Source organism: Chrysemys picta, chromosome 9 (assembly GCF_011386835.1).
Source record: "Chrysemys picta bellii isolate R12L10 chromosome 9, ASM1138683v2, whole genome shotgun sequence".
Taxonomy (NCBI): Eukaryota; Metazoa; Chordata; order Testudines; family Emydidae; genus Chrysemys; species Chrysemys picta.
In genome coordinates, this window is record NC_088799.1 from 19446921 (window position 1) to 19735278 (window position 288358).

Sequence of the window (288358 nt, forward strand, 5' to 3'; positions counted from 1 at the left end):
TTAAGTAGAGACCTGGGAAGCTACTAATGTGCTGCCATGGCATTAGGGGACAAAGGCATAAGAAGGCTGTAGTTCTTGGTTTAATAAATAAGTGGCCATATTTTGCCCTTCCCTATTGCTTGTAAGAATTGAAAAGTGTTGCAGCTGCATAAGGAATGAGGGGATCTAAAGGATACCTTTGGGTAAAGCAGTGTTATCTCCTCCTCCCTTCCTTTCCCAGCTACATAAACAAGCCTTGGCTTATGGCCCCTTCCTACCTCACTTGAGAATTGCTGACCAGGGAAATTTGTGGCAACAAATTGTCGCAAAGAAATATATTTTCAAGGTAAAATGCCTGTGTAATGCTGCACACAATAGACAGGGTTTACTAACAAAATGGGTGTTTTTATTACTTAGGGTTTTGGGGGTGTTGTAACAGACGTAGGCATGTACATACGAACATAAACAAAAAGAGTATGCTGCAACTAATTCAGTGCTTACTGGACAACTGGGTCCAGGAGAACACGTACCGCAACGGAGAAGCCCATCTACTCAAATCCGCCTCTAGATCAGCCTGCTCCTTTTTTTTTTCTTCTAACACAATTGTTTCCAAATGTCCACAAGGTTTGGAATGTGTAATGGGTACTGATGAATTTTTACTTAACTGTGATAACCATGAACATCAGTGTCATGGTTTTTCTGGCTTTTCTGGTGCTTCAAGGAATCTGTGGTTCTATTTCTTTATGACTATGTTATACTGAACCCCCCTGCTCAGACTGAAGGCAGGATTCAAGAGCCGGGCAGTTCAGTCAGGGACTGACCTGCCAAAGAAGAGGCTGTACCCTTGGAGCTCCCAGGGACAACTCGCGCAGGTGGGCAGGAGAGACCCACTATCCAGCAGTAGGAATGAGAGCTGGGAGGAACAGATAGGAGAGACCTGGGACCAAATACTGGTCCCTAAGAAGTTTCGGCAGCAGGTACTGCAGCTGGCCAACTCTGTGAGGGACATCTCAGGTGGGAAAAGACCTTGGACCGAGTCATGGTCTGATTCTACTGATTGGGGGTGCATGCAGAAGTCAAGGGTTACTGTGCACCCTGCCCTGAGTGTCAACTGTCAGAGGCCCAGAAACCTCCAAAGGCCTTGCTGGTCCTTCTCCCGATAATCAGGACATCATTCAAAAGGATCAGGAGAGACCTGGCGGGACCATTAGAAAAGACAATGACCAGCTACCAGTATATCTTGGTGATAGTGGACTACACTAGACATACCCTGAGGCCATATCCCTTCAGCCAGCCATTGCCTGGTACATAGCACCTGAGTTGCTGAAGGTATTTGCAAGGGTCGGGGTGCCTAAAGAGATCCTGACAGATCAAGGGACTAATATGACATCATTAAAATACATTGTCTAGCACCCCCAAATAGATGGACTGGTAGAACATTTTAAGAAGACCTTGAAAGGGAAATTCGTAGCCAGGGACCTGCACTATTGGGACAAACTACTTCCCCCTCTCGTTTGCCATCCACAAAGTACCACAAGCCTCAACAAGGTTCTCCCCATTCAAGCTCCTGTATGGACGTCAGTCCCAGGGCATACAGTACTTTCTCCACGAGACACAGGAGGAACAAGCACCCCTGAAGCACAATGTGGTCCAGTACATGATCCGACTGCGGGAGGACTTGGAGAAGGTAGGAGCGTTCACGCAGGAGAACTTTCAGAAAACTCATCAGGAACAAGAATGGTCTCATAACAAAGGGGCGCGGACAAGGGAGTTTTCACCCAAGGACTGGGTCCTCCTCCTCCTCCCATTGGCAGAATCAAAACTGATGGTGCAGAGGCAGGGCCCATTTGAAGTAGTGAGAAAAGTTGGGGCTCTCAATTATGTGATATTCAGCTGCAGAAGATGGAAGGAAACTCATGTATATCAAGTCAACCTGCTCAAAGACTGGGTGCAAACACGGCGGCCTCCTGACAATGCCAGATCCACCAGAACCAGAGTTGGGTCCCCAAGAGTCTCTGACCACACCTCCAGATCAGTGACAGTGGAGGAAGGACTCCTGCCCTAGCAAGAACAACAGCTAAGACAATTGGCAGAAGCCTTCCAATCAGTGTCTCCTGGGCAGCTAGGTCATACCCACATGAAACAGCAACAAATAGGCACAAAGCCAGAGAAGATGATCTGGGAGAACCACCAATGAAGATGTGGGAAAGAGTCCACCAGGAGCTGTAGGTGATGTAAGAAATAGGGGTTGTCAAAGAATCCAAGAGTGACTGGCAGAGCCTCATCATGTTAGTGCTGAAACTCAATGGGTCAACCCGTTTTTGCATCGACCTGGGCTGGGGCTATGTTCCAGTGCCTGATGGTTCAGGTTGATGACATTGTCATGTATAGTCAAAGCTGGGAAGACCACCAGAGATGCTTCGGCCATACTGCAGGCTCTTCAGGAGGTGGGGCTGATGGTCAATCCAATCAAATGCCAGCTGGGCTAGCGGGAGGTGAAATACCAAGTGGGAGGGGGAAGCCTATGGCCGCTCATGGACAAGGTACAGGCCCTGGCACAATGCACAATGTCCCTATGACCAAACAACAGGTGTGCACTTCCTCAGACTTCCAGGATACTGCCGACGTTTCATCCTGGACTTTGTTGCTATTGCAACCCCCTGACATCTCTGGTAAAGAACACTAGCCCCCAAAAGATCCCAGGGTCAGCAGCCTGCGAGTAAGCCTTCCATGATCTAAAAGAGCAGCTAAGTTGAGAGCCCATGCTCATCCACCCAGATTTTGCCAAGAAGTTCACGCTTCAGGCAGATGCCTTAGAGGTGGGCAGAGGCACGATATTATCTCAGAACATTAACGGTGCGTTACACCTTGTAGGATACCTCAGTAGGAAGTTGTTCCTGCAGGACACCTACTCAGTCATTGAGAAGGAAACTCTAGCTCTGAAATGGGCCATGGACGTACTGAGGTATTGCCTGTGGGGGAACCCCTTCAAACTAGTGACGATTGTGCCCCACTACACGGGCTGAACACTCTGAAGGACACCAACCCCACGATCATGAGAGGGTACCTCTCATTACAACCATATAGTTTTGAAAACCTTCACTTTGTCGGGAAGGACAATAAGAACACAGGTTTCTTTTCAAGAGACGAGGGGGCGCAAGAATCACAGAAAGGCACCCTGACACCGGCCCTGAGGTTGAAGCTGTGTGACGAGGTGTATAGACCCCTCACTGGCCAGGAAGGGGTTAAGGAACTGTTATGGGCTGAAGAGGCCCCACCTTTAGCATTTACCAAGCATGCTCAGACTGAAGACAGGATTCAAAAGCCAGCCCGGCAGTTCATTCGGGGGCTGGCCAGCCAAGCAGGAGGATGTACCTACCCTTGGAGCTCCCAGGGATGACTGGAGCGGAGCCTGCCTTGCGCCGGTGAGACCCAATACCTGGCAGGAATGAGAGTTGGGAGCCCAAAGGCAACGTTTCCCAGAGTCGGGCAGTGGCCTAATGAGACCCAGACTGGAGTACTAAGTGACTGGAGTGCTCACCGATTGGGCCAGACTGCCACTGCTGGGACTATCATCGCTAGGCAGAGGATCCCTGCACCAACCCCGCCCCTCGATCACACATGCGTGATTTTGTACTGTTTGTGTTGACCTTCAAATTGAATGGATGTCATTATTCCATTTTTCAAAACTATTTCCCTTTCTAGGTAAACTATTCCAATCTCCTCCCAACCCAGCCTCCCTTGTTCATACAATTTTTTTGTTGTTGTTTTTTTACTGGAGTGCCAACAGAGTAAAACAAAACTATTATTTTTACAGTTAATGAAGACTAGACATTTGCTGATTAACAACAATGACTACAGCCATTAGTTCACTGAGCTTTTATTGTTTATTCAGTTAATCAAGTTTTATATTTTTATTTGCACAAAGCTGGTGCAGTGCATCTCTTAGGCCTTGTCTACACTGGAGGGAAGGGGGAGAGAGGAGGGAAATCGATCTAACTTCAGCTAGGTGAATAATGTAGCTGAAGTCGATGTACTTAGATCTACTCACCGCGGTGAGTCGACTGCTGCCACTCCCCCGTTGACTCTGCCTGCGCCTCTCGTGGTGGAGGAGTACAGGAGTTGACGGAAGAGCGCTTGGGGGTCAATTTATCACATCTAGACTAGACACAATAAATCGACCCCTGCTGGATCGATTGCTGCCCTCTGATCCAGCGGGCAGTATAGACATACCCTTAGAAAAACTTGGTAGAATTCAACTTGTACAAAATTCCCTTTCTGCAAGATCATTTGTAATACCTCACATAGATAAATGTACGCACATTTAGTCAACTCTACCCAGTGATAAGTAATATCAATGACATACTTTTCTGATTTCCATTATGCTTTGTAATCATATAGAGGCCACAATTCTGGCATAATAGTAATGTTTCTAGGATTTCATGAAAGATTTGCTTTTAGCATCTCTGGTCTAAATAGTGACTTGTTATCTTTGAAGATGCAGCTAAAAAAGCAGCTTAAAATTTACACCCTAAGACTATCAGTGCAGAGTTGTAGTTCATTCAATTTCCTAAAAGGTTTTTGGAATAAATAGCGGTCAGCAAGCCTCCCATAAGAAGGAAAGCTTCAGTACTTGTATGCTTGTTGGACAGTAAGTATTACCTAAAAAATTGAGGGCATTCCTAAGGGTCATAGTGCACTCAGTTCTACAGAATTCACTACTTTCAGCAAATGATCTCTAAAATGCTTTGTACAGTGGTAAAATAGTAATAATTTTGCTGAGAGTGCAGATAATCAAGGACTATAATCCTTTTGAGGGACTCTTACTCAAAATCTACAAAGAGGAAAAGTGGTGGAATTCATTCATCTTTAGCAGAAAGAGAACCATTTGCCTTCTCTCATTTTTGGCTATACCAGGTCTATAGATTTCAAAACGCTCATTGGAATATATTGTATTAATAAAAAAGTTGTGTGTGATCAATGTGAGATCTTGAATATGTTTTCTTAAAAAAAAAAAAAAAAAGATAATTGAGTCAGTTGACCAGTTACATATGATTTTTTCCAGCTCACCAAATGAGTGATTATAATGAGGACTTAACTATAAAATCTAAATAAAATGCAGAACATTCATTACAACATTATTTCAAGGTTACGCATCAGTGACCATAAGGAGATCCACTCCGAATCTTCTATGAGCCATTTTCATTTTCATTGAATCTTGCGATACAAAATGGCACTAATGTTTTTTTACATGACATTAGTGAGATAGAAAAAAAGCAACTGTGAAAAAGAGACCTAGATTATTACTATAGGATTAATGATATCCCAAATCATAATGCTAACAAATTAGAAATTTGAGGATTCCCCATCTAAATGCTTTTGTTGTTATCATGGATTGGGATTTCCTATGTGACCGAGGCTTTAGGGTGAAATCCCAGAACATTTAAATCAATTGGAGCTTTACCCTTGATGTCAATGGGGCCAGGATTTGACCCTATATCTCAGTTCCCCATCTGTAAAATCAAGATTGCAATATTTTTTCTCCTATCTTTGTCTATATTATCTATTTAGTCCATAACCTCTTTGGGGCATCTTCTAACATAGGTACATGAACCTACCTCAGTGGAATTGTAATCTCAGTTGGGGTCACTTGGCAATACTGAAATATAAATAATCAGGAAGGGCAAGGACAATTTTCTTAATTGAAGCAGTTTTGAGGACAAAAGGCATAATATCCATTGAAACAAAAAAGAATTGTATGTGTGTGGAAAAAGTTATCAGACCCATGTACATTACAAAACAATACTGACAAATGAGAGAGTATTTTTGAATAATTTCTTGAACGCAGTTGATTTTCCTCTTGTCTTTTATAGGGTTTCCCCAATTCTTCCTTTTCTTAATTTGTGCTTTTCTAACCATTAAATAGAACTGTTAACAGAGGAGAGCATGTAAAGCACATCTGAGTGTCTTTTACCCCATAATGAAGTTCTACATTGTCTATATAGGTCTGTTATAGGTGTGCATCAGACTGTTTGGTCTGCATGTATTTGTACAATTGAAAACCAATACAAGGAAGTGCCATAGCAACAAAGAAACTAAATGAGGTCAAGCATCTTAAATATATGTTTACCATAATGTGAAAATCCATGCCTGAATTTCTGTCTTTCATATTTCAGATGAAGACTAAAACTACATGACATTTCCCACCAGAGAATCACTAACTCACTCAGTATCCTATCATGACTGGTTTCTCTATATGCTAGATGTTTTACTAAACAGAGCTTCACTGTTTATTAAACTGAACTCAGTGAGAGCTAGAGGAGTGCTCAGCACCTCACGTGAGTCGGTACCACTTTTGTGCAACATTTATTCTTTGACACTTGAATTTAAACCATTGGTTCCTCAGAAGGGATTATTACTGGTTGTCTGAAAAAGAAGGGGTTAAAACTGAACAACCTTCATTGTCAAATTGGTATGGAACATTGCATTCTGCAGGGAGGTGAGAGAATGCACATAGTTCATTAAATAATGTGAGTAGTAATGAGGGTTTACACAAATCAAACAGTGTGTTAGGTAATTGTAATGTTGCTTTGTGGTAAACCACCTGTCAGGAAGTACTTCCAGCCGAAGGCTCAATCTGCTACAATGCCTCCAGATGATTTCTAATTAGTGTAAACTTCATCTGTGGCATGTAACCGACATATTAAAAAGGTTTCTGTGGTTTTTGCAGTTTCTTATTCTCTTCTCTTACTAGCACTGTTTAAATGGCTGTTTCTGTCTGATTCTCTGAAGGAGGCTCTTCAGCTGAAAGGAAAGGAAGTACAAAGAGAAGCATATCAAATACCTCTGAAAAAAATTGAAACTGTCAAAAAAGATTTTAAACGAAAACACGCCCCCAAAATCTGTTCAGTATTGACTTTTTTTTTCCTGAAGGTCAAACGCTATAGATCTTTGAACATTGCCAAAAAAGATGTTAAGCATTAAGATAATGCTACTAGATGATATTTTGTACTGACTACATATTTCATAATATATTGTTAAAACGGAAAGAAAAAAAAAATCCATCTGCAGCAGAAGGGTTAAAAGCCTGATCGAAAGCACTTGGAGTCTTTCCATTGGCTTCAGTGAACTCTGGATCAATCAGACCCTAAATAAACTACATAGCTGTAATAGAGTAGAACCAATAGTATCTCCAGAATTGTAGCAGGTAGAAGAAGCTCAAAAAGAAGCTGAACCTCTAACTTAAAAAAGAGACGGTTAAGGGGTGACTTGATCAGTCTCTAAACCTGCATAAGAAATAGAAATTTAAAAGGCAATTCTTCAACCTAGCAGGCAAAGGTATAGCAAGATCCAGTGGCTGGAACTTAAAGCTAGACAATTTCGGACTAGAAATAGGGTGCAACTTTTTAACAGCAAGGGTGATTACCCATGGAAACAACTGACCAAGTGTGGTGGTGGATTCTCCATCTCTGTTTTTTTTTTTAATAAAGATTGGATTTTTATCCTAAAAGTTATGCTCAAATTCAAACAGGAATTAATTCAGGAAAGTCCTATGGCCTGTGCTATACAAGAGTCATACTAGATCATCATAATGGTATCTTTTGGCCCCAAACAATGAATAAAATAGTGGGAGAGTTGTCCTAGGGCCACAAAAAACAGGGAGGGGATCTGTTTTCTTTCCAAACTGAAGAGGATTCACAAGAAAATGCACCCAATATCTCTGTGTGTAAAATAGTTGTGACAGAACCGTGGTATTATTCACAATGCCCATTATCTTCCCTAATGTTAGACATTCAAAGTCAGTGATACGTTTTACATAAATTGAAAATTATTAATTTATTATAACAGGGTTGGGACGATACAAATTTGGCACAATTGCCAGATAAGGGTATCAGCACATATATGATTCTGCTTTTAGAACCTCAGCTCTGGTCCCAGACACGCATCAACCCATACCCTCTGGCAGATCAGCTCTTTCTTCATTCTGTCCCTAGCTGCAGAGACTCAGAGATCCCCTCCAATTTTTGGCACTTTGCTGCCACATGCTTTCTGCCACAGAGACCCTCTCCCACTGTTCTTCAACCAAGTGGCTAACTGTGTCAAAGACTAATTTGTTTTCTAGCAGCCATTTATCACCATTCTCCATTGCCCAAGAGTTTGGGCTCTGGATTTATCAACTCTTCCTCCTCTGCATTTTTGTTACTTCATTATTTTCTAATGCACATACAAGCATCTGGGACACTGTCAAATATTAAAGGAAGTTTAAAAAAAACCCCAACAACAACGAGACCCAATGGACCTCAAATTATAAACATCCTCTTAGAAAATGGACAAAGGAAGATAGAATAGTAGAAGAAGGGAGGAAGTAATGATCAGACAGACTGAACTAAAGAGAAACACCTGGCATCCTGAATGCTGAAGAAAGCAACAGAGGGACTCTGGAAAACATACTCAAGGAGTGAGTTCCATAGACATTATCCCTGAACTAAACAGGCCTGTCCTAGGCCTAATGAAATTAGAAATCTGTAAATAAAACAAGAAGAATCTATCTAATCTCTCTTGCCTTGCAGCTCAGAGTATGGATTCCAAACATTTTGAAAGATAATTAAATTACATTTTTGAGTAAGGGAATCCACATCCCTTGAAGGGAAGAACAAAGCAACTTGGAGCAACCTGAATACATCAAAACTGATTCTTCACCCATATTAGAATCTAATTAACCCTTTTCACAAGCTTGAAAGAGCTTATCTAATTTTTTTGCATGCCTATGTACTCCTTATTTTGCAGGATCCAGAATTAGTAACTCGGAACTAAGAGAACAATTGTTCTTATGGAACTTCAAGATGCATTGAAACTCGGAAACAGAAATCTCACAAGAAGCCTGATCTAGTGAAATTTCCAGATCAGAAAATGAATGGGATGTGTAGATAAGCATACGAGTTTTGTATAGCTTGTCCAAATAAAGCCTTCATACACCACATTGCAGTCACACACAGAAACACAGAATTTACCTGAAAAATCTTGAATACCGATAATGATGATGATGTGTTAAGAGAAAAACAGTCTGAACTCCCCCTCTCAGCTTGTGTTTGTGCAGCTGACAATTAAAAAAAACAAACAAACCAAAAACATATCTTTTGACTCAAACTTACCAATCTGACCTGCAAATTGCTTGACTTAATAAATATGGAACCCCATAATGCTGTTTTTACTGAGTCATTTTCTAGAGCCTAACGGCACAATAAATATGAAAATCTAGATTTTCTAACATCTGTGTAAGACTGAATACTGATAAGTGCTGAACATACAAATAGCTATGTATAGGGAATAGTAGAGGGGAAATAAGAGCTGTTAGCGCCTTTCTTCATCTTTAGAAAGAAAAATCAAAACTTTTAGGGTACTGAGTTTGCCTAGAATGATTGGTTATGTTCATTAACTCAAGCTGCATAGTCACTATCTTCTTTGATCAATTACTCTGCAACTGTGCAGATAGTATTCTACATCATCTTGCTATTGTTCATTGCTTGATGAGCTATAATTTTGTGCTCCAATACCAGCCATTGTTCAGAGAAGTTAGAACAAATGTATTGTAGAGTCTCTTTACAAGTCCTCTGGAATTCTTCTGCCAAGCTATAAAAGGATCTTTCTGGGATGGTGAAATTTCTTCTAACTCAATGGGCTGTGCTGGCAAACAGTTAAATTTAGTCTACAAAATAGTTAAGTCTGAGCCTCCATTTCTCAGAAAACGGATTAACTGCTAAACGTTTTTCAATGTGTAACTGTATGGGAGTCTTCACATCCCCAAACTCCTGGCATTGGAGGAATTTTGAATCAGAGCTCTTGCCCAGAAAATGAGCAGATAGCATAACGACCTTGGGGTTCATTAAACAACAAACCAGTGAATGAGAAAAGAATAAAACTTTAATAAAATGTTCTAGAGAGCTTCTGTAATGAGCTGCTGCATATACCATGTGGGTGTTCCCAACCCCTGCCTCCGGGGCACGTCTTCAAATTCTTATGTTCATAATACTGTCCCGTATCAGGGAGCATCTCTAAATTATAATCTTCTACAAACATATCTCTACAGATAGTGCCAATGCTGTACATACTAAGTGATGTATCTTTAAGTAAAGGCAATAGCAGTAATGGAAATAGGTTCTCTGGCTCTTTACAAATGAGTGCTGTTATCATGAGCCAAAGGAACAAAGAGCTTTACAGCCTCTAATCATTTTATAGGGAGGAAAGGCCACTACACAGATCCCCTTAAAACAGTCTTAGAACATGTATATGGTGTTCAATCATTTCAGTATATTCCCTATTTTTTTTGTATAAGAACTTAATACACAGTAACTATTGACATGAAAACATGAAAGAAGAAGCCCCCATAGAATGACCTCTAAAGCCAATGAGCCCATAAATAGGAGACACCCATTAGAATGGAAATTCTGAGAGTTCAAGAAATGTAAATGAAAACAGAAATTTCTTTTCTGAAAAAACTGTCAATTTCCAGACCCTCTGGGTGCTTTCAAAATAGGTAAATAAAAGTAGCAACATTTATTTTCCCAAGTCAGGTGCTGATCTCCCTGAAATTGATATTATTAATTGGGTAAGCAGGAAGCGGAGTGTTTCATCCTTGCTTTGTTAAGAGTCAGAAGTAATATATTAATAAAAAGACTGTTACACTAAATTGCAAGCTCCTTGGGGCAGGGTTAGTCTTTGTTTTGTGTTTATATGCTGCTTAGTACAATAGAGCCTGGGCCATGACCAGGATTGGCTCCAGGGTTTTTGCCACCCCAAGCGGCTTAAAAAAAAAAAAAAAAAAAAGCCATGATCGCAATCGCTGGCACTCCAGCGGCAGCTCCACCGCGCCGCTTTCTTCTTCGGCGGGAATTCGGTGGCAGGTGCTTCCCTCCAAGAGGGACCCGCCTCCGAATTGCCACTGAACAGCCCGACGTGCCGCCCCTTCCCCTTGGCCGCCCCAAGCACCTGCTTGCTGGGCTGGTGCTGGCCCTGGCCATGACTGGGAGTATGTCTAAATTGCAATCCCTGGGTATGATTGTTGTTCCAACTAACACACCTGAGCTAGCTTTAATCTCTCTGGCTTGGGTCCCAGAGCAGTGAAGCTGCAGCAGAGTGCACTTCAGTGAGGATTGTATAAGCCTGCCCAGCACCTCAGGTAATTATTCATCAGGCTACCCTGCACTGAAGCTCCCACAGCCAGAGATTCGCTCTTCTGACACTAAAGCTAGCTAGATTAAATCTACCTTGGGTATGGCTACACTCTGGCTACAATCACACCATGTGATTACAGTATAGACAACCCTGGGTTTTCTAAGCACTACCACCAAATAATAAATAAATAAAGATAGCATCAGCTACTCTTCTCAAAATAGTTCAGCATTCAACTTTTTAAAATAATCTTTTGTGTTATTTGGAGCCCCAAATCTCTTATGTTCCTACCTAATATTCAGACAAAGGCTTTAGGGAGCACTGAGAGGTCACAAAGTGGCTTTTGGCACTTTCCAAGAGGACTACCCAGTTATTTGCTTTCTGGCATCTCCTTCAGTTTAGGCATATTAGCTGGGGGAAGGAGAACATGCCCTGACTTACTGCAGCTTTATTGAACCAGCTGCAGAGAGCGAGGGAAGCCCAGCATTATATTCAATAAGTTTGTTAAATGTCAACCAAAGGGGCCTCATTATTACCAGCTGGGTGAGAAAAATATCAATGTGTGGTGTTTTTCTCAGGAGGAAAGGTGTTTTCTTCCTCTTATGTGATCAGTGGTAATGAGCCCTTAATCATTTTTAATATATATTTTAATTGTTTTTAATATCATCAGACTTCAAAGCCCTCCATGGGTCAGCATCAGACCTGTTGCTAGCCCTCCCTGTCCTGGGAAACACAGTGACTCTGTGAGCTCACTCAGTAGAATTCACGGACATCACACGTAATAGGAACTTTCATACCCCAGCTAGGAAACAGGAACCTATCTACAAGAAACAGGAAGTAGAAGAATGGGTGAACTCACATTCGCCAGTTTCAAACCTACTCAAACATCATGGGTAAAATACTGGCCTCACTGAAGACAGTGGGAGTTTTACCATCGACTTCAATGGGATCAGGATTCCACTGCATGGATTCAGATGCTGGACTCAGAATTAAGTATTATTAAGTTCCTATTTGGCTTACAAGAAAGACTGAAAATGGGAGGGAGAATGTGTATGTCTATTTAAAATTAGATACAGCATCTATACAATGTACAGAACTCAGACGCTTATGGCAGTGTAGTATTTGGGAAACATTCATTTATACATAATGACACATAGCACAGCCTTCCCTGAAGGTAGACTTAAAACAAAAGAATCATTCTTGAAAAGAAATATGGGTTTAGACTACTGGGAAAAAAGAAACTAGTTTTGCTAACACAAATAAATGCTTGTGAGGTTTGTCTAACACTAGTAGATAGGTGGTGAGTCTCCTACTGCAACTGGGTTATAGAGAGTGACAAGGGAAGGTTCTGTTGGGCTTAGGGTGACCAGATAGCAAGTGTGAAAAATCAGGACAGAGGGTAGGGGTAATAGGAGCCTATATAAGAAAAAGCCCCAAATATCGGGACTGTCCCTATAAAATTGGGACATCTGGTCACCCTAGAAAGGCTTGTGAGCTGGTGCCACATAATGTACATCAATCATTTCACATAGTGGACTTGACTCATCTTGATTCATATTCAGTCACTTCATTGTGGGGATCAACCCCTTTACTCGTACAAGGGGTGACTCAGCTAGTTCTGTGGCATCATCTTCCCTGCCAGCCTTGCGGAGGGTGCTCACTACAGGCTAACAGAGGAACAGGGTGGAGATGTGGTTGGCCAGAGCAAATACATATTCTCTCTCCTGTCAGTCCCATGGAATGTATCCCCACACACAAAAAACAACAACAACGCAGCCTCTGAAAGATAATGGTGTTGCGCAGCCAGGGGAGCGGCGGGAGTGCCATGGGAGCCAGAGCTGATTCATAGATTCATAGATTATAGGACTGGAAGGGACCTCGAGAGGTCATCGAGTCCAGTCCCCTGCCCGCATGGCAGGACCAAATACTGTCTAGACCATCCCTGATAGACATTTATCTAACCTACTCTTAAATATCTCCAGAGACGGAGATTCCACAACCTCCCTAGGCAATTTGTTCCAGTGTTTAACCACCCTGACAGTTAGGAACTTTTTCCTAATGTCCAACCTAGACCTCCCTTGCTGCAGTTTAAACCCATTGTTTCTGGTTCTATCCTTAGAGGCTAAGGTGAACAAGTTCTCTCCCTCCTCCTCATGACACCCTTTTAGATACCTGTAAACTGCTATCATGTCCCCTCTCAGTCTTCTCTTTTCCAAACTAAACAAACCCAATTCTTTCAGCCTTCCTTCATAGGTCATGTTCTCAAGACCTTTAATCATTCTTGTTGCTCTTCTTTGGACCCTTTCCAATTTCTCCACATCTTTTTTAAAATGCGGCGCCCAGAACTGGACACAATACTCCAGCTGAGGCCTAACCAGAGCAGAGTAGAGCGGAAGAATGACTTCTCGTGTCTTGCTCACAACACACCTGTTAATACATCCCAGAATCATGTTTGCTTTTTTTGCAACAGCATCACACTGTTGACTCATATTTAGCTTGTGGTCCACTATAACCCCTAGATCCCTTTCTGCCATACTCCTACCTAGACAGTCTTTTCCCATTCTGTATGTGTGAAATTGATTTTTCCTTCCTAAGTGGAGCACTTTGCATTTGTCTTTGTTAAACTTCATCCTGTTTAACTCAGACCATTTCTCCAATTTGTCCAGATCATTTTGAATTATGACCCTGTCCTCCAAAGTAGTTGCAATCCCTCCCAGTTTGGTATCATCCGCAAACTTAATAAGCGTACTTTCTATGCCAATATCTAAGTCGTTGATGAAGATATTGAACAGAGCCGGTCCCAAAACAGACCCCTGCGGTACCCCACTCGTTACGCCTTTCCAGCAGGATTGGGAACCATTAATAACAACTCTCTGAGTACGGTTATCCAGCCAGTTATGCACCCACCTTATAGTAGCCCCATCTAAATTGTATTTGCCTAGTTTATCGATAAGAATATCATGCGAGACCGTATCAAATGCCTTACTAAAGTCTAGGTATACCACATCCACCGCTTCACCCTTATCCACAAGGCTCGTTATCCTATCAAAGAAAGCTATCAGATTGGTTTGACATGATTTGTTCTTCACAAATCCATGCTGGCTGTTCCCTATCACCTTACCACCTTCCAAGTGTTTGCAGATGATTTCCTTAATTACTTGCTCCATTATCTTCCCTGGCACAGAAGTTAAACTAACTGGTCTGTGGTTTCCTGGGTTGTTTTTATTTCCCTTTTTATAGATGGGCACTATATTTGCCCTTTTCCAGTCTTCTGGAATCTCTCCCGTCTCCCATGACTTTCCAAAGATAATAGCTAGAGGCTCAGATACCTCCTCTATTAGCTCCTTGAGTATTCTAGGATGCATTTCATCAGGCCTGGGTGACTTGCAGGCATCTAACTTTTCTAAGTGATTTTTAACTTGTTCTTTTTTTATTTTATCCGCTAAACCTACCCCCTTCCCATTAGTATTCACTATGTTAGGCATTCCTTCAGACTTCTCGGTGAACACCGAAACAAAGAAGTCATTAAGCATCTCTGCCATTTCCAAGTTTCCTGTTACTGTTTCTCCCTCTTCACTAAGCAGTGGGCCTACCCTGTCTTTGGTCTTCCTCTTGCTTCTAATGTATTGATAAAAAGTCTTCTTGTTTCCTTTTATTCCCGTAGCTAGTTTGAGCTCATTTTGTGCCTTTGCCTTTCTAATCTTGCCCCTGCATTCCTGTGTTGTTTGCCTATATTCATCCTTTGTAATCTGTCCTAGTTTCCATTTTTTATATGACTTCTTTTTATTTTTTAGATCGTGCAAGATCTCGTGGTTAAGCCAAGGTGGTCTTTTGCCACATTTTCTATCTTTCCTAACCAGCGGAATAGCTTGCTTTTAGGCCCTTAATAGTGTCCCTTTGAAAAACTGCCAACTCTCCTCAGTTGTTTTTCCCCTCAGTCTTGATTCCCATGGGACCTTACCTATCAGCTCTCGGAGCTTCCCAAAATCTGCCTTCCTGAAATCCATTGTCTCTATTTTGCTGTTCTCCCTTCTACCCTTCCTTAGAATTGCAAACTCTATGATTTCATGATCACTTTCACCCAGGTTGCCTTCTACTTTCACATTCTCAACGAGTTCCTCCCTATTTGTTAAAATCAAGTCTAGAACAGCTTCCCCCCAGTAGCTTTTTCAACCTTCTGAAATAAAAAGTTGTCTCCAATGCAGTCCAAGAATTTGTTGGATAGTCTGTGCCCCGCTGTGTTATTTTCCCAAAATATATCCAGATAGTTGAAGTCCCCCATCACCACCAAATCTTGGGCTTTGGATGATTTTGTTAGTTGCTTGAAAAAAGCCTCATCCACCTCTTCCACCTGGTTAGGTGGCCTGTAGTAGACTCCTAGCATGACATCTCCCTTGTTTTTTGCCCCTTTTAGCCTAACCCAGAGACTCTCAACACTTCCGTCTCCTATGTCCATCTCTACCTCAGTCCAAGTGTGTACATTTTTAATATATAAGGCAACACCTCCTCCCTTTTTCCCCTGTCTATCCTTCCTGAGCAAGCTGTACCCATCCACACCAACATTCCAATCATGTGTATTATCCCACCAAGTTTCAGTGATGCCAACAATGTCATAGTTGTATTTATTTATTAGCACTTCCAGTTCTTCCTGCTTATTCCCCATACTTCTCGCATTTGTATATAGGCATCTAAGATACTGGTTTGATCTTTCCTCCCAGTTTTGTCCCGACTCTCCTTTCTCTCTGCCAATATAGCCCACACTCCCTCTCGTTTCCGACCCATCTCCCCGGTCTCCATGTTCCCCACTTACCTGTGGGCTTTGCTCACCTGTCCCTGTCGAACCTAGTTTAAAGCCCTCCTCACTAGGTTAGCCAGTCTGTGTCCGAATAAGGTCTTTCCTCTCCTCGAAAGGTGAACGCCATCTCTGCCTAGCAGTCCTTCCTCGAATAGCATCCCGTGGTCTAGGAAGCCAAAGCCCTCCTGGTGACACCATCTTCGCAGCCAGGCATTCACCTCCATGATGCATCTGTCTCTGCCCGGGCCCCTACCTTTGACAGGAAGAATCGAAGAGAATACCACCTGCGCTCCAAACTCCTTCACCCGTACTCCCAGAGCCTTGTAGTCACTCTTGATCCGCTCAGTGTCACACCGCGCAGTATCATTTGTGCCCACATGGATGAGTAGCATGGGGTAGTAGTCAGAGGGCTGGATAATCCTCGACAATGCCTCCGTAACGTCTCGGATACGGGCCCCCGGCAGGCAGCATACCTCCCGAGATGAAATGTCAGGGCGACAGATGGGCGCCTCCGTCCCCCTCAGCAGAGAGTCTCCGACCACCACTACCCTACGTTTCCTATTCGCAGTGGTGGCAGCAGACTTTCCAGCCTTAGGGGTACGAGGCTTCTCCTTCTTTACTGTAGGGAGTGATTCTTTCTTTCCTGTATCAAGGAGAGCATAACGGTTACCTATAACCACGGCAGGAGGGTTCGGAGCAAGGGTGGAGCACTGCCCGCTGCCAGAAGTAACCAGCTGCCAGTGTCCACCCTGAGCCATCTCCTCCTCCACCAGTGGTGTATCAGCAGTCCTGTGTACTGGGACAGCTACCTCAGCTGTCTCCACATGGACACTGTCGAGGAATTGCTTGTGGATTCGGATGCTCCTCAACCTAGCCACCTCCTCCTGTAGCTCTCCCACCTGCTGCCTGAGAGATTCCACCAGCAGGCACCTCTCACATTGGATGGTCCCCGCAGCCTGGATATCAGTAAGTGGAAATTGCAAGTTACAGTCTTTGCAAAACCACACCAGGATTTGGGTAGAGGCATCCATGCTCAGGCGCTCTGTCTGGCTACAGGCACAGGTGGAGGAGACAGTAGCAGTGCTGGCACAGGTGTTGCGGGTCTTCCTAACCATCGTAAGCCTCCCTCTGTCAAACTCCCGTCTGCAGCCCCCTGTCAGCCCAAAAGGGTGCTGTATTGCTCCTCCTTCACCTGGAGAACTCCCTTGCGAAACTCCCTGTTAGCAGCCCCTGTTCGCAAAAAAAAAAAAAATGATGTAGAGGCACAGGGCCTAGTCATGGATGTCTGTAGACATCTGGGGATCTGCAATAATTAGTGGTATTTGTAGGTGGGCCCAGCCCCCTTTTCCATGAGGAGAGCAATCCTGTCCCTCAATAAGACAATGGTAGGGAATCTCCAAGAACCTCATGGAGATTTCCTCCCACAGCTTTAAACAGGTAAAGGAACGGCCTGGACTAATATTTGATGATGAAACCTGCAACATATCAGTATTTCTCTGTACTTATGTACTGGGGTCTCCTTTTCAAAGAACGGTCCAGATCCTCTGCTGATCTTAACAGGCATAGCTCCATTGAATAAATGATTTATACCAGTTGAATATCTGACCCGCTATGCTGACCTACTTTATTTTAGGGGCTTCTAAGACTTAAAATACAATTTTGCATTACTTGCAGTATCAGTCCAAGGGAAGAGGAAACAATTGTTTTCATAAGAGACAATGATAACCAGAAGTGACAGTTTTCATTTACCACGGTACCTTGTTTGCCAGGGTTATATGGGAAAATACTATTGTGATATTGCCTCTGATTCAATTAAGTTTATGAGAAAACTATATTTGAGGTTAGGCAACAGGTTATGTCTGAAATCCTTAGTTTGAAGAAATGGTAACATTCTATAGTTTAGATTAAAAGTTGTTTTAATTAGAAGGGTGACTTTGCCTTACCCCATCTTAAACTTTCGAGAAAAGGTAATTTCCCTTTGATATTTTCATGCAGCGTTTATTTTTTTTTGGCCCAAATTTGAGGTGATTCAGACAAGACAGTTTTGAGATATAGGACTTCAAACAAAACTAAATGATAGTCATATTATGAAAATCTATTTAATACTTCTCTGCTGCACATAGCTTGCCTGAGAAACTACAATTGTAGTTCATTTTAAAGATCTTTGTAAGACATAACACACAAGGTCAATTATGAGACAGGGAAAGGAATGATTTGGAAGTTATTCACGGCCGAGTTAGTCAGAATGGCCAAATGTGTGCCAAATCCACAGGAAGGCAAATCTGAAACTAGGAGCAGAGTCTAAGGTATGAAACCTGTGGGAGCAGACAGGCTGGGGAATAAAGGGCAAAGAAACACATACAGCTTCTAGATTACAGAAGTTCTAAAGCTCCCCACTCCCTTGCATTCTTCCATCTCCATGCCCTGCAGAGCTTAGGGTCTCTTCAGGGTATCTTACCTCCAAGTGCCTGTTCTTAACAAAGAAATTTAAAAAAACCACCACCACCCCCACAGCGTTACCCTGAAGACAAGGTTCAGAATACACATCAGTAACTAGAGGGTAAAAAAACAACAACAAAAACTCAAGAGTGTTGAAGTCATGAAGAACCAACCATTTGAAACTCAAGGAATTCAGAGCTCAAGATAAACCACAATAAAAAAAATGAAATATTTGAAAGCATGGAAAACAAAAAAGCAAAATGACAGGCTAAGCAGAGTATTTTGAAATCATAAAATATTTGTCATAGTAGTTTTGTGTAAAGAGGCTCTCCTAAAGGTAATCCATATAACAGAGCAGAGGTTTTAAATAATGTGCCCTACTCTTTATCCAACATTTTAAAGAACTCCACAAACAGTATCATAATAAGATACCAAAATACTATACATAAATGTATCTTGGCAAGCTTTGAGACCTAGACTGCATAATGATGGGACACTTCAGCCTAGTCTTTAAAAGATATAATAAAACAACCTAATGTGAATGAATAGGGTATCCATGACTCCTTTCACTGTATGTAAAGTTGACAGCTTGAATAAGAGACAGACCTGCACAATCTCTTCTATTTAAGGGGAGATATCAGGTGTGGAGAAACCAAGGTCAAGTCTAAGGCATAATATTTAATAGTAGACAAGGAGTTCTGCTGAATACATGTATAACAAGAAGTGAAAGGAAAAGCCTTGTCAGTGGAGTTTAAGCATTTAGCTTGACCAATAAGAAAAAACCCTTTACACACACACAATGGGATGTAGCCTGGTAACCCTACAAAAACAAGCCTCCATTTAATTCAGTGAGAAGTGTGCTTGAGTAAAGAGTGCAGCATTACAACAAGCATATTATGAGTGTGCTCAATAAATATGTAAAGGTACATTTTAAGCTGGCACAGCATCCAAAACAAAGATATATTTTGTCGCTAAAAACTATTTAAATAAAACCTTATTTTTTTATACATCAGATATTGCACATAGTAGCATAGCAAAACAACATGAAGAATTTAATTGGTTTCATTGCAGCTAATTATTGTTGTTAGGATTGTGTCTACAGGCCCAAACAAGATTGGGGGTCATTGTGTTAGACACTGTACAAACACACACATTGTCAGAGACATTCCTTGGGCAAAAGAATGTATAATCTCAATAGACAATGCTGACATACACTGGGAGAAAGGAAACATTAATATCCTAATTTACTAATGGGAAATGGACTGATTAAGTGACTTTCCAAGCTCACACAGTAGCAGAGCCAGAACCCCAAATCTCCTGAGTCCCAGTGCAGGGCCTTAATCAGAAAACCTTGAGCTTTCTTGATCTGATGGTTTCTAAATGTGACAAGAGTGTAAACAAACAATATTTGAATCTGGACCAAAAATAATAATCAGACACAATATTGTATTAAAAACTGACAGTTTTGTGAAAGGATCATTTGTTACACTGAACAGATGTCATGTATTTAAACAAATTCAGCAGCTTTTTACTGAGATGATGTGTTAAAGACCAGTGTATAAGAGGGATTTAGCTCTGACAGTCTTGTAGAATCTAAGTCAATGATCACATTTTTGTTGTCCTCTGAATAGTGAATTGGCATCCTTATCAAGTGAAGACTGTCAATGTTTTTGAATTTTATTACCAATGCAGTGTAGATGTAAAAATACAGCTGAACTAATCTGTGGTCACTATCTTGCAGTAGCTTAAGAGATATCTATTGACAAGCAAAATGATTTTCTGTCAGTGGTCACATTTCATCTGAACCATTTCAACATTTCATCTGAACCTGCTGATGATAACCAGAAGGAGAAATAAGGCATATTCTGACCTGTGTAAGTCTGAATCAACACGAGGCCAATACAGCTGTACGGTTTGTTAATGTTCACTGTGCTAGAATAAATGTATTAAGACATCATTGCTTGCTAAACACCTGTACAAATATATAGCTGAATATCTCTAAATATGGAATATGGCTATTACCCACACTAAAGTAAGGTTTACTTTTTATATAAGAATATAATACAGAGAATCGCCAGCCTATATCACTTAAAATCATTTTGGTAACACTGTGATGCTGCTTCATTCTGTCCCAATATTTTCTGCTGTGTGAACATATTTATTCTAGCTTCAGATGGGTAAAACTCATGGATAACCTACAAAAACTTCACTTACATAAAAGGACTTAATCCAACACCCATTTAAGTCAACGGCGAGTGCTGGATCAGACCTCAAATAAGTAATCCAAACTGCCTGGTACAACAAAAATGTTGGCATGGTGTTTTACAAAATAATTACAAGGACCAATTCCCATTAAAAATGTGATTATTTTTATTTTGGTCTTTCATTTAACTAGATCAAAACCTCAGGCAACAAACAATTAGCTATAAATAACTCTTGCCCTTGTTTTTGATCACATTAGATACGTAGGACAGAAGTAACAATAAAATCATTTCCTCACAATATACAATTTCAGGAAGGAGAGGTTTTTTTTTTTTTTTTTTTTTTTTAAAAAGGAATGTACCAAACTCTGGTAATTTATTTAAAAAATGTTTTCATAACTATTTTTTAATTTATAGGATATTTTTGATCCTAGTGTGACGCACCATAAATATGTGGAGATTTGAGAACTTTATAGTTCACTTGGTAGTTGTAAAGCTTTGCCTTTGCACTGGGGTAGAACTAAATAATGCAAAATAACATTTGGTTTGTATTCCCCCTCTAACCATATGCTGTCTTTTAATCTTCTAAATTGAGACAATTTGCAAAACTTTTATATAATATATAACCACTTCTCCTCTTGCATTCTGACCAGCAGCTGTGATTGGGAGAGGGGACACATTTTAAATGTTTTGGTTGTAAAAGCAGGTTGTTTTCAGTGGAAGTCTCTCAAGTCTGTAAATTATACCCCCATTTCAACAGAATCAGATGTGTTCATCTTTAGAATACTGTACAATGAATGTCTATTTACATAGGGCTCTATGGGGCCATTTAAGCTCACAGCTGAAAATATTCATTGATGCAAAACTCAGTGAGTGAGTACTTTTGAGGATTCCTCTCTTCTCCCCACCTGCACACTCTCTCCCCTCTCTCTCTCTCTCAATGACCTGGATCTGTTCCCCATGTCTCAGCTCCTGCAGTATTGTCTAGTGGACCCAGCTGAAAACTTCGTCACCCTGACATTGGCCAGGAAAAGGGGAAACTGTTTTAGCTGCTTCAGCAGCTCATTTCCTTGAGTTCTCAGGTCCCATATACAGTGTTGGTCTCCAAGCAGCCCCAATGGCCATTCTACACTTCTGGCTTCCCTCCATCCCCTTCATTCAATCGGGACTTCAGCTCAGTTCCCCAGACCCTTACTCATGGCTACATGGAACAGTGCAGAGTGTAGTCCAATTAATTCCCCTTTGGGGGGGAAAGCTGTAGAAGAAGAGGTGACTGCAGAAAGGGCGCAGAAGGGCAGGGAGAAAGACGACAAATATTGGGTGCCTGTCTAGAGCAAGGTGGTGATTTCTGTGGTATGCTGGAAAAATACTAAATTCAATGGCTATGGAATTGCAGTCTATAGGACCACAACTGAGAGAAATGGGGCAGTTCACACCTCAGAGCTATGGTTACATGGTCACTCTAGATTCAGCAAGACAATCTTACATCAGTTTACACTTTGTTCATGTTTTTGAACTTCCGATCACTGCCATTAAGCCTATGAACATAAATGTTTAAAGGAAAGCTGAGATTTGGGATTCACAATTCTGCAGCAACGGGCAAATTCCACAACAGATTTTATGGCTGTGGAAGTGGACACTACACAGGGACCCAGCACATATGCTTGATAAAAGACGTTGCCTATCTAATTAAACTATAGACCTGCTCTTGCTTTCATTGAAGCTTCAAATATTTGCGTTCCTGCATGTATTATCCTGGAGGGTGAGCAGGATGTCTGAAGCATGCCCCTTTGGAACAATGAGCTCCATTGAACCTGATTTCGGAGAGGATGAAAATGTGTGAATAGTGCTGCTGATGAAGAATATATATCTTAACAGGAACACATTTCATACTTTGGTTACCTGAATTAAAGAAATCAGCACTATTTTTTTTATTGCACCATTCAAAATTTTTTAGAACTATGGAGAACTACGGGTATGTCAAATGAAGTTGTGGAATTGTGGGTTGGGCTTGAGTGGAATTGTCCCACTGCCCCTACCCCAACTCCTTCCTCTCCATTCTCCATGAAAATGTGGGTTATGTCATATAACGTGTAGATATCACTACATATCTATGTTATTATCAACAAAATTTTACTAACAATTATAAGACATGGGGGAATGACAGTCTGTTATGATTTGCACCACTTCAGTTAGAAATGTTATTGTTTTCCTGACTTTCACAAGGATGTGGTTTATATGGGATATTTATTCTTATCTATGGGAAATACTTAAAAATCATACATAGTTCCTAGCCTACTTTATCTTTATTCTGCCAGGGGAAGGTCATTCATTTACATCAAAGCCAAAGGGAAAAAAACACAACACACAAGCACACTTTAAAATAACTCAGTCGAAATATACAGCCACGTAAAACTTTGTTTTAGTTTTAGTTTTTATTTTTACTGGCTTTAGGGAATATTCTGAATTATGCACATAAATTCATGTCCTTTGTTATTCTTTATGAGCAAACTAGTCAATATACCTTGAAATAAAGGGAAATTAAAATATTACTAATAGTAACACGGCAAAGAAGCAAAAAGGATGAATTAAGAAAAGAAGAATTTTGGCTGAACATGAGGAAAAAAATAAATCCCCAAACAGAGAGGTTTTGGTTTTATTAAATTTTTGGAACACTCTCTCAAGGCAAATCATAGATGCCAAATCACTTTAGACATTTAAAATTAGACTATCCAAACCTTAACACATGGGAAAATATGGTATAATCTCAATGTGTGGTGTGTACACAATGTGGGCTGTGAGCAGGTGGCTGCTGAGTCGCATACGACCAGTCAAGGGAAAACACCCATCAAAAACAATGTGGGTCTTCCATTGACTCCAAGAGGCATTCGACCAAGTACATATACAGTAGAATTTTACAGGAGCTAGGACTGTAGCTAACTGTAGGCCTGTTAGTTTGACGTCAATTGAATACAAGGTCTTGAACAAATTTTGACAGAGAAAGTATTTAAAAACATATAGATAAACAATGATTGGGATAAAATACAACATGGTTTCACTAAATATCATGACATACAAACCTATCTTTCTTTGAAAAGATGACCAATTTTTTAGAGGACTGAAATGCAGTAGATCTAATCTACCTGTGATACAATTCCACATGGGAAATTATCAGTTAAATTAGAGAAGATGGGGATTAATAGGAGAATCGAAAGGTAGGTAAGGAACTGGTTAAAGGGTAGTCTACAAGAAAGTTAATCTTTCATGAAGTCTACCAGGCTGGAGGGAGGTTACCAGTAGAGTTCCTCAGGGATCAGTCTTTGGACCAATCTATTTTACATTTTTATTAATAACCTTGGCACAAAAAGTGGGAGTGTGCTAATAAAATGTGCAGATGACCCAAAATTGGGAGGTATTGTCAGTATGGAGAAGGACAGGAATATCATACAGGAAGATTTGGATGACCTTAAAAACAGGAGTAATACAAATGGGATAAAATTTAATACTGCAAAATGCAAAGTCACCCACTTAAGGATTAACAGTTGCTGCTATAAACTGGGGACTTCTCAGGATTTGTTTGCACTTTAAATGCTGCAGAATTTCAAGCATGGACAATACGTATGCCAAGGGGAGGGGTTCTCCCATCAGCATAGGTAATCCACCTCCCTGAGAGGTGATAGTGAGGTCGACAGAAGAATTCTTCCATCAATTTAGCACTGTCTGCAAGGAGATTTAGGTCAGCTTAACTAGTTTGCAAACTAGTTTGTGTAGATTTTTCACAACCCTGAGCAATGTAGCTGGCTCAATCTAATTTTCTAGTGTAGACCAGCCCTTAGTTGGAAGCAAGAGCAAAAAAAAAAAAAACAAAAACAAAACAAAAAAACCACTTGTGTGCATTGGTCAATCAAAGGATGACTGAGATGCTAATGTGATGTGACCCAAGAAAAAGGCTAATGAAATCCTAGGATATATCCAAGGGAGGTACTTACCATAGAGATAACACTTATTACCATTATATAAGGCATGGTGAGACCTCATCTGGAATACTGTATGCAATTCTGGTCTCCCTTATTAAAGAAAGATGAATTAATTTGGAACAGGTACAGAGAACGGCTATTGGGTTGATCAGAGGAAAGGAGAACCTCCCTTACAGAAGGAGACTTAAGGAGTTTGGCTTGTTTAGTCTAACACAACAAAGGCTGAGGGGAGATAGGATTGCTTTCTATAAATATATCAGAGGGATAAACATCAGAGAGGGAGAGGAGTTAAGGCCAATGTTGGCACAAGAACAAATGGATATAAATTGGCCATCAATAAGTTTAGGCTTGAAATTAGATAAAGGTTTCTAACCCTCACAGGAGAGAAGTTCTGGAACAGCCTTCCAAGAGGAGTAGTAGGGGAAAACAACAAACTTGTTTCGAGACTGAGCTTGATTAAGCTTATGGAGGGAATGGTATGAGGAGGATCCCTTTAATGGCGTGTGGCCCATCTGCAACTGCCATTTGCAGGGTTGTGAGTTCAATCCTTGAGGGGGCCACTTAGGGATCTGGTGCAAAATCAGTACTTTGTCCTGCTCGTGAAGGCAGGGGGCTGGACTCAATGACCTTTCAGGGTCCCTTCCAGTTCTATGAGATAAATAATAATATATGGAGATAAATCTATTAGATGAGACACTGGATGGGGAGGGCTCTGAATTACTACAGAGAATTCCTTCATAGGTGTTTGGCTGGTGGGTCACCCTATGTTCTCCGGGTCTAATCGATTGTCATATTTGGGGTTGAAAAAAAATTTCCCCCCAGATCAGATAGGCAGAGATCCTGGGGAGTTTTCATCTTCCTCTGCAGCGTGGGGCCTGGGAAATTTGTTAGTTTGAACTAGAGTAAATGGTGGATTCTCTATAACAAACTCTTCAAATCAAGATTTGAGGATTTCAATAACTAACTCAGCCAGGGGTTATGAGCCTGTTAGAGAAGTGAGTGAGGTTCTGTGGCCTGCAATGTACAGGAGGTCAGAGTACAAGCTCACAATACTCCCTTCTCGTCTTAAAACCTATGAGTCTTTCTACCACTGCTCCATATGCACCATCCTCATTGCACGTCTCCTTTCCTTTTCCCCCACAACCTGCAATCTTCCCTTAGGGAAGGTGTCTACTCACGATGCTGTGGAATGACAGTCTTCATCCTGCAGCCCTAGCTCAGCACTCGACAGAGACCTGCAGCAGAGCTTTCCCCAAAAGCTGAAAATCGGGGCAAGACAGAGAAGAACCCCCAAAAGGCCTACCCAGAAATCCATCAACCAGCAATCTATTATTCCCACCCTCTACCAGCATCCGCTACCCAGAAGCAGAAACAGCATAGTTTCTTGCCAGAACCTTCATTCAGTGATTTATCCCACATACAAAAGATTGGGTAATTAGGACTGTGGCCAGGGGTGCTGGAACAGGGGGAGGGCAGGGGGCCATGGCCCCATCACTTTTTTTACCAGCCTGTAGTAGGGTCGCGCCGGGGCTCTACCCTCCGAGACAGAGGGGTGCCACACCGGCTCACTATAGCACAGCCAATCAAAGCTCAGGTCCCTTTACGCGAGGGCTGAGCGGCTGGCAGTTCAGGGAGCGCAGGCCCTTAGGCAGGGGCCCTGAGCGCGAATCGGCAGTTTAAGCAGGCCCAGGCCCTGGAGCAGGGCGGGACACACACAGTCACAGCTCAAGCCCTTTGGGGCAGGGGTTGAGCAAACATACAGTTAAGGAGCCCAGGGCCTGGGGCAGGGCGGGGCACAAACAGTCATAGCTCAGGCCCTTGGAGGCAGGGGCTGGGCAGACAAGCAGTTAAGGTAAGCCCAGGGTCCTACACCTGGGCAGTGGGTGAGGGGGAAGCCTGCCACCCGTGCGGGGTGGCAGGGGGGAACGTAGGCCCACCCACTCCACTGCGTTCCAGCCCGGGGCCCTAGCAGCAGTTACTGCCGCTGCTGGTCAGTGGGGTATCCTGACCAAAACACACTGACATCGGCTCACAGTCCTCTGCAGCCTGACCGGGGTCGGCTACCCCCAGGCTACTTCTTTGTTCCCCCTCGGGGCTTACCTCTGTGGCGATGCCGGGTTTGGGCCAGTCCAGCAGCATCGGCTCCTCGGGTGTGGGGCTTGGGGGCCGGCTTGGCTCCTCCTCGGGGTAGTTGGCACGGGGCAGGCTTGGCCAGTCCTCCTCGGGGTAGCGGGTCCGGGGCAGGCTGGGCCAGTCCTCCTCGGGGTACCTGGCGAGAGGTAGGCTTGACCGGCGCGGGGGGGTAGCAGGCGGCTCGCGGCCTGTGGCTGTCTCCCGAGCGGGAGCTCAGCCCGGGACGTCTGCTCTCTCGGGCTGTCTGGGCCTCACTGAGCTCTGCTGGCGGGCTTTTATACTTCCGGGCCGGGGCCGTGACCTTGGAGGGGCGGGCCCCGGGCCCGGTGACTCCGCCCATGCTGGGGTTGGAGGAAGCTCGGCCCTGTCGGAGACGGAGGGGTGCCACACCAGCTCACTACACAGCCATAAGGGTGAGCAACGAGGGAGAGGGGGCAGAGAGGAGCAAGTGGGGGTGGGGTCATAGAATATCAGGGTTGGAAGGGACCTCGGGAGGTCATCTAGTCCAACCCCCTGCTCAAAGCAGGACCAATTCCCAACTTAATCATCCCAGCCAGGGCTTTGTCAAGCCGGACCTTAAAAACCTCCAAGGAAGGAGACTCCACCACCTCCCTAGGTAACGCATTCCAGTGCTTCACCACCCTCCTAGTGAAATAGTGTTTCCTAATATCCAACCTGGACCTCCCCCACTGCAACTTGAGACCATTGCTCCTTGTTCTGTCATCTGCCACCACTAAGAACAGCTGAGCTCCATCCTCTTTGGAACCCCCCTTCAGGTAGTTGAAGGCTGCTATCAAATCCCCCCTCATTCTTCTCTTCTGTAGACTAAACAATCCCAGTGCCCTCAGCCTCTCCTCATAAGTCATGTGCTCCAGACTGCTAATCATTTTTGTTGCCCTCCGCTGGACTCTTTCCAATTTTTCCACATCCTTCTTGTAGTGTGGGGCCCAAAACTGGACACAGTATTCCAGATGAGGTCTCACCAATGTCGAATAAAGGGGAACGATCACGTTCCTCGATCTGTTGGCAATGCCCCTACTTATACAGGCCAAAATGCCGTTAGCCTTCTTGGCAACAAGGGCACACTGTTGACGCATATCCAGCTTCTCGTCCACTGAACCCCTAGGTCCTTTTCTGCAGAACTGCTGCCTAGCCACTCAGTCCCTAGTCTGTAGCAGTGCCTGGGATTCTTCCGCCCTAAGTGCAGGACTCTGCACTTGTCCTTGTTGAACCTCATCAGGGTTTTTTTGGCCCAATCCTCTAATTTGTCTATTGTCTTTGTGGGAAGAGGCAGCACAGGAGCAGGATCTCGGGGGAAGCGGCAGTGGGAGGGTGGGACCTCTGGGGAAGGGGCAGCATGAGGGTGGGGCCATGGTTCGGGCACTGGTGCCCCCCCACCACACTTTTAGGGAGCTTCCTCCACTTTTGGCAGTGGCAAGAAACTGGTGCTGCATTCCTCCCCCCCTGCACCCAACCCTCTCTCCTTCTTCTCCTCCTTTCCAAGAAGGAGAAAAAACAAAAAGCTGAGAACCATTGCAGTAAACAATTATGGATGTGTGGACCAATGGATTAATTGCTATGGACCTTGGGGAATAAAGTAGGGTTTCAGAAAGGATTTGAATGAAGAGATGGTAGACACCAGATAGATGTTTAATATTTGGCATGAAAGTAGAAATTGCATATGCCAGAAATACAAAAGCACTCTGCCCTCCCCAGCAGCCCCATCAACTAGCCACCAAGCAGTCTCACCCCAAAACATCCCCCAATCTTTCCTTACCTATCACCCGCAATAGGCCCACTCTATACCCAACATTCCCTGTTCAACACCCAGAACCAGCCACAATTTCCTGCCATAAGCACAATTCAACAATCTGTTCTGGTTGCACTATGACTTGTGCATTGAAAATGTAAAATGAGATAAAATTGTCAAGAACTTCTAGGCCACCTTTGTGGTTTACATGATCCTACATCAAATACATGATGCTGAATGGACATTTTCACATTTGACATAGCAGCAACTGGTATCCCAAACCCAGGCTTAAATCTTGGTGAACTACTTCTACAGCCCAGGAAGGATTACACATCATCAGACTTCTTCCAGGCCTTTCCCTCAGGACATGGATTGTTAATTGAAACAGAACCACAAAACAATGCTATTCCCCTAATCCACACAGGCTGCAAGGGGCCAAAGATCTTTTTCTCTTCTACAGGGCCAGTCACAGGAGCAACAAGTTCCCCTCCAAGCAAGATCTCTCAACCCTTTATAGGGATCACATGACAATTTCCCAGCTGGGCCTGATCGTTGAACTAGGCTGGATGGCACCAGGCTGCCCAGCCCTTGAAGAGATGAAGCCAAGTAGAACAGGGTAGTCTAAGACTAAGATGAATGAGAATCTAGGTTTTAAGAGTGAGAGTTCTCATTCAAACCTATATCTGACATAACTGCAAAGGGAGTAGAGAATATGATTGGCTAAGCACGTTTTAGAAAATACAAATGTTCCTTCCTCAAATTTGCTCCAACATGGAACTCTCTCATTAAAGAACCTTAACCAGTCTTTGACTATCTGAGGCTGTAAAGCTGAAGTATATATTAATATTTAAAAACTGATTTAAATTATATTACACTGCAGCTCCTCTTCATTTGGCACTTCACACAAGGACACTTGTGGAATTACTCTACTGCTGGAATGTGTGGTTAAATGAATCAAAGCACACTGTGAATTGAAGATTAACAGCCAGAATGTTACCCTGGCCACAAATTTTGAAAGAACCTTATTTAAATCTTGCAGTATGAGGATCATGGTATAAATCCAAATTGTTTATGAATATTTATATGGAATTGAATTAAAATACCTATTTCGCATCCAAGTTTTGATCATTGTGCAGTGAGTTACAGTTTATTCCTTCAATTTATTTGTATAAGGCCTTGGCTACACTTGCGAGTTACAGCGCTGTAAAGCCGCCCCCCGTCTACACTGTCTACACTGGCAAGGCATTTGCCCGTCTACACTGGCAAGGCATTTGCAGCGCTGTATCTCCGTGGTTGCAGCGCTGCATGTACTCCACGTCCCCGAGAGGAATAGCAAGTATTGCGCTACTACTGCAGCGCCAGTGTGGCCACCCAATGCACTGTGAATGGCCTCCAGAATTATTCGGCAGTATCCCACAATGCCTGTTCTAGCCACTCTGGTCATCAGTTCAAACTCTACTGCCCTGGCCTCAGGTAACCAACCATGTGACTGACCCTTTACATTCCCCGGGAATTTTAAAAATCCCCTTCCTGTTCGTTCAGCCCGGTGTGCCGTGGAGTGCTAGCAGCGAATCTTTCCAGGTCACCATGCCTCCACGCGCCAAGCGAGCCCCAGAATGGAGCAATGGCGAGTTGCTGGACCTCATCAGCGTTTGGGGGGGAGGAAGCTGTCCAGTCCCAGTTGCGCTCCAGCCGTAGGAATTACAATACCTTCAGGAAGATATCAAAGGAATGGATGTAAAGGGGCCATGACCGGGACTCCCTGCAGTGCAGGATTAAAGTGAAGGAGCTGTGGAGTGCCTACTGCAAAGCCCGCAACGCAACCGGCCGCTCGGGTACTCCCCCCGCGACCTGTGATTCTACAAAGAGCTGGATGCGATACTTGGGGTTAACCCCACCTCCACTACGAGCACCACCATGGACACTTCAGAGCCGGTGTTGGGGGAGTGGGGAGGGAGGGAGGAGGAAGAGGAAAACAGGAGTGATGGTAGTGGGCCGAATGGAGACACCCCAGAATCCCTGGAGCCATGCAGCCAGGAGGAAGGTAGCCAGTCATAGCAGCAGGTACTTGGTGGAGGACAAACAGAAGAGCAGGTTCCCAGTAAGTGGGGTTTTTTTCTGGAAGGAATTTTTTCGGTGCGGGCTCTTTGGGAGAGGAGGGTTAGGCATGATGCCTAGATGTGGAATAGTGCACTGTTGTGGTTTATCACATCGCGGTAATCTGCCTCGGTAAGCTCCTTGAATGTCTCATCCAGAATGTGTGCAATGCACTTGTGCAGGTTTATTGGGAGAGCCACCGTGGTCCTTGTCCCAGCCAGGCTAACGTGTCCGCACCACTGTGCTGCGGGGGGACCATTGCTGCATACAGGCAAGCTGCATATGGGCCAGGGCGGAAGCCACATTGCAGTAGAAGACCCTCCCTTGCTTCCCAGGTCACTCTCAGCAGCGAGATATCATCCAGGACGAACTCCTGTGGAAAATGTTGGGACAGCGTTCAGTGTAGGTGCCCCCTGAAGCTGTTGGCTCTCCCCAAGGCACAGAAACCCAGAGGACAGTGCAGCCCTGAAACAATCAGTCCCCCTTACTCACCATTTTGAGGCTCCCATGGGATGTGTGTGCTCTGTTTCAGACTGGAAAATTATGCTATTGTGTAGACCCTGTGTGTTTTCTACTCCTTAAGTGCGGGGGGAAATCATTACTCTGTCTGGTATAAACAATGCTGCCTCTGTTAAATGTTGCATTTTGCCTATATAGCAGCATCAACCTTGAGACCTCAGCGGTCCCTCTTATCGCCTGCTCAGAGGCTGCAAAGACTCAGGAAGAGACCGCGAAAAAGCAAAGACGACATGCTGCAAGAAGTGATGCGGCAATCTATTAAAGAGAATGAGAAAGCACAGAACTGGAGGGACAGAGAAAGCAGGATCCGCCAGGAAAATGCAGCGCACTGGCAGCAAAGCACGGATCGGCTCATAAGCATCCTGTAACGCTAAGCAGATGCTATCCAGGAGCTCGAAGCCATGCAGAAAGAGGAGCAGTACCGCAAATGCCATTCCCCCTACAGCCCTTGTCCCCAAACTCTCTCTGTTGTGCCCCACTGTCACCTCCAACCCACTTTCCCCAACTTCCGTGTTCTTCATGCCATCCGCTGCCTCCAACACCAGTATCTTCACCACCCAGCCCTGAAAACCGCGACCCTTACCCTCTGCACTCAACCCCCATAACCATGCAGTATAGCTATCCTGAAGTGCAGCATTCACTGCACAGCACATCAGACAGGACATACGCGAATCTGTGATTGTACCGTTCCCCACTCCACCCCCTTGTTTCTTTTCAATAAATGGATTTTTTGGTTTTGAAAACATTCTTTATTATTGCATAAAGTAAAAGACTCCTTAGCCCAGGAAATAAATAGGCACTGCAAGTCTGCTTAGTAAACACTGATTCCTAAAGATTGGAACTACTGCCCTTCACTCCCGTGCAGAGCACCAGATATCACTGCTGGTTTTCAGCCTCAAATTGCTCCCTCAAGGCATCCCTAATCCTTGCAGCCCCGCACTGGGCCCCTGTAATAGCCCTGCTCTCTGGCTGTGCAAATTCAGCCTCCAGGTGTTGAACCTTGGAGGTCCATGCCTGAGTGAAGCTTTCACCCTTCCCTTCACAAATATTATGGAGGGCACAGCCCGCGGATATAACCGCGGGGATGCTGTTTTCGGCCAAGTCCAGCTTCCCATACAGAGATCGCAAGCGGGCCTTTAAACGGCCAAAGGCACACTCCACAGTCATTCGGCTCTGGCTCAGCCTATAGTTGAACTGTTCCTTGCTGCTCTCAAGGCTCCCTGTGTAGGGTTTCATGAGCCACAGCATTAGCGGGTAAGTGGGATTTCCAAAGATCACAAAGGGCATTTCAACTTTCTCTACCGTGATCTTCCACTCTGGGAAAAAAAAGTCCTGGCCTGCATCTTCCTGAATAGCCAAGTGTTCCGAAAGGTGCGTGCATCATGCACCTTTCCGGGCCAGCCTGTGTTAATGTCAATGAAATCCCCACGGTGATCCACAAGCGCCTGGAGAACCATAGAGAAATACCCCTTCCGATTAACTTACTCGGATCCTAGGTGGGGTGGTGCCAGAATAGGAATGTGCGTCCCATCTATCGCCCCTCCACAGTTAGGGAACCCCATTTGTGCAAAGCCATCCACTATGTCCTCACATTACCCAGAGTCACGATTCTTCTGAGTAGGATGCGATTAATGGCCCTGCAAACTTGCATCAACACGATTCCAACAGTCGACTTTCCCACTCCAAACTGGTTTGCGACCAACCGGTAGCTGTCTGGAGTTGCCAGCTTCCAGATTGCAATAGCCACCCGCTTCTCCACTGTCAGGGCAGCTCTCAATCTCGTATCCTTGCGCCGCAGGGTGGGGGCGAGCGCCTCACACAGTCCCATGAAAGTGGCTTTTCTCATCTGAAAGTTCTGCAGCCACTGCTCGTCATCCCAGACTTCCATGACGATGTGATCCCACCACTCGGTGCTTGTTTCCTGAGCCCAAAAGCGGCGTTCCATGGTGCTGAGCATGTCCGTGAATGCCACAAGCAATTTTGTGTCGTACATGTTACGCAACTCGATAGCATCGTTGGACTCCTCACTCTCACTTTGGATCTTAAGGAATAGTTTGACAGCCAAACGTTACGTGCTGGTGAGATAAGTCAGCATACGCCTCAGCAGTTCGGGCTCAGTTTCCCGCAAACAGATCGCACTGCACAGAAACCGTTGAAAGATGTGCCAAAGGTGGATGAAACAAAGGGATTTCTGGGATGCGAAGCAATGCATCACAGGGCGCTGGGACAGGACCCAGAATGCCTCTCACCGGCGCCCCCTTCCCACAACCCATGGCGCCAAAATGGGAAGAGGTGCTCTGTGGGATAGCTGCCCATAATGCACCGCTCCCAATAGCACTGCAATTGCTGTAAATGTGGCCACGACAGTGCGCTGGGCAGCTGTCAGTGTGGACAGACTGCAGCGTTTTCCCTACTCAGCTGCACAAAGTCAGGTTTAACTCACAGCAGTGTACATCTGCAAGTGTAGCCAAGGCCTAAGATAAAACTTGGATAAAAGTGTGCTATGCATTCTCAATTAAAAATACATCATGCAGTGAGTTACAATTTGTTCATGTATTTTTTTTCATAAAAGGCAAATGTTTACATCAGCTGTTTTGTCTAACTCTTCACTTGTTATGTGAAATGTTGATTTGTTCACTTTATTATACAACATGCAGAAGCGTATAGGCATAATATGCGTGTTTTCATGTTCACTCAATTTGCTTCTGACTGAAAACCTATCGAAGTCAATTGGAGTCCTTCCATTGACTTCACTCAGCTTTGGATCAAGCCCTATCAGCCTCATCACACAAACTAAGACAATGCTTCTTTATCCCTGATGTGCATTTGTAACTCATTAAAATGCATGAGGAATGACTTGTGTTTGAATGGCTATTTGGTTAACACGGTATGGGTGGCCACCTGTTATAAAGGCCAAAAAATGGAGTTCCAATAGCAGCTGTTAACAGGTTTTATTGTAGAATATTCACATTATAAAGAAGATGGTTTATGAATATTTATTTCCATTCAAATTAAAATACCTGGTTCTCATGTGAAATGGAGTTTATGATAATGTAGTGATTATCTTCACAGTTTGATGTCTTTGTCCTTCCTTAGATAAACAGTCCGTGTATTAACAAACCAATGTTAACTGTCCTTTTGACTTCTGCAGGCACTTAAATGAGTACTACACTAAGATTTTTATCCCCTCCACCTGTTTTTTTTTTTTTTTTGCGGGGGGGGGGGGGGGTCATTTCAGATTTTCACACCAGATGGAGCAGACATTTAGAGGTATTTAACTGGCTACAGTTTCCTGTCCCTCTTCCTGAGGGACAGTAAAATAACCTGTTTCTCCCCCCCCCCATTTAAAAAAAAAAAAACTACTTCATAGTTATTCTGTGCTTTTACTGACAGCTTTGTCAAGCTGCAACTCCACATCCAGAGACTGTAGCAGCCAGCTGGTTTTCTTTTGGAAATCTTTCCACTAGGAGAGGCAAGATTTTAAAGTGAAGCTGTTACAGGGCTCTGTCCAACTGCCCCTCTACACACCGTGCAGCTGTTAGCAGGATGTTCCCCTTGGACCTCCTGAGTCTGGGGAAAGAGGAGCAGCATTGAAAGTAAGGCTCTTAGGGTCTTTATACTGCTCATAATGCACACAACCTGAAACTGCGATTTTCATAACTTTGGCAGCATGGTAGCATCGGCATCACTTCTCTTTGGTTTTCCTCTGACATTAACACAGTACATCTTGCCTTTCTCATCATGGGCCTGATCCAAAGAGCACTGAACTCAATGAGAGCTTTGGATAAGGCCCGTCTCTTTGTAGTGTGTCTACGATATTGTGGTGCCTTTTGTTTTCTGTATACTGTACATTTACTTTTGTAAGAACTCTGTGCGGCAAAGTAGAGAAGCCATTTTGTTCGCAAAGTTATTGCAGCCTGTAAAAAGGTCAGCAAGGATTATGCTCTCATGGACAGGGCTGGCTCCAGCTTTTTTGCAGCCCCAAACAGGGGAGAGAAAAAAAAAAAAGCTGTGATCGGCGTCACTTAGGCGGCTGCTCTCCCGCGCCGCTTCATTCTTCGGCGGCAATTCGGCGGCCAGTCCTTCCCTCCGAGAAGGACTGAGGGACCAGCCGCCGAAGACCCGGACGTGCTGCCCCCTTCCATGGGCCGCCCCAAGCACCACCTTGCTGCACTGGTGCCGGCCCTGCTCATGGAGACATTAGATTCCAGAAAAAAACGACAACAAGATAAGCTAAACTAAGTAATCACTGGAGTACGTGGTTCATGTATGAAAACATATCTCCTTCTAGCGTCTCTCGGACACCACTTCTTATTTCACTTCAACTATCATTTCTCTGCCTGTCTCTGCAATATCTCATGTGTCTCATGCTTCCTGCTGGAAAATATCATGGCAAAAACTGAACTTTCATCTCTCCTGCTGAACCCTCTTTTTTTTCCTCCATTATTGTTGACAACTCCACTGTCAGATGCTGGGGTGCAATCCAGACCAGTGGAGGGTTGTGTCACCCCCTGCCCTACAACTTTGGGTACATTACGATGCTTTACTGTTGTAGCTCCCAAGCAAGCAGGGCCACTCACAAACAGCCTAACAGCCTGCAGGTCACTCCCTGTGTGTCTGTTTATAGCTGCAGCACTGGCCCAGCAACCCTGACCTCAGCAGCCTGTCAACAACACTCCAGTCACACTCTGGGGCTTCCAGTAGCCTTGATTACTACTTGCAGGGTGACCCCCCCACACACAGTCCCAGTCTCCATTTTTCTACAAAATGTGTGTTCTGGACAGTCCAGATATTAAAAGTCATTGCTCATGTAAAGCCTCAATATTTAACAGTTTGCTATTTTAACTGGAGTTACCAAACAGGTCAGATTAAACACAACACTGGATTAGTTTAGATTAAAAATGAAACATGTTTAAACTACAAAGAGAGAGGTTTTAAGTGAGTTTGAGTATTAAAGTCAGAAATGGCTACAAGAAAAATACAGATAAAACACTTCCAAATAGCTCAAACTTAACCAGCTAGACTTGGTTCAAGGTAAAATTTTTACCAGCTTCCCACAAACAGGGCTGATCAAATTCACAGGTCTGGATCTCCCCTCAAAGTCAAAGAGCTGGTTCCTTTGTCATCTTAAATGAAAGATGATTTGGAGTGGTTTTGCCCCTCACTTTTATAGTCCAGTCACCCTTTGAAATGCATTTTCCTGAGGGTTACCCCTAGATAAAATTCATTCCAGCAATGAGGAAGGAGACATGGAATCTGATGGTGAAAGAGGTTCCATACCAGCAGTGGGCAACTTGCGGGCCGTGAGACAGTTTGTTTACATTGACCGTCTGCAGGAACAGCCACCCGCAGTTCCCAGTGGCCGTGATTCACCGTTCCCGGCCAATGGGAGCTGTGGGAAGTGGCGGCCAGCACGTCCCTGCAGCCTGCCACTTCCTATAGCTCCCAGTGGCTAGGAATGGCAAACTGCGGTCACGCTTGCGGATGGTCAATATAAACAAACAGTCTTGCCGCCCACCAGTGGATTACCCTGATGGGCCGCATGCAGCAGATTGCCCACCACTGTTCCATACTGTTTTCTAAAATTCAGATCCATCTGTTCCTGCCCAACTTCTTTGCCAAAAAATGGCCACTTCAAAGTTGATTGATAGTCACCTGTAATGACTCTTGGCTAGAGGCATTAGCTTATCCTTTGTCTCTGGGAAACTGGATTACCCTCCTTTCCCCACCCCCATCTTGTCTGGTAAACATATTATAGTCATAATTTCAGTTTAGGTTCATAACTCTTAATTTGCACTTTGTACATACATTACACAAGAATACTGATCATGTGTTGTTAGTTTTTAAATACCTCACAATGCATGTTTTGCACAAAAAATACTGCAATCGTGTGTAGGATGTTTATACGGGGGTAATTTCAGACACATCCACTATCTTCTTTTTCACTCAACACAACTTCACAACTGCCCCTTATCTTCTCTCCTCAGAGCCAGGCTCTCAAATCTTGTCATTTTTCCATCTAGAATATTTCTAAAATCCATCTTTCCCTCTCCCTAAGCTAATATACTGTTCCACAGCCGACTTCTGTCATCTGGCCTACCACATCCATTTTCTCCAGCTCTCATTTATCTCCTCTTCAATCTATCTATCTATCATTCAGGAAGTAAAATGTTTCTCTCATATTGCTCTGATCATGTTACCCCACAGACTTCCAGTCCCTACATTGTTTTTTATACCATCTGAGGATCTCTCTCCAATAAAATCCTTGATGGCCTACTTAAAGAAGTTTTAAATACCCTTTATGCCACTGGAGGGGTACAAAGGGCACTTAGAGATGTACAAAGATCTGGCACTCAGTATTTTGCTTTTACTTTAATTATCCTATTTGTTAGTTATCACTATAGCAGGTAAGAAGATACCGTAATTGTCTGTAGGATAGGATAAAATCATAGGATAAAAATAGAAATTGTTGCCTCTCTAGTTTCCTAACTTATTTCCATGTAATGTTTGGAATAACGGCAGCCTCATCAGGTGCTCACAGGCAACTGACAAGTGTTTAAATGAAGCCTTGCAAATAAATTGAAAAAACCAGTATAGGAGGAGCAACAGGTATCATTTCAGATATTCAAAAAAAATCTACAAGAGTCTATGCAGAAAAATGAATTTAATTAAAGGCACTCATGCAGATTCTTAGCCTTATAAATCCATAAATCTGCAAAGTCATTTCCCCTTCAATTAAGTTAGCATTTTTCATTGCATGGTAATAACTCCCTACTGATCAGGTTTGCCAATACTGAACAATTAGGAGAAATACACAATACAGTATTGCAAAATATTTCACATTAGAGTATTTCAGTAGAACCAGTGAATCTGTGCTGCTTACCATCCACATGGGCAGCTCCCTATTGGTAGTTCAAAAACTCCCTTAAATGTTTAAGCAGAACCACATCAATCAGCAGGGCTTCATGACAGAACGTATACTGCGATTTACACCTTCTGGAAATGTACGACAGAAAAAGGAGAACTAGGCAGTTTGGGAACTGCTGATCTACAGTGATTAGAAATAAATAAAGAAATAATTTTAAAATGTAGAGTAATACATATGGGGAAAGAATGTGGAAACTCGTGTAATCAATATGAGAGAGAGAGAGTTGAGCAGCAGTAATAAAGGGAGACTCCGTGGATCATGCTGGACAGCAAATTAGACAGGACTTTTTTGTGCAAAGGGTTAGTTCAGTGTGGGGGCATATACATAAAAGACTACTATCATGAAGGGATGTCAGAGTTTCTCTCTCTCTAGCTCTTGGGTGACCACCCCACATAATGGCCACTTGCCAACAGCCTATGTTCCTTATTATTAAATGAGCTACACCAATCTACATCTGCTGAAGATTTGGCTGATCATGTTCAGTTCTAGCCATCACAAAACAAAAAAGCTTGTGGGGTTTCAGAGAACAGCAACAGATACTACCGTGTGACTGGAGAAAACATGGAATCCTATTTTGCCCTAGACCCTTGTTCTCCTCCATATTCTGACCGAACATGTATGGTATTTTTGTAGATTTTGTAACTTGAATATTTGCTATTTAAAATGAATCAATTGATGAACAATTTTCAAAACAAAGATAAAGTGCTTTGAACCCAACATTGGAGAGACAAACCTCAAGCTGAATGAAGAAAATGAATATTACAAAGATATATTTTAATTGCTCGAATTATAAGCTTATTGTAACAAGCATGTGCATAATAGGAATACTAACAAATGCATTTATATTTGACTCAGTAAGTTGACTGACAAAACCAACTCTGACTCTCAGGTTGGGACTGGAAAGTAAAGGCAGATTTTTTTCCTGACACCCTCTTGGCACCCCATTAGGGGGTCATGACCCAGAGGCAGGAAATGCCCACTCTAAGCCACACTGCACATTTCAAACATCTAAAAATCAAGCAAACATGGAGACAAAATATCATACTACTGAGCATATATCAGGTGCTGAACTGCAGGAAAAGTTGGGGCAGTAGAGAGGGCCCACTGACACAGTAACATACTAATGTCTTATATAAAGTAGCATGTGGACAGCAGCTGCAATGCGCAAGAACTAACAGCACATAAGATTGTCAGCTTTGGAGGAAATGTTATTGTGAAAAATACAATGCATGTATTGTTGTAAGCTTATATAGAAGAAAGTGAAACAAATGTTCACTCATGTATGTGAACATTAGGATACCAAGTGAGTGTTCAAGTGTTTTGTAACACACTAGATGGAATATGTTAAGGCTGTGGAATGCCTTGTGGGTGCTGAAGTCTAACCCTATCAGGCAGAGAGACAGACCTCCCCCAGTTTGAATGGCAGGCATTTGACAAACATGGCAGATGAGCTCCTGGGAATGATGCTAGAGGGGCCCAACAGGCTGTCTTTCTAAAAAGATATGCTCTATTAGTTCAACCAGAAGTTATTAAGCTAGGTGCAGGAATCACCGAGTGAAAGTCCATGTTATTCAGGAGGTCAGACAAGGTGATCATAATGGTCCCTTTTGGCCTTAAAAATCTATCACTCTCTGCATCTAATGGTACATATAAGATACAACTAATGGCAACCAACAACAAAAGTTCTTCAGATTTAAAATAAATAGGTTTTCCGGGGGAGGAGGGGGAAGAAAAAACACCCACCAAACAATCCCCCAAATAAATAATCCTCCCCTCTAACACATTAATTTAAATATATGTTAACGTAAGTGTACATGATGCAAAGTTTTAAAGTCATGTCAGCAAGACTTCTTTGGATCATTTCATGTGGCATTTTAAGAAGTGGGCTGTAGTCCACGAAAGCTTATGCTCTAATAAATTTGTTAGTCTCTAAGGTGCCACAAGTACTCCTGTTCTTTTTGCGGATACAGACTAACACGGCTGCTACTCTGAAACATGAAATAAGCCCTGCTTGTGCACAATATTGAGAGGGCTGCATCACTCTGTGTGCCTGGAGTACGGGGATTTTGCATAATGTATAGTGGAGGAAATGTAAAGGATCATTTACTACAAATGGGGACAATTTTTCAAAACTTGTTTGCAATGTTAATCTATAAAACCACACAAATATGCATATTGCTCATGATCAAGAAACATTTTTATTTCATATTTAGAACATTAATTACACTGTTCCTTTTTTCTTCTGTCCCTCAGAAAATCCCTCAAATTAACTCTTGTCATATGAAGACAACTTTATTTCATTTTTACAGGAAACAAGTTTGAATACACAAATTACAAAACAACCTAAGATGAGTAGAGAAATAATTACATAGAGTTAGTTAGTGCTTAGACATTAGGTTTTCCCTTGAGCTCCCAACACCAACGTTATTAGAATATACAAGGGAAAAGAAAAGAAAAACAAAAAACCCACTACCCATGGCAAAATCATTTCTGTGAACAAACTCTAGAAAATTTACATTTAGTATAATCTGGCAGATCCTCTTTGAATGTTCACAGGCATCAAGTGATTGCGACTTTTCTGTCAGTCTTACGGCAGTAAGATTTCATTGTCTATTGAGAACCTTAGGTGGAGTGCTCATTTCAACAAGATCAATTTAGTTATTATGAGAATCACAAACATATAACTCCTGCTTATAGGTGTTGCCAGTAAGCAATCATAATGTTAGTAGAGGACACTTATTTTTCCTCTGACACAGGACGTTGCAGAGGGCCAGAAGTTAAGTTGAACTTGGAATTTCAAGTTGTTGATGTCTAAATATTTTCCTCTGTGTAATTCCAATGGTGTGAAAAAGCTAAGAATTGCTGCAGTTAATAGGCTATGCGGATAGGTTTCCTGATCAAAATATTGGATGCATTCCAACAGAAAGGAATCAATTACTTTATAGCACCTATGCCCATAACCTTTTTTGGCAGTTTTGTGATAATATAGTGTAATAGATTGCAACATCCTGCAGACACTCAATTCACTGGAGTGATCGGAGGCATCTATGTTTTTCTAAACATGAACCTAAAGGAGATCAGAGTTAGTATTTGGGGTCCCAAGCCTGATCTCACTGAGGCCAAAGGCAAAACTTCCATTTAACTTAATGGGAATAGGATAAGACCCACTGTCCATGTCATCATTACCAATTTTGTTTACTATATGTCAAGGGATCTGATGATACAGTCCTTCTGCACACACCAAACTCCCTTTGATCTTTACACAGAAGGACTACAGGATTGTCTCCTAAAATGATATTAATTGTTGGACAGAAATACATATAATCTCATTCACCTCTTGAATAAAATGGAGATGCCCTGGGAGCAAGACACAGCCCTGGTCTACACCACAAACTAATATCAGTCATAGGTGCCGACTCCGTGGGTGTTCTGGGGCTGGAGCACCCACAGGGAAAAATTGGCGAGTTCTTAGCACCCACCGGCAGCTCCCCGCTCCGTCCCCCATCCCAGCTCACCTCCGCCTCCACTCCACCTCCTCCCCTGAGCGTGCCACTGCATCCTGCTTCTCCCTCTCCCTCCCAGCTGTTTTGCGTAGCAAGTGCTGGGAGGGAGAGGGGGGGGAGGAACACAGCGCACTGAGGAAGAGGCGGGGCTGAGGCAGGGATTTGGGGAGGGGTCCAATAGCGGCAGGGAGGGGGCAGAGCCGGCATGAGCACCCACCAGCGCCAACAAAAGTTGGCACCTGTGATATCAGTATAACTATGAAAAATCCACACCCCCGAGTGACACAGTAAGACTAACATAGCACTATCTATGCTAGGAGTTATGTCGATAGGAGGGTTTCTCCGCGTGGTGGAGTATCTAGGCAAACAGGTGAGCTTCTCCCATCAGCATAGATAGTGTTGTCACTAAGCGCCGTAGCTGCAGTGCTGTAAGTGTAGACAAGCCCACAGAAGAGCATTACTAGTCCACAGAAAAACTCTTTGTCATCACTGTAAACAACCAATCTGAGACAGCTGACCGCTAATCTCAAATTTTCAAAAGCGGCCAGTGGCACTGAATGTCTCCACAAGCAAGATTGTTAAAATAAACTAACTGGAATAGAGTCTGAGCCAATGTAGATTTCCACAGCACCGTTCAACATAAATACTAGGATGCACTTATGACAATATACAGCAGCTGATGCTCCACTTTCCTTCCTTGCAAGGCCATGTGAAATACCAATGCACAACAGCTGTCTGGACTTGTTTGAACGAAACCTGAAGAGAGAAACTTTATGCTTTACAAGTGTGTGTAATTCATTAACATTACATGTTATATTAAGTGTAATTATATATTATGAAGTCAAGTGGGCTGCTGTTCAGATTAAGGGACTAAGTCCAGATATCCTAGTTCATTTTGCCCTGACAATGATCTGCTGTGTCATCTTGAGCATGACGCAACCTATCTGTGCTTCAGTTTACCCATAATTACCAATAACATTTATCTACCTCAAAAGGCTATGGTGAGGCACAAATAAGAGAAAATGTGCATCTTCACTGACGGCTTCTTGGTGTTAACACAGTAAGTACACAACAACAGTTTATAAAATTTTAACAAGATTTATCCATTATTAGGTTGCTCCAGATTTAAAGCTACTCAACATTCACGCAATGGGTTAGGTCCGTTGCTGCTAGTGACAGGCTAGTTCCAGTTGGGTATGGGTTATAAGAAGTCTCGAATTAAAGATGTATGCTTTTCTACGAATACTTCAGCTCAGGTCCTACTGTGAAGTTCGCACCACCAATTATGAGACAAAATAGTTTACAGAAACATATGTTTTTCTGAAAGATTTATTGTTTATATACATATACACTTTTTGAAGGCTATTGGGTATAGATCATTAACAACCCAAGATGTCATCAATGCCTCTATGCTCAATGTGCTACACACATTTTGACAAACAATTAATCAGAAGACTATATTGCATCTGGCTCATATTTACAGCCAAAAAATGAATTGGGTTGAAAAATCATTTGAAAGGGATAATACTTCAACCTGATGACTTTGTAGTTGGTTTTGTTTTCCTGAAAGGATTCCGCTAACACATCATGTTTGAGAGACCAACAGACACTGAATTTATGAGCCTTTAGATAAACAAAACATATGGTGCTTGCCATGTTCCATTTATTTGGTAATCAGTCATTTAGCAATAAATGCAAAATCAAATTTGGAAAGCTTTTCATGACACACCATTTGAAGAGATCAATTATGTTCTTAATTTTGACAAATCTTTCATAGTGAAATTATTTTTCTGTAGACTAATTTTTCTTTGTTGTTCTATAAGGTTTTCATTAACCCCTGTTGACATTGAGACCCGGGACTTCTCAATGACTAATATAGATACAGAATGCAATATAGCTTTGCTCCTAGAATGATAGATTTGCTGCAGGCATCAAACAATTGAAATCTGTTTCAATTGTTGTTTTCATCTTTACATTTTCTTTAACTCCAGACTAAAACTGCACTTATTTGCCATATTATTTTAGCTGGAATAGCCACTATAGCGTTATTCCATGTTCAAGATCCTGATCCTGCAATCACATCAATGGGTCTCCACATGGCCATAAAAGTCTGCCCATGCAGCTCTGATTACAGAATAGCAGACTATGCCCAAAGGTACCTAAGCTTTAATTGGCATGTGAGAAGTCCATTGAAGTCAATGGAACATCTTACATGTTTAAAAGTTAGCCATATGATTAAGTTCCTTGCTGAACTTGGTCTATAAATGTATCAGGGTATATGCATCAAATAATGCCAAAAATTGTGTGGATATTCCTTGGAGGACAAGATGATGCTTGTTAAACACACAAGCACAATTCCAGGATACATATTGGAGGGTACCATGCCGGCCCTGGCCCTGCCTGAGCTCCATTTCACAGGTACGTCTCATCTAGATCCACAAGTATCAGAGTATTTGGTTTTGCAGAAGAATGCAAAACAGGAGCCGTTTTAATTTTTTCCCAGAAGAGCTTTGAACAGCCCTAGAGTCTACTCCCCCAAAAGTATTATGGTCTACGGTTATGCCACCCACCCCTTCGTAACCCTCACTTATCCAAATCATAGATACTGAATGCATTACATTTTCTCTCATAAGGCAGTCATTTTTTTAAATGGAAAAAAGTAACATTTTTCATGGAGCAAAATGATAACTTTAATAGTTACATTTCCTAAATACATATTGTTATAGCCGGTATCAACCAAGCAATGCTATATAAAAGTGAAATAAATGTTTTAGTACAGGCTTGAAGAAACAAACAAGGTATTCCCACTCTCTTTAGCTTACACATCTTTGAAAAATTTCGTTAAACAAAAAAAGTATAATGGGTCTCAGGGCTCTCTCAGAGGAGCTCTTCTAAAGCAAGTAGGGTAGCCAAAGCCTGTACTAAGGGGACTTGACCATCCAGAAGTGATAAGAGGAAAAAGATATCTTTGCTAAGAGATTGGGATGGGGAAGAATAGGTCCCTTTTTCACGTAAGTTCTTAAGGTATTGTCCTTCTCCCTAGCTTCAGAATCGTTTAGCAGCCCTCACTGAGATGAAGCAATTAGCCCGCCCTACAAACTAGACAGAGCAGTAGGGGAATGAGGGGAAAGTAAATACAAGAAACCAGGGGACCCACCCCTTCCTTGAGAAATCAATTCTGCTTTCATGGGAAGCATCCCAGTGACTTAGTTCTTGTAGTGCCCCTATCACTTTCTTCACTGGCTCTGCAGTTTAGTTTTCAGGCTATGGGCATATTAAAAACCTGGTTCAAGAAGGTATGAAGTTCCGAAGTTTTGAGGCATCCCACACACACCTAACTGAGGCCTACATTTTCCAGACCCTATTACAGTAACAGCATTTTCTTCCTCTCAGAGAAGTAAAAAGGCACCAAAAGATCCAGTTTACATAACTGAATAGGTTTTCTACTACTTGGTAGTGCATGAAACATAGTAATAGACAATACTCAGGCAGGAATTTTCCAGTGATCATATTTGCCCCATAAATTCATCTACATGGATTTAAATGGAGACATGCATCCGAAGAAGTGGGCTATAGTCCACGAAAGCTTATGCTCTAATAAATTTGTTAGTCTCTAAGGTGCCACAAGTCCTCCTGTTCTTCTTTTTGCGGATACAGACTAACACGGCTGCTACTCTGAAACATTCCATGGCTACTCTGGGAGTTAGAGAATACCAAGTAATGGCAGCATCTCTGGATCTGAGTAGCAATTAAGATTACTGCTAGTCATTCCCCAGTCAGGGATGATCATGTGTAAAAATAAGCATCATGTCTTTTAGGGCCAAGACTTCTTTGCCGCCTGCAGTCAGAATACAAAAACAAAGCTGTTTGATGGAGTCTGAGTATGGGGAAAGGAATCCTCCACGCAGGCCACAAAACTGCTCTTTAGCTATTTTTGTGCAGTAGCCTGCTCCCCTCCCAAGGATTCTGTGGTCATTCTCTTATGGGTGCATCTAGCTGGTGGATCTCCACAGATTCACCCAGATCATCCCTCCCAAAACACTCCCTACCTGCTAAGGTGCAAGGAGCCCCTCCATAGTACTTCTCCACAGCGTATAGTAGGACTGCATATCCTATGCAGTCTCCCCAAATCTTGGCTCCCCATGCAGCTGACCACACTAGTTCCTCTGAGTTCTGGGCCATCCACAGCTGCTGAAGGCCTGGGCAAATTTTGCCCACCCCTTTGGGCAGTTGAAAGAACTGTTAAATATAGTGCTTACTTTAACTAAGCTTTTCAAGACCGGCGCGGTGCCTCCTGCTGGCCGTCTCGGGAATTAGTTCTTTCCAGCCTGGAGCTCCCTCTACAAGCTGGTGTCTCTCCTGCCGCTGGCTCCCGTGTCCCTCCCGGACCCCGTTGCCCCTCTACTTCAGGGTTCTGCCCCCAGCAGCAACCCACTGTGTCTGGGTCTCCCCTCACAGGGGAACCCCTAACCCTCTATCCCCACCTTGCCTCAGTGGCTACTGCCAGTCATCATCTAGCCCCCGCTCCCTGGGGCCAACTGCAGTCTATAAACCACTCATCATCGGCAAGGGGGTTAAAACCTGCTGCCTTTGCCTATCTCTGGGCTGCCCCTCTGAAGCCCCAGTACCTATTTGGCCTTTTTTAAAGCCTGCAGCCTGGGGTTTTTCCCTAGGCTGGAGCTCCCCAGCTCCCTCTGCCCTTCCCCAGCACTGCTCCATCCTAGGTACCCTCCTCAGCTTCCCAGGCAGCCAGGTCCTTCTCTCTCTAGTTCCCGAGAGAGAGAGAGAGTTTGTGTCTTCTTCAGTCTCTGGCCCTCAGCCCTCTTATAGGGCTAGCAGTGGCCTGATTGGGACATGCCTCTTATAAGGGCCAGCTGAGCCCTGATTGCACTGGCTACAGCTGTGGCTGCTTTCCCAATCAGCTTAGCTTCTCCTCCACAGCCTTTCCAGGGCTGCTTTAGCCCATTCAGGGCCAGAGTAGGTGACCACCCCTCTACACAGATTAATGCATTAATATGAGAAACAATGGCTGACCACTGGTCCATATACATTTCTGTACTGGAAACAAAAGTAGTGACATGAACAGCTTTCTTAATATCAATTTATTTTTATTACTGGGATGTAGAACAATGAGAAATTAAGACTTGAAAAAAAATCAATTGAAGCATCTTAACTTTCAGACTAGGATCTTTAGCTGGTGCAATTTGTGCAACATGATACAATAAAATGAATTAGAGCAGATCGTTTTGTAGTTCAGCTCAAATGCATTTAGAATATGGCTCATATAATCAGAAAAAAGCTCATCTTCAGTCCTTCAGTAACAGAAATGTGAACACAAACACGGTGGTAAATATCAGATGCAAAATCAAACCAATCATTTTGAAGGAAGTTTTGTTAGCTCTTTTATTGTAATGCTTACCCAAAAAATTATTTAAGATTCAAATAATATAATACCTTGTTTCATTTAATTTGTCTTATAGGTGTCCAGACAGTTAGAAAGTTGTTAAATGCTATGGATCTCTATAAAGATATTTTTGGGCCAACCACTTTGGAATATTTCAATTGAGAGTAAGTTGGTATTGAAAACAAAAACAACAATCAGGATAGATTTTAAATTAGTATAGCTCCACTGACTTCAGAGTTACTTTAACTGATACCAGCTGAGAATCTGGGCTACCATTTTTATACTTTTATGGAAAGAATGAATGGAGCAAATAAAGTAGTTGGTATCTGAGCTCTTTTTAAAATTCTGATTTGGAAAAAAAAAAAAAACGATAAAGCATGCAAGTTTTTGATGTGAAAAAGAGAGAGAGTCTTCTTTTCTCCTTCCTCGTCTATTACCCGGATATTCCACCCTGATGTAAATGCATCTCTCTCTCTCTCTCTCTCTCACACACACACACACACACACCCACCCCCCTCTGGAATTGCTAAAGTCTGTTCTTATTGATTTCAGTGGGAAAAGAATCAGACAGTATTGGTATTACGAGTACTGTAGAGAATTATAAAAATCAATGGTTTTATACATAAGGAGAATTCAGACTGGTCAATTTGCAGTTCTTATCTCTCTGATTCCAGACAGGGACAACACCTCATTGTGACGGGTTGGATCACAGAAACCCCCTTGGGAGCTGCCACCCGATGTGCAAAGACTACCCCTGCTCCTGTTTTTCCTGCCAGCTCAGGACTCCAGCACCCTGTCTTGCTGAGCCAGACACTCCTGTTTGGCTCCAGACACAGATCCAGGGTCTGAATCACTTGTCCCAAAGCTGCAAGTTTACCCAAAAACAGCTCACAGTAGTGTGCTTGTCTTTAGCACTCAGATGCCCAACTCCCAATGGGGTCTAAACCCAGATAAATCCATTTTACCCTGCATAAAGTTTATGCAGGGCAAACTCATAAATTGTTCGCCCTCTATAACACTGATAGAGAGATATGCACAGTTGTTTGCTCCCCCAGGTATTAATACATACTCTGAGTGAATTTCTAAATAGAAAGTGATTTTATTAAATACAGACAGTAGGATTTAAGTGGTTCAAAGTAGTAACAGACAGAACAAAGTAAGTCACAAGCAAAATAAAATAAAATGCGCAAATCTATGCCTAATCAAACTGAATACAGATAATCTCCTCACCAGTTCCAGAGTGCCCCCTTTTACAGGCTAATCTCCTTTTAGCCTGGGTCCAGCAATCACTCACACCCCCTGCAGTTACTGTCCTTTGTTTCAGTCTCCTTCAAGTATCCTGGGGTGGGGTGGAGAGGCTCCTTCTTTAGCCAGCTGAAGACAAAATGGAGGGGCCTCCCACAGGTTTAAGTAGACTCTCTCTTGTGGGTGGAGACCTCCCTCCTATGCAAAGCCCAGCTCCAAGATGGAGTTTTGGAGTCACCTGGGCAAGTCACATGCCCCTGCATGACTCAGTCTTTGCAGGCCAACGCCATTGTCCACATGGCATCTTGCATGTCTCCAGGAAGACTTCTCATGTGGATTGGAGCATTCCAAGATGCATTGTTCCCTAAGTGTCTCCTGATCAGGTACTTAACCTGGCGCATTCCTTCCTAAAGAAGCTGTCCAAATGCCTCACAAAGCTTACTTAGAAATCAGGCAAGCATACAGCCCATATTCTTAACCTCGAGTAGAAAATGATATATATGTACAGATAGGATGAATAGATATAGTAGATCATAACCCTTGAGGAGATATGTTACATGGCACAGGCAGCACAAAACATATTCCAGTTATATCATACGTACATTTATAAGCACCCCCTCCCCATAAAGCCTTATGGGGTACACTGTCACACTCATATATTCAGGTCATTTGGCCCTCTCATTCCCATAATGGAAGTTGATACTCCTTTAGCTACCCAGACATCTGTTGGAAGAGTAATGCAACAAAAATCACAAAGTGTCCAATAAATTCTTGGAATATATTGGAGCCACTTTTTTGAAACAAGTTGTAAGGACTTATTAGGTTTGATTTTAGATTTGATTCTAACAGGGTGGAATTGATTGCAAATCTTAAGGTTGAAGGCAGTTTGGGTTAAAGTGATTATGAAATGATGATTTCATGATTTGAGGAAAGGACAGAATGAACCCAGAATAAGAACAATGGGATTAAAAAAACAACAACACACTAACAGACTCAGAGAACTGGTAGGCAAGGTCCCATGGGAAGAAGATCCAAGTGAAAAGAATTGAGATCTAGCAGTTTCTGAAGGAGGCATCAATAAAGGCACAACAGCAAACTACTCAAATGTGAAGAGAAGAAGAATAGGAAGAGGCGATAGGGCTCAATAAGGAGATCACAGATGACCAGAAAACTAAAAAGGAATCCCACAAAAAGTGGGAACATGGACAGATTGCTAAGGATACAAAAAAATAGCACAAAAATGAGAAAGATTAAGGCACAAAAATGAGTTACATCTAGCAAGAGATATAAAAAGTAATAAAAAGAGGTTCTTTACATACATTAGGAGTGGAGCAAGAGAAAGAGAACAAGGAAAATGTATGTCTAATATTTTATGTGGAATGAGAACTAACAGATGACAACCTGAATGCTGAGGTGTTTAATTCCAGTTTTGCTTCGGTCTTCATGAAAAAGGTTAATTGTGACCAGATAGTTAACACAAAGGGAGATGGAACAAAAGCCAGAATAAGGAAAGAGAAGGTTAAAGAATATTTAGATAAGTTTGATGTATTCAAGTAGGTAGAAGCTGAATTCTCCATAGGGTACTTAAAGAACTAGCTGAAGCCACCTCAGAACTGATAATTATCTTTGAGAACTCATGGAATACAGGTGAGATCTCAGATGACTGGAGAAGGGCAAACATAATACTTATCTTTAAAAAGGGCAAGGAGGAGGACCTGGGGAAATTATAGACAAGTCAGCCTAACTTTGAAATGTGGAAAGATACTGGAACATATTATTAAGCAATCAGTTTGTAAGCACCTAGAGGATAATAGGGTTATAAGGAATAGCCAGCATGGATAGGTCAAGAACAAATCATTACAAACCACCTATTTTCCTTCTTTAACAGGGTTACTGGCCTAGTGAATATTGAGGAAGCAGTAGATATATCTTGACTTTACAAGGGCTTTTTTCCCCTCCTCCACTGTCCCATAGGACATTCTCATAAGCAAAATAGGGAAATGTAGTATTTAAGAAATTACTATAATGTGGTCTAGATAAAATTATTATAAGGCAGGTGCACAACTGGTTTAGAAACTGAACTCAAAGAGAAATTATCAATGGTTCGTGGTTATACTGGTGGGGCTCCACAGAGGTCTGTCCTGGGTCTGGTGGTATTCAATATTTTCATTAATGACTTTGATAACGGAGTGGTGTTCGCTTATAAAGTCTGCTGATGACAACAAACTGGGAGGGACTGCTAATACTTTTGAGTACAGAATTAGAATTAAAAATGACCATGACAAATTGGAGAATTGGTCTGAGTTCAACAAGATGAAATTCAATAAAGACAAGTGTAAAAAGGAAGGAAAAAATCAAATTGCAAAATGGGGAATAACTGGGTAGATGGTAGTACTGTTGAAAAGGATATATGGGGTATACTGGATCACATAGTTAACCTTGAGAAAAGAAAACTGAGGGGGAGACCGGATAATCTTCAAATATCATAAGTGCCATTATAAAGGAGATACTAACTAGCCACTCTCCATATCCACTGAAGGTAGAACAAGGAGTGTATGGCTTAATATAGAGCAAAGGAATTTAAGTTACATATTAGAAAAAAAATCTAACTATAAGAATAGTTGAGTACTGAACAGGCTTCCAAGGAAGCTTGTGGAATCCCCATCATTGGAGGTTTATAAGAAGTAGTTAGACAAACACCTGTCACAAATGGTCTAAGTCAGTGGTCCCTGCAGCCTGCCACTTCCTGCAGCTCCCATTGGCCGGGCACGGTGAACCGCAGCCACTGGTGTAGAGCTGATAAATGAAATTGTTCATAAGTAAAGTTTTATGAATGAAACAACATTCATTCATTCATAAAATCGGTTACCCCAATAACTGGCTAATTGACAATTAAGATGCTTGTTAAGAGCCACAGCATTCAGCCAGTTACCCTTGTAAGTTTCACTGTCAATCCAATTCCTGCTTAAATCACTGAGGGCTGGTCTACACTGGAGGAGGGGGGGGGGAAATCGATCTAAGATATGCAACTTCAGCTACGCGAATAGCTGTATCAAGTATCTTAGATCGAATTACCTCGGGTCCACATGGCGCAGGATCGACGGTCGCAGCTCCCCTGTCGACTGCGCTACTGCCACTCGCTCTGGTGGAGTTCCGGAGTCGACGGTGAGCGCGTTCGGGGATCGATATATCACGTCTTAACGAGACGCGATATATCGATCCCGGATAAATAGATTGCTACCCGCCGATACGGCGGGTAGTGAAGACGTACCCTGAGACTTGCACTGTTTCAGTATTGTAACTTCTGTTCACTGTTTGCCATTCACTACACTTGTCCACTTCTGTTCACTGTTTGCCATATTGTAATTCAAACTCCATTTTACAACAGTTACTCCATTTTGTAAAAGCTTGCTGCAACCTTCATTTTTGCAAAACCCAGCTGTAATCTTATTAGTTTAGATGTGTGAATGAGGTATGTATGGATGATGGAATCAACCGCCAACACCAGCCTGTCCTGATGAAATAGAGTTCAAGCACCAATGGCTGAAGCTGCAGACAACAGCCTTAACAAAGTAAGAAGAGTCCACCCTATAAAGAAAAGAACAAAGGTACAATAGAAGGAAGGTCAAAGCCAGGTCCGAGGCTGAAAGTCATGTCTGCAATTGACAGGTGATCAATCACACCGAACCCAGAGGCAGTGTGACACAGCAAAACCTATAGATTCCAGATTCAAACTAAAGCCTACAAAAAAGGATGGCGGAGATGGAAGACTTTGGAGGGTAACGTTCTGCTGCCAACATGGGAGGGCAGACCCAGCCCTTCCTTGTGTCTGGCTTTCCTGGTCAGTTAGCCTCCACAAGCTAAGAATCCAAGCTGTGAAAACAAGCCACGGACTCAAGCTATGTTCAGGACTGGTAACTATACAGCAGCTGCAGAACATCTAATGGATGTGTGTGTGTGTGTGTGTGTGTAGGTATTAGTTATTGGTCATAAATCAAATTGTGTTATCATAATAAATGTGGCATCTTTGCCTTGCCCCCTGAAACGATCCTGTGCAGTTTTGTCTGCATAACACTGGGAGCTGCGAGGGGCCATGCCTGTAGATGGTCAACATCAGCAAAATGCCTTGCAGCCTACAATCAGATTACCCTGATGGGCGGTTGCCCACCACTGGTATAGGTATACTTGGTCCTACCTCGGTGCACGGGCTGGACTAGGTGATGGCTCAAGATCCCTACATTTCTATAAGATTGCGACTCTCAGGCATTGTTTCCAAAGGAAGACTGAAGCCATATGCCTTAACCTCCTTCACAGGCTGCCATTTACACGTATCTGGAAGCCATAGTTATCCAATGGATTAGGCAGAGATCCTAACAGTGTTTAAATTTCATGAAAATTCAAAGTGTCGTGGATGCAAAATGACATTAAACAAGTTTGCTCAGTCCTGTACAAACCCATGTGTAAAGACTGTCCCTGTTAAAAAAAAAAAATCACTCCATCTACAAGTTCAACATTCAGAACGCAAGACAATGGAATGCTCAGAGGAAGAAGTAAACTTATATTCATTGGCAGGTTGAAGGGAATGTTTTCCTTGGTTTATTGTTGTCACACTATGGGAGATAAAGCAGAAGGAAGGTAAAAACCTATGGCTGAAATTCACCAGTAAAGAGAACAAGCAATTTACCTTTAAAAATCACCTATCGAAGTTTTATCATACGAGAACTTCCATGTCAGTCCTCTATCAGTCTAAAAAGGGTGGATACTACGTTAAATGCTCTTTACTTCACGTCAGGCTGCAAATTAAAGGATTCATTCTCTCTCTATTTTTATATTATTCAATCTCAACTCTTTTTTGGTGTATTGTAAACAAGCCCCATTAAAAAAAAAATTAAGATTCAACCTCATCTCTTAACAATTTTTTTTATTTGCAAACCTGCTTGTATTTTTTAAAGGAGATCAAAAGCCCAGATACTCAGAAGGATTTAGGCACCCAAATCCTATTGATTTAAATGGTTGTTAGGTGCCTATTTTGAGGATCTAGGCCAGGGATGGGCAAACTTTTTGGCCTGAGGGCCACATCAGGGTATGGAAATTGTATGGCAGCCCATGAATGCTCACAAAATCGGGGGTGGTGTGTGGGAGGGGGTTAGGGCTCTGGCTGGTGGTGCAGACTCTGGGGTAGGGTCAGAAATGAGGAGTTCAGGTTGCGGGAGGGAGCTCCATGTTGCAGTGTGAGGAGTGAGGGCTCTGAGGTAGGGCTGGGGGTGAGGGGTTTGGAGTGCAGGAGGGGGCTCCAGGCTGGGACCAATGGGTTCAGAGGGGAGGAGGGCGATCAGGGATGGGGCAGGCTGTTGGGGCACCAGGGTGAGGGCTCTGGGGATGAGGGGCTTGGGGTACAAGAGGGGACTCTGGGCTGAGATCAAGGGGTTCAGAGGGTGCGAGGGGGATCAGGGCAGTGCTTACCACAAGCAGCTCCCAGAGGCATGTCCCCCCTCCAGCTCTGAAGCGCGGCCAGGTGGCTCTACATGCTGCCCCATCTGCAGGCGCTACCCCTGCTGGTCCCATTGGCTGGGAACCGTGGCCAATGGGAGCTGTGGGGGCGGTCCCTGTGGCTGGGGCAGCATGCAGAGTTGCCTGGCCATGCCTCTGTGTACTACATAGGAGCCGGAGGAGGGTCATGCCAGCTGCTTTCTGGGAGCGGAGCGGGGCAAGCCCACGATCCCAATCCCCGGCTGGAATGCCAAAGTGGGGCAAACCTCTCCCTGGAGGGAACTGAGGGCCAGATTAAATGGTCTGATGGGCCAGATGTGGCCCGCTGGCTGTAGTTTGCCCACCCCTGATCTAGGCCATAGCACTTAAATCAAGCTGGCGTTTAAGGTCTAAGATAAGAGATTCCTGCTTTGACAAATCTCAAGGGACACATGTAAGCAGGGCTCCCTTTCCAAAGATTCCAGCAAGTCTATAAAATGTGTGCACGCATCCGTGTGCCTGCAGCCATACTTAAGGTTATGGTGGGTAGTGCAAGGAGGTTTTGTCCATACTGCAACTGTGAAGTGTTTAGAGCCTGATTTTCAGAAGTCAAGTATCCACAGCCCCCACTGACCTCAGTAAGAGTTGTGCATACTCAACATTTCTCTAAGTCAGGCCCTTAAAAAGATTAATAAAACAAACCATGGCCAAGAGACTCTCTTTCCCTGCTCCCCTCAATGTCTGCTCTAGCCTAGCATTCTCATTCATGCTCCCTCTATACCCCAAATGTCCCCTTCCATATTCCACCAATTTTCTGCCTTCCTGAGTCCATTTCTGTCTTGGCCCCCTTCCCCCTCCATGCCTTCATCAGACCGCTTCCCTCACGGTTTCTTTCAGTCTGTTCACCTTGATCCATATCCCCCCACTGCTGGCTCAGCTCAATAGCGGCAGCAGCACAGCCTAGCTTTGACAGCAGGTCAGTTGATATTTATACAGGCTGTCAAAACGTTTTAAAATATTGCTTTGTTTTCACACGACAAGGGCTCTGTATAGTGGGGCATGGGCCAGTGCCACAGGTAACAGGAAAGGGAGAATAATAAAAAAACCCAAACCTACTAACATAAGACACAAATACGTCTCCACAGAACATTTATCTGCCCTTATTCAACGTACAGGGGGATTCAGGATCACAGCTACCTCCAATCTGACATCCCCTTCTGTACTCCCAAAATACATGAAAATGACAGACAAAGGAGGATTTTTTTCAGTGGGGGTAAACATACAAACATCCCCTTAAATAAAATAGAACTTTTAAGCAGTATTGCTATTGTTTTAGGCACCACAGGAAGGCAAGACACCCGGAATGTGGTTTAACTAGATCACTTTTTGATTAAGTATCATATATGGGAGCTATCTAGCAGTAACTTGTCCAGTGCAGGCTTTCCTTCTTTGTAATCCATACCATCTACTTGAGGGCTGTTCCCAGACCCCCTCTATACCCTTAACCAGATTCTAGTGCTGCTGCTAGGACTGCAGTGCCCTCCCCTCACACAAGAATTAAGAGAGTGGGAAAGAAGGTGCAGTTTTCTCTCTGCACCAGACATAAGGAACACCAGTCCCATTCCCCACCTTCTTTAGGAACAGCCTTCTCCTAATCCCCTTCCAACTCTGGTTTATCATGGAACCAGAGTTTTTATTGAACAAGTACCTGCACTAGGCACCTCCCAAAATCGCAACAACATCAATTTTATGCTTAGCAGCCCAGGGAACTTGGGTGTCCATTGAGAGGAAGAGGAAAGAACCCACCCAGGCCAGGCTCAAGCTGGCAGTAAGGGAAAAGTTCCTTCCCAGGCGAATAATATGGTTACAGCAAGGTCCCAAACCCTGGCCCTAACTCTACTCCCACATGTAGGGAGGAAGCTTTTTCTCAGGGCATAACATGGTGCCCCAGGCAGGGGGCAAGGGCTTATAAACCGACTCTTGGGTATAGGGAGCTAGAAAGAAAGGTGCTACATAAGCCAGAGGAGTCCCCTCCTCAAGCCCAGAAGGAAGGAAGGGGCAATCCTTAAAGGGGCCATAGGTTTTCTTTCCCTACTGGCCCAGACAAAACCTCCCCATATCTGAGGCTGCAGGAGGTGGGGCCATTCTGTGTAAGCAAGACTGTCAGTTTTTCAAGTCTTCCTTGCTTCTGGGCCTGGCTCCAAGATGGCTGAGCAAGAAATTGCCCTGCTCCCTTTGTCAGCCCTTCCACTGTTTCTCCTTTCACACTCCATGTTCTAATGGACTCAAAGAGAAGCAGAAAATGAACGTCACAAAAGCGGCTGGGCTCTAGAAATCTGAACGTTATGCTAAAAGAATCTCTAACATCGCCTGTAACCTGAGTTCTATAACTTAGCATTTGTAATGTAAATAATCTACAATCATGTCAATGTGAACACATGGTATGAGTGGGAAGCAAGTTAAATTGGTCTCTGAGATGAGAGCTGAGAGGCATGTGCCAAATATTATAATTTGCCTGGACAAAGAACCTTCTAGTTTAGTATCACTGCTGAATATCAAGCTGAGGAATCTGTGATACTATGTCACTGAACATCATGGAGTGCCACATACTGTCCTGGACATTTCTTCATTCAGCCCCAGGATAGTATATAGCTCTGCATGTCCATTGCTCTCTCTCATTCTTTCTCAACTGTAGAAGTTGGGATTGTAGTTGAAACAAGTCTGTTTTCTGCTTGTGGGGCATTTATCGTAACCAAACCCAACATTTGAACTTTATTGTGTTGGTTCATTATTTATCTCATTACACCATCTACATTATATTCCTTAGACTTGACATACCATTATTTCAACCACTGATCACTGGCAGCAGGTCCCTGTTACATGCCTGATATGGATTTGGCAATTTTGAATTATTTTTGTACTAAGTCATCTTGTCCTCTTATTTGCCACTTTTAAGCTTGGCTAAGCTTTATATTCATACAAAAACCCTAAGTTGCCAGATTGCCTATGAAAACCTCTCATAGCTCAAATATTTTGCCAACTTACTGCTCACTTTGAAAGTATATTTAAAAGTGAAATTCTTCCCTTGCATTATTTTCTCTTAAATTGGATGTATTTGTAGTCTTAGAAATTGTACATTGGGCTGTTTCTTAGGTACCAAATTCAATCGTCATCATTTCGGGAAAACTATCTTTTTATTGCATACATTGTCTAGGTTCCAATGTAATGCTTGAGTAAGTCAAAAATTCAGCAGACCACTCCTTTCCAGTCCCCTTCAGCATAGTTAATCAGTACATTTTATGATGGGTTAAAAATTTAAACTAGAGTATTTTTCATTACCTATGATTTTTAATAGCATTGTGTCATTGCTTCCTGCTGAACTATTATGGTGCAAATGTGTCTCAGATGTCTAGTTATTTAATTATGTTTCTGCATACTTCATTTGCTACAGTGAATTCTAAACCTTCTAGCTGTCTATTCAATGATTTCACTATTTTCTATAGGACCTTTAGCTTTGACCCCTAAGAGAAACTTGTAGAAAGACACCATATTCACGGTATGCAACATTATACAAGTTAGGCTTAGAGAAGGAAGGTAATTAAAATCACTATTTTCTATTTAAACCAAAATATATATACACAAACCTAAGGCTAGAGGGGAAAAAAAACAAAAACAAACCCACCTTATCCATTCAGTGCTTCTATATCTGTAACAGATGAAGCCTGCTGGAGAAAAGCAAATCAGCCTTTTTGAACTAAAAAACATATAACTGAAATCATTACTGTTTAACAAGTTTTAAGTACACACATGCTAGTAAAAGCTGGCTTCGGATATTAATGAACTTCCGAAATTCAGGGGGAAAAGTCTTAAATCACACTGCGAATGGATTTGGTTTAAAAGTAAATAAAATAATGAACAACAACAACAAAAACCTGTTGAAGCTACAGCATTATGGTAATATGGATGTATTGGATATATAGATACACACACAGATAGAGATATAAATTCTGTAGGTGTGCAGTATTCTCCATGCCAGAACACAACCATATTCTGTGTGTCTGTGGCAGGTGGGTATGGTGTTGGGAAGACAAGAAGTTTCCCCACGCATCAAGAACAAATGTTCTTTTTCTTAAAGACATGGTTCAGTTCAACCACTACTATTGGACGTGAAGGGGGAATTAGTTCAGGGAAGTCCTATGGACTGTTATGTAATAGCTCAGACTACCCGATCACAATGGGTCCTTCCGGCCTTAAAAATCTATTACCTACTGACAACAGCATAAGGGCCAGCCATAATTGCAGCACCTGTGCTGAGGGGAGCATGGTGGCACTATTTCTACTCCCTCAGTGGAGGAAACTGATTCAATGGAAATCGGTGGAGCCAGAGATGTCCTCCACACATACACCCCGTGTCAACAGAGGTGTTGGGACACATGTAGGAGTGGAAATAGGTTATCTGCCATAGGGATGTGGAGGTGTGGGGTGCTACCTCTGCACGCCGGGCTGTCTTGCAGATATAATTGAACTTGTTATGACAAAAGTGTGCCATGATGCAGTGTCAACAAATTGAATTATTTTATAATCTTTTTGCCATGATCCTTACTAGGTACAAACTAGTTAAGTGTGCAACATACAAATTATATATAATAATTTCATGTAATTTGAAAAAGCAAAATTTGTGTGGATTCCAAATAATTATGAACCAACTGCAGATAGTTCAAGAACTTTGCATGAATAGTATGGGAACAAATAGACGGACATCTTTTTCTCTGACACTTTTTGTAAAATGCCCTGATTCTACAAGGGGTCCACCAGAGATAGTGCCTAATTTTAGTCCCCACTGATTTGCAGGATCAATACCTAAGATAGTGACATCATAATTAGTGATTGGTGAATAAAAGATTTGCTACAGAGGAAGCTTCCAAAAGTTCAGATACAGAACCCGTCCAGAATCTTGGTGCTGAAAAATGAGCTGGAAATCTCATAAGACTGGCACTTACACAATTTCCAGTACTTGATGTTTCCATTAGTAGAAGAAATACCATGTACTGATCTCTCGTTTAAAAATAAGAATCTTAGTAACTTCTGTTAAGTCAGAATTCTTCTATGAATTTCTAGAGTTTAACTGTACTTGCATGATCCATGCTCCATGCACATTTTGTTAATAAATGGGATGTTTTGAGTACACATGCAGAAAGCCAAGAACATCAGGTATTTTTGTCCTGGACCAGCTCTAGTGAAATTAACAATAAGCTAAGGTAAACTGAGATCACTGATAATGGTGATGCATGTTGGTTAGAAAAGTTACACAATGTTCTTACAGCTTAACACCATTAATCCTGCTGAATTTAATTATTGGAATTACAAAACCATTTAATACAACCCTTCATGATATCCTGTTTGAAATCAGAAACGATCTTGCCAGTGATATACAGTTCACATAGAACACCATTTTAGCTTGAATGTGTATCTAGGCATTCAGTCTGAATTATTTAAGAAATGAATGAGATAGAACAATACAAGTCAAGTTCAAACCATTCATCAAATTAATGTTTTTTTTCCCCCTTTCCTTGAGAACAAAAGTTAGCCCTAGCTGCTTCAAATGGTTCAAAGTTGGGGAAAGGAAAAAAAATAGTTCAACTTGAATCCTCTATAATTCCCGGCTGCTTGAGGGAATCATGCAGTTTCAAATAACTTCACACACACTTTTAGCACAATTCCCATTAGCTTTGTTCTTATGATTGGTGGACTTAGTCCATCTCTTCCCATGTATATAATGGAAATGAAACAAGACCCCAGTCATGCAATTGACCACACATGGTCTGCATTCAGAGTGTATGCTGCCATCCAAGGACTACTGATATTCATGGCAGGCAAGAAATTTACAACATGAATCACTCATCCATAGAGTTTAGAAAAGTAAAAGGCAACTGATCTGAAATTTAATAGCAGGATTAAAACTCCAACTCTTGAGAAGAGGTCATGGGATCTTTAATGACAAGAGTCAAAGAGTTGAGGTTTATGTTTCATTTGATCACAACACCCCTAAGAGCACAAATCCCTATCACACAGTGACCCTTGGCTAAGTACAAGCTCAAAAGAGTGCCACTTTCTGATTCACCAGTACCACCCCAAGGCTATTAATTCTAATAATATCAAATGGTTGATGTACTTATTTAGTCTGATAAATATCAGGACATTATAGTGACAGTTGCTTGATACACAACTATTGAATAGCTAAATTTTGCTTGACTTAGAAAAGAGATATGGTATATTTGACAATGAGGGAAAAAAATATCGGAAGCACTGGAATGCAGTACTGTACATAGGAAGAATATGGCACTTTCACAAATGAACAGCTGTATGGTTAGTTGGAGTTTTATAGTGTAGCGGGAGGGAATAAAGGTTTATTGTCTGACTCTGATTCATTGGGTCCAGTGGTAGCTGCAGTAGCACCATCTCTCTTACTCTTTTTTTTTTTTAAAGTAGAAACTGGCCTGAAACAAAATGATTCCTACAGATTAAGAACCCAAATCTGGATCCAGTTCTGATTTTTATGACTAGTTCCTTTCCCTATAATGAGCCAAATCCAAAAATTCTAGATCCTAATACTCCTGAAATTGGGGGGGGGGGGGGGGAAAAGGGTCAGGGGCTGGGAGGAGATATGGTCTTTAAACCCCAGATTCACATTTTATTTGCACATCTCTAGTTTGAATACTTAGCAACAACTATCACCATATGGTGAAAACTTATCCACTGTCTACATTGGTCTATTCCAGTGTACAATCAGACAGAGGGACCCCTTTGTGTTAGAAAGTGCCTTGGGGGTTCTCAGACGCTGCACCTTCTCATCCATAGGGGACCCTGCACCAACCCAACACAGTGCAAACAATGGGTAAAACTGGCCACTTCTCTTCCTTAGCCAAGGCAGCCAGTGGACAGGGGGACAATTACAGTCACTGGCAGAGACTTTAAAAAAAATAGACTTCACTTTGAATTTCTAGTTTAATAATGATCATACATCAGCCAACATATCAAGTCTTCAAGATGAAATGAATGTTTGGCTTTGTTCCAGAGGTCTTTCCCCTTCTTTTATTAGCACTAACAACAATAAAGCTACTGTAGGGTTGATAGCTGAGCACCAGATGACAAATTCACATGTCATATTTTGCACATTGTTGGAACTTACTGATGGAAGAATTTGTTAAGAATAATGAAAGTACTAAAAAGATCCTGGCAAAGGCTCATAAAAACTGGCCTTGTTGCTATATCTCTGTAAAAAGAAGAACAGGAGGACTTGTGGCACCTTAGAGACTAACAAATTTATTAGAGCATAAGCTTTCGTGGACTACAGCCCACTTCTTCGGATGCACGAAAGCTTATGCTCTAATAAATTTGTTAGTCTCTAAGGTGCCACAAGTCCTCCTGTTCTTCTTTTTGCGGATACAGACTAACACGGCTGCTACTCTGAAACCTATCTCTGTAAAAGTATTTCATATTTTTAAAGATTAATAGGAGGAAAAACAATCTTATACAGTGCATGATACAATGTGATGGACAAGCCTGGAAAGGTTCATTTCATCTAAGCATCACAGAGAGAGATTTTCCACATTTATGCAGCCTACTTTGATGTTGTAATTGGGCTACCAGAGATTTCTCGTGAGATTTCTCCTGCTTCGATCTGGTCTGAGGATATACCATGAAAATGGCCTCTCATGGATAGGCTGATGCCTCAATATCCTAAAAACATGATTCCATGCCAACACATGGATATTGAAAACATCTACCTCTCTAATTAGTAGGTGCACCTAAGGTCCAACATTTAGGCACTACTTGCATTCATACCCCCGCCCCCCTGGCAACTGCCACCTAAACTCTGGAGAAGCCTAAATTCCATAAGCACCTACATTTTTGCTATAAGAGTCCCCAACACACCTAAGTTTCAGCCACCAGGTATGTGCACTGCTGCCTCAGGTAAGTTCCTGGATGCCTCTCTCTCACTTAAGCCCCAGCAGAACTCTCAGGCTAGCCATTCCTGGGTCTTACCTTGCCTGTGGGGCCCAATCTGGTAAGCATGCTCTAAGCATGCCTGATTCCACAAAATACAGCCAGGGAGGTGAAATTGGTAGCAGCCTCCCTTATAACCTTTAGCCCAGGGATTGGGCTCATGAAGGATGTGGGGAGACTCCAGTTCAGTTCCCCCCTTCCTTTGCCTGTATGACCTCTTGGCCATAGTTCACTTGCAGGTTTAAAACTAGTGTAAAAACAGTGAATTCTCTGTAACTTGAAATATTTAAACCACGATTTGAGGACTTCAGTAACTCAGCCAGAGGTTAGGAATGTATTACAGGAGTGGGTGGGTGAGGTTCTGTGGCTGACAATGTGCAGGTCAGACTATATGATCACAATGGTTCCTTCTGACCTGAAAGTCTATGAGTCTAATTTCTGCATAACAGATTTAGATAATGGCAGAGATAGTACACCAAGCTGGGAGGTGGCGTAAGTGCTTTTAAGGACAGGATTAAAATTCAAAATGATCTGGACAAACTGGAAAAATGGTCTGAAGTAAATAGGATGAAATTCAATACGAACAAATGCCAAGTACTTCACTTAGGAAGGAACGATCAGTAGCACACATACAAAATGGGAAATGACTGCCTAGGAAGGAGTAGAGCGGAAAGTGATCTGGGGGTCATAGTGGATCATAAACTAAGTATGAGTCAACAGTGTAACACTGTTGCAAAAAAAGCAAACACCATTCTGGGATGTATTAGCAGGAGTATTGCAAGCAAGACACAAGAAGTAATTCTTCCATTGTACTCTGTACACTGGAGTATTGTGTTCAGTTCCAGGTGCCACATTTGAGGATGGATGTGGGAATTTGGACAAAGTCCAGAGAAGAGTGATAAAAATGATTCAAGGTCTAGAAAACATGACCTATAAAGAAAGATTGAAAAATTTGGGTTTGTTTAGTCTGGTAAATAGAAGACTGAGAGGGAACATAATTTTCAAGTACATAAAAGGTTGTTACAAGCAGGAGGGCAAAAATTTGCTCTCGTTAACCTCTGAGGATAGGAGAAGTAATAATGGGCTTAACTTGCAGCAAGGGAAGTTTACGTTGTATATTAGAAAAAACTTCCTGTCAGGATAGTTAAGCATTGGAACAAATTTCCGAGGGAGGTTGTGGAATCTCCATCACTGGAGGTTTTAAGAACAGATAGACAAACACCTGTAATAACTAGACCATTCCTGACATAGTCCTGCCTTGAGTGCAGGGGACTGGATCAGCTGACCTCTCAATGGCCTGTCAGTCCTACACTTCTATGATTCTGTGATGTGCTTGATGTAGGAATTACTAAGTTCTTTGGCCTGTGTTATGCAGAAGGTCAGTCTAAATCATAATTGTACCTTTTGGCCTTAAAGTCTATACACATACATTAGTGTGATCCTAAATATCATAAAGAATGAGTACATGGAAATATGCACAACAGTTGTCTGACCAACTTAGATGAAAACAGCAAAGAATAAATAAAGCAATTATTCAAAATGGAAGAGAGTGAAAGAAACCTTGCTCCCTGCTGTTTAAAGGATGTAGCCTAATGGTCAATATAAAGCAATAGGAAGATTACTACATTCTGTCTCTAATGGCCCCTTCAGGGTCTAGCAATGGCATGGGTTCTACACTGAGAGCATACCAGAACTCATCCAGGGCAGGCTACATGGAATACTATTCCTGCTATGTACGCACATTACACTTTTACTTTTAATTTAAGGGGGAATTCAGAATTAGCCTTCCTCAGTCCAATTCAGTGACTTCAGCAGGGTTCCATTGGTATAAATGAAATCTAGGGTGACCAGATGTCCCAATTTTGTAGGGACAGTCCCAATATTCAGGGCTTTGTCTTATATAGGTGCCTATTACCCCCTATCCCTACCCCAATTTCTCACACTTGCTATCTGGTCATCCTAATGAGGGCAGACTAGGACCCTTATTTTCAAAACCTTCCATGCATTTGCTCCAGCCTTCCTCAAACTTATCTCCAAGTTCAGAAAACCATGGTTATGTGCACATTACAAAACCCCAGATAACCAGAAAAGTAACTTACTTTCTCTCCACTTCCCTTCCTACTTATCCTGCTTGCCTTGTACAATTTTTTTTGTTCCTTTACAGTCTTATCAACCTCAGTATGAGAGCCTTCTCCTCTACATCTCTTGCCGCTTTAAACCATCTTTTTGTCTTCTGTCTTATCAACTCGCCATCCCTTCTGCAATCATCTCACTTCTTAACTTCTCTCTCCCTCTACTTCTATTTGTTATTTATTGCATTAGTTCCATAAACATTTTGGGATACAGTTTGTATTATACAAAAGTAAATTGAACTGAAATACGAGGAAAGAATATAATAGCATTATGTGTCACAGATGAAATTTATAGGATGAGTATTTTTATCTGGAGTATTGTGCAATAGCAAATAGAATTTTTTTTAAGTCTTTGTATCCCCAGTCTATTACTGAATGGATCTATTCTCCGATAGCGAAACACCTCAGTATTTTCTGAAGATTTAAATTGGCTTAGTGAGAGTAAGCTACACGTAAGTGCTTAAGAGTATTCCTTGTATCTTGTCTTATTTCCATTCTATGTCTGAATACATAGAGTACTCCCAGCAGGGTCTCTTACATCTGCTTTTTTAAAAGATCCACATAAAATGCAATTTTAAAGGAAAAAAATCTACTCTTTTGTCAGGGTATCCACTCATTCATATGGAATAATGGGATTTCTAAGGTACTAACTTCAAAACTATTTAGATCAGATGAAACACAGCAAAGTAAAGATGTATTGGTAATGTCTTTTTGTTATTTTACTTGAATGTAAGAAAAATACTTGAGGCACAACAGAGTGAGTGAAGGGAATAAATTGAAAAATAATAGAAATTATCAAATTGGATAATGTGATAAACCTTCATAGGAATATTTCAAGTTAATTTACAGTCTATTAATACAAACATTTTTGATGACAATGTTGCATGTATTTATATCCCAATGGTCTACCAACCTGATTAGATATTCAAGAAATATTGCATAAATGTGAATGATTCCATGCAGGATAGAACAAAATGAGCTATTTCTGAACATACTACAGGCCCATGACGCTGGAAGTATATTCACATAGTGTTATTAGAGATGATTATACAACTCTGAATGCCTTATTTGTACATCTGATCTGGCAACTACTATGAGCAAAGAAAGCTTTGCTTTTTCAAGCAATCCAACCTGAATTATAAACCCTGAAAAAGCACAAACCAACTTTTTTTTTTTCAAATAAACATTTTGACCAACTCTGGTGTTGAGACGTTTTGAGAAACCTAGCTTTAACTACAAATTGTGGGGGCTCATCGCCTCTGAAAAATCAGAAGTATTTAGCTGTCTAAATATAAATGTAGGTGGTCTAGTTTTAGGAACTCAAGTTTGACATTTTTTGGCTTCAGTGTTCTTCCATCAATATTTTGGATGTTGTACTTTGATTTATGTATATAGGCAGTTCTGTGCTTCTCAGTGTGCACAGATGACTATCTGGTCATACAGGTGTAGAAACTGGGGGGCGAAGAGGGGGGGGAATAATCTGCAACTATCCAAACCATTAGTATTTAAGCAAAATAAATGTAGATGTAGATTACTCATAAGCAAACACTGGTACAGATCAATGATCCAGCACCTTCCTGTGAGAGTTCATACTGTATGTATGAAAGAGAAGGTAAGTATTACATAATGTAGTTGCAGTGCAAGGATTTGTAACTTCTTGGTCAGGTTTTGGTTTTGCAAACCAAGTGGGGTGGATTCAGATCCCCCTGCATTTAATCTAAACCCAAGAAGACTGGGGTCAGAACAACAGCAACACATCTGGCCTCTTTCTAGTTGGCCCATCTCTAGAAAGAAGAAACACATTTCTTCTTTCTAAGAGAGATTACAAGAGCAGACCTTTTTTTAGAAACCCATTCATGACTTTCCAACTCTAATGAATTATTTCTGCACAAACAGCACAAACGTTGCTGTTTTAGCTTCATGACCTCCTTCTCCGAAACGAGATTGAGCTGCTGTAAAGAGATGTCATCTGTGCACACTGTAAAAGAAAAGGAAAAAAAGGCACAAAAGATGCAATTCTTTGCAGCAATGTCCAAAAAAATCTGGATCATTTAGAAGTCCTACATTTGTCAGTTGGCATGCTAGAAGTTAAAAAAAAAATACTGATACTGGTCATAAGATATCTGAGTTTAAGAAATGCTTAAGGAATTAGTATTCAAATTAAGAAAGCCCAGAGAAGGTGATCACTCACTTGAGAGCATCCGCAATACAATTTTCTGATATTTTTCAGATCTGACATCCTCATACCTTGTAGTTGGAAAAGAATATGGCCTATGGGAAAATACAGAAGGGTATCTCAAAGAGGACTGATTAGGTGTATAATCATATTCCCTTCTTCAACACAAGGTATAATAAAGATTTTCACAATGCTGTATAAAGCTATGTTCCATCTGACTGACGGATTGTGAAGCAGATATTCTAATTATGATAATTAAAGATTCTATTTACTCCAAGAACAGGAACGTTAACTGGAATGCTCAGGCTGTATTCTTATTTGGCTAGTTACAGTAGGAATCAACTGGAGGCAATATTCTTCTATTCTTGTTTTTAACTGTTGTGTAATGTTGTACACAGTGAGAGAGAGAGAAACTGGTCCATATTCTATCTCAACGTTGTTTGCATTTGCCAAGGAGGTTGAAGTAACTCCAAAATGGTTTGTTAGTAGTTTTGGATCTAATGTGATTATAAGAAGAGGAAGTTCTCACTTTGTTTTGGCAGAGTATTCACATATGATATATAATCCAAACTTAGGCAAAGGCTCAAAAAAAAAAAAAAATCCCACCACACAACCCAAGAACAAGACATAGACTAAGTTTTCTCCCCAAAGTTGGCTGTTCGTAAGGTTTTCCTAGTAGGGCCTCCACTGTTCTTATCTGTACTTCCTGTGGCTCCAACACACTAAAACTTCTCCTATTCTTGTTAGACTGAAGCTAAATCCAGTGATTAAAAAAAAAAAAAAAAGTCTCTGCTGCTCTTTGCAGGCCATAAGCTGCACAACCCAAGATAACTACAAACAAATTTCCCCTAAATTCCTTTGGCAGTTTCCTAGAGTTCACCAGCAGTCACTACAGCTCCACTACCCAGTTTGACTAAAAATAATAATAATAAAAAAAACCCTCTCTAATTATATAGCATGCCACTTTCTTTTGGCTGTTCTTGTCCTCATCTGGATGCACCTGGAGCCCTGTTTAAGAAATACATTTCCTTATGCTTCAATCTGTAAATTGTTATATTTCATGTTAATTTCCAAGGTCAAAAGCTTTCCACAGTGTAATTTAGTTTCCTTTACTAATGCTGATGACACTGCAAAATATTTACTCTCTGATCCCTTTTCAATAATTCATACTGACAACCTACATTCTGCAATTAGGCTTAAGGAAGCTCACTTGTACCCTTTAATTACACAATCCAGGGGCAAATTCAGTGCTGTACCTCTCATGGTGTAGCAGAGGGAGAGTTATCCTAATTCTATGCTATTCGGGGGGAGGGGGGGGGGACAGGTAAAGCCCCTGGTACAAGTTGGAGCAGCTCCTGGGGCGGCTCTGAATTTTGGCAGCCTTGCATAACTTCCCAGAATAGCCAGAGCACAGAGAGATCCAGCCATTCCCCCTCACATCCTGGCCAATCCAGCCATAGCCAGGAGGGTGGGATAGGGATATCCACATAAGCCTTTTGCTCTTCTCACACTGGAGAAATTCCCTTGGAGGGCCATTCTGCTCTTTAGATGTGTGTGAGAGGTCCAATGGCCAGAATCTACCTTCTGGAGTTTAAATCCTCTCTCTTTGTATGGAATCTTACACTTAAACCATCAAAACAACAACATTTACTTTCATTTTTACACAGTTTGAAGTTTTAATCATGACTTCTGTGGCTCATAAATATGATGTGAAAAGCCAAGGAGAGAAAGGTCTTCAATGTTTCATTATATGTAGAGTAGTTTAAGCAGATTTACTCTATATATTGAGGTTCTTCTGCTCCAGGGCAGAGAGCCATATGATCTTGTCTCAGCTATCTAAATTTATAATAACTGGATTGAAAGGTTGGATTCGTTTATTAATTTGCCTTTCTATATATCCAGTGCCTGGAACAGTTAAATACATCTCTGCTTTCAATTTTCTATTAGCATTTGAGGGGCCTGCATTGAGAACAAACAGGAGAGAAGTGCCTCCTCCCCACCCCCACGGATCTCTTCTCCCAGACAAGTCAAGATTGCCATTTCCATCATTCATTTCAGGCTCCGGGATTTTTAATCTCTAAATAATTGAAATCAGAATGCTATGTCCATACTACATCTTTCATGAAAATGTCAGTAGCCACCGTTCTTGATCTCTAAAATCCATTAAGAAGGCCCTCTAAACATTCAGACATGGCATTATGGAAGGTAAATATGACCTTTATGTGCACCTCCCATTCACCACTTGAGGGGACAAGTTTAGAACATTAAATGAACAGGCCAATAAGCTACTTACGGAAAACTATGAACTCCTCACCAACTGACACACACTTCTTATTAAAATAGTGAAATCTCTTTAAGGTATTCTTTTTCATTCTGTCTTCATGTGTAATATTTGGAAATGTATTTTACTCTTTAATCAGCCTTCTTTGATACTTTCATAATATTTTAGAATAACAGCATGACATTGGTGCAATGACATCGGAACCTAAAAAAAATGAGAAACATCTGAACTTTGAAACAAAGTCCCTACAAACATTTGAGTGGCTTTATTGCTTTTTAGGAATTAATTTGAAAACTGAGGGCTTGGAGGAGTGGGCAGTCTAAATTTTATATCTTTAAGGCATTTTTGGAAAATATCACTTTTAAGTAACAGCAGATAAAGTGTTTCCATTTTTGCAGTTGATAATTCAGATTTCTTTAACACTCAAACTCATAAGATGGGGAAGTATTCAATAAGTCATGTGACTCAGTCATTCTGAATATAATCATGTTATCTTCTAAGAGTTTAGAATGGTGTTTGTGTTGTTATAACTTTCCTTTCACTCAGTACTTATTTATTTGGATCATAGGTTCCTAAGAGAAAATGAAATTTCATCTGTTTTTGTCAAAAGGAGGCAAAAGTATAGTGGAACAACTGGAAAATTTGTCTTACTAAACATTTCTATGCCATTTATAGCTTTAACATGGAAGTTCATGCTCAAGCGATCAGCATGAATCAGAATCATAGAACTGGAAGGGATCTCAAGAAGTCATCTAGTCAAGTCCCCTGCACTCGTGGCAAGACTAAGTATTACCTAGACCATTCCTGACAGGTGTTTGTTTAACCTGCTCTTAATAATCTCCAATGATGGAGATTCTACAACCTCCCTAGGCAATTTATTCCAGTGCTTAACCACCCTGACAGTTCGTAAGTTTTTCCTAATGTCCAACCTAAACCTCTCTTGCTGCAATATAAACCCATTGCTTCCTGTCCTGTCCTCAGAGGACAAGAACAACAATTTTTCTCCCTCCTCCCTGTAACAACCTTTTATGTACTTGAAAATGTATGTCCCCTCTCAGTCTTCTCTTTTCCAGACTAAACAAACCCATTTTTTCAGTCTTCTCTCATAGGTCATGTTTTTTAGACCTTTAATAATTTTTGTTGCTCTTCTCTGGACTCTCCAATTTATCCACATCCTTCCTGAAATGCGGTGCCCAGAACTGGACAAAATACTCCAGTCGAGGCCTAATCAGCGCTGAGTAGAGCGGAAGAATTACTTCTTGTGTCTTGCTTACAACACTCCTGCTAATACATCCCAGAATGATGGTCGCTTTTTAAAAACACAAACAAAACAAAAACAAAAACACATCCACACACACCACACAACACCGTTACACTGTTGACTCATTTTTAGCTTGTGGTCCACTATAACCCCCAGATCCCTTTCCTCAGTACTCCTTCCTAGGCAGTCATTTACCATTTTGTGTGTGTGCAACTGATTGTGCCTTCCTAAGTACTTTGCATTTCCCTTATTGAATTTCATCCTATTTACTTCAGACCATTTCTCCAGTTTGTCCAGATCATTTTGAATTATAATTCTATCCTCCGAAGCACTTGCAACCCCTCCCAGCTTCGTATCATCCACAAACTTTATAAGTGTACTCCCTATGCCATTATCTAAATTATTGATGAAGATATTGAGCAGAACCGGACCCAAAACTGATCCCTGCAGGATCCCGCTCATTCTTCCCTTCCAGCATGAATGTGAACCACCGGTAACTACTCTTTGTGAATGGTGTTCCAACCCGTTTTGCACTTATTTTATTTTTAGTAAAAAGTCATGCGCAGGTCATGGGTCATAAATAAAAATTCACAGGCCCGTGGCCTGTCCATGACTTTTAATAAAAATACTCGCCGTGACTAAAACTTCGGGGGGGGGGGGTGGAGGGAGGGTGCTCAGGGGGGCCAGTCTGGGGGCACCGAGGGAGGTGCCCCAGTACCCCCGCTGGTGCTGGGGAGGTAGGTAGGTGTTTTAGCTTTTTCTGATCTTACCTCATTTTCACTGGCATTTACTACATTAGCCGTCCAATCACCACCAACCTTCTTGATGAAAACCAAAACAAAGAAGGCATGAAGCATCTCTGTCAAGTCCACATTTTCTGTTGTTATTTCTCCCTGTCCTTATTTTACCAATACATTAGAAGCAAGAGGAAGACCGTTTTCATAGTTACCCTTTATGTCTCTAGCTAGTCTGATCTTGTTTTGTGCCTTGGCCTTTCTAATTTTGTCCCTACATACTTGTGTTTGTGTGGTTTTTTTTTTTTTTTTTTTAAATATTCATCCTTTTTAATTTCACCTAGTTTCAACATTTTTTAGGACTCTTTCTTGATTTTTAGATCATTGAAAATCTCCTGGCTAAGCCAGGGTGGTCTCTTGCCATACTTTCTATCTCTCCCACCCAGTGGGATAGTTTGCTCTTGTGCCCTTAATAATGTCTCTTTGAAAAACTGCCAACTGTCTTCTATTGTTTTTCCCCTTAGACTTATTTCCCATGGGATCTTACATACCAACTCCCTAAGCTTGCTAAAGTCTGCCTTCTTGAAATCCATTGTCTTTATTTTGCGGTTCTCCCTCCTACCGTTCCTTAGAATCATGAACTCATCATTTCATGATCACTTTCACTCAAGCTACCTTTCACTTTCAAATTCTCAACCAGTTCCTCCCTACCCGTCTGGGTAGTAAAAGTCACCAGTCGTTACTGTCATAACTATAAAGGGAAGGGTAACAGCTCTCCTGTGTACAGTACTATAAAATCCCTCCTGGCCAGGGACTCCAAAATCCTTTTCCCTGTAAAGGGTTAAGAAGCTCAGATAACCTGGCTGACACCTGACCCAAAGGACCAATAAGGGGACAAGATACTTTCAAATCTTGGGGGGGGGGGGAGAGAAGAGAAGGCTTTTGTTTGCACTCTTTGTTTGGGAAGTTGTTCGCTCTTGGGACTGAGAGAGACCAGACATCAGTCCAGGTTCTCCAAATCTTTCTGAACAAGTCTCTCATATTTCAAACTTGTAAGTAAACAGCGAGGCAGGGCGTGTTAGTTTATCTTTGTTTTCTCAACTTGTAAATGTACCTTTTGCTAGAGTGTTTCTCTCCGTTTGCTGTACATTGAACCTAAGGCTAGAGGGGGGTCCTCTGAGCTCTTTAAGTTTGATTACCCTGTAAAGTTATTTTTCCATCCTGATTTTGAAGAGAGGATTTTTACCTTTTTCTTTAATTAAAAGCCTTCTTTTTAAGAACCTGATTGATTTTTCCTTGTTTTTAGATCCAAGGGGATTGGATCTTGATCCACCAGGAGTTGGTGGGAGGAAGGAGGGGGGAAGGTTATTTCTCCTTGTTTTAAGATCCAAGGGGGTTGGATCTGTATTCACCAGGGAATTGGTGGAGAGTCTCTCAAGGCTACCCAGGGAAGGGAATTAGTTTTGGGAGTGGTGGCAGTGGACCAGATCTAAGCTGGTAGTTAAGCTTAGAAGTTTTCATGCAGGCCCCCACATTTGGTAGAAGTCACCAATCGTCACCAAGTCCTGTGTTTTGGATGATTTTGTTAGTTTAAAAAAAAGCCTCATCTACCTCTTCTTCCTGGTTAGGTGGTCTGTAGTAGAACCCTACCATGACATCACCCTTGTTTTTTACCCCTTTTATCTGTACCCAGAGACTTTCAACAAGTCTGTCTCCTATTTCCATCTCAACCTCAGTCTAAGTGTATACATTTTAATATACAAATCAAAGGGCACTTCCTCCCTTTGATTCCTGCCTGTCCTTCCTGAGCAAGCAGTACCCTTCTATACCAATATTCCAGTCATGCATATTATCCAACCAAGTCTCTGTGATGCCAACTATGTCATAGGTGTGTTTATTTACTCGCATTTTGAGTTCTTCCTGCTTATTCCCCATACTTCTTGCATTAGTATACAGACATCTAAGATACTGATTTGATCCCCCCACCCCCACCAGTTCTGTCTTGTCTCTCCTTTATCCCTGCTATAACAGCCCATGCTCCCCTCAAATTCCAAACCTTCTCCCAGGTCTCCATATTCTTCATTTACCTGTGGGCTTTGATCACCTGCCCCCTTCGAAATACCCAAATTGCTACTTTGTGTAAATACTGCAAATGGCTAGTACTCATTCATGATAGTTGGTCACCAGCTGACTGATTTGAAACATCAGACTCACTTCTGACACTCTAGATCAGTGGTGGGCAACCTGCGGCCCATCAGAGTAATGCGATTATGGGCCACGAGACATTTTGCTGATGTTGACCATCCACAGGCACAGCCCCCCGCAGCTCCCAGTGGCCGTGGTTCACCGTTCCTGGCCAATGGGAGCTGTGGGAAGCGGCGGCCAGCACATCCCTGCGACCCATGGGGCAGTGGCAGGGCCAGCTCCAGGCACCATCTTGGCAAACTGGTGCTTGGGGCAGCCACTCCGGAGAGGGGCGGCAGGTCCAGCTATTCAGCAGCAATTCGGCGGACGGTCCCTCACTCCCGCTCGGAGCGGAGGACCTTCTGCCGAATTGTCGCCACAGATTGCGATCGTGGCTTTTTTTTTTTGGGGGGGGGGGGGGGGGGGCTGCTTGGGGCGGCCAAAACCCTGGAGCCGGCCCTGGGCAGCAGGGGGCCATGCCTGCGGATTGTCAATGTCAGCAAAATGTCTCACGGCCTGCAATCAGATTACCCTGAAGGGCCGAATGCGGCCTGCAGGTTGCCCACTACTGTTATACAGGGCTCTGTCCTGACTCTTCCTGTTCAGTGTATGTGTGAGGTTGTTAGGAGGGTAAGTGAGGAAATACACATTGCAGTACCATTACTATATGATAACACTGAGCTTAATGTTCCCATGTGTTCCTAGGTACATGGTTCATTTAAGCATCTTTCCCAGTGTCTGGTTGAGAAACGGAATCTGAAAGGGAGCTACTTGATTGATATTTGAGTCACATAAAACAGAAATAATGCCATTAGGATGGAAAAAGAAACTGGAAGATATTGTTAGGGTTCTACCTGCCCCTTTGACAGAAGGTGTTTTCTTCCCCTTTTTTTTAAACCCACATTTGCAATTTAGGAGTCCAATCAGATTACCTATTATTGCTGAATGATTGGATTTCAATAGTTTTCAGGGACACTGACACTTTCTGATGCAAGCCCTTACTACCTTGATTCATGCCTTTTTCATTTCAAGAGTAGATTACTGCAATTTACTTCACTTAGGGTTACATCTTAAATCAATTAAGAAACCGAAACAAGTACAGAATGAATTGGCCTGCTTGTTAAATAGGATGTTTCACTGAAAGTACATTGCACCCTTGTTTCACAATCTGTATTGGCTACCTGTGGGTTTCTGGGTGGAGGTTAAGGTTATGGATTTTGACCTATGAAGTCAAAAAATTTGCAACTCCTTATTTGGGATAATGCCACAATATTACAGTTGAGGCTTTCCAGCTAGAGTATCCTCAACATACATTAAAAATAAAATACCAAATATTGTTCAGATGGGAGCTATTGAAAACCAAGCTCACCCTGGTCTGGAAGCCTAAGTTAAAGGTTAAATTGGTAGTTGTATTCCTACATGCCATTGCCAGACTCTCAGTCTATAGTTGTTCTTTGGTGCTGACAGTTTCTCTAGATTATTTTTCCCAAAAGACCACATCGGCCCTTTCAGACAGGGACTGTCTTTTCTAAAGTGAAAAACCCAGCTCTTTTAGGTTTTCACAGACTAGACCCTTCCTGTTTTTGAATCTAGGAGCATTATCTGAAGACCATCTCATTGGGACATATCAAAACTACTTCCTTCTACCCTACCCCATCTGTGGACCCTTATTGTATAGAAGAGCTTAGCCATAATGAGATTAGCCATAATGGTACTTACGTAGATAAAATGACAGAAAATAGTTTATATTCCAGATGGAGCTGTGTGTCATAATAATTAAAGAACCCTCCAACACACTTTGGTGATAGGCTTTTTGTTAGCAGGTCTTGGACAGTTCTTTCCCAGACCATCTGTAAACAAATGTGACTTTTTCCAACAGCTTAGAAGTCTCATGGATTTCAAAACAATAAAATCTGTTTGGTACAATCAAATGCAGAAATTAAAGAAAACGGGGTGTGTAAAATAGAATTATATATCCTGACTCCAAAAATAGTTCTCTAAAACATCCCATTCCAATCCCTGAGTCATCCAGTCTCTTGTCTCACTATAAAAAGAGCAATACTTTTATAGAAGACAAATGAAAAGAACACAATTTGATGACTTCTGAGTAGGAAGATGTTGCAATGTATTATCCAATGTGTCTGAACTCCCTTTTATGTGTAGGAGTATATTTGTAAACAGTGCAAAATAAAAAGTCAATAAAAACATACTATAAAGGAGTTACTAGCTATAGTACACTGTGTGACTAAGGAGGAATAATTTACATAGTTCCTATTTTAGAAACTCAAAGTGCTTTGAAAGCCTAAATAAGTCACAACTGTTGTATGAAAACAAGTTAGGGTCATTATTTGAATGGATTAGTCCTAAAGGACATGTTCATGTAGATTAGTACTTGCTTACTAATTTAGTCAGAAGAAGAATCTCATGTAAATATTTTGCTGCCCAAGAGAAGTAATCAGTGAGAGATTAGCATATTGTTTAATAATTTTTAAGAGGCTGTATAGCACACCCTTCAAAATAAGATGCAGAGAAAAAACACTGCCACAGTGTGAAGAGGCAGCTAATCAAGTAACAAATAACTGGCCTGGTATTCTAAGTTTCCAGAGACAACGAACCAGAATTTAAGGTTCCCTGGGACCTCATCATATCTCTTAGCTACTCTTCTGGGTGGTGGGGGCGCCGTGGTGGGGAGGGAGGAGAGAGCTTGTGATTCGTTCCTCATAAACCCACATTTTCAAACAGCATGTTTCTGCCTGAAAAATATGCCTATATCGGCACCTGTTTATGCATGTAAACCCCACATTTGACCTTGCAAATGGGATATTTGCTTGCGTAAATGAAACAGTTAGGCATGCAGTCACCTGATCTGTGCATGTACTTGTCCACAAACATTTACCCGTGTGGTTTTTGCAAGCAAACAGATTTTGCATGGGTGCAGAAGATAATGTAATGACTGATTTAGAGGTGTCTAATATGACTAGAGAATATTGTGTGGAGAAAATAGCTACTTTATAATTTAAACTACCTTCATCATTATTTAAAAGATCAGTGTTTAGACTTTCATATTCACTATTACATAATCATTTGTGAAGTAGCAGCTCATGTTTTTTTGTAATCCTACTGGGCTCCTGGAAAGTGTTATGAAACCCGAAAGCAGCTGTTGGTAATGAGTTGCTCATAAGAAGGTGAAGAGACAGACCACTGGTCTGACATCCCCAAAGGGACTAAGACAGCAGCTCTCTAGTGCAGTACAGTACATGAAAATGTGTTTTAAAAAGGAAAAGTCTCAAATTTAACCTGTTTTCTTGCAATAGTTTATATTCTCACCAGAACAAGTGCCTTTATCTGAAGGATTCCACTTCCTGCTACTGAGTACAAATCTGATCCAAACCTCTTCCCCATCTACACTATCATTTTAGCATTAGTTTTCAATCCCAAATTATAACAAGTTTCTCTGGGTAGTAGTTCACTGAGGAAAAATAAATCTAATTTTCAAATTGGGCTACATTTTTGAGGGCACAATTTGACACCTTCAGTGAATCATGACTGCAGTTTTGCTCTCATGCTTCTTTCTGGCAACTCATTGTGGGAGGAAATGCAGACACTTCATGCATTTTTACAACTGTAATGAAGTGTGCATGTAGGCATACACGTATATACACAGCATGCTTTTTGGCTTGTGTGCATTGCCAGATCTCCCAGCTGTGTTTTTTCCCAAAGTTAACACAGTTTGAAAAGCTCTATTTTTTTTTTTTTTAAAAACACACACACACACATGCCCAGTTTGTAAAGTTTTTGTCCTCCAGCCATTCCTTCATCTTTGCTGTGACATGGGGATAAGCAGTCCTGATTGGTCAAGAAGTCTCTATTGGATATCATCTCTGCAATAGCGAATTCTTTCCTTGATGGGTATTGACGAGCCATTAATGCTGTCTGGCTATCCATGGCTACTCCATTGTTGTACCCGAAAGGCTGGTTGTGGCTGTTCCCAACCTCACCATATGTTTCAGTGACACATGCAGCAATACTTCATAACCTCACATATAATAATAGCATATGCAATCCAACTGGATATTAATGTTCAACAGATCAAGACTTTTCAAAGGATATCTCAAAAGTGAACTTTGTACAAAATATATAGTTATATGGCAGTGGTGAATATGGAGGTTTCAGGGGACTACTTTACAGTAAAGAATGTCACAACTATGACACATTGCTGGATAATGGTTAGTACCACAGTTGACTAGTCTACATTAATTACATCACAGTACAGCAGGGCTACTCTCTATTAGAGTGGGGATTGGTTTGCCCCCAGGCTGGCCCAGGACTGGGAAAATAGAAAGGTGGTTTAGAGCCACTTTCCCTGCAATTCCCCTCTCAGCTGTGCCAAGTGAAATTTCAGCACAGCTGAAGATTGAGCCTTGAATGTGTAACATTTCAAGTGAGTGAGGAATGCTGTGTAAAAGGCATGTGGGAGGGAATACAGCTTACAGAAAATTTGGATATAAAATCCATCTCAGATATTATGACCATGGTAATTTTTGTCTCTTTCATTAGATTCTGAGTAATATGAAAAAGTGCCAATGCCTGACATTTCCAAAGAGCAGCAGCTCTGACCACTTCATCTTCATAGGTGCTGCCGAGCAGATTGCTGTGCAATTTACAGTTACCTTAGTAACATCAGACAGTGCGTAGACTTGCAAACAGTTGTTGTATTACCTTCCCAGTCTGCTGAAATGTTCAACTAGGAAGGCAAAACACCAAAGCAACTGCAAGGATATCACTCAGATGCCTTATCTCTCTGTATGTAAGAAAAACGGCGACGTCCTCCTCAGAGATTAGCGTATTTTTACTAGGAAGCCCATATACACATCAGTTTTTACAGCTGAAAATGGATTAAAAGTCAAACAAAAAAACCCACACATTTATTTCAGAAAGTTGGTTGTGCTTCTTGAAACTTCTTTGCATAAATGCTATGACATAGCCCCAAAATAACAATGTCTGCTGCTCTCCTAAATTTTAAAACATATATACAGATATTTATTCTCAGATGAAAGTTTACAAAGAGGATGCCAAAGGCTGGTACAAATTGCACCTACGTGACAGGGTTCCTTCCCCCTCCCAAACATGAATCACGGATGAGGATGACAACAAATTGGCCTCTTGTTTACTTTAGCATAGGCATTAGGGAGTTTGAAGATGTGTCAAGCTGTAGATCTGATTTTCCTGCCTCCTACCCAAGAAGTCTTCCAGTGTATGAAAGCCTCACAAGGATTGGGTAGCTAGTTTCATGATATTCATTTGTACTCAGTAGGCCTCAAATATCTTAGTTTTTCAGCAGGTAGAAATAAAACTGGAATGAGATAGAAAGAAACTCTTTCATTTTAATAGTATCTGACTTGCTGCCTCACAGATCCTATCCTGTAAATCTCAATTTCTTTGCTGGTAAGTTGTCTCGCTTATCATCACTACCAAACAACAGAAGTTATCATAAAGCCTACAATTCAGACAATCGAAACCTAAAGATTCATAGGTGTTCACATCTCTAGTATGTTAATCTGGGCCTAACACCTCAAACACCTCTTCTAAAGTGATTGACCCACCTCTCTTGTGGAACAAACCCCATTTCTCGAAAAGGAAGGAAAAAAAAGTTCAGGTAACTTTGTCTATTGCCCATAGACTTCTTAAATTAACAGTTAGTTGAACATTAATAAGAGGAGGATGAGGCTTTTAGTTTTTATGTAATTTAGCAGGAAGCAAATGGCAGCAAGGTATAAATATATTGCCCTCATAACTCAAATGTCACCCTCCTTCCCTTTATTGCCCGCTCTGCATCTTTTATTTGAAGTTATTCTGAGACACTTATTACCTGAGAATCACAGATGACATGCTCATTATTTATATGAGAAAGGATGGCGGGAAAGGGAGTGCCGGCCAGACTTTTCAAAAGTGCACAGCACCCAGCAAGTCTTGCTGAGCCAGATTGTCAATAGAACTCAGCACCCACACTTGGGAATAGATTTCCAAAGAAAGAGTTCAGCACCCACTGAGACACCAAATGGGAAGATTTTCAAGAGCTTAGTTCACTGGATGCTGAGCTTCTTTGAACATCTAGCCATAAGTGTATCAACGGTAGTGAAGACTGAAGGCCTCTTCTTTCCATGAAGAGGCCGGGCTGGGTGCTAAATACTATTAAAAATCTGGTCACTTTATGTAGGTGCCTAAAATGGTGGTAGTTGGGTGCTGACCCATTATGATCATTATGGCCCTGATCCTGTAAACACATTATGCATGTGCTGGACTTTACTCACATGAGCAGTCCCTCTAAAATCCCACTGAAGTCAATACAACTACTCCCATGAGCATGCAAGAATGAGACCCTGTTGTACAAATACTTTAAATATACATATGTGCATGTGTTAAATCATATGCCAATCATCTTGTTTTACAGGACACAGTTGTTATGGGATTAACTTCCTGAATATTTTGCAAATATAGAAGAAAATTGCTTATGGGATTCTAATGAATAGATAATGGGCATGATCAATAACTCGATGCATACCATTAACCTAAGCCAGCTATAGGATTGCATGGATAATGAAGCATACAATTATTAGTCTCCATTTTTTAAATGGAAGTGTTCTGGTCTGATGAGAGATTTATTATAAAAGCAACACCATTTACAAGTCTTACAGTGATATATAATCAATTTGAAAAAAAAAACAGTTAAGAAAAATCAGGAAGATAATGAATTGGTTCAAATTATTAGTAGTGATGTGTTACAGTAGCCTTGGCTTCCCAGCCAAGATCAGAGCCTCATTGTGCTCGAGGCTGTACATATACCATGATTTAAGTGGATAAGATAGTATTTCCTTTCTCCCACACTGTATCTATTGTTCCTATCTTATAGATGAAGAATTGATGCCCACATGGGTCAGATTTTCAAGAGTGCTCAGTTTCCAGCAGCTACCACTGTTCTCAGTGAGAACTTCCAAGCACTTCTGAGAGTGTGGCAAGTTTATTTAGGTGCCTGAGAGCTGAATTCTTTTGGGGAAAAAAAAAAAGAAAAGAAAACAATCGAGCAGACAGACCTGCCCAATGTCACATAAAATCTGTGGCTGAACTAGGAACTGAATTCTTATCCCCTGAATCCTAATCGCCATCGAGTCACTTAACTAAAAGGGAAAGCTGCTCTCTGTGCTTACCTCCTCTCTGGACATTGCATGAGATGTGTTTTGAAACATCAAATATTGCAATTCAAACTGCATAATTGATAAAACACTTTCTCCTTTAAGCAGTGTATAACTTTGGATTGGTTATAAAAATGTTTTAATAAAACCAGAACCGGTCTACTATATTGGTCTTTTACAAGATCCAGTATGGAAATAAGGTGTTTTCTTGTCATTAGGCCAATGTAGTGACAAGAACATATTTTAATTTGCTAACAGAGTAGCATATCTACAACATTGTAAGCAGCAAAGTGGCAATGTTACAATGCAGGCACATGGAAGTTTTGGACTTAGTTTTTGTTTTTCAGAAATTACTGGTAATATTTGCATTTCAGAGGTGTGCCAGATTTAGCCACACAACTGCCACAAACACTAAATTCCTGTGCACCTGTAAAAAAAAAAAAAAGTACAGGAAGTGGATTTTGCTGAAGAGGTATTTGGTGGCTCCACTGGTTTCTGCTGATATTTAAGACTTCACCTGTAAACAATTGAGGGACAGGGAAGGATTTTGCCCTGCATGGTTGTATTATAAAGGGAAAGAGCATAGGGATCCCATTCACTTACAGAGCATCTGTACAGAGGAGAGGCCATAGTGTGAAAGCAAATCTCTCTACAAGTGGGGAGGTCATCCAACCATAGGATGTATACCTCCTGCCCCAGATGGAATAAGTCTGTCTAGAGGCAGGACTAGAGTCGTCCCCCCCCTCCCCACCTCCAATGTGCTGGCAGTTACACTTAGACTTGCATTGAAACCAGAACTTTTTGTACCTTTTAAAAAAGTACAGTGCCACGGTCATGAGCTCTCCCCCAAAACACACACAGTGTGGTGCCTTATTTTGGCTGAATGCCTCCTCCTACAGCACTTGGGTTGCTGGTATTGTTCCTCCCTCTTTCTGCATCCCAACCTCTCAAAAATATTAATTTAGCCCTATATTTGCATTAAGAACATAAGAATGGCCATACTGGGTCAGACCAAAGGTCCATCTAGCCAGGTATCCTGTCTTCCAACAGTGGCCAATGCCAGGTTCCCCAGAGGGAATAAACAGAACAGGTAATCATCAAGTGATCCATCCTCTGTTGCCCATTCCCAGCTTCTGGCAAACAGAGGCTAGGGACATCAGCCTGGCTAATAGCCATTGATGGACCTATCCTCCATGAACTTATCGAGTTCTTTTTTGAACCCTGTTATAGTCTTGGACTTCACAACATCCTCTGGCAAGGAGTTCCACAGCTTGACTGTGCGTTGTGTGAATAAATGCTTCCTTTTGTTTGTTTTAAACCTGCTGCCTATTAATTTCATTTGGTGACCCCTAGTTTTTGCATTATGAGGAGGAGTAAATAACACTTCCTTATTTACTTTTTCCAGATGAGTCATGATTTTATAGACCTCTATCATATCCCCCCTTAGTCGTCTCTTTTCCAAGCTGAAAATTCCAGTCTTATTAATCTCTCCTCATATGGCAGCCATTCCATACCCCTAATAATTTTTGTTGCCCTTTTCTGAACTTTTTCCAAGTCCAATATATCTTTTTTGAGATGGGTCAACCACATCTTCACACAGTATTCAAGATGTGGGCATACCATGGATTTATATAGAGGCAATGATATTTTCGGTCTTATCTCGCTCTTCCTTAATGATTCCCAACATTCTGTTTGCTTTTTTGACTGCCACTGCACATTGAGTGGATGTTTTCAGAGAACTATCCACAATGACTCCAAGATCTCTTTCTTGAGTGATAACAGCTAATTTAGACCCCATCATGGTATATGTATAGTTGGGATGTTTTCCAATGTTCATTACTTCGCATTTATCAGATTTTCTAAGATATCCTTCTGAATATGAAGTGATATACAGCTGTCTACCTCAGTGGTTCTCAACCAGACTCCAGAAGTCCTGGGGGGCCGTGAACTGGTTTCAAGGGAGCTGCCAAGCAGGGCCAGCTTTAGACTTGCCGGGGCCCAGGGTAGAATGCTGAAGCCCACGGCATGGGTCTGAACAGGGCAGGCTTTAAGCCGATTCAGCCGATTCCCCGGAATGGGGCCCCGCAGTGTCCGGGGCTACCAGTGGAGCCAAAAAAAGGGCCGTGTCCTGCTTCTCCCCCGTCCCTCCAGCACTTGCGCTGCCATACAGCTGATCAGCGCAAGCCTGGGAGGGAGGGGTGAGGAGGAGTGGCGTGCTTGGGGAAGACACGGGGCCAGGGCAGGGATTTGGGAAGGGATCCAATGGGGCAGTGAGGGGGCAGGGCCAGGGCAGGGATTTGGGGAGGGATCCAATGGGGCAGGGAAGGGGCAGAGTCGGGGCGGGGTGGGAGCACGAGATAATTTGCGTCCCGGCATGGGGCCCCACACCTGCTAAAGCCGGCCCTGGGTCTGAAGCCCAGAGTCCTGAGTCCTGCCACCTGGGGCTGAAACCTAGGCAATGTAGCTCTCTATATGAAATTAAACTGTCCTGATCTATAAGATGGAATGATCTAACATCCAGAACAACACAGTGCAGCTTGGGCCCATCACACAGTGCAGACACTAAAGTTCACTTGGCAGCTAAAAAGCCAGTAGGGAAATGTATTTGCAATCTTCTCCCTTGGGTCCTTATGTCGCTTGTGTCAAAAATGACAATTTGTCACTAATGGGGTTGCATGGTAGAGCTGGCCCTGCTGCTTCCCATTCTGTTCTTCGTGGTTCAGGAGAGGATCTCTCTCTCCAGTGCTGCTTGTTACTGATCTTAGTGACAGGGTAAAAGGTTTTTGTGCCCAAGGAAAGAAACGCTGAAATGATTAAAAACTATTTTCAACTAACTATCCTAGTTTGTCTTTTGTTCCTTGAGGATATTAATTGGTTGTAATGATTTGCTTACATTACATTAATCTCTCCCCTCTTCTCCTTTGAAGGCCTGTCACTCTTTCACTGTCTCTTTGCTCCATGTCTTAGCCTTTGCTTCAGGCACTGTGCCCTAGCACAGCACTCTGGCAATCACTCCTGTCTTCCCCACCCCCTCTGTCCATCTGCCATTGTCTTCAGACCTTTCCCCTACAACAGGCTGTCTTCTTCCCTACAACAGGCTGTCTTCTTCCCTTCAGGCCTCCTCCCCACCTCACAGCATGCCCTGAGCTGGCTCCCACGCTGCTCCAACCACATTTCCTCCATCTGCTGCTGCTGACAGTTCACAGGTTCCTTCCTCATTCTGATTATTCAGCCCTTCTTGAAGCACAGTTTCCCATCCATGATTGACAGAGGGCACTGCTTGTGCTTTGACAGGCTGAAGGCAAGGTGACATTGTGAGATTTGGGAGTTGATTTGGCCAGCTACGTCAATGGATGTCTGAAAATAGCCACTAAAGGAGATACAGACTGCCTGATTTAGGTTAACAGCTGAGTTATATTTATCAAAAGATGGAGCAAGTGGGAAGAATTGCTTGAAAACAAAATTGTGAATATAAAACCGATCTCTACAATTTGTGGACATGACCTGTATGCTTTCCACTCTGCTCTACCATCTAAAGGGCAAATTCAACCACCCTGGACAAAGGTCAAGGAATCACATATGTTATGGAATAATTAGGCAGAAATTAGGGTTGAAATTCAGCTCTCCACAATACTGAGACAGGGGACAGAGCTGCACTGAAACCGCTCTACAACTCCCGTGAGGTATCCTGCCTTTGAATCCATATAAGTGTAAATCCAGTGCACCTTCCTTTGCCCTGCCTCCAATCATATCCTCTCACTGGTCTATTCAAAGCCAGCACAGCACCCCAGGGCTGCTAATGGCCAGGGCTGCCTGGGGGGAGAGGGGGCAAGTGGGGCAATTTGCCCCAGGCCCCACAGGGGCCCCCGCGAGCCCTGGCCAAGAATCCCTTTCCTGGCTAGAGGCGCCTTTTTAATTTTTAATCACCCAGCGGCAGCACTTTGGCAGCGGGTCCTACAGTGCCGCCGACGATCCGGAGCGCGTGAAGGACCCTCCGCCGAAGACTCGGAGCGTGTGAAGGACCTGCCGCCAAAGACTTGGAGCGCCGCCTGTTGAGTACAAGCGCCGCATTGGGTGGCGCCTTTTTTTATGTCTGCTCCCCCAAAATTGCTTTGCTACAGGCCTCCTGAATCCTCTGGGCAGCCCTGCTAATGGCCCCCTTTCTTGTATCCTGCACATAGGCCTCCTGCAGTTACTTATGTGTATGTGTGTGCAGAGGTAGAGGGAGAGAAAGACGTTTAGCTACTACAATAATAGAAGCAATGTTAAGGACCTAGAGAGAGACCCCTGTTTTGTATATCTGCCACCATTTTTTTTTCCCCTCAATTTCTAAACTTACACACAGCTCTTCAGCTGGTTTCTTTCACCAACCAAAGTTGGTCCAATAAGAAGTTACCTCACCCACCTTGCCACCCTTTCTTTTAAGGCTTCTTCAGAAAGATATTCTATATATTTAATTTCTTGCCTCCTTTAGAACAACAAAAAACAAAATCACTTAAAATGTGGTGTACTCCAAGTACTCTGCTAAATGTAAAAAGCATGTTGGGTAAAATGTTTAGCCACCTAATAAGGTTTTCTAGTAAACTGCAGCCTTTCAAATTCTCACTCTCAACCATTGAAGTTAAAATAAATCACTTTCTAGCGCTAGCCTATATAGTTTAATAAAAAAAAAAGTAGGTTTAGTTCACAACCACAAAACAGCTGCCTTTTCTCATCACCTTTTTAAGGGAAGTAGCCAAAATAATGATAATCCAATTTGATTTACACACACACAGCCCCTGGCAGAGATTTTCTATGACAATTTTCTGTGTACAGCATTATTGCCTCCTATCAATTTATAAACCCAAAATAGAGTTCTAAAATGGAATGCTAGTAAACTTTTAGTTGTAGCAGCCACTTTAATATAGAAGCTACACGAGTCCAAATGGCAAGTTTCCAGCCATGTGTTGTAGAGAGTATATCTGCAAATCCTGCACGGAGTCACAAAAAGGATAATTGTGAACCTCATTACCTGTTTGCATATTCAGTTAGTTGACTGGGCATGCAAATACAGATTTTTGTACCCACCGTGGGGTGTGTGTTATGACTTCAAAACACCAAGGCAATGTGAGAATGATATTACTAACATAGCACAACGCAAAGACAGTCAAACGTAGATCTGGCTGCTTCCAGCTCTCACTTGCCACATCACATTATTGCACTAGAATGAGAATCACTTTTTTAAAGAATGCCTTCTCCCACTTTTGTCTGACCCAGAAGTGACACACTTTTCTAAGGCAAAAACCTAGTCAGAGATCCATGTTTGTGTCTCCTTCAGATTCGTCTGATGCTACCTTTTATACAGATGCGGAATATAACTGCCACCCAAGTGCTGAAGTTGGTGCTGGATACTGCAGCATCTCTTGAGCAGCAAAGAAGTGGGCTGTAGTCCACGAAAGCTTATGCTCTAATAAATTTGTTAGTCTCTAAGGTGCCACAAGTCCTCCTGTTCTTCTTTTTGCGGATACAGACTAACACGGCTGCTACTCTGAAACATCCCATTCCTGTTTCACAAGCTCTGCTAGCTATTCGTTTCCTTCTCAAAAGATTTCGAAACCCTGATCCTACTCTACAGAGTCCTTAACAGATAGGGATCTAACTTGTCTAGAGACTGCCTCATTCATAAAGCTGCACTCCATAGGGACAATGTAGCTGTAGAGACCCAGGTTTATACTTGCAGGTGCTGCAGGAAGAACTGTAGCAGCAGGTCCTTGGCAATGATCAGACTGAGCACACAGCCGACTGTTTAGAAGAAAGTGAATACTGAACTGAGCAGCCTTACCATTGTGGAGTGCTCCCCTGTGGCCTTTTCTGATGATCTCCTGCATTTTGGATCTGGCCTGATTCCTTTTAAGCCCCACTCTTCCCAGGGGATTAAAGCAAACACAACAAACCCCAAAGGTCTTATGCCCCTTCTGGGACTTCCATCTCTCCAACAAGGGTAGCGTCCAAACCATAAATATCTCTGGACCTCTCTCACTCTAGATAGGTTTGAGGTTTCAGCCTCTCCTCCTCCTCACTCCACTTCCCTGTTCTTACCTCAGGACATTTACTCACAGGGCCTATGAGTCTTGCCTCTTTACAGGGCCCACTAAAAGCTTCCCCCACCCCACCCCCCCAATCCTTAGCTTATCAGTCTCTGGTCCCAGGAGAGGACTTCTGCCCATCCCCTTCCTTTGACTGTCTTGCACACCATTGAATTCTTCCATTTACCTAAGCATACTGCCCATAACTGGGCCAGCTGCCTTCCACGTGCACCCCCTCCCCCCAACCAGGGCTTGTAGTCTGACTCAGTTTCCCTTCGGACTGTTCAAGAAACCCAAACACTTTTGTCCCTTCCCAAGTTCTGCTTCATTAAACATTCAAATAAATTTAAGTCCATCCAAAAGTCTGCACAAAAAAAAGGTTTCTCTCATCTTCCTGTATTTGGCCTTTCCTGCTTTGGCAGGCCACTCCCAAACCCTACCTGTCTGGAGTCTCAGTCCTAATGCTCAGGACACTGTCTCTGATCCCTGAGCACTTGCCCCTTCATTGCAGCCTTGCACTGTTCTTTATAAGGCAATCACTCTGATCTCTCCCAGATGTGGCATATTCTGTAATCAGGATTGGTAAACTTACATATTCCCCCCAGTCTTTTTAAGAAAATAAAACACCCTTTGCTGCCCACCCCAAGTCAAGTTCTCTTTGAGAGAATGCCTTATTTCCTTTATCATCCCTTGCCAGTTTATTTTTCCATTGGCAATACTTACAGCTGACTAAACCCCAGGACTGATAGGATTCTTTCCTTTTAACTCCCCCACTTGGAGCTGTAGCCCAATCCCCTCATCCACCAGCATTTCAATTTGCCATTCCAAGCCCCACTTCTCTGCAGGGCTAGTTCATTCCTTTCTTGCAGGGCTTCTCTGAAGGTGGATAAGCAGCAAGCAAGTTCCCTGTGGTACTTCTCCTTAAAGGAGAGCATACGATCAACATCCTGTCCACACCTTTCTCCTACCCACCACGTCTCTCCTGCCACATCCTACGTGGTTCCACACTCTGGTCATGCCTTTCCAAGACTGGTCTGCTCTCAGACTTAATATCTTTTCCCCTAGCCTTCAACAGGTCTATTTCCCCTCTGGACTTCTGGCATTACCCTGCTTCGTGGCAGTAAGGACAGCTGAGGCTCCCACAGCTGCTTCTGGCAGTGGTTACCAGGTCCAACCGTTCTCTCCCAGTCAGTATTTCCCACAGGAGCCTCCAAACTCCCCTGTGTCAGGGTCTTCCCTGCAGAAGCTCTCTCACTTGTAAATGGGGAAAGCTGCAGTCTTTCCTCCCTTCCTAGTTCAAACAGCTCAGGTGGTTTATGTTCAAACAAACAACCCATGACAATGTATTCTGCAGTAATTTATAGGTCTAGGGACAGTCTCTGAGATGGCCTAGCATTCCCTGTCTCACAGGTTCTCCTCTTTAACATCCCCAAGGTTCTAGATCTTTTCCGGACAAATCTTCAATATGCAACCTTCCATTCCACAAGCAAAACAGATCGTAAAGGGTTCTTCCTCCCTTGTCCCAGTTGTACATACCCCTCCCCTGCCTCTTAGGGGACATTCTCCTTACTTCATTGCCTCTCTTCTTTTCCCTTTGCATTTTTTACATTTCTCAGAGCTGTAGATCCCCCTGATATACTTAAAACATTTGGACCGACCCTTCTACCTCCACACCACTCTAGGAATGTGTCTTCCCTGAGCTCACTCCAAGCACTCCCACTGCCAACTGGGGCACTCCACTCTTATGTCCAGGCTTCCCACTTCTAAAACTTAACAAGTCAGCAGGATTCTCCTCACCTGCTGGGAACAGTGGTCTCCCTGCCACTCCTGTTATGCCTGGAGCTTCACCACCTGGATTGCCTGCTGTTTGTCTCACTGTGTCTTATACTGCTGCCACTGCTCCTGCAGAAGAACAGCCGGCCTCCATTGCTGGTGTTCAGCTAGCAAACAAACTGCTTCCTCCGTTCTCTGGATCTGACCTGCCCCATGCCTTCACTTTCCCTCCTTAATGGGAGGAGGGCCACAGGATCCTTGCAACTACACCAGTTAGTAGCAGAGCTAGTGCCTCCCATGTACCCACGTGTAGCCTCAGGTTACACTACAGGGAGTCTACCTCAGTTTCCCCCTTTTGGGCTGTTTAAGAAACTCAGCCACTTTTGTCCATTCCCATCCCTTCTCAGGTTTTGCTTTATGGAGTTAAACTTGCAAAATAAAGTTTTCAATTCCATCCAGAAGTCCACACAAAACAAAAGTTTGTCTTTCTCTTCCCAGGCCTTCCTGCTTTGGCAGGCTACTCCCAAGCCTTACCTGGCTGAAGTCTCAGTCCTAACTCTCAATTGAAGACTGCTCACTCCTCCCAATCTCTGTATTTTACCCTCCACCCTCTTCATTATAGTCTCCTGTGTTCTTCATAGAACAATCATGCTGATCTCTGCCAGGTGTGGCTTATTCTGTAATCAGGGTTGGCTAGCCTAGGATGACCAGACAGCAAGTGTGAAAAACTGGGACAGGAGGTGGGCCGTAATAGGTGCCTATATAAGAGAAATCCCCCAAATCAGGACTGTCTCTATAAAATTGGGACATCTGGTCACCTAGGCTAGCCCCAGCCTTTCAGCCTTGAGGGGATGAAACCATGTTACACTTCCCCAGATATACTAGGTGAGGTTAATATAGCTCTCTGGCTCCCTTTAACTCTAATCCTGTGTGGGGTGTATACACCCCATTCCACATACCATTTTGATAAAGGCTGTGCCTAGGAATGTCTGTAAATAAATTGTTATACCAAATACACACAATTAAAAACAAACAAATTCACACTTTTTAATTAGGGCAATAGAGAAAGAAAACACTATTAGTTATAAACTATAATTCTCTTAGATGCCAAGAGATAAGTGCCTTAAACACAGTTCACGTAAAACCACTGCTGTCACTAGCTGAGGATTTGGCCCATTATGTATAAAGTTCACTTACACTAAAAGTATTTGGTGTTTCATACACGGCAGTTTTAATCTCCCACATTAACTTTTGTGGCTCCCAGGAGAATTCAGTTTAATGGACTATCTTGTGGTAGAGGTACTGGGACTCCAGAACCCTGAGTTCAGTTCTCAATTCTGTTCTGGACTTCCTGTGTGACTTTGGACAAGTCCCTTAACCTCATGGTGCCTCAATTCCCCATCTGTATAGTGTGGAAAACACTCCCCTACCTCACAGGGATGTTGTAAAGATAAATACTTGGGAGGCAGTCCCCAATTCTGTGGTATCTGAGTATATAAATAAATATAACAATAATAGGTTTACTACCCCAGATCTTCCTAAAATTCATTTGCCTGATTATTCATTGTCCTGCAGGTTGAATCTTGTAAATGACTATACAAAGTGGATGTAAAATACTAATATTTTGATCTGGTAGCATTTTACACATAGTTTGTCTTCACTTGGCACTCTTGTATATGACCGCACAAAGTACAGGGCAATAGAGAATCAGACCACTAGCTTTTAACTAATCAAATACAGAAATCTTAGAACTAACAAGCCAGATTTCTTATAACCAACTGCATGCAGTATTTTAAGGCAATGATTTGTAAAACAGCAGTATGCGAGTCATGTCGAAGTTTGGCTGCTTCCTCCTTTGACCTGAGTCAATTCCATCCCTACAGATCCCTGCTGAGAATCTTGTGGTATTGGTTCCTTCCCCTAGCATATGGCTACATAGCCTGAACAGAGGACATTTAACCCTCCTATTGCAGACAGATATTTTGCTGGCTGTCACATAAGCACATGTTTATGGATACACACCTGTTATGTCCATGACTGGAAATCTGGCTTTATACTGAGATATTTCCGGAGGCTCCCTGACCCCAAGAAATAATTGGGAGTTTGATGTGACACTAACCTAGAATTTGTGAGGGGGGAAAAAAATCACAATTACTTTCCTTTCTTGTTAGTCCCTGTAGTGTGCCACCAGTCTGGGAAGACGGAATGAGTGTATCAGGATTCTAATGAGACAGCCAGACTTGGGAAAGAAGTTCAATTTTCTAGCCAGAAGTCAATATAAAGCTCTGACTAGTAGAGAGTAAAAGAAATAAAAAGTGCAGATGGTTTCTGTTGAACAGAGGAAACTAAGCTGATGCTTGGGGGTTCTGGTTGCATGCTCCTTCCCAGCAAATGTCACAAAGACAGTCAAAGTAGTGCTTCCAGAACAGAAGTTCCAATTAAAATTAAAGTTTAAACCATAGCAACAGTAACAACAAATAACCTTTAACAACTGTGTCATATGGCCAAGTACCCGAATAAAAATGGAAAGATGTAATGAGCCATCCTTTGTTACACATACTGAAGAACTGCAAAGAAAGGAGTTTTGTAGGATTTGCATGACTCTTCTGCTTTTTTAAATTTTGTAAGCAATTTGTTTTCCATTTATTGTAGACCAGAATAAGAATGCTATTGCATTGAATTTTGTTTTCCTTTTTCTTGACATGGAATTGCTATTGATTTTCTTTAAATAATGGTATTAATAAAATCACCATTATTTATTACCTAGCCAAAGAAAGGGTAAAGAAAGAGGACATCATTGACAAGGACAAACATTTTCAAGGAAGGTTACTTCCGTCATTTTTGCACGTGTGAGTCATGTTGCAGGCATTAGAACTGGAGAATTAGGCCATAAGTGTGTCAAACTTCCTCAGACATTTCTGTCAGGTTGGATAAGTTTGCCAATTCTGTATATTCAAATATACTAGATTATAGCATGTTTACCATGTTTTGTACTTGTGTATTAAAATTATTATGATACTGTTACACATATATTATTCTGATGCATCTTTCCAATTAGTTATAAATTGTCTATCATCTAAAATTTGAGCTATATGGAAGATATTTCATTTCAGACCTGAATTCTTATGGGCCAAATCTTGTGGTACTCAAATTTCTATAGCTTTGCAAAAGGACTGGTCAAAAAATTTACTTCAAAACTTTTTTCCACAGAAAATTGGGCTTTTTGACTAAGCAAATTTTAATGGGAAGTGTGTTATTTCTTTGAAAAAAAAATCGTTTTTTCAACAAAAAACTGAAACACAAAAAGAAGCAAAAATTGAGCCAAAAATGAACTTTTTTTCCAAATATCCATATTTTTTGGCCATTTTTTCCATCATTGTCAGTTTTCACCTTTTTGGTTTTAAGTTTTCCAATATAAAATTGAATTTTTTCTATGGGAAAAGATCGAATCAGCTCTACTTTACAATAAATTAATGTTCAGAGGCAGGGTGGAAATAACACCACACTTTGAAAGATAATGATATGCTCCTCAGTTAGGGGGTATTTTAATTCAAAAGCATTATGGATTTAGAACATTTTATTTACCTAATAGTAAAATCACTCATTATAGGCCTAAATCTGCAACCCTTACTCATGTTGAGTAGTACTTCCTCACTTCCACTCAAGTTTCAATCAGTAGCCTAGCAGAAAACGCAATCCTCTCATCACAAGGTCTCATGCCAGGTTAGAATTATTACTGTATCATTACTATACACCACCCAGTTACTTTCAATTACTACTCATATGAGTGAGGACTACAGAATTGGATCATATATTTGAATTGCTTAAAGTATTATAGCATTTTTAATAGCTGGTTTAAAGCAAAAGGAGAGGACATTGTGTTTTTCAATACAGGTTGTTTTGCCATGACACTTTTAAAATAATAGCCAGGGTAAGTTCACATGCAAGTTCAATACATTGAAACAGGCAGGCAAAATTCATTTGACCTATACAACTGAAAATGACCCCATTTCAACTAACTTATGTTTTAGTTGAGGCTTCTACTAACATTCAGAATTATGACCAAACATGTTAGCCAATTAAAAAGCTGCCTCTTTTCCACATATTTGTTAATTAATTTAGTGCACTCCTGTTCAGAACTGCACAGCCATATGAAAGAGAGTGAAATGAGATCTAATGCGCTGTAATTACCAGCAGCTTACTGAGAAATAGCAAATGACAACTGACACCAGGGCACTTATGGTTTACAACTCTCGTATTGCAAGTGAATCCTTGGGCCTTCCTATTTCCCCCCTGATATTTAGTTATTTGAGATGAAGAAAACCAAACTCTCTTAAAAAGAGCACTTATAGTTAGGATTTAGTTGGGGTTGGTCCTGCTTTGAGCAGGGGATTGGACTAGATGACCTCCTGAGGTCTCTTCCAATCCTAATATTCTATGGTTCCATGATTATTAATGAGAAACAGCAGGCCTCTCTCTCTCTATGGAAGGTTGCAACCCTGTTTTCATTATAAGTATTTCTCATGGAGCTCACCAGAGGGCTTCAAGGAAGAAATTAGTTTTAAGCCATGATGGAGGAAATAAGTTTTCAGGAGGAGTTTAAATAAAGAGAGGAGTAGTAACTTTCAGCACCAATACGGCAAGGAGTAACACACAAAGGCATGAATGTGAGAAGGATACAAAAATGAGATGTTCAGGGGAAAGTTTGGCTTGAACAGGAAGAAACCTGAGCAGCAATATAACAGGGCTGAGTTGTTTAAGAGTGGATGAGAAATATATGGGCTTCAACTTGATGCAGAATGCAAGAAGCAGCCAAATAAGGGAGTTGACAAAGAAGTGAGCATGTGAGGTTAGGTCAGATATTTTTAATGTGATAGAGAAAGAGTATACTAGCTGTGGCCAAATTGTGGATATGTGAGGAAGAAAGAAGTGAATTGAATGATGATAGGCAGGATAGAGTTATAGTGACTACTGAGAAGGGAGAATGAATGGAAGGAAATAAGGATTTTTAAAAAAAAACAGAAAGTCAATCTCAGAAGACAACAAGGAAACATGAAACAACCACCCAGCAGCTAAATCAGGACATTAGCATGAGCAGAGCCAACAAACCTCTCACCATCCATGATTTCATCAAAGAAGTGTCACTCATCCTGGTCTGATTGACACTGCAGATCCAATGTTAGCACAGTTAGTTCCCACCCAATTACTCTATACATCAGTGGCTCCCAAACGTTTTTAGTAAGTTGACCCACCAACTGTATTTTGTCTATTTTTGAGTCCCACCAGTGTTGAGGGGAGAGGTCTCGTGGTAGGTGTGGGGCCTGGGAGAGCAATCCCACCCTGCACTCACTCCAGTGTGGCAGCTCTTGTTCCACAGGGCTGAGTTCAACTCCACACTATGAGCATTGCAATCTGGAGCACGGAGTTGCAGTACCATTCAGATTTGGTCTTGCCACCCCTCTGTCATGGTGCGGAGCGGCAACTGGACCAAACCTGAGTGACGCTGCAATTCTGTATGCCAAGTTGCAAAGCCTGGAGCCAGGCCCAGACCTACAGCTACCTTTGTGGGGTGAGTGCGGGTCAGGGCTGTTCTCAAACTTCCTCCCGCCTGGGGCCTCCTCTCTGCACCAGGCTGGGAGAAGTGTATATTTGCCTAGGCCAGGGGCCAGTGATGGATGAATTTGGCCTTGGATTTGGCAACCTATCTAGAACCTTCTGTGGGTCAGAACCCACCATTTGGGCAACATTGCTATACATCATAAGTTAAGAGAAAACAACAACAACCTCAAATGTAAGAAAAGCTCACCTAAATCAATCCTTGGAGCGCATTCACTTTACCTCAAAGACTGGAGATAAATCAAACTTGCTGAGCTACAGACCTCCAGACACAAAAAGTTTCCCAGGAGAACTGATTGACATTATTTGATACATAGATGAAGTTGTCCTGGTTTCTCCCCACTATCCATGCGGAGGAAACCCCAGACACTACAGCACAAACTTCCTATCTGATTTGCCCATCTTATGCTTCTCAAAGGTAGTCAGTGGACTGACACATATGGTCAGACATTCCTTGAGCTGGATCCTTGGCTTAAATATGGAGACTAGAAACATAAGAACTATCCTGATCAGACCATTCCTTAGGGCAGAAATCAGAACCTACCCCTTTGCAAGACAAATAGAAGTTACTCCATCATGGTTTGCTCAAAACTCTGAGAGGGCCCCACACACTCTGGGGTGGGTGTCCTGCTCACAGTTTTAGGATTATGAATCCTGCTTGTGGCATTTTCTCTATTTAATGTTGGGTGACTTCCCTCTTTTTATTAAAAGCTTCTTTGCTATACTCAGACTCTGAGCTTACTAGAGGGGAAGTATTGCCTCTTATAGGCACCTTGGGGTGTTGTATAATTGTCCCAGGTCATTGCATGGGGGCTCGAGTCAGTTTTGTGCTGTATTGTTGAAAAGGAACCCCCAGATACTGAACTTGGCACTTGTTGCTGCCAATTCTGACTGGCAGAAGGGTTACGTGGGTTTAATCTAAAAAGGTACCATATCTAGGGTGACCAGACAGCAAATGTGAAAAATCAGGACAGGGATGAGGGACAATAGTAGCTTATATTAAAAAAAAAAAAAAAGACTGAACAATCGGGACTGTCCCTATAAAATTGGGACATCTGGTCACTCTAACCATATCCGTAAAAATAACTAATCACTGTGCAATTATTATAGTACTGTATATATCAGCTAAGGAATCTATACAGTAAAGAACTGTGGTTCACAATTTTTTGCAGCTCAGCATCTGTGGAGTCCAGTTATGATTCAAGGGGGAAAAAAAAACCAACCAACCAACCAAAAACCCCTCACTATTTTCTGGTCACAGATATGAAGTGTTGGTTTTGGTATTCCTCTCTCTGCCCCTCTCTCTTTGCTACTTAAACGGATCTTTCAGCTCTGTTTTTCCTATAACAACCATATAATGGTATATAGTACACTATGGCCATCGTTTGAAAAATGTAAAGCTATTTCTGTAGGTCTGCAGGTGTCTTGCTAGGCAAGTCAGTGCACTGTAATGGAGATTCCCAGCAGGCACCTTTTGACTCTGCAGGACCTGAGGGACACGCATGAATGGCTCTACTCTTTTCAGTCATAGACACTGTACCTAAAATAATCTCTGTACAGGTACGGCCTTTAACACTAATGACTATATCCATGATGCATGGCTCAGCATGCCCATGACCCTTCTGACTGGCCCAAGGAGAGAGGCTTTCCCAGGCTCAGTGAGGGCAAATCAAATGACAAAGAGCAACAGAAATTCTTAAAGGGCTCTACTCATTCATATATATTAGCTGAGAGTTTCAGCAGGACCTTTAATTAAAATGTTTGTAGACTGTCTCTGTAAGTGCTGTCCTGTGATGATATGACTATCACCCAGTAAAAATCGGGTTGTGGGGCACAGTAGCTTTCTCATTTCCTTTCCCCCTGTGCTAGTTGCTGTGCATTCCTATACATTAGAACTGAGAACACTTGACAGAAGAATGCTCTTAAATCTACCAACTGTGAAAGACACATGAACAAAAACTGCAAACTGCAAGGAAGGCTTCCAAAAACTGTAGGGTTTTGATTCAGTGGCATATATAAGATCAAATACCTATTTAGCTGAAGTTTGTCTTTTTTTTTTTTTTTTTTACAATTTCCCAATGTGGTATATTTTGATATATTTTTTAATAAGTTACAACACAGTATCCTAAATACTGAAAACAAGTCTTAGTAAATTATGAACAAAAAAGTTGTATAGTGTAGCAGGTTCTTCAACTGCAAGTCAAACGGCAGTAGTCCAAGGGTTTAACCTGTAGATCAGTATGCCAGTAATCAATATGAAATTGAAAAAAATATTCCCTGTCTCTTGTGCAAATGCGGTTCCAAAGGCAGTTTCTAACCAGACCAACACAGAAGTCACAGTACTCCTTATAATCAATTGCTGAAGAGCACAGTGCAAGTCAAACCTAGATTATCAGACAGAGAGAAGCCACAAATAAAGATTCTGCTCTGGGTAGTGAGATAACCTTAGTCCATATGCAAATGAAACTGCCTGTCAGGCTCCAAACTGAAATGGCCATGTTGGATAAACTAATACAGAAAAAGAGTGAGATTTTCATTTGATTTGAAATTCAAACATAACATGTGTAATAGCATCATAATCCACTACTGCCAGCTGTTTGAGGCACTTTATATCATAGCTGAGAATTAATGGTAAAACTTATAGCACAATTGACTCATCGTGAAAAACATTCTATGGATTGAACAAAAAAATAGTAGAGCAATAAAAAAAGGCAGAGATAAAGTCTATACTCTACAAAGTGATGGGAAAACTCTTCTGTTGTAGAAGTAGCAGTAAAGGGGAATTCAAATTTCACTCCAAACAAATTCAGTCTTATCAATAATGCAAATGATATTATTCTGATCTCCTTAATCCTCTACATAGTGGAAGGAATGTAAATACTGTAAGATTTGGCTTGCAGTAGTTTAGTGGAATGGTCTTTCACCTGTGGAAATCAGGGTTTAAATCCTTATTAAATCATGTAAAAAGGAGGAGATTACTGGCCTGATACTTGTCCTTATTTCATCATCTCACAATACAGAGCATGACTGGAAGTCCTTTTCAGAGACACTCAGAGGGGAGAGAGAGAGAGAGAGAGAGAACTGGAATAGGAGCAGTTTTGCTGCGGAGGACAAAGGATATTGTCTACACTTCGAGCTAGAGATGTAATTTCCAGCTCAAGGAGACAGTTGTACTAGTGCTCATCAAGCCAGCGTGCTAAAAATAGAGTTGGGCTGCAAGAGTGTGAGCAATGAGTGGCGGGCTAGCTGCCCCAAGTATGTACCTAGCCAAGATGCCCATCCTACCATTCACACTGCTGTGGCCAGACTCTATTTTTAGCATGCTAGTTCAATGAGAAGAGGTGTGTCTCTTCAAGCTGGAAATTATCCTCACAGCTGAGAGTGCACACACACCCTTAGATTTGTTGGCAGAGCTGTGCTTAGAAACTTGCATAATATGCAGATTCAGGAGAACTAGCTGGAATTTTTTTATTAACTATATTCACCCCCTTTAGGGTATATCTGCACTTCAAACTAGGGGTGTGATTCCCAGCTTGTGCAGACATACTTACGCTTGCTCTCATGTGAGCTAGCATGCTAAAAACAGTAGTGTAGCTGCAGTAGCATGGGCAGTGGCAGCAGTGGCTCGGGCTACTTGCCCCAAGTGTGTATCCAGGGGGTTCAGGTGGGTTTATACTCGGGGCAGTTAACCTATGCCGACACTGTCCATGCTACACCATTCTTTTTAGTATGCTGGATCAGATGACAGCCAGCATAAGGATGTCTGCGTGAGTTGTGTAGATGTAGACTCAGTTAAAACATTGCATTGTTTTCCAAATATTTCACTGAAATAAATGTATATTTTAAAAAAATGAGCCTAGAGTTAGGCTCCTAAATCTATATTCAAGCACTAAAAAAGTGTCAGATCTTCAAAAACATTAAGAACATGATTTCAGTGGGAGCAACTGAGTACTTAGCAACTGCTGAAAAATAAGGCCAAATGTTTGTGTGCATAAATATGGTTCCTGTTTTTGAAATCATACCTTTAGTTAATGGAATTGTTGCAATGAAAACAAAAATCTTTTTTTGATAAAAGTTCTTGCCCTTCTCCCAGGACTACTAGCAAAATTAAGTACAAAATCATTCAGCAGTCCAGAACTTGCATTTGTCCATGTAAAAATGCAATTCAAACTTCAAATATTCACCTCTATTCTACACTTCAAACCTATTTTTGAGTGGGCTCCAAATGTGACAGAGCCAGTTCTTCTCTTCTTAACAATATTTTCCCACTTGCTGACCAACTAATCCTATTAGTGCCTTACATTCATTACCGCTAATATTCACTCATCCCCCCACACACACACCACCTCTGACCAGCAAAATATTGACACCATAAAAGTCAACTCAATTCACTAAGAAAAAATTCCCCCACAGGCCTCATGAAATCACTACCATAGGAGGTAAGGATGCTAGTAGAGATTCTATGGTCCCATGTCTATAGTTTTGTTTGCATGTCCAGTGCTGACATTCCCAGGGTTAGTTTCTGTATGCTGCTGACTATAAAGTGATTTTTTGTACTTATTGTGTTATCTGTTACTAGTAGCTGAAAGCCCATGCTGTTGCATCAGTATAGCAGTTGGGTCAAGTAATACACCATCTGTGCAGTCTCCCTCATACAATCAATGAAATCCTTGCATGTAAATTAGCTACAAAGTACAGGGGGTGACTGGTTATGTTACCTTTGATATCATGATGGTCTCAGACTCTTGATATGCCTTACTGTAGCTGTACATCAGACAAGTGTAATTCATAAAATCAAAATGGCTGAGAACTTAAAAATTGGATGGTAGGGTGCAAATCCCACTGATGATTCAAGCAGGTGATATTCTAAACAAGAGCTCTCAACCATGCTTGTAGCTCTTTTCACCACTTCAGATATTCTGGGCTTCAGAGTGACACACAAACAGGTGACAGTCCTGGAATTGTATTATGTAGATGAGGTGTAGGCTTCCCATTAGGGCTTTGACAGATTCGACAGAAGAATCCTTAATGCACCCAAAATACAATTCAAGCAAACTTTAGCTGGTTTAGGGAAAAAACTGTTACAATGCTGCTAGTAGAGTGAGATCCCTAGAGTGAAAAGTGACATGGCCAACTACTACGGAAGAAAGGGATAGTTGTTCATAGTTAAAATTAGAGGGGTCAAAAAGCCCAAATATACTATTTACTACTTATTCTTTAAATTAAATAAATTTCAGAACAGTCTAGTTCCAAATAAAGTTTTCATGTGTACTTCAATGTCACAGGGTAATTGCCCAAAATAACCTGAGCTAAGATCACTCTGCCACAGACTACCTAAACATTAACAAAGTGTTTCTGTAAATTACTTTCACTATACCAGTAATTACAACATATTTCTATACCTACAATTTTAGGAAAGTCAACCTCACACACATACATATACATTCTACCTAATGCTATCCAGTTGACACCTATCTCAGAAAAACACAGGTTAGGGTGAAGTTCATGTTCATTATTAATCTACCAGTGCCACAAAGGTGACTTTAGAATTGCCTTTGCTACAAGCTTTCACTTAAATTATAGGTACACATTTCTATTTTGCATTGTCAGAGGCTTATTATTTTGTTTTCCAGTTACCTCCCTGGCATTTCACACAGTTTCTTGAGATTACAGTGTGGGAATTTTTTTCTCACCTATATGCTTTTATTAAAACATTTTAGATAGAAATATTCATCTTTTTTCTAGAGACAAGCAAGCTAAAAACAGCATGGACATGTGCATCTTTGGAAATGATTCTGAGCTCTGGCTAAGACATGGCAATTTTGCAGCCTCACACAGAACCGTAGGGAAAGAGTTACCCACAGAAAGTTCACTCTTTTGTATTGCCCAATATTTGCCACTTGTTCTGCTTTGCAGCCTTCTATGGTATCAGGGGACTGAGAGAACTCAGTAGTTTCTCAGCTGAGTGATTCTTCCCTTCCCTTTTCATTTTTCCCAGCCCTGTAGGGCTTCTTCAATATTTATGCCTCACCCCAGTGACAAAAAACAAAAACAAAAACAAAACAAAAGTCTGCCCACATGTAAACATTTCATCTAGAAGAAAGGCCACATTTATGAGTTAGCCACTTATTGACAAGAAATTGACTCTGTAGAGTTACAATCTGGTCCCTGCTCCCTCCTTGGCTCTGGGATAGAAATAATCTATACCAGCAGAATGTGTGTCACAGTTGGTTCCATGGTATTCCAGTTCAGTTAAACTACCTGATGTACTAGGATATGTAGCCTTGATGCTGTACACTCCCAACCCCTGCTGCCCACCTCCCGCAGACTTTTCCCCCCAGCATCTATCACTCTGCTACCCAAAATACTTTGTGTGAGCATGCAGCAAAGGTCACTGTGGAGATTGTGGGAAATTTCTGTATTGTATTTATGAAAACTGTGTGACTCAGTTTACCCACTTACTGTGGTGCTGCAATCTACCTCTTTTCAAAGATATAGTTTCTTTCCTGAGACACACTTTATGCTAAGTAGACAAGTGATACCTGAGGATTTCCCTTCTGAATGGAATTGTTGTTAAAGATCACCAAGAACTGAATAGGCCTAACCCTAGAAGAACAATTTACTAGTTCAAATCTGGGTGAAAACAGTTTGACCCCAGTTGGTCTGCAGGGGAGTTAGGGTTTGAAAGAATGGGTGAGAGGCAAGGTTGAAAGGAACTTAAAGGACTTACCGGTACGCCGGAGTCCTGAGTGGGGGCGTGGCCTCAACCGGAAGAGGTGGGGCCTTTCAAGATTTAAAGGCTCTGGGGCTCCGACTGTGGCTGGGAGCTCCAGGGCCTTTAAATTACCCTGAAACTGCCAGCTGCAGAGGTGGCTGGGAGCCGTGGGGCAAATTTAAGAGGCCAAGGCTCCGGCTGCCGTGAAGCTCCGGGCCCTTTAAATCACCACGGGATCCTGGCTGCCAGAGCTCCGGTGGCGCTTTAAAGGGCCCAGGACTCCCCTCAGCGGCCGGAGCACCGGGCCCTTTAAATCCCTGCCCGAGCCCGGCTGCCAGAGCTCCGGCAGGGATTTAAAGGGCCCGGGGCTCCCCGCAGCGACTGGAGCCCTGGGCCCTTTAAATCACTGCCGCGGAAGCTGGTCCAGTCTGGCACAGCGTACTGGCTCTTGCAGGTACTCGGCACTGGACCGGACCGGCTTACTTTCACCTCTGGTGAGAGGCCACCATTTGACTACTAGACCATCTGAACCTGGTTGCAGGGGTCAGAGAGGAAACACCATGATCTTGAGGAGTGAGCCTCAGGAGAGGGAACGTTGAACCCTGAAAGGGCACTGACCTAAACCGCAAAGAACACTCAAGCATGGTGAGGAAACTGAGACAGGGTATAGCATACAGATGTTTATTGTTTTGCCTAGATCTGTATATCTCTTGTGTTGTCTAAAAAAGGAGTGATTGTTTTAGAAATCCTTTTGCAATATCTATATGTCTGTTTGCTTCAATTAACGGAGTCCCTGAAGGTTTAAACTATAAACCAGAGTATGCACAAGGGTGGAGCTCTGACGGGTGGGGGATCCTTAAACTACTAGAGAGTCTTGTGGGGTTCAGCATTGGTCTTGGGGTCTGGGCAACTGAACTGCAGGATCCCATTTCCTAAAAGGGCTACCAGACAAACAGAGTATGCCCAGAGGGCAAGGAAAAAGTGCTAGAGCCTACCCAGACCAAAGGCAAACTTAAATACGCAGATCAAGCCTTGGACTTCAAACACAACCGCCTGGTGAGTGTCAAGAGGAAGCCCAACAGGGCTGTAACAGTCACATTATATATTTTAATGCTGCTTTCTAATCATTGCCATATAGCCCAAGTCCCTCTGCACACACAAAATGTTCTCAAACAGAAATAACCCAGAGGTTTAATAATCTTCATTTTCCTCTTTAGAATAACATTTAAATGTCTATAGACATTCTTTGCTGGTTTTAGGTACCAATGTAATTCTGTTGGAGTTCTGTTATTTCATTTTAAATGTCTTTCATTACTACTTGTTCTTTGGTGTGAGGATTTTTTTGTCCTCCATGAGGATATATTTTTGGTCTCTGAGACAGGACACTAAGGTGCATAATCAATGTCATGATTAGTTTTGGCCTAATCGTTGTTTCTTTTACTTTGGTACAATGTGTTTGTCTATGCCCAGTTACTTGGGATTTGATGTTGAATATACATGCACCATAAAAAAAATAAAAACCTTAACATTAGCACATAACTAATTTTTGCATTTCAATTATTTTGTTAGTAGCATGCACTGGCTTGAAAAAAAAAAATTTGGAAAGAAAAATGCAGGCCTTATTTTCAGCATGGATTAGCTATTTTCCAGTTAATCAAGTCCATACTGTCCAGCAAGAAATACTAACAGATGAATCATGTAAGGAGTAACAAGAAGTAATATTTTCTATTTCCATTAGTATGCTAAATAATACACGATAAATACTTCCACATAGCTGAGAATGGCATTCTTTAATGGCCTTTACAGACATATGGTTAAAACCCTGTAGGGTGACTTATTTGAATTTAGATTTACAATACCTGGTATGAAAATATACTTACAGCTCAATTCATTGTTTAAACATGGCAAAAATTGGTCTCATAGAAGAATGGGCTCAGTCCTGCAAGCCTTATTCACAATGGGCTTTGTTGTTCCTTGTAGGCCCATCCCAGAGTGAGGAGCCAGGAGCTGTGTCTATTGCCAATTGCCGCACTGTTTTCTAGGGTATAGCTTATGACTCCCTGTGTGGCAAACCAGTTCTGCTTAAGGTTTAATTAAATGCACTGCTCCCCACTCTGCCCTGTGGAATACCTTCCTTTACTGGGTGCAGTGATACCAGACTCAACATCCTGTTCATTTCCTTCTCCCACGCTCATCTCAGTTCCTGTTTCCAGGCTGCCCTCCTGCATGGAATCCCAACCAACTCCAGTACGGAAATGCCTTGCCCGCATCCCCCAGCATTCAAGTCCCTCCAAAAAACTCTCTAATTCTGTAATGCACAGGCATTAGCATTCTTGTAAATACCTTCCCTATCACACATGTGGGGAAGACAGTGAGATCAGGAAAATATTAGCAACAAAAACGCATCCTACGTTAACAGCTTTCCATGGGTTGCCGCAGGGCTCACATGTCAACAGAATAGCTAGTTATTAAATAAGGTGTCAGTAAATGATGCTCAGAAATATGGCATTGGCTCTTGGGTTTGTATGACTTTTTTTTTTTTTTTTGTGCTAGGGATTGCAAATGGCTTCCCCTGTGCAGCTCTTTCATTGGAGCTCTTGAACTGATTATCCCTGGGTACTTATTGGTGTGTCTTTTAGGTTCCTAGTCTGCACTGAGAACCACTCATGGACTTCACTGCAGGGGGGGTATGTGTGTGGTTCTCAATGCAGGATCAGGGCTTTAGACAGAAATCTCCATCGAGCAGGAACTGTCTATATGTCCATGCCTTGTACAGCACCAAGCACACTGTCTGTACTCAATGAATAATAACAACAGTTACTTGAAAGGTCTGAAAGAGCATTCAGACAGGAAATGCTCACCATTTAGTATCTTAGGGCTTGTTCACATGGCAAGTTACTGCACAGCAAGCAAGGGTGGGAGGTTGTTAATATACAACACACAGGCTTGCCACACAGAAACATCCCATGCAGACACTGCCACAGTGCAGTGAATGTCAGAGTGTGACTTAGTGCTAAACCACATTCTAGGACTTTCAGCTTGCTGCGTCCACACAGCACATTACTGCGTGGCAAGCTGGTAGGGCTCTGTAGCTTCGCACAACCATGGTTGCTGTGCAGTAACTTATGTAGACAAGCCCTTAGAGTGCAGCTCACAGGAAAATTTACAGAGCCACTTGACCTGAATTATACACTCTTTTACAAGAAACTTCTTCGAGATTGATAGCATGGGAAACCTTTACATCTTGGATCTTTAACATTAATATTCTGAAAATGAACATTTTAGCTAGGCTCAACTATTTATTTCAAGTTCTACCCATTATGATTCTTAACTATTTATTAAAGATCCTATAAAAATAATTGACAAGATACTCATGGACCAATGAATGACCCACCAAATAGAGACTGCATCCGGCACCCACATGGAATTCCACACTGTATATCCACAGTCAGTTGCAAGACCAGGCTTTTATATGAGATGGTTTGTTGTGAAGTGGGGAATTCTGAACACATATGACAGAATTTTCATAGATTATTTTCACTCAGAAAGGAGCAAATTGGAAAACATTACAGGAATATAGACAATTACAGGATTAGAAATATTGCTTGGTACTGACAAAACTGATCACTACCACTTAATGCTGATACTACGGTTAATATTCCAAAATGTATTGCTAAGGACTGGAAATTTGAGTATATTGGCTTTTAATAAATGATTAACTAAAGTGAGAGACAGAATTTAAGATAATTAGTTTTTTAAAAAAATTCTTTATTACAGTCCTAACAAACATTTTTTTGTGCAGGAAGAGCCATTAAATTATATAAAGAAAAAATATTGTCTAATGTTATCCCAAACTAATATGTTATAACATATTTAGATTTAAATGTAACTTACCTGAACCTGTGAACAACCAGTGTACTGATTATGTTCTTTTTCAATGTAACCTGCAATAAAAAAAAAGTTTGGGAAACAATAAGAAATCAATTCCTATATTTTCCTATGTTAGGTCTTCTAGCTAGATTCAATATTGGGCCATATGTTGGTCATACTTAAAAACGAGTCAGATTGCTTTTAGAGACCGCTATTACTGATTCCAGATATGTAAGTATAGGACAGAACTGAGGTCTGATCAAAAATTTTCCATAGAAACTTTTGAAGTAAAATTGAGTTTTTGATTAAAGAGATTTTATAGAAAGTCTGCTTTTCGGAAACTGAAAAATGTTGGCCAAAAGCCACAAATGTTTTATTTTTGCAAGTGTTCATCCATTTGTTGTTTTTCAGTTTTTGGCAACTGGGGGGGGAGGTTCTGTTTTTCAATGAAAAGTCAAAATTTTCCACTGCAAATTTCAATTTTTCTTGTATTGTTCTGAGATTTTCTGCAGAGAAAAAATCATTTTCTGACCATCTCTAATGGAATATTTTAAAATAAAGTTAGTTTTTAAAAAGTGAGATGATTATTGTTGGTCACTATGGATTTCTGTTACTCACTCACACTGGCTGAAGAGCCAGCCATCAGAAGGCTTATTAGCAAGTTTAGCTGTTGAAAAAGTGAGTAGCTGCAACAGAACAAGGAGCAGCTCTGACACAGTAAGTGGCGGGCATAATCCAATAGCAATGATCAATCTGTGCCCTAGTGGCATGAACTTCATAACCAAAAATATGAGGAACATATTTTCCCTGTGGAGACACATGACATATAGGTCAAGACTGCAAGATTTGGCACTCCTATAAGAACGCAGGTACCAGTGTTGATAAACAAATGTAGTGGGGACAAGCTGCAGAAGTAAGAGGCTACAGGTTCTGAGGATGATAAAGAAGAAATTTAAATATAGTTCTGTGGCAGTAGCCCAACATAGTTGAATTAAAATAGTACAGTTCTAGATTATGGGGGAAGTGAATCATCCCATGTAAAGGCTTTCAAGTGATCAGCATATTTTTCCACTGCTGTGTTTATAACGGCTTGTACTAAGACTAGACTCTACTGCTGTATTTTGGATAGCAGAGTTATACACTGGTGACTAGTGGTGGCTGCTGGTAAGCCGCTAAAATCCGGGCTTTCAAAGCCCAAGTTATTGAGAAAGAGATTTTCAAAACTGTATGGCAAAATAATTGTACTACATGGTACAATACATGTTTATCTTTTCTTTCTTAGGCGTAGACTTTCTGCTCTCATCTGGAATGGTGGCAGATATACAAGAACAAAGATTCTAGCAAAGAATCACATAAATGAGCTGGATAGAACACATGTAAATGATCATGCAATGAACAGAGCAGATGCTTGGCCCAGTAATTGGCCATCCAACCACGTCTCAGCATGTTTGTCCTAAAGGATGTGAAAGTGTTTAATTTCCCATTGTCACCTTCTGCCTCTTGTGTGAGCATGCTGAAACAACCTTTGTTTGCTACCCCCACCTCCTTTTCCATTTTCTTCTGCACTTTTCCACCTTTTCCACCTCATCGCGAGATATCAGTGCACACAACAATATCTATGACAAGATTAACATAAGTAACAATTATACTAAACCCCCTGCATTTCAAGAACAATGCACATTTTAGGTATGTGTACACCCCAGGTCTCACAGGTTGAGACAATCAGAAAGTAGTTCTTAAAATAGACAGTTGCTTTACCATTATTTTATAACAATGACAGGGTATTCATTAAAAGTACAAGTCCATAATCTCTCATTTTTCATCATGTTGCCTCAGGGCCAACCAAGATTGGGACCCCATTGTGCTATGCATGGTACAGGCAGAAAGTAATAGACAGCCCCTGCCCCAAAGAGCGTACTATAGAAATAGAGAAGACAGACAGGTGGGGGAAGGGATATAACACACAAGCAAAGTAAACAATGTGACACCAGCAAACATCAGGTTAGTTCCACATTTTTGAGGGGGAGGAGTTACTTAGGGGGCATAAGCTAAATGGAAAGACAAGGGAGGGAAAGGGGGTGAGGAGCCAGGTTGGGGAGACGAGTGTAAGAAGGGTAGATCTGGAGTGAAGCTGAAGTGAAGAAACTGTGAGGGAGAGGGTAGGAGCAAACAGCCCATTGGCACACAGCAGAGAAAGTCTTCTCAAAACTGTAGAGAGTTCTCAATGTCCAGAGGTCCTTGCTGTGGCTGTTCCTGCTTCCACCGGCAAGAGTTTTTGACTGGCTCCTCTGCAGATTTTCCCCAAGGTTGCATGCTGGGGAGACACCACCTGAATCCTAGTATCCCCAGAGGTAGGGTCTCTCCTGCACCATTCTAGGTCCAACAGAGAGTTGAGGGGAGGACCTAGCTGGGCCGCATTTTATCCACTATGTCTCCAGTGCAACACTGACTGCTTTTGCTAGTTCTGCAGCTCCTTCTACTGACTGGCGTCTCTGGGTTTCCTATGTGGAATGGGAGGGTCCTGGTGTCCACAAAGAGAGGGAGGTTCACCTGGACAGTTCTGGGTCAGGGGTGGCCTCATTTTGTCATTCTCTCTCTTGTAAGCTGAGCTGCTGCTATTGCAAGATCCAGTCCCCACCAATAAGCTTTTCTGCCTTCACACTGTGCAATCTACCTTCTTGCCAATACAGCTGCTTTCTTTCCAAGAACAACTACATCTCCTAGCATCCCTTGAGGATTCCTAGATCTTAGTTTCAAAGAAAGCAACAAAGTGCCCCAGAACTGAGGTAGTTTCTGAGTCTTGCTTACTTATGCAACAATATTAATAGCAATACATTCATTATGTGTATATTCAGTAGGTTTATATATTCATAAATTAGCTCAAAGTGAACTGGAGCCTACATGCAGCACAATATTACTCACTTCAGTAGGAACTGTTCCTGTGTATTAGGCCTGTTACATTTCCTACAAGTGCCTTTGGTTTTACATTGTGTGTATTATAAAACCAATATACACATTTTTAAAGCTGACTTTATGTATTGAGAGAGAAAGAGTCTATTGAGTAAGCTGCTTGTCATGATTTGGGATACCTAGTAGACTGAAATAAGATCATTTCAGTATGATTTATCTTATTTTAATATTTGTTTGGTTTAATCAGATAAGATTTACAATCAAGGGAGTTATTTCAATAAATTTTTTTGAGTGTATCAATTTAAACAGAAGCCTGACAAATGGAGAACAGAGACCTCAGTAGCTGGAGAACAATACAACTAAAAATTGCACATTACGGAAAAAGGTTAGGGAGAAAAGAAAAATAAAAGTCTAGGATTACTTTGTTTGAACAGTTCCCAATTTAAAAAACATGGAGAAATGCATCTTCAAAGAGTTTTGCAAAGGCAAATACTGTCTCTTCAATCAACATTAAAGAATAAAAGAAGTGAAAAAAAAATATGTTCAGACCCCAATTGACTGAAAATGTACATCTTTAAAACCATTTGATTCTATGTCCTTATCATAATAATTAAAATGAATTCATTAAAAACTGACAGTGGTAACCTTTTAATATATTGCTATAAGATTTAACCATTCATTTCAGAGTATTTCCAATTAGAGGTTGGATTAATTTTTAATATTTTAATGCAATTTCTTATTACAAAAGCAGTTTCATCTTTTTATGGTCTGTGGAGTATTCATGCTGAAATTTGTATAGTCTATCTAAAAAACACAGCGCTCGGAGATGTGGCATGGCTGTTTATCTTCTGATTATCATTAATTGGAACATTTACTCGATATTCTCAATATGACTAAATGAATGAGGTAGCTTATGTGGTCTTCATGAAGAAGTATGACTAAGTATTTGTGATCTCACATAAATGATCTTGAGTAGGCAATAATTGCAGTGAATATGTATTTATTCCATGAGAGACACTGGAAATTGTCTAGAGAAATAATGGATTAGAGAGCAAATATTTCATTTAAAAATGTCCCGAATTAATATATGCATTAGTCATTTCTCTAATCACACCCATGGTGTGGTGAGCTGTTTTCTGGATACCTTGGTAGACAAATACTTGATTAACAATAGTGCTTCAATATTCTGGATTTCAGTTTCCTTACAACAAGCACAAACACCAGTAAATAGTTTTCTTTACTGAAACTAATTGTATTTTCCTGAAATTGTCATAGGCAACTATACTAATGTGTTTTCACTCATTATTTCTATAACATTGATTTCTTGCACGCTGCGCTGGTTTCACCTTGTTTTCTTCGGTGTGCACTGTGAGAACAAACAGGACGTTAAGGAGGAGTTTGCACTACTGCCTAAAGGGGATACGCAGGGGTGTTGCAGTAACTGGACCTAAAAAATTACCCTAATTTTGAACTTAACTGGTAAAGGTTCGTGAATTGTCACAGTGACCTGTTACATAAAAATGTTTAAGATGATGCAAGGAGGAGACATAAAGACTAAATTAATTTAAACAAAAGATCTACATCCTCAACCTCGAGGGATCACCGATGACTGATACCAACCAAGGACTATGTTAAGATCATGTTTGTTAAACGAGGGGAGGGTGGGACAAGAAATTAGGCCTAACTAGTGGACAAAATAGTGGTGGGGGGGTGAGCTATTCTGCACAACATGCCTTTTTTATGGCCCTGAAAAAGACATTTTGGGGGAGAGAAGAAAAGAGGGCTTCATTGTGACATGCAGACCTTGACACACCAGTGGGGATGCTTGCACCAGCAAAGACTCCAGCCCGATACGTGTCTTCTCCTCCCTCATGTGTCCTCATAGCAGGTTGGCTGGAGTAGTATTCCTCCCTGCCCCCGTGGAACTTTCAGGTATGCCGATGCAGCCACGGGTCCCCCCAAGGGGAAGAAGTCTCTCTCTGGTGTCCTCTGCGGTGGGCTTCATTAGTCTTCCTGTGGGGCACATCTGTCATTTCCTTCAGGCTTGGTTCCTAAACAAACATTCTCTTAGGGTATGTCTACTCTGCAATAAACACTTCATGCTGACCCTGCTGTGGAGCAATAAAATTGCAGTGTAGACATTAAGGCTTGGGCTGAAGCTTAGACTTTGAGACCCCATGAGGGGTGAGCATCCCAGAACCCACCTCCAGCTTGATCCTGAACATCTATACTTCAATTTTATAGCCCCACACCCAGAGCACAAGTCAGCTGACACAGGCCAGCTGTGAGTGTTTTATTGTAGCATAGACATACCCTTATTCAGGTGTTGCTCATTCTAACTTCTCCACCCCCAGTAGCTGCTCCTGCTAGTAGACTCGCAACTCTGCAGACAAAGCTCCTTTCAGGCTGAGAGACAGAGCTCCTTGCTTCTTCCTGGCCAGTCATCCTGAACTTTGTCTTTAGAGCAGCAGCCTCATCATACAAGGCTGTAACCAGCATTTACTTCATTATTTTTAGCCAAGTTTATTTTTTCCACGTTTTTCCATCCTTTCACTTAGTCCAGTACCTTTAAAGAAAGAGCAAGATCTTCTTTGCACTGTTCCATTTCCATGATATTCTCATTAGGCCCAGTCAGGGGGGAAAAAAACAAACTCAAATTTCATAAAGAAACATTCCATAGAATACTGCCCTCAATGCCACAGAACATAATCAACAGTTTCTTTGGTTTTGCACACATTACACAGCCCACAGCCTTGAACTGAGTCATATTCTCTCCTTTTATTCCCTATCCTGCCTTGGCTTTGACTACAGGTATAGCAGTTTGGGGTAGCTAGGCCCATAGGAGAACCTCTTCTCTGCTGGTGTGGGGTGCCTCTGCCCCATCACGGTCCCTTTCTGTTTCCTCCCTCTTCTACCCACACATGTTATCTTCCCTTTGTCCTCTTGCAATTTTTTACCTGACCCTGAAATCATTTGCACCACATGGTAAGATGAGACAGCCCGTCCAACTCTGCTCAGCCTAAGAAGGAGCAGTATACAAGAGGGACCTGACTAGATCAACCAAATGACATCCCTGACTGGTTAAGCTAGCTGGGATTCAGAGAACAACAGCTGCCATGGCCAACCTGCCAGCCCAAAGCATCTGACTCACTAGCCACCCAATATCCTCCATCAACAAAAGCCATTTCTCTTCTCCCCCTTTTATATCTGTCAGTTTTGTCAAAAGCAGGAGAGTGACTATTATTCCCAGCTCAGATTTGGGCATGTTCAGTCTACAAGTATTTTCATGTGCACATTCCTTTTAGAAAGCGGCATAGCTCAGAAGACAAAGTAAGGTGCTCCACCATTTGTCCAGTAACACCTTTTGTAACTGTAATCAATGCTCTGTCAAAAGTCCTGTAAATGTACCAGGGCAAGAGCAGTGCTTTGTATATTGCTTCTCCATATATGACTGAGAATATTTTTCTTTAAGACTGAGAAACTAAATGTGTACCATAAGTGCAGTAGTAAACATTAGAGATGATTCAAACTACTTTAACAACAGCTAATGACCCTTGCTGATAACCTTTCTCCTTAAAATTAAAGGTAGGATACAGTGTGTACGTTTTCACATTCATCCGATTAGCCACAGAAATGTGGCCCTGATAGTTGAAACCTATATTTGGCTCTTATCATGTGAAGGGACTTGCAGTGGGTTTTAAGGGCAATCTGGCACTTTCAGGATTGAACCTTTGTTATCAATGGCTTTTCCTCCCATAACCAGAGTGGCCATTATAATAAGAAAGAAAGAAAGAAAGAAAGAAAGAAAGAAAGAAAGAAAGAAAGAAAGAAAGAAAGCCACAACCCTAATGGAAACAAAATTTTCTGTGACCAAAAATGGGAAAAGAATGAGACTCCAGAAAGTCTACTAGGACAGTGGTCCCCAAATGTTTGCGGGTCATGCCCCCCCTTACCCCTGTCCATGCCCCCCCCATTCCCTGGAGCTGGGGTCAGAAGTGGGGCCACAGCTCATGAGGGGGGAGAGGACATGGCTGGGGCTGCAGCTAGGGGTGAGTCTGGGGTCAGGAGTGGGGCCGCAGCCAGGGGCTGAGCTGCAGAAGCAGGGCCGGGATGTGGAAGGGGAAACCACATGTCCTGTCCTCTACTGAGATTTCAGAAGCTTAAACACATCTCAGGGGATCCAGAACACAGAGGCCCTCACAGCACCTAGTGAGTGGCTGCAAAGGGGTGCTTTCTAGGATCTGTGAAAACTAGCAGTACGGAGCCCTAAAATAGACTGATATTGTGTCAACCAGCAGCACTTATCTCTAGTGATAGTGGATGTGGAAGGGGAAACCACATGTCCTGTCCTCCCATCCCCCAAATGAGAGATTATTTTAAGAAGGTTTATCCACACAGCCTCTGGAGTCAGATCTTTCTTAATAAAGGATTAACTCTAAGGCTCATTTTTGAGACAGGCTCATAATTTGCCTGATATTGTGTAAATATGTTTAATGTACTCTTCGTTTCACAGAAAATTTATTCTTGTCTTCTTTTTTATATTTGCATTTATATACAAACTAGGGCTATCGGTTAATCACAGTTAACTCACGTGATTAACTCAAAAAAATCAACTGTGATAAAAAAATTAATCGCGATTAATTGCGCTGTTAAACAATAGAATACCAATTGAAATCTATTAAATATTTTGGATGTTTTTCTACATTTTCAAATATATTGATTTCTATGACAACACAGAATACAAAGTGTACAATACTCACTTTATATGATTATTACAAATATTTGCACTGTAAAAATGATAAAAGAAATCGTATATTTCAATTCACCTAATACAAGTACTGTAGTGCAATCTCTTTATCATGAAAGTTGAACTTACAAATGTCGAATTATGTACAAAAAAATAACTGCATTCAAAAACAAAACAATGTAAAACTTTAGAGCCTACAAGTCCACTCAGTCCTACTTTAGACAATCGCTCAAACAAAAATTTTGGATACATTTGCAGAAAATAATGGTGTCTGCTTCTTGTTTACAACGTCACCTGAAAGTGAGAACAGGTATTCGCATGGCACTGTTGTAACCGGCATCGCAAGATATTTACGTGAGCACTGTACACTTTGTATTCTGTGTTGTAACAGAAATCAATATATTTGAAAATGTAGAAAAACATCTAAAACTATTTAAATAAATGGTACTCTATTTTTTTTAAATTGCGCGACTTATTATTTTTTTAATCACGTGACGGTCCTATACAAACCTCTATAAAATAATCTTTAACAAAAGATTAATTAACAATTAATAAAAGGGATGGATCCTGAGGTCCCCAACTAGCTTCTGGGTCACCACTACATTGGAATTAAACATGGAAGGGGCTGGGAACTGATGTGCATGGGCTGAAATTTTGGAAAAGCAGCATCACTTTCCCCATAACCTCAGCCATGCAGAACACAGTGCCATCCACAGCCTCAGGAACAACTCTGACATCATAATCAAAAAGGCTGACAAAGGAGGTGCTGTCGTCATCTTGAATAGGTCCCAATATGAATGACAGGATGCTAGGCAGCTCTCTAACACCACATTCTACAGGCCATTACCCCCTGATCCCACTGAGAGTTACTAAAAGAAACTACACCATCTGCTCAGGAAACTCCCTGAAAAAGCATAAGAACAAATCTGCACAGACACATCCCTAGAACCCTAACCAGGGGTATTCTATCTGCTACCCAAGATTGATAAATCTGGAAATCCTGGACGTCCCATCATCTCAGGCATTGGCACCCTAACAGCAGGATTATCTGTCTATATAGACTCTCTTCTCAGGCCCTACACTACCAGCACTCCTAGCTATCTTCAAGACACCACTGACTTCCTGAGGACACTACAATCCATTGGTGATCTTCCAGAAAACACCATCCTGGCCCTATAGATGTAGAAGCCCCCTACACCAACATTCCACACAAAGATGGACTACAAGCCATCAGGAACAGTATATGTCACGGTAAAGCTGGTGGCTGAACTTTGTCCTTACCCACAACTATTTCACATTTGGGGACAATGTATACCTTCAAGTCAGCAGCACTGCTCTGGGTACCCGCATGGCCCCATAGTATACCAACATTTTTATGGCTGACTTAGAACAATGCTTCCTCAGCTCTTGTCCCCTAATGCCCCTACTCTACTTGCGCTACATTGATGACATCTTCATCATCTGGTCCCATGGAAAAGAATCCCTTGAGGAATTCCACCATGATTTCAACAATTTCCATCCCATTATCAACCTTAGCCTGGATCAGCCCAACTGTTTGAAATGGGCCATCCTGATTATCATTACACAAGGTTTTTTTTTCCTCCTGCTGATAATAGCCCACCTTAATTGATTAGTCTCATTAAAGTTGGTATGATAACCCCCATTTTTTCATGTTCTCTCTCTGTGTGTGTGCACGATATATATTATATACACACATACACACACAAATATAAAAATAAAATCTTCCTACTGCATTTTCCACTGCATGCATCTGATGAAGTGAGTTTTAGCCCACGAAAGCTTATGCCCAAATAAATTTGTTAGTCTCTAACATGCCACAAGTATTCCTCGTTCTTTTTAGTAATACTGGAATAACAGGGCTGAAAAACTGGTGTCTACTGATCCTAACAGTCCTCTACCATTCTCTTCTCCAAATACTGTTTCAAGAATGGGAGAGTTAGATTAGTTACTTTCTGAAGAAGTGTTTGATCCAGTGTAATGAGTAAAACATTACTGCACTTAACTGATCACTGAAAGCAAAGTGCATTGTGTACCAGTATCAGCCTTAATGGATATTCATTGTATTACACTGACAAGAAGCTTCAGTAAGTAGAACCAGGCATTGTGTTTGATTATGCTGAAAAAGTATTGTCATTCATTGGCTGCAGGGAGTATCCAAAATTTAAAGTTCATTTTTAAAATTTTAGGAACCTGGTTTATGGAGTGTGTGTGTTGGGGAGGCGGGGGGGGGGGTTGTTTTCTAATTTGAAACTGAATTACAATACAATTCAGTTACATCATACACATGCAACTTCCTACACACTAGCGTAGTATCATTTATCGAGTTAGACAAATGCAAGCATGACGATGAAGTGTCCTCTTTTTTGTGCTAGGGAGGCTCTTTTCAATTTGCTTGAATGGGGTGTATATTTTGTTTTCCCCAGTTTTAAAATTAGAACAAGTAGAATAAAAATTTGTCAGGATCTTAACAAGGGCAGTCAGGACCAAGGATCAAAACAGGATCAAACCTGAGACAAAAAGTAGCAGAAAAGTTCATAGTCAAGTTCCAGGCCAGGGTCAATACTAAGGATCAGAGTCCAAGTCAGGTTTCAGGATCCAGGCCAGGAAGTGAGGTCCAAATCAAGCCAAGATCTTGGCCAGAATTTAGGAGAAGGAATGGTCATGGCAGTCATAGGAAATCCACACTGCTAGCTGGAGGCTTCCTAGATGCCCCTTGGAAGACCAAGGACAGAGCAGGCCCATTACTCAAGGAGGGGGGGAAGACAATAACAGAAAATGTGGAAATAGGAGAGGTGCTTAATGACTTCTTTGTTTCAGTTTTCACCAAGAAGATTGGTGGTGATTGGACATCTAACATAGTGAATGCCAGTTAAAATGAGGTAAGATCAGAGTCTAAAATAGGGAAAGAACAAGTCAAACATTACTTAGACAAGTTAGATATCTTCAAATCGCCAGGACCTGATGAAATGCATCCTAGAATACAGAAGGAGCTGACTAAGGAGATATCTGAATCATTAGCAATTATCTTTGAAAAGTCATGGAAGACGGGAGAAATTCCAGAAGACTGGAAAAGGGCAAATATAGTGCCCATCTATAAAAAGGAAATAAGGACAACCTGTGGAATTACAGACCAGCAGCTTAAATTCTGTACCTGGAAAGATAATGGAGCAAATAATTAAGCAATCAATTTGCAAACACCTAGAAGATAATAAATAACAATCAGCATGGATTTGTCAAGAACAAATCATGTCAAACCAACCTGATAGCTTTCTTTGACAGGGTATCAAGGCTTGTGGATAGGAGGGAAAGCAGTAGATGTGGTATATCTTGACTTCAGTAAGGCTTTTGATACTGTCTTGCATGACCTTCTCATAAACAAACTAGGGAAATACAACCTAGTGGAGCTACTATAAGGGGGGTGCATAACTGGTTGGAAAATCATTCCCAGAGAGTAGGTATCAGTGGTTCACAGTCATGCTGGAAGGGGATAACGAGTGGGGTCCCGCAGGGATCGGTTCTGGGTCCAGTTCTGTTCAATATCTTCATCAATGATTTAGATAATGGCATAGAGAGTACACTTACAAAGTTTGTGGACAATACCAAGCTGGGAGGGGTTGCAAATGCTTTGGAGGATAGGATTAAAATTCAAAATGATCTGGACAAACTGGAGAAATGGTCTGAAGTAAATAGAATGAAATTCAATAATGACAAACGCAAAGTACTCCACTTAGGAAAGAACAATCAGTTGTACACATACAAAATGGGAAATGATTGCCTAGGAAGGAGTACTGTGGAAAGGGATCTGGGGGTCAGAGTGGATCACAAGCTAAATATGAGTCAACAATGTAATGCTGTTGCAAAAAAAAGCAAACATCATTCTGGGATGTATTAGCAGGAGTATTGTAAGCAAGACACGAGAAGTAGTTCTTCCACTCTACTCCGCACTGATTAGGCCTCAACTGGAGTATTGTGCCCAATTCTGGGTGCCACATTTCAGGAAAGATGGGGACAAATTGGAGAAGTCCAGAGAAGAGCAACAAAAATTATTAAAGATCTAGAAAACATGACCTATGAGGGAAGATTGAAAAAAATGGGATTGTTTAGTCCGGAGAAGAGAAGACAGAGGGGACATGATAACAGTTTTCAAGTACATAAAAGGTTGTTCCAAGGAGGAAGGAGAAAAAATGTTCTTCTTAACCTCTGAGGATAGAACAAGAAGCAATGGGTTTAAATTGCAGCAAGAGCGGTTTAAGTTGTACGTTAGGAAAAACTTCCTGTCAGAGTGGTTAAGCAATGGAATAAATTGCTTAGGGAGGGTGTGGAATCTCCATCATTTGGGGATTTTTAAGAGCAGGTTGGACAAACACCTCTCAGGGGTGGTCTAGATAATATTTAGCCCTGCCTTGAGTGCAGGGGACTGAACTAGATGACCTCTCGAGGTCCCTTCCAGTTCTATGATTCTATATAGGGTGAGGAGCCAATCAGGAACCCTGGCGTTGCTATCTATTAAACCCTTTGAGGTGGGACTTCCTGTGGGCTATGTCCACAGTGGGTCATGAGGACCAGAGCATACACTACTTACTGCTGATGGGTGGCAGGGTGAAGGTGTTTGCTGCTTAGCAGCTGTGTAGGCCTGGGTTTGAGACCTACTGGGCCATATAACCATTTAGGAGTAGGGAGTAACAAAAACAACATAGTACTGTACACCCTCTTGCTCTGCTGTTCTCCTAGAAATTCTGCGTAATGGGCCAGACTGGAATTGTGCAAGTTTAAACCAGCAGAGAATCTGGCAGTTTATTATTTATATCTGAAAGACAGTTTGATATTCAATGTCAATGTTACTTCTTGGTTTCTGTAAATTTTAGAAAAATCACATTAACATTTACACTTAAATTAAGCTCATGTACACCCTGTTTCCATCATAATCAGTGGGTAAAAATGTTTCTACAACAATGGGATGCAGTATAATTTAAAAAATATTAATGTCTTTCTCTATTGAATCCTCAGTACATCTTAAAATGCTACCTATCCTCTAGCTCTCCAGTTTTAGTGTGCTATTTCAGACCTTTAATTTTCTGCCAATTAAACAGCATTGAAGACAACCAATTTCATCCGGATGATGTTAGCTGCATTTTCTTGACAACTTATAAAGTTAATAAAGATGTCTGACCTTCATATTGCAGAGAAACATCAATCCTTCCAGTAATGAGCAGCCCTTCTCCTGCGCACGACTTTACAAAATGACAGCAGTTTCTTAAGTCTTTCGGTGTTTTTAAATATTGTAAAGCTCCTTTAATGAACTAGAAAAGTGGGCACAAACATCTAAACTGAAGCAATAACAAATCAGACACCAGGAAATAGCCTGTGCTGAGATTGTCATTGCTGTTCCAAACTGATAATGAAAGGCATAACTGAACAGACTTTTAAAGTGTGTGATAGAGCTTCACTTGGTACATAGCAATTCAGGAAGACCCCCTATTCAGGAGAGCATTTAAGCACATATTTAACTTTAAACATGCGCTTAAGTCTGATGTCATGTTATTTGTAGGTCTATATCTGCAGAGCAGATGGGGACTGGTCTCAAATGCGTGTAAATCAGGCTGGAGCCTGGGACTCATGAATAGAGCTGGGCAAAAACATTTGGATTTTTTTTTTTTTTGCCAGAAAATGAAATTTCAGGTTGAATGAAACAGTTAATGAATTTGGGCCAATTGTTTCAGCCAAAACAAAAAGGAAAAGATTGGAAATGTCAAAATGACTTATCAAAATAGAACATTTTTGATTTTTTTCGCTAGATTCAATAGAGGTGGTGGTGGTGCCCTGCTCATACCCAAATAATTAGAGCACTTATATGGGATATGGTTTGAATCCCTGCTCTGGAGCACAGACTTGAATCCAGATCTCCCCCATCCCCAGCAGGGGTGATCTAACCACCAGGCTATTAGGTTTTCTGGAGTAGGCTGTTCTCAGTCTCTCCTGCTGAAGGTATTCCACTTTGTAGGAAATACTGTAATAGCTACTAGGGCAGAGAAAGTGAGTGAGAATGACTCTACAGAGCAGTGTTTAAGGTAGGGTGGACAGTTGTGTTCTAGTCCTTACTTCAATGAATATTCAAGTACTGATACAGAAGAAAAGACATCTATATAGAAACAAAAAGTCTACTTCAGCTTATTGGCTGCTCCTAATAAACGGAATAGTCACAACATTCCTAAAATAGAATTCTTTGACAGTGTTGTGTAACATTGCTCTCCTTCACAACCTTTGTGTAGTACAGTAGCAAATTTTTGTAGGCCAACAATACACTGCAAACCTGTAATGACTAAATTGTGATTGATAATATCAATTTACGAGCAGCGCTGCTGCCACAATGTCCCTTAGCAACAAGATGCATTCTGTAAGGATTTCCCACTTGTGTGGTGATTGCAGTAATAATGATGAAATTGTTTTGAAAGTATATCTAGAAGTCTAGCTTTCCAGCTGAGACTGGCAACTGGAGGAAATAAAACCTACTCTGGAACTTCTAATGCAGTGCCAAAGTTTAAAGATTAACCCCAAATGTTTTAACTTGTTTAATTAAGAGAAGCCAAAAGTTTAGAACAAACTTTCACACAATTGCAGTAGTAATGAACCTGATAGAGTGAAACCAAATTGCAGTGGTTAATATTCTGCTAGTTAGGATGACCAGACAGCAAGTGTGAAAAATTGGGATGGGGGTTGGGGGTAACAGGCGCCTATAGAAGAAAAAGCCCCAAATATGGGGACTGTCCCTATAAACTAGGGACATCTGGTCACCCTAGCTACCGTGCCTGCTAGCATTATTATATATGTGAAAAAAATAAAAATCAATGACCAAGGCACTAATAGATCTCAGGTTTTTTGGGGTTTTTTTTGTTTTTGTTTTTTTATCTCCTCCTCTGCTCTAGGGTTGTTGTGGACTGTGACTAGCCAAATCCATAATTCCGGCAGTTCAGTGTCTGAGATTCTCTCTAACCGGCATCATTCATAAAGTCACTTTTTTGCGGATAGGGAATCAAATGGAAATCTGCTAGGATTTTGCTATGTAATCTTCATGGTCATCTTCCCTCCCATTAACTTTCCATGTAAACAACCATATGGTGGCATTCGTAGAGAAGGGAAAGGTCATGCTTCATTATAGAGGAAACCAAGACTACTCTGTAACCAGTGATTAAGTAGGAAGAGAGATCAAACAGAATGAGCACCATTAAAACTTGATACTTCCTACTCTCAGAAATAACCTATATCTGTGAATGCGCAGTATTTCCTGTGCTAAGTATAGGGAGATATCCCAAATACCACAGCAAAGCTAAATGCAGTAAATGTTCATTCCTTTCATGGTGCCTCTAACTATTATTATTTATTATGGGCCAGATGGTATCCTGTGCTGTCCCCCTGCATAGGGGAGTATGGAGTAGTAAGGTGCACACTTATTTCCCTGCACTGGCTTACCCATACTGGGGGTAACTGCTTGGGGGCAGAACAGAGTCTACAGAGGGGCAACAGCCCTGCCTGCATATGTAGGTGTGAGTGAGTAGGAACGGGTGGAGAGTAGCGGGAGCACTGGGATCTGCCCCAACGTGCTCTGAGTGGTGCACCCACGGATGCAAATTGTGGTAGCTTGAAGGCAGGTGCAGGGTATGGCCCTAGCACAACACTAAGGGGCAGCAGACACTATTTTCCTCTTTGTCTGCTCCTTGGGCAGAGTCACAAGGTGTTGCTTCATAGACTGTGCTCATAGCAAAGTCAGCACTGAGCCCTAGTTTATTGTCATCCAAAAAGCTGCAGGACAGGACAGAAAAACAACAGAAAAAATATGGAATAAGAGGCCATTAGGAATGAGCCTTGTTAATTGTTTTAACGCCTTGCTTTATTCCTGAAATCGAGTTTCTCTTTAACCTTTAACTATTTACTGTAGCCAAACAGAAATGCCTTTAATGCTAAAACAAGAAAATACAGAATCCCTGGTGCCATCTGCAACTCTGACCTATCACAGTAAATACGATTAGTATAATATACCACCTGCCAAGTCAGGACACGGGGCTTCTGAACAGAGGGCACATCCCTCTGGCTAGCTCTGCTCCTCCCTACCTGCCACAGTGGGTGGGGGAGGCTTGGTTTGTGCTGGCTCTTAGCTCTTTAAAGATATTTTGCAATTATTTAATTGATTTACATAATATTTATTATGTGTTTGAATAGGCTAGGACAATTAATCTAAACTGTAGCTTTTACTTTGTCTGCATGTCTAGAGTAGCTTTTACGGTAATAATTTCAAAATCTCTCCTCAGTTACGATAAGACCAAAAGGCTATGAAACACATAAGTTTACCTGGTCGATGTCTGTTTAAATTCAACTGACAGCTCACCAAGATTAATTGTACTGTCTGAAATGCTGCAGTGCTTCACTATAGCTCTGTTACTCTAGACAGAACAACATTAATCCGTCTAATTCAAAAACAGCTTAAAGTAACACTTAAGGGTTGAACTGCACTGGCAAATGGAAGTCTTGGGTCTATGTGTTGCAAAGGTCTCTGAGCAGTTTATAATCTTATATTACATTTTAGCAAACAATATAGTTATGGCTAAGTACTTTAAGTGCTGTCACTTTGTAGCTAGACACATCAGAGGCAGGTTGAGCAGGAATGACAGTCTTAACTCTTAAATATTTGTACTTCTCAGTTTAGCCCCTATTATTTTTATTACTTGCTTCCAATTTTGGCCATAATGTGCTAGGTGAGGTACAAACATAAAGGGAAGCATGGTCCTTACCCAGAAGAGCTTACATTCTTTTGTATTTCAAATTAGAAATGATAATTAATGTAACATGAGTTTTCCTATTTGATTTCCAGTTACATGGCAGCTTTACAAATGAGAAATGTACCATAATAAAAGGACTACAATACAGAAAATTGAATGGGAAAGCCAACTATCAGTCTGATGTCAGGCCCATTGATCTTTTGAAACAGGTATTGAACAATGTGAGCAAAGCCAACTGGTTAAAATTGAATACCCTGACAAGCTATTACATTTGCTAGGCTTTTATGTATGAACATAAATGCAGCAGTGCTCTCTGTCCTTCATACCCAAAACCCCTGCAACTGGAAGACAATATAATTGTTCTAAAGAACAAATACAAGGGAATGTAGACTGTTATGAGGTGTGGGCCACAAGAGATCAGACAACTAACCTTTCTAATCTGGTATTCTGCCCAGTGATAATAGTCAGAGCCTGATGCTTCAGTAGAAAAGTGACGGAGAAGTTACTTTCCCCAAACTTTCTCTCTCTCTCTCTCTCTCTCTCTCTCTCTCAAAAGAATGTTTTAAAAATAACAATGCTTTCTAGACATCTGGGGGCTGATGCCTTATTTAAATGTGGTCGAATTTACTTGAAACAAATTTAGTTTAAAAATATACAATTAGACTGCAATTCTCCATCTTTAAGTTGGATGTACTCCATCTTTGAGTAACAGGAATTAGCTGAAAGAGCATGATAAATGGGGGTCAATAGGATAATCCGTTTTGGTTTTGTCATAATATCAGTATACAGAACAGAAGTGGATCACTTAAAGGGAAGCAGCTATAAGGGCTGGAAGTTGAATTTGGTTATGTATAATTAGTAAAACAGACCACATTTTAATTATATGTGAATTAAATTAATAATATCGCCTTATGTGCGAGGGAGAGTATAACAATATGAAAAGGAGTAAATGACTGGAACTTACTTTTATGAGTTAATGCTAACATGCGCTAGCTCACAAAATGTTGCACAAACCAAATGCTAGTTATGGTTATTCAGTACATACTCTGTATCAAAATACAACAATATAATAACCAACCTCAGTAGCAATCTGATGAATTTGAACGGATTATTAAAGACAATTTCCAGTTTCCTGAGCTATTTAGTTTTCCTGTGCTTTAGATTTTTAACTTGGGGAGGGGAGGCAGACTTTTGTTTTTTGTAGAGAGATGGAAACAGAAGCCTTTATTTCTTTCTCATTTCAGATCTAACTTTGCATACATTTGTTTATTCGAATCCTCTGAGCTTTTTAGGAATGGCCCATGGGCACATTGTACACTATTAGAGATCTCTGTTGCTCTATTAAAGCATTAAAACATATCCAAGAAGCTATCAAATCCATTTCACTTTCATGCCGGGCAGATTAGCAGTTGGGTCAAAACTCAAACATCGCTCTTGATTAAATTTAATAATATTGTGGTAACTATGCACATTTCAGGAAGGCTTGTAAGCATTGTTTCCCCCTTATTAAATTAGTAATGTCCTTCATGTTATTCTAGATATACACAAAAAATAATTGTCAGTATGATTCAGAGCACTATATATTATTTATTGTTACTGTTGTAAAAATGTTAAAGAATTTTTAATTAAAAAAAAAGACACTAATAGAAAACCCGAATGACTGAATGCAGTCAAATAGGTCAATTACTGGGTACATGCTCTCTTAAGGAATCTAAATTCTTCTCTTCAGCAATGTGATGTAGAATAAAGCATATAGATACATATTTGTGACACTAAAATTTTATCCTTCCCCTTCAATCTAAAAACCAATGGCATCAGAGGGTAATATTATAGAAAGACATCATCATGATGCTTGGTTTCTGATCAGTTGGGTTAGGCAGTTTTCTGAGTAGTGTATTTTTCTTCCTCTTCAATGTTTCTGGAAGACTGTAGTTGTCAAAATGGGAAAAAGTGGCATCAACAGAACTCAAAAACTTAATTTATTTTTTGATATAGAATAACCACTGACCTGCTTCTTACGGTCATTTTGGTTTTGATCTTCATGAATAGGATGCTTTCTAGTTGCCAGAATGATTTACTGCCCATGCTGCTGAGGCAGCACACTTTTTGAGTTGATGTTTCTATTTTTTGTTATCTCTTTGTGCTAACTCAAATATGCCAATTGTCAGCGTATTGTCGGCACAGATATGGTAGGCGTCTCTCTCATCCTTACCCATTTGTCCTGCTGCAGTAATAGGTCTTTAAACATTTCTTTTAGGACTCTCTCTTTTAAGAATGTACAAGTTAGGTATTGCGCTCACCACAACCTAAGTGTGGTTGGCTTTGTCGTTCCGGCAGTAATAAAAGGGTTGGTGGCTTCTTTGAAGTTCTCCCACTGCCTTAGACTAGAGGGGAGGGCAAATGGGACAGTTACCTGATCAAAGTACAACTGGATCTACTGGCTCAGGTGGGACACTGACCACCATACACATAAGGGGAGGATATTTATATCCTATTCCCTCCAACTATACCTTTTCTCGCTACAGACTAGCAGCACGCACCCTCCCATACATGGGATCATAGGACTGGGTTTTATGATCTGTTGTAGGCATTATACTATCGCCTCTTTTCTTGAGGGGCTGGGAAGGAATTTCCCCTCACCAGCAGATTGGCCAAGCAAACAATTATTTTTTTGCCTTCCCCACAGCAGGTCAGGAACCTGGTAGAATAGGTAATGAGGAGGGCCCTACCAAATTCACAGCCATGAAAAACATGTCACAGACCATGAAATCAGACCTTCCCCTGTGAAATCTAGCTATTGGATGGGTAGGGGAAGAGCAGAGCTGGGGGCACCCCCGCTGGGAGCACCTAGTGTTCACCAGGCTCAAGCTGCTAGTCCACTGGGCTGGGGAAGGACTGGACTTCCTCTTCCCCTGCACAGCCACCTTTGGGGGGAGATCAGGCCCACCTCCGAGCACCTCCCCAGCTGCGCTGCCTTCGGAGTCCAACTCTGAAGGCAGCAGCCACACAGTTTCCTGAAGCTGGGGGAAGATTCCCATGGGGGAAGATTCCCATAGGTGAAGGTGGGTCTAATCTCCCCCCCTTACTGCTGGGAGCACCCCCACCAGGGCTCCTAGCTGCTAGTCCTGGCTGGGCTGTGGGGAGGGACAGGACTTCCTCTTCCCCTGCATGGCCACTATCAGAGGGAGATCAAACCCACCTCTAGGTACCTCCCCTGGCTGCAAGGAGCTCCACGCCTCTGAAGGCAGTGCAGAAGGGAGCGTGGCCATCCTGCAACCCGCCCCCCCACATCAGCTTTGTGACCCTCCATAATCCTCTTTTGGGTTGGGGCCTCCATGGTTACACCACCATGAAATTTCAAATGTAAATATCTGAAAACGTGAAATTGACCAATTAAAAAAACCTCTGGCTGTGAAATTGATCAAAATGGCTCGTGAACTTGGTAGGTCCCTAGTAATGAGGTTAGGTCAAGTTGTCAGAACTTGGCAGCTGCCCAGTGCAAGTACTTGTACCACAAAAGGTCTAGCTCCCCGATAAAGAGTTGGAAGTGGATTCTGGGAAGGCACCCCCTTAAGGAAGCCAGGGGGGAGAAGGGGATGAGGACTCCTAAAGTCTGGCAACCTCCCCTTTTCCCAGCCCTCTTAACCTACATATGAGTGGAGGGTAGTGGTGTCCCAGCAACTGGCAGAGACCAGGTTGGGAGGGGGAAATAACTGATGATGACCTGCACTGTATGATTTTTATTGCTGGGTATAATAAAGTTAATAAAGTTGCAACCTAATTAAACCACATCCTGCATGACTGGGACAATAACCTTTTACTCCGGGATGGGGGACATGGATCAGCATTCATATCATGCTCCCCATCAGTACCCAGCCCAGAGAAGCTAATGATCCTATCAGAGGACGAAATTTGGTGATGAATCCTGGTCACATGCCACCTGAGGCACTTTGCACATATGCTAAGACGATAAGGATGATAATGGACACTGAAAGACCTAAACTGTGATTACCCTTTCACAAAGGCACAAGGATAGGAGATGGCACATCTCCACTGAATGAGCTTATCACCAGAGTCACAAGCATTCCCAAAGGACAGAGTGAACATGGGTGGGATCATGGCCAAGCTGCCTCATGGCCAGGAGCCAGGAAAATGGTTTTAAGGTGCCGAGCTCATTTCAGTAACCCAAGCTGGCAAGAACAGTGTCCAAAGATAAAGAAAAAATGATATAAAGCAGTTGTAGGAACTGCTTTTAGCTGGAGATCTGAGAGCAGCTGGGGAGCCCTCTGAAAGCTCAGACTGCAAAACCATGTAATAAATGGTAGGCACAACCTCCACCAGTGCCTATAGGGTCTCCAGCATTTCCTCTACTTCCATTTTTATCCTCATGATACGTGAATTATCACTTATTATGCCTGGGTTCAGTCGAAGCCAGTTAGAGACTGAAGCATGGATAAAACTATTAGTCAGTGGGTAAGTTGCTCACGCACACTAACCTGGCCTACAGTTTTCAGTGTAAGAGTCCAAGTATTGCAGTCATTGCATGCTCTACACACCTACTGAAATCAAGTAGTTCTCCCCCCCTCCAGTAAGTGGCTGATACTTATACCTGAGCAAATGGGTTTTGCATCTGTAGATCTGGATGTGCAAATTGACTAAAATGTTAGGGGCTGAAAAATGCATGCAGGTGTTCGCAAACACAATGTGGGCAAACTGTGGCTGGACAGAAGCCCTTTTGACAATGTGGCTGTTAATGACTGCAAGAATGACAGGAGAAGGAACACAGTATGTATTGGTGAGTTACATTATCTTAAATTATTTTAATAATTTTCTCTTCTATAGTGTGTGGTAGTGTGAAAGTGTGCCTTCCAAAAACCCTCCCACTTTACTATTAACTCACACAATGACAGGAATATTGTTTTCCACAATGGCACATCTGAAAGCAGCATCATTCTTAAATTTCAAATTTTCAGCCCATTTTGTATAGTGTGAGAATCTTAAATCCAAATCTACCCAAGCAAAAAAATCACATGGGATTCCTATGTAAGGCAATATAGCCCATAGCCCACATTGGAGACCTTTAACTATTATTTCTATATAAGGAGTTTAGTGACTTGAACATTCATATCAGATTTTTAGTTTATTTAGAATTGTCTTCTTAACTCTGTTGGAATCTAACGTGAACTAAATCAAGTCAGAAAATATATGACAGTTGAGTGTCTGTTTTTTTACTGTATGGATATAGTCAAATTAGATCAAAATTTCCCAGATGCTATTCTAAAATACTTTTCAGTAGGAGAGCAACAATCAATATGCAACTAATAATAACAGGACTGCATTAAGGGAAGCACAGAATTCATGATTTGTCCAGCAGATATCTATCAATTTTGATAGCATTCTAGGCACAGTATCTAATATTTCACACTATGTTGCACAGTTTCTCACCAAGTTTATAAAAATTGCCTTATAAGACACTACAATACAGAAGGAAATAAACACAGCTAAATCATTCAGTAAGCCCAGTGTATTTGTTATTTAAGAAAGTGTTTTGATTGGTAAAATATGACAAAATGTAAACATTTGCTGTATGAATTACCTGCCACAAAGACTCATTCTATACTTTTTGGTTAAGAACATACTGTTACTTCAGTGTTATAGAGTCATCAGCAACTTGAGAATTGGAAGAAGAAAAAACAATTGGAGTGAAAGACCCCCCTGCCTGTTTGCAATTTATTACAGTAGCTTTTCTTTTGCTACCTTCAGTAAATGTTCCAGCTGATGGAGATTCCATCATTTACCTTAGGAGACTGTTCCAGAGACTAATCTCATTGTCAGTGAATATGTATGAAATCTCACATACAAATGCACTATGATTTTTTATGATGACTCATTCACCAGTATAATAGCCCTTAGAGACAAAGGTAAGATCTAAAGTTTAAGCACAGGATCAAGGATCAGAAACTCCTGAATGGCAATTCTGACTGACACTGAGCCCCTCACCAACCTTGGCTAAATCACTTAACTTCTCTTCTACTGGTTTCCATTTATGTGTACAGTGCCCTACCAGAAGTATACGGACACAATCCCTGCCTCAGGGGAACACATGACTGATGCACTGAGCAAGGAGGAGGAGGGAGGCAGATTTAGGATTGAGGAGAATATTCCAGACATGGGCGAAGACACTGAAGCATTCAGACATTGCAAGAGAGGAAGCAGAACTGATAGAGTGTAAGCTTATGTGGATGGGGGCAGGATGACAAAGGGCCTGGTTTTATATTCACAAACAGGTAATTCATAGATTCATAGTTTCCGAGGCCAGAATGAACCATTGCAATCAGCCTGTCTGGCTTCCTGTATAACAGGCCACCGAACTCCCCCCCCCCCCCCAAAAGCCTCATTTTAAAAACGGTCTGTGATGGAGAAGCCACCACGACTCTTGGTAAATTTTTCCAATGGTTATTAACCAGGGGTCGGCAACGTTCGGCACGCGGTTCGCCGTCCCGGCCCAATGGGGGCGGCGAGAAGTGGCGCGGGCGAGCGATGTTCACTCTGTCATTTGGGAATGCTTGTGACTCTGTTGGTGATAAGCTCATTCAGTTGGAGATGTGCCATCTCCTATCCTTGTGCCCTTGTGAAAGGGTAATCACAGTTTAGGTCTTTCTGGGTTAATTACTCACACTGTTAAACATTTTAGGAGTGCAAGTTGTTAGGAGCACAAGTACTCAGATTGCAGCGTTACAAGTACAAGCAGGGGCACAAATTTCCCATAGAATTGAGTTAAACTTTTAGACCATTTGGGCCACAAATTTGGATATCTCCAAAAGACTGGATGAAATTCAGGTATATTATAGGTAAAATTTAGAAAAAGAGGTGAAATAAACATTTAAAATTTTCCAGAATTGTACTCAGAACACAGTCTGTCCTTTTCAGTTATTAGGAATATAGTAATTGCTGTCCTGCATCAAACCTGATGGATTATTTAGTCTGGTATCCTGTCTTTGACAATGACCAGTAAAAGATGTAAGAAAACCCATAATAGAATAAAACTGCCCATATAGGGACTTCTTAGGTTATCTAACTCTGGATCTTCTTGTTAGTCATATGAATGTAATATAATCCTACTAAGATATTGCTCTTAATGCTATCAGTTCCAGAGGTTAATTAATTTATGCAATGCATAATTATTTTTTTATTTCTATTCAAAATATTTACCTTTTCATCTCATTCAATGTCTCTTTATTTGTGTATTACAAGAAAGAATGAAGAGGAACATGTGGTTAACCTTGTTTATACACCATTCATTATTATACATACCTCCGTTATTCCTCTTGTATTTATCTTTTCTCCAAAGAGTCCTAAGTTTTCAATCTTTTCTAATACATTTTGTGGTGTGTCATTTTTGAGATATGCTTCAATTCTTGTCCTCCTATCTCTGGAAAATTTTGATATATAATAAAACATTATATTTTAGGAGTATTTAAGAACATAAGAATGGCCATACTGAGTCAGACCAAATGTCCATCTAGCCCAGTATCCTGTCTTCCGACAGTGGCCAATGCCAGGTTCCCCAGAGGGAATGAACAGAACAGATAATCAAGTGATCAATCCCGTGTCGCCCATTCCCAGCTTCTGGCAAACAGAGGCTAGGGACACCATCTCTGCCCATTCTGGCTAATAGCCACTGATGGACCTATCCTCCAAGAACTTATCTAGTTCTTTTTTGAACCCTCTTATAGTACTGGCCTTCACAACATCTCGTCAAGGAATTCCACAGGTTGACCATGCGTGGTGTGAAAAAATACTTGTTTGTTTTATACCTGCTATCTATTAATTTCATTTGGTGACTTGTAGTTCTTGTATTATGAGGAGTAAATAACACTTCCTTATTTACTTTCTCCACACCAGTCATGATTTTATAGACCTCTATCATATCCCCCCTTAGTCGTCTCTTTACCAAGCTGAAGAGTCCCAGTGTTATTACTCTCTCCCCAGATGAACCTGTTCCATACCCCCAATCATTTTTGCTGCCTTTCTCTGAACCTTTTCCAATTCCAATATATCTTTTTTGAGATGGGGAAACCTTTTTTGAGAGGTAGGGACTGTGATGTCTCTCATCTGGGACGATATGGGGGGATAAAAGCCAAGGGAGAGCACGACACCTCCCAGTCTCTCCTGCTGTCCATCACATTCTTTACATAGCCTCACTTTTTTGATTGCTACTGCACACTAGCCTGTGGTTTTCATGGAGTTGTACACAATGAGACCTATGTCTTCCCCACCCCCCCCAAGAAGTTACAATTCATTTAGACCCCAGTAATGTATATGAATAGTTCAAGTGTATTCCTTCCTATTATTGACATGATGAGTGCCCTCCATTTGTGTGTGGGTTTTCTTGACTCTTCTCTAGAGCAATAGCAATAGCATATTTTAGTCTAAATATGAAGAAATAGGACCACATCCTCAGATGGTAGAAATCACAGTAACTTTATGGAAACCAATGGAATTATGCCAATTTATACCAAATGAATATCAGGCCCATATTTTATACAATTCCTGAATTTGTATTTTATGTAATTATAATGCATTGTAGTAGACTACTGATAAGTAATATGTATGGTAAATCTATAGCACAATGTAACATGTTTAATAAAATATAAAAAAGAAGAATGTGGAGTTAGTAGAGCAGGCTCTGGTTTTTGCATCTGATGTTATGATACCAAAGAAGGTGATTTAATATCACTATTCTCTTCAGGGCTGAGAAAGCATTGATCCTTCTGCACTGCTCTAAATTTACTTCTGCACAATACCATACTTGTGATATATTACTTGTGAAAGTTGCTCTAATCATGTATTACTGAAAAAATGAACTGCCTGAAAGTAATGGGTCAAGAGTGTATTACAGTGACACTAGTGCTCATAGTATTATAGCTAAGGGACTGTCAGGATTTCCATTATAAACCCGTATTTCCCAGAGATTACAATTTAGCTATTAAACCCCCATCACCACCACCACTCTGGACTGAAATTGCACCTACAAGATCTCAACAAAAGAACAAATTGTTTTGCAAGATTTAAAAAACAAAATATATTTGGTCCTATTTGAGTTGCAGAAATATACAGAAATAAAAACAAGCAGTATAACCCATTCTTTTGATCTCATTGTTCCACTTTAACAATACATCTAGGATAGATCTTCTTCCACTGATATTCATACTTAACTGAATTTGACCTGTTAATTGGAATCATTCTGCCTTCTTAATGATAAGAGAACAATTCCTCAAGTTTGGAAACTATAACAGACTAACCATTTTAGATATTTTGTGAAAAAAGGTACATTGAGATATTTAATGCTCAAATGCCCAGCACATGTTTTCATAAGGATTGTTCCTACAGATAACTGTACTCTCAATTGCATAGCTATACAATAGACTTAAAAGGCTCCAAAGCTGTAACCCTTTCCAGTAAAAAGCTGCCTATTTACTGACAGAGGGAGTACTTAAGAAGAGTGTAATGCCTTACTTAAATGAACAACTACGCTAATAAATAATAAAAGAAAAAATCCTGCTTGTTGTGTCTTCTATCAGTGAACAATGCGTCTGAGACAAGGTAGGCAAGCCATTCAGAGCTCTATGGGCCAGAAACACTGTGCTTCACTTTCTGTACTAGAATAAATCCCAGTGGTCCTTATAAAGGATGGTTGGATGCACTTGTAAAAGATGTGTAGTGGGATGTATACAGGTCAGCTGTAGTACCCAGGAAGCTGCTTCAAAGGAATTAAAAAGAACCTTCAGGATTGTAGCTGGGACTTGTGGGTCTCTGAAGAGCAGAATCTCTGAAGAGCGGGTGAGCAAGAGTTCTTCCCTCTCCAATTAGTTTGGGCAGGTAAGTTGGAAAGAGGGAGATACCCTCTTTGTCTGAGATTTGTCTGAGAGGGCTCAGCTATTCAGGTCAGGTGGCCTCTGTTCCTCAGCAAGCCAATTAAAGAAAACTGTGAAAGGGAGCAAAATGTTAAACCATGTCCCTATCCGTAGACGCTGCTAATGATAAAAACCAAAGGAGTAAGTTGCAAAACAAAGGTTTGATAATGCTCAAGAGTTTATTTAGGCATTAGTAATTGATAGTCTGAGAGAAGGAACTGGACTGTTGATTCCATCCAGCAATATTTTCATTCTGAGACAAGAGCCAGAAATTACATTTAAACCCCCACTAAAGAACGTTTCCCCCCCTCCCTTCTTTGACTCTAATTACTTGTGTTGTGTATCATTTCAGCTTCATTAACCCCAAGTCTCACAGCTCTTATGACTCTTTATGAAATACAGCTTTAAAGTAATACATGAACAAAGGCTTCATCCTGCCCCAGATACATACTGAGAGCATGCTCTATCACTTATTTTGCAAGATGAGTAGTAATGTGTGGCTACACATCCAAATGCTGGACTGATACCTCAGCCATACAGGATCTTTTTGCGAAACAGACTACAGAGATTATATGAATTTATGAATGGATTCTGCTGATACTTTCATAGGATTTTAAAACTGTGCCTTTCAATAGTTACAAGTCCTCCCTCTACTCCCCTCTTCTGTCCTAAATAGAATTATTAGACTCCCACATTCAGACTGGAATGCCTTTTGAGTCTCTCAACACCATAGATACTTAAAAAATTACATTTAAGCTTGTGATACACTGTAGCTGCTTCACAAATTAATAATCATAAATACGTCACATACTGATGCAAACAAAGTAAAAAAATGTAATTCTTTTCTGTTTACAGTACCACCTTCTTGAATCGGTTTATGGAATATATTACACCCATGAGAAGTGGAAAAAGTGAGCATCTCTATCATTTTCATTCCTATAATATATGTATTGCTCTACTGCTATGCACAATGAAGGGGCAAAGGAAACAGTTGTATAAATGTGGCTGAGAGATCAGAAGGATGTTTCTAGTTGTGCTGTAAATATGAGCAGCATAAAATGACCTAAAGAAAAAGAGATGGAAAAGACTAAAGTCATTTGTCCACCCCTGCCAAAACAGGAAGTGCCCTGCGGTATATGGAGTGTTTTGTTCAGTTTAGTTTTAAATGACTCTTGTGAAGGATTTCCACCATTACCTCTGAGAGATTCCACTTCTCTGTACAGCCTTATAAATCTCCTTGTTAGGAAGTTTTTCCAGATATTCAACCTAAATTTTCCTTTTCTCTGTTTCATCCTATTATTTTCAGTTTTACTCTTTTGGGTGACCCTGAACATTTCCTCCCTGTTGGTGTTTACAGACTTCAAAGATTTGAAGATGGCTATTCTCTTTTTATTTGGTCAAATTATGCATATTTAAACTCTAAGCATTGTTGGCCAATACATGTTATACATATTACACACCATATTATTATGTATTACACATTATATATAAAGTTAGCACAAAACTTCATATTTGAATGGCATTATGCGGACTCTTGTTAACTCATGCTAAGTATCCCATAACATTTTACAAAGCTGAAGTCAGCTTAGGCACTAGCAAATATGACATCTGTCAAAAATCAAGATACATTCATTCAATGTCCAAGTGCAAGTATTATCATAGGCAACTACTTTGGAATGTAGTATCCAAGGTAGAGATAAGAAAACAAGTTAAGGAACAGTTATAAAATGGTGGGTTAGCTGTTAATGACATATAGAGAGCTTTAACTTGTAAAACCTTACTAAAAAGGTAGCTAGTTTAAATGTATATATCCAAAGCACACCTTCTGTGTAACATGAACACTCAGTGAGATAAGAATTGCTTCCCAGAAGGAAGGTATGTACATCTCCTTTTCATATTGTACTCTTTTATCTTGAGAAAATATATTCAGCTGAATTTGGTTATTTGTTCTCAAACATTTTTCTTAACGAACTATAAGTATAGTCAATCAATTGGCTGTACAATTAATCAACAGGGTCAATCACCCTATAAATAACCATTTTTATTCCTCTTATCTGAATTCCTTTCAGTTTAACTACATCTTTCTACATTGCCAAGGTGCCCAGGGCTGGCGTTAGGGGGCAGCATGGCAGGGCTCGAGCTCGTACTCAGGCTTTGGCTCTGTGTGGCAGGGTTTGAGCTTCGGCAGAAATCCAATGTGTGAGCAGGTAAGGGAAGCGGGGTGAGGGCCCACTCCTTAATTTTTGCCCTAGGCCTCAGTGAGTTTAATGCCAGTCCTGAAGGTGCCCAAACTATATACAGGGTGAAATACTGGCTCTATTTGAAGTCAGTGGCAATTTAGCCATTAACTCCAATAAGGCCCAAATTTTACTCTGCAGAGCAGAATCCCTGACCCCCATCTCACCTCAGACATTGCCACTTAGGATTACTGCTTATATTCTTCTGTCCAGTTACAGTCCATGTCACAGGGGCCAAGAGCCACATAGCTACTTAGGTACCTAAACCCCAGACTTAGGCACCTAAATCTCAGGTTTAGCCTAAGTCCCAGTTTTGGCTTCACTGTAATCCTGCTAAACCCCACAAGCACTTCGAGGCACCGGTGCCTCGGTTTTCAGGGTAAGTTCCCCAGGCACCTATGCTTCTGCCTCTGGGCATGCACACTACTGCTCCCTCTAGTCCTCTGAATGCCTGTCTCCTGCCTAAGCCCTAGAGTAATTCAACAAACTGGGGGAAGATAGTTGTTCATCTTCCTATGTCACTTGTGGGGCTTGATACCGTAGGTGTGCTCAGAGACTGCCTACTGGATTGGGTCTCAAAGAAAATCTGGCAGGAGGACGTGGGATGTGGGCACCCCAGATTAAATATCACCTCTCTGCCAGAGGAAAGTGCGCTCAGCACTAGCTATGGGATGTGCTGATGAGTGCGTGTCTCCCTCAATCTGTTCTTCTGAAGCTGTTCTACTGTGGATAAATAATGAAAGAGTGCTTGGAGCAGAGAGGCTGTACACAGCTGGGTGGCGTAAACACTGGGCTACAGGGCCATTCTCTAACTCACTCTCTCTCTGGCCCAATGACTATTCCACCATGGACAAATACATAGTCTCTCTCATAAGAAACACCTTAGGTGCCTAAACTGCCTGTCTCCAGGAGAGGGGTTCCCATTCATCTAGTGCTAAACAGATGGACACCTCCTTGCAGCCTGGACCTCCCTAAAGGGGTTTCCCCACTATGCAAAAGGACATCTGTTGGAAATAGCTGTTTTGAGTTATGACATCAGGGTACGTTAGTGACAGTCTCAAAATCAGAAATAACTAAGGTTCTCTTTAAGCTCCATTGAGCAAAAGATTTGTCTTCATTGACATCAACAAGACAACCCCTGTGCTTAAGTTCTTTTGCTGAACTGCGGTCTAAGTCTCATAGGTATGTATAGCCATCTCAAGAAACATGGAAAAGGAACAATACAACAACCAAATGTAGAGAGTTCTCAACTGACTTTCTGTGACCTACTGGGAAAAATCACTTCACTCCTCTCTGCCTATAACTATCTTTGTAGTTCTTTAGAGCAGGGGCTGCCTTTTAACACCTTTGTACAGTTCCTAGCACAAGATTCCACTCGTGTCTGGGGTCTCTAGGCCTCTATTATTGTACAACAATAAGAATGTTTGTATATTGACTGATAGGCAAGATCTGTTTTGCTTATTATATCCACCTCATTATATATGCATAGCCAAAGGCAATGTAACATACTGGATAAAGCACAGGACATGGACTCAGGTGACCTTGCACAAGTCACTTTACTTTTCAGTGCCTCTGTTTCCTTATCTATACTTACCTCCTTCATAAGGTGCTCCGAGATCTACAGATGAATAGCACTAAAGAAGAGGTAGATATCATCATATATATACTTTATTAGTACTATTAGCACAGCAATATGATCCTCAAAAGTAGTAGGCTGGGAATATTAAGGCATTGTCAGTTACTGAGCAGTCCTTTGCACTTTATAATGCAGAGATGGCATTTAGGCCATTTAATCAGAGTCTGGCTCTAAAATATTGTAATTTAAAGTATGATTAATGTACACATCTTCAGAAGAAATACAGTAGGTTACCACTAAAAAGGTGTCTCGGTCTCATAGGGCTGGTCCATAAATAATAAATAAATAAATAAAATATGGATTATTTATGTGAAGTACTTCATAAAAAACTTTACAATTCCCTGAAGGCATAGACAGTTTTGTGGTTACTTAACCAGATTTACTTTTAATGGAACTTCTTAATGCCACATCAAAGTTTATTGATCTTGGTATATCTGAATAATTTACAAGGGCAATAAAATACTTTATTTTCTAGTACAGCTTTCATATGCTGCATCACACAAATCAAGTTTTCAATCAGATTGATCATTTTAATTTACAAGATTAAAGAATTATATTAAATCAAAATGTCTCTCTGGATGTTATATAAAAGACAAAAATTAGTCTAAATTACAATTTTTTTTAGAAGACCTTTATATGTGTATTAAAAAAAAGGTTTCCCTACTTAATTCTTGCAGCAATTATCAGATTCAGATTTTGATTCTTCCGTGCCCCCCCCCCCCAACCTTTAGTGGCCTTTAATCAACAATATGCTGGAATAAAGACATAAATTTTCAGGTATTTGAAGTTGTAATCATCCTTGAGGAGGTAGAATTATTTAGAGTAGTACTCATGGAATAGAAATTAACAAAATGAAAAGTTTTTAACACTGATTTTTCAGGATAAACTTCCTAATGAAGAAAGCTGTTAGACTATGGTATAATCTTCTAAAACGAAGTGGTAAAGACCCAGTTTTTTAAAAGCATTTAAAACTAAATAGGACAAAGCACTTGGAAATATTCTGAAAGGGTACAGCTCTACTTTGGCAAAGAAGTAGACTAGACAATTAAAAACATATTTCCCATCTCTAACCACTCAAATGGCTCTAGGATTTTTTTTTTTTAAATATAGGATAAATCTATGCTCTACTCATCATAGTGAACAGTAAACTGCGTGGGTTCAAACAAGAGGAACAAAACACTGAGATCCTAGTTAACAGCAATATAGTGCAAAATACATCAGTCATAATATTCCTAACAAACTATTAGGCACAAATTGGTGTCTGCAATCGGTACTCTCCATTATTAGCTTTAGGCAGTTTTAATTTTGAAGAATTAGTTTTTGATGAATTTTCCAGCCTCTTTCTACTTTATTTTATCAGATGTTCCAAGTACTCCAATAACAATTTTCTAAAGATCCATATTTACTGATAATTCTACTATAAGTGGAACTGCTTGACTGATATTAACAAGGAGCTAGCTTTCAGTTATCGCCTCAAACTATGTTAGATACATAATTAACCATCAATAAACAAGAGTAATTATTTTATAATAAGCTTTGCATTTTGATTGGCTGACTATTCTAATCCGCTAAGGCAGTTGAATATGAGGGGGAACGAAGGGAGCTACATCAAGGGCAACAAAGAAGGAAGAAAGGGGAAAAAAGGCCATACATGTGAAGTCATCCATTTTAAGGTTAGAAGGGACATAGTCACATGCTATGTAGAACAGTGTGTGTGTGTGTGTGTGTGTGTGTGTGTGTGTGTGTGTGTGTGTGTGTGTGTGAGAGAGAGAGAGAGAGAGAGAGAGAGAGAATGAACAGGAATGACCAAGTTGGGAGCTCTGCTTTGATCTCAGAGAAAAGTCCAATAGTGAGAAGAGAACCTGCTGGGCATACTGGTTATCCTGCCCTTTTGCCAAAGCTATTGTTGTAGAAGGCCCTGAACAGAGGAAGAGGCTTTTTGAAGATCCTTCAAGCCAGCGGATGGGAGTTTTAGTAGGAGGAGGGGTCTTTGAAATCATAAAACTGCCTGTACTATGACACGATTACATCTCACTTTACCACAAATATACTTACCTAATATACTGCAATTAAATAGAAGTCAGTCTCATCATGGTCTATCTTAGATTTCTTGACTGGATAACTATGCTTTAGGAAATGCTCTAGGACAGTTGCCAAAGATATCCATGATGCATGCAGTGGCTCAGCAAAAGGGGGGGACCACAATGTATCTTGGGAGATGTGGTCCAGTCAGGGAGTCCAGCCGATAGAGAAGAACTGAGATATGAAGCACCCTAACTTCAACTCCCATGAGGCACCTCACAGCGACATTACGGATTCCAAATTTTCAGTTTTCAAATGAAAAAAAAAAACAGTTGGTTTTCAATTTTTCATGGAAAATCTCAATTAAAACCAATATTTTGATGTTTTGTCTACTAAGTTTGAAGTTTAAATATCAAATGTTTTTTCGGTTACCTTTTCTTGGGGGGAAAAAGCATTTGTGTTTTCAGTGTCATGGAAATTTCAGTCCAAAAAGTGACTTTCAGAAATGCAACGTATGGGGGAAAGTGTGTATCAGAAACTCCTTTACAGCCTTAATTATAGCAATCTCTGTAGCTAGATATATGGCTTAGTGGTCAGATCATTGAGAACTGGTTGGTGATTCATTCATGACTTTGGGCAAGTTACTTATCCTCGTGGAACCCAAGTCAATATCCAGTTGTAAATTCAGGTAAAAAAACTGCCCCACCTTAAAAAAAACATGGAAGTTGCAGCTGAACTGAGTACATTACCTCCAGAAAATCAAGTCTAATAGAAAAGAGCCTTTCAAAATACCATTTCCCTGTCAGTTACAAATTAAGATTATCGATGTCCTGGACAAGATAGTACTGACAAACCTATGAGTTTTTAGAAACACTGCACTCACTATTTCTACTCCTTGTTAAGATTGTAGCTCAGGAGTCTTTCATTGTTCATTCACTATGCCTTGCAGTAAATCTTGAAAAATAGCCCATATACTATACAGTGTAGATTGCACCTGAGCTAGTAATTACTCCTTTCAGATATGGCAGCTCAAAGTTTTGAGAAGTATGAATTTAATATAGCACTGTTCCACTGAAGGCTGTGTTTTCTGAGTAAATATTGCGGTAAAAGACAAGATTTTGTTCAGCCAATATTTATTTCAACAAGTCAAAACAAAACATATGCCGTGGATAAGACGGTCAGATTGCTTCTTCTATCTCGTATTACTGAGCATTGAAGTATGGAAGCTCAGTATCTTTTGCTTAAGATAAAACTGTCTGTGACTGAGTATTAGCATTATTACAACATGATAGATATTCTTTGTATGTGCTTGCTTAATTATTCCATCCATACTGTTAGCCAAATTCTCAGCTGGTATAAATAGACATATTCCAATTTGCTCTAGCAAAGGATCTGGCCTCACAGGTATTAATAATGTAACTTGATAACGGCATGTTAAGTTTCAAAATAAAGAATCCTCTCAAATAAATGCCACTTTCAATAAATAAATTATCTTCAGAATAGTTTGTGATCTCCAATATCAGTGAGTTATGTTTGTCTGGTTTGCCAATGTAGCTTTTGATCTGTGCTTACTGGGTGTGAGCAAAGCGTTCGAATTCAGTCATAACCTACTTTTATTTTGCACATTTCACTCTGTCTTGTTTTCCAGATGAGACACACAGGAAATATCTTTGTGTGCAGTTCATTTTTATCTTTGCCTTTTCTTTGTCCTTTATTTGAAGACATGGTTTGAATGAGATAATTGAAAAGAATATCTTTATGCTTCTCTTGCAGCCTAACTCAAAAAAAGAAAGAATGATTCCATCTATTGTACAAAATCTGAAAGAAGCAGAAGTTTTGGGGCCTTACATGCCTTGGCATGGAAGCTAGGTATATTTTGTTGTTGAATGAAATCCTTAGGGAATCAAAGATTCCAACTAAATTATCTAGTTGTTATTTGTGGTCTTTGCTATTGTAATGTTTAGTTAAGTTATTTGCTTTAATTTGCTGAAGAGCTTTCATTCAGCAAGAGTCCATTTCATTTATCCAACAAATTGTTTAATTCACTATATAGATGATCAAACAGCTGTTGGGGATGGCAAGGAAAGGGGACAAGAGTTCAGAGGCCTCATTGAAATAACTACAGATTTTTTTTTTCCAAAACCAAACTTGTCTAGTAACTAAATATTTTTGATGTATTTAAAAATCAGATTTAACATTTATAATCCAGAGCATCATCAACTGAAGGTGGTGGTGTGATCTCGGAGTCTATTGCCAATATTATACATGTGTCGGTTAGTGTAGTGCTAGCAAAGGATCGTCAGGGTTATACCCATGCTTCCATCAGCCACCATTAAAAGAACTGGGTTAAAAAGAACTCTGCTGAACGTGTCTGCCCAGTGTGGGTCTGATCCCCACATGCAAAGAAGCTAGACCATGTACTTAATACCACCTGACGCTATATTATAGGATTCCTTAAGCCTAACAACATCAACAGCCTCTTGTCATAAAACACAATGGGGATAGTCATGCCTAGTGGTCAGAGTCAGGAGTCCGAACTGGAATCAGCAGTCCAGAGCAAGGGTGGAGTGAGTAAGGCAGGAGCAGGACCAGAAACAGGGCTGGAGCGAGAGCAAGGCTGGAGCAGGCTAAGGCTTGAGGAGTCTGTTACCACCATCAGGCAGGAGGAGATAGTTCCAAGGAGTGATATTGAGCAGATTGAGCTGCTGTCCCTCCTGTGGAGTTTATATACCTGCCCTCAGAGTGATCAGACCAGTTCCTGGCTTGCAGATTGGCTGGAGCCCACCACAGGAATCAGTCGGTATTGTTCCTCCTGATATATGTCAGGAAGTTGCTAGCAGAGTTGAGTGCACAAGGCAATGCACATATCTAAGACATCCTATATGTGATATAGCACAAACATTGAGTCAACCGAAGTCATTACAAAACTTTCTTGCCACTATTAAACCCCTAACATTGTCACCCAATCAGAGAAGGAAAACGAGAGTAGAGAACAACCCTGTAGCCTGTGTGCCCCAGCTCCCTCCAGTCGACTACTTGCCACCCAGTGCAGATTAGACCTGGACTATATGGAGTTGCCTTAAATTGATTCCGCACTGGAGCTGGCCAGTCTAGAGACGTAATGATTAAGTTAGGCTAGATCACTACCCCAAATACCTGTGACTGTGACAGAAAGCCTCAAAATATGAAGCATCTGCTGCGATACCAGCAGCTTGAGCACAATTGCTCGCCCAGGAACCTGGCAGAGTGCAATGATCAGGCACGTGCATGTGTGTGGCAGGAAGCAGTACGAGGACATGACCTAACTTAGGCTATGTCTACACTACTGCGGTAAGTCGACCTACGCAACGCAACTCCGGCTACGTGACTAATGTAGCTGGAGTCGACGTACCTTAGGTCAAGTTACCACGGGGTCTACACCTCAGGGGGTTGACGGGAGAAAATCTCCTGTCGACTTACCTTACTCGTCTCGTGGGGAGGTGGGGGGTAAGAGTACAGGGGTTGACTACAGATCACTCTCCAGTTGATCTGGGGGATCTTTACTAGACCCGCTAAATCGACTGCCGGTGAATTGATCTCAGAGAGTCGATCCCTGCCGTAATGTCAACCTGCCCTTAGTGTTGTTACCAGCACTGCCTACAGGGTTTGGGGGTTTATGTACTCAATTATGTCAAAATTTTAGGCAATATGCTCTCCCTAAAGAACATTCCTTGAAAGAAATTTAGGTGATACATGGTCTAAAAGTAGCCCACATGCATGTGATTTCATGGCCCCTTCAACCTTGGTGAGACTGGTGGAGTCATGCCTTCCATCGGTTCCAAAAATATCTATCACTCAGGCAGAGCTTAATTTAATTTTTTCAACTGGGAAAAAGTTAGTGGTGTTGTGATGCTATTAAAATGTTTTATGAAAGCAGCTGATTTTTTTTTTGGCAAATTCAAAATGAAAAAAATCAGCATTTCTTTTTTCAAATGTGAGACTTTTGGGGGAAAATGTTAAGATTGTTTCATGTTAATCGGAAAAATTCTACATTCTCTGACTTTATTCTCATACCCCCTTTTTGCCAGTTGTAAGTGAGACTGCCTTCCCCCCCCACAGAAACTAAATGTACTTTTTGTTCCAATAAATAAAAGTCAATACATTTACTCAAAATCAATGTCAATAAATGTACTCAAAACCTAAAGTGTTATAACAATTGCGAATTAAATTAAAAACAAACAGGTTTATTTCAAACTTTTTCATGAAATATGGTACATTTTTACTACCATCCCTATACAAAAGGCTGATAGAGGGCCCTAGTTCTTGGTACCAGACCCACCAAAAGAGATGAAGATTCTCATCTCGGTTGGGCAGTTTGTGACTGGCCCAAGGACTATCTATAAAATAGATCTCCATTTGGTTAGTAGGTGCCATCTGAAGCCTAGGGTTGGAACTTTTGTACAGATGCTGGTAAAGTCTCCAAGACGTGCAAACGCAGGATCCAGTCTTGGACCACTTTCTCATCAGGAAACATAGATCAGTGCCTAGCTGGCTTTTATGGTACTGCCATCTAATTGATGGGTGACTCATGTGGCAGAGTGAAGGGATTAAGATAGGCCTTAAAAGTTTGTTTATAAAGAATGCCTGCATTGGACATTACTTAAGAGATTATTTTTAAAATTACACCCAATCTAACTAGTTATTCTCTAAAATAAGGTGTGTATCGTATTGCATGGCTGGAGATGTAGATTTGAATTTTCCAGTATCAAGAACATTCTTTGTGTGATTGCCACAAACAAAAAACAAAAACATCATATAAAATGTTTCCAATCTGTACAAGGGCCATTTAATTCTCTTCATTGTCCAATTTAATTGTATGTTTTATAGCTGGTAATCAGCCTGGTTAGAAACAGCAATGGCACTAACCTCAGGTGCAAAATAGCCTCATAAAATAACATTGTAGTGAAAAATAGGCTTGATTTATTTCACCTACATTGTAAGTTAAGTGAGAAAAATATAAACTGGTACCAGATTTTGTCTTTCCACTTCAGTATAGTGATGTGAATGGACACTGTTATAATAGAATGACTGGGAATTTTCCTTTGCAAGTGACTGATCCTCTCTGCACGGAGTCAGGGGTGCAGGGAAGGGACCATGGCCACTTAGGGGGAAGAGGTGGCATGGGAACAGGGCCTTGGGGAGAATGGGTGGTGTGGGGCCTCAGGGAGAAGGGGTGGTGTCTGTGTGTGGGGGAGTGCCTTGGTTTGGGTGCCTGTGCCCCGCATGCTTAGGGTGCGTCTACTGCTCCTACATGGGTATATCTTTGTTCGTCAGTGTTCAGACTAACAGAACATAGTGATACTGTAGCATCTAATCCCTCTTCAAAATCCAAGAACAGGGGTGCTGGAACAATTCTTATAGTGAGGGTGCTGAGAGCCTGTGAACCAAACTGTAAACCCTCCATATCAGGGGTCGGCAACGTTTGGCACGCGGCTCGCCAGGGTACGCACGCTGGCAGGCCGGGCCAGTTAATTTACCTGCTGACGTGGCAGGTTCAGCCGATCGCGCCCCCCACTCGCCGCGGTTCGCCGTCCCGGGCCAATGGGGGTGGCGGGAAGCCGCGACCAGCACATCCCTCGCCCGAGCCACTTCTCGCCGCCCCCATTGGCCCAGGACGGCGAACCGAGGCGAGTGGGGGGCGCGATCGGCCAAACCTGCCCTATCAGCAGGTAAATGAACTGGCCCGGCCCGCCAGGGTGCTTACCCTGCCGAGCCGCGTGCCGAACGTTGCCGACCCCTGCTCTATATGATCGAAACCACTTCAAGCCCGGTAGAGCAGCAGCACCCAGAGTTCCAGCACTTGTGTCCAATAATATCTTACACTAATATTACTTTCCCTTCCTCTCCTCTCCCAATTTCCATCTTTAAAATTCACTTCAATAATATCCGAGCTACTGTTTTTGTATTAGATATAGAGAGATGACTACATGACATTATGGTGTGTGCAGGCCATATGTTTTATCTGCATGCATATGGAATGGCCATATTATTTATGAGGGTACAAAACCATAAAAGAATTATGCAGCTAAAAACTAAGGAAAAAAATCATTCCATTAGTCTGTGGAAATCACTGCCACAAGATACCAAGAGCTTAGTAGGCTTCAAAAAAGATCAGAGATTGGTACAAATCATTAGAATAGCCAGAGTTATAATAGCAAATACAAGAGCTTTTGGAAGGGATATAAACCATGAAGCTTTCCAATATATCTTTGTTAAATGAGATATGGTGCCAGCAAAAACGTTACACCATACCATCATGTATTTTCTATATGTCCTATATTTTACTGAAAAAACTATGTTAATAATTAGGGTTTTTTATTTATTGGTACTATTTTCCTTATCCTCATGTCTGTAAATCCACGTTCACACTCTAGTGCTCATCTACTTTTTGGTCCCTTTCTTTTGCACAAAAATCTTCACCATTTTTTAACTTTTCTTCATTGAGTTATTCCAACTCCTGCTTTGCCTCTTCTCATCAACATGGGTTTAGCATAATAGTAAGAGATGAGATGAAACCAGCTAGAAAGTATTAGGTTTCTCTGCAGGAACATGTTCTTGCAGGTACCAGTTGCTTAGTCCTGGTGCCATTTATTGAGTTTAACACACATTCTCCAACATTTTACTTGGTATGTCTATACTGCACACTAACCCTGGATATGTGGGACCCATGGTTTGTGGACTCTGTGTACAAGCCCAAGCTTGAGCATCCACACTGTATCGTAAACCTGAGTTTACAATTGCTGGACGCGGGTCTCCAGCTGTGCTAATGCCTCCTTCTGACTTGTGCCCATGGTCTGACTTGTGCCCACACCATAATATGACAGGGCTTGGACCTAAGTCACAGTGGGACTCAGGATCTGACCCACACCCCCATCGGGCTTCTAGGGCCTGGGTCCTGAATGCTTGTTGACCTGAGTCATGATGATATGTGTGTGGATTGAAGGGGGGCTTGGACACAAACCTGGGTCAGAGCCCAGGATTAGTGTGCAAAGTAAACATATCCCCCCATTGAGGCTATAACCAGAAAATGTTGTTGACTTCATAAACACTGATCTGCTTCCTGAAAGCTATGTGGACCACAGCAATCTTATTCATAAAAGGGGACAGATCACTGCAGTCCACCAGATCCATTCTTTTCATAGAACTTGAGCTGCCATGTAAGCAATCCAGACATCTGCTGAATGTAGATTCTGTTCTGAGTGCCCAAGACTTGTATCCTACCAGATGCTATTGCTGTCCTACCAAACCCATCAAGAACAGTCAGTATTCGCTGAAAATTAAAGCAGAAAAACTTACACTGGAAAACTAAAGGAAAAGAGAAACTGTCAGGAAATTAATAAGAAGCTTCTCCATTGAGCTGATAATTGCAGGTGCTGAGAGCAAAGGGGCTCACTGCTGCATCTGTCAACATCTCTGCTCCCAGTCAGTTTGCAGAATCACACTAACTTCTCTCCCTTCCAGTATTCAAAGTAGACAACCCTGAGCCATCACAGTTCGGCCACGTGCACAGAACCATGGTGATCTCTGTGGTATCTCTAAAAAAGAACAGGAGTACTTGTGGCACCTTAGAGACTAACAAATTTATTAGAGCATAAGCTTTCGTGGACTACAGCCCACTTCTTCGGATGCCCGAAGAAGTGGGCTGTAGTCCACGAAAGCTTATGCTCTAATAAATTTGTTAGTCTCTAAGGTGCCACAAGTACTCCTGTTCTTTTTGCGGATACAGACTAACACAGCTGCTACTCTGAAACCTGTGGTATCTCTGGCAACTGTGTGCCCTGTTGAAAGGCAGAAAGCATATGAACGTTTAAAAACTAAAAATATGAAAGTAGGTGCCTACCAGGTGGGCGGTAGGGCCCTAAACTTCCAAACTCCCCAAACATGACCATCTGGGAGCCACATAAGGTTGGGTAAATTTTGCCAGCACCAGTAACCTGAGTTTTCCCCATCTGTAATTAGGTATATGGCTCAATGTAGCAAAGCAGTGGCCTGCAGACTATTCTGCCGTTTGTTTAGGATTTAACACGACAAGCAACAAATCTCTAGCACTTCCAGCCCAGAAAATGTAAAAGCCAATTTTTGTCTTTGCCATAGCCAGCACAACAAATTTCTCCCTTAATTAAGTTTTTAGACTTAGCCTGATTTCACATTAAAACTCACATTGCAAATGGAACAAATGGATCAGCTGGCATCTATCATTATAATATACTGCAGGCAGAGATCCAGTTTGGCAATAATCCCCAGGAATTCCAAGTCCCTCATTTGTGAATTTATATGCCCAAGTACTGATTTAAACGAAGAGTGACAATGAAAAGTACTAACTGTTTTGTTCCCAAATGCATTATTGCTGCAGACTCCTTGAGGCTTTGGGGATGACATGGGAGCGCTTGTCAAGAGAACCTTTTCAGCATCCATTTCCAGGATAATGGAGATTAGAAAGAAATTCATCTCAATTTTGTTTTGATTCATAGAAACCTATTTTAAAAAAACTATACAATTTTCACAGCTATTGATCAACATTCAGAACTCTGCACAGTGCACACATTAAACCCTCATGGGTTTTGTGCTAGCAACCTCATTCCCATGCAACAGCATATTTCCAGTATTTAGGACTTGATAGTGTTACCTGTCTGAAGTTTAGTAATGAGCAGTTATAAAATAAAACATTTACTTTTTCTCAGTGGCAAAGCAATTGAGAATGTACTTTTTTTGTTTTTAAATATGATCCTCTTCTGCATTCTAGCTAGGAATTGTCATTGTATATTTCTGCCAGGACTCTACATCTCCACTGTATCATCATTTCTCTTGACATCATTGTGTTTGTGGGTGCAAATACTAACAGTCATACAGATATCAGACTACATGTTCAAACTTTTAAAAGGTGTTGCACCTGCAAAGTCTAGGCACAAGTAGGTCAGTTATATACTCTGACAGCTCCCCTGGCTCCTGAATGATCAATGGGGAACATGTGGCAGTGTACAAAACACAGTAAACATAAACCAGTTTTTGCAACATTTTGGTGAGTTCTTTTTTCATAATTCCACTTTAGAATATATTGGTGACAACTGTGTGTACACAATACACCTCGGAAGCTATAAATGGATAATCTTCTATTACACTGCATTAAGTTGCTCATGGACTATTTCATACACGAAACAAGAGGTTTTGTTGTGCCACATAAAATCTATAGGAACATTAGCCATTCAGTCAAAGTCAGAAATATGTTGACCCATGTGTGTTATATCTCTAATATCACAAGGTGGCACTGTTTCAGAATTTAACTGCCTGTTACCATGTACTATTGTTGGCTAGCTATTCATTCATAAGGGCAAAAGGTTAGCTGAGATGTTAGTATCCATTCTCTTAGAATCTAAAACATTGAACTACGAAAGGGGCTTGGAAAGCATTGTGCAGATTTGTTATGCAAGACCAATTGCTCAAGGAAAGATCTACAATATTTAGCAATTGCTCATCACTAATCTTAAAAAATGGTAATTTTCCATATAAACAGATAATATGGTTTCTTACGTAGGCTGGATATTCAGCCATTTTCTCCATTACTACTCTGATCCCCAGCAATGTTTGTAACTGTCAAAAAAACACTTAAATTACCATTGGGTTTGATAGCTATTCATCTGCAGTATCCTACTAGAGGATTTATGCCGTCACCTCTGATTTCAGTTAGTAACATCACAAAAATTACCATTTCTTCCGTTTGTGAATAAGAGATCTGAGCCTCTTTTTTTAAAGACAGGTTTCAGAGTAGCAGCCGTATTAGTCTGTATCCGCAAAAAGAAGAACAGGAGTACTTGTGGCACCTTAGAGACTAACAAATTTATTAGAGCATAAGCTTTTGTGGACTACAGCCCACTTCTTCGGATGCATATAGCTATGCATATAGCTATGCATCCGAAGAAGTGGGCTGTAGTCCACGAAAGCTTATGCTCTAATAAATTTGTTAGTCTCTAAGGTGCCACAAGTACTCCTGTTCTTCTTTTTTTAAAGAGTCACTGATTGGTTTAGTCATAATTTGTTTAAAAATAATAAGAACAAGGTCATTTCTAATTCTCCTGTTCACCTGATCAGAAAGAAAGACAACCCTCACATTTGTTTTTAAGTTACACCACCACCTTAGAAGCTCAGTTGTTTTTTTAAGGAAATGGTCTGCAAAGCACAGTATTGATGTGTGATTACCTTTTTTTACTCATTATATTTGCGTTTCTTTCATGATATCCTCATTCCGTTTTTTGTGTATGCTCTAACTTCTCTATGAAAAAGCATCATTGTCGTTACCCAAAACTTGAAAAATATTGGACTAATTTACTCATCCCTTTACTACAACTGTCTGCCAACCCCCAATTGCTGCCTTTTTGTCATCCTATTTCTCCTGTGTTATTGCTTTCAGTGTAATTACTCTAAAATCCATACCAGCTTCTTCTCTTTCCTGTCACTTCTGATGGAGAATAAAACTAGCAATGAAACAAGGACAATCTCTTCTTCTTCTATAGTAGCTAAAGAGGACTTCAGTGTCCAATTATGTCTACCTATCACCTTTCAAGAGTTCTGAATTCATTTGAAATTACCTCTAATTCTGAAAAAAAAAAGCCCTAATCATGTGTTTTTGCTTTTTAATACAGTTACAGCGGATGGAGATTTTCCAAAGGCTTATTTCAGGACATATTTGGATTGATCCACCGGCTGCTTTCCAGACCTCTCCAACTAAACAACAATAGGGAAATGGTCGGTCTTTCTATTATTTATACTACAGCAGCACCATCTGGCAGGACCCAGTTATTCCTGCGACTCTACTTACACATAGTAAAAGACAGTCCTTACCCCCAAAGAGCTTGCAATCTAAATGGACAAGACAATAGAAAGGAGAGGTGGAACTCAGCTGACCAATAGGAGAACAAGGAATAGAACCCATTTCTCTCGATTGCCACTTCAGTGACCTGTCTCCACTGGAACACCCTGCATTGCTCAACTCATTTCTGCTTTTCTGTCCCCTTCCCAATCCCCTCCCCCTGCCTTTGCCACACCCCCTAAACTCTAAAGAGGGACATACAAAAGAGTAGGAATCCCCAGTTAGTGGTTTGTATTTAGTCTGTGCTACTTTTGTGGTGCCTGAGCAGAACAAAGGGAATGGAGCACATAAGAATATCTGCCTCGTTTCATTTTAAATCAGTGCTCTATCACAAAGATTTAACACTGGAAAGGGATATTAAAAATAGCTATTGTTTAACATATTACAGAACTGTAAACAAAGGAAGATTCATATTAGCTTGTGCTCCTTAAGAAATGGGGAAACTATTAATCTCTACCAAATGAAGAACAAAGCACAGACACAGGATTATTTTCAAAGTTTCTAAGAAACTGTTTCATGCAAAAGGAGAAAAAAAAATGTTGGAACCTAATTTCGAAAATGGTCTTAAAACAAAGTGCAGATACAACTACAGTATATAAAGCAGTGGCCTTAAGTTTCCCAGAAAAGAATTATATTTGTCTACACAAATTTGGCCACCTAGTTATCTGTATTTCACATTAATTGGTCAGGTAACTAATTCCTCATAGAGGCCATAGAACATTTCTACCAAGAGCTGCATTTCATACTCCATCAGTATTACAGTAAACGGGGTACTCTAATCAGCATTCCCTAAAAGTGGAGTCCGAAGGCAATTTGCTCTGGAAGATTTGATGAAACAAGGAGAGAGCAATATCAAAAAGTTTTTACAAATGCAATCCAGCTAGGTTAGCACAGATAATATTAACACAACTAAGTTCTAACTAAATAAAACATGACAACTGCAAGAAAATAAGAATGCACTTATAAGGGGTTCAGTACTCCAAGTTTTAGTTGCCAGACTAAGAGAAAGTTCATATATATTTTTCATATGAAAATAAAGTGAATAAGAGTGAAAAGTGTTTGGCATTATTAGTTTTTTCAAAGCATAAATAACAAATCACATAATGTGTGTCATTTGAACAAAACTCTGAAGACTGACTCAGTTTCCTTAACTGCTTCTGAGTTCATAACAAATATGGATGAAGAATACCACATTACATAAAGAAGCACGTCATCGCTTTCTAGCCCTTAAAATAAATGTTTTTGGTCCCTGGCTGGAGGGCTTACATAATTAATAATAAAACCCAGTATATTTCTATTATGGTAAGGCTAGAGGCCACTCCTGAGATGGAGTCAGGAATGGTCTCTTCCTATGTGTTTGTACAGCACCTAGTACCAGAGAGATTGCACATTGAATATAACCATTAAAGCCATCATCAGCACATAAGTGGGAGAAATGGGAAAAAAGTCTAGGAAAAGTTATTTTCTTACTAGTGCTTTCACATATGGTGGGTCCAGAGCTGCAAGATGCTGAACACTATCAACTTTAATTTCAGCCACTACCATTGTTTCTATTTTATATCTCTGACACAGCACCTTGTAGAAGCAAGTTTTATTTTTCCCCCCTAATGGCGCAATGCTAATTGATCTAATTGTCTAAATTTGATTACTCCCAGAAACCATCATCTGTGGGGAATATGTAGACTGTTAAAAAAAAATTTAACTTTTCATCCTGAGAGGATGGAAATTCCTCTCAGCATATATTGGTAGGATATCATTATTTGTTTTCTGCCTTCTTCTGCAAGTGTCAGAAAAATTACAGAACAAAAACCATAAGCCCTATAGTAATTTTGTTTTAATTCTGTAAAACAAAGGTAGCAAACAAGGCACAACTATGATTGGACTTTATAAGACGAAACACTTTCTATCTCACAACAGGCGATGTTTTGACTTCAATGAGCATTCGATGCAGTAAGCACTAGTAAAAGCTTCCAATTTCTGACACAATTGCACCTTTTGTGATCATGGCACCCTCTACTGGATGCAACCTAAAAAAAACACTAAGCCTGAAAAAGGCTATGAAGGCATGAATGTTTCATAGGCCTGGTCTACACTACGGGATTAGGTTGAATTTAGCCACGTTAGGTGATTTAAAAAGGAATACATCCACACAACCAATCCCATTCTGTTGACCTAAAGGGCTCTTAAAATCGACTTCTGTACTCCTCCCCGGCGAGGGGAGTTGCGCTAAAATCGACTTTGCTGGGTTGAATTTGGGGTAGTGCAGATGCAAATCGACGGTATTGGCCTCCGGGAACTATCCCGTAGTGCTCCATTGTGACTGCTCTGGACAGCATTTTGAACTCCAATGCACTAGCCAGGTACACAGGAAAAACCCCTGTTTGGTCAGTGTGGCGAACTCAGCAGCACAGGTGACCATGCAGTCCCCCCAGAATCATAGAACGTTTCTACGTTCCCCCTATCATCTCTGTCCCTGAAGTTATCACAGATTAGAAGGTGAAAAAAAAACCACTCGCGTTGACATGCTTTCCGAGCTCATGCAGTCCTCCCGCACTGATAGGGCACAGCTTAATGCATGGAGGCATTCAGTGGCAGAGGCCAGGAAAGAATTAAGTGAGCACGAAGAGTGGAGGCAGGACAAGATGCTGAGGCTAATGGGGGAGCAAAGGACATGAAGCGTCCGTTGGAGCTGCAGGAAAGCCAACAAGAGCACAGACCCCCGCTGCATCCACTATATAACTGCCTACCCTCCTCCCCATGTTCCATAGCCTCCTCACCCAGATGCCCAAGAACGCGGGGAGCGGAGGGGAGGCTCCGGGCACCCAACCACTCCACTCTAGAGGATGGCCCAAGCAACAGAAGGCTGTCATTCAAACAGTTTGATTTTCAGTGTGGCTACAATAAGCAATGTGGCCTTGTCCCTCCCTCCTCCCCCATCCCACCCGGGCTACCTTGTCCATTCTCATTTTTTAAAAAAATTAAGAATGCATGGTTTAAAAACAATAGTTACTTTATTTCAAAGGGGGGAGGGTGGTTGGCTTACAGGGAATTAAAATCAACAAAGGGGGCGGGTTTGCATCAAGCAGAAAAAACACACACAACTGTCACACCAAAGCCTGGCAGTCATGAAACTGGTTTTCAAAGCCTCTCTGATGCACAGCGCACCTTGCTGTGCTCTTCTAATCGCCCTGGTATCTGCCGCGAAATGATTGTCTGCCGTTGCTTTCACAGAGGGAGGGAGGGGAGAGTGACAACATGTACCCAAAACCACCCGCGACAATGTTTTTGCTCCATCAGGCATTGAGCGCTTAACTCAGAATTCCAATGGGCAGTGGAGACTGCGGGAACTGTGGGATAGCTCCTCTATTGCGCTGTTTCGCGCGCCACGGCCGCTCGGGATCTCCCCCTCCCTCCCGGGTTTGAGAGCCTGGGAGGGAGGACGAGCAGCGGTGCGCGAGCGGCAGCAGCGGAGGTGAGTTAGGGCGGCCGGGGCACATTTTTAGGGGCGTCATGGCCCGCGCCAGAATGCCGCCCCTAAAAATGTGCCGCCCCAAGCACTAGCTTGTTTTGCTGGTGCCTAGAGCCGGCCCTGGGCTCTGGGGCCTTGACAATTTGTCCCTTATGGACTAAACTCACTCCTTGGATTTAAGCAACTTATGTTAAATGGTCACACTAATTTACATTTTGATAAAACAGCTAAAGTTTTATGGGTGAGGTAAAACAGGAGTACTGTTAACTTTCTTATGCTAACTTAGCTTATGCTCTAATAAATCTGTTAGTCTCTAAGGTGCCACAAGTACTCCTGTTCTTTTGCGGATACAGACTAACACGGCTGCTACTCTGAAACCTGTTAACTTTCTATAGCACTTTATGCTCTAAAAAAGTTGGTGCCTAACTCCCTTAGGCTATACCACTTTTTCACAGAGGCTTACACGTGCTTTATTCGGTTATGTTGACTAAACTGTAAAACCCAGCTCAGCCCTTTGGCCCCCACACCAGTCAGCTGACTCCTGGGACCAGGCTGGATCGGAGGTGCTGGAACAATTTTTATAGTGGGGTGCTGAGAGTCAGTGAACCAATCTGTAAACCATAGGATGGAAACCACTTCAAGCCAGGGGGTGCGCTTCAGCACTATGGGCTAGAATGGTGGTGGTGGAGGGTCTGGCTTGACCTGCGCATGACTACCATGATGGGGTGAGAGGCTGAAGATCCTCACTGGAGTGAGAGAAGATAGGAGCCCAAATGACTGGACAACAGAGTATATGAGATTCACATAGAGTAGAATAAAAAAATAGAAAAAATAATACATTTATAAAAAGTGCAAAATAAATTTAAAATAGTAATGAATAAAATACAAAAATATTAACAGAAATAATAACTGAAAAATAAAAGAATTGTAAAATACATAAAAAAACATAAAAGGGGAAATAAAATAAAATGAAACTTAAAATATATATAAACAATAAAATCAAAAAGGAAATACAAGTAAAATATATTAAAAAAGTAAAAATATAACTTAAGAAAAAACACACACACACAAAGAAAGAAAAAAGAAGTACAATTGTAAAACCGAGGTGAGAGTCCATGGGGCTTCTGCTCCTATATCACAGGTGACGAGCTCTGGTGTGTGTTCCCCCGTGTCCCCCTCTCTGCCCCCCATATGGACAGGGCTAGACAGCAGTCTCACTCCGGCCATGTGGCCACCCCAGCTTGGGAGTGAGGGGTGACGCCCTCCCGGGCTTCCGGACCACAGACAAAGCCCGGGGGGAACCACTCCCATTTATACATGCTGGACACAAGGCTCTTGCTCGTGTTGTACAGGAGGCTAAGCGACCCCCCTGTTATACACTGAGCAATGAGGGCTCCCTCCGTGTGGGGCAGAGGCGAGACCCTGCGCTCCAGGGATGAGGTAGCTGGTGGACAGACCCTGCCGGAGCGGGGAATGTCGGCAGGCGCCACTCTGCCTTGGACGGAGTCATCTCCACTTGAGCAAGCGAAACTCCCCGCAACCACCAGGCACCTCTTCCGTCAGTGGACGGTGACCCTGACTCCGGGAGAGACCCCCAGGACAGCGAGAGAGAGACGGGGTGTCCCTCAGCTGGGTCCCCTGGGGCGAGATTCAGCCCAGCCACAGCAGGGTACACAAGGTACTAGGTGGAGAGGGGAAGGAGAGAGAGAGAGCCAGGCTGGAGGCCTCCGGGCTCTGCTCCCTTCTCTGCACCAGCCTGAGTCCCCCCACTCAGGGCTTTTCCAAGCGTGTACCCAGCTCACACAACCTTGTGTCATGGCTCCGGGCCAAGCCTTCGGAATGAGGGGAGAGAAAAGGGCAACGCTGCCTCTGCCTGGGCTGTGCAGGGAATCACCCCGCCCGCCTGGAACTGCCCTCTGGGGACACAGCTGGGATTGTAGCTCATTAAGACTTCCAGAGCCTGGCCCCATTGCGGTCACACCATGAGGAAGAACAGAAACACCTGCCTTGAAAATTCAACTGTATCTAGGGTGACCCCCACCTGTATTTCAAGTTCCCTAATAGAGGACACTGCTGTGGGGGGGGTGAGCTCGAGGGGGTATTTCGGGGTGCTGGTGGGGTGTGTGTAGGGTTACCATATTAAAACATTTAAAAAAGAGGACACTCCACGGGGCCCTGCCCCCCCCGGCCTCACCCCAACTCCGCCCCTTCCCCACCCCCCGGCCCCACCCCTTCCCCACCCCCATTCCAACCCCTTCCCCAAAGTCCCTGCCCCAACTCTGCCCCCTCCTCTGAGCACTCCACATTCTCCCTCCTGCTTTGATCTCCCCACTCACCCTGCAGCCCCCCCACCCCTGCAGCCTCTATGCCCCTGCCTCCCCTGCTCCTCCTCACCCTGCAGCCTCTGCACCCCCTCCCCCCCACCTGCCCTGTTCCCCCGCTCCCCCGGCAGCCTCTGCCTGGCGGCGGCTTCGGATGCTCAGCGGCGACCGGGGCAGCGCGGGTCCCTTCAGCCCCGGCACACACTGCTCTCCTGCCCCGCGCCGCAGCCCTCTTCCTGCCACGCGGGGTGACGGGGCCGCAGGAAGGGTCCCCCAGTGGCCGGGTAGTCCCGGCCCGTGAGGGAAGCCCGAGCCGCTGGCTGGGCCCGGCCTCCCCATGGTCCTGCGGGCTCAACTGGGGTGCGCAGTCCACCCGGCCTCCGGGGGCAGCAGCGGCCCTTCCGCCGCCTTCTGTGGCTGCGCCCCGCTCCTTCCCCCACCCGAGCTCGCTACAATGTAGCCGGGCGGCTGGGCTTCACTGTGAAGCCGGCGGGTCCTGCTAGGGCCGGGCGGACCCTGACTTATGCTGCCTTCCTATTTCCCCGGACATGTCCAGTTTTTTGGCAATTCCCCCCGGAAGGGGATTTGAGCACCAAAAAGCCGGACATGTCCGGGGAAATCCGGACATATGGTAACCCTAGGTGTGTGTGAGTCCTGGGAGATGGTATTTGGGAGGTGCTTGACAGAGTATTTGGGGTGTGTAAGAGCAGGGGCGCTTCTCGGGACCGGGGGACTCCCGCAGGCATGCCGCCGAAGGCAGCCTGACTGCCGCCTTCAGGGTGACCAGCAGGCCACCCCCCGCGGCTTGCCACCCCAGACAGGCGCTTGCTGCGCTGGTGCCTGGAGCCGCCCCTGTCTGGATTTAACAAACATGACTTTATTTGAGAAAGCATTAAAAAAATAAAATAAAAAGGCTGAGCCCTGTGGCTTAACAGTAATTCCATACACTGTCAAACAGGGACTGAGAGTTTAGGTCTCACTCATCTTTTTACCCAAAGGCCAGAAGGGTTTGGCAAAGTCATGGAGTCCATTTAAATCCTTGGTAGGTGGGGCAGTCATGAGAAAGGGAGGATTAGGGTTACAATAATGTCATGGGGTTACTGAGGATTGCTGTGCAAACATCTTATTGTTTCCAATATACAGACATTCTGTAACTAACCATTTTATTGGGTTAATTTATGTATTCAGATTATTTCTATGATGTTTCCTGAGGTTACCCAGTAGGGTGACCAGATGTCCCGATTTTATAGGGACAGTCCCGATTTTTGGGTCTTTTTCTTATATAGGCTCCTATTAACCCCCATCCCCCATCTCGATTTTTCACATTTGCTTTCTGGTCACCCTATTACCCAGGGTTGTGAGGCACCTTGCAACCCTTGGTAAGGAGTGACAAAGCCTTGTCTGTGCCTGGCAGGCATCAGTTTGCTGACTCCACCAGCCACGGACAACACAAGCACCCCCCTCCCAGCCTATGCAAGCTCTAGCTTCCCTCTGCACACGGCAACTTCCAAGCCCACTGAGCATACCTCAGCGTCTCCCTGTTCCATGGACACGCACAGTGTTTACAGATAAGCTATGCCAGAAGGGACAATAAACCGCAGCTTACCAGTTTCACCTCATTATCACAGATCCACTTAAAATCACAGCACTTAGATAAGTTTATTTAACAAAAAAGAGTCGAGTAATAGAAAGTAGGTAAGAATATTGGAAACAAACTGGTTACACCTAAAATAAAGTCATAATATGCCTTCTTGAGCCTAGGACTAACTAACAAGACACTCTCCTGTCTCATTAAAAGGTTAGCTCACTCTATCCCAGTGTTTAACAGCAAGACTGGCTCTGATCCTCCGTTCATAAGACAAGCATACTGGCAGCTTGTCCCCTAGGTGAAGGATACAGTGTGTCTCCTACCATTCTTCTGATATACCAGCCTAATTCTATGATCTAAGATCATAAACAGGATATGTCCCGCTGTGTGTTCGTTCCTGTAGATTTTGTCATTTCTTGTCAACTTTGCAATCTTGATTAGCTGGTTGCTCTGATGTCATAGTATTTGCATTGTAGACACACAATAGATAATAACCAGTAAGGGAGATAAGTGTAATACCCTCTGCCTGTCTGGAACCTGTTTATCACTTCTGATGTGTCTTTACCTTAAGAACACAGATCTCAGTACTGATACAGAACTTTTAAAATAATATCCTTCCTTACATTTTGCAAGACCTATGATGATCAGTGGGCTACAGGCTCTCCATAGAAACCTTACATGTCACCCTTTGCCCAACTATGACAGATATCAGACCCAGGGGATTCCTGTAAACTCCTATGCACCTAGGGTGACCAGATAGCAAGTGTGAAAAATCGGGACGGGGTAGGGGGGGTAATAGGAGACCCGATATTTGGAGCTTTTTTAAAATATGGACTGTCCCTATAAAATCGGGACACCTGGTCACCCTATATGCACCCATTATGTCCACCGCCAGTTAGCACCAAGAGGACCCTGGCTCTCAGTTTCTTCTGGCCTGTTTGCATTCATAACATTCCCCCACTTTGCATACCCATTCTATAAGAAAATTCTCTGTGTTTATTACCAAACTATTGCCCATCTGCCCATCACTTTAGACTAACAGCAAAGAGTCCTATGGCACCTTATAGACTAACAGATATATTGGAGCATGAGGTTTTGTGGGTGAATACCTACTTCGTCGGATGCATGTGGGTATTCACCCATGAAAGCTCATGCTCCAATAAATCTGTTAGTCTATAAGGTACCACAGGACTCTTTGCTGCTTTTACAGATCCAGACTAACACGGCTACCCCTCTGATTTAGACTAACAGTTATATATTTTTCGCTTTATGATTCACATGAAAAAAACAACAATGAGGCAGGTGGTGACTTGTACTGCTGATGAAGGAAGTGGTGTTCAGGCATGCATAGAGGTCTGGAAAATTGTGCTCTCTATATAAATGAAGGCAGTCTGTAGCATGAGGGGCTGTGTGTCTATCTGGGTAGGTTGGTGCTGTAGTAATTTGGAGGGAATTTTGTTTTTTGGTATTTGTAACCAGTGGTTCCACGTTCCCACCATTCCTCATGGTCATTGGTGTTTGTGTCCCACTTACTGACCACAGTCAGCTTTTGGGATCAGCTTATGGAAACACGCACCGCATCAAGGCCCGTCCACAGCTTCCAATGTCTGTCACAACCAGCCATCAGTTCCTTTTCCTTAAGGATGCTCTGTAGCAGATACCCCAACAACAGCCTAAATATGTTTGTTATAAAATGGACACAACAACAAAGCAAAAGTGAACATATGAAATCATATATAATTTAAATCCTGGGTAACTGCTTAGTTTAACTCCTTATTTAAATTTATGCTGCTAGCCCTAGATTTCTCCAAGTCCTTTTGCTTCATTAACATTTTTCTACCATTCCTAGCTTCTAAATTATATTATAAACTTCCATAAATATTTATTTTTATAGCTGCTTTCACTTCCCCTCTAAGGCTATGTCTACACTACAAGCTAGGGGTGTGATTCCCCTGCTTGCATTCACATACTCACATTAACTAGCACACGTATAGCTGCAGTAGCACAGGTAGCAGCAGTGGTGGCATGACTTAGCCATGCCAAGTAGGTACCCGCTGGTTTCAGGTGAGTTTATACTCTTCACAAATAAGCCATTCTTCTGCCGCCACTGCCCATGCTATCATGGGTCCTCTACTATTTATATGCATGCTAGTTTGATGACAGCTAGCATGAGTATATGATGCAAGCAGGGAAATCATACCCCTATTTTACAGTATGGCCATAACCTGACACAGGTTGGTATTTTTAAACCACTGTAGCCTTCTTTCTTGACTTTAGGATTGTGGCTTATAGGGCATCTAGTAAAATGCTATTAAATAGTTACCAATTATCAGTCATTTTTGCTGTTTAAATTCTCTCTCTCAGCCAATTTGATTCATAACTGGTTTCAGCTTTGTAAAATTAGCTCTTTAAAAAGCACCAAGTATATACATTTTGCTGGTTGGTCCTTTATCCTGCTTGTGTGTAACAAATGTACTCAAGTCGTGATCACCTCAGCAATCATTAAGTTTTAATTCTGTGATCAATTACTCTTTATCGAGTATAGAATTCAGCCATGTTGGATGCAACACTTTTGGGGTTAGGAAATTTACATCTATAATTTTTAGATATTCAAAGGACCTTTTAGCACTGGCAGCATGAGACTTCCAGCAAATATCACTCAGCTTGAAGTCTCCCATGGCAACAGTTTTTTTTCCTCCTACACATTAAAATATAAAGTAATGCACATGTAAAGTAATGCACATTGGAAGAAATAACCCCAACTATACATACAATATGATGGGGACCAATTTAGCTACAACAAATCAGGAAAAAGATCTTGGCATCATCGTGGATAGTTCTTTGAAGACGTCCACGCAGTGTGCAGCGGCGGTCAAAAAAGCAAACAGGATGTTAGGAATCATTTAAAAGGGGAGAGGAAATAAGACAGTATCTTATTGCCCCTATATAAATTCAGGGTACGCCCATATCTTGAATACTGCGTACAGATGTGGTCTCCTCATCTCAAAATATATATATATATACACTGGCATTAGAAAAGGTTCAGAAAAGGGCAACTAAAATGATTAGGGGTTTGGAATGGGTCCCATATGAGGAGAGATTAAAGAGGCTAGGACTTTTTAGCTTGGAAAAGAGGAGACTAAGGGGGGGGTATAGGATAGAGGTATATAAAATCGTGAGTGGTGTGGAGAAAGTAAATAAAGAAAAGTTATTTACTTGTTCCCATAATACAAGAACTAGGGGCCACCAAATGAAATTAACGGACAGCAGGTTTAAAACAAATAAAAGGAAGTTCTTCTTCACACAGCGCACAGTCAACTTGTGGAACTCCTTGCCTGAGGAGGTTGTGAAGGCTAGGACTATAACAGTGTTTAAAAGAGAACTGGATAAATTCATGGAGGTTAAGTCCGTTAATAGATATTAGCCAGGATGGGTAAGGAATGGAGTCCCTAGCCTCTGTTTGTCAGAGGGTGGAGATGGATGGCAGGAGAGAGATCAGTTGATCATTACCTGTTAGATTCACTCCCTCTGGGGCACCTGGCATTGGCCACTGTCCGTAGACAGGATACTGGGCTAGATGGACCTTTGGTCTGACCCAGTACGGCCATTCTTATGTAAATTATAGACAAGTGCATAAGGAACTGGTTATGCTATTCTCCAGTGTGATTTGGTGGTCAGCAGCAGACACCAAGTAATACCTCATTTTGTGGTTTATCTGGTTAAAACATTGATCCAAAAGCACTCAAGATCATTTGTTTCCAAGTTGTCAATGACTCAAGACACAGAATGCCATTTTAATAGAGTTCTATTCCCCCTCCTATTTTGCCCTTTCAGTCATTGAATAGGTTATAACTAGTGATTCCAACATTCAAGTCATGCAGGCTTCAGTAATACCAACCAGGTTGAATTTATGCTAATAAACGAGTAATTCCAATTCCTCTTATTATTAAGGATGCTAGCACTGTTGATAGACTATTAAAAACAGTCTTCTCTTCACATCTTGGTGTCTTGATTAATTTTGTTCTTGGCATCTTGATTTTTGTGCTGAATGAGTGCTCATTTCCTCCCCCTTTTCACCCTCCCCGTTATTAGTAGTTTAATATGCTCCGGTCTAGTTTTGCCAGCCTGTACCCTAGAAGATTAGATAGCCTCCATCTCAGACCCAACTGTCCAGACCCCTCTCCCTATAGGTACTGGGCCACTGTTCCACAAAACCAAAGCCCTGTACCATGTGCAAACCTTAGAACTTAGCTCCTCCTGTACCACTGACATATCCATCAGTCCAGTTCTTCCACTGATTACAGTAGCTCATTAGTTGCAGTATTTCTTCCCAGTGATGCCAATGCATTCAGTATAGTCTGGTCACTGTCTTCTGCCAGTTCTGCCTTGCTTTCTCCTTCTCTTGAACACCCAATTAAATGCTTGCTTAGCAAGTCTCCCATCTTCTATATGGTGTCCGTATCCCAAACACCTGAGCCTTCTTTCTTTAATGATATTTTCTAACCTGCTCTATCAGCTCCCTTGCTCTTGCATGTGTTATTTTGTCTTTCCATTAAATGTGTAATATCTTCCTCAACCATCTGTGGTGGGCAGCCTCCAATCTCTTTTTATCATCAACTCATGAGCCAGGTATCCTCACTTGACACTAGCATGCACAGTACAATCGCAAGGCATAATCTGACCTTTAGGTTGGTATGGAGACCTGTGTTTGACCAGATGCTGTTTATCCTTGCAAAAGTGGTATTTGTTATTCCTAACCTCGTATGAATATTTTTAAAATTGCAGCAATCTTCAAATGTCACTACTCTCCCCACATAGCAGAACTCTTCTACTTGTTTGATTTCTTCTTTGTCCATGTTCATCTTTGCATCTGTTGTCCAGCTTCCTACTTTCATTATCTTAGTTTTCACTGTATTTACTTTCAATCTAATTTTTGCCGCTTCCTGTTCTATCTCTGATGCAAGGACAATCATTCCAGTCCATATCAGAGACCTAGTAAAGCAATGACTTCAGCAAAGTCAAGGTCAAGCATCTCATCTTCACTAACCCCTTTTACACCATTCATGATGCCTTTTGTTGCCAGCTTCATTATCCAACCTATTACTAATACAAAGTGGACTGGTGATAAAAACCTCCCCTTCACCCCATCTAACACCAATCACAATATCTAACCACTCCCCCAGGCCTGTATCTGATCTTACTATGCATCTAATTCCATTTTATAACTTCCTTATTATGCTGGACCAGCTTGTCTGGTATCCCTAGCTTCTAGCCATATTCTACAGCATCTCTATAGACACTATTAAACTCTCTTAAAAAGTCAATACATTTTATTAAGATGGATTTGATCTAAGCAGTAACTTTTTTGATGATCTGTTCACAACATGATCAACCTGAACAGAACCAGCCTGTTTTTTTCCCCCATAGTATTTCATCCACTGCCTTCTTCATTCTATTCAGCCCAACAGTAGTCATTACTTCGCCTGGGATTGACAGCAGTAAAATACCTCTCCAGTTTGGGTATGGAGTAAGATCACTCTTTTTAGGTAATGCCATGATGCCATTTTTCCAGTTTGTGCCACTTATTCTTTCACCCATATTTTGTTAGAATTTTATTAACTGCTCAATCAGAATTTTGTCTCCCACTTCTAATACTTCTGCTTGAATTCTGTCAACCCCAAGAGCCTTCTGCCCTGGTTAAGGCTTCTAATGACTGCTTTAATTTAATCAGTGTTATTGGTCCCACTTCTATTTCTAACTTATCATTGATATGTCTCAAACTTGTGTGTGATCATCAGTTCTGGAGAGTTTAATATGGAATGGAAATGTCCTTTTTACCTTGATCTTCATGCATAGTCAACATCTCTCCATCAGAGTCCCTGATGGGACTCACCTGTGATGGTCTGGTTCTTCTTGAGAGGTCTTTCACTGTTCCATAGAACTGCTTAATGTCTCTTCTTTGTGCTATTGTTTTTCTGCCTCTGCAGCCTTCTCCTGAACCCAGGCATTTCTATCTTGCCTCAATCTCTTCATTTCTTTATCTTTTTCTCTGTATCTTGCAACCACCCCTAAGAGTTCATCCTGTCTTGCACTCTTCCTTTCTTTACTTCAGAGCTTTTGGTGCTGCCCATGTTACACATATAATCCATGCATCTTTCTTCTGCCCTCTTTGGAGGTTTGCTACTTCCTCTGTTGTCTCGACTATGTCTTCTTCCAGTTTGACTGTCTCCCAGACTTGCATCAGCCTGGTCCTGTAAAACACTAGAGTGGTTGCTAAATGCAGTCTGATCTGTGTTTTTGTCCTTGAGCTTCTCTATTTCTGACCCATTTTGTCCATCTTCATGATCGGATGTTGAATTTGGCTGCTAAAATATAATGATCTGAGCCAACATCATCTTCTCTGCTGACTCTGACATCACTCAGAGAAGATGGCTGTCTCTTTGACAGTCACATTGTCTGGTGATCTCCATGTGAACTCTCTTGAGAATGCCTTCTATCTTTAGGATGATTTGAATCTCTGTGGTACAGAGCCATTTACCATTATCAGTTTAGATGCCTTTCAGTGCTATGCACATGACTCCCTCCCAATCAGTACAGTTGTTGCTGATTTGTGCACTGAAGTTGCCTATCAACTTGATTTCATGGTTAGGTATTTCATCCAACAGTTGCTGCACACCTGCTGTGTTTGTTGGTGTATATACTGGGATTAGTGTATATCTGGAATGTCTTATTTGCAGCCTGGCTGTGGTTATCCTGTCATATACTGACTCTAAGGCCAGCAGGGTCTCCATTGTGATGTTATCCAGCTTAATTCCTACAGCTCTTTCATACATTCTTTCTCCTAGGTAAGAGATTGTAGAGCCATCAGACAACACCTCACCACTTCTTGCCCATCTCATCTCAATGACACCAAGTATGTTCAGATAGAGAAAAAGAAATGCTCTCATGTAATGTGTGCCAGATTTCCCATACTATACAAAGTAAATACATGCCACACCTAATTTGTACAGATTTGGTCATAAGAATTCAATGTCTCGAGATCTCAGCTTCCTTTTGGCTTTCATCTGTCATACTTGGGTTTTGAACTCCATAGGCACCTACCTGCCTCAAGTTTGTGTAACTGAACTGCTTCTTCTACAGTACTTTCCTGAGTAGGTTGTAAACCCAACTGCGCGCACACACACACATACACACACACCCCTTCCCCTTGGGTTTGTCTCTATATAAAGTTAATTAAATTTTTCCAGCCCAGAAATCTTTTTGAATAGTAGAAGTTCTCTATTGTGAGAGTCACTTTATACTCTGTTTTAACTCTTTGTACTTCAAAAAATTAAGGCATAAAACATTCTATTGCTAGTTTCAAGTGTACAAATACACTGAAAAATAACTTTACTGACATCCTCAAGATTCAAGGTCATAAAATAATAAAAAAAAACCTGCATTGATTTCAAGCCTTCTACAAGTTTCATGAAGAGAAAAAAAATATCCAGTACAATGGAGAATTATTTGAATGTACAATAACCGCTTCCAAGAACATTAGTTCTAAATACTTTTACAATTGTGCCTACTGACTGCTTCCAACTCAATACTTCAATTATAGAAACAGTATAAGAACAATGTCTTGGGTATATTCTGATGTATGCTATTATGCTCTAAAGGGTGCCATTATTGTTAGCTTGTGTGGAGAGATGAGTAATCACGGAAACAGATGAATATCCTTAAACCACACTAAACCGATTACAAAGCAATTGTTGTTTGAGACTAGCAAGGAGAATAGATTAGTTCATATACCTTTGCACCTTTCCTGATTTGGGTTCAAACCAAGTTCAAAGAAATGCAATTGGAATTGTGCCTGGTTTTGTAACTAGATCTGTATAAGCTCCAATGGCAGGCTTTAACCCACCGAGAAGAATGTTTCTGTTCTGTTTCTAAAGTGCCATAAATGCTCAGCAGCTTACTTACTGTGTACCGGAGTCTGAAAATGTGGTGTGCAGTCTACGATAGCAATATCATACATACAAATACGCAGTTTTTATAGGCGTTTGCAACGGAACTTAAGCATATGCTTAAAGTTAAGTGGCTGTTGAAATGCTTTTCTGCATTGGGACAGACTTAAGCGCCTTCTGAATCATGACCTTAGTAATTCAAGAGCGCTAGGTTTCAACTGATGCATCTAGCAGTGGAATGCTTCATCCACAAGGGATGATAGACTTCATGAATATATCAAATCCAAAAGTAATCTGATGGCATCTGTTACATGAACATATTGTACCTCCTCTTTTTTTTTTTTTTTTAAAAAGAGACCTCATTATGAACCATAAAATACTTCACAATGCACGCTGCAACAAAACAGGATTTTCACAACCCAGTATTAATGGAGTCCAAATCAATTGGATAAAAACAGATTAACGGTTCAGGAAGACAAATATATTTTTAAAATTCTATATGATTTGGTTGGAGAAACTGGGATTCTGGCTTGACAAAGTAATTATAAGCACAATAGTTTTTTTTTTCCTCCCCTGACTATCAGGGATTTTTGTTTATTTGTTTTTGTTTTTAAATACAGCATAGTATTCCTTATTAGAATTGATAGGCCAGAATGAACAACTATGTGTACCACTATATCTGGTTGATGCAGTTTCCTCCTAAACAATGCAATAAAACCGTCGCTGGTCATAAAGTGATTATATTTATTTAGATCCACAGTGTGCTTTACACCTTACAAGGCACAAAGGTGAATACAGCCCCACATGAAAGAACTGAAAAGACAGAACATGCTAGGAAAATCAAAGAGGGAATGAATTTATTTATTATGAACTCACAGCTTGTGAATGCAAAATAAGGTCATTTGAATGAAGAAAGTGTGATGCCTTTGCTAACAGGCAATTCTTGGGATCATGGAAAACAATAAAGAGCACAGGCGCCGACTTTCAGCTTTCCCTGGGGGTGTTCCACTCCTGCTCAACCCCGAGGGCCCACCCCCACTCTGCCCCTTACCCCAAGGTTCCACCCTCGCTCTGCCTCTTCGCACCCCCACTCCGCACCCTCACCCAAGGCTCCACCCCTTTTGCCCCCACTCCGCACCTTCCCCCCCTCAAGCATGACCCACCCTCACTCCTCCTCTTCCCTCCCACTTCACCCAGCACCTCCCACCCACTGACGAACAGCTGATGGTCATGGTTGAAGGGTGCTGAACACCCACTATTTTTCCCCCCTCCAGCCCCGTAGCTCCCATGGAGTCAGCGCCTGTAGCAAGGAGATGGGGTTGGGAGAAGGAAACAACCAGAGCATCAAGACTGACATTGTTAGCAGAGCAGTGAGGGTAGTAGTCAAAAAGAAATTCCAGTAAGGCAAAAGACTAAGTTGTAGATGTCAGAGCTGTGCAGGGACTTGAAGGTGAGAAACATTGTCATAGGTTTCACCCCCACTCTGGACTTTAGAGTACAGATATGGGGACCTGCATGTGAACCCATAAACTGAATTACCAGCTTAGATCTGGTTCTGCTGCCACCACTCCCAAGTACTAACTCCCTTCCCTGGGTAGCCTTGAGAGACTTCTTCACCAATATTCACTGCTTGATAAGAGGCTGATTTCTGGGGCTTTCCCACTCCGGTCAAAATTGAAACTGACTCTAAACAAAGGGAACTTCCCTCCTTCCTTTTGAAACATCTTATCCCCCCATTGGTACCTCTGGTCAGGTGTCAGCTAGGCTAGGTGAACTTCTTAACCCTTTACAGGCCTCTTTTACCTATAAAGGATTAAGAGGCATTAACCCTTAACTATCTGTTCATGACAAACATACACAAAAATCAGGTAAGATTATGATGAAAATTAAAACATTACATGAAATGGTTAGGAGGAGTGGGTGTCAATTTCTTGGGGAAACTTTACGTGAGATGTTCAGTTATGTTAAAATTCCCTCACTCTTTAGGACTGTTAACTGACTTATTTAAGAATCATTAGAGACCTGGTCCTGTGAGGTGCTGAGCTTGTATAACTCCCTGGTGAATGTGGATTACAGGTCCCACTCTGTGCCTAGAGTGCAAAGGATGCAAGTCTGTTACAGCCCCAGCTGGAGTGGTTTGCTTGTTCAGTTCAAGTTGTAGCAGCTCAGGCTCTTAGCTCTGGAGATCTCCAGTTCAGTCTTGGGTATGCTGGCCAAGATGGCAGCCATCACACTTGCGGTCAATGGCAGATAAGAGATCACAGCACCTCAGAAGATCAAGATTTACCGGGAGTTATAATATGTACAGTCTCTTGTAGCTCATGTAGAGCTTATCCAAAGCCAATGATGTCAATGGAGAAAAAAATTATTGCTTCCTGTGCGCTTTGGATCAGGCCCTCGATCATTAAATAGATTACTGTCATAGACCCCCTGGTATCATGTCTAGTCAGCTCTGGACCATAGGACTGCCTGACCCTAGAAGGAACACCTGGGGTAAACCCCAACTGTAGGGTACAATCTTCCCATCCTGTCTTGGCATGAGTCAAGAGGTTTGATACATATATATACACATACACATAAATAAATAAACATATATGTATTTTATAAACAAAGACCTTTTGGAGCTGTTCTTCTCCATTCTCTAGATTTCAGTCTCTCAATATAGAATGTCATATATGCCATAATTTTAATACCAGTGCTTGCCTAACAAGTACAATAATGTTACCTCAATACATGTTTAACCAGGATCTTATTGGCTGGAATCAGTAAAAAACTATGCCTGATCCTGCAAGGTGCTGAGCACTGTTGGCTGTTGTAGGAGTTGTGGATACATGTCCTCATGGATTCTAAGCCAGTGGGAGTATAGGGCATTCAGCATCAGCAATGGTCAGCACCTTGCAGGATCAGAACCACTGTCAGCTGCACAAACCTCCCAAATTGAAACGGATGTTGATGTAAAATAAAATGCTACATTGGATTTGGTTACTGAGGTTAGAAAAGTATCACCGGTAATATTTTAGGCAGTGTAATACATGCAGATTCAGGGACAGGAATCCAGCCCTAAATCTATATGGTCTTAATTTCATCCCATTACTACTCACTTTCCTTTATTATCCTCTTAATTGATGCCTCCCAAAAATGTATTTTCTATAGATAAGCTCACTTTGTAATTTTCTATGACAACTGGCGAGAATGTGAGTGAGATAAAATATCTTTTATGGGACCAACTTCTACTGGTGAAAGAGAAGCTTTCAAGCTACATAGAGATCTTCTGAAGGGCTCTGAAAAGGAGCTTGAAAGCTTCTCTTTCACCAATAGAATTTGGTCCAATTAAAGATAGCCTCTCACTCACCATGTCTCTCCAATATCTTGGGACCAACACAGCTACAACACTGCAAACAATAATTTATGATAATTGAAGTCAAGTGTCCAGTAAACAGCCACCACAAACTTATGGGTTCTGAAATATGGAGAGAGATTAGAAAACTAATTTTAAGCCATTTTTTCCATTCATTTTCAATACTTAAACAGTGCATCCTGTGTTGTGTAACAACCAAACAAGGGGTATTGATATGCTTTACAGAAAAGACAACTATTTCAGGTTTTAGTAGTGATGACTACTTTACTTAAAATCCAATAACCTATGGTTTTAGACAGGGAAATTACTGGAGCAAATATGTACCCACATGAGGATGTGTTAAATTCAGAGTTCAGAGGATCCAAAATCATCATAAGTATATTTACTTTTCACTAGGACTGCGTGAACCCATTAGGATTTGGTTTGCAGGGCTTGGAAACAAATCATCTATTACTGATTCAATTTGGAGACTTGAATTTCTGAACTCACACAGGAAGCTGAAGGGGGCACCTAGACTTCTGGGAGTTTAGAAGTGAGGCCAGATTACCTTTGTGGGGCACATTTGTCTGAAAGTTCAGGGGGTGCTGAGAATATGGCCATGCTTAAGAGTAAAATAAAAAGTTGTGGGGGTTGTCCCCCTCATCTTTCCGCAGTGCTTGTGCCTCTTAGTGGCACTGTTACCTAGGATAGGTCTACACTTACCTCCGGGTCCAGTGGTAAGCAATCAATCTTCTGGGATCGATTTATCGCGTCTTGTCTAGACGCGATAAATCGATCCCGGAAGTGCTCGCCGTCGACGCCGGTACTCCAGCTCAGCGAGAGGAGTACGCGGCATCGACGGGGGAGCCTGCCTGCCGCGTCTGGACCTGCGGTAAGTTCGAACTAAGGTACTTCGAATCCAGCTACGTTATTAACGTAGCTGAATTTGCGTACCTTAGTTCGAAGTCGGGGGTTAGTGTAGACCAGGCCCCAGTGGATTGAGCATTTAACTCTTCAATCCAATCCTGGCTCTGCTACTGACTCACTTTGTGAACTTGATTGTTTTTGTTTCCCCAGCTGTCAAATGGGGATAGTAGTTCTTCCTGTCCCCCACAGGATTGTGGTGAAGATTGATTATTGTTTATGGAGATCTCAGGAAATATAAAGCTGTTTGTTAGGCATTATAAATGTGTTAAGCAAGGCTTCAGTTTCAGAGAACAACTTAGTTATGTCTCTTCTTTTTTAAGGTAGTGTAATAACTTAGGGTGTTGGAAAATAATTTGATTTTAGGAAAATTCAAATGTCCACTGAGAGATTAACGGCCAGTGGCAGACAGCGAAGGTGATGAAGTGGGATCAGATTGCTCCAGCCATCAGATTTACCTAGAAAGCAGAAAGAATTTTGACATGGCTGTAGTCTGAATTTCTCAGCATGAAACAAACAGCTGTCAGGGGGCTGGTTGAACAGCTGAACAAGAAATAACCCTCTAACATAGTGGTTCTCAAACCGTGCCTCGGGACCCCAAAGGGGGTTTAATAGGGTAGCCAGGGATGGCATTACAGTTGCTGAGGTTCGAGGCTTCAGTCCTGGGCAGTGGGGCTCAGGTTATAGCCTCCCAGCTGAAGACCTCAGGGTCTGGCTTCACCACGCCATCCCGCCCCACCCAGGGAGGAGAAGTTCAGGCTCAGGCTTCAGTCCCCCTTCCCAGGGTTGTGCAGTAATTTTTGTTGTCAAAAGTGGATCACAGTGCAACAATGTTTGAGAACCGCTGCTCCAACATACTGGGGAAGGAGAGCAGAAAGAAGGTTTCTATGAAGCAGGAATGATTCTTTGAAATAGCCCTTTGCAGCATTCTGAATTTCTGAGTTCCAGTGTTCTGAAGTGCAATATAATCAACATTTAACTGATTGCAGGGGACCTTTTATGTTGACTGTATGTACTTCTGTGCAGAAAGTGAAAATACACAAATGTTTCTCCTTTCTAAGAAAAGGACCCCCCCCCACACACACACACAGGGTGAACTTCGTGCTCCCTAAACATACCAGATCAACCACCCTGGAGACCAAAGTCCTCTGTTCCCAGAATAAGCAGGCCTGAGGGATTTTTCAAAGGTGCTAAACACTGCTTCTTCCACTGACATCAGTTATAGCTGTAGGAGTTCTGTGCCTCTCAGAAATCAGGCCCGGGTTTCTCCAAACTGCTTTGCCTCAGCCCTGTCTGCAAGGAATCAGTTAGAGGCCTGAAAGAGTAATTCAGTCTCCTTGGCTATTAAATCCTTAGCCTTTCTGCTGAAATGCCCAGCAAGTCTGCCAGTTGGTGCCACCATCAGTGGGAATTTGCATAGTGTGGACACCTTTGCTAAAAGATGGACTGGGGCATACCAGGTATTTTAAATACAAAGTGAATTCAGATATTTATTCTTGCTCAAAGTAATAGAATGCAACTGTTTAGTGCAATGTGGAGCAGCACATGGTCAATAATACATCCTAAGTGAGCTGCTATGCATACAAAATAGGAATTGTTATTGAAAGTGGGGGGAAATTTTGTTACTAAAACCGCTTGAGCTGTGAATGATATTTCATTTAAACTCACTCCAGCTGTCTTACTAGTTAAACTTTCTTAGAGTAGATTCCCACTTCATTTGAAATATGCTCCCCCAAAGTGGCTCAAATTTCATCATGAAGAGTGGTGAGGTTGGGTAAAAGCATGTCCTGACTGATTTAAAGGCCAACTGCACCAACAAAATGTAAGATTTAGGGCCACAAAATGCCATCAACCCTGAAACAAAAATTCTCCATTATTCTGCATGTGGGCGGAAATGAGGCTGTGCATGACTGCAAACGTCTCTCACGTGTTTCTGATTGGAAGATGGGGGCCACATTTCAGAACTAGAAACAGCATATTCCAATGTACATCCAGTTCTATTGTGTCCTATAGGAGCTTTAGCATTCCATTGTGGTAGAGTCTGCCAACATTTCAGTTATAAATCTCTGTTTACAAGGGTGTACAATTTGGTTTTAAAACGTCTCACTGGACAAAAATGCAGCATACAAGGAGTCAGCCAAGGATTAAAGGATTTTTTTTATTTGCTTTGGGAAAAATGTTATTTTTTTCTACAATGGTATCTGAGTTAAAAAGAGTTCAGAGAGAGAAATGTTTCAGCACTCAGACACTTTCTATGCCTCTAGAACGCAAAAGCTGACAATTTTCATCAAAATTTTCAGAACCAAAAGCCTAACTGTAGGCTGCTAAATTCTAATGTAGGCCTCAATTTAAGGGGACAGTAAGAGGACTTCAAGACAGTTGAAGTCAATGGGATTTAAGCACATGCTTAACTGCTTTCCAGAACTGAGGCCCTGAACTCCTAAATAAGTGGGCCAATTTTCAAAAGGGCTGAGCGCAAAGCACTGTTACTGAGTTCATTGGAAGCTGCTAGATGCGGAGTGCTTTTGGTGGGGAAATAACACCCCACAACCAACCATTTAGGAACAACAATTAGCATTTTCAGCCTAATTTCATGTGCCCATTTTTGAAAATCGTGGTCCTCTTTTTAGAGAGATGACTTTTTCAGATGTTCTGTCCACTTCCTCACTTGCTGTACTCACTGCAGTGGTTCAGACACATTTCCATAGATGATGAAAAATTACCTACATTCCCCTATCCACACAATTATTTCTCTCCCCACCCCTTTTCCCCCAGATATTGTTAACACTAATCCAACTTTGCAGTTCCTTTCCATAGCTATATTAGAGGTACACAATTTTTATTTACTTTCAATAATTTATAGTGCACCTATTACCATGGCTTCTAGGCTCATCATAAAATAGAAACAAACAAAGTAAGAAAAGATAAAGCTATAGATTAGGCAGGGAGTTATCTGAAAGAATAAGACTATTTAGACTTATTGAGACACATCTTCCTCTCACACAGATCAATTCAGGGTAATTCCTCTTACTTAATTCTGTGGTGGGTAAAAACAATGTAAAGAACAGGATAATTTGACTCTCAGATGCTTATTTGCATGCATAATACACGGCATTCATGCACAAAAAGGTACTTGCAAAGTATGTACATGTAGAAAATGGAGGCTACTAAAAATTTAACTTATTTTTTTTAAGTGATATTGGCACATAATGACTAAAGATTTAATTATTTAAAAAAAAGTCAGAAGAGCTCGTACTGATTGTTTATATAGATTTTTAAATATTCATGATCGCTTATGTTTTAATTATTTGGATTCTTATTCAAGGTCTACCTTCCCTGAAAAATCTTGGGCTTTTTAAAAAATATATTCTAAGTTTACCTTGCTACTAGAAGTAACAGAATGCCTACAATCAAAATATTATAGCAGTTTTTTTAAAAAAAAGCTTAAACTTAACCCTGATAGAGGGAAACCTGCTGTCCCCTACAATACTGCCTGCTTTGTAATGAAAACAGCAAAGAAAAACAATTAAAAAAAATATTAGCTCTACTAAGGATTTGTTTCTTTTAGCATCTTCACATTGTGTGTTAACCCCCCAACAATACCAGCAAAACAGAGACTTAAATGCACAGAAGTTGATGAGAGAGGTGTGTGAACAACCAACAAATAATGTAATTGACAGTTAACCTCTTTTTCTCCTCACACAACTCCCACCAACAGATCTTGATATTGATCATTCCTCTAATTGTTGCCTATGGATTGCCTGTGAATGCTGCATTGGGAGTATTTGATATGTGGTATTCACTTATAGAACCAGCCAACCATCAAAAGCTTTATGTGCATTGCTTCTGGCCTCTCACTGGAGGCTTGATCCAGCAATGTACTGAGCACTCTAGTTCAATCCAGCAAAAGACTTACGTCTACACTAGAGGTTAGAGGTGTGATTCCTGTGTTGTGTGCACATATTTGCACTAGCTCTCATTGAGCTAGTATGACTATAAATAGCAGTGTAGCCATGGTACAAAGGTCTCCCAGTGCCAGGTACATGAAACTGGTGGGTATTTGCTCAACCCAGCTCAGCTGTGCCCCCACTGCCACAACCAGGCTACAGTGGCTACATGGCTATTTATACTCACGTTAGCTTGATGTGTACATGAGCCGGGGAATTACACCTATATCTCAGTGTATATATAGCCAAAGAAAGAACCTTGAAGTAAATTCTCTTAGTTTCTCTGTTTGTTCTTTTACCTGTTCTCAAGTTTATCTGTTATCTGCACTTGTTTCTAGATTAAATTTAATTTATTGCTTTTGACCCTTTAAAGCCCTAAAATGAGGCCCCAAGTATTTCATAGGTCTCAATCCCCAGGTGGTACAATGGTAGTGAGACCATCTGAGTCACTTGAGCCAGTGGTCCTTTTTTGGTATATACAGAAGAGGCTGCTGGTAGTACAGAATTAGTGAGGAGAACCTGCTTCTGTAATTCACTTCCCCTGCTTGACTATTAGAGACCAGATGTAATAGCCTTCAGGACTTGTTCCATGACATCTCTCTTTTTCCTTGGAAGACAGAAAGATTACTAGGGGGCTGGCCAGGTGACTATTTGAAGAACTGGAGTTGTGTCAAAACTTTAGACAAGAAAGTATGAAATCTCTAATATGATTATAAAAAGCTGAAACCATGCCACCGGGCTGACCTAGAGAGGAACAAATGAGAATATGAAAAGAATGAACTGATGCTAAAATAGAACTTTAAGGTTGTTTGCAGTGTTATTGTAGCCATGTTGGGGTCTCTGATATCCTGGGACAAGATGAGTGACAATCACATTTATTTTGAAAGAGACAAGATTTTGAGCAAATCAGAGATGACTTGAAGAGCTCTGTGTAGCTCATAAGCTTGGCTAATTGGACCAACTACTATTAATGAAAAAGATCTCGCCTACCTTCTCTCTCTCTAGTCTTAAGGTGACTTTATTATGAATGTTATCTGTTTCCTTCTGTTCAAAGTATCCTTGGTGCAAGGTGACTAATAATTAGTCTAAAATCCTTCTCTAATGTATGCTCACCAGGACTCAACTAAAGAGGACTTAGATGGGTAACTCTTAGGTTATGCACATTCACATCCTACATTGTTTGTATTGCATGCACAGTTGTGTTTGTATTGAACTGTAAAGTATTAAACAATTTACACAGAAAGCATGCTAAATCTGATTGTCGTAACCTAGGAGATTAGTGATTAAGAGTGAGTGTGTGTGTGAGTGTGTGTACACACATGTAAGTGTGTGTGTATGTATGTACGTACGTACACATACTTATTGCGTCTCATGCTGGGCAAGCAAAAGGAGGGTGGTTGGAGCCAGACATCACTGCAAAAATTATTTGCATAGCATTCACTGAAGGAAAAAGATGCTTGTAATTTTCAATGCTCTTTCTGCTGTTTAATATTTTAATTTTGTTTGGTACTGATTTAATGTCTTCATTAAAGGGCCACAATGTTTTTATTATTTGTTCACAAAGGGTTGTAAGTTAGAAAAAATATTTGTTGTCTAGGGTAAGTTGTATGTATTTTATCTGGGCTAAAATTTTCTTTGTAAATATATGTATTACCGTCACTTAACGCTATTTTCACACATACCTGGAAACCTCTCTCAAATGAATACAGCAGATGTACTTATTCCAAAAACACAAGACATTACATATTGGTTGAGAATTATGAGACTAAAGTTTTTGTTGTTGGAAAATATCTGTTCTTGGAAGCCAACTATTCATGGGAAAGAGGGTTTTGATCAATGTCCCATTTCAATTTTTTTTTTAAAAGGTTTTAAAATTGTAGAAGTCGCCCATTTCAACAATTTGGAAATGAAAAAAGGAACTTTTTTCATTCCAGTATGCCATAACAAAACAAAATGTTTCAAAATTTATCAAACTTATAAAGAAAAAAGCTTTTCCAATTTTTCATTTGTGACTTTTTGTCCCAATTCAGGATGGTAAAAATTCATACTCTTGAAATTCTCATAGGTTGGGTAAACCATTTTCCACCCAGCTCTAGTTACATACAGTGGTAGCCATTAAAACATCAAATTCTATCCAGAGTTAACACAGCCTGGTGTCAGAAACTGCAGTCTCTCTGTGTGTTTAGAATAGGTGTCTGATATCCACATGGTAAACTGGTAAGTGCTGACCTCCCTAAAAGAGTGATTCCAACATTTACATTGGATAAAAATAAAAAAAAAAAGTATTTTTCCCTGTGGAAATCCTGAGATATGCCTGCAGAAGATTCCATTTGCATATAACTTAATAGAGGACAATTCAGGACACAGTCCAAAATTAACTTAAGGCTGGCTCCTGAAATGGGAACTGTGTGGGTGAACTCCCACATCAGAATCCTGCTGACTTTAACAAATCTTCAGGAAGTAGTATTTGGGTGGGAAACCAATACTAAGACTGAATCGATAATATACCTCATCTAGTCTATGCATAGAACATTTTAGCAAATAAGTCTTGGGGCATATTTTAAGTGGCCTAATCCAAAGCCCACTAAAGTGAAGGTCATCTTTCCATTGACTTCCATGGACTTCAGATCATGCCTTTAATGCTTAACCTCTCTTATTGTTTTGAATTTTAACTGGCATATTTCAGATTCAACATCTCTCTCAAAAATATGGGGATGTTTAGATTCAGGAAGGAATGCAAAGTACTAAAAAAAATGCAAGCTGATTTGAATCCAAAGGCATAAAAAAGGCAGTATACTGAATAAAACTGCTCACTCAAGTCTGAGATGCAGTATCTGTGAGAGTTCAAAAAAAAAATTTTTTTAATTGGGTCATATTTGTTCAACTGGAGACTATGATGGTCAACAAAACCAAAGAGAATAGCAAAATAATTGCAAAGTTCATGTAGCAGTGGATATTGCAATTAATTTACTTTGCTAATGGCTATAAACTGCTAGAGAACCTTTACAAGTAGCATTTCATAACTGATAATAAGTAATAACAAGTGCTGAAGGTGACACTGACCGTTCATTTGTCTAATCAGGAAAGAAATACCACTCCATATGTTGCCATCATTTAATATTAAAATGTTCATGACTTTAAAATCTCATATTTTTAAAGTATAAAAATAAAGTTTTAGTGCTATTTTAGTGCACACTTTTAATAGTGTGAAAATATAATTATCTCCATTCTCCAGTGCTCAGTATCCTCTAATAATGTACTGCAGCCATTCTACAATTACCATAACCTGACTTTACAAATGCCTGTTTGGAGATTGGTGGAGAATATCCACATTTGAGTTATACAGAAATGCTCAAGTGATGAATTATCCATAGTGGATTCAAGATACCAGCATCTATGAATTATTCATATTAGTCCTGTTAACGGACTTGCCACTAAATATCCATTCACAATATAGACTGGATAATAGTAACTAATTATTCAACATAACAGCATTGCCAAAAGGGTTTAACAAAAGGTATCAGATATCTAACCCTAGTAAGATAACCAAATTGAATCTGAACATTGTGGGTTCGAGTTTGCTAAAGGGCATATCACAACACTGTCACATTTAGACTATCTCAGAAACACACACAAAATGTGTACCCCAGAGGTTCATTCTTGGAGCTTAAAGCAACAGAGGGTCCTGTGGCACCTTTGAGACTAACAGAAGTATTGGGAGCATAAGCTTTCGTGGGTAAGAACCTCACTTCTTCAGATGCAAGTAATGGAAATCTCTAGAGGCAGGTATATATCAGTGTGGAGATAACGAGGTTAGTTCAATCAGGGAGGGTGAGGTGCTCTGCTAGCAGTTGAGGTGTGAACACCAAGGGAGGAGAAACTGTTTCTGTAGTTGGATAGCCATTCACAGTCTTTGTTTAATCCTGATCTGATGGTGTCAAATTTGCAAATGAACTGGAGCTCACTTCTCACTTCTTCAGATGCAAGTAATGGAAATCTCTAGAGGCAGGTATATATCAGTGTGGAGATAACGAGGTTAGTTCAATCAGGGAGGATGAGGTGCTCTGCTAGCAGTTGAGGTGTGAACACCAAGGGAGGAGAAACTGTTTCTGTAGTTGGATAGCCATTCACAGTCTTTGTTTAATCCTGATCTGATGGTGTCAAATTTGCAAATGAACTGGAGCTCAGCAGTTTCTCTTTGGAGTCTGGTCCTTGGAGCTTAGACAATAGGAAAGGTCTGTTCACATGTGCAAGCAACTCAAGAACTCTGCACTCCAGCAGTCCATTTACAGAACACTAGTTAGAAGGTGCCATCTGCTGTTCCAGGCAGCCTTGCTCTCCCACCACCTTCACTCCAGGGTCTGGGTACTTCCCTGGAATGGTGCTGTGATGTTCTGACACTTATGTCATGGTGTTGAGCTGCTCTTGTCTTTTGCAATTCAGTTTTCTGAATTTTGTAGCTAAAACAAACCCCACATTTCTTCACTCTCATCTGCTCCTGGTTAATATGCTACTGAAATGTTTTGTGTATAGTCTTCATACAGTATTATTTCAACTCATGACAGGATATGGTACAAGCTTTAATATAGTGGCAAAAGTATTGGAGGCTCTGCAATATAAGACTGCACCAAGGGCGTCCCTCTGTTTCCCTAAACACAGTAGGTTTCAGGGGTGGATCAAGAGTGGCAGGGGAGAGGGGGATGCATGAACTGTCCCGCTATTTCAACCCTGAGACTACTGTTTTGGTTATGGGACAGCTGCACTTTTGTTTCATTGCCTGGAGGAAGTGAGAGAATTTCTTCCTCCTTAGACCCCAGTAGATCTCCTTCCTTACGTTGTGAGCAAAAATAAAAATTTGGCTCAAAAAATGGACACACTGCCTCCTTTTAGATCCCTTGAACATTAACTGCACTTTATAAGAAATCAAATCTTTTTTTGTATTTTATCCTTTTATAATTCACTTCATTTCTGTTTGTTAGTGAAACAAAGGTCTCCCAACGACTGTAAGAAAATAGCTCCTCGGTTTTACTTTTATGTTGATTGTATATTACAATGATTAGACTTGCAAGTCAGAAACTTTGGCACTCTACTTGTAGTTGGAAGTGGAAACATATCATCAGTCTCCAAATATAAGTGGAATCTAGATGGCAAAAACATTTGCCCTCCTGCCCCAAACATCTAGATATAAAGTTAGTGTGGTTAGCAATTAAAGAACAAGTTAAAAAAGCTACCAAAAAAAATCCACAGTCAATTATTATAATCCTGCTGGGCTGGTATAAAACCAACATTCAGGTTGGTTTGCAATGAGCCATAATACATCTAAGTAGTCTTGTTGGTCTTACTGAACTCAAGGGGTCTATTCACATTCATAAAGTTACCTATGTGCAGAAGTGACTGCCGGCTCAGACCATAGCTAAGACTGGACCTTTGTCTGAAAACAAGCCTTGTAGCTTTATATTTTATGGTTTTTGGAGGAATAGGTAGGAGACACAGGAGTCCAGGCTGTTTGTACAGAGCCCAGCACAACTTGGCCTGAATCCTAATTGGGACTTAGTGGCTTTACTACAATAATTGTTCATATTGCAATATTTAACATTATAGCTCATTTTAACACTATCATCCTTTGGGTCCCAGTTTAATCCCCAGTTACACAAGTGAAATTCTTATTGGAGTTCTTACCGAATAGGGTCATAGGTATTTAAAACCCTTGGGATTGGTTAGGCTCCAAGGTTTAGAGGAAATGCTGGGAAGGAGGGAACGTTTCTGGCTGGATCAGGACTCAAGAGACCTCAATTTCATCGCATTCTGTTTCCCTACTGCATTAGCCCCCTCAACATGGCTTCCCTACCCTATCTGTTGGATCCCAGTCTATTTCTCAGACCAAGAATCGATAGTGGAGAGGTGACGCACAGCCAGAGTTGAAGGGGGGTGGGAAAGAACAGGTTTGCATCAAGAATGTCTATGCAGGGAGGGGGGGCTGTCAGTAAAGGAAAGTTAGTCAGGGAACACTTAACGGATGGAGGAGGCAGTATCCTCTCTCTGGTTCTCGAAGGTGGGATGGAGAAGTGGGAGGGCACTTAGTTCTCAGGAGGTAGGCTTCTGCTGGAAAGGGGGCTGAGGATAGAATGCTGAAGCTGCATACTTTTGGTGTGCAAAACAACAAAGCTACAGAACTTTACAGAGCTGCAATGCATCAGGCTCAGAAATGCTGTGTTTTGCTAAACAAATCAGTGCTGTTCTGAAACAGGAAAGTATCCGAATTTTCACAGAAATGTACCTTTATCCGAACAAGATCCAGAATTTCAACAAATTGAAAGGTTGTTGCTAAACAACCAAACCTGTTGCAGGGCAAGCAAAAATCACAAAATTGTGGTTTCTTTTCATGAAATTGGATAATCATTCTGTTTAAAACAAAATATGACAGTTGAATTTCACTTCAAATATTTCACTCAGCTCTAATATTTCTAAGTGATGTAACGGCTAAGCAAACAATCAATTATGGACTCTTTAGGCCAGTGGTGGATAATGACAATTGAAGTTATTAAGATATGCCCTTTTTTGTGGACATGGGTGACTGAGCAATGGCTAGTATTCTATACCTGTGAATGATTCTTTCCATAAAATCTCAGCTGTGACTACTTTCTTGTTTATAATACTACTAATGCAACAATAAAACTGAATAGGACACTTTGAGCCTGACACCCCCAAAAGTGTGGAAAGTGAAAAAAAATTCCATTGTGGAATGTACCCTGCAGCAGTGAATCTTTACATTGCCACAAGGATGAGCCAGTGTCTGCGAGGCATAACAGACAAATTAATCCTAGGTGAAATATGCTATCCAAAGTATACTCTTCCACATAAAGGGAATATGATGATCCTGATCTCTTTTGTAGAATCTTATTTAAAATGTCAATCCTGAAGCTAGTTGCGTACTTGCTACTTTCATAGAAGCCATTAAATCTAAAGTAAGATACATTTTAATTTAGGCATTTCAGTAATACAAAACTAAAAGTGACCTGATCCTTCTGCATCTCTTGCTTCCCTAGCTTTGCAGTATATTATTGATACAAATCAATTCTAATAGTCCAAGACTACATAATAATTGCAAAACAAAACTATGGCAATTATTTATTCATTATAATTGAATGCCTCAGAACCAAAAAGCACATTTTGCAGACTCGTCCTACAGAATAGTAAATTACTTTCCTGGAACCACTACAAAGACCTGAATTAATTACCACTGAGATGCACATTAGTGGATTAGTATGAACTTCCATTCTGCTTTCTGCGTTAACTGACTTCCAAACTCTGACTATGACCTTATTTTAATTTGCATGTTAGAAACCTGTGCATTGTTAAAATCTAAGCCACCATTAGATCATCTACCACTTTAATATCATATTGAGATCAATGACATCATAGCAGTATGGGTAATGGTGCTGTGCATAATCTATATATAAAGCAACGATTCACAAAGCTACTGATAACTTATACCACACTTAGAAAATCCCTAAAGTATTTTCAATGTGTCTATTAATTATTTATTGAAGCAAACTATAGACCCCAAACAGTATCGAGCCCCGCATTATGCTAAGCACTGTACAGACAGGTCCCTGCCCTGATGACCTTCCAGTTTGATTTGAAAGAAGATGCAACAAAAGTGAGAATGACAAACAGAAGACAGACACGAGGAGGGAAGATACAGGCAACAACAAAGGGTCGGTCACATTGTAACAGAGGTGGCTGTGGCATAGCTTGATGGTCTAGAAGATTTTCATTTGTCAATAATGAACTACAAATCTTTTGTAAATGCGTGAAAACAGGTTGCTTAAAAATCTCAGATCACTATCGGACAGGTAGACATTAGAATCTTTAATTAAGTGATTGAAAAGAGGAATGTTTTTCACTTTTCTGACTGAGCTGACTTCCAGATTCTGTGCTATTCTTGTATCAGGTGCTATAACATACACTATTAACTACGCAATGTTTGGGCAAACATGATGAAATTTTTAGTAGAATAGAGCTATTGTACTTGAAATATAAAAATAGGTGTTAATAGGATGAGCAGGGAAACTTCAGGTGAGGGATCGAATGATAAATATTTTTAAAGCATGATCATTTTTATATTACAAAGCATCAAGAAAAGAGATGGCTCATGCTCGATAATTTTTTAAAAGAAATCAAGTGAAAAATTTTGAACACAATCCTGTGAGTTATTAAGCACCCCCAGCTTCAATCATTGGAGGCACTCAGCTCTGTGGAGATGTTCAACACTTCACATATTGAGGGAACTGATCTTTGTTTATTCCTGAGGTTAGTCATGCATCTGCTTGCACAGCATAGAAGTGGGAACAGAGGAGCTTTGCACACTACAGCAGGAGCACAAGAAGGTACTGAATGCTGAAGAAATAGTTCACAGCCCACAAAACTTTCATATAATGCACACACCTGTTCAGACTCCTAATCACCCCACACACGTATCACGGTAAAAAGGGGACGGCTCAGAAAAAAAGCTTCTTATATCAATCCTAGAGATCGAAGTTGGGCATTGAGCAGATCCAGATAGGATATAGTGTTTGCTTATTTACACATATGTACATTTCTTCCTGTTTATGACCACTACAGGACCAGTCATCACATTAGTCTGTGCTAAGCCGCCCTGCCTGGGGCATAGTCTTTATATTTATGAGCTTCCTAGACTCACGCCATCTGCAAGCTTTTCTTCTGTAGTGCGCAGAAAAAAAAAGTAATGATGATAAACATGGAGTAAATAAAGAAAATGTTCCCCATTTAAGGCTATGCTGTACAGTTAGAGAGAAATTGGAACAACACAGATGAAATCCTACCATAGTCACATTAAACATAATCATGTAGCATCTGCCTTCCATTTTCTAGATTCATTACAATCAAAGAAAAAGCTCAATTTGTAGAAGTCACTCATTTATAAAACTGTCCTCTTCTCTCCACAAAAATTACAGTAAAGAAAATACCTACTAGATAATCTGCTCTGTCTTGCTGACAATGCACTCTCCGCAACCTGAATGCATGGTGGGGGCCATGTAGCAGGAGGAGAGGGGGGCTATGGGGGTTTGAGGAGAGGAGAAAGTTACTTCTCCTCTCCAATTACTTCAGCCAAGGGTGGACTGGAAGAGTCTCGCGTGGGACACAGACCTGCCATGCTCACCAGGGAAGGGAGGGAATTTATACCCTCTTCCTTCTGACTAGAACCCTCTCTTGACATGCATATGACTAGTCCTCTTTCTGAAGACCAGGTACTTCAGAACATGGCATCACTGGAGGTTGGCATGATCCACCATCTCTGGTTGCTTATCAGGATTATTAGTAGGATGAAAGGTTACCCAGAGCCTTGTGGCAGGTTCTTAGTATCAACGTTGTGAGAGGGCTGGTCATGAGACAGAGGCCTTGGGGAAGATAGCCTCTGAATGGTGATGGGATGTCAGGTGAGAGGTTTAGCACAACTTCATCACCAGATATGCAGAAGCATCCAGGAGATGGCCTTGTTCAAGACTGCATTCCTGATAGCATTTTTGGACCATTTATAATAATGAACTGGTGCGTGGGTTGGCAAGCTGTACTCTAAGTAGGGTTTTGATGTTCAGGGACTTGCAGTGGAGGGAATGACTGGTTATCTTGACCCTGAGGATGTCAAAAACATATCAGGAAGAGCAGGCAAGTGCTTCCAGAGGATGGTGAGGCAGGAATTTGGTCAGTAGGGGCATTAAGAATTTATATAACAAGGAGGCCAGCCAGACATTGACTCCTTTCTTCATGATGACAGACACACCCCACAAAAAAGTTGGTGGCGGTTTTGAAAGTGGGTCTTACAGTAGCACTGTTCTCTGCACATTAATTTGGGCCCTGCTTGTTCTGGATCAAGGTAGCAACAGCTGTGGCCCACCTAGGACCAGAGGTTTGCAAGGATACAAGTGATTGAATGTTGGCATTCAAATAGACACAGGACATATGTGTGGCTCCAGGTGGAGACTCGGCGTCTAGCAGTGTGAATAGTTAATTTTTACTATCTATCCAATTTCAGGAGCAAACAAACAGATCAGCTGAGATAGTATGTGGATCTGAGGATGAAGTATTGTGCACTGGGCCCACAAATAGGTGGCCAGTTCACCTGGAGATTTTTAGCTGGGTGTCAGTGGTAATGCAATGCTGAGTTGGAAGGATGGCCATAATCTGGGACTGGCTGATGCCCATTGTACACTCCTTAGCAGTCAGAGAGCAGACACTGGACATGATTTGTGAATTTGCAAGGGGGTTGACTTGATGATCAGGGCTAAGCGGGATTTGGGACAGATACAGAACCTTTTGCTAGAACAGATTATAATTTGGTCCAAAATGAGACAGCAGAGGGTATTGCAGGGAGCTGCTAAGCCTCTGCAGGTTGACAAAGCTAGAAAGCACATGAATAGGGAGGTGGCTAAATTTGTACATGAATGGGGTGGAGTGGATGAGTAATATCCATTAGGACATTTTATATTGGGTTTAGGGATACACATCAGCCAGGGGGTAGTGATGGAGGTGTGCATATTTTTTTGGCCAATATTAGAGAGGCAATTATTAACCATCAGGAAACTCAGCGCAGGGTTGGGAAGAAGGCAGACAAGCTAATTACCTTGTCCAGTGCAGGTACTCATTCCACAGGGGTCCAGTTCCCTGATAATCTGGAGCTGGACATGGATTTAGAGGAAAACACCTCCTAAGGAAGCTGGAGAAAGGGGATTGGGGCTTTTAACATTTGGTACAGCAACCTCCCCCCACCCCCTTTCCCCATGCTTTAGATGTCTTGTCTCAACTACTTCAACCTCCTCTTCTCTGGCTACATCCAGTCTCCTTTTGCTCCTTTTCAGTCTACAGAGATTGCTGCTGCTATAGTTCTTTTCCTCTGCCGCCTGCTTACTATGTCACTCTCCTCTTCATATTCTTCCAGTGGCTTAATTTTACCATCCATATCGGGTCCAGGCTCATTGTCCTACCTACAAAGCTTTGCATAATCTCTCTCACATATACACCCTCCCTCCCACCCGCAAACACCTTTTCTTATTTCTTCCTTCTGTCTCTTCCCCCCCACCCCATTCCCCATACATCTATCTTTAAAAGCTTCTAAATGTCCCTTCTGTATCCTTCTTCCACTCTGGTCGCTCATGCTACCTCTTGTACCTGGAACACTCCTCCCCTCCTTTTGTAAGCCACCCTTTTAGCCTCAAGGTTAAATCTGCTGACTTTCCAGGAGATACAGTAACTCCTCACTTAACATTGTAGTTATGTTCCTGAAAAATGCGACTTTAAGTGAACCAATGTTAAGCGAATCCAATTTCCCCATAAGAATGAATGTAAATGGGGGGTGGGAGGGAGATTAGGTTCCACAGATTTTTTTTTTTTTGCCATACAGAACAGTACTATAGTTGGGAGGTGCCCCCGCCTTACCCCACACAGGCACAGCCCACTGGCACTGGAGACAAGGAGACTTAAAGTGCTGTAGGCTAGGAGAAGCACATTGTGCAGCAGCAACGGCAGCTTCCCCTACTCTTCAAGCACCAGGGGTGGGGGGGGCTCAACTCTCGGCCTGCCCACGCCACCCCTTCCCCTAAGCCCCCACCCTTAACCTGCCTCTTCTTCCCCTCCCCCTTTACTCCGTGTCCTCACTCCTCCCCCCTCCCTCCCCTGCCTCCTGCCCACTGCAATCAGCTGGCTTGCAGCATTTAGGAGGTGGGGGGGGAGGAGCAAGGACACGGCGTGCAGACTCCCCCTCCATCCCCTGCCTCCTGAACACCGCAAGCCAGCTGATTGCCGCGGGCAGGAGGCAAGGGAGGGAGAGGGAGGTGCACTGCGTCCTCGCGCATTCCCCCTCCCTCCTACCTCCTGAAAGCTGCAAGACAGCTGATTGCCGCGGGCAGGAGGCAGGGGAGGGAGCGGGGAGGAGTGAGGCGGGTTAAGGGTGGGGGCTTGGGGGAAGGGGTGGCGTGGACAGGCCGAGGGTTGAGTCCCCCCACCCCTGGTGCTTGAAGAGTAGGGGAAGCTGCCGCTGCTGCTGCACAATGTGTTCAGGGGGCAGGAGCGAGGGGGGAGGAGCGAGGAGTCAGTGCGCAGGCTCCCCCCTCCCTCCTGCCTGCGGCAATCAAAACAATGTTAAGCGAGAGGACGTTAAGTGGGGAGTTACTGTACTAGACGAAACCAAAACTGTACTATAGTCATATTCCATAGAAGTCTACTGCAAGAGCAAGAAACCTCACTATACTGCACCAAATAGCTGGAAACCAAACAAGCAATGAGGTTTAATTGGCTCAGGGAGGTGATAACAGAATCTAGCCTGTAGAGTGCTGGTTTGAATCCAGACTGGGTTGGTAGTGATTGAAAGTGGGTAGTATTTGAGGACTGAGCTTAGTATATATCAAATGATGTGAACCTTTCAGAGTTCTAGATGGAGGATTTAATTGTACCCTTCATGATTATGGGTCTAAAAAAGGGGATATACAGTAACTCCCACTATTACCAACAGCTAAAAGAACATCTCCCCTAGCTCAGATAGTATTGCTATTGGCTGAGGAGTCTCAGTGCAAATACCAAAATAGAGCCATTTGCCTGTTGACATCAATTCAGTAGTTCTAACTTCTTATTGAGAGTCTGGTACAACTTAATTCTGTTGCAGCTCTTAGAGCTTTGTGCAATTTTTACACTTCATGTGAACCTGTATGTAGTTCCACTTTAAATTGGGGCCAATTAATGGCTTTGCATCAAAAGTCATATGAAGTTTTCAGATATGTATGGTTACAACCTGGTGAGATCAGCTGACTTATTCTGAAACTCAAGGCAAAATTCAAAGTGGTGTGAATCAGCATAATCTGAAACTGAATCAATTATTTACCCAAATGTCTGCAAAAGCTCTGAGTTTAGTGCAATTGTAATGAGACTCTGTCACTGGGAATGGGACATATAGATAGAAAGCACTACACTGCTCTTTATCAATCTGTGATAATAGTCTTCAACCGGTATAGATAGGCACTTCACACAACTCAAGAAAAGTCAATGGTAGATTTGTAAGATGATGCCATAGGTGGCTTTTCATTTGAAAAATAAACCACCTGCATGAATTTCCTCTTCTTCCAAGTTCTCTGATCTGAATACTGGCTGATCGTGTAGCCAGGAGCTAAATTTGCCCTTTCACCTTCAGTTCAACTTCCTTTGCATGCAATTTTGTTAAGCCCCAATCTGTTTACTTGGGAGTGGAGGGAAAACAAAAAGCATCTTTTTTTTTAACCTCTTCATAATATTATCACTGTACCAAATGTAGGAGTACCATTCTCTTTAGTAAACGTCCTCTGAAATAAACACGACTCCGCATGAATGCAACCTTTAACTACAGAGTTCAGTAATGGTAAGAGCTCTCAGCAGCAGCACCTTCTCTAATTACATTCTACCCAGCCAGTGATCAGTACATTTAATGCAGACTGCAAGGTGTAGAACAATAGAGAGGCAGGAGTCTAGAATGTTTCCTTCTAAATCATACACCATCCCAAGCTGATACTTCAATTCTTAACATTCTTTAGCCATCTTAAATTCATAAAGCTTTGAGGATTCTGGAATACAGAAACCAAGCTAAAGGTTTGCACAAAGGCTGACTGTAGAGATGAATGATTCACTCTACGGCAGATCCTGAAGCATAGATCAAATTTTAATAAGTTTTTGAGTCTTTTCTAAATATCATCCCCTAATGACACTATTGGAAAGACGCTGTTTCTCCCATCACTCTTTCTTGCAAATGTTCAAATGCTAAACACAAAAGATTTGATAAGCCACCAAATGAGTCTTCCTTGCTAGACAGATTAAAATGCAAGACAAGAGCATTTTGCTGGTTTGTTTTGTTGCGTGGATCTGCAGTAGCTGCTACTGCTTTCAACTATTAAATGAAGCATTTTTCTTAGTTTCACGATAAGCTTAATTGACTATTGAACTAGACCAATTTTTTCAAAAGCACTTAAAGTAAATCCATGTGACAGCACATGTATATGAATGACCAGAGGGCACAACTCCTCACCTCTCCTCTCCACCCCTCCCAACTACAAACCTAGTTTTTCCACATCCTCCCCCACATCCATTAACACCCCTTCTGGCCCATCAAAGATTTACCCACAGCCCCCCCTCACCTACCACGCCCCCAAATCCCAATTCAACCCTCCCTCATGTCTTCTACTTGGCTGCATTTCCCTTGACTTCCCTGCATACTGCTGCATATTGCCATGGGGAAAACAAAGCTGGATATTGGAGAAGCAGGGGAATGATTATGAAAGCTTGGAGCCTAGAGTGGAGTCAGCGAACTAGCTATGAAGAGAAGACCAGGCCCTCGGATGCATTGGCACTTGGTGGGTTCCACCAATCGATCTGCCTCTGTTCCTCATTGCACTGAAGCAGCAAGCACTTGATGGGCTGATGCCTTGGCACAGACACACTTGGGATTTCCCTAGTGCTCCTGTCTAGTGCTCTGGAGAGCTGATGCAGCAGTCCTGGGACAGCCCTCAGTTTCTCTATGGGAGGTATTGGTGCATCACGGTCTTCATAGAATCATAGTACATCAGGGTTGGAAGGGACCTCAGGAGGTCATCTAGTCCAACCCCCTGCTCAAAGCAGGACCAATCCCTAACTAAATCATCCCAGCCAGGGCTTTGTCAAGCCTGACCTTAAAAACCTCTAAGGAAGGAGATTCCACCACCTCCCTAGGTAACCCATTCCAGTGCTTCACCATCCTCCCAGTGAAAAAGCTTTTCCCTAATATCCAACCTAAACCTCCCGCACTCAACTTGAGACCATTACTCCTTGTTCTGTCATCAGGTACCACTGAGAACAGTCTAGATCCATCCTCTTTGGAACCCACTTTCAGGTAGTTGAAAGCAGCTATCAAATCCCCCCTCATTCCTCTCTTCTGCAGACTAAACAATCCCAGTTCCCTCAGCCTCTCCTCATAAGTCATGTGCTCCAGCCCCCTAATCATTTTTGTTGCCCTCAGCTGGACTCTTTCCAATTTTTCCATATTCTTCTTGTAGTGTAGGGCCCAAAACTGGACACAGTACTCCAGATGAGGCCTCACCAGTGTCAAATAGAGGGGAATGATCACGTCCCTCGATCTGCTGGCAATGCCCCTACTTATACAGCCCAAAATGCCGTTAGACTTCTTGGCAACAAGGGCACACTGTTGACTCATATCCAGCTTCTCGTCCACTATAACCCCTAGGTCCTTTTCTGCAGAACTGCTGCCTAGCCATTCGGTCCCTAGTCTGTAACAATGAATGGGATTCTTCTGTCCTAAGTGCAGGACTCTGCCCTTGTTGAACCTTGTCTTCTAATGAAGCTGCTGTCTTGGTGGGCTGGGGAGCAGAGGCAGACCCTTCAACCTCTGATGCCTCAGAGGAAGTTCAGTGACTCTGCGCTATCTCCCAACTGCTCATAAAGCTCCAATCTTGACAACCCACAAGAGAAAGTGTTCTCTGTGCCCCCTGCATATCCCTGGTAACCTTGCTCTCAGTCCCTGTAATACCCCGAACAAGCCCTCAAATCTTCTACTCACTCTGGTTGCCCATCATATCCCTGTTCACCCCATCATGTTACTCCAAAGCCACATCCCTTCCTCAGAGCCAAACCCCATATCTCTCACCCTGCCTTCCTGTCCCACCGGGGGCATGTGCAGAGCTTAGCTAGTGAGTCAGGCAGAGCTGGCTGGAAGACTTGGACAAAAACAACATTTTGATGAAAAATGGAAATTTGCATTTAATCATTTTAGTTTGGTTGAAATTGTAACTCTACTCAGGGAGTCAGGCTGAGAGCAGCAGGTAATGGAAGTAGCTGAGGGATTTGAGGAATTCTATCAGCTAGAATTGTGAAAATCAATTACCTTATTCTGAGTAAGGGGATTAACTCAGTTTCATTTTTTAAAAATTGTTCAAAAGTCACCCATGTCTGATATACTATCAAAGTGTGTGTTTGGGGGGGGGGGTGTTGTTTATTGAGCTAGAGAACTCCCCCCATCAAAATATGAAGAAACAGGACACATTTTCAGAAAGGGACATTTTAAAATATTTCCACTACAAAAAACATTCAAAAAATTCAAGGGGAGATTGTCAAGGGCACAAATGGCAATTAGGTCCCTAACAGCTATTTGTGCCTTTCAAAAAAATCTTCTTCCCCATCTACTTGTCCTATGAAAAGTTATACCAATATGGAGACCAATTCAGTCCTGAAAATGTGAAACACAAGGATATTGCTTGAAATTTAAATCTTAATAGTTAGCTATGGGGCTGCTATCCATGACTCAATAATACAGAAAGAAAGAAAAAAAAATTACAAAAAATTGGTGCTTTCTAGTGAATATTTTGCTCGTGTTTTAAATAAAGAAGATTTCACTTTGCTCAGTTTTTGATTTTAGCATTATGCCTAACAGTTATGGTTTTTTTATAATATTAAGTTTAATAAAAATAGTAATCCGAGTATTATAGACATTACAATATCACCAAAGTAGCATTGCATTCGGTGGCAGTACATAACAGCAGCTTTTCTTACATAACACGTTTCTTCTTCCCCCAACCCCCAAAAATCAAAAGGTCTATAAATTAAAGACTAACAATTTAGAGAGTTACAAATTTAATATGAATCAAAAACCAAGGCAAACAAAGAAGGAAGGACTCATTGTAATGCTCTTTTGAGGATCACTTCTTAGTTTAAAAAGATATTATATTTTGCAAATGAGAACAGCAACAAAAACACTCTGGCTACCAATCTACAGCAACAAAAACACTCTGGCTACCAATCTAAATAGCAGTTTCAGCCTGAAGTAAATATTAAGAGCTGCAGGGCTTATAATGAATGCTAGCTGTGGTATTGCTACTGGGCAGACCAATATATGTAACTGGTGTACACATTTGGCAGAAAATCAAAGACCCAGGACTCCTATGACAAGATTATAGTTCTTGCCAACTTACTGCCCAGGGGTACTCTTGCCACGTGATATAGCTTTCGTGGTGAAGGCAATAGTAAATAAGATGGATAAGTCAAGAGAACCCAGCATGCATGGGCAAACCACCAAACATTTGAGTCAGAGAACACAGTTTTTCAAAATAAAATCTCTTTTTCACACTGTGCCCAGCTTCAGAGACTGAGGAGGCCTCAATCTTTTTCTTTTGCCCCACTAGAATGTAGAGACCCTTGATTAGCGCATCAGAGGGGTAGCCGTATTAGTCTGAATCTGTAAAAAGCAACAGAGTCCTGTGGCACCTTTAAGACTAACAGAAGTATTGGAGCATCAGACGTGGGCATTCACGCACGAAAGCTTATGCTCCAATACTTCTGTTAGTCTTAAAGGTGCCACAGGACCCTCTGTTGATTAAAGCAGCATCTACGGAGATAGTCTTAAGTCACCTGGGAAGCTTCATTGTAGCTCCAAGATATTACCCTAGAAACATAAAGGCCATATTGGGTCAAACCAAAGGGCCATCTAGCCCAGTATCCTGTCTTCCGACAGTGGCCAATGCCAGATGCTTCAGAGGGAATGAACAGAACAGGCAAACATTCAGTGATCCATCCCCTGTCATCCACCCCCAGCTTCTGGCAATCAGAGGCTAGGAACACCCAGAGTCTGGATTGCATTCCTGGCCATCATGGCCAAAAGCCATTGATGGACATATCCTTCCCCCCCGCCCCCTGTCCCAAATTCATCTAGTTCTTTTTTGATCCCCGCTATACTCTTGGCATTCACAACATCCCCTGGCGACAAGTTCCACAGGTTGACTATACATTGTGTGAAGAAGTAGTTCTTCCGTTTGTTTTAAACCTGCTGCCTATTAATTTCATTGGGTGACCCCTGGTTCTTGTGTTATGTGAAGGAGTAAATAACACTTCCTTATTCACTTTCTTCACACCAGTCATAGTTTTATAGACCACTATCATATCTTTTTAGTCATATATATTACAAGCTAAAAAGTCCCAGTCTTTTTAATTTCCCCTCATATGGAAGTTGTTCCATACCCCTAATCATTTGTGTTGCCCTTTTCTGAACCTTTTCCAATTCCAATATATCTTTTTGGGGATGGGGCAACCACATCTTCACACAGTATTCAAGAGGTGGGCAAACCATGATTTATAAAGAGGCTGTATGATATTTTCTATCTCATTAACTATCCCTTTCCTAATGATTCCCAACATTTTGTTAGCTTTTTCGACTGCCACTGTACATTGAGCAGATATTTTCAGAGAATTGTCCACAATAACTCCAAGACCTTTCTTGAGTGGTAACAGCTAATTTAGACCCCATGATTTTGTATGTATGGTTGGGATTATGTTTTCCAATGTGCATTACTTTCTAATTATCAACACTGAATTTCATCTACCATTTTGTTGCCTAGTCACCCAGTTTAGTGAGATCCCTTTGTAACTCTTTGCAGTCTGCTTTGGACATAACTAACTGAATAGTTTTGTATCATCTGCAAATTTTGCCACCGCACTGTTTACCCCTTTTTTCAGATCATTTGTGAATATGTTGAATAGAACTGGTCCCAGTACAGACCACTGGGGGACACCACTATTTACTGCTCTCCATTCTGAAAACTGACCATTTATTCCTAACATTTGTTTCCTATCTTTTAACCAGCTACCAATCCATGAGAGGATCTTCCCTCTTATCCCATGACAGCTTACTTTGCTTAAGAGCCTTTGCTGAGGAACCTTGTAAAAGACTTTCTGAAAAATCTAAGTACACTATATCCACTGGATCCCCTTGTCCACATGCTTTTTGACCCCCTCAAAAAATGGAACTGCTTCCGTATGAGGAGAGATTAATAAGACTGGGACTCTTCAGCTTGGAAAAGAGACTACTCAGAGGGATATGATAGAGGCCTATAAAATCATGACTGGTGTGGAAAAAGTAAATAAGTGTTATTTACTCCTTCTCGTAACACAAGAACTAGGGGTCACCAAATGGAATTAATAGGCAGCAGGTTTAAAACAAACAAAAGGAAGCATTTCTTCATACAACACACAGTCAACCTGTGGAACTCCTTGCCAGAGGATGTTGTGAAGGCCAAGACTATAATAGGATTCAAAAAAACTAGATACATTCATGGAGAATAGGTCCATGAACCATTAGCCAGGGATGTTGTCCCTAGCCTCTGTTTGCCAGGAACTGGGAATGAGCAACATGGAATGGATCACTTGACGATTACCTGTTCTGTTCATTCCCTCTGGGACACCTGGCATTGGCCACTGTCGGAAGACAGGATACTGGTCTAGATGGACCTTTGGTCTGACCCAGTATGGCCATTCTTATTTTTATAATTTTGTGCACAATATGCTGATAGGCAGTTAATAGTGTTTGAGAAAGGTAACAGTTATCAAGGCCTATTAAAGATCAAAATAGATAATATGAATAATTATACAAGAGCTAGATGGTTAGTTGCACTGAACTGTTCTATAAAAAAAAGGACGAATTGAATGTCTAAAAATAGGTTTTTTTCCCAATAGTACTAAAATTTATTCCAGTAGTGTAGAGTAGATAATGGATTCACTAGATTCTGCCCTAAAGGCTTTATCGGAAAAATCAGATAAATATAGTTAGAGACGTGAGTAAAAATATAAAAATGTCAGCAAGCGTTTTAAAATAAAAATCTAAAACTGAATTAACACTAGACAAACAAAAAGAAATAAAGCGTACTACTTGCTTGATTAAATGACACCACTACGTTACTTATAATGAACTCCACAATACACGTAGTATTAGAGAAGATAACTTTTTTGAAATAAATCACTACCGAATGGGTCTTATAGTTAACATGGCCTGACACTATCAAATATGATACGTTAAGCAATGTTTCTCTACAGAAACACATTACGAACCTTTCTAGCTGCATTATTTTTTAATACCAGTCAGTTGGGCTTAGTTTACAAAACTTTGCATGTTAGATAGATGTAAAAATACTGCAGAATTGGCATGCTTTAATAAGCCTTTTGTTTGCTGGTTTGGGGGAGGTTGTTAAATATTTATGCATGAATATGTTGATCACGCCATTTTAATGGCCCATTTGTAGTTGTGAGTATACATACTTTACACCCAGGCAAGTATGAATAAAATAGAGGCTTTACTCATTATCGACAATGTGTGTATAAAATTAAATAGTATGATGTCCTTTCAATGCATGTGCATAGCTCTGTGAGTTAAATCTGAGCAGTGAGAGGAGAATGTACCCCTATGGCAATTTGGTGGTAATAATCATTTATCTTAAAGTTGTTACAATGTTTGAAGTAAGGAAAGGGGGACATTTATAAGGATGAGATGCAATTATCCCAGAAGGTACACATTTATTGGAATATCAATGTCTTTTCAGACTTCAAGGAAAAAGATTTAGAAAAAGTTATGTTTTGCTTGCACTGGTTAAACGGATAAGAAACAGTTGAGTTTAACATTGATCCCACAAACACTTGCTACAGTCCACATGCACTTAGAATTTACCTCTGTCTTTAAACCTTTAAAGGTATGCTTTACACTGTTTTGACAATTACTGTACCTGAATGACCATCAAACCTGTTGCCTTTCTACCAAGAATTGACAATAGAGGACATTCCAGAGGATGAGGAGAATTCCATAAGGCATCTTGCCAATTCTGCAGTTCCTCCTTTTGACTCCAGCCACTGATCAGTTTATACCCCAAAGCATGAGGATTGATAGCCTTTTTACAATATTTTTTCTCCTAGCTATTGAGAACTAATCATTAGGTCTGGCTGTCAAAACTACACCTTGTGATCTTAAGTGTTTCCTGAGGAAGCATTTCTTGTCAAAGGAGAGTTGAAGAAAACATCAGTTTTTTTTTTTAAATGCAGACATTTCCTCATTCATGTGTACACCAAAGGCAAAGAGGGTAGGGCTGTGAAAGAACAGTGATAGTAGAAAGAGATGAAGGAAGGAATGGGGCGGGGAAGAGAGATAAGTTACTAGAGTGAAGAGGAACAAGATAGACAAGAAGAACAGAGAAAATAAAATATAAAAATTTTGGATGAAACTTTTTTGAAAAAAGTTATATTATGAATGACGACTCGGGTCAACTGAAACAATTCAGCAAAAAAAAAAAAAAAAACCACAACACCACCACCACAATTCATTGGTAGGAGTAGTATATACATATAAAAGAAATGGGAGTTAGTGTCAAGAAAGTTGTAGTGACTCTCACCAATAGCAGCAATAGAAAACACAACTGAATACATTTCTCTTTTATTTTTAGCTACAGAAAAATGTTACTTCAGTTTCAGCTGGTGTACATCTCCCCCCTTGACTGGTGGCAGGTGGCTTGGCTCTGGGTCTTGCTGCAATGGTGGTCTTGGACATCCCCATCTCTCACTTGGGAGATGGCTCTCCTACAGTTATAGCATTTAAGGCCAGAAGGGACCACCAGATCATCTAGTCTGACCTCCTGTATATAACAGGCCAGCAACACCAGCTAGCACCCACACACTAAACCCAACAACCTCTCTCTCTCTACAACTAGCCAATGGTCACCTCTTGCTGGGTAAATTGTGCAGATTGGCACAAAAGTATTTGGGAAGGCCCCTGATGAAAATGATGGAAGAGAAGAGAAAATTCCTTGAAGCTTAGGGGTGAGTACAAATCCTTCTCTTTGAGATGGGCTTCTATTGCAGGGGCTTTGGGAATCAACTTGGCAAACCTTTTAGGTGAACATTCCTCTCAAATAGTTTTACAACCAGTAAGCTCAATAATACAGAAACAAAATGCCAACTCAACGGGGTAGCTCCTGAGTTTTCTCCAAAGTTCTCTGCACTGACTTTAGGTCAGCACAAAGCCTGCTATAAAAGCCTTATCCTGCTTAAAAACAACATGTTAATTAAAAAAGTTCTTACCAATAGTTTCCTATTCATGTAATTTCTAAATGAAACACGCTCAGTTGATTAACTAGGAATTATGCTATCATATCTATAATCTAGCATATTGATGGATATATCAATTGCCTGTTTAGGGCCAGACAAACCACACCTTTAATTCTATCATGAGCAGCTACTCAGATGTATGTTCTCATTGGCATCAGTGGCTTGATATTAAGAAGTGCTGAGCTACCCACAAATCCCATGAAATCAATGGGAGCTGCAGTTGCTTATCTTTGAAATGAAGGTGACTTTCATTTAGGTGCCAAAATATAAATCTATGGGTGATGTCCTGGCCTCACTATAATCGATGGGAGTTTTGCCATTGATTTACATGGTGAAACCTGATTTTGTGTATCTAACAATTATGCATTTGCATTTGAAGATGTTTGTCTGTCTTCATTCACAACATGTTCATTTGCTGAGGTTTTTTGTTTTTGTATTTTTAAAGAAAAGATAACCTTCAAAATGACACCATGTCCTTTCCTCTTTTATTTTGACCCCTATATTAATCATAGCACTCACTAGCCATTTTTCCCCCACAGGTACGTTTAGAAGTATCAGACCAGCTCAATTTGATTCTCCTTCTGAACTGAATGTCTATAAATGGTTATTGCAGATAGCTATGCATCATTTCAGCAATTAATTGCTTATTAAATTCTTGGTTTGGTGTGGAATTATAGAAGATTTCTGCAAAGGCTGATGTTCGTGATATTAGCTGACTGCAAACTATTAGAAAAAGGAGAGTAATGATTTTGAATTAGAATCCACTGTGACAATTCTTGCATATCCTAATATGCTGCAAGTAATTGGTCTTAAAGCTGAAGACTGCCACGAGACTTGATTTAACCATAGCTTTATATTATATCAGCATACAGAGTATTCACACAAGTTCCACTAGTTACCTATCCAGAGCCAAGGAGACTTGTAATTACATTTGTCCTCCAGACAAGGAGGAGTGCCTTTGTTTGCTTGTTTATAATAAGTTAGTTGTTCTCTGGAATTGACCCTGCAAGGCAATAAATTCCACAACGGATAGATGAAATTTTAGGCTTAGGGCTGTAAACACCCATTGGTTAATGATGGAAGGCCCTTGAATTAAGAAGTACAGGTGTAAGTGATGGTATAATTTGGCCTCAAATGTATAACCTTGGGGAATTCATTTAACTGTCTTGATCTTGAGAAAACCTGCTACTGAGTCTCAGGGAAGCTGAGAGATCTAGAATTGAAGAGAGAGATCTGTATCTAGAATACAAGTCTGGACTCCTGCTTTTCACTAGTATGTCTAAAAGATTCATTAATCTGTTTTCGGCCATTTATTTCTTTGAAACAAATCACTGCGGATGCTGAGCACTCAATGATCACAGAATCAGAGAAGGTACTAATGGAAAAAAAACCGACTAGATCTATATGCTTGCCAACAAGGATATGTTCTTTACTGAATATTTTCTAGTGGTTTGCCCTGCCCATTTTTAAAAGGAACAAGAAATGGACATTAGTTATACCACAGTCTTGTACATTTCACTTTCAGGATTCTTTTCCCCAAATTCAGCAAAATGTTAACTTTCCTGTATACATCCTATAGCATTTAGTTATAAACATGTATACTAAATAATTCCTTTATATCCATATGGTTTACACCTTTCAATTATTTGCAGACCGCTAGAATGTCCACTTTAGCCACAGTACATAATACTTCTCTCATTTAATCTATCCCTATAATTCAATCCCTGCTCTTAGACAACTGATTATTTATTGTTGACCTCTTCTGAACAATTACTGTGTGATGTGGCATATTTACTAACATATGGAACAGATTGTGCATCATCCCTTTGCATGGATAAGACCCTGGACAGATTACACCTGCCTTATCCAAAGGGTCTTCAGTGCTCTTCTTGGGACAATAGGACTTTTCACCTTCCCATATTCAGGCCTGTGGCTGACTGCTACGGTCTAAGGAAGATGTTAAATTAAAAAAAATCAGACTTCCCATCCATCCTTGAAGTAACCCACTAAGGGGGAAGATTTTCAGAGGCACAAATGGGAATTACATTCTCAAACTTCCATTAATTTTCTGCCCTTTATACCTTTGAATCTGTGCCCCTAGTTGAATAATCTTAATTCCCTGTGTTTATGCTCTTTTAGGTAGTTTTTGTTTCATGTTACAGTGCAGGATTCTAGCATAAAAAAAAAAAAGCAAATGATCATGGCAAATCATTTATTTAGATCTGTTTCCTCAAATGTATTCACTATTTGAATTTTTAACAAATAATTTCATCTTTTTTGCTCTACTGGTTGTAAATGATTGATAGTTGAGCTGTGTCATTTAGTTGTGATTGCTGAGATAAGTATATCAAATGCCTTTCTTAAATCTAAATGTGTGTCAATCATCCACAAATTTACTTGTGGTAAATATGCTGTAAAATAGATTACATCTCTTATTCCCTTTATCCAGTAATTTTATATAATGAAACCAATAATAATGAACTTTGTCTGTCCAGGGTCTCTCCTCTCCCTCCGAGGTTCTCTTATCCTGAAAGTTAGGCTTAAAGGAAAGTAAGCATCAGAATCACTATGCTTTCCTGTTTTTGAAAACTGGTATTACATCTGTTTTCCTCAAATCTTTTGGTGCCTTCCTAGTTGTTCATTTTTCAATATTGTCAATAGTAATAGCTCTTATGACCCCATGTTGTATACCATCTGGACTGGCTGATTTGCAGAATATCAATTACTTAATTTGTACATGTATGTCTGCTTTGTATCAGTGATTAGTTTAGCAGAATCTTGCTTCCTTACTAATGGGTCAGACTTTCTTCCCATAGATTTCTTGATAAAGGCAGATTTTAAAAAACAAGCTTAGCATGTCAGTCATTTTTGAATAATTTATTCACTTTCATCATTTATTAATGGACCTACTTTCTCCCTAATACTTCTTTAGTCCTGTTATATTTGTATTAAAAAGACTTCCTCATCTCCCTTTAATCTCCTATAATAAATAATATTAAAACTAACATTTATTATTTGTTATGTTCCTACATGTATTCCAAACATTGTTTTGAAGATCTAAGATGTTTAGGGGTCTGGGAGACATATTGCAATATTTTACCCAAAGTGGCTGATTCAGATAACCATAATCTCAAAGTAATTAATGAACTCCAGTGACCGGTAATGAGTATTGTTGTCAATGAAAGTGTTCTGTTACAGGTAATTTCCTCCCCTTTTTCTCCTTTCTGAAGAAATCCCAAAACCAGCTGTTAAAAGAACAGCAATCATTCTTGCAGCTCTGCAACTTGGATTTGTTTCTGTCTGGTAAGTGCATCTGTATGTTGAATAAATTATTTCCTGGAATTATGATGGCATATTAGTAAGTGACCAGGAAATAACTAAATACCATTTTCAGAGACAACTCTCTCTCAAGATGCATCACAGTGGATATAGATATATACACAATTTAAAATATCAGAAATATTTTCTTTGCCTCTAGTGAAAACGGGAAGCTGTCCAGAACTGACTTTTCCCCTGTAACTAACACTGAAGAATAAGAACCTACACTGGATATGGAAATACTAGTAAAGATATGTTTACACTTACTAATTTCTGACGCTTTTCCTATACAGAGAATGTGAACAATTAAAGTAACTTTCTGGTTTCATGGATGCTTCGGGGTAGCCTCATGATGTCACCTAGGTCATCTTGTTTCTAAGTTAAGCATTTTGGACATTTAGGTTGAACAAAAGGCCAATTCTGGACTTTAGTTGTCCACTTTACATAGCATATTTAATTGAACTTTTTTTCTGAATTTGGAAAATCACTGTACACACTGTAGGCTAGACAACCAAGATGTCAACTGATTCAAATTAACTTCATCATTGTTGCTTTAATTAGTGAACTTTGTCTCAGGGATCTATTTTGGAAAGCATGAATGATGTAACATATCCAATGCTAACTTAGGGTGCTGTTAACTAATGAATACAGCCTCATAAACCCAGCTGTCATTGGAAGGTGGACCACCGATTGTGCAGAAGACGGAGTTGAGAGAACATGTACAAATAGGAACTCTGCAGTCTCATTTTAAAGCCATAACTCTAAATCTGTGTTGTGGTCTAATGCTTGTTGAAGTTTATAGAACTAGAGATAGATAGAGAAGCCTTCCAATCTTCAGTGTGTACAGTGATTTTCCAAATTTTAATACATAATAAATACTGCATTACTTCCATAGCAGTTTCTGCCTCCCTAACATGGATATAGTCCCATTTATATTCTTGTACCCAAAACAATTTGATTTGTTGGGGACGGGGGAGGGGGGAGAGAAGAGAGAACAGACTTAATAGACATAGATGGCAAAATCCCTTAGAAAGAGGAATAAGACCAGTGCCAGATTAAACATTTGTGGGGCCTTATGAACTATGGCAATTGGAACTCCCCACCTCCACCTTCCTTGCCCCCAGGATGTGGAAAAATGAGCCCACCCTCACTCATCCTGCAGCTGCTCCTGTCACACAGGGCTGACCCAGCTCCCTGCTCTGACCTGTTGGTTCATGCCACAGGCTGCAGGCAGGGCCCTCACCCCAAGACACCCATCCACCCTCCCTCCTCTTGGTCCTGGGTTGTTTTTGTATGTGTTGTGGGTCCACACCTTCCCCTACCTTTTCCCTGATGGTAAGGGACCTCTGAGATGTGGACCCTGTGCAAATGCATTGAGGGCTCATTGGTTAATCTGGGTTTGAGTAGGATACTCCCCATTTTCCACTATTAACACTTATCAGATTTAGAGCAGATCTTCAGCTGGTGTACATTGGCATAGTTCCATTAATGTAAATTGGTGTCAATTATACCAGCTGAGGATCTGGCTATTTATTATTATATAAAGTCCCATAATAATGCATAGATTACTGAGCTTTTCATCCTGAAGGATCCCAAGTACACATCCCTGGGATTCAGAGGGTTTGAACTCTGCCCAGCTAGTCCATGCCAGTGGCTACGCTACTGTTTTTAGTGTGCTAGCTCAAAGAGAACTAGCATGAGTGTGTCTGCTCCTAGTGTAGATGTACCCTTACTATAGTAGGTCTAATTTAGATAGTAAACTTTTCAGTACACTTCTGTCATCATGGAAAAGAGAGCTAAGCAGGGAGAATGGGCTATCAGGCATTATATAACCAGACATAACTATGACTTATTGTCTAACCTCTGCTTCACTGAGCAAGAAAATTGAGAAATAGGGGGAATGGGTTGAAAAGTCACCAGCATCACATATCAGCTGACAATCTCCTAAATCTTTTTCATTCAGGTCCAAAATAGCATGGCAGTGACAGAGCACTTGGGTGACCACCTGACCATAAACAAGGAAAATGCATCCATATGCATCCTGTGGGACCTCTCAGATGTTTGATACTGAGGATTATTAAATACTCTTGTCCTATTCCAAGAAGCTGTAAAGTAGGTAAATGGAAATGCCCTGAAATGGGTCTAGTTCTTCCCCTCACACTAAACCCAGTGGGTTGTTATGGGCAAATGCTCCTGTCTCGAGAACAGGCAGGCTCCATCTTATTCAGCAGTTAGGAGAATTAGTGAGACAACTTAGGTGTGGTCTGCATGCTACTGGGCCTAACATACAAACAGCATCACCTCCCAATTGTCTCAGTACTTAGACAAAAGCTACACCTTAATAAAAAGTAGCTATGTAAAGCTGAACCCAGTCAAGATTGAGATGAAGCTGATAGGAAAATGGACTAAAGGGGTATGGTCTTGCAGCCCAGATTGTCAGAGTCAAGTTAACAGGTCTTGGGCAAGCATGCTAAACATAGCTGTGTAGACTTTGCTTCGACTTGGGCAGGAGCATGGGCTCTGAAGCCTACTCTTCCCTAGGCTTCAGAGCCTGAGTACCAGACTGAGCCGTACATCCACATTCCCATTTTTAGCACGCTAGCATGAGACCTGCTAACACTAATCTATTGACACAGGATGCAACTTGCTCCCAGCAGTTGTGCTGGCATACCCTCAGAGCTCAGGATGTAGTCTCTGACATCCTCACTATCGATGGCATCTACACTCAGATTATGATGTGGGTTCACAGCCAACACTTGGGCTTGTGCAAGAGCCTGGGCTCTGAGACCTTGTGAGGGAGGAGGTCTCAGATTTTTGGGCTGAAGCTAGGGTCAACACTACAATTTTATAACCCCGCAACTGAAGTCCCCATTCAGCTGACTCAGGCCAGCTGCAGGTGTGTTGCTGCAGTGTAGACATACACTTACGAATCCTCAGAACTATCAGTTATCCAGATACCTAAAGTGGCATAAAATTCCCCATTCCATATCTGAATGGTCAGAGGATACCTCTTCCTATTAGACACAGATCTGTTCGTAGTGATTCATGCATCTGTAACCTCTACACTTGGTTGTGCAACTCATATCTAGGTATGAAGTTATATACCTGGGAAATCTCCACTGATACAAAATGGTATTCGGCAAAGTTACTTAGCAGCTTGGATAACTGAACACATCACTACAGTGCAATACTCTCTGCACCGACTTGACTCTCCATTGAATAAAGTCTTGTTCAAGATTTCAGTCCTGGTACCCAAAGCTCTGCAGAATAGAATGACCCCAACTGGGATTTGGCAGTAACACTTTTGATAAGTGAAAAAGATCAGCTCTTTAATCATCATTAACGGCCAGGGCTGTTTTTCATTTAATTGAAACGACTGGTAGAATTCTGTGATTAAGTTCCTGTTAGTCAAATCATGAGAAGGGTAATATATAATATTAGACCCAATATACAGTAAACACCATTAAATGACAATATTCACCAAATTGTTGATACTCAGTTACCACAAGTATATCACTTGGTGATATCCTCATATACCATTGTGAGAACTGTTGGTGAGGGCTGAGTATCAATGGAAGCCATTACTATTACCAAATGTAGGGGTCATCTCATTCTGAACATAACCTGTACATAAACAAATATAAAAATAAAGGTAACATCTGCAGCACAGAACAAAGGAATGACAGATACAACCTGCATAGATTCTTTCCACACGCCCCACTCCCTTTCATTTATTATATAATTTATCATTCTATAAGTCTCCATAAAAGCTACGTATGCATTGCGGGGTAGAATCAGACCTGACATAGCAAAACAGCAGCTAAATGTAAGAGCACAGTTTTCTAAAAACATGTTATTTAGATTTGGAATGGAAGGTAATAGACTGTAACGTGCAGTGTGACAGGAAAAGCTATAGACTGCCACACACAATTGCCTAGATTTACAAACACACACACACACCATATAAAATGTACATAGCTGGCTAGAATGATGGTACATAACCTGCTCCCCCCACCCCCAAATATCCTTCGTAAAAGTGTCAGGATTCGTTTTCTCTTCATCATATTTAAATATGAAACTTCCAAAAGCAGTTCTATGCTTTTTCTGAGGCAAGTATGCAGAAACTACAATGTAGCTATTATTAGAGCAAAACAGAATTGCCATTCTCTAGGCAGCAACAACTTTCAAGGTTTCACCATTTGTTTTTGTTCCACACTGACATAAAAAGGAAACCTTTCAAACATTTTTTGCAAATACAATTGTGTCAAAATGTCTGTTTTAGAGATACTCTCATACTGTATAGTCTCATGATTATGGCACTGTCCTAGCATATGGAAGAGGAAGATCTAGGCTCAAGTCCCTACTTTCCCAGTTTCAGAGCAGTTTTCATACCAGATCATTATGATTCAGGCACAACCTGTATCTTCCACATCCTAGGTCAGTGCCCTAACCACCAGTCTATGGATACACATTAGCTTTGATAAAATGAAATTTCATCAAAAAACAGGTCCAGCCAGCACTAATAGTTAGGTTGTTGAAAGACTTTGGGAGCTAACTAGTGATTGCAATGTCTTTCTCACTCATAATAGCATAGTACTTTGCATTTTCATAGCATTTCCATCTGACTATCGCAAAGTACATATATTAATGAATTAAGCCTCACAACTCCCCGCTAAATAGGTAAGTATTATCCCCATTTTACAGCTTTTGAAACGGAGGCTCAGAGAGGATAAGGGGCAGATTTTGGAAGGTATTGAGGCATTGGTGACCCTAAATCTCACATTCAAGAGGGGTTTAGGCACTTAGCCAAAAATCTTGTCATTTAATGGTATTTAGGTTCTTGAGTGTCAAAAAAACTCTTTTGAAAATGAAATTTAGGCTCCTTAATCAATTAGATGTTGCAATGCTGAGTTCAGTTACACCTTAGTAACTTTGGAAATCTGGGCCTAAATGTCTTCCTCAAAGTCACACACCAAGTAGCAAAGCTAAGAATACAATTCCAATCTTCCAACTTCAGTATCATGCTCTAGCCACTAGACTACAAACTCTTTTCCACAGTTAGTCCTGTCTTTTTGCTTATTCTATCCTTTTTCTCTTTTAAAAAATGTTACCATTATGGAAATTTCACTATCATCATGAAGAAAGCCTATATTTAAGCATTGTTAAATGTTTGACAAATCCAGAAAACCAAGGAAATTCAGATTTAAAGGTTGCAAATCCAGGCTGACACCCCAACCTTACTGATACTGCTGTAAACCTCATTGCTTTTGTGCATTGAAGTCAAACCCTTTACTTTACTAAATGCAGGTTTTTTGTAGTTAAATTATAGTAACAAGTGCTCCAATTTCAGTAAAACCCACTACCCACAAGATTTGGATTACTAAAATATAACCTAAATCCTTCCTGCTGGTGGTGTGTGCATTTGAAGATAAGTGGCAGGGTGAGTAGGCTAATAATGTACTGGAATCTCCTATGGATAGTTCAGTATCTCTAATTTTATTGCAACTTTTTTCCTAGTTAAATTTAGATCAATGGAAGGAAATGCATTTATATCTATTCTGCTGTTTAATTTTTTAAGGTATGATGAGAACTCTACATATGTAGAGGTTGGAAACACTGGACCCAATTCATGCTTGTGGCAATTCCATTGATTCAAATGGGTTAACACTAGGGATGAATTTTGGCCCTCATGTTTAAAACATAATGTCAAAGGAATTAGAACTGGAAATGACCTAAATAGGTCATTAGCGCCTCTCACTGTGAGAACAGGATTATTCCCTATAGCACATTTATGCTTTGTTCAGTATACTTTTAATGAGATTTCTACCACACAAGAAAAAACAAGCAAGCAAATAAATACCTTGCTCTAATTGTTAGAATTAGCACTTTAATTTGATAAAGGTTAAGAATCAGAAAACTGAGCACCACTGTTATCAGATGGAGGCGCCCTACACCTTTAGCAACTAATATAAAATATACCAATTCCAGTTTATGAAAGGTTTTTTTTTTTAAAGGGCGCTAGCAAATGTGTGTTGCAGGGACAGACTGGGCAGACTGTGCCTCCAGTCCTTTCTCCTCACAATCAGACATAGTTGGTAAGGAGTGCCCACCTTGGAAATTTGGAAGCAAGGATCCACAAGGGGTCTAGTGCATACTCTTTCACTCCCAGGAGGCAGGGGGAGAAGAAGCCAAGGACTTGCTATTCTCCACTCTACTTCATGTGGAGCAATAATAGTTGGTTTGTGTGCAAAGACCGAAGAGTCTAAGCGGCAACCAGAAAGGCAGGAAGAGGAATGCCAGTTTCTAATGGGTGATGCACATGATTTGTGTATACTATTTATGGTTGCATAACATTATGATATGCACATATAGTATCATATGGTAATATTTATGGCCATCTTTAAAATAACTAGAAGTAGGAGAACAGTCTTGTACGCCAGGAATTAGGAGATCTCGGGTGATCTGATTTCACACACTCCCTATATGACCATCGTCAAGTTACTTAGAGCCAGATTTTTGAAAAGTATTTAGTAGGGATTTTCAGAAGCATCTAGGCACTTAAGTGAAATTTTTTCCCCCTAAAAACTCCTACTCAGTGCCTAAATACCTGTAAAAGTCTGGCCTCTAGTCATCATGTGCTACAATTCCCTGTCTCTTATCTGTTTTCAATGTAAGCTTCTTGGATCAAGAACTATTTTTAACTAGGTATGTTACAGTGCATAGCAAAGTCAGGCCCTCATTTCATCTGGCATCACTATGGATTACTATAAGAGTAAATCTCTGTTGGTATAGTATGTGTCAACAAAAAAGTATTTTTACCAGTGTTTGACATAGAGTATCAGGGACATTTCTCATGGTTACTAATATTCTATTTGTATTCCAGTAGCAGCTAGAGAACCAAACTGGACTGAGATCCCATTGTGCTAGGTGTTGCACAGATATATAGTAATGGACATTACCTGCCTCAAAGAGCTCACAATTCTGAATATAACTTTCTGTGCCTTAAAACTGGTCCTTGACACAGTTGTTAAGATATTTTAAATAAAACTTCGAGTTTTCTAGAAAAAGTGATTTGGGGGATAAAATATGGCTAAAAAAGTTGTTAGAATACAAATGGCAGTTTCATAAGTTATACTTAAATTGACCTTCACTATTCAACTGTTCATATTTTCATTCATTCAATATATATGTAGACAAATTTGTGATCATTTACCCAGAGCCAATACATTTACTACGTAGGGTCTGCCCCCATTTATCACACATTAGAAATAGCATTCTACACAGAAAAGCCTACATTGAGGAATACTAGTATTGTTAAAATGACATGCAAACTGTACAGTAACTCCTTGCTTAATGTTGTAGTTATGTTCCTGAAAAATGCGACTTTAAACAAAATGTTAAGCAAAACCAATTTCCCCATAAGAATTAATGTAAATGGGGGAGGGGGGGGCGGGGAAGAGGTTCCAGGGAAATTTTTTTCACCAGGCAAAAACATTACACACACACACACACACACACACACACACACACACACACACAGTTTTAAACAAAATTTAATACTGGTTTCAGAGTAGCAGCCGTGTTAGTCTGTATCCACAAAAAGAACAGGAGTACTTGTGGCACCTTAGAGACCAACACATTTATTTGAGCATAAGCTTTCGTGGGCTACAGCCCACTTCATCAGATGCATAGAATGGAACATATAGTAAGTACATATACATACAGAGAACATGAAAAAGTGGAAGTAGCCATACCAACTGTAAGAGGCTAATTAATTAAGATGGGCTTTTAGCAGGAGAACAAAAAAGGACTTTGGTAGTGATAATCAAGATGGCCCATTTTAGACAGTCAACAAGAAGGTGAGGATACTGAACAGGAGAAATAGATTCAATGTGGAATGATCCAGCCACTCCCAGTCTCTATTCAAACCCAAGCTAATGGTATCTAGTTTGCATATTAATTCAAGCTCAGCAGTTTCTTCTTGGAGTCTGTTTTTGAAGGTTTTCTATTCCAAAATTGCCACCTTTAAGTCTGTTACTGAGTGACCAAAGAGGTTGAAGTGTTCTCCTACTGGTTTTTGAACTTTATGATTCCTGATGTCAGATTTGTGTTCATTTATTCTTTTGCGTAGAGACTGTCCGGTTTGGCCAATGTACATGGCAGAGGGGCATTGCTGGCACATGATGGCATATATCACATTGGTAGATGTGCAAGTGAACGAGCCCCTGATGGCGTGACTAATGTTATAGGGCAGGAGTCCCTGGGAGGCCGTCAGGGGGCGAGAAGCAGGAGGGGTTGGATGGGGGCGGGCTGGGTCACGCGTGGCTGTTTGGGGATGGCCCAGCCTCCACTAACTGGCCCTCCATACAACTTTGGAAACCCAATGCAGCACTCAGGCCAAAAAGTTTGCCCGCCCCTGGTCTAGAGTCAGGACTTCAAGATTTTTGTCAGTATTCATCCATACACTAGCTCCATTTATGGATTGATACACTGTTGAGCATTAACATATGCACACAACCCATCACCGTGTCAGTCAGTTTTGTGAGTTTCAAAGCCGTAATAAGCTACATATGTAGTAGCTGTCCGCTCAGAGTTCTAATTTGTTTCCTACTGGGGAGCATCACCTGAATTTTCTTGATTAGGTCTGATAGGATCATGTAGAAAATTCCAGAGTGGCCTGATTTATTCCATCTTCCATGCATCTTATTTTAAAAACTCCCACTTGACTATTCTTCTTGCTACCAAACAAGCAAATAATGTAAAGTGATATACATGTATAATGTTTGTGTATCCTATCAATATCCTTTAAATTACTTTTAAAATGTAAGACTGCTGAGAGACAGCAAGACAAAGTCAGAACTGAAGACACAATAAAAGAGAAACATCAACACAAACCATAGACCAGTAGATCTTAAATTTTTGAGTTCAACAAGAGAGTTATGATATCCCATAGGTGGAATTTTATTGTTTGATGAAAAGTTGAATCAGTAGGCATTGAATTTGAGACTGTGGGAACCATTTGCTTTACTGGGTTTACTGAAGCAGATAAAATGCTGGTTGCTTGTATGAGATTTTTTTTTTTTAAATAGTATCCCTTAAGAGAGTCACTATTTAACCATCATACATCCTCTCTTCTAATAGCCTGCCTGCCACTGCCTGGGAGTGTTGCTCTAGGAGAAAGCATAGAGATCTCTTTATCTTCATATCCCCCCTCCCATGTAAGTGGTAACTATAATGAATCTACGTTTCCTGAGTGCAAGTGTAACGGTGCGGGGACTCACCCCTGTGGTGCCTCCTGTCCGTCATTCTGGGAATTAGCTCTTCGACCCATGAGCGCCCCCTGCAGGCCGGTGTCCTGCTTCCCGCTGGGTCCCATGTCCCTCTTGGACCCCAGTGCCCCTTTCAGACCAGGGTGCTGCCCCCTGCAGTACCCCACAGTCTCACTGGGTCTCCCCTCCCCAGGGAACCACCACCCCCTATCCCTACCTCGCCTCAGTCGTAGGCTACTGCCAGTCACCAACTAGCCCCCGCTCCCTAGGGCAGACTGCAGTATAAGCCACCCATCACAGGCAAGGAGGGGTTTGGATCTGCTGCCTCGGCCTAGCATTGCGCTGTCCCGTACAACCCCAGTACCTATTTGGCCTTATACTAGGCCGCAGCCTGGGGGTTTCCAGGCCGCAGCTCCCCAGCTCCTTAGGCCTTCCCCCAGCCCTGTTCCAGCTTAGGTACCTTATCTAGCTCCCCAGCAGCCAGGCCCAACTCCCTCCAGAGTTAGAGGAGACTGTATCAGCTCATGGCTTCACTGGCCTTTATAGGGCCAGCTGGACCCTGATTGGGGTGTGGCCCCCAGCTGAAGCTGCTTCCCCCGCAATCAGCCCAGCTTTTCCCCTGCCACAGCCCTCTCCCAAGGCTATTTTTAACCCTTTCAGGCCAGGAGCAGGTGACCACCCCTCTTCAGCAGGGTTTGCGAATACTAATGCCAGCACTGCATGGTTCAGAGTGGGGTGGGGCAGTGCTAGGTAGGGGTTAGTGCATGTTCAGCTTTCCATACAGGTGTAGCAAGTGTTTAACTCAGTGCTTTCCCCCAGCAGTACTGGATTCATTCTGCCTTAGAAGGCAGAATACATCTCTTCACCACCACTCAGGTGCTTTGTTGCATATACACACATGCCACTTTATCCATGAGCTATATTTTGGCCTTAGATTTATATGGGAAGAAAATGCAGCAAGAAGACCTATGTTATAATAGCCCTTATTTTGAGGATCACTGTGTAGTTTAAGAATGCAAAAGGTTTGGAATGCTTCCCCAATTGACGACTACAGACAGTTTAACATCCTTTATAGCAGAAATTCTGTTTACAAGCCTTGTTGGAAATATGAGATTAATGAAAATATGACCTTAAAATTAAACGAACTGTAGGACAACTGTAAAGTGAGGATGACAAGTTCAATTTGCAACAGATACATAAGCCAAGTGATATGATTTTTTCTTCAAGCATCTCTACTAAAAGCGAAAATATTTCTGAAATTATATGGCCTTTAGATTCTGTTTGGAAAGGTCTCTTTCACTTGGGAAACTGCCTCCATTAAATCAATTTTAAGCCTCCAGGCAACTTCCAGCATCAAATACACAGTTGTTATATAATTATCTTAGAAATAGCTGTAAGCGAATGACTAGAGAAAATTAGCCTTCATGTCTAAAAAGAGGCAACGTAGTTGTAAATAGTAAAACTGTTAAGGAACTCAACTGTATCACATATCATGCATACAGGTATAGACGCTTCCAAAATGCATCATGACATGTGTTTTGTTCTGAAAACTAAATTAATCATGAGGAAAATGTAAACCTAACTATAGGGTCATGGATCAGCAAGGAGATTAAAAGTGTTTTCATTATAATTGCTTTTCAGATAAGGCAGCCATTGAAATTCTTCAAATCACCTTACTAATAACTACCATAATAGCCAAACTACAACTGCTTATAAGTGATCACCACTAGAAATTGCTATTAAGTCTGCAAACTACTACAACAATGAAGTGACTTTTTATTGCTATTGCCAGTCAAAATGGGCATCCATGGCACATGTGGAATTGTCATTAAAAGTATTTCTATAAGCATAGAGCAACTGCAGAAATAGACCATACACAAGGGGGGTAAATAGTGACAGGAAGCAGCTCTGTTAGGGGCATTCTGCTAACAATGACATGTGCAGCCCTTCAGCTCTTCATATAAAATAGGCAGGGCCGGCTCCAGCATTTCTGCCGCCCCAAGAAAGAAAAAAAAAAAAAAGCCGCGATCGCAATTGGGGAGAAAGCCGTGATCGGCAGCAGCCGTTCGGCGGCAAGTCCTTTGCTCCTAGAGAGAGTGAGGGACTGCCGCCCCCGAATTGCCGCACATGCCGCCCCTCTCCCTTGGCCGCCCCAAGCACCTGGTTGTTAAGCTGGTGCCTGGAGCTAGCCCTGAAAATAGGATGACATTTTATAAACATTTGGATTAGACCTTTGAACCTTGTGGTTTGTGGCATGATACTTAGTGGAGATTGATAACCTGGTTATGATCCGAGACATTGATCATTGTGATTGCTTATAACTGGCAGACATCTGGACTAATTCCTAAATTACAGAAGGTCACAAAAATGCTTGTCTCTACAAAAGTATGTCTGTCTGTTATGCACACAAAATTTTCTGCCTTATCTGCATGTCAGACATCTCAAACACCAGGTCCATTTTGTCATAATATTCATTCTCCCCATTCTGTCTAACTGGGAAAGGTTTGGTACCCAAAGTTTATTCCCCATGAGAGGACTATTTTAAGCCATTTAGGACACACTGCTAGAAATACTGTACTATTGATTGCTGTGCACCATTTGATATCCAATAAATCAAGCCCACAAGGAAAAACAGGAAACTAAACTAAAGATTAAACATGCTGAAGAGGGGAAAAAAAGGGGGAAATGATGGCAGAACATTAAAGACACCTGTACTTCTCTAAAACTCTCAGCCTTTCAAACAGAATCATAAAGAGATTTTATCAGATTTCAGTCTAATCATTAAGGCTAGGCCAATGCACCATAGCAAATGCTGAAAGTGCCAAACTGCTCCACATTTGATTCTCCTACCATAAATTAAGTAATATTAGACTGGTATATGCAAACATCCAATGTTTTGAGAGCTAGCATATTATGTTAGCCTGCGGTGGTCTATTCCTGGTCTTTGTATTTATTTGTCATTGTCAGAGGAGAAAGGGACATAAAATGCACCCATCACAACAACTTGTGTCAAAAACATAAAAGTGGCAAAATTTTGCACTCCTGATTTAGGCAAAACTTTTGTGCAGGACAGTCCCTGACTGGAGTCAATGAGGCTTTTGCTTGAGTAAGGATTCCAGGCCAAGGACTATAATAGTCAGATTATTGACCAAATCTTACTTGACTTACTCATATGAGTAGGCTTTTCTTTGACGCCAGTGGGATGAACATTGATTTAAGGTTGGGGAATTTAGCCCTTGAGTAAGGTCTGAATAAAAACAGGAAAGGGCCTCACCATTTGGGTGCATATTACCTTATATCATAAGTTTTTACATGTAATGACGCCAAACTAATTTGTTTGGAAAGTTTCTCTTTTCAAGACCATTTGGACCAAAAGACAAGTTTTGGATATTGCTCCTCCATCTTTATCCATTTGTTGAGTATTAGGGTCTGAATCTGCTCTCACTTGCACTAAATCTGGACTCTCTCTCTCTCTCTCTCTCTCTTACGGTCCATTCCAGGTTCCTTCCTTACTTAGGATGGCCTTTGTATCAAGGGAGGCTAGGCATTAGACAAACTTGCCGATGTTGGGCTGGGCACTTCATCATCAGACATTGTTGTCTGTGATACTGCCTCACACTGTGGGAGGAAGTCAGGCCAAACCAATGCTAGGTTGTGGCAACTCTGGTTGAGCCAGAGTACCCTGTTGAGCATAGTCGAGGATCGACTATCAAGTGGACAAGAAGGCAGGTGCCATTATAGACTCCTGAATTTACTGATGAAAATCAGGAGTAACCCCAGCGGATTTTATTACATTAACACTAGCATAATTCCAATCAGAGAAAAGTTCACTTGTAGCTCTCAGATTTTCTCCCCAAACTATTTTTGTGACAATAAAATTATTAGGATCTTTTCTGGTTTTACCTGTAACCCCCACTTGGAGTTTGCCAGCTCTAGTCCGAGCCTTTAGGAGGTCATAGTACCCTATAGACTACAACAATAATGGCCAACCTAGCAGAATCTTCTGACACTCTTTCTCATCATGATTGGAGTCAGGGGTGGGGAAAATGGACTAGAAACTCCTGCTGAGCCTATGAGGCGGGTTCTGCAGGGTGACATAGATCAGAAGTTTGCCGGGCCAATGATGAGCCAAGGTTGCTCAGGTTCCTCAGCAGGAGGAGGCAGCTGGTTTAGAGATAAAGATTAGTTTTAGTTGCAAGCACTAAGTTTGGGAGCTGAAAGAGAAGCCAAACAGCTCAGGTAATCTTTGATTAGCTCCTCCACCCCACAAAGGGAGTCTTTGAATTGCTGTGGGATCAGGCAGTGCCAGCCCTACAAAGGCCAGCATCCAGAGTAGAAGAGATCTGACCTTGCACCAGCTACTAAGACCAAGTCTTCCACAGGACTATAAACCCGTGAGCGAGGAGGGGATGTTGCCCCTGCAAGGGCAAAAACATCGTAAGGAGAGACTTCTTTTTGTTGTTGAAGCTTGCCAGTGTTCACAGCACTCATCTTTGGACACATCCCCAGCATACTATTTGCCAGGGAAAGCATGTTTAAACAAAACAAAAAACAAAAAGAGTGGGGTGGGAGGGGAGTATTGGGAAATGTGTTGATGTGTTAGTACTTAGTTAACCTTAACCGTTTCCTGTTCCCAATAAAGATCTTGTCATGGGGTTCACTCACCATGGGACACCTCACTGTGTTTGCATCTGGAGAATCAGCTTTCATCCAGTCTGAAACCCCTTTTCTCACACCATGACCCCCCTCAGTCTCCAGAACTTACAGTGCTTTCTCTTTGTGACAGCCCTCCACTGCATGGTCCTCTCCTCACAGGGTATCAAAGTCCCACCAGATCATTTGTCCTTATGCTACTCCAGACAGTCTACCAGTCCAGAACCAGGTCCTGTTCCACTTTCCCAGCATCTGCTAGGGAAACCTGGGTTCACCCACCACTCCAGGGATCCTACATCTAGCAGCTATGGTCGGTTGCTGGTTCCCTGGACTCCTTCCCACTTCCCTGCTCTATCCTCATCCCCAGATTTGCCAGCCCAAACTCCCTCCTCTCAGGGACTTACTATAGGCTACTTGTTTCTCTGACTTCTTGCCAGACTGTGGCCCCAACCACCACTGCCTTCTCCCAGGGAGTGACTACTTCCCTTAGAGCCCCCTTATGCACTCAGTTTCCTCCTTTTATATAGGCCAAACCTGCCACTTCCTATGTGGGATCCATCTTCACTTAGGGCTTTTTCTTTAAGCCTAAATCTTCTTCCAGGTGCAGCCTATCATCTTGATTTACCTAATTTAACCTGCTCTGCCTTGTGTGGCATAGACAACCCATCATAGTCCCCCTTTGTTATATTATAATATGGAGTGCATCATTTCTTCACTGGGGTTTGTGTTCATGTCCTTTCTTGTATTCTGGGTTTTACAGTAGCAACTGTAGTATTCATTTCCCTGAGGGATTGCACTTTTTGTGTCTTGGAGTCACCTTGGGTGGAGGGATCAGGCATGACAAAAACAAAAAAAACAAAACTGAGGATCCAGCCCATGTGAGGAGAGAAATCATTCCAAGTAGCCAGCACCAGGGAGGGTCTTGATCCACATATCAGGGAAGGGGCTACATAAGTATTAATCTACTAATAAATTTAGACTCTTATTTTACATCTCTCAAATTATAATTTGAGGAAGCAAAAGAGGAAATATTGACCTAGGAAAGAACAAGGACACAGGTGGTTGTCTTGAAGGTAAGGACAACAACAAGCTTGTCAGGCATCCTCCAAGTCATCCCAGTCCCACTGCCCAGTCTGTGTCTAGGTGTCTTACAGCTAGCTGTAGTTAAGAAAAATCAAATTCCTGTTGAAAGTTCTTATTTTATTCAAGACAGTGACATATTCTGGCCCTGCTGAAGTCAATGGGAGTTCTGTGATTGACTTCAGTGAGGCCATGAGTTCACCCACAAAGTGTGGATGAAACCTAAATTTCAGCCAGAACATACAATCCTTATCAGCATTTACTCACTTGAGTAGATACATTGTACAACCTGTACTCCCATTACCTACTTAAGTAGTCTCTCTGGTTGCAGTGTATCATACCAGGTGAGATTTTCTTGAGACAAAACAGTCTGAGCCAAAGTCCATTTTAATCAATGGAAAGATTCCTAGTGATTTTATTAGGACTTTGGATAAATTTCATCTAGGAGGAGGGACGTGTGTCTTTACATTCCTATAATTTATAATCACACAAATTTAAAAACAAAACACGCACAAAGGGTGCTCGCAGACTGAGATCTTGTATAATTTTTAGCTTTGAGTGAACTGTGAATGGCTGCATCCATGTTAATCCCCTAAAAATTGGAGACCAATACAAATGCAGGTTTTAAAAAAATCATTCAAGAGAAGCTGAAACCTTAATGACGTAACATGCAGGGCAGATGGGTTGAAAAAAAAGATGACAAATCAAAGTCAGATTACGTCAAGGGCAGTTTGGCACACTGAATATTTTATAGACAGTAATTAGTTCTGAGTTTGTAGTACTAGGGTTACCATATTTCAGCAAGCAAAAAAGAGGACGGGAGAAGCCCCGCCCTAGCCCCGCCCCTTCCCCTCCCACTCCCCCCCCCTCAGAACCTCCAACCCTTCCTCCACTCCTTGTCCCCTGACTGCCCCCTCCTGAGACCTTCCCCCCATCCTAACTGGCCCCCTAGGACCCTACCTGTACCCTGACTGCCCCCAACCCTTATCCACATCCCCACCCCCAGACAGACCCCTGGGATTCCCACGCCCCATCCAACCACTCTCCACCCCCTAACCGCGCCCCCCCAAACTCCTGACCCATCTAAATCCCTCTGCTCCCTGTCCCCTGACTGCTCTGATCCCTCTCCCCACCCCTGCCCCCTGACAGCTCCCCCCCCCGCTCCTTGTCCCCTGACTGCCCCCTCCTGGGACCCCTGCTCCTAACTGCCCTCCAGAACCCCACCCCCTACCTAAGCCTCCCTGTTCCTTGTCCCCTAACTGCCCCCTCCTAAGACCCCCCAGCACCCTACCCCCCTACCTGTACCCTGACTGCCCAAAACCTTATCCGCACCCCCACCCCCAGAAAGCCCGCCCTGAACTCCGACACCCCCCCCCCCCGTCGCTTGACTGCCCCCTCCAAAACCTCCCTGTCCCTTCTCCGACCCCCTGGCTCCCTTGTTGTTGGCCTTCGCCTAACGTCTCTGTGAGCTTGCTCAGGAACTGCCTGAGCCGTTTGTCCCGGCACACTGGGCAGCAGTGGGGGAGGAGCTCCAGACTGCCGGAGGCGATCTGCGAATGCAGGGAGGGAGGGAGTGATCTCTGCTGCAGGGGAGGTGGAGGACGGGCTCTCTCTTGCTATCGGAGCCCCATGTAAGTGGCACCATCCGGCCGGCTGCCCTGTTAGCCACACGCGCTCTGCATGGGGAGGGGAGTCCGGACATTTACAGATTCCCCCCGGACGCTATTTTTAGCTCAAAAAGCCGGACATGTCCGGGGGAATCCGGACGAATGGTAACCCTAGTAGTACAGTGCAAGAAATACAGGCCTAATAATATCAGGCAGGTCTGAAAAAATTGTGCATGCACTGGAACTTGCAAGAGAGCTTGATTTATAGTGTTCCTGATACATTTAAATGTCAAAAATGCATAATTTATGAATTCAGCTGTTTAGAGTTATTCTTCTCCAGATTATGTATACTAAAATGACCAGACTCTCTGTAAATTATGTTCAATTTGTAGTGGATTACTCATTTGAAACAAAGTGAGAAAAATGAGTACTTGTTATTCACTTCACATATCACAAAACAGATGGCTTCAATGTGCTTTTACACTCAACATGAGGATTTGGATTTGTCATCAGTCATTGATCATCTCGATTTCACACTCCACATGTGCTTTATTACTTAAATGTTTTGGTCCTCACATACAAGATGAGTTGCATTGAAGTATAAGGAAGGGTGTTGGGTTTTTAACAATGGCCATTGAAGTTTTAAACACTTAGTAGCGGCACACTGCTCATGAGGAAGTGACTGACTCACTCACACACACTGGGCGAAGGATGACAGCTCTAGCTACAGATTGATGCATAGAATAAGTTAGCATTGTTTTGAAAATAACTTGATCACTAAAGCAGTGGTTCTCAACAAGGCGTCCAGCGCCCCCTGGAGGGGGGCTGTGAGAAGGCTTTAGGGGGTCCACCAAGCAGGGCCAACATTAGACTCGCTGGGGCCCAGGGCAGAAAGCTGGAGCCTCAGCACTTGGGGCTGAAGCCCGAGGCCCTGAGCCCCCCTCCCCCAACACCTGGGGCTGAAGCCAAAGCCTGAGCAATGTAGCTTCACTGTGGCCCCAGGCAATTGCCCTGCTTGCTACCCCCTAACACTGGCCCTGGCTTTTATATGCAGAAAAAGAGTTATGGCACAAGTGGGCCATGAAGTTTTTATAGCATGTTGGGGGGGCCTCAGAAAGAAAAAGGTTGAGAATCCCTGCACTAAAGGAGATTAGTCTCAAGGCAGGTTACTCCACATAGGGAACATGAAACTCTGAGTTTGCATGTGTGGAGTTTCTAGTGCATTATTCTTACTGGGAGACAGGTCTTGAGGTGGTCAGGGGTTTGCCCCTCCAGACCAACTCCTCCAGATCAATTCCATATTGTGGCCCTGTGCCTCCTTACAGGCTACTTGCCCCTTGACAGGATGGGTACTACCGAGTTATGTGGTCAGGCCTCCCCCATCAGTTGCTGTCCACGACAGGGGAGCTCTCAGTGCAGAGCAGGACAGCAAGTAAGTGAAGGCTGGTTGTGTTAGCAATCAGGTGCTCACAATAGTGCTATGCAGTTAGAGTGGTGTAGAGTACCAGATTGCAGCTATTTCTCCAGCCCCTTCCTCCACCCACTGACCGCAGCTCCCTCTCCACCTGTGGAGAGACTGCTGCAGATTCAGATGGAAGAGGGTATACAGTGTCCCTGATTGGTCACTCCCCTTTCACACCAGCTCCAATCTGCTATTTTCACCCTTTTGGTTCACAAGATGTAATGACCCTATATCATCTAGACAGATTCATGGAAATGCCTAGGGACCAGCAAGAGAATGAAGCGACGTATTGAAGAGACATAAACAGAAACTATGAAAATCAAAGTAATACTTCAGTACAGTTGAATATGAAAGTTTTAAACTTAATGATTTTCAGTTAATTGACAGACTACTTTCCAAAGCAAATACAGGTGACTACTGTACTTTTAAGGCTCTGGTCCTCATTGCTGTGGGGGCAGAGCTGCTCCAACTGAGCAGAAGTTCAGGATACACTACTGCTCAGGAAGGCAAAATACTTGATCATGCTCCCCTGCACACAAGGAGAATGCATCCAAGCTACCAGTCATGACCCCAATTGCCCCAGGTTATTTCACTTTGGAGTGGCAGGCACTGCTACGGTATTAGCCTCAGACATCTAAGGGGAGCACATGGTCTAAAGTTGTGACCAGCTTCTACCCGGCAAGTGTGACCCCGGAGGCTGAAGGTTCCTAGTGATGTAGTGCCAACCCCAACCATTCAAAAATTATGTGTCAGGTCCTCAGAGAAGGGGAGGGTGGAAAGGAAGTCATGAGATTTAAAGACTAATTTTCAGGACTCTTTTCATTTGACTGTCAGTTTGAGCCATTAGGATCTATGTTTTAAAGTACATGTTATTCATTCTAGAAAGTAGGGATCTGATTCCTCCAGTCATTTAAACCATCTAGCTTCAGACACTTTAGTGGAGTTAATCCCAATTTACACAGCAAGAAAGGGAACTCAGGCACTAGCAGTTCAAATGTTAGCTGCCAAGCCATAAGAGATGAATATGCCTTATTGGGGCTTCTGAAGGATTTCTTGCTAAAAAGACTGTGCTGAACTTTATTAGGGGCTCTCTGATAAAAATCCAGAGTGTGTCCTCCTACCCCCACTGTTAGGTACAAACACCTACTTGAATTTTCATTATGTTCCTGCTGAGAGAAAGTACACAGCACGTGTTAATGCTTTATTTTTTAAAAAAGCATTATGAAGGCATAGCAGTCTGGCAAGACACTTCTTTCTGATACATATAATGCATTCCCACTCTCCACTTCTGGTGCTGTATATGTTATGTAAATCTTCAAAGAATCCAAGTTTTAAAAGCATCTAGTTGGGCCAGCACAATTTTTTAAAGAGGATTTTTAGCATATGTTTACAGATCCCTAGAACTATACCATTATAAATCACTATTCCCAGTAGGGAGCATAACAGCTTCTTTATGCTCTGAAAATATATTTAAATACACATACCCAGTTGAAACTTAAGTGGTCAGTCAATACGGCATTGGGCTCAAAGGCAAATTAGTTCCCAGAGCACATCATCCAGCTTTTTATTTTTTTTTTCTTGGAAGCAGGTTGTATGCAAACATTTAGAGTTTAGCAAAACCAACACACACCCCTCCCTTGGAAACTGATTTTCTTCTCTTGCATTCAATTACAATCCCCTCCATTGTGCCTACATTCCATTTGGAGGATCTGAGGCAACTGTATTTACGAACCAATGTGTTGCACATCTTCAGGAGGAGATCATTCCCACAGGATTCAGCACAGTGAGGAGTCAGATGGCTATTTGATATGTCTCCCTCTATGGATTCAGATGGGAAGAGAGGCATACATTTGCTTTCTCCCTCCACCCCTACTGGTAAATTTGCCCAGATGAAATCACAGCTACATTCACATGTGTGCAGTGGCTCCTGGGGAATCTCCACCTGAGTGTTTAGGGCACCTATATGTAGAGGAATCTGATAGACCAAGTATGGTGTAGGAATCCCCAGAGCAAGAGGCAGCACAAATGGGTGCTGGCAGCTGAACTGCTCAAACCATTCTCCTGTCACTCCCATGACAGAAGAATGTGGGAAAACGTGGCATTGGTATCCTTTACTCAGTTTTCCCCACCATGAAGCCTCCCTCTCACCTATCCCCTCCTCCCTCCAAAATACACATTCACACTATGCGGTAGGGGGATGAATAATTGGCTAATGGATTAAATATGGAGTTCCAACATTCTATTTTAGGTGCGAGTGTGTGTGTGTGTGTGTGTGTATACACACACTCGCACCTAAAAAAGTAGTATACACACACACACACACACACACACACACATACTCACTCCCCTTTACCATAGTATCTAAGAGCCACACACAGTCTGCAATGTATTTATACTCAATGCCCCTCTGAGGTAGGGAAGTGCTATTATCCCCATTTTACAGCTTTTAAATGGAAGCACAGAGAATTGGGAGGCAGAGCAGATAATTGAAGCTGGGTCTCACTAGGCCCAGGCTAGTTCCCTAAACTATAGGCCAATCTCTCGCTCTTCATTAAATAGAGAAGTCTTGCTTTCTGAAAAAGTGTAAATCAGAACCATCAGGCTATATGAATGATTGTAATATATAGTTCTAATTAACAAAACCCATAATGTATCTTAGAACCTCCTTAGGACAAACCAATGACCTTTTCTCCTTTTTAAAAGGAGAATATTGCATATTTGCAATGCTCCTTTGTGTACGGTAGGCTGATTCTACTAAACCAAAGTACTATCCCTTATGAATGAATAATTTTCAAACATTGAGAACACTGTACTGCCATCTGGATACATTACATAAAGCACCAATGATGGGGTCACACTTACCTTAGAGCACCTCATTGCATCAAGGTGTAACATTGCCATTATCCTCAGCTCCGGAGGCTCCTGCAGGCCATCTGCCTCTCACAGGATCTTCAAACTCTCAGTACTCCAGACAACTTATGTAAAAGTTCAATCCCTTTCAAGGGGGAAGAGGCATGTTCAAAATAAATCTTCAGACTAATAACTTCTGCTTTGCCTCTTGGGCTACTGAAGTCTTCTGCGCTCCTTCTCCTAGCCCCCCACCTCCCCCCGAGCTTCTTTTACACTGCTTCCTCCCAGCAGGATTCCCCCACTGCCTCCCTTCCCCAGGGACTCTAGCAGTTTACCTTTGGGATCTCCCTGTCCCCACTTATAAGCCACTATCTCAGGACTTCACCTATGGGAGCCTAACATCCATATTTCTTATACCCGTTGTAGGCCCAAACTGAGAACTCCCCCTATCAGAAGCCTGCTTTGTTCCCTCTGGGTCCTCCAGCTGGCTTCTCCCAGGGGAGGGAGGGGGGGGGGAGAGAGAGAGAAAAAGGACCCACAACCCTCTTTGATCCTCTCTCCTGGGTCTTTTCTCTCTTGGAATGCTCTTCTCCTTCTCAGGGAGCTAGTCTAACTATAGAACTCTCTAGTTTGGAAGCTTACACTAGCTCCCTTCAGAGAGCCTAATGACAAGCCCTACTGTCTCTTTCCCCAGTCAGTGCTCTTTGGCGCTTTTATTAACAAATCCAAGCCCTCATTCAGGGCTTGACCCCGCAGACACTTACTCTACCTCCTAGGGGTTCCTTCCAGGCATAGCAGCTGTGAGTTTTCTCCAGCAACAAGTCCCTTACTGTGGCCTCCTTCCTGCTAACCAACTCACTTTTCATACTTTTTTCTAGCAGCCTCATTCTAGCTCAGTTGCTCCATTACCGATTAGCTAACGGGGCAACACCTGGAACACCTGATTACTCTCAGGTGTAACCCACAGGCTCATCATGGGTCAGTTAGGCCCTGATCCTTTCTGAAGGGTAACTAGCCCCATGACAGCAGAGAGTGAATTTTGCACAGACAGGGACTATCTGGAGAAATATTAATTTGTTTGTACTGGCTCTGGGTCACTTTATCCAGGTAAATCAACATAGTTAATTCAAGATCATTCTTAACTAAGCAATAAACAAGCTGTAGCTGTTTGATCTTCAGACAAAAATATGAAGATCAGATGGAGTATATTCTATTGAACTTCCCATTACCCAAGTGATCTAGTGCATTATAGAATCTAACCCTAATAGGTATGCGTGGAAGACAAGAAATTCCTTACTGGAAGCATGTAGAACAAGTTCATTTTTGGAGTGGGGAACTGTTTTGCAAAAATGTAAAGTAGATTTTTACAAATACAAAGCTGAAATTTCACAGTGGGGGGAAAAAAATTCTCTCCCCCCCGCCAAAAAAGGTAATATTTGCCAGGGAAAGTTTGCCTTGGATCAGAATAAAAATAAATAAATTAAAATGCACCATTTGTTCCATGGCAAAAAAGTTTCCTGTTTTGATTGGTGGATATGGTATTGTTTTGACCAGGATGAAATTAATGAGCACTCATTCAAAATGTGTGTCATAAATATTAATGACAGAAAAGCTGGCAGTGACTCAGGTTTAATATTATTCAGGCACAACTGAAGTACAGGATAAAAAAGGTAAAGATTAATGTCGTTTTTAGTGTGCTATTTTTGAGGTTGCTCATTCTGCAATTATTTAGGAACAAAGTAAATTGTGTCTTAACTATACAATACAGGTATCAGTTGATCAGAGGTTTAAAAAATTGTCTTAAAAACTCACACAATAGCCTTTTGGCTCTGGAGATTCCAGACTGGCCTTTTGTCTCTGATACTATGCAAAATTCATCATTTTCATAATTGGTTTTAGACCATTTATGTTTAAAGAGATCTCCAGGGAGATCTGGATTTGAACATGTGAATCCCAGGAGATATGTACATTGGACTAATTCCTGGGCCACTGGAAAAGGCCTACACATGAGTCTTGTACAGGAGATATTTGCAGAGGTTTAGGAGACGATGTCTTGAGACAATGTCAACCCAAAGAGTGGAGCAACAATCTAAAGAGTACTCATATACTGTAGAAGTTTGGGGCAGTGGATCCATATAGCTTGGGTTGTCCCCCACTTTAACTGCATCTCTGTGATTCTGCAGAAAAAAGCTAATGATGATTGAGGTCTACTTCATGGCAGGCATGGGTTACAAAATCCCCATGCACAGAATCACTGCAGTTCTCCTGCAGGGAGGGCTTTCCATCCCCATGTAGTGATTAGGGTGTGACATTTGCCCTTTGATGCATCTTCCACATTTACAAAGATGGAGTATTGTGCATAACTGGTAAAGTCAGTTTCAGACACTTGTAACTTATTTTTTATTGTGAACTTTCCCCCAAAACCTGCCACAGTCATTTGCCTTCAAGTTGAAATTAGTCTAAATCTAGTACAAGTTCCATGTTTTTTTTTAATTCATTACTGAGTTAGTCAAGCCTCTAAAATAATATTTGTTTTAATAAATGGGTGCATGTGTTTTTTTCCACAGGATCATAATAATTCAGAAATGGCTCAGCCAATTTTGTTCAACCTTTCCCAAAGGTTCACCTCTGAACTGAGTTTAAGTATGAGAAATTTCAGACCAAGAGGAATTACTTTTTGTACAAAGCTACCTAGGAATGAAAAACGTGTTTTAGAATGGAATGACATTTAGATTTGGAATGTAGTGACTTTCTTAACCTACTTTTAGGGAAGCCATAATGACATTCCCTTCGACAGAAGAGCCAGGAAGTTTGCAGCTCTGATTGTTTAGAACAGGGGTAGGCAACTTATGGCATGCGTGCCGAAGGTGGCACGTGAGCTGATTTTCAGTGGCATTCACACTGCCCAGGTCCTGGCCACTGGTCCGGGGAGCTCTGAATTTTAATTTAATTTAAGTGAAGCTTCTTAAACATTTTAAAAACCTTATTTACTTTACATACAACAATAGTTTAGTTATATATTATAGACTTAAAGAGACCGTCTAAAAACATTAAAATGTATTACTGGCACACGAAACCTAAAATTAGAGTGACTAAATGGAGAATCAGCACACCACTTCTGAAAGGTTGCCAACCCCTGGTTTAGAAAGCCAATTTGTATCCCAGATTATTTTAAAATACTGTATCAATTGCATTTGTAAATTGCTATATGCTTCCAACTTCCCTCCCTCTTTGGGATATTACAAACAAGCATTTTCATTTCAGCAGAACCTTTGCAGTTCACTTTTAATGAGTGTATTGCACCTGAGGGCAAAATTTTATATAGATTTGGAAACTACATTGTCACCATGGTTTCCCCAGGAAAATATTAGAAGCCTGATTTCCCTGGGCAAGTGTATTAGAGAGGCATGCCATGCCGATACTTTAGTTCTGGCATAGATGAGGAATGTCCCACAGAAATTGTCATTTGAAAGAGATAAGATAACTGGGAGAGTTGTGAAGGAACTCCTGGCTCCTCTAATAACAGTGATAACACTGCTCTACAGCCAAAATGCTTCTGAAATAAATGTAGTCAAACTTTACTAATTCTGGGTCACTGAGAACGAAAATGATGCTTAAAATTGTTGATTGGCTCTAGCTTTCAAGATATGCTATTGGGTCAGTATATACGACCCTTGATTAGGGAATGGCGGAGGATAAGTGAGTTATAAAGGGAAGGGATCTCAATTTAAACCAGAAATGACTAAAATACATCTTTGACTGGATCTATGAATACATCTATGACTGGGTTTGGACAGTGTTGCTTTTTAGGCAAAACAATGAATGATGCAATCTGAAGCTGGTATTGCGTCATACATGATATGAATTGCATCATGTTATTCCTAGAAATCATGGATGATGCAACCATAACGAAGCTTACATCACTCTGCTGAACAAATTGCCCTATATCAGCTCTAGAAATCATACAGTGTCATGCTCTCTTATTTGTCAGTGTTTGATTTTGCAAAGGGATACATTTCCGTTTAGCCAAAGTGAGCAGAGATGCCTCGTACTTGTGTGAACAGTGCAGATAACTTCTGCTATGTTTGTGGTGAAGTGACTTTTGCATCACAAAAGTGCAGTATAAGCACTATGGTTAAGAAAGCCTATCACCTTTATTTTGGCTGCAAAATTGGAGATCAGGACAAAAGGTGGGCCCCACACATATGCTGCAACACTTGTGCAACAAATCTTCACCAGTGGTTGAACAGGAAAAGGAAATCTATGCCTTTTGCAGTGCCAATGATTTGGAGAGAGCCAACAGATCATACCAGCAATTGTTACTTCTGCATAGTGTCTCCAGTTGGGAAAGGTGTGTCAAAGAAGAAAAAATGGATTGTGCATTATCCAAACATTCCATCAGCTATACGCCCAGTACCCCACGGAGAAGGACTGCCGGTTCCTGATGCACCAGAATCATTCTCACTTGAGTCAGACGAGGAAGAGGAAGAGGATGAAATTTCTGGTCCTGAACCATCAATGTCCCAGGACCCACATTTTCTCCCATCCTCCTCCTCTGAACCACACCTCATAACACAAGGTGAACTGAATGACCTTGTCAGGGATTTGGAGCTACCCAAGAGTAAGGCAGAGCTGTTGGGCTACAGACTACAGCAGTGGAATCTCCTGGCAGGTGATGTTAGGGTTTCCATGTTCCGTGACCGTCAAAAGGATCTTGTCCCATTCTTCTTCACGGAAGGTGATCTTGTAGCCTGCAACAACATCGATGGTGTGATGGCAGCCCTCAACATCGTTCACGATCCAGATGAGTGGAGACTGTTCATTGATTCATCAAAGACGAGTCTTAAAGCTGTTTTACTGCATAATGGCAATGTTTTGCCATCAATTCCAGTTGGTCATGCAGTCCATATGAAGGAAACCTATGACAACATGAAACAACTTTTGAGGTGCATAAACTATGACCAACATCAGTGGCAGCTTTGTGGCGATTTGAAGGTTGTTGCTCTATTGCTTGGTCTGCAGACTGGATACACAAAGTATTGCTGTTTTCTCTGCAAATGGGATAGTCGTGCAAGAGATTCCCACTACATCAAGAAAGATTGGCCACTCCGACAGTCATTGAAGCCTGGGAGGAAAAGTGTTCAGCATCCACCACTTGTTGAATCAAGGAAGATTTTGTTACCACCCTTACACATCAAGCTGGGTCTGATGAAGAACTTTGTCAAGGCCATTGACAAAACACAAGCAGCTTTCAAGTACCTCCGTGGAAAATTTCCAAGGTTAAGTGAAGCTAAGATAAAGGAAGGTGTCTTTGTTGGTCCTCAGATTCGTGAACTTCTTTGAGATGATGCATTTGACCATGCACTGAGTGGCAAGGAAAAGACGGCATGGAAAGCCTTCCAGTTAGTGGCAATAAATTTTCTCAGAAACAACAAGGGAGACAACTACAGGTTGTTGGTGGAAAACCTCCTCAAGGCATACAAAAGCTTTCATTGCAACATGTCACTAAAGATACATTTTTTGCACTCTCATCTAGATTTTTTTCCACCGAACCGCGGAGCGGTGAGCGACGAGCACGGCAAGCGATTTCACCAGGACATTGCAACAATGGAGAAACGCTATCAGGGCAAATGGAGCCCATCAATGCTTGCAGACTATTGCTGGACAGTGACAAGAGATGCTCCATTTAATGAATACAAGAGACAAGCCAAGAAGCGCCGAGTAGACACCGAATAGGACTAAACTATGTACATAATAGTTTTTTGCCTTTTGTTGCATAATAAATTTTATTTATATAACCCTTTTGCTGATTTTTAAAGTGTTACATAAACAGGACAGATGAAATATTATCATGTAAAGCAACCATGAACACATGAAAAGACCTAGGTTTACAATTTATGATTAAAACTCTACTATCTACACAATATACATAGACATAAAATGTAAACTTAAATATCAAGAAACAGTAGCCAATCAGTTGTTTTAATTGTCATATTTGAATTCAGCACATCAAAATACATAATAAATAGCACATTTTATCTCTGAAGCAGATGACTTCTCAAAAATTGTAGACCAGTGTAATACAAGCAGAACACAAGGTATTTTGTTTTTAAGCGCCGCATGGACTATATACATATACAACCATTAAAATACAGCTAAAGCTGGAGCAGAGGGCACCAGCCAGCTGGTGCACAGTACCTACACAGTTGCAGAGGACTAGGGCTGTGCATTGGTATAGTCTGTTCAATGGTATGGATGAGGAACATTGCGTGCAGAACAAGGGATAATAGACAGAATGAGGAAATCCTTACACTTACAAACATCCATCAGACCTTTCATATCCATAAAGAACAGAAAGGTCTTATTTAAACCCACACAGTAAACTTTTTATTTTCAAGGGTGTCATCATATTCTGTGCCTGATCCATCGGACACTAAGAGCTGTACAATCACAGTCTTAGCTCCATCCTCCAGCTATCTAGTTCCTCCCTTTTGCAAGACTGTAAAATTCTCCTCTGTGCTAAATCCTTAAGGAATTTATGTTTCCTCTTTCTATAAAAGAAACTCATTCATTCATGTGAATGAGAACACTGCATGCACAGCAAAAGATAATACACCCCCCCCCCAAGTGATTAATCTGGTCTACTCTGAAACACACATTTGTTGTGATATCTACAATCATGCCCTTGATGTTCTGTTTGCTGATCAACATTACAATGACACTGAGACATTTTTAATATCTGGAGATAAGCGTTAATCTTTTCTCTAAATATAAAGCATTTTATCTAGTTATTATGACACTTCAAAACAGCACAGGCAGATGTTAGATAGTGACACTTGAGATGAGAAATAAGAATTGTCTCGGTTTTTTAAGTTAAGTGCTGTTTAATGAAATCTTCCTTATGAAATCACTGATGCTTCATGCAAATACTATACACGTCTGAGGACTGACTCATTGTTCCCTGGTTCATTCACAAATCACTGTACACCCACTCTGACCACAACCTGACCCCCCTTCAGCCAGCTGCACGATCATTCTGTAACCTCCAATCCATTGACACTCAGGACTTCTAAACTGCAATGTCTTCTTCTACATGCCACTCATTTTTTCCTCTGTTTCTCTCTTCATTTTGACTCCATCAGATTTCTGTTATCTACCTTCCCTGAAAGCTTTGCCCCATTTCCCCATGACAGGGTCCATCTCATCACACCCGAACCCAGGCTTATTGCCAGCTCTGCTTCCTCCACTCCTGCTCCCATGCAGCCAAGCACTTTTTAGAGAAAAGTCTCAAGTGTCGATCTATTTTTCCCCCAAGGAAAATTTCAAATTTTCATTAAAAATGGAAACCTTAAAAACTGAAAATATTCAGCTGGAAGTAAGGAAAGGAGAATCAGTTTTCCACTGAAATTTTTTGATGTCTAGGTTTTCAGTTTTCTGACTGTCAGGGGACTAGGTTGTCGGCAGAGTCCAAATGCTAGAGCTCAAAGTCAAAGCAGAGTCGGAGCCAAGGTACAGAGCTGAAGGTGAGAACCAAAGTCAGAATCTGAATGCCAGAGCTAAGGGTCAAGATAGAACTGGAGCCAGCAATCAGAGCTGAGGTTCAGCACCTGATCACCTGAAGCCTGAGTGCAGGGCTTGGAGTGAGACAAAGAATCCACAGGCATGTACCTATTGAATTACCAGCAAGCTACTGCTGGGTTTAAAAACTGGCCTGTTAGCATCCTCAACCAATCAGGCTGAGTGGTCCACTCAGGCAGCCTACCTGACTCTTCAGGCGGTCAGGACCTTGAACAGGCACAGTTGCAGGCCCTTACTCCAGACACTGACAAAATGCTGAAATATTCAAAGAAAACAGACACTTTCCGTGAAAATTTTCATTGTGTCAACCCTCCCTCCCCAAATACAGAAAATTGTCTCCTATTCTTACTATGAGTTTGTCCTTTCGTCCTTCAGTTGCTTCCTGGCTGAGCAACACAACTCCTCCACTGTAGATGATCCACACACTGGCCATGCCAGTCATCTATCCACCACTTTTCCGACCTCCTTAACTGCTCCCCCTTCTGCATTTCTTTCCATCTTTGACAAAAAAATTGTGATTTATTCAACTACTTTAGACATCATCAAACCTGCCTGTTCTCCAAACCTTGTCATCTCTTGGTGTCCTCAATTCCACCCTCTCCTAGTTCTCCTCCTGTCTTTCTAGTCATTCCTCTAGTGTCCTGTTTAGTGGGTCTCCCTCACCACTCTCACGCTTTCTATGGAGATTTCACAGGGTTCTATACTTGCCCCCACCATCATCCCTTTACACCCTCTTTTGAAGTGATTGTATCCATTTGCGTGGCTTCAGCTACCTTCTTTATTCTTGTTACTCTCATATCTACCTCTCTGCTTTTGACCTGTTTCCCTTTGTTCAATCCTGCATCTCAACTTATCTTTCTGACATCTTTTCAAGACAGTCTCACTGTTAATTTCAATTGGGCAAAAGTGAGCTCTTCATCTTCCCGCCTAACCCTTTCCCTGTAACTCTTGACAATACCACAATCCTTCAAGTCACTCAGGCCCACAACCTGCACGTCATCTTTGACTCTGCCCTCTCTCTAGCTTTACATATCTAGCCATAATGGAAATACACCAGAGAATGTCCTAGCTTTCTATATATCTTGTAAAAAAGGATTAAAATATTAAATGTGTTCTCAGAGTGCCAATTTCCTGTTAGATCTTTGATGTTGCTGCAATTCCCTGGCAATTGCCATGGTCTTTTGTAGATAGTGTTGCCAAAACAGGTAAGAGCATTCTTTTTTGTGTTTGTGTGTTGCATTATTAAATGGAGTTTACCAGTTTGTATTCTATATTTTCCTCTTGCCTTTAGGTGTTATCACACTTCCAGTGTTAGATTTGCTGTCAGTCTTTCTGTATGAATGCACTTTGCATTATTTGAAAGGGTGTTTTCTCAATTCCTAACCTGTCAGTTGACACGCTACAAAACCCGAGTTACTTCTGTGTATGCACTATGTGGCTGTGTTGACATCTGGGGCTTTCTGTGTTCTGAACTGAATACTGATTTATACTATGCATTCTGAAACCCATGAGAATTCATGTAGTATCTTTGTACCCTTTCCCATTATTTGGACTACAGAGGCTATTTTATTTTTGGTCTTCAGTGGTTGGGGTTGAATTTGGTGAACGTTAGTATGCGTGTGTCAATGCTAGAACTGCAAGATAGATAGCAACTTACTAGAAAAGAGTCAGAACTAAAATATCTCTTTCTATCAAGTTCTGTTGTGTAAAGTAAATATAATCACAGTAAGCAGGATTTAACTGGACTTGCTTGGTACCTAAGAAAGTCAGTGTAACTTATTTATAAGCTTACAGTGATTCATTGCCTAAGAACAGTTGCTTGGGGACTGGATCAAGTATTGTTTTTTTCATAATTCATCATCACTCATAGCATAAAAGGAGAGAAAAACAACTGTGAAAAAGGGAGGTGGGAAAGAAGATCAATGAGAAGAAAATATTGTTTCTTAATTGAGTAGAAAAAGTGTTTAGGACAAGGACTTTAGCTGTTTATGACAATAGCTATGCTGAGTCTAACTATCATTCTCTGTAACATATTGCTGCTCCATTTTTTTATATTTCCATTTAATGGATTCTGAAGATTTGTTCCAGGTAAGTGCTCTAAATTATTTTCTGTTTTATCCCAGTAAGAATTTTCCCATTGGGTGGGAGAAGTGAGAATTATGTTATGCAGGATTCTTACTACTTCTCAACAGCACACACACACCACATGACACCTCCCTTTTATTGATGTCTTTCAAAAATGTGCTGAATAGTTGCACATAATATAATGGCATTTTATGGGTTTGTAAATTAGTTTTAACTTACTGATTCTGTGCACAATACTGTTACCATCACAGTGAAATATCCTCTTCCACAAGTAGCACTTGTCTTAGCATATTTTTGATCATGACTGGCTTTTCCTTATTAAGACTTGTTGACACAGATACTATCTTATGCATTTAAAACAGCAGAATGTCAAATATAGCATCCAGTTTGTGTGAAGGGTATGCCAAGTATATAAGTAATCAATTTGCATTCGTATTTACTTTTTTACACAAATTAAATTCTCTTAACCAGTTTTACTTATATATTTGAATTTTTTCACTATATTTGAAGTATGATTTTTTGCTGTTGTGCATTAGAAACATTATTCAAGCAGTTTTACAGCAAGTCAAATACTGCATGGTGCATTCAACCATCACTAGTCTATAGGCAGTTCATAAATTTGTGTAGATCAAATCATGTTCTCATTTGGAAGCAACACAAAGTTTAGTTGCAAAAAGAGCTAGAGAGCTTGCAAGGTAGATATTTTTGTTATGAAAAGTGTAATGAAAACTATCTCACAATTAAACATCCCTTTAACTGTAATGGGAGCACACAATGCTCTCAAGATCATGTCAATATAACTCCAGGAAGATATCAAATTAATCTGTCACTAACAGAAGAAATAGAATGAGCCAATGCCCTTTTCTCTATTAGTAATCTCTTTCTTGTTTCTGATATTCTATGTATTCTCCCTCTTTTCTGATAAAAGTTGCTGTCTTGCTCTCCAGTTCTCATCCCACTTTTTATTTTATAAATATTGACTTATACTATTCTATGTGCTAAATTTCTTTATTAAGAATCTGACCGAACATTCCTTACTCAGACAAATTAATTTTGCCCAAGTACAGGGCACAGGACTGAAGTAGTCACTGACATTCAAAGCTAGATACAAATATATAGAACTGCCAAATATTCACAAACATGAATCATGAAAGCTAACTGTGGAGTCTTACTTTGAAGGATTTTGCCCTATGTCATAGTTACTAGGTGAACTGGACCTCTGATTCCTCCTGATTGCTTCAAACGCAACCCATTTAGGTCTTAGGCCTCAAGCTGTTACCTCTATTTTGAAGTAGCATCACATGATTCCCCCATTCTCAGAATGTACCTTAACCACAATTTATACACAGGGGATTACAGCTATCTCAGCTAGGCTGCCTGAGGTTATGTCCACACTCCTGGGCAATGTGAACTACAGAGGTTTGCCCTCTAGAGTGCACCAAAGTGTTGCACTTTGCTCTATGTGGATGCTGCTGGCATGAACTAAAAGGTAAATAGCTTTTATTAGTACAGTCCTCCAGCTATGTTAATAGGAACTTTTAGTTTTAGTTTGCACCAGTAGTCTCCACCAAGGGTAGTTACAGTGCAACACTTTGGTATGTTCCAATTTACATCCCCATAGTCTACACTGCAGCAAAGTATAGACAAACCCTTAGGCTCTGAAACTGCAGTTCTTTTCTCTTTGGGAGCAATGAGAGTGGTTAATATGGTGACCAGACAGCTTCCTTAAACAAAGGAAGCACTATAGCCATTCAGAGCAAATATATCTTAAAAACAATAAGAGAGACCATAACCACATCCAGCTTACGAGGTGTTTAATCATCTTCCACGTAGGGACCTTGGTAAGTCTCAATTCCTCTAGACTCCACCGCAGATCCAATCTCTGTCTCAGCTTGGCTCCCCTATCAGATCTCACTGAAACTCCCTGAACAACCCTTGGTGACTCACTCCCCTTCTTTTCCCCAAAAAAGCTTTTTAACTCTTTGCAGTCCTTTGGTAGTAACTCCCAGTTTGGGCAAAACAAGATTTGCAACTTCATTTGAAGCTAACACCTTGCTCCATTGTCTTTCAAATGTGTACTGGGTTGTCCTTATATCTGGGTCTACCCCGTTGCTGTTCTGTTTGCTTTTCCCATAGTCCTCTATTAAGTTTGATCAATTCAGTCATGCAGGAACTTCTGATATCCCATCATACTTACACAGTAACTTCACTGAATACAGACAGCCCCTAAACCTGAAGCAAATACTCACCAGCAACCACACACCGCACAACAAAAACACTAACCCAGGAACCTATCCTTGCAACAAAGCCCATTGCCAACTCTGTCCACATATCTATTCAGGGGATACCATCATAGGACCTAATCACATCAGCCACACTATCAGAGGCTCGTTCACCTGCACATCTACCAATGTAATATATGCCATCATGTGCCAGCAATGCCCCTCTGCCATGTACATTAGCCAAACTGGACAGTCTCTACGTAAAAGAATAAATGGACACAAATCAGACGTCAAGAATTATAACATTCAAAAACCAGTTGGAGAACACTTCAATCTCCCTGGCCACTCGATTACAGACCTAAAAGTCACAATATTACAACAAAAAAACTTCAAAAACAGACTCCAATGAGAGACTGCTGAATTGGAATTAATTTGCATGTTGGACACCATTAAATTAGGCTTGAACAAAGACTGGGAGTGGATGGGCCATTACACAAAGTAAAACTATTTCCCCATGCTTATTCCCCCCCCCCCCCCTTCAGTTCCTCATATCTCCTTGTCAATTGCTGGAAATGGGCCACTTTCATTACCACTACAGTTTTTTTTCTCTCCTGCTGATAAAAGCTCACCTTAACTGACCACTCTCCTTATAGTGTGTATAGTAACACCCATTGTTTCATGTTGTGTGTGTGTGTGTATATATAATCTTCCTACTGTATTTTCCACTACATGCATCTGATGAAGTAGGCTGTAGCCCATGAAAGCTTATGCTCAAATAAATTTGTTAGTCTCTAAGGTGCCACAAGTACTCCTGTTCTTTTCACTGAATAGATAACTTACAATATGTGTACGATTAAATCAGTATTCATAAATTATTACCTAGTAATTCCACCTCTGTCACACTATTTCTCATGTTTCATGTTATATTAAAGTGATTCCTAGACAAAAACCAACCAAACAAAAAACCCCACTTTGTTCAGTTAAATTTTCAGTCACATGCGAGATTTAAGTGTGTATTGCATTTCAAGAACATCTGAGTTAAAAACAACCAGAAAAGTTAACCAAGAAATTAGGGATAGGGTCCAGAGTGACCTAGACAATGTGGAGGATTGGGCTAAAAGAAATCCGATGAAGGTCAACAAGGACAAGTGAAGAGTCCTGCCCTTAGGATGGAAGAATCCCATGCACTGCTACAGACTAGGGACCGAGTGGCTAGGTAGCAGTTCGGCAGAAAAGGACCTAGGGATTACAGTGGACAAGAAGCTGGATATGAGTCAACAGTGTGCCCTTGTTGCCAAGAAGGCTAACTGCATATTGGGCTGCATTAGTAGGAGTATTGCGAGCAGAGCGAGGGAAGTGATTATTCCCCTCTATATATTATAATATAAATATTAACTCCAGTTTCAGAAAAGTTTAGATTGAGACCACAGTCTTCCTTTTTTTAAATGAGAGTTTAGGTCAGCAGCATTCTGTTGACACCTATATTACCCTTATCAGAGTTAATGGTACATTGCAATAAAGTATTAATAATTTTTCAGCTAGGGAAGTCCAGTTCGCTCTCTCTTTTATTTTTAGCTTCCCCTAAATTTGGGACTTGTGATGAATGTTTCTATTACCAAGGACATGGGTGGTGGGTATGATAGGCTGGGGGAGGCTGTGCCTCCCCAAACAGCCTGGCGTAGCCCTGCCCGCATTCTACCTCAAGGCCCCCTCCTGCTTGCCCTTCCCCCTTTGCCCCAGCCCAGGCAGGCAGCTCGTCTTCTGGGAAGTGTGCTGGGTCCGGTGATAGGGTGGCTGGGACTTGGGGGGGTTGGGGCCACCCAGCGTTGGGGGGGGAGGGGCCGGATGCTGGGGCCATGCTGCCCGGAGGGCTGGAGATGCTGGGGCCAGGGGCCGTGCACCGCCCCTCCGGCGGCTCAGGAGTGGGGGGGGCATGTGCCACTCACCCAGCATTGGGGTGGGCCTGGAGGCCATGGGGAGAGGAGAGACCTCTGGGCTCTGGTGGAGTAAGGGGGGCAGGAGGGGCAGGCCTGGCTGGGGGCTAGCCTCCCCGAGCTGGAGGTTCACCCGCCATCCATGACCAAGTGGATTTAGCTCAAGAACCGCTTGTCAAATTCACTTCAGAAATCTACAATATGTCAGTCCATCAGAATTAACCTGTTAATTTCAAGGCTGATATGACACGGGTAAATTTTAGAAAGGAACCAAAATCAGGGTTATAATGGAAACTATAATGCTGGAGTTATTTCTACTGCACTATAATACTTAACAAACTTAAGTGATAACATATGTCTGGATCACTTTCTCTGCTGCTCATGGACTGGACAACCCTCACATTAACAATTTTTTTAGTGTGTAGCTTTGTACATTAAAAATGTTTTACAAAATGCCTCTCCGAGCGAGAGTATAATATTCATATATATTATACACACACACACACACAGGGAACTTTTTATATATAAATTTGGGAAAGAATCTTACCGTGAGAAATGTACCTCCCCCCCTTTTTTTTTTCAGGAGTCTGAGTTTAAGCTGGTGTCTCTGTTTATGTGCCTTTTAGGCAATCACTTCCTTGCTATCGAAGCAACAGACCTCTTTGGTCAACAACAAAACCATCAGATTTGTTAGTTAGATCTAGCTGATTAACCTGAAAGATTTTGCAAAGAACAGACATGTATTTTATCTGTTGAGTTTCATCATCCATAAAAAGAAAAATATTATACTATTTTAGAATTTGAAACAGGTGTTAAAATCAAAGACAGATGCTTTCCATTTCATTTTCTAAAAGGATAAAAATAGGTATTTTTTCTAGTATACAAGGCCATAATCATTTGTAACTGATCTCGCCTCTTCCCAGTGTAAAAAGCCCTTAGAAATGAATGACAAGCAGATGGCATATCATCTCAACTGGAGATTCTTGGATACTATTTGTCAGTCACTGAATGCTAGCAGAGAGTGTTTTTTTGTGCCAAAGTGAATAATAACCTGTGTGATTTGCTGTCTGCTCTGATACTGAAGGGCTATTGATAAACATACTATCACCTTAAATCATGTGGATATCACATTTATATTTCTGAGTTACAAATGTCATTGAGAGGCATCATTGGTTTGACCTTCCTTGCTCATGCTAGCTCAGTCTTGCATTCTGCATTTTTGCTGTTGTGTGTATTATCATGCCACCAGTCTTGCTTGACTGCTGTACCAGTGTATCTGATTACTGTCATTTTGCAGCTAGTGTTTCTTATCCTACACCATATGCCAACAGATGCTGCCTTATTATCCTGCTTTTGCTTTTTTACTGTGCTATTACATTTACTTGTTGCAATTATTGCCAATAAACTGCTGTTTGACAGTCCCATTTTCCTGAATTATGCTACTAACTACCAGAAATGCTACACTGATCCTTAGTGTATTTGGATCAATGTCTCCAGTTCTCTCTGTGAGGATTGCTCATCTGTCCGCAGTACAAAAGACTTACTAGTGAAGTAACTAATGTCAAGTGATGAGAGTTATATTTCCAACTAGTGTCCGAATCTCTCAGTTGAGAAATCTGGAAAGTACTATTCCTACTGGAATTACTGGAAACCAGAAGTATTAACTGGCAGCATGCATATTATGATACTATTCTCCCTCTGCAGTGGATGTTTTATGCCATTGTGACTCTGTTAAACAATGGCATAAAACATCCACTGCGGATGGAGAATATTACAGAAGAAGCCACCAGCTGTCAAATAACACATTTTGTGCTTTTTGCATGGATTATCCCGCTTCCAGATAGTTTTGCTATCTATCAGGTACCAAAACAAAGTAGTTGGTTCATTGTAAGAAAGCTATAATCAAAGCAAAAACTTTCCCAATCCTTGACACACTATTAATCACTTACCCAGGGCTTTGTTGCTATCTGAGCAGATGTCTAAAGCACAAATTCCATGTGAGGAGTCCTCAGAAGTTTGTATTGTTCCTTTAGCCCGAGGGGTGAATATTTAAGTTTTCTTTATACCAAGCCAACTCAATTCTTATCACAGTTACACAAAATCTCCACATAATTCAATAGACATAAATTGTCTGAATCTAATTAATCCCATAACATGATAAATTATATTTTTAAATAATCTATACTTAATAGATAGCCAAATGGCTATAAACCATATTAAGCTGAATGAAGCAGATACCATCTGTGATAGAAAGCATACTGAATAACACAGATTAGCTACAAAGCATATTGAGCTGAACAAAACATATCATATAACAGATTTACAGTCTATAATACACACTGAAAACCTGCTAACATAGATCAATTCCGTCACATAAATTTTTCATCAAGAGTCCAAGAGTACGGCACCATTTTGACTCATTTAGCAAATCAGTTGCATGCTTCCCCTGATTTCATGCAGTGATGATTAAGGATGAAAAATATCAGAGAGAGTTGGCAATCACAATAAATCAAAAAGCTTTGCTTAACTTTGCTTTAAATGTTTGCAAAAGAAAGAATTACATAAAAATAAGACAGTTAACATGATGTATAGTAGCTTTTCTGAGAAAAATGTCTGCTATAACAACTGTTGGTCTTCCGATTCCATAGGTAAGATGGACTTCAGTATGCCATTATGAATCTATTGTTAGATGCACTGTAAATATTACAGTGTGGACTCATTTGAAGTGACTTTTGGGGGATTATAAACTAAAATTGTGAGCCATGTAATTTGCCACAATGGATCAGACCATAGGACAATCAAGTCAGTTTAGGTGTTCTCTTTACGTTGTATTATATGTATTACATCCCCATAACAGCAAATATTAAGTACCTTGCAGAATTTGGGTCTAAGACCCAAATTTTAAAATTTCTGGTGCCTCAGTTTTTGGGTGTCCAACTAGTGACATCTAGACATCTTAAACTGGGCACCCAAATTCTAGGGTTTTAATTATGTAACTAGTCTAATTAACATTACTGGCAGTGACCATTTAGTACAATATATAGATGCTGAGTACAGTAAAATAGAGATATGTATAGTCAAAATCCCACTTGTTCTTGGATTGATTTTTGTTTTTCAAATGTCACAAACCAACAGGACAAATCACAGTGGAAGCTCTTACTCTGCCCTTAACTCACCCCCCTGTGCTTGATTGAGTACATGTATGTATGTTGGATGATGTATGTATGATGACTGTACAGTATATAGGCCCTCTGCATATCTAACTGTCAAGGGCTGTGCTACTGCCACCCAAATGCCACTGCAGTAAGCACAAATGCTGCTGGCACCTCTTCCCCTATTACCAAAGCAGGTGCTTGTACCAGAATAGCTTAATAATTGCAAGGAATAAAACATTTATTGTGGCATTTTCTCAATTATATTAGAAGCTCCCTCAGGGGGAAAAATGCAACATTTACAATAGTTTTCAAATATGGAACTCTGGAAAACTTTTTTCACTATTAAATCTTATCAATTCAGAGACTCTAAAATCAGAAGCTCCCAAGGTCTCATGCTTGTGTAGTTTCTTTTATTTAAAACGTAATCACTGACTTGAAGAAAGAATTGTACTCCTTTCCCACCAGGGATGACTTGAATACTGCTGCCTTAAATTTACTTTGCTGTAATGTCTCTTTTTAATAAAGTACCCATAGTGGTTTCAATGTGACTGATGGTGGAAAGAGGGTTTTTCATTGTGATTTTATTATTACTGAAGTAATTGTGTTCTGGGACAAAGGTTGACTTTCTTAACTAGTTATAGATTATCAAGGTTTTCTTCTTTTTTGTGTGCTTTTATTTGGGAAAGAAATGCTTTCAAAAGAAAAAACCCACTGAACTAACATTATTTTAGTGTATTCAATACATACCCCCCAAAAACACCGCTGCCAACTCATGCAAATAACAAAGCAATGCCAGGCTGTAATCATATTATTTTGCTTGCACGTTACATCCCTGTCCCCAATGCTTTATCTGCTTATTTTTTTGTTTTTTGTTTTGTTTTTTAAATGTACCCTCTGGAGCAGGGATTTGCTCTTAAACTGTGTTTGGGGTTGTGAGGGATGTTGCACAATCTAGATTCCAGCCCAGCCATGCAAAGCTGTGGAGCATCTGACCCACTGTTACTTCTGCTTTCCAAATCAGACATGTTATTTCTGTCAATTACAAGGAACCTGGCAATATTCATGTGTTTCTTTCTCTATACATTTCATATTTTTATAATGAAGGACATGTTCATGTAAAATGGTATTAACAAAATAATAGTTTAGCAACAATACTTGCAATATATTCAAAAGCTTTAATTTTTTCTACCCTCAGAAATAGGCACGTTATGCTTCTTTTGGTGCTGTCGCTCATTGTCAAGCAGACAGTCTTCACCAGTTACCCTTTAAATGCAACCACAAATAGCAATCCCTTCTTTTGTTATACCAGATCAATGGTCACTAATTGGAAACTGGAAATGCTTTCAAATATTTTTTCCCTCTATTCATTTCTAATCTAATTTTAATTTAAACTAGGAAAGCACACTGTTATTTCTAAGTTTGATCATTTGCTCAAAAGTCTATTTCACTCAATATCATCAAAAAAATCTGAGGGGGAATAGGAATAAGAAACATAAGTTGCAAAGTAGACACATAACTAAGAATTAAACCAAAATAGAACAATAGACATTATGGGAAATGAAGATAAAATAGGCAGTGTACAAACAAACAAGGAACAGTTGGAACAGATACTAATTTTACCCAACTCTGAATTCAGAGGACTAAATAATGCACATTTTTTGGCAGTTGTTCGTTTTGTTTTGAGCTTCTCATCAGAGTATAGAATGCTTTTGGGGAGGAGAGGATTACAGTCTTTGTCCTCAACTGTTTCAGGTATTGATTGTTCAGAGCCAGACAAACTGGGAGTGTTCATTTCTAAAACAAACATGGCCAGTAAATTGGATTTCCATCAAAGGCTACAAAAATTCATTCTCTTTCTGAAAAGGTAATAAAATGCAGAACAGTGATGCAGCGCAGCTGACATCAAGGAGGGAAATGATCGTACGCAAGCACACCATTGTGACATGAATAGGCATCTTCCTGTGATTTTTAGCATCTAATTTATAAGGCAGATTGGTCAGCACCCATTTCTAGATCCCTGGCCCTATCTTCCTTTCCAGTAAGAAACTGCTGCATGCAACTGGTGTCAGTGTTTGCCTTCTGTTGAGCTTTTGCCACTACCAGAGAGGCAAATTGTCTCAGAAAGGTGAGCTTCTCTTCACACTGTCCCTCTGAGATATTTTACATTATTAATTGTGTAAATTCATGGACTTTCAAACTTTTTCATGGTGTGCACATTTCAATAGACAGCTTGTCTCATGGGCAACTTCCTTCCTATTCACAATCATCTGACATTCCTGTGTAAGCCACAGCAACTATATGCATGGAAAGATGGTATAAATCAATGGGCATTTTATCATTGACAGCAAGGAAAGCAGAATTAGGCCAGCGCTCTGTGCTTTTCAAAATCCCACCTTTAACATATACAGTATTTCTTGTTTTACAAAGGAATAGTTAGTGGATGAAAATAAGGAAAAGGAACCAGTGCCCTGGGAACAGACAGTTCTCAATGGAGCACCAACAACTGCTCCATGAACCACCAGTTTTGTTTGGGAACGGTTGGTTTATTCTTCAGCTTCTCCTTCTTTACCTCCGAATCTCTGACTTTTTTACACTTTGCAAGACTTCAGCACATTACAGGTGCTTTACAACACATTGTGTCCCTCTGACATGAAGTAACTTAGTTCTAGCTGGAGATATAAGAATAGTGAGTCTGACTGTCAGTCACACAGCTGTTGTGTAATAAAGGTATCTTCCACAAAGTACAGAGTAGCATTGGTAATTCCCTTTAGAGCCTTGTATTAAAATAATTTGTTGTTTAAAAAACGTCTACGAGTGGTTGTTACAAAGTGGGCCTATAATACTGTGTAAATACAGTTTCAAGGAAATGCTTTAAAGTTAACAAAATAAGCTGTTTTTAAAAGTCCATTTTAGTTTTTAAGAGAGAATATTTAAACATGTGGCATGTCCTTTGTGTCTAATACCCCATTAACCATTAATATATTTAGGCTAGGTGTTCTTGACTCAAATCTTTTTTATTTTCTGATTATGTGAGGGTTTGATCCTTTGCCACCTGTCACATCTTTACTCTCTCTTGATGATTAGTGATAGGCTCATTAACATTATGACTGGCTGTTCAACATTTTTTATAATTTTAGTCTATTGAGAAGGAACAGATACTATTATGATAAACATAAGAAGTGGCAATACTTTAGTTATTATATATGTTGACTCTCAGATAAAATGGGCTTAACTCATTAAAGAGATAGAAAGAGAGAGAAGTTGGTGTGTTAACAATTACACAGAACCTTTACTCCTGCAAATCATGGTTAGATGGTGCCATGCTCAATGTGAGATATGCTGCAGTTGAATCAGCAATGGTACAGATTTATATGGAATATATAAGTACTTTATTCTCACTTATGTGATGATGAGTCTTTAAAACTGATCCTTCAATCATATTTATTTGTATAAATGCAAGTACTTGTGAGTGAATAAAAGGGACGGATCTGTCTTAGCCAACATGCAATTGTGCAGTAGAAGTTACAAGGATGAAAAAGAAAGAAAGTCCACTTATACATAAATTGATTTTATCATGCAGCATTAAGTTTGACTAAATACTAGAATCAACATGCCAATTTCAGTTCAATTTAATGCAAGTATTGATATATAATGAAAGTTTAAATACTTTTTTCTAAAGCAGCTAGGAAATAAAATTCCATAGACTTATTACTCGATTTCAAATCAAAATCTCCATGACTAAGTCAGACAAATTTCCACTGAAGCTAACATATCCTAGATCAACTCTCTGTGTGTAATTATTCATAGACAGCAAAGATATTTAGATCATAGTCTAATTATGAATAAAGTGAATCAATAAGCAATAAATGCAGTAGAGGTTGCATGAAAAACAATAACCCAGTGGCCATTAGAGTATTAAAATCTGGTGTTTCTTTCTGTCTCCTTGCCTCTGTCTGGTTCTCTTTCCTTTTACTGTTCCTTTCTACTTTTCATGAATTCAATGCCTATTGATTAATTTTGCTTGAATAATAACCTGTCGGTAAAGATACCATCTACACTAGAGTAGATTTACCTTTCTTCCTTCATGATGAATATGTTGTAGTTCCTTCCCGCCCCCCGGAACTCAATATATCATGCTTCTTTAATTGCTTATCATAAGCACAGAAAATGAAGTATGTGTAAACTGAAGGTCTATAAACATAAGCTGTTTATTCAGTATTTGGGCAAAACACATGATCAGATCAGGAGAAGTTTTGCCTCTCTGGGAAGAAATTTTTATATTTCATGCTACCTAGTGAGTGCCTTGCTGAATTGAAGCCCTGAAGAAAGAAAAGGGGGGAGATTCTGGAAACCTGTTTTCCCATCTAGTGATAAAGTCCACAAAAGGGAGAGAACATTTTGTCTAAATGGACATTTCTGTAGGGAAATGACAGTTTGGGGGGGGTTTATTTGAAAAAAACAACAACAACATTTTCAATGCTAACCTTTGTTTAAGCTTTATGATGAAACTTTCATGGGGAACATTGGTTTCCCAACAACCTGGAATTGTTAGGATCTGAACTAGCTACACAACAGTGAATGTTATAATTATCCCAGACATTCAGAAACCATTCTGAGGACAAAACCCTGGGTATGTTATGCTAAATATTAAATTTTGAAAGAAAAAAAAGCCTGAATGTGATTGTGGTAATTACAAACAGTACCTTTTTTAAACAAGCACATTCTGTGTCACTTTTCCTAAACTAGTTTTGGTCTAACATCAAATGTCATCTCAATGTCCATGGAGGAACAAATTGTGTAATGACCAAGGGACAACATAGGACTGTAGCATCTGTACTTAAAGCTTCTGGATTTCAATTTAACTAATTCAAAAACACTAGTCATGGGGAAAAAAGGGTTAGGGTTAGGGCCTTTTCAATTGGATTTTGTGTGTGCTAATCAATGCCTTATTATCTTTAGCCAGAATACCCCGTTCCTGGAACTTGTGCCAAAGAAAAATAAACATCACAATGGAGTAGATAACACCTTGAACACAATGTGCTCAGCTGGACCATGAGAAATTTAAGAATTGCATATTAGTGAAAAATACAGGCAAGACAGAACCTAGAAATAAGGAGAGACAGACAGATATATCTTGAAAGAGATAATCAGATGATCTGTCTCTCTCATCCCAGAGCATGTTTGCAGACAGGGGGAGCAGTACAGTGTCACCACTTGTTCTTGTCCATGACTTGTCCTGTCCATCAGATCCAATCAATAAAACAGACAAACAAGCATACTTATTTCTGAACAGAAACAACTCTGAGTTTGTTGTTTTTGATATTATCCATGATCCAGTAGGGTGATAAAATGAGAAATAGGAATCATTTCTAAATTACAGTTATGTGTCTTGGGTCTGAGAAATGAGCAGTGCACCAAATGGTTTATATTTAGAGACATATTTGAAACTTCTGTAGAAGACAATGACTTAATAGTGGAGAAAATGGAAAATAAAACCTGGTGGAGTCATTGGTAGCGAAAAACTAAAAGCTTTGGGATAGAGTCCTAGGAGCATTGCATCTCCTTGATGTGCTCAGGAGTGTCAACTCCACTCCTATTAACATTAATAAGAGTGCTGAATGAAAACAAAGGGAGAAATATGTCAGAAAGGTTGACTTAGTCAATAAATCTAAAGCTAAATTGCAACAGTGTTCTTTCCATTTCACTTTTCAACAAAAAGTTTTGTTCATCTTAATAGTTCCCAGTTTATATTATGTAACATGTTTTATGAAACCATACAGAAAATCTGCTATAAACCTAGCCTGGTGTGTTTTATAACAAGGATCATTTTAACTGGCATGGTGTATATTTCTTTATGGAGAATATTTATAAAGTAGGGATCCTGATCTCAGTAGTAACTTACCCCTAATACTGGAGGATTGTGTAGATTAGATCAAAAACAACATAATGGAACATATATACTTAAATTACATTAGGTCACTTTCTTCCTGCATGTAGCATTTGATACAAATCTACAAACATTTGCAGGGAAGCAAAATGGAGTTGAGACACTGGGGGGTGGGGGAGAAACAGTTTAAATGAATCTTGTTTAAAGGGATTTGTTATGTTCACTAGAGAGTCATATTCTGATCTCTGTTATTAGAAGCTAGTCCATGTGCTTGCCAAAATACTTAGAATACTTGGGGAAAATTCTGAACATACGCTAGAGGAGCACAGAAGCAGCTTCAGCTTGTTTGACCATTACTAGTGCTATATCAGTAGATGATGGATGGGGGACAGACTCCAGCAGCATTAGAGGGTTGTGTTTTCACATAGATAAACTGTCTGACTGATTTCTTCATCGTATAAGGCAAACCCAGGCTTTTCTTCAAACATTTTGGTTTGCCCTGAGCACAATTTTTTTGTTATGTGACAATTACTGGACCAAAATTCTGATCCATTAAATCACTGTCAACCTAGAGTTTTTAGATTTACAGCAGTGCAGGTTTGTAGTGATTTAATGGAGATCAGAACCTGGTACAACATAAAAATGTGCAAGAAGAATTCCATTCTGTATTCTTGCTTGTGTTCTTCTGTGATCCAAGTACACTCACACAGGTCAATGTGTAGCCCTTATGTAATTTAGCATTCAAACATTGAAGTCACTGGAAAGACTTTCCAATGGCAGTGAGTAACTGCTCATTTTAATAGAGTTACTTCTAATTTACACCATTTTGAGAGCAGAATGAGCGTCAACATATTTTCTACGTTTTTTTGTACTTCATGGGTTAGATCCTCAAGTAATGAAAATCTGATTCACACTACATGAAGATTTGTAAGCATGGTGAAGTGCTAGAAAGCAGTGGCCAAAATACAGTTATTAATAGTTTATAATGTACTGTAATGGAAAGGTTTATACAGGCATATTGTAAAATCAGATCTATTCTTAGCCAAAACAAATAAAACTCTTAAGAATTATGCTACACAATGCTTTCATTTTAAATTTAAAACAAGTCAGTTATAAATATGCAAATGAGATAATGAGACCTGGATAACTTCCAACTCAATAACATTTTAACATTCTTGTTCTAAGTAGCCATAAAAATAGATGAAATCTGGCATGTTTACTTTTTGGTTTCCACTCAGTTTTAAATTCTCAAAATTTAGCTTTCAAAAAAACTCTTATGTCCCAAGTAGCTGTGTTCTATTACTCTTTGATTACACAGATCTCTAACAAGTAGTGCTGCATTGATCTTCATTAAATACACTCTGTGGTTACTGACAGCTTCAGCCTCAAACCATGAAGGTTCTGAACCTGGTCCCAATTAAATTAACAGCAAGACTTTCTTTGATTTAACAGGAGGAGAGACAAGGAAGAGGAATTTTGAACCTAACTAGAAGAAAAAAACAAACAAACAAACAATCTTCTTATGTAGCATCTCCATTACTGGAGATTTGGATCGATGGTAACCCATACTGTATGATATCCTGCTAATCTTTGTGGATGAATAATCCTTTTGATCCACCCATCTCTACGTTTCTTTGATTCACATTGTCCACCCACAATCTTATTTTTCTGCCTCACGTTCTTCTGCATCACTCTTCCAGTACCCATAAGCATGCATCGCTCACTGAACTTTTTAAAATATGGGCTGCAAATCAAATCCCTCTTTTCATAAGATCTGACTAGCATTTGCAGTGTTCCAATAATCTCCAATACTTTTTCATTAGTTACTGGATCTATCCATAATTTTCAGAATTTTATAATACCACAATTTGAAGCACTAATTTTTTTTTATTATCAATTGTTTGAGTGTCCATGTTTCACAGCCATAATTTAACACAGAACAAATGTAAATGTAAGTGTTGGAATTTAGTTTTCAATTGTTTGTCCCTTCTCATCAGATGTTTGATCTTCCAGGAGGTCTTTCATTCTTGCTATTCTGGTGCTGACTACACTATCCGATTTTCCATCTTCTGTAATGATGCTTCCTAAGTAGCAGTAAGAGCAATTTTAGCTGTCTGTAAACTAGGTCTTTAAATACACAGCATTCCACTCCTTTGAAAATATTTAATAAATAATGTATAGCTTATGAAAGTTGCCAGAGACTAAGGTCTTCTCTGTAGCCACACGTATGTAGTGCAGATGGTTTCAGAAAAAGCTTCTCCACATCACCCTGTTGATGCAGCTGCACCTGGGCTAAGTGGGATGGGACGGTGTTTCGATCTCAGTGCCCATTTTGCCCCTGGTTTCTCGGTTGAAAACATTAGTACAAATTAATTAATTGCGAAGTGTTGTGGAATGTAAACACTTGTCCATTAGGAACTGAATTAGACTATCAGATTATTTCCAATTGACTAATGACCAGAGAGTTCATTTCTAATTGCTGATAAAAACCAAGCCATTCGTGTAGTATCCATGGCTGCTGCTGTCACTCAAATTAAAAATATTGACTCAAAAATCACCAGTCTGCTTCAGTTTACAACAGACTTTAGTTCAAGCACCATATTCTTTATAATCTTAGGGCCAGAATATGGCTTTGCTACAATGGGAGAACTAAGGAGGAGGTTCCATGAGAAAGAAAGGCTCTTACCATGATTCAGGTACACTATCTCCATTTGTTTCCCTGAACCTTTAATGTTGCTTTTCTAAGTCTTTTATATCAGTATCCCACTGTGCACGTCAAGTGATTATTCCACCTTCCTTTCTTTAAGCACTGAGAATTTCCCAATGTTCATGTTCAAAGGAAGACCCTCACATCTAAATCACTCTATGATTGGCCAAAAAGTGATCAGATACCTAAGAAGTGTCCTGATACTGGATGAAAATGTCTTGGATGAAATTAATTCTCTTTAAATATTGGAAATGTAAAAAACTAATATAGTGCAAGGAGAATATTACAACCAGACTCTTTTAGCTTTAGTGGAGTGAAAGATAGTAATGAGAACATTCTTAGCTTTCACTGTACCAGCTAGGAGAGGGAACGGGTAGGGCACCTTGAAAGGCAATAAAAGCAAATTAGCTGATGAAATTACTTTCTGCAGTATGCTATACAACTTTTTTCTTCAGCAGTAAGTCTGTGTTAGGGAAGAAAGAATGACGGAAAAAAGAAATTAATCCCGTATTTTACCGAACTGAGAAAGAGAAATTCCTGTTATAGAACAGATGCATCTGAATGAAAGCTGCTACTTCTTCTCGCTGCATATGCTTCCTTTTTCCATCGAAAAGATTCTACACTCTCCTCCACATCTCAAATAACCCAGCAGAGTCAGGCATATTGTCTACACAGTTTGGATGCTTGGAGTTTAATCACATTCTGATTGTTAAAAAGGTTAAAAGATTCATAAGGATCAATGTTATTGTGTAGGAACTTTTCTCCCTGCTCTCCAGCTCTCATGCAGGGATTTATGCTCCATTAGCTTCTTGCAACATAGCGTGTCGTAGAGGAGAACATCTCAGCAGGGTTAGTCCAGACAACATTACCAGAAGGAGTATAATTACACACTTAATACCTTTATAAAGTTTAGTTTCAGGATTGGATCCTCAGCTAGTGTAAATTGGTGTAGCTTTGTTGAAGTCAATGGAGCTCTGGCAATTTATGCCAGATCAGGGTCTGGCTTTATTTCTACACAAATTTGCAGAATGTGGGGAGACAGAATCACCACCATACAAATTAAAACATTTTTCATCCTTTCCACTATTAATTGTAGAAAGAGACACAGAAATGATTCCTCTTGATTTTAAGACATATTAAAACCTATTTTTCTACCCAAGAAGATTATACAATATAGTTTGCATAGATATATTATATAGATGCCCCATGAAGTAAGTGAGGAAACACCTGGGTAAACTACACTAGTATACAAACATACAGGCAGTACCATTTCAGGTTGGGGGCGGGGGGAGTAAAAACTTCCTTCAAGTGAGACATCATCATTTTTTACTCTGCGCCTAGCCCAGTGTCAACACTGAAGACAATATCATGTATAACAGGTCATACCATGTTGCAAAATTTCTCCCTCTCTCATTGTTTGAATCAAACTGTTCATCACAATTTGGAGGAACATGGGGACAACAGTGATGGAAAGGACAGAAAAACAAACAGGAAGACCTGAGACTGCCATTGAGAAGTTATTTAATTCTGGCCAGTGGAATGACAATAGCTTCAAAATTTTAGACCACCATCCTGAGGCTATCTTGTATTTGTATTAAATTGATTGATCTCACATAGAATCTAGAAGCCCAACAATTTCAGCTCTGGTGTGACTCATCAAGTGCCATGCTGCTCAGAAAGTAAATCTGCTCAATTGTACAGACCTGACCCAATGCATAAAAAAACAAAAGCTAAGAAGGCAGCTTTTCTTGTTATCTACTCGGAATAGGACTCTAGCAAAATTGTTCCATTGCAAGCACCTCTTTCTTTTAGACGTATAAGGTGGAAAAATGGATGAGACTTATTGTACTTTACATTTCCAATGAGGGATACATGTACCTTGTCTATACTTATATGCAGCACCTAGGATTTAAAGTTGTATTATGCACGGATTAATGAATACTGTGACTTCAAGCGCTGAGTGTATGTTTGTCTGAGCCTATTCAGCTGATTTGATGATCTCCCACTTTCTAGGTCTTTCCTCCTGTAGAGGAGTGCACTCTGTGTCTTGCCCTCTCATGGCTGAATTTGGAAAAGAGTTTCTCATCTAGAATCCCCTGCTGACAGCCATTCTGGCCCCATGGTGGTTGGTCTCTTTTTGTGACTCAGCCCTTTGGCCAGGTCACTTTTAGTCCCATCCTTCTAGGGTAACTGAAAATCCAACAAAACTGTAGTCCCACAGCCTCAAACTAGGCTTTTAACCCAAGTGCCAACTCAGTAGTCCTCCAACCCCTGGTCTCTAGGTCTCCATACCACTGTTTCTAGGGGCCAGTAGGCAAACCCAGGACCTCCTTCTTCTCTCTGTTCTAGCCCAGGGAATGTGTAATAAGCAGGCAAGTGTACCTAAACAGTTCCCCTGCTTCTTCCCATTTTAGCCTATCTGCAGACCTTTCCGGGCTCACTGTGTACCTGCATTCTTCTTTCAGGGCCATGGCTTGCAGGAGTCTTCTCTAGAGTGCTCCAAGAAATACCAAATCAAAAGTACAAACTTAAACTACTTCTGCCCTTCATGGGTTTGAACTTCAGTTCTTCACTAGCTTTCCCTAATACACTACTCCTCAACTGAACACCAACATTAGAGGGTTGCCGCCCTAGAGTCTTGCCCATTTTGAGACCCACCACAGGAACTAACTCCCCTTCTGTTATTTTTACCATTTCTCCTCTCTCCTGACTTCTATCAGACCCTTCTCAGAGAACAGGAACTCTGAATCTACTTTCTTTTCCTTAACTGAGCTTTCTCAGTCCTTTTAAAGGAAACCCGACCTCTTTCCAGGTGAATCTACTAACTGACCTTAACACCTCTCCAGGTGCCACATGTGTTAACTGAATTCTCAGGCTCCTATTAGACCTTTCATCACATCTCCTTACCAAATAACTCAAATTAAACCATAAATATTTTCATTAATTAGTTAAATAAAAATTTATGCCAATAAATACAGCTTTAAAATTAAGGGGGTAAGAGAAATCTGTATATATGCATACCTTTTGCATCTACAATAAAATACATCTAATAAAAGTAATGGTAAATAACATTTTCAATTATTGTATTGTTACCGAGTTTAATGTTCTTGGATGCTATTACAGTAAGAAGTGCTAAATTTTGAAACCCCTCATCAAAATAGCTAATTCATGTATACAGAGTGTAAACTTCACTTCACTGCTGCACCAGTGGAGAGAGATCACCTCTCAATCACACTGTGGAGAGAGACCACCTCTCAGAAAAAGAGAGTAGTTCGCTCTCCATACCCATTGAAAGTCCTGACAGTTCTGTAGAGGCTGGTAACAAAGGTCACAGATCCATCAGGAGATAAATGATTACCACCCAAATTATTATTTGTAACTTCTGTTTTTAATCTGTACACTAGATTCCTTTTAGATTCTAGGCGTAGTTGGTAATGATCTCTAAAGTCTCAAGTAGTCCCATCAAGGATAGGTGAGATCACCTATTACCATTTATCCAAGTAGGGCTGGTGAAACGTTTTCCATCAAAACTGTTAAACAAAAATCATTTTAGTAAAAAATCCAATTTTCTGTTAGTTTTTCTTTTGTTTTATGACAAGTCAAAATCTGTGTAAAATTTCAATAAAAACTAATTTGTTAATTTCTGTTGAAATTTTCTCCAGAGGGAAAAAACCAACTCCTCCCGTGCCACCATTTTCTGATTAGTGCTACACCCAAGTTCGAAAACAGTGGTGCTAGTGTCCCATAGCAGAATTTTCTAATTGGAGGGCCCTCATCTTTAGAATTCACTTTTTATGCAAGTCCACCTGAGATGTAATGTAAGGTAATAAACTTGAGCCATGACCTAAAGTCAACAGTCTTGTTGTATTCCTGGTTTTATGTTAAACTGTATTTAAAGCACTTAGCGGCCAACCCAGTAGGCAATACTGAAATTAACAACAGGCTACCAAACAATATTACTTTTGGCCATAAAACCAATATCAACTGAATGGAAATTGGCAATCTAGATGCCAAAGGGTTCATCAATGTTTTTGTCATCCAGGAACCCAAGACATTTTGTTTTTAAAATACAATCCCGATATTATAAAACTGGTAGAATATTGCAGGCCTATTACAAGGCTTCACAACTCTATATTTATTATACATTTTTGAAGAATTTTCAATAATGTATCAGCTAATACTTTTTGAAAAGATGTGCTGGTGCTGACCTAAAGCAATTCATGAACATACTGTACAATTTAATGAAATATTCTGCTGTATGTATTCATATGTGTCACATCACTGCAGAGGCCTCTAACAGCTCTGTCAGTCTTCACACAAGATGTAGTGAACATGTTCATTCAGACATTTTAGATTCCAAAATTAAACTAATGTACATTGCAAGTATATGGTTGCTCTTCATGCATGAAGAGAATCTTAACACTGTGGTAACCTCAGGAAGCACAAGTGTGCATAGTAATTGGTGGAACATTCCCTCTGTACTATCAGTGTCTTGTAAAACATATACCGTGTTGCGATCTCACAGTTCAAATAAGCTGCAAACTTATCTCAGGAAGTGAGCATCACCTGAGGAAAGACCAAGTCTGACCTGTTCATCTAACCAAACACAACTTTCACGCATATACTCTAACACAGCTCTTATAATATTTTCAAAGTAAAAAAAAAATCTGGATGAATGGCTATAGTTTGAAGCCAGCAGGTAATCGTTTAACAGAAGGAGAGAATCTTTTATACTTACTGGCCAAGTAGGCTACAGAGACACTAATGAGGATGGGCACCTTGGAATTACAACATATTGATGCTAACAAATGATTAATAAATAATGACAGGAAGTAGTGCAGAACAGCACTTCATGCTCTGATTGACTAGGCATCCATGTGTTGACAGAGTTTATCGAAACATGATGGTGCCTTGATTAGATCTGTGCAAACAACTGATTTTTCAGTTCAGTGGTTGAAACAATATAAAAGTGTTTCAGGTTCAACAAAGTCTTTAATTTAGTTTGAGATTTTTAAAACATTTTAAAAATTAAAATTGAAGTAAAATTTGAAGCAGTCATTTTTAATCAAAACATTTCATTTTGAAAATGTTGAAATTAAACATTGATTTTGTGTTTGTTTTCCACTGAAACTATTTGCCAGATTCAATGTGAATTTGCAGAAATATTTGGGTAGATCCAAATCTGCATTTTTCTGGGGGGAAAATTTGGGCCAAAAATTTCACTCAGCTGCAGCTTTGAAAGAACTCAAATCATAAGAAAGAGTGGCTATTTACTCCTGGGGGAATTCTGCACCACTGCATGGGTGCAGAATTCAAGTCGCCCACAGATTTCTTTGCTTACTCACAGAAAAATGACTTCTGAGGGGAAGCTGCAAGAGCAGTCACTTGATCCTCCCTGCCAGCCTGAAGCAGCTGGTGGAGACATAAATCAACGAGGGTGCTGGGCGTGTGTGCAGAGATGTCCGTCTGGCTCGCTATGGCAGTGTGCCCGGCATAGAGGGGCAGGGCTTCGCAGTGTTTGGAGGTAAGTGTGAGGCAGGCTCTGTCCTTTCAGACAGGGCATAATGTTGCAGCCTGCTTGCTTAGTTGTTCCCATTGTTGTTAGTGAATTGTTCCTGTTCTTAGTGAATTCCCCCAGGAGCATAAAACAGATGTAAAAAATTTAAGGCTCCTTTACATTGCCAGAGTGTCAGTGCCAAAGGAGCCTTATTGAAAATGACAAAGGCTTTTAAATACTTATTGTACTTTAGTGATTAGAACTGGTCTACTTTTTTGGACTGAAAATTTTTCCTTCCAAAATATGTTCCATGAACTGTTTACTACTGACATTTCTGAAGATGGTCAGTAGCCAATATAAATTGTGGGTTTGATTCCTCAACCCTCACTTGCTCTTCAGTTGCCTATGATGTAATAATATGGCTGGATATGTTTGTTGACTAATAACTAGAAGTAAAGGGTCAAATATCGGTAAGTTACTATTAGACAAAGGGGGTTTGGGGATTTTCTCCATTGGTCCCCATTTCCATCCATTGTATTGTAGTTTAGATAAGTTACCCAAATAATTGAAACTGGTGAGATTATATTGCATTATTTTGACAAATAAAATGTGCAGAATTTTAAAACACTGTGTGCAGAATTTAATTGTTTGGTGCAGAATTACCCCAGCAATAGCTATTGAATGAGACTTCATTGGGGCCTGATTCAAAGCACACTCAACTCAATGAAAAGACAGACGTCAATGGGGTTAAGAGAAGGCTCTTAGTTGACCATGACTTATATTTTTATTACTTTAAAATTCTTATTTTGGGATAACAATCGATATAAAACATCCTGAGGTGTGAATGCATATGTCTGATAGAGCAGAACATCCTGCAAATGCAGCCACAACCCTGACAACCTGCCTGGGGATCTGCATGGGGAAGGCTCCATGCAGGCTGCAGGGTCCACTGGCAGGGATCTGTGTACAGGATCATGACCTCAGTGGCCACACATACCTTAGGTAAGAGAATGAGCGTGTATGGTAGCATGTTAAAACTACTGCTATCAAATAAAACAGTATAAAGGTGAGAACAAAAGATAAAAGTACTTATTCAAGGAAGTCAAGTAGTACACTGGGGGGAGGAAGAGGGATAGCTCAGTGGTTTGAGCATTGCCCTGCTAAACCCAGGGTTGTGCATTCAGTCCTTGAGGGGGACATTTGTTGTGAGTTCAATTGAACAAAAAGTCTGAAAAATTTCAGACTCATTTAGACAAAAATTTCATTTATTGGAAGTGCCAAACAAATAAACAGGTTGGCCCAGCTCTAGGTTTGTGAGCGGTAGGGCTCCCTGGGTTAGGATCAGGTTAGGCATCCTGCAGCTAGAGTTAGGATTCAAGTGGGTATAGCTCTCCTAAATAATGTTCAGTTTTTAGAAGGTAGAGCTCCCAGGTTAGAGTAAAGATTGCAGAAGGTAGGGCTACCTAGACTAGGTTCTGGGTTGAGATGTGAAGGCCTCCTAGGACTAGAAGTACAGGTGTTAGGCTGCCTCACCCGATTAGGGTTGTGGAAGATAAACATCCCTGGGTTAGGGTTAGCATTGTGCCATGTAGTGCTCCCCAAGCTCATGTTAGGGTTGTGGAATGTAGAGCTCCCCAGACTACGGTTAGGGATGAGGTGAGTAGGCCTCACAGGGGTCATGTTAGGGTTGAGGTGGCTAGGAGTCCCTGAGCTACAGTTAGGAGGCTGGGAGGTAGGGCTCTTGAGTTTATGGTTAGGTTTGGGGCAGGTAGGACTACTGGGACAAGGGTTACTCTTGTGATGGTAGGACTCCCTCAGCTAGAGGTAAGCAGTAAGGAAGGAATGGAGCATGGCTTCAACCCACAATACTCTGAGTAACAGTTAACCCCCTGCTGATCACTTTATAACAATATCTAGGCTTAGATCTCTGGAAGAGGTGGTTGCCTGCATTCCTTTTATGAACGCCCTATATTCTAAGACTGGTATAGATGTGTAAACAAAATAAGTTGCACTAAAAATAGACCCTGATAGTGTGTCACCAATTTCTCCTTCAAACAGGAAGCTGACCTGCAAGACACCCACATCTAGAGGGATGACACTCAGAATAGGCTTTAAACTGGCACTACTAGAAAAATACATATCCTGCTGAAAATAGGTGTTCTCAATGTTTTTTTCAGGCAAATATAAACTCTAAAACCAGTTTATTCTGTAATGAGACTAATTAAAAGCTTTATTAGGAATCTTAGTGTTACAGATATTTTTGGTGGGTCTCTCTCATATAAGAGACAATTGCTCTGTGAAATGCAGATCAAGAAAATTCATGATTCTTTTTTACAACTTCTATGCTCTATAGACTATGCTAAAACCAATAATTGTTTTTGTTCGTTTCATTTCACAGTGCCTTTGGTCTTCTACCTCCTGGCAATGATCAGAGCTAGAAATTCTAAACAGTGAGAAAGTCTATTGCAGCCAAGAAATGGAATTGGTGGAAATTTCATGTTCTTGTAAGATTTCCCACCAAATTTTCCCACATTCAGGAGGTTGGGATTAGTGATGAGCCTGAAACAGAACTTCACTGTTGTAGGGTAAAGCGGTCCTACAAGCAGCCCTGCCTCTGTTTCCCTCTTCTGGTGGCCCTGTGACTCCATGAATAGCACTTGGCAGGGTCAATTTATTACAAAAGCCAAGCGCTAGAATCCCCCAGCATAGTCCAAACAGTACATTGAATCTTTACCGTCACAATAGCCCAGCAACACATTAAGTATGTCTCTGGTGTCTCTCACCCCATTTGAACACTTGGGTAGGACTCTGGCACCTCACCCCAACCCCTTGAGCTGGGATGCTTCTCCACCCTGTTTCCCTCTCAAATGTGGTTCTAGCTCTCGCTACAGAAATCAGTGGACTCATCCAGCCATCATTTCTCCCCTTTCAGCCTTCTCTGGTGCTCTGGCTTCAGTCCTCTGGCTCAGAGAACCATCAGACATGTAACCTCTGCTGCTCTCAGTTTTCAGTCCTCTCCACCAGTGACTTTCTGCCCTGGGGAAGTGTGGAGGTGATTTCCTGACTGTTTTTCTGTCTCCTACTTTCACCAGCTTGATCCAGCTCCATTGCTCAACTAGGAAGCTCTCTCCTTCAGTGGCACCTGTTCCCTGAAGCTCTCTTTACTTTTCTCCCAGGTTTGCTTTTCTTTGAGTTCTCTTTACTTCCAGGATTCTGGTCTACCCCCCTCCTTTCTTCTGGAACAATTTGTATTGTGGGGGTTCTGAAAGCCATTGAACCAAACTGTAAACCCTGCATATAATGGAAACCGCTTCAAGCCAGTGGGTACAGCAGCACCCCCCCCCCCAGCACCCTTACTTCCATCACCTGTGGGTGCAGCCCCATCCTCCTCATTAACCCAATCTCAGGTGCCCCTGGACTGGATCGGGAGAGCTGGGCTCCATTTCATTTTAGGGGCCAGCTACTGTTACCACCCAGAAATGCATGAAAGCTCAAGGTCCCGAAGCATGTGATTGACTAAGTACACAAGTAGTCCTGTTGATGCTTATAGTTAAGAACTTTGTTGAAATGGGGCCCCAAACCTCTCTCTCTAAAGTGGCATGCTCTGGGTTGTGATAAATTGCTTTTCCTATATAGCAGCCTGGCAATAAAATGCCTAATATCATGGCAATAAAATTCACTTAGCTTAATGGTCCTAGGAAACCTGAGCTCCGGTCCCTCTCAGGTATAAATATTCTGGAAGCATGCTTGCTGCTCCTGGCCCCAGGGTGATATTGTTTCCATTTGTATCTAACAATTGGGAATTTTTTTAAAGTTGTAGAAATAGTAAATTTGCTAATGTTATAGGGTAATTACAATTGGGACAGTCACAAATTATACCTATATAAACATAAAAAGCATTCGAAATCTACAGAGACATGGGTATTTGTCAGCATTAAGCAGCACAGCAATTTTACCATAACCTGCTGGGAGACCTCACATTCACACTAACCTTTGCATGCAACAGCCCCTTATAGAAAGCTGAAGAACACACTTATGAGAAGCTACCAAAGCACCCTAGCTATTTAGCCACCATCATTTAACTCGAGTATTCTCATCCTAGTATTTATGCTTCTGCATTAGGAATAGTTATCACACCCTGCCTAAAATAGCATAACTTTTGCTATATAAATCCATACATCTGAATCCTAGTATTCAGAACTAGCTAAATTACCCTTTTTAGCTTCAAAACTAGATGTTGTAAGTAGAAGCTGTATTTACTGAGAGTTTAGCATGTTCTTGAATGTGTTTTAGAATCATTCCATAAATGTCCTTAAAAGAAAAGCCAGTCATTCTGACCCTTCTGAAGACAATTGAGACAATTTATAGTTTGTTTATGCAGTGTTCATTATTATGGCAGGGGTCACTAGATGGTACCGTACCACATAGTTATACAAGTTTTCAGTGTGCAAGCAAGCTTTTAGAAATGCTGTGTTGGGGGAGCAGTGGTAAGCAGCAAGAGAGCTTGCTGTTTGCCTTAATTTCTCTAACTACTGTCAATTCTTGGGGATGAGTCACTCACTAGAAACTGCCATTCGTGTCTTTTGTAAAAAGATTGCTCAGTGCAACAAAAAAAGTCTACTCACAGACCTGCAGGCTGGGAACTTGCTGCTGCATTAACTGACACATCAGTCACTCTCAAGGAGATGGGAAGTCACAGCAATGTTGCCGAGACAAGTTTAAGGGTTTCAAGGTGGGAAGGGGCTCTGAGTGTCCTTCCTCAAATGGTAGAAGGTACTAAAGACATATACTGGATAAGTGAATAATACTGCAGATTAGTTAAACCGCATTCCCTCTGTCTGTCTCTTTTCCAAGCAAGAAAAATGTGAGTAAAGCTTGTCATAGACCACATCTGCAGCAGGTAAGTGGTTCCATTAGCCCTTCCCTTCATTTAGCATCCATTAGCAGCACTATAGACAAGAGGAAACACACAACAGATGGGATTTTCAAAGGCACTCAGCATGGGCCGAATTCTGCTCCCACTGAAGTCAATGGGAGTTTTACTACTCCCAGAGTTAAGCTTTTGAAAACCCTACTCAAAATACCTAACTACCAATAAAGAAACACAGAATCACAGTATGATAGACACATAGGGCTGGAAGAAACCAAGTCCAGTCCTCTGCACTTTGGCTGGACCAAGTAAACCTAGGGCATCCCTGACAGGCCAAATTTTTCATTAAAGGCTCCAATCATAGGGATTCCACAACCACCCCTGGGAAGCCAATTCCAAAGGTTAACTACCCTTATAGTTAGAAAGGGTTTCCTACTATCAAATTAAATCTTCCTTGCTGCAGATTAAGTCCTTCTTGTCCTACATTCAGTGGACAGGGAGAACAATTGATTAGAGTCTTCTTTATCACAGCCTGTGATGGGTTCTCGCTTCTCATGGTACCTCCTTTTGGCCATCCTGGGGATTAGCTTTGTCAGGTGCTGCATCTTCCTCAGGAGTCTCTCTACTTGTCTTCTTCTCTCAGTCCATAGCCCCTATTATTCTTGGAGCAGCAGCTTCTGGTCTGTGGCTTGGTCCTCCTAAATTCCTCCCAAGTTCCTCCCCTTCTGGGGAAAAAAAAAAAACTGTCCTTCCAGACTAGCCATCCATCTGATGTCTCCAACACCCTGTGCCACTACCTAATGGCTGGTAGGGAAACTCAGGCTTGCCCTCTATGCTGGGTTCCAGTCCAGGTACCCTATAACATGTATCCAAGGCCTGTACTAGCTTAGCCCTTACTGCTTATCCCTGGGCTACAGCCTACATCACTGGTTCCCACCCTCTCTGGTGCACCAGCCTCTCAGCTCCTTCCTCTCAGGGAGTAACTGCAACCTGCCTTCTTACAGCCTACAGCTCTTGGGCTTCATACGGACTCCTCCTTTTCCTGCCCAGATGAGTCTGCTTCTTATTAGTGGCCTCCTTGTAGCCTATATCTTTCCCCACTTGCAGCTTAATTGGCCTAATTTGCCCTCTCAGGGGTTCCTGTGGGGACACAGCCCAGCCCTTAACATATTTGAAAACTGTTATATCAGGCTCCCACTTCAGTTTTTTTTCCCCTCTCAAGACTAAACATGCCCAGTTTTTTTAACCTTTCCTCATTGGTCAGGTTTTCTAAACCTTTTATCATTTTTGCTGCTCTCCTCTGGACTCTTTCTCCAATTTGTCCACATCTTTCCTGAAGTGTGCTGCCCAGAATTGGACAGTCCTCAAGCTGAGGGGCTCACCACTGCTGAGCAGAGCAGGACAATTGCCATCCATGTCTTACATACAACACTTCTATTAATACATCTGAAAAGACAATGAAAAGGGATGGGATGTCTTCGGTAATCAGGTTAATGGTTTATGGATACCATCACCTTTAGGTCACCACTTCTAAGTCAAATCTATCTCAGGTCTTTATTGACAGAAAAGTCATCATCTGATGAATATCAGCAAATGCCACTGACATTTTTGGAGTTGTTTAAAAAAATAAAAATAAATAAATTGCACTCCGCAGTCACTATGTCACAAAAACTGCATGTCAAGATCAATGAATGGCTCATTATATCACTCTTTGCCCACAAATGGTAATTTTATCATATCTGATAATGAGGCATCAGCTGTAAAAGATTTGTTGAAGTGCCATGTTTTTTTCTAGCTGCCATGATTTGAGGGGCTGGCTGAAAAATATTTGTGTACAATTTATTCAATACATTTTCTTCATCAATTGTCATACTCATTATTTGCTAATACAATTTTCCCTTACTCAATCCATTCTATAGCTTATATCTCAATATTCATGAAAGTATGACATTTTCCAACAGCTGGCAAATAATGTAATCACAAATAATATTTTTCAACTCAACTGCTTTTGTGACTCAATAGGCAAACAAATGCTGTCTCAACACTGCTAGTTTAGCAATTTCTTCACAACCCATCATACTTTTCTTCTGTTAGTCTTAAAGGTGCCACAGAACTCTGTTGCTTTTTTCTAGAATTGTAAGTGCAAAATAGCTTGCATCAGAACTCATTCACATATGTTGTACAAAGTTAGCATTGTTGGCCTATCTCCATGAATATTACTTTTACATTTCCATTACGTTAACGAAAGTAGGTGATGATGGTTGGTCCCAGTTGATAGTTTCAGAGGGAGAAGCCAAAATGGAATACCATTAAAACTGGTCCATCTTGCAACTTGACCCACCTCTCACGCCTGATGAAAATGGGTCAAGTGCAGCACTGCTGTTTCGAGTCCATTGCCTACATTGAAATCAGTGGCCAAAGTTTTATAACAAGGGTTACAATTCTTTGGATAAGGGGTATAGAGGAATGGCTGGGTAGTGTAGCAGAGACATGGATTTTCTGCCTTGCTGCAATATGGAATACTCATCTAGCGGGGGAAGGAGAAACTAGTCTGAGGCGACATAAAAACCCCCTTCAAACAAACAAAACAAACCATTAGCTCTTTGTAAAATAGAACACAGGTTAAGCATTTATTAAGTTTGAGACATTATTAGTTAGTTATTTTACTTCCTGTTTCCAGCCTGTATTGGCTGGAAGTGCTAAAAAAACAAAACCCTATGCCTAATGCTGTTCTTTGCCAAAGAGGCCTTCTTTCCATGCTCAGATTTTATAGGCATAATTTGCCAAAACTGGTCCAATGATGGAAGGTGTTATGTAACATCCTTAAAACGTCAGACTAAAGATTCCTCAAGATATCTGATTCAATACTATAGATCAGAGGAAGTGCAGCATTTTGCCTTGGTTATACAACTGAGATGCTTTTATCATCATGTCATCTAACCCTATATTATCTATACTACTGCTTCCACAGTTGTTGCCACCAGGACAGCTGTGCTGCTGGTGAAGCATTGCTACAAAAAGTTTGCTAGTGCTGGGGCAGATAGGAGGTAGGAATGGGTCAGAAGCATTCAGACTTTTTGATATTTGAATGGAACTGAACTCAAACTTTTGTGGTTTGCCTTCAGATCTTGCTAAAGACAAATGCATAGAAGAACATTGTTACGGTTTGAAAACCTCAGAGATCACGTAGCAAAGTTAAGTTGTGCCATTGAAAACATCCCAGAAATCCTTTGCAAATCTATGCGTCTAATTGATTTTTATGGGATGTCAGTTTTATTTGGTTTTCCTTGTGCAGCTTCTCCAGAAAGAATGTAAGTGAAGAATGGTAGTAAAAGCAGCAAGTGAGGCAATTTCCAAGAGAAATCAAGAGAGGGATGATTTATTGAGATCTATAATGAGAAATAGACTCCCAGTTGTATAAATTCAGAGTAAGTACTAGTGCTGCATCTACTGCAATTGAGGTCATCTGGTGAAGTATCATGCAACTGTCAGAATCCATCCTTCAGTGCAGTGGTGGGCAACCCGTAGTCCATGGGCCGCACGTGGCCCATCAGGGTACAATGCTGGTGGGGGCCGCCATTAACTAGAAACGTCCCGCCAGTGGATTATCCTGATGGGCCGCAGGTTGCCCACCACTGCTCTAGGGCCTCATTTTTCTGCTCTGGTGTGCTTTCCCCCCGCCCCCCCCCATTTTCTGTCTTGTCATTGACACCATTTCTCTCATGCTCTTTCCCCTTCCCTGACCCCAAAATTCAATCTCTCTCTATTTCTGATTATTAATTGTAATTGTGATGCTTTTTGTGGGGTTTGTCTCATTTAAAACATAGTTTATGTGATTAACTGTATCCTTCTGCTGTATCCTTTTATGCAGTTTATATTTAACTCCTCTTTGCAGTATGGAGTTTATAGAAGTGTGCATGGTGAGCCCAGATTTTAGCTATTGTATATATAATTTGCATTAGTTGAATTTTTCCCACTAAAACATCACCTTCTGTATTTTAACCATTCTATAAAGTTAATTTATGCTATTTTAATGTCATGTAGAGTAGCTCATTTTTAGACTCTCCAATTGTTCATTTCTACCAGTCTGAATTGAGTTCCTTTTCATTAATTTGGGAGCATTGCATTCTTGTGAAGATGGAAGGCTCTCTCCCAAACCACATTAACTGGACAGATGTTCTGAAATAGGTTAAATAATAACCAATAAAGGGCTGATGCAGCTCATCAGTCACAGGACTGCATCCATCAGTCTTCTCCATAACCCAATACAAGCTCAGCGACAGCGAAGTGTTCAACAGTGATGAACTGACATTCAGGGCAATAGTTCTCCCTCTCCGATTTGTGTCTTACAATAACTTGGAAATAGTGAGAAGTTTCCTTGCTCTTGATTAGAGACTGGAAAAAAACATTAGTACTCAATAGGATTGTCATATAAGAGGAGAGGAAAAGTGAGGAGGAGTTATTATAATGCCTCGCTCTTATACTTTTCAGCACTAGATCTCAAAGTGTTTTACAAAGGAGGTCAGCACTATTGTGCTAATTTTACAGATGGGGAATAGAGGCATAGGGAGGAGAAGTGACTTGCTCAAGATTACCCAGCAAACCAGTGCATGGCCTGGAATTAAACCCAAGTCTCCTAAAGTCCAGTCCAGTGCCTTATCCACTAGGGCACTCACATTTAACAGCGGAGACAGAAGGAATATAGGTGATGTGATTCTCCCAAATATGCAGAGGAAATCTGGACCAGCCTGGAATAAGCTCCAGAGGTCCGATCCTCAGGCAGTGTAAATTGATTTAGCTTCTAATGCATTCAATTGAGGTAACTCAGTTTACACTAGCGGAGTATCTGGTCTTAGAGCTCTTAGTCCTGTCCCTTAAAATTGTCTTTCCTCCCCTATAAGAAACCTTGCTCTCTTAGATATCTTGTGCAGCTTTAGAAACTAAGCCCTTACTAAGGCACCTGAGGCCACAGATAGCTGTTTTTTCGTTTGTGCTGCTTTTGTTTTGGAGTATATTATGATTTCCTCCTGACCAATCAGGCTTAAGGGAAACAGACAAAAGCCATGCCTTTTTGCTCTCCCCAAACAGCTATGTCAACAGTACAACTGTTGAGTAAGGAAGGCACAGTCACTACTCAGAGTGACATGCCTTTCGGAAAACCCACGTCCCAAGCGCCTTCTCCTCACTGATGAGATAGTGTCCCACAACCTCTGGAAGGGTAGTGCTCTGCCCAGACTGGAATTCAGCCACATCTCCCAACTACAACCAGTGTATTAGGTAGATTCTAATTTAGAGCCACACAATTTAAAAATTCAGGTAAACATCAGCAGTTGCTGGGATATATAATTCAATTAAGCCCCAAAAGAACTACTATACCTTTTCCCCATCTGTTTAAAGCCTGCCTATGACCCACCTTGTTTCAAGTTGGTTCTTCCAGGTCACAGATGCTTAATGTGGCCTTCTGTTTGTTGAATAGGGTTAATTTCATCAGCATCCTGCAATTCTGACACTAGTGTAACATCAGGGATATCTGAAGGAATGAGGTGATACCACATTGTCTAAAAATCCAACGAACTTTTAATGCAGCCAGAGCCTTCACACAGCACCACTTCTTCCATATAGCTGGCAACAGGCAGCACCACGTATGAAAAGCCTCTCCAACCACACTCACCTGCAACTCAGCTAATGGTAGAGGAGCAGTCCATTACAATACAGATAGGCAAAAAAAAAAAAAAAAAAAACCCTCATGGACCAATGTCAGTAAATTCCATCACAACAACATTTTAATGCAATGTCACAGAATTAGAAGTGTAGGGCTGGAAGAGATGTTGAGAGGTCATCTAGTCCAGTCCTCTGTTTTGAGGCATGACCATGTATATCTAGACTATCCCAGACCAGATATGTCTAACCTGTTCTTAAAAATCTCCAGTGACAGGGATTCCACAACCTCTTGATAAGCTCTGAAATAAGTTATCTATCCTTATACTTATAAAGTTTTCCTAATATTTAACCTAAATCTCCTTTTCTGCAGATTGTCATTCTTGTCCTGACTTCAGTGGACATAGAACAATTGATCATTATCCTCTTTCAGGCCTGTTTTTTCAACCTTTCCTCATAGGTCAGGTTTTCTAAGCCTTTTATCACTTTTGTTGCTCTTCTCTGGACTGTCACTGTTCAAGGCAACTGCACCTATATTCCCCCATTGTGGTCTACCAAGGGCACCTTGTCTAGGTTCCTGGCTCCTCAGCAGTCATCACTCTTGGGAAAAGACCCATATCTCTCTCCCTGTCTGAGGCTTTTCTAGGCTGCACAGTACCCTGCCTACATGTGATATTTCCAGCGTGCCAGGCTGCCTAAGTGGGTGAGCATCTGCACTTGGCTTTCTCTTCAAAGACTATGAACAGTTGTATTTGGCCACAATTACAAGTTACCATGGAGCTATTTTGACACTTGCCACAGATACCCAGGATTGTGAGGCACCCAACTACAATCAGCCCTTACTGAGAGGAAATCTTGTTTGTGCCTGCTGTGGGTCACCTCTCTGACTTCACCAGTATGGCAACATGTGTGATAACTTCCAGGCCTCAGCAGGCCTTGCTCTCGCTGTACAAGTTAGAGATAGGCACACACCAAAACTTAAATCCTCCAAGCATCCCCCTGGAGTGTTCAGTTCCTGCTTCACTGAACACTCTCAAATCTCTTATTCCCAAAGGAATACACACCAGCTTACTAGGTTCAACTCAGGATTACCTTTCCGCTTGACACAAATTTAGATGTTCTGGTTTTCACTATACATATAAGTGCTATCAACAAATAGAGGTTCAAATGATAACAAGTAAGAATCTTGCAAATATATTGTTACAAATAAAATAAAATCATTACACTTTTTAAAAGCCTAAACTTAACTCAAGACATTCCCCTACAGGACAGTTTAGCACAGGTCCTTTTCCAGCATTTTCAGTCAGGTTTGCTAAGATCCTCATTTCATAAAGTCAAGCTCACTGGCAGCTTGTCCTCAGATTGAAGGATGCCAGGATGTCTCTCTGCATGCACCTTCAGATATACCAGATCTTTGATGTTCCCCTTAAAATAGGGTTTCCCCATCCTCACTCTCTCTCTTCCTGTTAGTTCCCTTTTGAAGTCTCTACAAGGTCTTCAGTAGCACAACTCAGTATGCTAATAGACTTCTGTTGAGACACAAAATACACAATGGTCCACCAAGGAGGTAAGTGTCTCCCATCTCCTGTCTGGAGAAGTTTGTCTCAAGATACACTACCTTTACCTAAAAAGCCTAGAGAAGATAAATGGAAAAATCTATGTAAGGAATTATGTATATATTTTGACATACATCTCAATGATTATGAAGGCAAGTGTGACAAATGCTTTCAGTAGAGACCTTACATGACCTCTTATGATGAACCCAGAGAATCCCTTTACCCCTATGTACATGTCTGTATCCTCTGTCAGTTGGCATCAAGAGGTCCTTGGGTCAACTATTTCTAAGCAAGAAATTTATCCTTAAGATGAAGCATTACAGAGAAAAAACAAAACCTTACATTCATGCTAATACGCTTACCAGAGATCATCCCCCAACTCCAACAAGGCATCTAGTAAGAGTCAGTCCTTCAACCACCACAAAGGGTTTTTTTTGTTGTTACAAGTTCTTAGCAGCCTTACCTCAGAACTAGCACCCCCATGAATAGGTCAGTCTTTCCTTCATTCAGCTTGGACCTTTGATCTTGACATTCCAGGAGCAGTTAATCAAAAGATAATGGTCCTCTCCACAGGGTGTAGTTTCAAAAGTTGGGGGGGTTGCATAACTTGAGATGGGGATTTTGCATTCAACTCCCCCTAGAAATTCCCAGGTAAACCACTTGACACTGTTTGTCCCAAAAATCCATGATTGTCTGGCATGGTCCTCTGAAGCTCATAACTCTTCCCAGAGAGTCACATCATACCTTTTGGGGGTGGGAGAGGGGGGAGGGACGTCACAAAATCCCAGCCCAAAATAATACATAAATTTTGCATTTAATGCAGTAGGCGCCAAAGATATTTAAATTTGATTCAATAACATTTTCCCCAAAGGATATTGCAAGAAATTGCCATACCTGTCACCGACTCTCTCCAATTTGTCCACTTTCACCCAAATTGCCTTCAGATTCACAATCTATTCCTCCCATTAGTCAGAATCAAGTCTAAAATGACTGTGCCCCACTTACTTCCTCCACCATCAAAAACAAAAAGAGTTGTCCCCAGTATATTCCAAGAATTTATTGGGCATTGTGTTTTGCCATATTACTTTAAATACCCAGAAGTTTGCTGGAAAAGTCCCCCATTACCATCAGGTCTTTTGTTTTGGATATTTGTTATTTTTTCCTAGAGATGCCTCATCCATCTCTTCTTCCTGATTTTGTAGTCTAGAGTAGATCCCTACCATCACATCACCCGTTTTCCCCCTTTTATCTTCACACAGACTTTCAACTTTTCTGCTTCTTACTTTCTTCTAGACCTCAGAACAAGTGAATATATTCTTCCTGTATAATGCAACATCTTCCTTTTTTTTTGCTCTGCCTGTGCTTCCTAAACAAGATATACCCCTTTATACCAATATTCCAATCTAAATGATCGGAATCCAAATGAGACAGTAACTTGACAGCCTATCAGTGACCAGAAGAGGAGGTAGTTGGGTGGGAAATCTGTTTCCTCACTTTAACAACTATATGAATGATGTATGATCAAAGTATAAAATCTAGGCATTCAAATTTTTCTCAAGGCTATTTTTGATCTCTCAGTTTCATAGTAAGATGTTCAGGATCATTTAATTTTTTTTTTAAACCTATGCTGGAGTAAAGTGGGGTTTTTAAGCCTTCCAAGAGCACTCAGCGTTTTCAGGAAAAATCCCAAGTATTTAAAATCGTGAACAGCGTAGATCAGTGGTGAGCAACCTGCAGCCCATCAGGGTAATCCACTGGCGGACCACCAGACAGTTTGTTTACATTTGCACGGCCACCCGCAGCTCCCAGTGGCCATGATTCGCCATTCCCGGCCAATGGGAGCTGCAGGAAATGGTGTGGGTTGCAGAGAAGTGCTGGCCGCCGCTTCCCGCAGCTCCTATTGGCTGGGAACGGTGAACCGCGGCCGCTGGGAACTGCGGGAAGCCATGCAAATGTAAACAAACTGTCTGGCAGCCCGCCAGTGGATTACCCTGATGGGCCGTGTACAGTCTGCAGGTTGCCCACCACTAGTGTAGATGTTTCTAAACATAAAAACATAACTCCATAGATTCGTTTACAGTGTTTGGTTGCTAGATATCTTTGCAAGACCACTTGTTGTATCAGCAGTTATATTCACTTAGAATTGCTGAATACAGCTGCTGGATATCATTTGCATAAAACTGCATAACTTCTTGTATATAGACAAAATTAGCTTTGACAGCAAGCTGAGAGATGAAGCATTGACGTTTAGAACAGGCATTATCATCTTGATCAAATTTCACATGTATTTCTTGAATTATACGGTCCAAGTACATGATATAAACTGCTGTTTGAAGTAACTTGCTTGGCATGTGGACAGAATTGTGTTGACTTGGTAACTTTGCCTCTGTTTCCTTTCCACTCCAGGGATCAAAACAGGAGTTGCCAGCCTCCTCAGACAAACATTTTTACTTTCTGAAAGATCTAACTAGCTTCATGCTCTTAGGATTCTGTCATAGTCGGTAGTTTTTAAGCATTCTTTTACAGATTCAAAAACCTGAACCTGATCAATATTAGATGACTACAGGACTTTACAGAGTGGCAGAAGTAACATTACAGGTTTCCAAAGAAGGAGTGCCCCAATCAAACAAGCACAGAAGGTAGATGAACCCAATGTTTGTGCTGTCCGACTAGTTGCACAGCCTGTGCCTTGCACAAAGTAGTCAATTCCACTCCAGGGGGAAAACGGTTCCTGAAACTTAAGCACTGCAGTATGACTTTTTGTCCGCTTCACCATGCAAAAGGTTTTCAGTTGCATTTTATTAGAATCAGGGATTAGCACCTCACTTTTCAACTTTGTGACACACAGTTATGGTGTCCAGGAAAAGGAAAGGGTCCTTTTTTTCCTCTTTTGATTGAACTAATTGTATCGTGTACTCCACAAGCGTGGTTAAGAACTAGATTGAGGTGCTCAGTATAAACCTTGAGCTGTCGGTCTGGTTCTTTTTGAAATGTGCAACTTGTTTGATCACAGTCATCTATAGCAATTGCCTGGAGACCGAGCAGAGTTCTAGCAAAAAAATACCTGCAGTGGACAGTTTTCTTAACTTCTCTGTTCGGTGAAATCCTGTTTCTTATTCACAGGAGTAGTCCCATGAGGTCAAAATGAGCAAGAGTGTAATTGAACTCAACTCCATTGATTTCAAACATCTTTTCCCGCCCCTCAATTGCCACTGTTCTGACTTCCTCCAGGAAACTCCCATAGCAACTACACTATTAAATCTACACTAGCTTGGTTAAAGGTGGGCCTGTGTGGGAATAGCCCTGAGTACTCAGAACAACCACAGTAAAAAGATTAGATTGGGTAAAAGAAGAGCGTATTTATTGTTCGTTTTTTTTTTTAATGCAATTTTTCATAAAAAACACCAATTTCAGCAATAGGGTTTTTGGTGAGCTAACACTGATACAAATGTTCATCAACATTTTTCAGGGTTTATTTCCCTCAACATATGAATTTTCTATGAAAATGTCATTGTAAAAGTCAATTCAAAACATTTCAATCCGCTCTATAAATTAGAACATGTCGGATACACCATAACTTCCTGTGATGATTACATTTTATTGCCATATCACAAAAATTACAAGGGGAACTCTATTTATAAAAGTCCTGAGGCATGGGAAACCTGAATTTAACCAAAATCCATTGTGGGAGAAACAAATGTTAAGATTTAACAAAGTTCCTCCTAATTCTCAATAGGCGGTTCAAATACCCAAGGAGTGCAGTGTGAGACCGTGGAGCAGTAAAAGTTTGTCCTGCTCTGCTTTGTAACCACTCTTGACAGCACTCTCTTGAAATCTTTCAGAGTAGCAGCCGTGTTAGTCTGTATCCACAAAAAGAAGAACAGGAGTACTTGTGGCACCTTAGAGACTAACAAATTTATTAGAGCATAAGCTTTCGTGGGCTACAGCCCACTTCTTCGGATGCATATAGAATGGAACATATATTGAGGATATATATACACACATACAGAGAGCATAAACAGGTGGGAGTTGTCTTACCAACTCTGAGAGGCCAATTAATTAAGAGGGGGAAAAAAAAAACTTTTGAAGTGATAATCAAGATAGCCCAGTACAGACAGTTTATCTTAATCACTTCAAAAGTTTTTTTTTCTTCTCTTAATTAATTGGCCTCTCAGAGTTGGTAAGACAACTCCCACCTGTTTATGCTCTCTGTATGTGTGTATATATATCTCCTCAATATATGTTCCATTCTATATGCATCCGAAGAAGTGGGCTGTAGTCCACGAAAGCTTATGCTCTAATAAATTTGTTAGTCTCTAAGGTGCCACAAGTACTCCTGTTCTTTTTTCTTGAAATCTTTATGTATCATTTTAAACTACTCCTCAGGCTAATGCAAAAATCTACAAAGGGAAAGTTACAAATATCTGCCCTCATGTATTTCTGGAACATATTTAGACTGTAAGGAGTGTTTTATCTTGTGCCATCTCAGTTCTATGGCATTTATATCGGGTGACATGGAGACCAGAAAAGGAGTTTCAAATTAAATAATGCAGTACAGAGTATGGCATAATTTGATATGTCATGTTTAGAGGAAATAATGATGATTTAAGAACCTTCATTAATTATTCAGTTTGAGTATGAGCTCTACAATTTGGTCCCCAGATATTATTCAGACCTTACACAGGCAAACTGCCATTTTATGCAGTTTGCCTGCATAAAAATGGAGTAAGGATGTAAGTTCCCTCTAAGCTGCATGGCTTTGCAGCTGCCTTTTAAGCACCATAGCAGGGAGAGATGCCTGTCCCGAAGCCCCAGACCCACCTGGACCCAAACCTGCTGTGACCGGGGAACAGGCACCCCTCCCCAGGCCCCAACACAGCCTGGCCTGGACCTGCTGCAGCCAGGGGAGAGGCACCTCTCCCCCCCCCACAGTCCAGGTGGTGCTGCTGCAGGGAGAGAGAGCTGTGGGGGAGTCCTCTCTCCCCATGGTAGCCCCAGGGAGCCCCAACTGCACCCCAAACCCCTCATCCCCAGCCCCACCCCAGAGCCCTCACCCCCAGCCAGAGCCCTCACCCCCCTGAATGCCAACCCTCTGCCCCAGCCCTGAGCCCCCTCCCACACTCTGAATCCCTTGGCCCCACCCCACGAATTTTGTTATGTGCACCAATATGGAGGTGATGTGTGACACATCACCTCCATATTGGTGCACATAAAATTCATTCTGCACATGGGTGGGAAAAAATTAGATGGAACGCTTGTAAGGATCACCAGTATGATCATGAGGAAATAAAGCTCAAAGTCATGATGGAAAGTTCCCGCTCCAACTTTGGATTTATTCTGTGTAGGGAAGTATCTGGCTCTTGAGCTCTAACTCTTTCCTGTACTGAACAGGAATTAGACTGTCTCCTTTTACCACTCCTGGGATGTTTTAGAGAGGGAATTACTTGATCACAGGGGGGGAAAAAAACCACGAGAGAGATTAGGGGTCTATTACAGAAGTGGACAGGTTAAGATTCTGTAGTGTGCAATGTGCAGGAGGTCAGACTAGATGATCATGATGGTCCCTTCTGACCTTGAAGGGTATGAGTGGAAAATATAAGCTATGCATTTACCAAGCAGCCTAAACACCTCATTTCATGAGAAATGCATCCATTTGCTGATCACATCTCTAATACACACTTACAAACATGTATTTTAATTGTATTCATTATTATACTGCAAGGCAGCCGGTTCAGGGATGCTTTCAATTAGGTATTTATTTCACCTATTAGGCATTGTATCACTGTGCATATTTATGTAAGCAAGACTAAGGCTACGATTTTTTCCACAGGGGGTCACAGAATCTAAGACTTCCAGCAACCTCTGTGAATTGAGCCCCCGGGGTACCCCAGAGCTCAGAGCCGGGGGACCCTAGAGTTCCCAGCCCCCAAGGGCAGTGCGAGGCCCCCAGAACTTGGAGCAGCCCCCGCAGCTGCCCAACCTCTGCAGGTGGTGTGGGGACCCCACAGCTGGGCTCTGCATTGTGTCAGGGATATTTTTAGTAAAAGTCAGGGAGAGGTCATGGGCTTCCATGAATTTTTCTTTATTGCCCATGACCTAACCGTGACTTTTACTAAAAATATCTGAGACAAAATCTTAGCCTTATTCATTACCATTGGGGGGTGGGGGGAGAGGAGAGTCTGTCAGTAGATTTCCATTTGTAAATAAACTTCTGGGGATACAGCGATGGTACAGTTGAGAAGTTTTGGCTTGCACTGTAAAAATCCAGGTGAAATTCATGCATGGCCAGTGGACAGTGCTCTGCACCCCTTAAGACATGCAAAGGCATGCTCCAAGTGTTGGCAAAGTGAGCAGTCATGCAGGTCATTCCTAAATACCCCCTGCATTACACAGAACAGGCTTCTGTGCAGGTCTATCCAGAGTCATCAGAGAAGACATGTTTCAGGGAGATCCCATGCAACCAAGGTAGAGTAAACCAAGCTAGTCCATAGGTTGGGGTAGCAGCTATAGTGAGGGCTGCACAGCATCCCAACATCCTGGCCCTGAGATGGATAGAGGCTTTTACCACCTCAGACTCTACACATGTAGAGCGCAACTACTGACACTTTATGTATGATACTGCATAGAAATTAACAGAGTCTCCTGTGGCACCTTTAAGACTAACAGATGTATTGGAGCATAAGCTTTCGTGGGTGAATGCCCACTTTGCATGCGTCTGACGAAGTGGGCATTCACCCACGAAAGCTTATGCTCCAATACATCTGTTAGTCTTAAAGGTGCCACAGGACTGTGTTGCTTTTTACAGATCCAGACTAACACGGCTACCCCTCTGATATATAGAAATTAAGATCTGCATTGCAATACACTACATGGCAGTGAAGATCTTACAGAAAAATCAGTGTTTTCACATGAAGCCTTACAACTGTAGCACAGCACAGGAAACACGAATACCATCATGCCTTTAGATTTATCAATGCTTTTGCAAGAAAATCAAGTCATTGCTCCTTCCTAATTTTCAGTGACACATGCCAGAAATTCTTGGCTAGCATTTTCAAACAGTTTCCTAAATCCAAATGCCTAAGTAAGTGGCCTGATTTTCAAAAGGTGCAGAGCATCTGCACTTTCAATTTGGAAATGTTAGACTTTGCCTTCATAAATTGGTTTGTAAGAAAGTTATCAGGCACCTGAGTCAGGCTTGCGAGAAAAACAGAGTGGTATGTGAAAAAAGAAAAAGGCTTTCTTTCAAGAGCTCAGCAGCAAACCAGTTGACAGATAATATGGAAAATTACATGACCATATTTTATTTATATATATAATGAAGGTGGAAAGAGATTTAGATGTCGCTGCCTAAATCCTACGGTAATTTATCCACTGGTTAACAATGTTCAGAAGGAGATACCTCTAGTGAGAATATAAATCAAAAGGAGAGCTAAGAGAAAAACTGCACATCTTATACAGTAAAATTGCTGAATGGGAGTTACATATTGTTGAACATAAGTATGAAAATATTGAAACAACAGACACTGTTGAATGAGAAAAATGATTGGGGATTTAAAACACCAGGAGTTTACTGAAGGGATATACAAAATGTAATAAGAGGCACAGAGACATTATTGATAAGGGATTATGGAGTCTTGTTAAAAAAAAAAGGATGCATATTGAGATGCTACAAGAGAGACAGTTTGTGTAGAGGGTAAGGACAATATAAGTAGAGAGATGGTTCTAGTATTTGGTTATTGATCTCTCAAGAATGCAAATCAATAAATAGTCTCACAAATATGAGAAGCAAATAAAGAGGATAGCTATTCTACAGATTTACTAGGAGTCAGATTCTTACTCATGTGGATCCATAGTTGACCCTGGCAACATTCCTTTGATCTCAGTGGGACTAACAGTGGAGCCCAGTACTATAAAATATGACTGTGGAGAAGGGAAATCTGGCCCAAAATCAAGTGAGATTTTGAAAAACATCCTTATCGTCCTGAAGAAATCAGTAAACGTTAAAAACATTTGTTCCAAGGTTGGGTCTATAGTAAAACGAGACAAGCCCCGTCTATTACCCACATACATTAATCCTAGACTAGGAGGCAGCGAAATAGAGAAAATTAAATAAAATCAAACCTCCCAATAGCAGTAGGGAGATCAAACATCTCACTTTGAACAGGGATATTTACCGCATGAGAGAGTAAAATCTCCAAGCCTTCTTCTAGTGGGAGTGGCTGGATTCATGAATTCTCCCACATGATTTCTACAAGAGAAGTAGAGGAATAGGAGTAATTGCATAGCAGCAGTAGCCATGAAGGAACTTTTAAAGTAACTTTTTAGTTGTAAAGCCCCTCACATTGAGAAGTATAAATTCTCAAGTGGACTTTAAAACGAATCCATCGGCTAAATATATGTTAATAGACTATAAAACAGAATGGTATTAATCTCACAATTAGATATTGAAAAAAAAAAAGAATTCCCAACCCATAAGAAATCCCAAGATTTGGTTTTATCCCAACATAAAAGTGGAAATAATAAAGTTGAAACAAAACATTTATATAATTTCCCATTGAACATTTTGACAAGAGTCGATACATTTCTCAGAAACATTTCCGTTTTGTGAAGTCCGCATTTTCTAATGGAAAATTATTCCTTCAGAAAACTTCCAACCAGCTTTACCCATAATATACATATTCTGAGTTAGGTTCTCAGCTGGTATAAGTCAGTAGAGCTACACTGACTTCAGTGGAGCTATTTCAATTTATGCCATCTGAGAATCTGGCTCTCTTTTTAGTTCTGGATCAAAATCCATTTATGACTACAACAGTTCATGTCACATTGCTTCCACACTAATTATATTGTTGTCACCATATATTCGGGGCCAAATCCTGTTTGCCTTGCTAACACAAAACTTCCATTAAGCCAGTGGTTTGGAGTAAGGTGAGCAGAATTTTGCCTCTATGAAATATTGTTATAAAACAAGGCCAGTAATTGTTGGGGAAATCTCAAATGCCTGCCTTATAGCCAACATAAGGTGATCTAGGACTTTAACTGGCCTCCCTTTTAGGGACCTTCTGGATCACAGTTTTAAAACAAACTTCCTAGCAACTAAGTTTCAACTTGGATATTGGGTTATGATAAAGTGAGGTCCCATCCAGAGGTTTTTCAAATGTCACCTTGTTTAAAAAAAAAAAAATGTAATAAGGGGAGGTCCTTTTGACCAGTTTGCCTAATTATGTGCTTCCCTTGAATGAATGTCTCTCATTCCTCTGCTGCATTCGGGCAAGATGAGAATTCCTCTGTTTGCAAACTGATACAGAAACTCCAAGAGTACATTTTAAAATTTAAAAGGAACAGGGGCAGGAAGAGGTGGGGCCGGGGAAGGGGAGGAGTGGGGGCGGGCCTGGGGCAGGAATAGAGCAGCCCCTGGGTAGAGGGGAAGTCAGCAGCTATGATGGGCCTGATCCGAAAGGTGATGAAAGAATCTCACAGAAGAAGCTCATCACCTTCTGTATCATGTCCTAATAACACCTGGATGCCCAGTCCTCTGCCTGTATATTAGAATTCATCATTTAAATAGATGGCTTCTCTCCTACAGCTGCTACTGCATTGGTGGACCCATGTACTTACACCAAGTCAACTGCAGTTGTAGGATGAAAATTACATGCATCAAGCAATAACCTGTATTTTGTTGTCTGCTGGTATTTATGCTTTTCCTTATGTTTGTTACTATGAGTATTTAAACTTACTCCAAATATACTGTTGATTTCTTTAGCTATACTTTCTGCTGTGGAGGTGAGTAATTTTATTTGCAATTGGCTTCTATTTATTTTAATTTATATTTTTCCCTTTCTATTCAAGCTCTGCATGCTATTTCTCTTATGGTTTATATATGTCTGTATATCACCCTGAGAAGTCATTGATTCAACAGATTTATTTTGTTTAATAGAGTTCCACTACATTATTTTGTGTAATTTTAGGGGCAGAATAGAAAATTTATTGCAGGTCTGTTCTTTTGGCATATGTAATTTATATTTTTTTGTGCACAAGAAGCAGCTTTTTCTGACAGGTTTATTCTTTTAACAGGTATTTGTTTAAGAAGTGAGTTGAATTGTAAATGTAGTAGGAGGTATAGTTATATTTAATGGATATAGCAAAAATCCCAACTGCCAACTAGTGGGAGAAAAATGTTACATTTAATGGCTGTGGTAGAATCAGATGGCTGTATTTCATGTAGTAATGAGCCAAAGCGCAAACACAACATTCAAAAACAGATGGAGTGAATCCTAGGCCCCATTGAAGACACTGGAAAATGTCCTTTGACTTCAGTGAGGTCAGGATCTCACCCATGAACTCAGGGGTGGAGGGAAGGAATTCTGTATATTTTAGGATTTGCCATAATAGCTAAAAATCACAGTCCCTAAGCAATATGAACTCAGATCCTGATCCATTTTTATAATGGATCATACCAAGCCCCAAAACTGAGAACACCTACAGGCTTTGCGGTTTCACAATCCAAAGCCAAATTTTGTGACCCGAGTTCATCTACAAACAAGTGTTTCCATAGGCAGCTTTGCATCATCCCCAAATTCTCTGTTGCAATCTTGGAGGCCCCTCCTCCCCTCGCCCCCAACTCCACTGTTGGTTTGAGGGTCACCACATGGCCTCTTCTGTGCTTCATGACTAATGTTTTGGTACAGTCACATCATAAAAACTAAGTCACCCATAAAATATATTTTATTAGTACAAGATGAAAGCAGGCTGACTTTGCATTTTTATTATCCTAAAATGATCAACTTCTTGTGGAATAGGATTTCAAATTGAAGGTTTAAAATATGGAAGTGATTATTTCAGGTTTCACCATAATAGATGTTTAAATATTAATACTATTTAGCTCTTATCAATAGACCTCAGAGCACTTTGCGAAGGAGAGTACTGTCATTATTCCCATTTTAAGAAGGGGAAACTCAGGCACAGAGAGGCAAATCAACTTTGCCCAAAGTCTCTCAGCAGACCCAGGAATAGAACTTAACTTTCCTGAGGGCACGTCTTCACTACCCACCGGATTGGCGGGTAGTGATCAATCTATCGGGGATAGATTTATCACGTATACACTAGACACGATAAAAATCGATCCCCGATCGCCCTGCCGTTGACTCCGGAACTCCACCACAGCGAGAGACGGAAGCGGAGTCAACAAGGGAGCAGCAGCAGTCAACTCGCCGCCATCCTTACAGCCAGGTAAGTTGACCTAAAATATGCAACTTAGGTCGACCCCCCCCCCCCCCCGAAGTGTAGACCTAGCCTAAGTCTCAGTCTAGTGCCCTAGGCCACAGTGCCTCTATTGTTAGTGATAGTGTTCATACAGTATTTTTAAACACTGATGAGAGGTCACTGTAGTTCACATGACCTTATCTTGTTACAGCATCTTATTATAAACAGAGGGCAGAAAACATTTTATTGATTTCCCGATAGTATTTGACAGATTTCCAGAGGCATTTGCTGTCTTATTGGGATGAGATGTTGATAACTATTTCTAAGTTCAGAGAGCTATTGCTCTGATTCATAGAAATGTAGGGCTGGAAGAGAAGTTGAGGTCAGCTCTCTGTGCTGAGGCAGAACCAAGTAAAACTGGACCATTCCTGAGAGGTGTATATTCAACCTGTTCTTAGACACCTCCAATGATGGGAATTCCACAACATCCTTGGAAGCCTACTCCAGAGCTTAACTACCCTTACAGTTAGAAAGTTTCTCCTACTATATAATCTAAAACTCACTTGCCATAGATTAAGACCAAACATGCCTAGTTTTCTTAACCTTTTAACATTTTGTTGATCTCCCCTGGACTCCCTCCTATTTGTCTGCATCTTTCCTGAAGTTTGATGTCCAGAACTGGACACAGTATTCCAACTGTGGCCTCACCAGTGCCAAGTAGGGTGGGACAACTACCTCTCATGTATTACAGACAACACTCCTGTGAATATGCCTCGAACAATTAGTATTTTTTGCAACTGCATTACACTTTCAATATGTGATCCACTATTAATCCCAGATCCTTTCAGTAGTACTACCACTTTGCCATTTATTCCCTATTTTGTAAGTCTACATTTGATTTTTCCTTCTGAAGTACTTCACACTTGTCTTTATTGAATCTCACCTTGCTGAATTCACACTGATTCTCCAATTTGAACTCTAATCCTATCCTCATAGTGCTTACAACCAAAATCTGTGGTGTCAATTAAATTTTATAAGCATATACTCCATTATCAAAATAATTAAAGAAAATATTGACTAGTTACAGACCCAGGACTGATCCCTGTGGGACCCCCGCTCGATATGCCCTTCCAGTTTAATGGTGAACCATTGAGAATTACTCAGACTATGGTATTTCAACCAGTTTTGCACTCATCTTATAGTAATTTCATGTTGACCCTTTCCCTAGTTTGTTTGTGATAATGTCACGTGAGACTGTCAAAAGCCTTACTAAAAATCAAAGATATTACATTTACCGCTTCCCCCCCCCATCCACTAAACCAGTAGCCCTGTCAAAGACTAGCTTTCCAATGACGTAGAAAAGCAGCAACGTGGCTCCTGTTTACAAATGTTTTTGTGTCCGCATTATAAATATAATAAACATTGACAAACACAAAAATAATAATTCAGATGGAGGTTTACATTACTAAAAATGACAACTTGCCAAATTGTTGCTATGGGGGGAAAGGAAGGGAAATAAAACAGATTAGCACAGAGAAATAAATGAATGAAGGTTATTTTTGTTTGATTTGACAATCAATTGTCTGGAAAGTTTCTGCAAACACCTTTCTTCCCCCCCCCCCCCCAAATCAACACAACAAAAAAAAAACAAACAAACTTGAGACTCAGAAGTCAGAGAGGTTAGAAATAATGCTGGTTTTCTTATTAACATGATCCAGTGTTTCCTTGTGTTAACCAATAGACAGGCATGATCCAATTTCAATCAGTGTTGAAATGAATATACTCTTTTTACCTACTTAGAGACAATATTTTTACTGACTTATGGGATGAAATCCAGTAGTTCATTCCTGTTGCAGAGTTTAGTTTGTAGAGAAAACCCAGCAAAGCTTAACTTTTTCAACATACACAGAAATTCACTATTCTTCCTGAGCCACTTCATCTTCCTACCATGCAAGTACATTAAACAAATACATGTCTAGTTACTTGTCATCAGTTACCAGAGATTCATAGAACAAATTTACGGTACTACATACTCCAATTCATCTCACTTCCAGTATAAATTCAATGGTCCAAATCCTCTGTTGGTATAACTCCAGCAATGGAGTTACACAAGCAGAAAAATTTGACTCAGCCTTCTACAGTTTCTCAAAAAATACCTTAATAGTCATCTTATTTTAACCCCCAGGACTGGCAATGTGTTAATCATCAAGGAATTCCAATCACTATTCCCCAACAAAGGGCATAAATCTTGCCAGTCTAAATGGAAACCTCAAGGCGAGGCCATTAAGTATGAAACAGTGTTCTCATTATACCAGAATTACTTAACTCTGACAGGAATCCTTCTTACACTCTGCAGATGGAACACAAACAAAAATTAAGTATTTAAATGTCTGCTCTAAGATGTACAAATGTTCATCCGCCACCTATTTCATTTGGTGCATGTTTAATGTTGTCACCTATTGAATAGCTGCAGTGAAGCAAATGAATGGTGTGTGGCTGGTAAAGAAGAGCCAGCAGACAGTTTCTTAATTATAACTTTATTGACTTCCTCTGACTCCACAGAAATCTTCCTTTCCAGACACATTGACACGGATGTCTGCAATACAACAGATTTATCCTTTTCAGTCAAGGCAGCTCTTGTATGACTTTCTGCTACATCAATCAGCTTTTGCCAGACCGGCTTCCCTCATTTGGGGACTTCATTAGCTAGAGTCTTAAGTGTTTTGTTTCCTAGGAGGCAGTACACAGTGTATTGGAAGGGCAGTGTGTACGACACCACCTTGATGGGGTGCTTGAGTGCCCTGAGCCTCCAATTCTGCCATCTACTCCATACCATCTACTCCATGGAATTTATATCTACATGAAGTCCCATTCAGAGTAAGGGTCCACCATGCATGGAATAGGTTCCAGGACTGGGATCTGAGTGGAACAATTTCACAGTATGGAAGTATCTTAAACTTTTAAAGGATTTTCCTTTTCCAAATGCAATCAACTTCCTCTGATCAGTTATTACAACAAAAAAATCTTGAAACAGTCTAGGTAGGGTTACCAGATAGCAACTGTGAAAAAATGGGACAGGGCATGGGGGGGTAATAGATGCCTATATAAGAAAAAGTCCCTTTAAAAATGGGACATCTGGTCACCCTAAGTCTAGCCAATTAGCTGTAATCTGTAGCAGAGCTGAAGAGTTTGCAGTTACATTAGTTGATATCATCTGTTGAACAGTTGTTACCCATTAAACTATACATATTACCCATAGCCTATTGGCATCTATAGTGCTGTAAAGATTAATCATGCCCCTCTCTCAAGAATGTCAGTTTTATAGCAGGGTTGGAATTTAACCATTGACTTCAGTGGGAGAAGAGACCAACTCTGGGCGCTTTTGAATTCACACTTGTAACATTTAAGTACGGTAAAAACGATGACCCACTGTAATTTATAATTCATCTTGGATTGAAGCCAGGTGCTGAGAGGGACTGTGCTTCAGAATTCACTTTAAAGCCACCAAGCACCCTTGTGGAATGTGCATGCTGCATCATCCATTGGGTTGGTGGAACTTGTTCTTTCATAACCATCCAGTTCTCCAGGTTGATGTAGGAAGAGTGGTTTCAAGGCCCTGCTTTCTCCTTCTTTATGCCTGTCCCCTTTGTGATGATTTGTGATGAGCCTCTTTACTTTTCTCCCAGCACATGGATTACTATTGTGCCCAGCTCCTATGAGTGAGGAGTAATTGAATGGGTAGGCTCTTTGAATCATCTTCCTACACTCTTGGGGTGAAATCCCAGCCACATTGAAGTTAATGGGAAGTTCATCAATTACTACAGCTGGGTCAGGGTTTCATCTATGGCTATAGTCAGACACACACGTGCCCAGTGTTTGTTAATACTGGTATTGTTGCATCAAAAAAAACCAAACAAACAAGTCAGCATTTGACTACCATACTAATGGCTTCCAATGACTGCAAAGATCTTGATGCACAGTAATAATGTACCATTTGTTACTTAATTATAACCAAGAGGCAAGTGCACATAGTTATACTGATTATTTATCAGTGAGAAGTTGATGGTTTTAATAGGCTAATAATCTTATAATGAATGCAGTTTAATTATATATAGGGTGAAGCTGTGTAATTGCTATTTGGAGTACAGTATAATTTCCAAAGGTGGAAAGCTACAGACAAAACAGGAAAGCATGTTTCTACTGTATTCTTAAAGGGAATTTTCTGACACTGAGTATTTATGTTGTGTTGAACCTTTGTAAAGTAAACTGTGGGTTAGCTAGACAGTATATGGTAATACGTACAATAATTTATAGCAGTTGTATCTTTGTGAACACTTTCTTATCTGTATATGCATAGTCCAGTATTTACAATATAAACTTGTGTTAAAAATCCTCTCCCAAACACTGAATCTTGTCATATGATATCTTAGACCAGGAAGGGGTTCACTTACCACTGTGGTGTTGCCTCCTGGTTGCTCTGGGAATTAGCTCCTTCCAGGTCCAACATCCCCTCCCATCGCTCATTCATGCACCCCTCAGCCTTTCTTTCTCTGTGACTCGGAGTGCTCCCTCTTCATGGTTTGGCCCTCCAGCCATGTAACTATGTGTTTTCCCTTTCCAGGGGTATCGAAATCCCACAGGACAAACCATTCCATGCAGTCTTCAAATCCACTGCCCTAACTATGCCATTTCCACAATGACTGATAGGAGAACCTGGGCCCACACTCTGCTCCAGGTTCCAGCTCAGAGGCACTCTAATCAGCATTCAAGGTTGCAATGTCCCACCTTGCTGCCGTTTGCCTGAGCCTCTTCCTTCATCATCTCAGGCTTTCACACCACCACCCTTCTGGGTAAACTTTTTCTGCATGGCCTGAATCCCCAGGGTTTCCAATCTCTTCCTGAGTTTCCTTCCTTCCCTCTCTGATGCCTAGAGAGTGACCATAAGCTTTCTTACTACAGCCCTTTTCTGTTGCCAGCTTCCTGGCTTTATAGTAGCTATGTCTGTTACTTGTCAGCTGGGCTCCATCATCATTCAGGGATTACTTAGGCCACTAATTCCCCTCAGGAATGGTCTATCTGGTTAACTGGCTCTTTATCAGCCTCATTAACCTCTGCTATGCTAGGGTGGAGTGAACAGCCCACCACATACAGATTTAAAAAAAACAAAACCCTCATTCATTATAATTTGTTTGATTAAATTAAATATTATGGGACAGATCCTCAGCTGGTGTAAATCACTGACTTCACCTGATTTACACCAGCTGAAGATTGGGCCCTATAAATATTGTTTTACGAGCTTGAATTCTAGCACCTGTATTACATGGAAGTCCATGGTCCTATCAAGCGTGAACAAAAATTGCATCAGGTACCATACATGGATACCTTACACGGATGGGTACTTTTCAAAATTTACCCCAATACAGTAATGGATTAAATACCAAACAGTTCCTATTCTCTTGTCAGGATGCATCTGCCTCTCTGCTTATTTGCTGAAGCATAATCCTTCATTCTGAGGTGGGTCCACAATATCCCCAATGAGAGCCAATGCCTGCACTGCACAATTTGGCCCTTGCATTATCCAGTATGCTAGAGAATAATATAAAATCCTAAGGCTGGACATTTAGGGCCTTAATGCTATTTAGGCAGCAAAGATGTAGCTAGGCATCCAGTGGTATTTTCAGAAGTGGTTAGGCACTTTTGAAAACCTCATACATCTTTAGAGACCTAAACATCTTTGTCACTCCGTCCATTTACATGTATCCGTTGGCTCTTTCAAGCCAACGAGTCATAATTAAGATATGAAAGGGATGAGGGTACTGAAGAGGAAATATTTAGGAAATATTTCTTGCTACAGGAAGCAATTCAACTCCAAATGAAAAGAACAAGCCATTAGGAATAACTAGTATAAACATCCTTAACGACTAATTAGACAAGTTCTGTATTTAGAGGAAAAATAAAAGTACAGCACTCAATTGCTGCTGCACTTTAACAGAGGGAATGGACTTACATGGATCCCTGGCTTCCTTCTATTTGAAACTTTTCTTCATTCCTCTGTTCAACACCAGAACATTGTTATAAGCAGCATAGCACATTCCCATTCTCTCCTCCTCTCCCCCACCACTGGAGCATCCAGATTGAAAAATTAAAATATGAAAAGCGTTAACTGAGCAGGTGGAAATCCTTTGTTGCTGAGCCAAATTAAAAAGATGGACACTAATTTTCTGACACAGTAGGAGCTCTTCATAGAAAAGAATAGTTTCTGAAGCTACATTTTCCTTTATCAGCTCATGTGCCACAGATATACTTTCTAATTATAACTTTTAAATGACTTTAATTATTGAAACTAAAAAGGGCTATTTTAAAAATGATTCCCACATATATTAAAGGGTCAGGCAAGCCAAATTTTAGGCCATCAAGCCAGTTTATGAACAATACTGTACATGAGGTGTCGCAACAATAATAATTACTTTAATTACTGTAATATCTTAGTGTTAATGTCTTCCTATAAATTTGTTAGAGTGTAGCACAGTGGAAATCTGATCTCTGATTGGGTCTTTGGGTGTTACTGCAATATAAAAAATAAATAACTAATCAATACTTTAGCAGTGAGGGTAGAGGTATAGTGTGATAAAATGGGGCCAGCCAGAACTACTTCTTCCCCCAGACCCAGAACTATGCGGGGGATATGCCTGCACCCAAACAAAAAGAAAATAAAAACCTCTGGAGGCATTCGAATCCATGTTGTGCTTCCCCTTTCCTTCACCATATAGCCTTGAAGAAAAACTGGAGAGGAGCCAGCCAGGGATTCCAGCTGGTAGTAGCAAAAGAAGCGAAGCAGAGACCTCTGGACACTCCGAAGTTTTTACAGTTTTGACAGGACTTGCTTGCCTGTGTTCAATTGCCTGTTTGCTCCTTCATTGTGTCTTCACCTCAGTTTCATACCACACCTTCCCTTATCTTTTCCCTTGTCCTGCCTCCCTCAGCTCTCTTCCCGCTTTTTATTTCCCTTTCAACTGACCCCTCTTAACTAATCCGCCCACCAAAAGAAAAACAATCATGGAACTAACATGCACTTAAGTCCTTCTCATTATTCATTCAGCTTGTGTGTCATACTCCTTCCCCAGCCCTGTGTCCATCTTGTCTGTTTAGATAAGAAACTCTTTGGGGTGGGGAAGACCATCTACTACTGTGTATTTGTTCTGTGCCTAGCCCAATGGGGACTGTGATCGGCGTTGGCCCACCTACCCGCTAGGGGGCGGTGGGGAGCTATGAGGTCACTGGCCGGCCTGGGTCACGCCTCCATCAGCGGGGAATTAGCGGCGGGGCGGCCGCCAGCCAGAGTCTGTAGTGCGCCCCTCAGGCAGGGGAGCGCCGGCAAAGGTCAGTAGCGCGCCCCTCAGGCAGGGGAGCGCCGGCAAAGGTCAGTAGCGCGCCCCTCAGGCAGGGGAGCGCCGGCAAAGGTCAGTAGCGCGCCCCTCAGGCAGGGGAGCGCCGGCAAAGGTCAGTAGCGCGCCCCTCAGGCAGGGGAGCGCCGGCAAAGGTCAGTAGCGCGCCCCTCAGGCAGGGGAGCGCCGGCAAAGGTCAGTAGCGCGCCCCTCAGGCAGGGGAGCGCCGGCAAAGGTCAGTAGCGCGCCCCTCAGGCAGGGGAGCGCCGGCAAAGGTCAGTAGGGCGCCCCTCAGGCAGGGGAGCGCCGGCAAAGGTCAGTAGGGCGCCCCTCAGGCAGGGGAGCGCCGGCAAAGGTCAGTAGCGCGCCCCTCAGGCAGGGGAGCGCCGGCAAAGGTCAGTAGCGCGCCCCTCAGGCAGGGGAGCGCCGGCAAAGGTCAGTAGCGCGCCCCTCAGGCAGGGGAGCGCCGGCAAAGGTCAGTAGCGCGCCCCTCAGGCAGGGGAGCGCCGGCAAAGGTCAGTAGGGCGCCCCTCAGGCAGGGGAGCGCCGGCAAAGGTCAGTAGCGCGCCCCTCAGGCAGGGGAGCGCCGGCAAAGGTCAGTAGCGCGCCCCTCAGGCAGGGGAGCGCCGGCAAAGGTCTGTAGCGCGCCCCTCAGGCAGGGGAGCGCCGGCAAAGGTCTGTAGCGCGCCCCTCAGGCAGGGGAGCGCCGGCAAAGGTCTGTAGCGCGCCCCTCAGGCAGGGGAGCGCCGGCAAAGGTCTGTAGCGCGCCCCTCAGGCAGGGGAGCGCCGGCAAAGGTCTGTAGCGCGCCCCTCAGGCAGGGGAGCGCCGGCAAAGGTCAGTAGCGCGCCCCTCAGGCAGGGGAGCGCCGGCAAAGGTCTGTAGCGCGCCCCTCAGGCAGGGGAGCGCCGGCTAAGGTCCCGGCGTGGCTCTGCCGGGTAGGGGAGCGCAGGCCCACCCTACACCACTGCGCTCCAGCCCAGGGCCCTGACAGTGGCAGAACGAGGGTCCCACCACTGGGTCAGCGGGGTCGTCCCGCTACATAGACTCACCACTGTGCAGCTCTGTCCCTGGGCTACTTCCTACCCGATTGCTCGCCCGAATCCCTCTGGTCCCGTGAGTGCGTCGGGGTAGTCCGCTGCTGGCAGCTCCGGCTCCCCCTCAGGCTCAGGCTCCTCCAGCTCCTCTGGGTACTCGGCTGCTGGCAGCTCCCGCTCCCCCTCCGACTCCTCCAGTTCCTCTGGGTACTCGGCAGCGGGCAGTCCTGGCAGCCCCAGTCCGTCCTCCAGGTGAGGTTTCCATGGGTCCAGGGCCTCCCCTGGTGTGGCAGCAGGCTCTGAAGGGAGCAGCCCACAGTCTGTGTCTGCCTCCCTCCCTGGTGCTGCCCCAACTGAGCTAAGGGCCCCGCCCTTTATACTTCCTGTTCCACCCCTCCCCTTCTGGGGGGTGGAGCAAGCTTGGGCTGGCCCCGCCCACTCAGGCTGAGGGAAAGGCCCTTTACCCTCAGGTTCAGAGGGCAGCCACCCTGGCCCCCTACAGGGACCCATTCTTTGTTGGCCCTTTGGCACTACCATAATAAACATGATTAATAATAATTAATAGGTAGAGGTCAGAGTGGACTCCATTAATTTTGTATTAGATTCACAAATAGATGGGGCCTGTTGGTCAGTTCCAGATCAGATTAATCAGAAATCTTGTGAGGATGTGTGATATTTTGGCTGAAATGGTGAACATTTCACTGATCTTAGTCATCATCAAAATGGCTGAAATATCACAATAGCAACTGATTTTGTGGTCTTCCTGCAATTGTGGTCTGAAATCTAGTGTGCACAGCTCACAGGATTTCAGTACAATGAAATCTGAACCCTACTTCTGTCATAACTATAAAAGGAAGGGTAACAGCTCTCCTGTGTACAGTACTATAAAATCCCTCGTGGCCAGAGACTCCAAAATCCTTTTACCTGTAAAGGGTTAAGAAGCTCAGGTAACCTGACTGGCATCAGACCCAAAGGACCAATAAGGGGACAAGATACTTTCAGATCTTGGTGGAGGGAAGGCTTTTGTTTGTGCTCTTTGTTTGGGAAGTTGTTCGCTCTTGGGACTGAGAGGGACCAGACATCAATCCAGGTTCTCCAAATCTTTCTGAACAAGTCTCTCATATTTCAAACTTGTAAGTAAACAGCGAGGCAGGGCATGTTAGTTCATCTTTGTTTTCTCAACTTGTAACGGTACCTTTTGCTAGAGTGTTTATCTCTGTTTGCTGTACTTTGAACCTAAGGCTAGAGGGGGGGTCCTCTGAGCTCTTTAAGTTTGATTACCCTGTAAAGTTATTTTCCCATCCTGATTTTAGAGAGAGGATTTTTACCTTTTTCTTTAATTAAAAGCCTTCTTTTTAAGAACCGGATTGATTTTTCCTTGTTTTTAGATCCAAGGGGTTTGGATCTTGATCCACCAGGAGATGGTGGGAGGAAGGAGGGGGGATGGTTAATTTCTCCTTGTTTTAAGATCCAAGGAGTTTGGATCTGTATTCACCAGGGAATTGGTGAAGGTCTCTCAAGCCTACCCAGGGAAGGGAATTAGCTTTGGGATGGTGGCAGCGGACCAGATCTAAGCTGGTAGTTAAGCTTAGAAGTTTTCACGCAGGCCCCCACATTTGTACCCTAAAGTTCAAAGTGGGGAAGCAGCCTTGACAACTTCCTATTATGTTTCACACACAGCTTCACAACTCTTATCTAAATCTATTCTGGATTGCAATCTGTACACCGCCTCTACAACCTACCTTCAAAAAAAAAAAAAAAAAACCCTGTATTGAAATAACAGCATTAAAGTGAATGACATAGCAAAAAGCAGATGCACCCACCAATAGTAGAAGAAAGGACATAGTTTAAGAGCTTGTGGGCAAAAGCGAAGAGCTAACACTCATTGCCAGGCAGGGATTGCACGATAAACTTGGGAGCAGCATGCACTAATCTACCCCCAAACCATTAATGAGAGACCCAACATACCAATACAATACACCATACTGGAGTATGATGTGGCCACAAGGGTATTTACTTAAACCTAACAAAGAACCTCAAAGCTCCTACTGAGAGAATAAGCCCTCTCATAGCTCAACATCCATCATCACTCCCTAATGCTTTTCTTGTTTCATTCAATACTTCCAACCTCAAAACAACAACAAATAAATAAATTGGGAGGCCCAACCTCCCCAAATTTGACCAATTTATCTAGCCTCATTTCAAGAAGTACCCACCACTAACTGTCACTAGCACACTGTTTAATTGGTATCTCCCAGTCTGCAAACCACGCAGGAACATTTAGAGCCAAGAGGGCATATCCAAGAGAAATAGCACCAGACTGTTAAAAAAAAAAAATAGCCACCCCACTATCCGGCCAAAATAACCTGGGCTATGACAGCAAATGCCTTTGTATTAGGTTTCTCTGCCATACACCCGGCTAAGATTCCTTAACTCTCCATGGACACAGTTCCAGACCAATCAACAATGCTTGCCATATCTTAAAAAGGAAAGCACTCTAGCCAGAGACTCCAAAAATTGTGATGCAAATAAATATGTATAGAGTGTCTGGTCAGAAGGCTTGCTGTGAAGAGACTACACACACTGCCATGGCTGACTAGGTTGAAAACGTATAATTGGAAAGACAACCAACTGTACTCACGTAAGGTTGACTGAAATATGTTCTACTCACATACTTTGCCATGTTTTCTTTTTCAGCTATGTTATGAGGTATGTAAATACCTCAATGGACTTAAGTGTGCTTAAAAATGATCTGTAAGAAGTTACAAATACAAAATCTAAATAGAAAAAAAATGTTTGAAAAAAGTATTTCAGATTCTTTTCATATACTTTTTTTATTAAAACAAAACCCTTCTGTTCCTTTAAGTCTGAGCCTTAACAATGAGAGACCATTTCACTTTAAATAAAGGCGTATGCACGCTTTACTGTGAGCCTCACTGAATCTCTATCATCCTAACCCCTTTTAGGAAATTAGACCAATGGTCTCAATATCGCTGCCTTTTTAATGGAAGAAGCTGACCTATAGCAGAATTGCTAGTTGACTTTATAAACATTACAGAATCCTTATGTTATCTCCATCTTCAAAAGGTTGGACAGTTCAACAAGAGGTGTGAGAGAGATTTCATACATTTGATTGCATAAGACATTGGCAGCAGCAACAGTCAAAATAGTAATAGTTCCAACACAATAATGAATACCTCCAAAGCAACCATTTTGGTGCATCTGAATATTTGTTTTTAGACTGTCTTAGATGAATATTATTCATATAGACAAGTGCATTATATTATCTTTGTTTCAAGGTAATACAGGAAAATTAGATTAAACCCAAATCTGTGCCATGTATCATATGTCTCTGTATCTGATTTAGACTGTATACTCCCTGAGATGAAGCCCATTTTTCCCCACTGTGTTTGCATAACACTGAGCACAATGATGTGGTCAAATAAATAACACCACAGAACACCTACTCCTAATAAATTAATACTAAATTCAACAAATTGTTATTCGACACAACTTGGGAACTAAATTTATTTCAATCCCCAGTCTGAGGAAGATAATACTATGCAACACATGCATTTACTATTACTTTCCAATGCCAGTGGGGTACTTGGGCTGCCATTATAGAACTGAAAAGCCTGCGGATCTAAATCTCATACAATAGCTGTGTTCATTATCTTTGACTCTGCCTTTTAATTATTGGGGAGTGTAGTCTAAGTTTTGTTTCTGATGTAGCTTATGAGAGTAGCTTGAAAAATGAGGTTTGAATGAAAATGAGATTTTATTTCTCACTTCTGATATAAAGAAATGAAATCCCTGCCCACTATATTGTATGTGCCTAAACAACTGAGATAGGGCTAAGGTGATACTACAGAATAGCCAAGCATACTTATTAGATGGAAAAGCCAGCTGTATTTTAAGCATTAAGTCACTTTGGGTGTGTCTACACTGCAATGAAACACCTGTGACTGGTCTGCATCAGCTGACTGGGGCTTGCAGGGCTTAGGCTGTGGGTCTATAAAACTGCAGTGTAGATATTTGGGCTTGGTCTGGAGCCCGGGCTCGGGGATCCTGTGTGGCTGGAGGGTCCCAGTGCTCAGGCGCCAGACCAAGCCCAAATGTCTACACTGCAGTTCTATAGCCTCCTCTGGCTGAGCTCCATGCACCCTAGTCAGCAGACACAGGCTAGCCACAAGTGCTTTATTGCAGTGTAGCACTGTAGTTTAGAGAACTTTCTAAACAGAAGGGAAGAAAGGTAAAGTATTTGTGTTAATGTGTTTGTACAATAAGGTTAGATGAAATGTTTTGAATTACTACAGAAAGTTGTGAATGATGTATCAAGTGAAAACTCTCTGCCTACGGCTGTCCACAAGTTATGCCGAGCGTTGTGTTCTCAACTATACAGCAGAATCAATCTTGAATAACATAATATTAACGCACCTAATGTTCTGCTTTACTTTGGATTTGGGCTCCCAAAAAGCTTTTGCCTAACTGGTGATAAATATAGTGAAACAAAACAAGTCTCCAGGGAAGCATAAATTATGTAAAGGAACACTGTCAAGGGATAGGCCCCAAATTTGACTTACGAAAAGAAAAGAAAAAGAATTTACTGTTTTTGAATACTGCTTGATGAAAACCAATGAATTCCTCTATTTATCCACCAAATATGTACAATGGACAATGGCGGTGTGGATTTACCCACCAAAGTTCCTCTAGCCTATTCTGGAGGGATGGCTTCTAGGACTGCGAGGTGAATTTACTTGCATGTTCAGTCATTTGTTGGTATCTCTGACAATTAACAAAAGTGTTTAGTGCCAAATGTCATAGAAGTTCTGGGTTTTATGATATGAACCTATGTCCATTAAGAGCTAGAATAAGAACAAAAATGTACTGCACATGGCTAAGAAATAATTATTAGATGGTAATAACAAAACATCATTTTGTTCATAAGAATGGCCATACTGGGTCAGACAAAAGGTCCATCCAACCCAGTATCCAGTCTTCCAACAGTGACCAATGCAAGGTGCTTCAGAGGGAATGAACAAGACATGTAATCATTAAGTGATGAATCCCCTGTTGCCCATTCCCAGCTTGTGGCAAACAGAGGTTAGGGACACCATCCCTGCCCAGCCTGGCTAATAACCATTGCTGAACTCATCCTCCATGAGATGCATACGGACATAAAACTTGTATGTGCAACTGCCTGGGGATGCAGACTTGGGCATGCAAACTCAAAAACCAAACTGAAGCCTTTTTGAAAAGCCTAAGTAGAAAGATTTTCCATTGTAAAAGTCATTTAGTTAGAAATGCCTATTAGTTGTTTCTGTTTCTCCATTGCAATTCACATGTAGCCATGAAAAAGTCAACATTTGCCAACTGTTACCATACAGGTAACACAGATATTTCCTATTTTAAGTATGGGAGGAAACTGGGGTTCTCTGATTTTAATAGCTGCTAGTTCTGTTAACAGTATAAAACACTACTTTTTTGCAACAGTTAATTGACATTGTTCCTATAGCTGCGTAAGCTTTATTGATTATACTGGTACACAAACAAAAATGTTTGGGGAAGATAAGGTGTTCTGTAGATTGAAGTTTTAAGTCCAGCTGTGTTAATTACAGCTTATTTGGGAGAAAAAAAAATAAGAAAAATCAATGCTTGCAAAATAGGAAAGTGCAAAAGGCCCTAATCTTTGAGGTCCTCAGACATTTGTGAAAAACTATGAGTGCCTGGAAATCCCACTGAAGGAGAAACAGGTTGAAAATGAGCACAGAAAAGAAAATCTTCTCAGATTGTGTGACTCTACTTACATGACCCTTATCACAAATGTCATATTTTTCCTAAAGTCATCAGACATCAAACCACTTGTTTTAATTCTTCTCCTTTTTGTTTGCAATCCTATCACTACTTCCAGAACATTACTAGCAAGCATACTTCCCTAGCTGCCAAGGACCTCATACAAGAGACAATGCCTGACACAGACCCAAATTGAGTGTCAAAATATATATGGGAAACAAATGCTGAAAGATTCATTCCTATAGTGAAAATAATTGTTTCTGTAACCTCAGCTACTTATTCCTTTAATTTGTATGTGAATAATTTTCAACTGCAAAAGTGAACGGATACCAAAGATTTGTGGAACAAAAGCAAGTGTTGGACAAAAATTAGTTCCATTCCATCAAAATGAGGAATATTTGAGATTAGTAACAGGTCTTTACTTTTTTATGCCTATTTTTAATTATATTATATTTAATTATATATTCATTGACTTGATGAGCTGCTTTCTTGGGTATTGAAATGACATTTTTTTATTCCATAGGTGAGATATGGAGTGCTGCACATACCAACACCAGATATAAAAATCATTAGCATCATAGGGAGTGTATAGGAATTTATTCATGCAATAATGAGTGTGCAACCATGCAGTCTTTTGGGATCAGACAATGACTTTGGGATGTCTCATTTTTTCTGACCCAGTACTCCAGTCAAACTTTTTTTTTCTACTTTGGGAGGATTGCTTGCCACCTCTGAAAGTTTCTCACGGTCTTTTCCCAAAACTTCCATTTGCTCTACACTGACAATCACATGAAAGATAAGCCTATGACATTTTTTTCTTTATGATTTTATAATTCAATAGAGGTCTTTGTTCCTTTTCTCAACATTGTCAGGTGCAAACAGAAAAACGGCTCTTGTATTCAAGAATCTCTTCCCTTTCAAACCTAAGTCCGTAAGAAGAAATGCTTCTCCATTGATCAAGTATCAGGACTAAATTATTTGCTCTGCAGCTTGGCTATTGACTTTATTGAATAGTAATTACTTCTATAACTTCACCAGCTGTTTGTAGCTAATGTCTGCATGTGAAAATCAGGTGCTTCTTAATGTGGCTCTTTGGCTGGCTCCTCTCTACCTGCCTAATGAAAGAGCTTTTGTGCAGTATAGATAACTCAGCTAGAATGTGAAAAACTTGATCAGTTCAATAGCAGTTGGGTTCATCACAGCATCTCCTAGAACATGATTGTGCTATTTCAAAGGGAAATAGTTATCTGTGTGTTTAATCTCCATTAATGTACTCAAAATATATTGTAAAAGCAGCAAAATCAAAATGTTTCTTCTTGTCTATTGGAGTATGGCCCCAAAAGCAACAGACTTTTGAGTTTGTCCCCACAAAAGTAGTGCTAGCCCAAAACTAGATCAAAATGGAATCATTCAGCATCCAGCATTCCTTTGTTTACTCTGTTGGGTTACTAATTCTCACCCTTGCCTCCCAGGGCCGGCTCTTGCTTTTTTGCCGCCCCAGGCAAAAAAGCCTCTGGCCGCCCCCCCGCCCCCCAGCGCGGCAGGGGAGGGCGGCCGGAGCCCCGGGGTGAGGGCAGCAAGCCCGGGCCGGGTCTCCGCTGTCCCCGGCGGCCAGAGCGCCGGGGAGGGGAGGGCGGCGAGCCCGCCGCGGCTCTGCTCTCCCCCCGGCGGCCAGAGCACCAGGGGGGGACGGCGAGCCCGCCTGGGGCTCCGCTCTCCCCGGCGGCCAGAGCGCCGGGGGGGGGGGGCGGCGAGCCCCGGCCGTGGCCCCGCTCTCCCCGGCGGCCGGAGCCGGAGCACCGCGCCACCCCCCTCCAGGTGCTGCCCCAAGCACAAGCTTGGTGGGCTGGTGCCTGGAGCCGGCCCTGTTGCCTCCAACTGTAAAGTCATAAAATACTTAAGAATTAAGGCTGACCCTGCTTCAAGTGTGGTTGTCAATACCATTTACAGAACTGGCACCCGTAGTGCTTTTAAAAAGGTCTGTGATGAGGCATCATTCTACTTAGCCTTAAAATTTCAGCAATATGATGTATTCAAGCTTCAATATCCTGAATGCTTTGGATCCTATAGTATTCAAATAATTCTAATGTAATTCAGATTTAAAGAGTAATTTTATTTTCACAAGTAAATATCATTTGTGTACACACATGAATCTATTTTGTGATCACAGTTCAGTGACCCATTTTAAAATTAAGACTGGTCTGTGTTATGAATAATTACAAGGAGCTCATCACCAAGGTTTCTAGATTCACAGGAGATTTAAATGACATTCAAATAAGATGCAAACTTTTAATGTGGGAAAGCTAATTTTCAAACATGGTCATGTGAGTGACATTTTGAGAAAAGGAATCTGCATGCCAGTTTCAGCAGCCAGCTGTAGGATTTGTACATCCTATTGAATTCTCCATGGATACATTTTCAAATGCACATACAATAATAACACACAAGAACCTCACTGAAAGTGAAATGGGACTTAGGAGCCTAAGTAGCTAAGTCACTTTTGAAAAGATCTTAAGACATTAGGCACTTTTCAAAATTTTACCCTCTGTGTGAAATATGGGTTCACAGTGGCATTTTCCATTACAGATGAAATTTTCAAAAGGATCTACGTGATTTAGGAGCATACATCCCATTAATTTCAGCTGACATTAGGCACTTTTGAAAATTTTACCCTTTGTCTGAAATTAATGGGATATATGCGCCTAAATTGTTTGAAAATTCTGTCTGTAATGGAAAATGCCATTGTGAACCCATATGTCGCACAGCGGGTAAAATTTTCAAAAGTGCCTAATGTCTGCTGAAATTAATGGGATGTATGCTCCTAAATCACTTAGATCCTTTTGAAAATGTCATCTTACATGTTCATCTCTAAATACTCTGTTAAGAGAACAGAGGACTATCACAGGTGAATGTGAAATATTTTGATTTTTAAATTCCATAATAAATTATGTGTATCATTTGAATTTTACTGAAAATTAATTAGAAATGAATAGTATGCATCAATATGTGCTCTTTGAACGAGAGAGACATGGAAATAAATCACTATGTGAAATAAAATAATAGGAACATTACACTACACATTTAATATTATTAGCATCAAATTCCAATTGATTCTTTTTATTTCATTATATGTAAGTGAATTTACTGACTATGTCAGACAGATAGTCTTGAAGGCTGAAATAGTCTACCTGTTTGCAGAAAAAAATGCAGTACAAACAGCAGTAGTGCAAGCTTTCAAACAAGCCCATAAATGTGTCTCAATAATGACCTGAAAAGACTGCTGTTAGCAGAGAGCAGATATCTAATAC

General features: G+C 41.3%; 1 long non-coding RNA gene across 1 annotated transcript; it reads right to left on the reverse strand.

Annotated features, from left to right (window-relative positions):
• Positions 1 to 65938: 65938 nt before the first annotated feature.
• LOC135973647 (uncharacterized) lies at positions 65939 to 217358 on the reverse strand. Its single transcript, XR_010590587.1, has 5 exons — positions 217254 to 217358; positions 216502 to 216634; positions 103637 to 103686; positions 68217 to 68408; positions 65939 to 66018 (listed from the first exon to the last, which is right to left on the reverse strand). It is a non-coding gene; the product is annotated as an uncharacterized LOC135973647 (long non-coding RNA).
• Between the last annotated feature and the right edge of the window lie 71000 nt (positions 217359 to 288358).